The following is a 288,358-nucleotide window of genomic DNA, read 5'->3' on the forward strand; positions in this document are numbered from 1 at the left end:
CTATGCCCAGAAAACATCATCACATGCAATCCAATGTATTTCAGCACTACCTTTGAGCTCCAGTGGAAGACATGGTGGTTGCAACATCGTGACCTGGACATGCAACAGCTGACCCATGTTGACCCAATGTCAGGCCCATTGTGCTACAGGAGATGAATAGCTAGACCTTATCCTCTTGTTAATAATGTGGTAAAAAGTGTAGAGAGAATGCAGACACAATCATATGACAACTCCTCTCAAGAATAATTTTCCTCTTTTTCATGAGATGGGAAAATTCAAAATCCTTCTGATGGGAAGGGTAATTTTGGAAATGCTTCCTGGGGTAAAGGGCTGCCAATTCCTAAGCCACTGGTTCTCTTTCATTTCTTCAGACTTTTAACCAAAACAGTTTATATTAATCTGATGATGCTGCTTATGTGTGTAAGTAAACACAAAAAGTAGCATAACCATTTTTTTACACAATTTGTGCTAGTGAGTGTTTAGCATCATAATGTCCCAGATCTGCTGCCAACGAGCATTTCCTGGAGAGCTCTGTAGTGGTGTATGCATCAGAATATAGCTGCAAGAAATCCACAGTGATCAAGGGTGATATGTTTAACATTTGAAATTTAAGGAATGTTTGTTGCCATTAGATGACAGACCCTCACATCCATATTTCAATAGCAAGGTTTTGCTCAAGTGTGTATTTGATTTTTAGCTCTGAAAACTTTCTAAAAATACATGTGAATCAATTTTATTGTTTCTTTGATTGTATTAACTATGCCCCCTTGCCAGAAGCATTTAGGATTTAGTGATTGTGAGTTTCAAAAACAGTCTATGCTGATGAAAATTCCAGCATCCAAAACACAGAGGTGTGTTAGAAAACTCTTATCAGTGCACAGAGAGCTTGAGGCGGTTATGGAAAAGTGAGCATTTTTTCAATAAACCTTGATTTCCCTCTTGCTTTTAAGTGAATCAGGCTGTGAAAATACCTATTAGCATATTTTTCCTGGATCTGTGTTGTGTTGTGCATACCTACCTATGAGGCCCCACATCTTTCTTCTGTCTCTCCTAAGACTTCTTCCTGCTCTTTCCCCAATTGTTGAGCACTAAGAGAGATGGACAGATCAAGACAAGCGAATAGAGCTTGCAGAGAGCAAAAACAGATTTACTAACTTGGATGATGGTGTCCAGTGAGTTCTTACCATACACCTGGCTGGGCTGCCATAAAGCCAGCTGAGCTGATCGCCCTAAATAGGTTAAAAGATGACATGGAGAGATTTTAAGCAGGAATGATTTCATTTTTACTTCTCACCAGTTATACGGTTAGCTGGTTCATGCGCTGATTTGTTATACCACGTTGGGCTGACTCACAGCTCTTGCCAGCCTTCTGAATGCCTTGATGGCATTGGAAACTGTCTCCTGGGAATGTGTAAGAAAGGAGGTCTGAGCTCTTCTCCTTCAAGGACACTCTCTTCAATCCATTATCTCCTACGCATGTTCAATAGTCTAGTCTATCAAAATACAGTGATTGAATAAAACTTCTATTTCAGATAATGCATGCATTGATTTAATAAAGGATTTGTACTATATGGTATTATAGTTACCTAAATGAACACTGAAATACTAAAATGGGAAGACATATTATTGGCCCAAGTTAAATCATCTCCACTTCTTTTAAACTGCATACCCTAATAAGATACCAACCCATTTGATACTTAACACCAAAAAATTCTGTTATACAAGAACTTAATATCCTCCAGCTATTTTAAAGCCACCTGTTTTTCCTATTATAAGCACATCTGGTATCTAGCAAACAAATTATAGCCATGGCTATCTCACTAATTTATGATGTTTTTATATTTTCATATTTTTGGCAGACTAATCCAGGTAGATATATTAGCTAGCTTTCAGAGATGAATCTTGAAATCTTACACACTTGCAACCTTTTTATCTTTTTCTCTTCCAAACGCTAGAATATTTTTTGGCATTTCCTAAAGTTCAACTACAAAACAGAGAGAGAGGATTGAGCCCTTATGTGTTGTCTATCTAGTGCCCTTTCTAGAGCTGATGTACTAAAAAGAATTAGGAATCTGTTGTACTCAAAGTTGATTTTGAAAGATCCTTGTCCTTTTGAAAAATTATTGTTACTCTTCATTCCTTAAGCTCACTAGGTACTGTACTTGTGTTTGTATCCTATTTTGAGAACTGGCATTTTATACCAATGTAAGGGGACTTCGACAAGTTAAAACTAGGCAGGAGCAGAATCAGTTCCACCTTTGCAAAAAGAAATTTAAAGTTTTCAGCATAAATACTGGAACCAAGACCATCCCCTGTGGCAGTTCTGCTTTTACATCTTGAGGATGGGCAAGTCCATTCACCTTTTCAGAGAATTTTTTTTTGATCTGTCACCCAAAGGTAGGCCATCCCTTAGCTATTTATGGGGAATCCTAATGACTGGGTTAAATATGCCATATTCTTCCTTTATTTATTTATTTTTATTGATTATTTAAAACATTACATAGCTCATGATATATCATCTTTCATACATTTGACTCAAATTGGGTTTTGAACTCCCATTTTCACCCCAAATACAGATTGCAGAATCACATCGGTTACATATTCACATTTTTACATAATGGCATATTAGTGACTGTTGTATTCTGCTACCTTTCCTATCCCCTACTATCCCCCCTCCCCTCCCCTCCCCTCCCATCTTCCCTCTCTACCTCCTCTGCTGTTGTTCAATTCTCTCCCTTTTTTCCCTCCCCCTTGCCCCTCATAACCTCTTATAATTTTATGTATCATTGAAGGTCTCCTACCATTTCCATATGCTTTCCCTTCTCTCTCCCTTTCTCTCCCCCCATTCGTCTTTGTTTACTGTAGGCTTTTCCTCATGCTCTTCCTTCCTGTTCTGTTCTTAGTTGCTCTCTTTATATCAAAGCAGACATTTGGCATTTGTTTTTTAGGGCTTGGCTAGCTTCGCTTAGCATAATCTGCTCTAATGCCATCCATTTCCCTGCAAATTCTATGATTTTGTCATTTCTTAGTGCTGCATAATACTTCATTGTGTATAGATGCCACATTTTTTTTTATCCATTCATCTATTGAGGGGCATCTAGGTTGGTTCCACAGTCTAGCTATTGTGAATTGTGCCGCTATAATCATTGATGCAGCCGTATCCCTATAGTGCGCTCTTTTGAGGTCCTCAGGGAATAGTCCGAGAAGTGCGATAGCTGGGTCAAATGGTGGATCCATGCCCAGCTTTCCCAGGAATCTCCATACTGCTTTCCAAATTGGCCTCACCATTTTGCAGCCCCACCAGCAGTGTACAAGTGTACCCTTTTCCCCACATCCCCGCCAACACTTATTGTTGTTTGACTTCATAATGGCTGCCAATCTTACTGGAGTGAGATGGTATCTTAGGGTGGTTTTGATTTGCATTTCTCTGATTGCTAGAGATGGTGAGCATTTTTTCATGTACTTGTTGATTGATTGTATGTCCTCCTCTGAGAAGTGTCTGTTCAGGTCCTTGGCCCATTTGTTGATTGGGTTATTTGTTATCTTATTGTTTAATTTTTTGAGTTCTTTGTACATTCTGGATATTAGGGCTCTGTCTGAGGTGTGGGGGGTAAAAATTTGTTCCCAGGATGTAGGCTCTCTATTTACCTCTTTTATTGTTTCTCTTGCTGAGAAAAAACTTTTTAGTTTAAGTAAGTCCCATTTGTTGATTCTTGTTATTAACTCTTGGGCTATGGGTGTCCTATTAAGGAATTTGGAGCCCTACCCCACAATATGTAGATCGTAGCCAACTTTTTCTTCTATCAGACGCAGTGTCTCTGATTTGATATCTAGCTCCCTGATCCATTTTGAGTTAATTTTTGTGGATGGTGAGAGAAAGGGATTCAATTTCATTTTGTTGCATATGGATTTCCAATTTTCCCAGCACCATTTGTTGAAGATGCTATACTTCCTCCATTGCATGCTTTTAGCCCCTTTATCAAATATAAGATAGTTGTAAATTTGTGGATTGGTCTCTGTGTCCTCTATTCTGTACCATTGGTCCACCTGCCTGTTTTGGTACCAGTACCACGCTGTTTTTGTTACTATTGCTTTGTAGTACAGTTTGACCTCTGGTATCGCTTTACCTCCAGATTCACAATTCCTGCTTAGAATTGCTTTTGCTATTCTGGGTCTTTTGTTTTTCCATATGAATTTCATGATTGCTTTGTCTATTTCTACAAGAAATGCCGTTGGGATTTTGATTGGCATCGCATTAAACCTGTAGAGAACTTTGGGTAATATCACCATTTTGATGATGTTAGTTCTGCCTATCCATGAACAGGGTACATTTTTCCATCTTCTGAGATCTTCTTCTATCTCTCTCGTTAGGGTTCTATAGTTTTCATTGTATAAATCTTTCACCTCTTTTGTTAGGTTGATTCCCAAGTATCTTATTTTCTTTGAGGATATTGTGAATGGAGTGGTTTTCCTTATTTCCATTTCAGAGATTTTGTTGCTGATATACAGGAATGCCTTTGATTTATGCGTGTTGATTTTATAACCTGCCACTTTGCTGAATTCATTTATTAACTCTAGCAGCTTCTTTGTAGACCCTTTTGGGTCTGTTAGGTATATTATCATGTCATCCGCAAATAGCGATAATTTAATTTCTTCTTTTCCTATTTTTATGCCTTTAATTTCTTTTGTCTGTCTAATTGCTCTGGCTAGTACTTTGAGAACTAAGTTGAATAGAAGTGGTGATAGAGGGCATCCCTGTCTTGTTCCAGATTTTAGAGGGAATGCCTTCAGTTTTTCTCCGTTTAGGATGATGCTAGCCTGAGGTTTAGCATATATAGCTTTTACAATGTTGAGGTAAGTTCCTGTTATCCCTAGTTTTTCTAGTGTTTTGAACATAAAGGGATGTTGTACTTTGTCAAATGCTTTTTCTGCATCCATCGAGATGATCATATGGTTCTTGTCTTTAAGTCTATTGATGTGGTGAATAGCATTTATTGATTTCCGTATACTGAACCAGCCTTGCATCCCAGGAATGAATCCTACTTGATCATGGTGCACAAGTTTTCTGATATGTTTTTGTATTCGATTCGCCAGAATTTTATTGAGAATTTTTGCATCCAAGTTCATTAGAGATATTGGTCTGTAGTTTTCTTTCTTTGAAGTATCTTTGTCTGGTTTTGGGATCAAAGTGATGTTGGCCTCATAGAATGAATTTGGAAGAGCTCCTTCTTTTTCTATTTCTTAAAATAGCTTGAAAAGTATTGGTATTAATTCTTCTTTGAAGGTTTTGTAGAACTCCGCTGTATACCCATCCGGTCCAGGGCTTTTCTTGGTTGGTAGTCTTTTGATGGCTTCTTCTATTTCTTCCTTTGTTATTGGTCTGTTTAAATTGTGTGTGTCTTCCTGTCTCAATCTGGGCAAATCATATGCCTTAAGAAATTTATCGATATCTTCACTATCTTCTATTTTATTGGAATATAGGGTTTCAAAATACTTTCTAATTATCTTCTGTATTTCTGCAGTGTCTGTTGTGATATTGCCTTTTTCATCCCGTATGTTAGTAATTTGAGTTCTCTCTCTTCTTCTTTTCGTTAGCATGGCTAATGGCTTGTCTATCTTATTTATTTTTTCAAAGAACCAACTTTTAGTTTTATCAATTTTTTCAATGGTTTCTTTTGTTTCAATTTTGTTGATTTCTGCTCTAATTTTAATTATTTCTTGTCTTCTACTACATATGCTGTTGTTTTGCTCTTCCTTTTCTAGGTTTTTGAGGTGTTGTGTGAGTTCATTTATTTGTTGGTTTTTTCTTTTTTTGAGGTAAGAACTCCAAGAAATGAATTTCCCTCTTAAAACTGCTTTCATTGTGTCCCATAGATTCCGGTATGTTGTGTCTGTACTATCATTTGACTCTAAGAATTTTTTCATCTCCTCCTTTATGTCTTCTATAACCCATTGATCATTCAATAACACATTGTTCATTTTCCATGTGATGTAGGATTTTTCCTTCCTTCTTTTATCATTGATTTCCAATTTCATTCCATTATGATCAGATATGGTGCATGGTATTATCTCCACACCTTTATATTTACTAAGAGTTGCCTTATGACATAATATATGGTCTATCTTTGAGTAGGATCCATGTGCTGCTGAGAAGAACATGTATCCACTTGATGATGGTTGATATATTCTATATATGTCGGTTAAGTCTAGGTTATTGATTGTGTCATTGAGTTCTATAGTTTCTTTATTCAGCTTTTGTCTAGAGGATCTGTCTAATGGCGAGAGCGGTGTGTTGAAGTCACCCATAATTATTGTGTTGTGGTCTATTTGACTCTTGAACTTGAGGAGAGTTTGTTTTATGAACGTTGCAGCTCCATTGTTTGGTGCATACAAATTGATGATTGTTATGTCTTGTTGGTGGATGGTTCCTTTTAACAGTATATAGTGACCTTCTTTATCCTTCTTGATTAACTTAGGTTTGAAGTTGATTTTATTCGATATGAGTATGGCCACTCCTGCTTGCTTCCGAGGGCCATGTGAGTGGTATGATTTTTCCCAACCTTTTACCTTCAGCCTGTGTATGTCTTTTCCTATCATGAGTCTCCTGAAGGCAGCATATTGTTGGATTTGTTTTTTTTTTTTGATCCAGGTTACTAGCCTATGTCTCTTGATTGGTGAGTTTAGGCCATTAACATTTAAGGTTACAATTGAGATATGATTTGTACTTCCAGTCATGCTTTTTTATTTATTTATTTTAGTTTGGCTAGTTTTACTTTTTGGTTATTTTCCTCCCCCTTTACTGAGATACCTCCTGCTGTTAGTTTTGGGCACTATTTTTCAATTCCTCTTCTTGTAGTGTTTTGCTCAAAATGCTTTGCAGAGCTGGTTTTCTTGCTGCAAATTCTTTTAGCTTTTGTTTATCATGAAAGATTTTAATTTCATTGTCAAATCTGAAGCTCAATTTTGCTGGATACAGTATTCTTGGTTGGAATCCATTATTTTTCAGCGTTTGAAATACATTGTTCCAGGATCTTCTCGCTTTCAAAGTCTGTGATGAGAAATCGGTCGTTAACCTAATTGGTTTACCCCTGAATGTAATCTGCCTCTTTTCTCTCGTAGCTTTTAGTATTCTCTCCTTGTTCTGTACGTTGTCTATCTTCATAATTATATGTCTTGGAGTTGGTCTATTATGATTTTGAATGTTTGGGGTCCTGTAGGCTTCCAGGATTTGGCAATCCATTCCATCTTTCATCTCTGGGAAGTTTTCTAGAATTATTTCATTTAAAATGCTGTCCATTCCTTTGGTTTGAATCTCTGTGCCTTCTTCTATCCCTATGACTCTCAAATTTGGTTTTTTTATGACATCCCATATCTCTTGAATAGATTGCTCGTGGGATTTAAGCATCTTTTCTGTGTTGACTATATTCTTTTCAAGTTGATAAACCTTGTCTTCATTATCTGATGTTCTGACTTCTACTTGATCAAGTCTATTTGTAATATTCTCGTTTGAGTTTTTAATTTGGTTTATAGTTTCCTGCAATTCTGGGATTATTGTTTGATTTGTTTTTAAGATCTCTATCTCCTGGTAGAGCTCGTTCTTTGCCATTTGAATTTGTTTGTTTAATTCATTTTCAAAATATACTTTTATTTCTTGGACTTGCTGTCTCATGTCTTCTCTAATATTCCTTTCCATTCAAGTTAGGTATGCCTTGAGTTCTTTCCCTATCTCTGCTTCTGATGTTTCTATGTCCTCCTGTAGAACTGAGTTGTCTTGCATTGTTTGTAATCCTTTTTTCCCTTGTTTTCTCATGTTGTCCACGTTACTTTCCAGCTCTATTTGATTGTCGTGTTTCTGCTCTCTTCTATAGATTTGTTTTGTTTCTGTATTACTCTGATGTCTCTCCTTTGTGTTGTTAAACTATGCCTGCTAACGTGGATTCCGCTGGGAAGGAATTCCGACGCCCGAGCTCCAGTGACGACACTACTCTGCTATGACGGGCCCCAGTCTCCTTGCTGGGGTGTCCTAATGGGGGGTGTGACTGGACTGTCTCTGTTTGGTTTCAGCTCCCGGTCGCGGCAGGCGGGCGGTCTCCAGCCGCCCAGTATCACAGGCCACGGGCAGGTGATCAGTCGCCAGCGGGCGGGCGTTCTCCTACCGCCCAGTTACGCGGGCAGTGGGTGAACTGTCGCCGGCGGGCCTGCAGTTTACAGCCGCCCAGTCGCGAGGGCCTTGCCTCTAGTCTCCTGGTTTCTCCTGCTAGTCTTGGTTTCTCCTGCTAGACCAGATTTCCCCTGAGTGATGGTTCTCGGCAGTTCAAACTGTACTCTGGGCCTGCCGTTTGTTGGGTGTGGAGGGTGGCTATTGGGAATCCCGGCACTCTATTGTTTTGTTTCCCTTGTGGGGGATAGAACTGTACCGCTTCTTTCCCCGTCTGAAATCCCGTACTCAGCCCGGGGGTCAGTGCGGGCTTGGCTGGCGGGATTCCACCGTGTCGCAGCCACTTATCTCCCTGCTTGCTAGTTAATCCCTTCTCTGCGGCGCCACGCCTTCTGTAGCCGTGGGGCAGGCCACGCGAATCAGACAGCCTGGATCTCCGGGGTCACACAGTTGGCTTTTGGGATCCCCGGCACTCTATGGTTTTGATTTTTTCTGCTTGCCCCTCCCCCAGCGCTGGCTAGACAGGTTTTGTTTTGGCTGCTGGTGGGAGGGGGGGTTGAAGGTCAGGTGCCTCTAGTTTTCCCTTAGTCTTTATGCAGGCTCACTCTGATACTCCCTCCCCCGGAAAGCCTAGGAGAGATTTTATGCAAAATCCCCCGATGTATGGGGGCTGAGCTGAGTGACACACACCTGTTTTGTTGTTGCAATCTGTCGGAGAGTGGCAGTGGATACTTCAGCTCTCCAAGATGGTGGCCGCTGATTGCCTTAGTGGAGTGTCCCTTATGGGGGATGGGACTGTACCGCTTCCTTCCCCGTCTGAAATCCCGAACTCAGCCCGGGGGTCAGTGCAGGCTTGGCTGGCGGGATTCCACCATGTCACCATGTCGCAGCCACTTATCTCCCTGCTTGCTAGTTAATCCCTTCTCTGTGGCGCCACGCCTTCTGTTGCCGCGGGGCAGGCCGCGCGAATCAGACAGCCTCCATATTCTTCCTTTAAATATCCATCAAAGTCTTAGAGAAATGGATGTGTTTTTAATAAACCTAATATATAAATCATTCATCAGATATACTTCAAAACAGAGCAGCTATCAGAACACCCTGAAAGATTCATTAGAACATTTTTTTTTTCCAGTCATGTAACCAAGTTAAATAAATGTGTGTCAACTCAAAACTGAGATGAGAAATGGCAGAGTGCTTTATAGATTGAGAGTCAAGAAGATGGGAATTCTAGTCTTGTCTCTGCTGACTGGTTTAATGACTAGAGTGATGTTTATGACTTATTGCTAACTACTCTTTCCTTTGGCCAAAAACCAGAAAAATGTCCATAGAGGATGGTGAACATCTAAGAAAATGGCCCTAAGTAAATTCACTTGGCAATAGCAAAGGCTTGCATGTGTAAATAAGGAAGTAGCTTGCTGGATCCATGTTCCAACCCCTCCAGAGCTTGTTACTTAGCCCTGGGTTAATCCACCACTGAAGAACAAGCAGTAGCTGGTCCTTAGCTATCATACATAACACTGCAATGAACATCCTTTCACATATAGACATATTTGTGTACTTACATGACTACATTCATAGAATTTCTAAAAGTGAACTTCTTTGACCTAAGATTAAGTAAATTTTAAACATCCACATGTATTACTGAATAGCACTCCAAAAAAGATCATACCAAGTTTATATTTTCATGAACAGTGAGTAAAGGGTCCCATTTCTCAACAACTTGGTGTACACTGTTCACTGGTAATTGTAATCTTTTATCATTATTAGTGTCACAGGTAAAATATGGACTCTCAATTTTATTTTCATTATTACATCTTTAATTTTAAGTAAATATGGACATCTTTCCACATTATAGTAGCCATTCATTAACTTATGCATGTCCCATTCCTAATACCCTTTGAGATATTTGGGTGTTTTTTCCTGAATGGTTTATAAAACTTTTAATAGATTAAGATCTTTGTAAAAGCAAATTCTGAAAAGCAGTTATGATTAATTTCAGTTATAAGATTATTTATACACTTGAAAAAGATGGTAATTGGCACCACAGTCATTCCATTTATACATGGTTTAATTTTCTATGGTTTTAGTTACCCACAGTCAACCTCACTAAGAAACTATTAAATGGAAAATTCAAAAAATGTTAAAAAAGAAAAAAAGAAGCAATTCATAACTTTTAATTTGCTATTCTGAATAGCATATAAAATCTCATGCCTTCCTCTTCTGTCCCTCCCAGAATGTAAATCATTGCTTTGTCCAGTGTATCTACTCTGTATATAGTACCCACTCATTGGTAACTCAGTACCTATCTCAGTTACCAGGTCTACTCTGCAATATCACAGTACTTGTGTTCAAGAAACTCTTATTTTACTTAATAATGGTCCCAAAGTACAAAAGTAGTGATGTTAGAAGTTCAGTTATAACAAAGAGAAACTGTAAAGTGCTTTCTTTATATGAGAAAACAAAGATCCTCCTCAATATAATAAGGAAAGAAAAAATCCTGGATGAGTACAGTATAATAAATATTTTGAGAGAAAAAGAGACCATAAGACTATGTTCATATAACATTATAGTATATTATTATAATTATTCTATTTTATTATTGTTTAGTTATTGTTAATCTCATTCTGTCCCCAATTTACAAATAAAATTTTAACATAGGTCATTATATATAGGAAAACTATATACAGAGTTCTATACTTTCTGTGGTTTTAGACATCCACTGGGAGTCTTGGACCCTGTACCCCACAGATAAGAAAGATCAAAACCTCTTCAGTATGAAATTCCTAGCTATGTATTGCCTGAGTTATTATCATAATCATTATTGAAATAATAAAGATTATATGTGAAACAAAATGCACAGAAGTTCAAGATGTGATCTCTTCCTATTGAGGGTTCATATGAAAGGACATAAAACACACTGGCATGACCATGTTGAGCCAATCCAAGGAACCAGTCATGCAGACCATAAATGCTCTAGGAATTGAGGAAGGACAGCATATCTCCAGGTGGAGTGATTAAAGATTGTGGCTTAAAAGTGCCTCAGTCTGGCTGGGCACAGAATCACGAGCCACTCAAGCAGGAACAAAACTTTATTTTTTTTTTTTAATTTTAATATTTATTTTTTAGTTCTCGGCGGACACAACATCTTTGTTGGTATGTGGTGCTGAGGATCGAACCCGGGCCGCACACATGCCAGGCAAGCGTGCTACCGCTTGAGCCACATCCCCAGCCCACAAAACTTTATTTTTGAAAAAGCCGCCAATACTCCCTATGCGCTGGCAAGCCAAAAACCGGTCCACCCACGCGCGCGTCTACCGGAAGGGGGGGGGGCGGACCTCCCCCGGAATTCCCTCCTACTATCCTTCCCCAACCAATGGGAACTCTCCAGGAGTCCATAACATGAGTCCTGTAGCAGGCCAAGGTGAACAGCAGGAGTCCAATTTCCATATGAATGTAAATCTTAACATAATCATATCATCTCAATGGCTAGCTGGCGTCACCTTACAACCGAAAGTGCCATGCATCATATTATTTGCTTGTGGCTCCTAGCATAAAAGAAAACACATGTTTGAATAGACAGAGAGAAAGATTCAGAAGTACAAAGGTGTGAAGCAAGTGAGAGAGACAGTAAATAGACAAGATGAATGGATTTGAGGCTCATAAGAGAGAACAAGGGGAAAGCTCACACATGAAAAGGTAGGTTGGGGTCCAATTATTGAAGGCCCCAGCTATGTGATTTAGCTTGGATTTTACACTATAGGAGCAACTGAATGTTTTGAGAAGAGCATTGATAGAATAAAAATAAATTTATTTATGATAATTTTGATGTGTGAATAATAAAGGAATAAATATTGTGCTTGGAAAGGGAATAACCAACAATAATACTTTCTATAGGAGAGAACCAACTAGCTTAATGAAAAGTGGCTTATACTTTCTATACTAATATGAAAAGCTATCTGTTGCTTTTTTGGAAATAGAACTGATCCAAACCCACAGTTATGTGTACATCGAACACTCCAATTCAGTACCTTTTTCTAATGCTGTGTCAACTTTTATATCTCTGCACTCACTCATTCTAATGATGGTAAATCTTTCCTTGTTGGATCTGGAATTCATACTAGTTTCCTTGCAGACCTGGAAATTCCAAACATGCTTTTGTCATTACACCTCATCTGTCATCCTAGGAAATGGCTTTATTTACTCTTGTAATTTGGAGAAATGAGGTGATGGTAGAAAGAGCTCAGAATAATAGGAAGAAGGTGTTGGCTTCATAGAACTGGCAATTCCTTTCCTATTTCATTTCCTTAACATGCTGGTAAAGGTTATTTAATTGATCTGAGCCCCCTACACTGTAAGATAGAGTGTTCACATCAACAAGTATTTATTGAGCACATACAGTGTGTCAGGCACTGAGCCAAGCACTGGGAACAGTGTCTTAAAAGTAGAACCAGTCCTGGTTCTTATGAAGCTGACTGCCCAGTGGAGTATATATAAAGAAGTCTACACCCTATTGCTGCTCCTTATACCTGCCAAGGGGCTGGGCTCTTCCTTTGGACATTTCCTACATTCGGCCCCATCTCCAGTTTACTTCACATACTCCTCCGCTTATGCTTCTTTGTGTGCAGAGCTATATAGTTCATTTAGAAATGACATAAGAAGAGAGCAGCAATTCAAACAATAAATACTGGTAAATCTGCTGCAAATACTCATGTACACCTATAGCTACAGAAACACAGGGTAAGACATGGAGTCAGGCCATAGCATTAAAGAGATGTAGTAAATGCATTGGAAAAAGATTACTTTCTAAAGTGGATTAGTAAGTGCAAAATAGAAGGCACAGATGGTAGGTGCTATGGGGACTTAGAAAAGGCAGTATCACTTCAGTGAGGGGTGAGCCTTTCACTGTCCCTTGAAGGATGGTTGGACTTAGATAGGCAAAGGTGAGAGGTTGTGTCATGTGGAAGCCTGAGTTAGTGACAGCTTTTTAATTGCCAAATACAAACCGACTTATGTGGAAGGAATGACCCTGGGGCTTTTGTCATGGCTGGAGTTGTGGGGTCCTGCAATTTCAATTGGTTTCTTTCTCTATCACTTAGTTTCAGAATAACTAACACCACATCTCAGCCCCTGGGCAGCTCCAGACTTGAATCCCGTTCCCTCAACAAACAACACAAAAGACAAGTCTTTCCCAATAGTTCTAGAGAAACTGCTGTGATCTAGCCTGATTGGACCAACTTAGACCTTTTCCCATCCCTGAGTCAATGACTGTGGCTGGGAGGATATATTTCACTGACCAGCCAGGTCTGGGTTATGTGTCCAGAGGGGCGATGGGGTCAACCCCACCCAAGCCATATCAGAACAAGATCAGGCAAATGGAGACTTCCCAGAGAGGGAAATAAAAAGCCATAATGCAATTACCAGAGAAATAACAACAATCATCATCATTATAAACAATCCATAATAAAGAACTCACTTTGTGCCAGGAACTATTCTAAATAATTTTCATAGATTACTCATTTTCTCTTCCTAACATCCTATGAGATAGGTCATCTTATTACCTCCATTTTCAGATGGGAAAACTGAGGCATGGAGATGGGATTTACCACATAGCTCATAAATGACAGACCAGGGAGTGAAACCAGGCCATCAGACTGCCCAAGCCATGGTCTTCCCATTGCATTCTACAAAATCAACTTCTATTATTATGCAGAATCAGCTAGTGCTCATACCAGGAAGTAAGCAAAGTATATACTGGGAACACTGGAAAGATCAGCAATTCAGAAAGATGGCAATTTCCACCTATCTTTGCAGCCATGGAAACTGTATCCAGAAAGCTGGTAGACAGGTGTCTTTACTAGAGGTCAAGTTCTGACCAGTCCCATGCAACCCCTGGCTGAACTGCCAGGGAGAATGTCACCACACAAATGTGACTCATGCCCCAGAGGCCACCCCAGCTCAATTCTCTTGACAGCTTGAGGGCTGCACTTTCAAAATGCCTACCAAGGACTGATTTCTTATCTGTGTCTGATCCTCATTTTCTCTCTATCCTGTTTTGAAACATCATTCATGGAACATATATAGATCTTAGTTAAAACTAACAATGCATTTAAACACACACACACACACTCAGACGATTGCCAGTTTGGCGCTGAGAAGCAGCAGAGCCAGGCACGAGACTGTTTACTGTGCATTTCCTAATGCAAAGCTAAGCAAGTGCTGGAGAAAACACCACCTCGAATTATAGAGAGACAGTACGTGTGTTTCAGAAGAGAAATGGATACATTAGGAAAAGTTTTCTTCCATTTGATATAGACTATGCAATCTTTTTTCTGTATTAAAACGGGAGTTAACTTTAAATAAATAAAATTCAGCCTGTAGGCTTCAGAAAACTAATGTTGATTTTGACAGTGTCATTTCTCTGATCCCTGAAAGCATTATGGGAGTTAACTTGGGCCTTCATCATGATTTTCCTTCATGGTGTGAAGAGCACATTATTTTTTTCATCTCTGTTTTATTGATTTCCCCTCACCTCCTCCAACATCCTCCTTGTAGCTGTTATCTCTGCCCACCCTGCTCCTGCACACACTGTGAGGACAGAGCTTCTGGCTTGGGGGCTGCAGGACTGAGCACTGCTGTCTTCATGCTCCAGCCTCGTGAAAACCTCTTCCACCTGAGGTCTCTGGAAAGAAGATAAGTACAAGGCCCTGGAAAAGATCAGAAAGCACCTAGTGTTCCTACTCTGAGCCACGTGAAGAACGTGCATTTTGCATTACACAAATTAGCATATTTTTAACTGGACTTGGAGACAGGCTCCTACATGCAAGGCACTGAGTGTGTGAGCCTGCTGCATGGACAAATCTGTTTTGCTTTCTTTCATGGCTTTTACTTTCCCCCAAATACCTTGGATAGTGTAAAATCTGATCATTTGGGCCCCCTAGTATTTGATAAGAAAACAAACCTTTTATTTTGCCTTTAGGTAAAAGAATATGTAGAAATTTCAAATAAGGTGTGCTTTGCAACATGAAGGGAAAAAAATTGATAAGTGTTTTTACTCTTGCAGTTCTCCATTTTGCTCATCTTTAAGAGTTGTAGAAATTGCTTCTAAAACACTGTATTGAAACATATGAGGCTAAAATTAAAGAAATCTTTAATACAAAAAAAGTTGCTGTGATTAAAAAAGCTGTGTGTTATTGCTCAGGTTTGAAAATTTATAGCTTCTCGGGTTTAAGTTTTCAGAACAAGAGGTGTGTTTATGTGGGAAGTGGGAATTCATGAAATTGTGTGTAAGATTTTGTGTGCATATGCATATGTTTGTGTTCTGGAAAAAGTCTTGGGAGCTTGTTATTAATTCTCGAGACGACTCGTGGAGGCTGTTGCCTGTCTCAAGTTCTCCCTGAACAGACCCTCCCTTGCTTCTCTGAGGTCACCCAGTGTATGCTGTCTCTTACCAGCTTCCTACTTATCCCTTCCTGGGTGAACTGCTCTTTTTGTTCTCTGACCAAATTCAGGAGCTGATACCATAGTGGTGGTGGCAGGTAGAGGGTAAGACAGCTGGGATGGCTACAGTAAGTGGACTCTGGGTAACCTGTTAGAAAGATGGATGGTGCCCTTACTAACCCTAACCAGAATGAGTGGGCAGTCCAAAATGCCATCCTTGTAGTCAAACTTCTATTACATTCGGTTGAAAGAGGCAGTCAGCCAGGCACATTAGCACATGCCTGTGATTCCATTGGCTCAGGAGGCTGAGCCAGGAGGATTGAGAGCTCAAAGACAGCCTCACAAAAGCAAGGCGCTAAGCAACTCAGTGAGACCCTGTTTCTAAATAAAATACAAAACAGGGCTGGGTATATGGCTCAGTGGCTGAGCGCCCCTGAGTTCAATCTCTGGTACCAAGAAGAAAGAAAGAAAAGAAAAGAAAAGAAAAGAAAAGAAAAGAAAAGAAAAGAAAAGAAAAGAAAGGGAGGGAGGGAGGGAGGGAGGGAGGGAGGGAGGGAGGGAGGAAGGAAGGGAGGAAGGAAAGAAGGAAGGAAAGAAGGAAGGAAGGAAGGAAGGAAGGAAGGAAAGAGAGAAAGAAGAAATAAAGAGGCTGTCAAGGAAAAAAAGTTAAATCGAGTATAGCTTTCCTCTCTTATCTATTTGTCTTCTAGTCTTTTTTTTAATGTTTGGGGGAATTTTTTATTTTTGCCACTTTTCATAAGTTTCCATCTTCATTACAACACCCTAACACTCTAATTGGCTTTGTGTGGGACAAACAGGAGGTATTGCTTCTGGCAGGATAGGATTTTCTGTCCTGTTGATTGATGGATTAATTTTTATTGAGCACAGTATGCTTCCAGCAGAACCAAAAATCTAAGCTACAAAATTCCTCCTCTTGGAGTTTATGTTCTAATAAAAAATAAGACAAAATAGTCAAACCTCCCAATTTCTCTTTTTTTCTTCTTTCCACCAGCATTTCATTCCATTCTACCTCACTCCTTTAAGATGAGCATTCATAGCAAAAAGTAGATATTGAGACTACTGACAATCTAGGGACAGAGCATGCTATTAGAAGGTGAAGAGGAGGAGGAGGAGGAGGAGGAGGAGGAGGAGGAGGAGGAGGAGGAGGAGGAGAATGGACCAGGTAGCCTGGTGGCAATGGCATATGATCCATTTCAGTCAACATATTGACTGAGTAGATATGAAATTCTGAACTTTCAAAAGAGAGAAACATTTTTCCAGACTTTTTGGGTTCTATTCTTATGTGAAGTTAGATTAAACAAAGTCACATTCTAGGACTATGGAGTGGCTTAACTCCACACAAAACTCTCTCCACTGAAATACAGCTTGCTACTCTACAGCACTTTATGAAGGAATAATAATTTTAGTCATGTAAAGAATGTTTTATCATCCTTCTTGTCTGATGGAAAGATCCATAGTATCATTTTTTTCCATAAATGAGTGTCCCCAAAGAAAGGCCCTCTTTCCTAAATGTTCTCTTCTTTTCATTGAGCATCAAAAGCTCCGTAACCATACAACCCATTTTTTCTATCTGCTCAAAGAAAATTTTAGTGCTCAAAATCAAAAAATTGTTTAATCTCTGGATCAGTGACAATATTTCTGACCCACCATTTCTCATTTTTGTAGTGATGAGTATCGGAGATGATGATGTTTAAGATGCCTTTCAGTGCTGAACCAGCCCCGTCCCCACACACACATTCACACATGATATCCGATTTCATTTCAGCCTTGTTTGATTACAACAGAAGTTGCACAAGCTCAGGGTCCATCTGTCTCGCTCAGGTATACCCCTGGTTTCTAGCACACAAAAGGAGGACAGGTAATACATTTTGAATAAATAAATCACCCTCTTCCTAGATATGTGTGTTTTTTCCTGGATGATGCCTCAAATCCCTCTCAGAAGAAGCAGGATCCATATTATAAATTCTTACCTGTTTTTCATATAAATTCTTACATCATGTTTAACATCCTTGTGTTGACTCAGTATATATATATATATATATATATATATATATATATATACACACACACACACACACACACACACACATACATACATACAGGAGCTTGGGCTGTTCAGGGTGAAGTGGCTCCCACCGAGTGGTACTGGCCCAGAAGACCTCTGCTGCCACCAAACCTACCAGCTCACAGTCTATCTGCCAACACATGGAGAGAACAAAACTCCTTGCTCTCTAGGTTAAAAATGTTAACCTGTGCCCCCAAATAATGGGACTGAGCCTGAAAAACAAGGCAGAATGAACCAACCCTGCACCTTAGGCCACAAAGAGGCATTTGAGAGTAAACAACTAGGGGAAGGTCAAAATAACCTTCAAGGTTAAATGCACTGATGTAATTTTTTCTTAGAGAATTAAAGATTGCACTCTACAGATAAAACTTAGGTAAAAATTATATTCATAATTAGGTAGACAGAAGGGAGGTAAGGGGTAATCTACAGAGGAATAGGGAAGAAGCAGAAACCAGGATGGGAGACTCACCTGTAGGGTCGATTTCCCTTTCAATACCTCAGTCCAAAGCACCGGCCTTCCAGAACATTTGGTGGACAACACTGCCCTCTAGTGTTCAAAATGGATAAATACACTCTTCTCTTAAATCCTCTTAAAACTAAGGACCATTTCATTTCTTGTTTTGGATTTTGTATTCTGTTTTAAGATTACCTTCAATTAAGTGTCAAGATGAACAAAATAGATATTTTACCTAAATGCATAACTTCTTATAAAGAAATGCATGTAACTCCTTCTCCTCTTCCTTTCCTCACTTATGTTTTTAGTGATGGCTTCTCATGCTCATCATGCACACTCTTGTCCACCTTCCTTGTAAGCCACTTGACCAGTTCTTGGAGTGGCTCTGTGAAAACTGACACATGTTCATTTCAGGCATCAGCTGCTTGAGGAGCACTGGGAAAGGGGTAGTGTGGAAATTTGCTGTCACTCTTCCCTCCCATGGAAGGATCCTCCCTTAACTTCTGTTGTCTGGTTCTTTAGCCGGGATCAAAGGCCCCAGAACTAGAGCAGTCCCACTCCATTCCCAGCCTCCTCCCAGGGTATCAGTCTCCACAATATCATTCTACTGGATTCCTACAGTTCATCAACCTCCAAATAACCTTGTTTACTTGTATACTTATTTACTGTCTTTCCCCCATGTAGAATTAGCTTCCTAACAGCAAGGGTCTTATCAATCTTTTTCACTGGTGTGTCTCCAAACCAGATATGTTGCACATGCTTGGTGAACTCAAAATGAATAGTTTTGAATAAATGAATGATAGAGAATATTCAATCTTAAGCCTTTAATTCCAGTAGAAATGTTTGTCTGACATCTTATCATTTCCAATGAAAGAAAGTAGATCATGAAGATATGGGCAGAACTTTACTAGGGAACCATGTGGTATGAAAACTCTATCCACGCATCAGTAGAGACAGCAGACTAGAACTGTAAATTCCCAGTACTAGGTTTAATGTAAAGTCTGACTGTATATGTTTCTCCTTGTATACTCAGCAAAAAGTCCTATTATATACAGGTAGAAACTTCTAAAAGAATATAAATTCAAGAAAGGAAGATAGCAAAAAGAAAGATAATTTTAAAAATTTTTGCACACTTGTTAATAAACAAAAATCAACTGGTAATTTGACTAAATTGGTCTAACAAGAAATGTAAACTTATGTATACATTCTGCTAAAGCAGGAAAGTTTTCAAGAGTTCTGTACACTTTTTGTAAATACCAGTATCGTGTAATGTCATGATATTGTAGGATCACAGTATTTGTTGTCATTTCATGTACCTTTTGATTTAATGGCTGAACCATTTTAGATGAACTGTCTCGATAATTTTTTTTCTTTTTGCTTTCTTTTCTCTTCCTTTTTCCCCATGTAAAATACAATACAACACCTCATGCATAAATTGTTTTTAAATTGAGCTGTTCTGGTTAAAGCTGTATTAGGGAGCAAGAGTCCTGCCCATTGGGCATCCTCTACCATTCTGCTCTCCCCGCCTCTCATTGTGAAAGCCATGTATTCCTCCCAGGGGCTACAGGACTCCCCAAAACAAAAACCAATTGACCTACATTACACCCTTAGCAAACCTAATATTTCAAGTATTGTACTATCCTATAAATGTCCTAATAATTTAAATATTCTTCTACTATAACATTAATTCTGGCCAAAGAACTACATATGTCAGGTTCTACTGTGAACAAGACAGGGCCCCTCCCTTCAGAGATTAGTGCAAGTAGAGACTGGTAAATAAACAAGCAGCTATAGCACAAAGTACCAAATGTGATGGTAGGGTAAACACAGAAGGGTGTACAAGGAGAGTCCACCTAACAGGAGCTTGATGGGTTAAGGAAAGGCTTTTAGAGGTGTCATATATGTAGAGATGGGTAAAGAGCTTGGAGAGAAGTTTTCCAGCAAGTATACACAGGTCAGGGTGGAAGAGGTCATGGTTCATTTGAGGAACTGGAAAAAAGCTCTGTTTCAATGGAGCTTCAAGTGTATGGGAGAGAAAACAGGGAAGGCAAGGGGGATGAGGCTGAAGAGATGAGCAAAGTCCACATCATAGTTCTTACAAGACACTGCAAAGAATCTGAAGGCAATGTTAAAGCTGTTACAAGATTGTAATCATAGAGACAATATGATCAATTCAGCTATAGTGTGGAGAGTGGCAGCAAGACTGATCAATGTGATCGATGAGGAGAATGTTGCTGTCATCCAAATGGGAGATGATGGTGGTCTGAATCAAAAAATGCCCATTGGTGTAGAGAAAATGGTTGAATTCAAGAGACACTCAGGAGATAGAATCAACAAGATTTGCCTGATTAAACATGGGGAATGTGGTGAGGGGAAAGGAGAAATCTTGCCTAGATTTCTGCTTGAGCCACTGAGTTGACAGTGGTCCTACCAACAATACAGGGGCACTGATATGAGCATAAGGATAATGAGTTTTGTTTGGGATATATTGTGGGCGATATTGTGAAACACTGTAGTGGAAATAATTAGATGCACTTGCATATGTGTATTTGAAGCTCAGAGAAAAATGAAATAATCATAAAGTTTCAGGAATCATCAACATACTTGGTAGGTGATACTAGAATTCATGAAAATACATAAGATTTCCTGAAGATTTTGTAGATAAAGAGAGTATCTAGAACAGAATCTTACCAGCCAACAACACACATAAGGGGCAGGCAGAAAAGAATCCCCCCAAAAAACAAAGGAAGTCTTAGTTGACTCACTGCAGAAAAGGGGTATTCACAATATCTCTTTGGAGATAGTCCTCGATAAGTCTTTCACATTTCTGCATATTCTTAGACTTCCCTTTATTCCAGACTCTCTTCTAGAGAACATTATATAACAAATAGCCTTGGAATAAAGAAATAGTGTCTTTCTCTAGAGCAAAGGTCATGAATGCTTACTGCCTTTTATAAAAGACTCAAATCCTCTCAGCTTAGGGTTCTTCTATCACACAACCCACTGTGTGTGCTTGCCACATGCAGAGAATTTCAGGCCAAAGAAACTAGATAAATGTGCTGATGTTCACACTGCTGGCTGAGTCATGAGTAATAATGTCTTTTGCCTCTGACCCAGAAGTCTCTTGTTTGCTACCATCATTCAGAAGCTTGAAAATAGAGAAGAATCTCAGATCCTTCAGTTTTTGACATGTTATAGGATTGAAAGATTAAACAAATTTATTCATTTAAAATATTTGGCACAATTCTTGATACTTGGTAAGCATTAAGTAAATGCTCACTCTTGTTATAACCATGAAAATATGTGTATGCCCGTTGGGAGTATCACATAAATGAATGAAAGTATATATAGTTGAAATGAAATGTGTGTGTGTGTGTGTGTGTGTGTGTGTGTGTGTGTGTATTAGATATCCAGAAGCAAGAATTCAATCCTGGCTTCAATCCAGGCTTTATAGTTCCATTGTATACTTTGATATCCCAGGTAAAAGTACCCACAGAAATGTGACTTACATAAACATTCTTTGCTATTAACACCTCAGCATCTGTCAACATTCATTGATAATCAATATTCACTTCTCATTGCAGGGAAGGGGAAACCTTAGGAGGGATGCATCTTATGTGATTGGAAGAGAGATTTTGATATGAAGTGTTGTCCAGGTAAACAGACTTGAACAGGAGCCTAGGACCTCATCACAAGGATAACGTCTGTATCTGTCTTGCTTGTTACTTTATTCCTAACCTCTAGTATAGGGCCTGGCACATAATAAAAGATCAGAAAATATTTGTTAAATGAATGAATGAATGCTATTCCAGAGAGAAATTCAAGGGAAACTTGCTTTTTCTTGACCATTCAGATTTAGACATCTGAGTCACTGAAGTGTCTCTGCCTTCAAATTATCCCTACCAACCTTGACAACCACTCCACCTACCTCCATCGAAAGTCTAAGATAAAAAGAAATGATAAAATAACAAAACAAACTTTTGACCCACTTTGTTGTGCATTGAAAGGCACTTTTTGGCAGACAAAAAGGCTCAGTGCTATGTAATTGTCATCAGTGTTTCACTTAATATTTTAATGAGCTGAGCAACTGACATCTTGACTGAACACATGCCTTTGGTGGCTCTTGTTGCTAAGCAAAAAAGTGTATAAAAATCTTGTTGTCCTGTTTTAAAAAAATAATTCCTTAAACATAAATATATCCAACTGCCACTTGGATTTATACAGAGACAATTCCTGTCATCCTTCCCCCTTCCTTCACAAGCCAACTCATCTCATCATTTTCTTCTCCTCCCTCCCTCAGAGTTTCTGAGTTGGGTCCCACACTTCCTGTGCTGGTTCCTAGATTCAAAGCAAATCCCTCTGAGCCAGGACATGTCTGCTGGGACAGGCAGTGCCATTTTTAGCTATTTCTCTCTCTTTTCCCCAACCTTCACCAGAGCAGCATTTATATACTTCTTTTAATATTCCTCTTCTTTCTTTTAAACTAAGGTTTCTCTATATCACATGCTTTTCTCCACTTGTTCCCTTCTCTTTCTTCACCCCCTTTTGTTTTCCTCTCTCTGGGGAGGACTGGTTGTTTGGAAACCCCAGGATGATCAAAGGCAATTTGGGAGAAGGAGAAGACAGGAATGTTCTAAATTGGGTGGGAGCAGCAATCAACTGAATATTCTTTAGGCAATGTGATATTTATATTCCAGCCCTTGAAGAAGCACATCAGAATTATCTCCATCATACAGACAGGATAACTAAGGATTGAGAGGCTAAGAAGATATCCAAGATATAATAGAAGGTAAATGACAGCAACAAGACTGGGTTCAAGCAGAGTAGCTCCAAAACCTACTCTTACCACTATCTTCCCATTATTTCCCTGAGCTCAGATTTGATGGATGAATTACCTAAACAGATAGATAAAGGAGAAAGTAAGTTTGGAAAACCACAACGCCCACATGAAAGTAACCAAGAAACAAAAAAATCTAGCAAATTTAAGAGACCTATTTATGACAGTTCGAAAGTAGAAAAATATCTAAAGTTTAAGAAAGGGGTTAGAATAATAGCTCCTTTCCTTGTTAGTATATTATTTAACCTCTCTAAGCCTGTTTCTGCATCTCTCTAGACTGAGATAACACACATTTCAGTTTAATGGCAAGGATTTTTAAAAGACAACATATGAAAAAGCTTTGTAAACTGTGGAGTTCTAGGGAAATATCTTTCTTCCTCTTGATTTCTACATCTCTGTAAGAGAAAAACAGTTTCAGAATAGGGACTCAAGAAGGAAATGTAGAATAAAGTATTTCCGGGGCCTGGGGAAATTGTTGCAGGCAGACTTTAGTGTAAGACTTATTCTTTCCCAGCCTGAAGTCTGGAAGTTTTATGAGTCTTGTCCTAGCCAAGCAGCATAGAGAAAACAGTTTCACCAAAGTCATTTGCAAGCATTTTTCTACCAGACAAAAGTTGTACCTTTAACCTCCAACATTTTATGAATTTTATGAAATACAACAAGAATATAAATAACTAAAACCAAGGAATATTAGATTCTATCTTCAAAAAAACTTCATGAAAATACAGGAACAGTCTGGAATTTGTACAATGAGCTCTAATAAAATGAGGTAGTGTGAGATACAGGGTCAGCATGAGAAGACTGGGGTAAAGGCAGAGGCTGATTAGATGAGCAAGTAGCCTGTGACAGGAGAGGATCCCAAGCCCAACACACTACCACCTCCCCTAGTGCCACAGAGTTTTAATACAAGAAACACGTTAGAGAAATTTGCAAGTCAGGAAATATTAGCTGGCAGAAAAATCCATTCTGGCACTTTTTGAGAATCCCTCCTATCCCCAAGACTCTGTTGTAGGTACTAAACATGGAGCTACATCCAGGGTAGGCAAGATTGCTGCTCTCACAAAGCTCACATTCTAGGGCCCAACTGTGTCAGAGGCAGGAGTATAAATGACCTGGGTAATTTCAGATTGAGTGCTAAGGGACAGGTAGTTGGTGTGGAGTAGTTTTTATTAACTGGATGGATAGGTAAGTGAGCCTTCGGATTCTCCCAAAGATCACCTCTGTGCAGTGGGCAGTCAGGCCACCTGTGCTCATTGGCAATGCCATTTAGCACATCGTTCAGGGTCGGTCATTCAATCACCCACGAAACAATTCTTAGGTGTCTATTATATGCCAGGCACTACACGAGGCACTAGGGATATAAAGGTAAAACATCCCAAATGCCCAATAATCCTTTCATTGAAGAATCAGCTTCTGTGGACTCTATTTGTTCCATCTTCTACCAGTTTTGCTCACTTTCAGATTTACCATGAACGTATCTGCACCAGGATAGCCATAAAAGGCTCTGAGCCAAAAGGCTTGCAGAGGCTAGATGGCCCAGACTTCCAATCTAGGAGAGAGACATTTTTACAAGGCAGTTGGTTCTCTGCTGGAGTTTCCCCATTGCCCTTAGAATCTCATGCTAAACTGATAATGACAACAATATTTAATGAAAGGTAATCACCAGAGAGTGCAGTGAACAATTCTCTCCCAAATATGAACACACATGCTGTTTCATCTGTGACTGGGTGACCCAACCACAGAACATTCTAGAAGTCTGACTTCTGTAAAGAGGAAAGAAAAATAATCACAAAAAAAAGAGTCTACCGGCTGCTAAACTTGTAATTACAGGTGCCCTTACCTGGATCTTTCTGCATCCACAACCACACGCAGACACACACAAATCATTAACACAGCTTTGGCCATTTTATCATCCATATTGAAGATCTGTGAGAGAAACAAATTTAGCAAGTTCTGTAGTTTCTGAATTCCATGATTCCTCTGAGAAAATCCTGGTATTTCTTGCCACATTGTAGAACTCTCTTCCCCATGCCCATTAATTCTTCTCTTTTATTCTATTTTATTTTTCAGTGAAGAGAGCTTGTTGAGCTGACTTTTAAAATATTTGATCTGTAGTTTCAAAGAGTGACCAGAAAAGTTTGAATTTTTTACATGTTTAAAAGTTTGGGAAGAGGAAAATAGCCCAGATGAGAAGCTGGACAGGATGCAGGAGAAACACAGGGGATAAAAAGGGAAATAATGTCCCCCAGAGACTAAGTTGGGAGCAAACAGGGAAACGTAATAGAGAACAATAAACAGCACATTGGATCTAGCTGAAAATTGTTGTCAAGTGCTTCTCTCCAAAAAAGATGCATCAACTTGCAGGATAAATGCATGGGACAGGTGAGCTGGTTGTGACCCCTTGACTATTGTTGCACGCTTGACCACGTGACTCTCTCACTCTCTTTTTAGCTAGGTGACAATGTCAGGAAGAAGAGAGTTAAACCATGTTTAAATTTTCTCAGAAAAGTCTTCTGGAAGAAAGCAGATCCATAAATCTAAGATATAAATAAACAGGCCATCATCTTAGACAATTTTCTTGAGAAAATGACACAGCAAATCCGCTTTGAACTGATAGGATGAGGTTGGAAAAGCAGGCCTGGATTCTCTTTGGTTTGCTACAGGACTGTAACTGTTGTCCTCCCTAACCTCAGCCCTCCCCTCCCCAGAGATTAAAGTGATCCTTGTTGTAGGAGATTGAGATATCATCCTGGCCTCTCAGGCTCTGTGTTAACTGTGAAGCCTAAGAGTTACCAATGGAATTTTCTAGATATGCTTTGATTTGATTTCTTACTATTTCTCTGCCTTCGGTTGTAGAGACTTTTAGTTTACATATGTCATCCTGGACCACAGGTGAGAATAATAATGTGACTAATATAAATTACATACTCAATGTGATCATGAGTATGAACTTTGATAACTCTATGGGATGATATTTATTTTGCTTTCAGCACTTAAGCTTTTCTTCAAGATGAAAAAATGTTATAATGAACCCTCCATTTGGTACTCCAAGTAGGAACCTCAGCTCTATCCTGGATATTTGGTAAAGTGAAGTGTTTCTGGGTAGATGGGGCAGGGTTGCTGGGAAACGGAAAGCAATTCCTTCAGATCAGGCCTTAGGTGATAGAATCAACTCAGTTGTAAACAGCTAGCTCTGAAAAATGCAATTGAGGATTTTCCTAAAGAAAGGAGCCTAGGAAAGATAAAGTAGAACATGAGGGTGAGGACTACTTTATCTTCAGTGGTTAGCACCATGCCTGTCACGGAGAAAATGTTCTAGAAATGATATTTTCAATGAGAGGATGTGCCATTATCCTTCATTAGCATATTTGTCAAGCATCTTTTAAAAATCAAAAATTAAAATCAACACTTTAATCAAAGTTTTCAGCTTCCCATACTAATGATTATTTTTCCTTCGTTCCAAATGGATGGCAGAATGAATTGACTAGAATACTTCAACCTCTCTCTTAGCTTTAGAAGCTAAAGGATCCTTTCCCTGTAAGACTAGTCGTGGTCAAGAAGGACTGTCCTGTGCCGTCCTGACCTGGGATTGATCCTTTTTGGGTCGACAGCTTGTCATAACATCTTCATTTTTTTCGGAAGAGAAGTATTCATCCATTAAATCACAAAATGTCCAAGACAAAGTATGAGTCAAAGAGAAAGGGTGATTCTCTGTTTTCCCATCATAAATAATTCCATTCTGGCCATGTGTGGAATTAAATGTCTTTTAGAATAAGCAAAGCATGTACCCTTTTATTGGTTCTAGAAGAGAGAACATGCACATATAGCAGGGAACTTTGTGTGGTGTTTTACAAATAAAATCTTTGGAATAGGGCCTGTTGATCAGCAGGCATAAGGATGTACACTTGAGTCATTCTGGTAAGCGGCTATGTATCCACTTTGCAAATATCCCAGAGATAAGATTCTGTATTCCTCAACAGTCACTAATATGGCATTATGTAAAAATGTGAATATGTAACAGATGTGATTCTGCAATCTGTATTTGGGGTGAAAATGGGAGTTCAAAACACAATTTGAGTCAAATGTATGAAAGATGATATATCATGAGCTATGTAATGCTTTAAATAATCAATTAAAAAAAAGAAAAAAAAGATTCTGTATTCCTTCTGCAAACTCTGATAATGTTGAACAAAAATAGCTGCAAAAGTGTCAATTAGCAGGTCTGGAAAGAGGAGAAGCCATCAGTTCAGATTCCTTCCTGGCATTTTCCTTCTCTTCATTACCTTTTTCCTGAATTGATCTCAGTATTTCTATGCTTAGAAAAGGAGATGGAAAGCAGAGGGGGTTTGGGGTCAATCAGAGTCATTGTAAGATTTTAAGGAACAAAATCTACTCAAAGTAGTTTGGGTTCTCAAGTTTAACACAGAAGAATGATCTGGAGTACTCTGAAAGTATTCTGGTGATTTTCATTGTGTGGTCCAGGAGGGACTCATTGATCCATAGCATTAATGGTGCACACACACTTGTCCTTCTGTGACTTTCTGGTCTCTCCTTCTCTGGGTGCTTCTTTCCTAGGTAAGGAAACTGATCCTTTGCATACTGTTGCACCAAGGGGCCTTTGGCTTTGGTTCAATGGGGTACCAATTCTATCCCCATTGCAGAACATTTCAGAACTCTCTCTCTCAGTTTAAATTACACAAGAATATGCCTACTCACTGAACAGCAAATATATTGGTTCTTCTATCTTTGTTCAAATTGTGGCTTTGCCACTCTGGATAAAGAATTTGACCATGATTCTCAGAACTCTAGGTTCATCTGCAAAACAGATAAACAAATTAATCAGACTGTTGTGAACATTAAATGAAATTTGTGTATTACAATAATAGCAGTGCCTAGCACTTACCAAGTTAGGTCCACCAATCTTTCAACCCAGTGACAATGATGAACCCTATTGTGCTACTTCTCCCTTACACAGTCGCGAGTCACTTCACCTACAAAGAACCTTTCTTTGACGTCCACAGTGTGGTCAAATGAGACTTGTTGTTTCTTCCTTTCCTCATTTTTGCCAATAACCATTTTTATATGCATTAATTCAAATATAGGAAAGAAAGTTGCTGAAACTCAAAGTGATTTGGTTCCCTTTCTTAGACCCTGGTTGAAAAAACAATAAGACTAAAGACCAAAATGGAATTTTTGCTTTGGGTATCAGTAGGTTTAATTCATCTGTGCTATCTCTCCTATAGCCTTTGAACTTGCACTAAGTAGACACATGGTTAGCCACCTACTGACATGTTCTTATTAAAGTCTAGACTATGTTTTCACTGTTATTTGTTTTAAATTCTGTAAACCTTCTAGAAGTGGAAAAGATTAAAGGTAGTTAGTAGGTCTTCCATTGTTATCCCTTTTATTCCTCTCTGTCTACTGACATGTTTCCTGTTTCTGTGTTGGGCAGAAGTAGCATCTTCCCTTTCCTCTTGGTGGCTCCTTAAACCTCACTTCTAGGCAGCCTTGTTTTGAGTTCCTGTCCTGTCACTCTTGGCTTGTGGTCGGGGAGACTCAGCAGCTTGTCAGGACGTGCCTCTGCAGGACAGGAACTAGACAGACAATTCTGACACATTCAGTGTTTCATTTAATATGCTTTCTCATGTGAGGCCAAATCCTTCTTTTGCCTCAGGACAGGTGGTGGAGAAAGAAGGCTTTTAGATCTTGCTTTTTCTGGGAAACATTGCACATCTGGAGCAAAAACCTTCCTTTCTTATCTTTTGCCATGACGTTCAAAGCTTTTAAGAAAAACACAAAAGCAGCTCAGAGAAAAATTGGTTTTCATCCACAGATAGCTGCTTTTGGAAGCCCAAGACTGCAGAGAAATATTGAGGGGACAGGTGGGCACCTTCATTTGAGGTTGGACAGCTGACTTTTTATCATACTGACAATTTCTGGCTGGAAAGAACATCTGAAAACCATATTTCCAAACATAAAAGTTCATAGCAGCTCTTTACCCTACACCTTCCCTTCCTGTCTCTGTGAGAGCACCTCCAAATCCATCCCAAAGGACCATTCTCATCCTCCTCTCTCACAACCCCACTTCTGTGGGTATGTTGAACCTTACACTTTAGATATGAGGAAAAAAATCTAATGTCTCAGTGATGATATTCAAATAGTATTTTGGCCCCTATGGAATTTAATAACTTAACAGATCCATTTTGAAATTGGGAGCTGAACTAGACTTCACCCAGAACCCTCATGAGGTCCCAAGTGAAGCTTTAGGAAGACACTTTATGCAGACCAGTCATAGGCCTGCCCATGACCATGAAAGGATATGAGGTCCCAAGGTCCTGCTTTCCACTTGGCAGAAGGCCCAGAGATGAGGGCTCCCAGACGAAAGGAGACAGGATTTATGGAATTAATAATATTTAAATAATAATAATAGGGGCCATTTTATTCAACAATTATTCTGTACCAGGTACCATATTAAATGCCTTTATGTGCATTATCTCATTTAACTCTAGCACCCTTCCTGATTTTTCTTTTCCCTCCATGATGATGAGGAAACAAATAAATGCAATAAGCCAGAAGTATATACATTGTTCATAAAGAGGAAACAAGTTGACTGTCCATTAATACAGGAATAGTTAAAGTTCATTTTTTTACCAGAAAAATAAATTTATAACTTAATATTGATTTAAAAAAAAATTTAGCTAGAAAAGCAGGAGGGAAGGATCAATCAATATTTGGATAAAATTAAACATCTAGTAGGAACTGGGAAACCCACTGCCTCTCAAAGAAAACCCTTGCTCAACTTAGGTTTCTTGGTCATGAAGAAGTTTTATATGACTGTCCAGCACAGCACCATCTTGGGATGCTGATGGACTATTTAGTGAAAGGCGACAATCTAATTTACCATCCAAATCAGGACCCTGGTAAGAGTGAAAAGAGTTACAGGTGTTAATTGCCCTGGGCAGCAGGTCTACACCAGGTGTATCCTGAGCACACCAGGACACATGGTTACCTATTACAGGAGAGCAAGGCCCAGATAATCCCACTCACAGCTGTGATTCTGATCCAGGCTCTGACCTCCATTGGCTCCAAGGCTTCTTTCAGAGCTAATATCCGGTTACTTCATCTATGTCTTCAAATGTTGTGTCTTTTTCCTTCTCATCTCCTGGCTGACCTCAGGTACCTTTGCCCCAACAGACTCCCCGTAGTTAATAGCTTCCACTCATGTCTCCAAGGGAATGAGATCATCATCCGCCCAGGATAATAGAACACACTGACACTGTCTCACTCTCCTCCTCTACAAACCACTCACTACACACACACACACACACACACACACACACGATCACTGCCATCAGCCACAGACAAGCTGCAGCACAGAACAAAACAGATGCACAGCAACTCCAGGAGAAGAAAGAGCCTTGCTTACCACCTACTCAGGGTTGTTCAAGGAGCCCAGGCAGTCCAAAGCTCAAGGGACTGAGGCTGAGGCAATCCAGAAAGTAAGATGCCAAACCACATTCCACTCAACTCATCCCGATCATTTGTCAGGAAGAAAGTACAGAGAGACCTTAGCTCCAAATAAAGCCAATACTGATTTTGTTCTCTCCAAAATGAAATGGAATGCAGATGGGAGATTCATTCCTGCCTCTCCTTGCTCACCTACACCCACTCCATTTCACACTATTCACCAGAAGCTTTTTTTTTAATTAATTAATTATCATCAGAAGCTTTTTATGTCACATAAAATATAGCCTGAGAGAGTACAGGCTGTTTCAATTCATGAGCATATATTTGGATCCATTTTATGGGGTTCTAAGGAATCCTATTTTCAAGGAGTAGAAAATGTCATTTAAAAATGTTACAGAAACAACTCATTAAATTCACTTCCCTCACCTTTTCAACAGTTATTTCTTCTGCTTTGCTTGTGTCTGTTGAAACAGAAGTATTTAATCCCATGCAACAAGATATGGCAGAAGCTCTCTCTTAACTGGTTGATACCCAAGTCAATCATATGTTATATCACGTCCCACAAAAAAGAACAGCTTCCTACAGAATGTGTCCCACATGACAGCTCTGAATGGACATTGACCTGAAGATCCCATCCTGGTTAAGGAGTCAGGGGCGTCAGAAGGATCTATGGACTTGGCTTCTCCACCTAGAGTCCCTTGCCCTGTGCTTGTATCCTCGCTGCAAGGCTGAGAGTGGATGCATCTAAAGGGGCAAATTTGAGCAATGTCTTATCCACTTGCCCTCTGGTGGGTAGAGGGGATGGTTAAGTGGGTAGAGTGACCAGTGTTTCCTTCTCATGCACAGACCCTAGTACTTTATGAATAATCATTAACACCAAAAGCTGAACTGTTTTCTGTAGCTTTATCCATAACTGGGTACAGAAGAAGATTCACAAAGACATCTACAGGTTATAGTTGGAACTGGATTAATATTAAATTGGTATGCTTACTTAACATGTCAAGACTTAAATTCGGATTACCCCACCAAATGCTAAAGTCAATTTATTAGGGAATAATTTGTCACTTGTTTATCAGTGTACAAGTTATTCAGTATGGGAAGAAAATAGAATTGGTATTTGTTGAGGATTTACTGCTAGTGCTGTGACAAACCTTGCACAGGGGCTACACTGAGATGCCATTTAATTTCAGAATAGGCCCTGATGCACATTCAGATGGCCAGGACCTGGGGTGTTAGATAATTCACCCAAGATTCCACATGCAGGAAGCCTAGTGGAAGAGCCTACTCTAAACCTGGTTCTATAGGCAACTAGGGCCACACTCAGCTGACGTGTGATTTTTCTTCTTTTCCCTTTTTACCTCTCCCAGCCACATACACACACAGACAGACATCAGCCTCTGGCCTCAGCCTTAATACTCTCGGAATGGTGTGGTCCACTGCACCCATAAATGTCTTCAGCATGTCATAGGACCTGCCCTTAGGCTGCCCACCCGCACCCTCACCCCCAGCTTCAACCTGGAGATTCTTTTATGTTGGACAGATCTGGAATAGAGCATTGACTGTCCCTATCCTGTTTAAACTAGTAACTAGGGTTACCAGATGTCTAATTCCAAACAGTTAAATCTTTTTATGAAAAAATGAAAAGCTAGTAGATGTATTAATGTCCAAAATTATAAAGTATCTTTTTTCTGAAAATGTAATATTAATTTTTAAAAGTAACCAAATATTCCGAAATATTTCCAAACTTCTGCTTCTGCCCTCATTTTAGTACTCAAATAAAATGTCTCATGTTGTCATGGGAGGTCAGAAAGTTCCCCTGAGTCTCCCCAGGGGTTCCAGTTCCACTATCACCTCTCATTTGAAATGTCCATTTCCACTAAATTCTTGGTATTATTAGCTTACCACCTCATTGCTTGAAACCAGTGCCTATCTCCCCTGCACCTGGCCTGAGCAAAGTTGTGAAGGAGATGTTAGAGTGCTAAAGTTAGCCCATGTCTGGAGGAAGGAGGACCAAGGCAGAGGAGGCCGCAAGTGTAGGACCCCCAACAGGAGGCCAGCGTGGCTGTAGAGGGAACTAATAAGGAAAAAGCCAAGCTACATTGTACTCAAGGGGGTAATTGGTGAGGGGTATGTGGGAAGCAGATTGTACAGATCACTGGGCCAGTGTGACAACCCTAGCTTGTACTCAGAGTGAACTGGGAAGCCATTGCAGGCGCTGGATAGAGAGAACCATGATACAATCTAACTTGCCATTTGAAAGGATCAATTGGCTTCTCGGTTGTGAGGAGACTGGAAGAAGCAAAGGTAAAAACTGCAATATCATTTGGAATCTATTACGACAGCTGCGTTAGAGCTAGTGTCTGGAAGCAGTGTCCCAGCAATAGCGTCAGTGAGGAGCCTTTGGGTTATGCTGTGTATTGAAAGTCTGCCAACAAGATTTGCAGATGGATCAAATGCGGGTGTGAAAGAAGGAGAAAGGAAGAATAAAGCAGGTTTTTGACTTGCACAACCAGAGGGATGAGGTTGTCATTTACTGGGATGATGAAGGAAAGGAGTATTAAAAACATACATTAGGAAAGAATGTCAAGTTGAATGTCAGGCACAGCAATTTCTCCTGGGTTGTGTCCTAGCCTCCAGCCTGACTGCTGGACTCTCCTCTCTCCACATTCTTTTCTCTCTGCCACCTCTTCCTGCCTTCCCATCACCTTCCTTGAGCTGCTGGCCTAGAAAGTCCAAGATTCCTGTTATGTTTGATGTGTCCGTGAAACAACTTAAAAAAAAGCAAATCTTCAGACAAATTGAATAAGAAATGCCAGAGTCTCATTTCAAGCCTGTTGCAGGGTCGGAGAACCACAGTAAAACAAAGCAAAGAATTCACTCTTCAGAGAACCCTCTGTGGGGAAGAAGAAAAAGGAAAGCAAAAAGGAAGAAGAGAGTGTAAAGTAAGAAGGAAGAGGCTGGGCACAGTGGAGCATGCCTAAAATCCCAGCAGTTTGGGGGGCTGAGGCAGGAGGATCACAAGTTCAAAGCCAGCCTCAGCAACAGCCAGGTGCTAAGCAACTCAGCAAGACCCTGTCTCTAAATAAAATACAAAATAGGGCTGAGAATGTGGCTTCATGGTTGAGTGCCCCTGAATTCAATCCCCGGTACCCACCCAACCCCCCCCCCAAAAAAAAATGAAGAGATGTTGCTGGGGAAAAGACCAAAGGAAGACGAATAATTAAAGCTTGGGGGAAGCTTGTGACTCACCAACTTTCCAGAAGAACCCCACTCAGTAACACCTCCCGAGCCTTGACCAGCACTGCTAGTTACTCCCCAGAACAGAACAGCTCTGCTCTGTTCCCAGCCAGGCTTGGAACCATATTCTTTCTCCCTTGCATCCTCTTCTCTACCCACAACCAATGGAGCCCATCAAGTTTTTTTATTTCCAAAAGAAACATGAGTGTTATCTCTTCATACAGTGAACAAGAGTGAGAGCCATTCGTTCGTGACCAGCTGTGATTTCTTCCTTCCTTTATGCCATGCAACAAAGGAAATGTCTCTCTCACACGATGTGACAGTGTGGCCTCAGCACACGTGCTGGGATTGACTTACAGCCCTCTAACCTGCTCTTTTGGGGCCCAGAGCTCCTCTGGGCTTTAGAACGGGAGTTTGGCCAGGATAGCAAGGAAGGCACCAAGAGCTCCAAGAAACTATCTCCTTGACATTATTTCATTTAGGCTTTCTATTAAAAAAGAGTGTCTAATATATCATAAATAAGCAGACTCATATGAAGAACTCCCAAAAATGTATCACTCGGCTTCAACAATGACCAGCTTGACCTGATTGCACTTCATCTGTGTCCCTACTAACTCTTCTTCCTCTTGTATAGTTTGAAGTGAATCCCAGACATCATATCATTTCACCTGTAAACTTTTCACTGTATATTTCTAACCAGTAAGATTGATTCTTTTTAACATATCAACTTAATGCCATTATTACAATTTTAAAATAAGTAATAATTCATTAATATTACAAACCTAATGAGAGTTCAAATTTTCAACCATCTCATGGATGGTATAATTTTATTTTATAACTTGTTTGTTGTAATAGGGATTCAAATAAAGTCCCATGTTGTGATTTGCTGGGAGTCTCCAAAATATTTTTAATAGGTTTTCTCTCTCTCTCTCTCTCTCTCTCTCTCTCTCTCTCTCTCTCTTTGTAGTTTTTTTTGTTGTTGTTGTTGTTGTTGTTGTTGTTGTCGTCGTTGTTGTTATTGTTGAAGAAGAAGAAATTAGGATTAGGGTCTGTCTGTCAGGATATCCCAAAGTCTAGATACTCCTCACTACCCATTCATGCCCTAGTTCACTATGTCCTATTAACCAATAGACAGATCTAGATGCTTCTGGCTTATTTCAGAATCACATTTGCAGTCTGCTTTAATACTATTTCTTTTATGCAATTTACTCTCACAAGTGTTACATCTGTCTATCTTGTTTCTCAAATCTTGAAACATTCTTTTAAGTTAAGAAACATTTCATAGCTTTATTCTGAAGGAGCTAGCCATGTTAAATCCAAGAATAGGTTAAAAATTCTTATTTTAGAACAAAAAGAGTGGATAATAACTTCTTGTCATAAGTTATATTTGCATAGAGAACAAAAATTGTACTAAACCTGGTTTGGGGAAAGAACTTTTTATGTGATATAATTCACAACATCCTCTGGGAAGTCATTGGCATTGCTGCTAAAATGCTTGAACACTTTCCTGATAGACCTAAATGAGATGAAGGACTTCTGGGAGACCACGGTTACCCACCCAGCTGACTGGCTGGCCTGATCATCTTTAACCACACATGACTTTTTTTTCCTTGTATCCAGTTTAATAATGATTAACCATTCACTTCTCCTATGCAATCCCTAAAGGGAAACTTGAATTGGTACACTTAAAGGTCTCACTCTTCGCGGCCAGCTTGAAATAAGCATTTGATTCAGGCTTACAATTTACTTGTCTAACAAGTTGTTTTAAAACATTTAGGAAGAAATATACTGTAATTCTTTTTATTACTTTACACAGCTAAGAAATATCATTGAAAGGCATTAAATGTATGTGTATATGAGAGCCCTCAAATATATAGCAAATTAGTATCTTTGAAAACTGAGTACTATGATTTGACTACTGGAAATTTCTTCTTTGGATAATATAATTCAAACAAAGCTGCTATCAAGAGAGTAAAAGATCTTCTTCCAGATTATGAGTAAATAGTGCCTTGGATATATGGTCTGAATGCCTTGAGGGATCATCTCTATATCAATGGGAATGGTTTGACATCAGACCTTAATTGTATAAAATGCATTATGTATAGTGATAAGAAGGGAACTTCACTTTTGCCTTTTTAAAAATACAATGGACTATGTGGGGAAAAGGGTACACTTGTACATTGTTGGTGGGACTGCAAATTGGTGCAGCCAATTTGGAAAGCAGTATGGAGATTTCTTGGAAAGCTGGGAATGGAACCACCATTTGACCCAGCTATTCCCCTTCTCGGTCTATTCCCTAAAGACCTAATAAGAGCATGCTACAGGGACACTGCTACATCAATGTTCATAGCAGCACAATTCACAATAGCAAGACTGTGGAACCAACCTAGATGCCCTTCAATAGACGGATGGATTAAAAAAAATGTGGCATTTATACACAATGGAGTATTACTCTGCATTAAAAAATGACAAAATCATAGAATTTGGAGGGAAATGAATGGCATTAGAGCAGATTATGCTAAGTGAAGCTAGCCAATCCCTAAAAAACAAATGCCAAATGTCTTCTTGGATATAAGGAGAGTAACTAAGAACAGAGTAGGGACAAAGAGCATGAGAAGAAGATTAACATTAAACAGGGATGAGAGGTGGGAGGGAAAGGGAGAGAGAAGGGAAATTGCATGGAAATGGAAGGAGACCCTCATGGTTATACAAAATTACATACAAGAAGTGAGGGGAAAGGGAAAAATAATACAAGGGGGAGAAATGAATTACAGTAGAGGGGGTAGAGAGAGAAGAGGGGAGGGGAGGGGAGGGGAGGGGGGATAGTAGAGGATAGGAAAGGCAGCAGAATACAACAGACACGAGTATGGCAATATGTAAATCAATGGAAGTGTAACTGATGTGATTCTGCAATCTGTATACGGGGTAAAAATGGGAGTTCATAACCCACTTGAATCAAAGTGTGAAATATGATATATCAAGAACTATGCAATGTTTTGAACAACCAACAATAAAAAAAAATAAATTTAAAAAATAAATAAATAAAATACAATGGACTCAATGGGAAGTAAAATATAAATGTTTAGGGGAAGTATTTAAACTTGATCATAAAAAATGAAGGGGGGCTGGGGTTGTGGCTTGGTGGTAGAGTGCTTGCCAGGCCTGTGTGAGGCCCTGGGTTCAATTCTCAGCACCTCATATGAATAAATAAAATAAAGGTCCAATGACATACATACACACACACACATACACACATATACGTATATACATATATGTGTATGTATATATGTGTATATATATTTTTTAATGAAGGGGGATACAGTAGACAAATATGTGTTTTAGAAAATTATTTTTATCATGTCTGTACATAACTTTGTTGACATTATTTGGAAACTTTTTAGTTACCAAGGAAAAATACATGTGCTTTTCTTTTCTCTTTTTTCTTTTCTTTTCTTTTCTTTTCTTTTTTTTTTTTTTTTTTTTTTTTTTTTTTTTTTTTGTACTGGGAATTGAACTCAGGGGTATTTAACTACTGAGCCACATCCCCAACCTTTTTTATATTTTATTTAGAGACTCTCACTGAGTTGCAAGTTTTTAAATTGCTGAAGCTGGATTTGAACTCCCTATCCTCCTACCTCAGCCTCCCAAGTTGCTGGAATTAAAAGTATGGGCCACCACACGAGGCTCCAGATATTTTATTTAGAGACAGGTTCTCACTAAGTTGCTTAGGGCCTCGCTAAATTGCTAAGGCTAGATTTGAACTTGTGATCTTCCTGCCTCGGCCACCCAAGTCGTTGGGGTTACTGGGATTGCATGCCAGGCTCTTGTGCTTTTTATTGTATCTTTTATAATGGAGTTGAGCTCCTTGCTTCTGTGGTCTCTCAGGATGCTCCATTAAACTACATGGCTCTAAATAGCTCCAAACCAGACCCACAGACTTCAAAGTCTGAAAAAGGTTACCAAAAACATGTTCCATCTCTGAATAAATGAGTTTGAGTATCTCACTCTATCCGAAAGGGTCAGCCAACTAAAAATTCTCACACAAAATTTAAGTTGCTATTCAAAACAGCAAGATATGCAAACTTATACCAACTCACTCACTTTCATCAGCCAGCCCTAAGCCTACACCAAGAGAGGAGATAACTCTCAAATTAAGGAAATGGACTCCAAGAGCAAAGGAGAATAATGAGTTTTCAAAGAAGTTTTAGAAGAATTAAAAATGAAATATACATATGCATATGGTATAAATAAAGCATATATGGAGAGAATCAGGGAATGTTTAGAGGATTCACGAGATGTTTATTTATTATTTTAATATATCAGATTATGGTTAAATGTATTAAATTATTATTTAACATATTTAATAATTTATAATTTATTTGTGTCTCCTTAAGTCAAGAGATCAGGCTCAGGGGCAGAGGTTCTCAATGAAGAAAGCCTGAGATAAGCAAAATAATTATGTTCCAGCAATATTTCATATATAATTTTTAAAAGTTTTAACATGTATAATTGCATGTAAACCTCAGCTGACCCACAACCACCCAAAGTGCTCCATGGGACAGAAGTAGTGTCCCCAGTGTATGGACCCCTGGGGACCTGGTGAGGATGGATGGATGTTGCAGCCCCACTCTTAATGGAGATCTGAACTCTGTGAGTTCTCTCTCTCAGGTGTGTCATGCCACACAGTCAGGCCTTCCCTCACATCTCACAGGGTCACAAGATTCTAAGTAGGGTGACCAAGTGAGAGATTCCCAGGAGATGAGATTTCCAGTGCTAAAACCAGGGAATTTCCTAGGCAGACCAGGATGAAACAGTTGCTCTAATTATGAGAGAGAAACGCTAAACCCCAGAGACCAAAAATGCAAATAACATTAGCTTTTGAGCCATAGAAAACATACTGCTTAGCACAGTGCAGAACTCCAGTTTCATGGCCTGAGAGTCTAGCATGTGGCTCAGCAGGGCAGGCAGCCTTTGGAAGCTCTCAGACTATAAAGCATTTCTCACCATGGCCCCTAGCATGCACACACGGAGGTCAGTGTTGGTATTAATCTCCTTCCTGAGTTTAATCATGCTTCTCTGAGACTTTGCCAGTGTGTCCCAGCATGGAGTGGGTGACCGGCCAGCTCAGGTTTCCTCTGCAGAGCAGATGTCAATAGAAGCATCAGGCAGCCCTGCAACAGCTCTTTTAAAACAGCTGTGACAAGAAACTGTGTCACAATGTAGAGGAGAGGGTACCACCTCCAAGCCTCTCCTTGAGAAATTTTAAAATGTCATTTGATATAAGAATAAAGAACTTATGCATAAAAATTAGTGACATCCTTTGCTTTCAATGTATCCTCTATGAACCTGTATCTAGAGATTAGAGTACATACATTTCTTTACCCCTTCTGGAGCTGATATATATATATATATATATATATATATATATATATATATATATATATAGAGAGAGAGAGAGAGAGAGAGAGAGAGAGAGAGAGAAAGAGAGAGAGAGAGAGAGAAAGAGAGAGAGAGAGAGAGAGAGAGAGAGAGAGAGTTCTCTGAATTATCTCCAAACTAAATGCTGAAACACAAAGCTGCACAAGCTCAGAAGAAGCTACATCTGTGAATTTTTCCTGCCACTCAACTCAGCAACACCTCAGTTTCCCATCTGGAGTCTATTTCTCTGTCCCAAGATGCAAAGATCCTCTTTTCAATTTTTCCAAAAGGGGTGTTGGGAGTTGGGGGATGAGAAAGGATGGAGGTGTTCTTCTACAGCTTCCAATAACTAGTAGACAAGTCTGATAAAAGTTAATCTATAATGAAAGAGAGTGAAGGGGAGAAAGTTGGTTTGTGGTTTGATATCAGTTGCTGAAAGAAATACAACCAAATACAGCATCAAATAAAACTGAAGTTTTGTCATGAATGCAGCTACCATAGAAGCACTTTAGCAAGACCCAGAGGCTGGAGGCTAAGAGGCTTTGGGAAGAAAACTCCAAGCCAAAGATCCAAGAAGATTCTAAGGACGTGGATAATCTTCCACCTACCATATTATTTGACTGTTTATTTTTACTGTTTATTTATTTGTTTGTTGGCAGTACTGATGATTGAACCTAAAGCCAGGCACAAGCTAGGCAAGCATTCCATCACTGAGCTACAACTTTAGCCCTTATTTGACAATTTTAGAAAAATAATATCATGGGGGAAATGGCTGTACGAACTCCTAAGAGACTTTATTGACCTAGTCTATTCATTGCAGCAAAACCTTCCTATTATGTAAATTGACCTCAGTTGGTAAATTGAATGCAATTACCAGGTAAGTCAATCTTCAGTATCACCCTTCCAGATGCATTTTCCACCCTCTTCACCCTGCTCTGAGCCCTGGGAGGCTGGCCTCCCCTACCTGCATAATCCCAGCTCCCTTCTCCACTTTCTGGTTGATTCAGCCAGTGGGAGGCCTGTGCAAGAGATGGGGAGGAGACTTGAGGATGGGAGGAAGAGGCAGAGTGTGGTGAGAGGTTACACACCATGTGAATAAGGGTTGGCAGTGGCTCCTTTCCTTTGCAAAAGACCGCAGCCCTCTCCGTGTGCTGTTTCCAATGGCACAGCCATGTCAGGGTTCTGGTAGCCTTTTCCTCCATCTGATGCTTAAACCTGGAGTTGGTGAATACTCCCAGACATTGCTTGTTGTGGGGTATTTTATCATCCTTTGTCAGTTTCCTTAAACTTGCCTACATGTTCTTAAACTCTCTTGAAACATCCCACTTGGAGCATGCCTTTTCTTTCCTCTTAGTATTTTGCTGCCCTTTGGTGTTTGTTAAGGGTGATCCTTTTCTAAATAGAGCAAAGCAGCAAAGTACAATGAGCAGTGGTGGGTGAGCCAGAGACAACACAGAGGTAAGCCATGGCTGCTTTCTTCTCCTTCCCCTCTTGCATCTATCAGCCAAGGAATGTAAACATTTCAGGGAGAGTTTGGTAATAAATAAAGACTAACGAGAAGCCTTTTAAGATTTTATCCTGCATTCTCAAGTTCCTGGCCCTTTTGGCCTCTAGATGGAATGATGTAGAGGGGATTCTTCATGTATTTCAGTTAAAAGATTCTTAAATAAATCATCATTTAATTGATCCTGAAAAGGCTGATTCTCTTGTGAAGAAAACATTCTCTTGTTCCCATAGAGTATGTAGGTTTCTCTAGCTGTCTAACCAGAACTGAATGGCACAACCAGAAAAATTAAGAAAGCTAAAACCATCTAGGAAAAATTGAGCCTTTCAGAGTGTGATGACAGAGATCCACACAGAGACCATAGCCAAGAGTGGTTGACAAAAAGTGTCATTTAGGAAGGAGGCGGGAGCAGAAACAATACAATAACCAGTGGGAGAGAACAAAAAAGACACAATGCAAACTACTGAGGACAAAAGATCAGGAGTGTCTCCTAGCAAGAACAGAGGAGGCAGCTGGCAGGGATCTTACCTGGAGAAAGTGGGGAGTAGACACAGGGTTAGAGCAAAGAGGTCAGCATCGAATGTCAGTTTCCCCACAAAAAAAAAACCCTGTCCTTGGAAAATGAGAGAAAAAATGACTATAGCTCATTCTAGAAGAGCCAAGAAGACCAGTTAAGAGAGGGCACAAGGCTTCTTATCAACCCCCTGATTAGACCCTCATTCCCAAGCAAGGGAAGCCCACAAGTGGGGGTGAGCAGCCCAGCTTCCAGAAATGGAGGAATAGAAGGTAAGTAAACATTGCATATAAATTGACACGACACTGAAAAAGTGTTGGCATTGGCATCGAAAGGTTTTCTTCTAACCTACCTGGAAAAAAGTTCATGAGTATCACCCCCCAGAAAAAATTATTTAAGCAGAATCTTCACAAAAGGAAAGAGTATTGTCATTTTGCTTTCAGAATTTAAGTAAAACTACCTGAAGTCCAGCATTCTCCTAATATGACATACCAAAGAGCAAAGAAAATGAATGGATTTTGGAAATTAGATCAGATTAAAATTTTTAGAAATCAAGAGATGATAAATGTTTGGGGAGATAAATATGGTTAACCCAATTCAAACATTATACATTGTATACATATATTGAAATATCACATGGCACCCCATAATTTTATTCAATCGTTATTTTGTATATATTAATTAAAAATAAATTTAATTTTAAAAACTTTTAGAAATGAGGCCAAGTTAGAAGTTTTACCAGCTGCTTTCCATGTAGTTTAAATGTGAGAAAGCAAGATTCTGAGTATATATTCTCCCTTCTGTCAAATAGATTTTCCTTTGTCCCCCAAAACAGGCAATCAAATGTAGTTAGGATTGTGGTTGGAAAAGCTGAAATTGAAGCAACAAGCACATAAAGAAATACACATAAAACAGGAATACAACTGCCATGGGAATACAGCTGCTGTGTTTGGATAAGGGTCCCCCAGTGCCACACGTTCTGAAGGCTTGGTCCCCAGCCTGTGATGCTCTTGGGAAGTGCTGGAGCCGTTAGAGCTGAGGCCCAGTGGAAGGTCTTCCATAAGTGGAGGCATGCCCCTGAAGGAGCTGTTGAGATCCTGGACCCTCCTCTGCCTCTCTTTTTGCTTCCTGGCTGCCACAAGCTGACAACTTCCTCAGCCACTTGCTCCCACCATGGTGTACTGCCTTGCCAAGGACCCAAAAGCAAAGGCTCGACATGGACTGAAACTTCTGAAATTGTGAGTCAAAATAAACCTTTCCTCCTTTAAAGTTGATTGTGTCAAGTATTTGTCACAGGTATTTGATTGAAAGCTGATGAACACAAGAACACACACACTTAACAAGCCAGCTGTGTTTACTAATTAAAGTTAGAAGGATAAAAAAGAAGATAGTTTCCCAAATAAGGCATGGATTTTCATCATGTTGGAAAAGAAAAACAAGACAAGTGAGATAGCAACCTGAAGAATTACACTCCTCCAAATAAAGGAAGTGCTGAAATCTTGTCCTTCTTAGAAGTCTTACCTTGACCATCACAAACAGTCACATCATCATTAAGAGCTGGAAACAAGCTGGATGTGTGTACCCCTGTAATCCCAGGGCTCAGGAGGCTGAGGCTGTAGGATCACAAGTTCAAAGCCAGCCTCAGCAACTTAGTGAGGCCCTATGCAACTCAGCAAGACCCTGTCTCTGTCTCTAATAAAATATAAAAAGGACCGGGAATGTGGCTCAGTGGTTAAGCACTCCTGGGTTCAATCCCTAGTACAAAAAAAAAAAAAAAAAAGTTGGAAACAAATGCGGCAATAGTAATTAGCTTTGTATTAAAATGAATACAATGTTTCTATAAATCAAAAAGCAATTCATTTATTTTCCCTTATATAAAAGAGCCTGGTTTCCTGGAATTCTCAATTAAATATATCTCCATTTTATTCATTCACTCCTTCCTTGAAGAACAAATGGTTATCATGTTCAAAGCACTGTGTTTGATGGTGAGAAAGCAGAGACCAATGATTTCATCTCTATTTTCCAAACTCATAATTTAATGAGAGCTGCCAAATGATGAAATATATCAAACCACAAATGCAATTAATTCTATCAGAAAGCAAAATAATTTATAATTGGGGACCCAATAACTATATACCTGTAGTATGCATATATGTATATATACACTATATCTATGTAGTGCTCTCTGTATACATATGTACAAAGTTATTGAGACTCATAACATTATTCCATGTGGAATTTTTACATGTGTCACCATGGTTTCTCTCCAGCTTCTTAAGAAAGAAGCTGAGCAACATTTTCATTTGAACCACATGCCTAACAGTGCCTGGCAAATGGTGGTGTTTTAATGAGGATTAAATAGATACTATGAAAATTCTCTGAAAAATACAAAATGCAACATAAATGCAGTTAGCTAACATTGTATATTCAATGGAATTGAAAATGGAGAAATTCATGTTAAAATGATGCCATTAAAAAGGGCCAACACTAAATAATAATAATAATTATTATTATGGCATTGAGAAGAAGAAAGTATATTAACATGCCCAACACAATAAATCACCAAAGTTTACTCGAGATCTGATGGTGAGATTTGAAATGATCACTCTCTTGGAAACCAAATTCATTCCGAGGGAAATTTTGAATTGTTATTCTAATAATTGTGTTATGGTTTTTAAAATCTACAGAAACCACCACATTCCAACTTGCTTAATGTTTCCACAGTGGAAATAAATGAAAATACAGGTTTTACTGAGATTTTCCATTTGGAAGAATCGGCGGGCAAGGAGGCAGCTGCTGAGCTCTGTCAATGAGAAACCAATTTGGGTTAGACTGATATGAAAATTAAACTACTGTAGTGTATCAGAATACGGTAAAGTGCTTTTACATCTTAGCCTTGGTGATTTATTGGAAGGAAGGAAGTGACTTATTGGAAAGGAAGAAGTAAAGAAGAAGAGAGTAGCAGGGGAGTTAATGATGATGAAATGTGGGGGGACGAGATCCTTCAGCGTTTGCACCTGCATTTTATTACACTTAAAGGGAAAGCACAGAGGCTGGATTTCTTCCCCCCCAAATACCCCCTTTGGCATAGGGAAAATATTGAGGAATAAGAAAGAGTGATACGAAAATGAAAATGAGAAGGAAGAGATCTTATTTTAAAAAATAAAATAAGTAAAGAAGCGCTAAGGAAAGATAAAAACTCAAGGGCTAAATAAAAGAGGTAGAGAAGAAAATTGGACAGAAAGCAGACAGAATTGATCCCTTAGTGCAATTTTTATAAAACAAATATATCGGTAATGGTTTAATTATTTTTCTTTGACTACTTTTGGCTCGTACTCCTTCTTCTTGTTACAGAATGTTAAACATTAGCCACCTATCCTTCCTTCCTATGCTACTCTCCAGTATTTTAACAGTTTTTCTTTAGGCAAGAATTTTACAATTCATGCTTGAAGTTTGTAGCAACTGGGTTGGTATTAATTTATCCAGAACAATAACAACCAATTCTGTGTCATGAGATTGAGCATCAAGCATTGAGTATGGCCAGGTGTAGTGGCACACACCTGTAATCCCAGTGGCTCAGGAGGCTGGGGTAAGAGAATCGCTTCAAAGCTAGCCTCAGCAACTTGATGAAATCCTAAGCAACTTAGCAAGACCCTGTCTGTAAATAAAATATTTTTAAAAGGGCTGGAGATGTTGCTCACTGGTTAAACCATACTGGGTTCAATCCCTCCTACCAAACTAATAATAATAATAATAGAGTGTGGCCCAAATTGTTGGAGTTCAAGCCATCCTAAGCATTTATTTTTTTATTTTTTTTTTTCAGTTTTTCTTTTTCTTGTTTTGTTTTATGTCATTATGTTTATTTTAGGAAAGAATGCTGTGACAGAAACCTTTTTGTTTTTTTTATTTTTTATTTATTTTTTTATTATTATTTTTTATTGGTTGTTCACAACATTACAAAGCTCTTGACATCATATTTCATACATTAGATTGAAGTGGGTTATGAACTCCCGATTTTATCCCAAATGCAGATTGCAGAATCACGTCGGTTACATCCACAATTTTACATAATGCCCTATTAGTAATTGTTGTATTCTGCTACCTTTCCTATCCCCTACTATCCCCCCCTCCCTTCCCCTCCCCTCCCATCTTCTCTCTCTACCCCATCTACTGTAATTCATTTCTCTCCTTGTTTATTTTCCCATTCCCCTCACAACCTCTTATATGTAATTTTGTATAGCAATGAGGGTCTCCCTTCATTTCCATGCAATTTCCCTTTTCTCTCCCTTTCCCTCCCATCTCATGTCTCTGTTTAATGTTAATCTTTTCTTTCTGCTCTTCCTCCCTGCTCTGTTCATAGTTGCTCTCATTATATCAAAGAAGACATTTGGTATTTGTTTTTTAGGGATTGGCTAGCTTCACTAAGCATAATCTGCTCTAGTGCCATCCATTTCCCTGCAAATTCTATGATTTTGTCATTTTTTATTGCTGCATAGTACTCCATTGTGTATAGATGCCACATTTTTTTTTTATCCATTCATCTATTGAAGGGCATCTGGGTTGGTTCCACAGTCTAGCTATTGTGAATTGTGCTGCTATGAACATCGATGTGGCAGTATCCCTGTAGCATGCTCTTTTAAGGTCTTCAGGGAATAGTCCGAGAAGGGCAATAGCAGGGTCAAATGGTGGTTCCAATCCCAGCTTTCCCAGGAATCTCCAAACTGCTTTCCAAATTGGCTGCACCAATTTGCAGTCCCACCAGCAATGTACAAGAGTACCCTTTTCTCCACATCCTCGCCATACATCCTAAGCTTTTGGAAATGAGGAAGAGCCAGCTTGTAGTTCTTATGAGATAAGTAAATCTCCAGGCATAGGATAAGATGAAATGAGCTAATTTATATAAAGCACCAGATTGAGGCACAATGCATGAGCTCAAAGTTGGAAATTGAATGAAGATTCAGTTTACAATAAGAATTTGTGCTTGGATTATTTTAATGGCTGAAGCATCAAAAACTTAAACTTTTTTTTATTTGGGGAATATGCTTACTTGTAATACCTTTGTGTCTTTGTTTAATGCCTTTGAGGTATAAAATATACAAAATCAGTCCCTTTCCAATACAGATGCTCAAAAAAAGAATGACAAGAACATCCCCCCCTAATGAAAATCTAATACAGAAGTTTCTCCTTTTTCAAAGGAAAAACCTGTGCATTTGCTCAGTATCCAGCATCATGACCTTACAATCTTTCCTGTCAAGAAAAACATCTCCAACCTTACACTTTGTACAAATGACACAGAAGTGAGGGCATCTTCCGGCTTTCTTCATTGCTCAGCTTTTTCCATTTTCATAACATGGAGATGGAGAAGATAGAGTCTTGCACATCTAGCTGCCTTGCTTTTTATTTTATAAAAATAAATTCATGATGGCAATTTCCTTAAAGGAAAGGGTCAAAAATATACTCAGTAATTTAATTTTAAACATGATTTTAGGACAGGAAATCGGGGTCTGGTCTGTGGGTAACTTGGGGAAGGCTGAGGATTGTGTTGAAGGTGCAGATCTTATACCACTGTGCACTTAGTGGGGTCAACCCCTGCAAAGGAAAGCATGGCAGCCCTTGGTAGAGCAATATCTTACTTTCAGGCCTCCAACTGTCAGTCCTCCACTCTGGTTAATATCATCAAGGGAATCCTTGCCTGACAGAATGTAATTTAGTATCTATTAAATATGATTACTTGGCCTTGAAAATGATGGATATTGGACAGAATTATAGAATCACTTTACAAAAGAAAAGTCTCTTTTACATCCTTTCTTGTGGAGCCTAAAATGAAGCCTGTGGAAATCCCTCAGAGGAGTTGTGGCATTTATAGGTTAGGTTTATGAAAAAGGGAATTGATAGTCATATTAAAAACTGTAAAAATTGAGCAAGGTGAAGATAGTGAGCATGCAGACAGCTGTGACGTGTGTCTGAAAAGTGAGTGGCATGTTGCCAGGCTGATTTACTTGCTTTAATTATATTAGTAATGTGAAAGTCTACATGACTCGAAGCAAGCTCTCTGGGTTTTTCATTCAAATAGTAGCCCCTAGTGACCACTATTTATGGTCCTCCCAATTTCCAATTATTTAAGTGTTCATAGCTGAAATACTTCAGAGTTCATTGCTGGGTTTGCTGTCAAGGTGGCCAATGTTTGAGTCTTTATTTAATTACATTTTGTTCCTGATTATAAAAGTAAAATATGGTCATTTAAAAATTAGAAAACATAACAAGAAATGAAGAAAAAAGAAATTAAAATCACTACCACAGATTAAGAAGAAATTAAAATCTACTACCCAGAGATTGCCATTAACATTTTGCTATATACCTTTTAGGCTTTCAACACACACACACACACACACACACACACACACACACACACACAGTGTACACACACAAACATATACACATACCTGTGTGTTTTTATTTCTTAATTGACATATAAACTAACATCAATACAGTATGTATCTATCTATCTATCTATCTATATATATATATATATAGTTTTGTAAATTTTTAAAACAATACTATAGCATAATTTTACCCCTCTATTTTAAATCACTATTCTTTTCTTAGAAGAGACAGGTTCTCTTTGTGTTGTCCAGGCTGACCCCAAACTCCTGCACTCGAGATCCTTCTACCTCAGCTAAGACTAGAGGGGCATGCTACCCACATCCAGCTTAATTATTATTCTATAATGAGCTGTTTAGTAGTTATATACTATTTTCTATATGTATATACAACCAATTTTTGAACTGAATTGCAATTGGAAGGAATTTAGGAGGCCTACTTACATTTTTAAACCATTAACAGATAACACTTTGTACATATCCCCATTTACTTAGGATATATTTTTAGAATATCACAATGTCCAAAAGTTTGCAAATATTCAAGCTTTTTACATGTAGCAGAATTATAAATTTCCTTGTGCAAATTCTATATTATAGTATTTCTTTACTCTATCTTTTGTTTATCATTTCAGGACCAAAAACAATGCAGGTAGCAGAAGAAATTGAGATTACCATGATTACATTTCAGATTGGCTGTGAATTTTGTTAGGGAAAAGGTGAGAGTAGCCAGGCATGGTGGCTCATGCCTGTAATCCCAGCGGCTTGGGAGGCTGAGATAGGAGGTTTGTGAGTTCAAAGCCAGTCTCAGCAATTTAGTGAGGCCCTAAGCAACTCAGTGAGACCCTGTCTCTAAATAAAATAGTAAAAAAAGGGCTGGGGATGTGGTTCAGTGGTTAAGGGCCCCTGAGTTGAATCCCTAGTACCAAAAAGAAAAAAAAAAGGTGGGAGTAGCACTTGAATTCTCAATTACCCCCAAATTTAAGGAGTTTGGAAGGGTGGGTAATGGGAAATTACTGGTCAGTGGATCTAGAGTTTCAGTTTTGCAGGATGAAAAGAGTTCTGCAGATGGACAGTGGTGATAGTGGCACAACAATATAAATGGACTTAATACCATGAAATTGTACACTTAAAACAGTTGATAATAAATTTTATATTATGAATATTGTGCCACAATAAAAAAAATGGGAAGAGGAAAATGAGGAAGCAAATGGAAAAAGTCTTTGCAATTTGTCTTGCAGAGAAGCACATTTAGAAAAAAGAAATAGCCTCCTGATAGCCTATGACTTTTTTATGATGTTTTGGTATAACATGGTATATATCAAGCCATAATCATAGCCAACATTTATAGGGTACTTTATGGTTTACAAGCGCTTTTGTACACACAATTTCATCGGCATAAGAATCTGAGAAACAGTTGATTATCTTCATTTTTAAATGAGAACCATGAGTATAAGTTCAAATAACTTCCCAGGGTGATATAGCAGGCAAAGAGCAGAAGAGACACCTTATTTTAGGGACCAAAACCCCTGCCCAAACCATCCCAATGAAGCACTGTACCAGGTCAGCAGCAAGGTTCTCAAGGTGGCAAAACCAAGGGCTTCACTTAACAAGTCAAATGTTTCATTATGTAAACTCAGGGAAAAATATTTAAATTACATCTAAACAACATATGTATCAACATATGTATCTTAGAAAAACAAGTTCTTTCAGTACCAGTTTTAGATAGCTCAATAAATGCTAATCTTATTAATATTAATAACAAATAAGGCCCCACTGCATCCTTATTTTGTGTTTTTTAGACCTTCTTCTTTTTTAATATTTTTTAGTTGTTGATGGACCTCTATTTTATTTATTTGTATGTGGTGTCAAGAATCAAACCCAGTGCCTCACGCATGCTAGGCAAGCGCTCTGCCACTGAGCCACAACCCCAGCCCCTCTTCTTCTTTTGATAAAGGATCAGATCAAAGATTAAATAGTTGTTATTGGCTCTAATTTCTATTAAAAATCATCTTGTGTTTCAATAGATGCTTTCTTCAACTCTTCATGATCTCAGAATTTTGTCATTGGGTGACACTTATATAATTTGATCTGACAAACAGATGCTTTGGGTAAACAAATCTGGTGGTGAAATTTGTTTTGCCTGTTGGCCCATTGATCTTTGGAATTATAAGCACCTTGGACATGATGAGTATTTCTTATTTTCATATTGACTACCCACATGCATTCAGTATAAATTCATATGGACTGTTATGTGCACAGTATTCAAAAATAAATAAGACACACTGCCAACCAATTCCCATTATATTAATAAACTAACACATACACTCATTGTCAGAATGCAGTGGAGTTCATTTTACTTTTAATATTTTAAAAGTACATGCAGGCTTGAGGTTGTGGCTCAGTGGCATAGCACTTGCCTAGCACATGTGAGGTACTGGGTTCTATACTCAGCACCACATAAAAATAAATAAATAAAATTATTATGTCCATCTACAATCAAAACTATTAAGAATAAAAGTACGTACATATATCTGGGATCACAAAAGTATTATTTTTGCCTCTATGAGTAGGATAAAGCTTCACAGAGAAAGAATATCTGAGGTGGGATTAAAAGAAAAGATATGGAAAAGTTTATGCATATATAAAACTGTATATCCCTGGCTTTATTTTTTTTTAAGAGAGAGTGAGAGAGGAGAGAGAGAGAGAGATTTTTTAATATTTATTTTTTCTTTTTTTTTAGTTCTCGGCGGACACAACATCTTTGGTATGTGGTGCTGAGGATCGAACCCGGGTCTCACGCATGCCAGGTGAGCCCACTACCGCTTGAGCCACATCCCCAGCCCCTCCCTGGCTTTATAATAAAATTATTTTTCTTCAGTTAACAGCATGGAACCACACAATATCAGATGCTCTCAATGTAATATTAAAAACATCTTTAGATTCTATAATCAGTTCATCACCCTTCTGTAAAGTTTGTAGTCTTTTTAAATGGACAAAATTTTCCATCTTCTTCCACTGTGTCTTCTATTGAATATATTAATAACAGTTTGTTATTGATCAATAAGCATTAAGCTTAATTATTAAGCTCCTTGAGTAATTTACCACTACATTGGGTAGTACCAGGATGCCCATCTACTGGGACAGACACTACCATGGTTGAGAGGGGCAGTCTTCTGTCCATCTGCTTGATTAGAAGCATTACTTTCCAACTCTGTTGTGTACTGTAACCACTGTATTTTTCTTTTCAGTTGAACTACACCTTTAATATAATTTTAAGAAAAAAAAATACTACCTATTATCTATGCTGGCCACCTCCCCAGTTAACTTGGTTAAATGGAATTTATAGAATGGTAGTAATGACTTTCTAAGACACTGTATCATCATCCTGTCTTAATCTCTTATTGGTATTGATGTAGCATGGATCACTGAACAATGTAATCTCCATTTATAGTTGATAGTGACGGTTTCTAGTCAACTGATAGAGACCAGATTTATTCAGAAATCATACCAATTTAAGGTTCTCAAACAACTATGTGGTATATCCTTTGAACTGTTAATTGAATTTTGAAAAGGAATTTGCTAATTTTCTAACATCTACTATGATGGTCAATCAGATCTAAATTCCTGGGTGGTATCTACCTTACTTATTATTTGCTAGTAAATACTGAAGGATATTTTGAACTTTTTTTTTTTACATATTTCAATCAAATAAATCAGGTCATACTTTGTCAGCTTTTTTATATAGCCTTATTTATTTCCTTTTATAGAGTCTTATTCTGTATCTTCTTCATACAATTAGTTTCCTTTAACTTTCATGTGTCTGCTTTGCAACGGGCTTAAATAATGACATTTCCCCCACTTTAGACTTTTGTCCCACCAAAAGTTGTGGGCTTTTTCTCTCTAGGAAAAGGAAATAATATGAACTGAGAAGTTTAAACATTCAACACTCAGAAAAATGAGTTCTTCAGGACTTTGCAGGTCCTGAATTCTATTTGTAAAATGACAGGGTGAAAATAACAGACTGCAGTTGTATGAATTTCATCTGTATTATGTCAGAGAAAAAACACCAAATTCATTCTGAATCAGATCAAAGATAACAGTCCAAAATTTTTAATAGAGATGAGAAAGTCAATTGATTGAATTGGGAACTATAATTTAAGTGTTTGGACAATATATATTGAAATGAAAGTTTCTAAAAGATATTAATTTCCTTTCAAGGGCTTTGGCTTGATCCCAGAGGCACTCAAACACTGAACCGCACCCCCAGCCCTTTATATATATTTTTTAGTTGTTGATAGACCTTTATTTTATTTATTTAAATGTGGTGCTGAGAATCGAACCCAGTATCTCACACATGCCAGGTAAGTGCGCTACTGCTGAGCCACAGCCCCAGCCCCACCCCCAGCCCTTTTTATGTTGTTTTTGTTTTTGTGGTGCTGGGGATTGAACCCAGGGCATTGTACATGTGAGGCAAGCATGCTATCAACTGAGCTATTTCCCCAACCCCTTTATGTTTTATTTTGAGACAGGGTCTCACTAAGTTGGTTATGGCCTTGCTAAATTGCTGAGACTAACCTCGAACTTGTGATCCTCCAGCCTCAGCCTCCAACTCCCTGGGATAAAGGCATGTGCTACCATGCCCAGCTCTTCCAAGGATTTTTGGTATACGACATGGTTATTCTTTTGGGGGGAATTTTTGCCATGTAACACATCATCAGCTGGGACATCTGTGTAGAGTCACATAATCACACTGCTGGTGCAGGGTCCCTTACACAGTCTTCTGTCCCCTGCACAGGCAGGAGGTTATGACAACTATGGAACCTGTGATTCTGCCATGAGTACAAAGGAAACAGACTTTTCTGTCAATGAATCAGCCTCTTTTTCTAGGATTATTTCTCTGCATACTATTCAGGAACCAATTGAGCACATCATCAATACGAACCCAAATCTACCAGTGAATTATTTGAAATAAAGAGAATCAGTAAAGGAGTAACCACATTGCACCCTGTACCCTGCACCCTGTACCCTGAGCCCTGCACCCAGGAAATGCATCCATGTTCTTGTGATTATTATCCTGTTGAATAGAGTTACTTCTAACCTAATGCAACTACTAGGAAATTTTGTTTTCTTCCTAAGCAAACATATAACCAAAGATTGCTTTAATTGTCTTATAAACAACAAAAGTATTAATTTCTAAAAGAAAAGGTATTGATATTGAGTGATGATTGTCTTATAGCCATAGCTTCTTCCATGCCTCTCAGTAAATGCCAGATCCATCTCAAGAGCCTGTTGTTTTCAGATGTTTGGCTAATGTTCAACAGATTTCTACTAAATCCCTTACTAATAAAACCTAGTTCTTGTTGAGCAATTAATATGCATTATACCAAATTCATGTGTAAAATATCATTTAATCCTTGCTTCAACTCTGCAAGGTAGGTATTGTTAATAGTCCATCTTAAAGATAAGTTACAAAATGGCTAAGTGACAGCTTGAGGTTACACAATCAATAAATAGTAAAGAGTGTATTAAAAGCTAGATTTTCTGAGAGATGACTGCCATTCAACAAGGAAGAAAAAAACAGTCTTACAAAGAAAACAGGAAATGAAAGTGCTTCTTGTTTGCCATATAAAGACTATAAGGGAATTTTTTCTAAAAGATTATTTTAGAAAGCAAGGGATGCATCAGAAAATTATATATACTAAATTTGGGTCCCTCAGGCACTGACCTTTATTACTAAGATTTGATTTGGAAGCCAACTTTTATAGCTCGGTTAAAAACTGCTAAACCCAGACACTTATATAATAGAAATACTGACATGACCTTAATTCCAGAGGTGCAAAGGGTATAATTGAATTTAAGAACAATGTAGCTCATCCATTAAGTCATTAAGTAGATTGTAATAATCTGACACATTTGGTAAGCACTACATGAAAGTGGTTAACAATGCTATGCAAATAAAATGAGCTTACACTATTAGCTACTGTATTCTAAGTTGTGTTTGCCAAATACAACATTAAAATTACAATACAGTCATTTAGAAAATGTTATGGCAATATATTTTAAGTGTTCCTGAACATGATACCAACATAAAAAAGGGGGATGCTGGAATCTACAGGAATTGCCAAGTGCCCATACATAATTCAGATAGGTTTTTATTTACAGTTTTATAATTAAACCTAATCAAAAATATATTTTTTTGACCCAAACTTCTGGAATCGCCCAAATGATGTGGTGTATCTGATTTAAGAGCATATATAAAGATGCCAACTACAATCCAAAATTGAAACACTCTTCCACACAGATGCATAGTTGGCACTGATGAGGGGGGAAAAAAGCATCCAGATGTTTGCCATTATACAACCAAATGCCTAAATCCAAGCAAAATCATGACTTAAAGAGTTAGGAAATTTAATCAATGTAGTCATCATAGGCTCAGTCTTAGATCAAGCAAAATAAAACAAAGTCAAAACTCCTCTCTTCTTTTTCCAGGGCAGAACTGAAGACCTGGATTTTCTATTTGTATTGTCTCAATTCATTAGCTCTTACTGCTTATAGGATCAGTAATGAAGTATACTAATCATTTCAGTGCAAAAGAGAAACCAGTAGTGCAAAACACCTCAGCCCTCAAAATTCGAACAATTATTCTGTTCGGGTTTTTTGCTTGTTTTATTTCTTCATGCAAATGCTAATATAGCAAGTCAGAGTTAATAAATAAATAAGAATATATCTAATAGATTTTCCAGTTAAGTGTTGGTTATAATAATTGCAAATACATTCAAGTGTTTTAATTTAGGTTTATATAGAGACAGCAAGCCACACATATGAATATGTACATATATAAAAAGACATATAACACACTGACCTAAGAATCAAAAAGGTCAAAAATCTTTGCATAATGAAATAAATTGGGAAAGATCAAGAGTTTAAATGAATGGTTGGAATTCACTCCCCACACTCCCAAACACTGTGTCTATATATTTCCTCCAACCAAGATGTGAATCATGTTTCCTGTTGCTTGTGTTGGCTGCTGGAGTACAGTGGACATGATGGAACGTTGTTCTTAGCCGAGGCCTCAAGAGGTGTTCTGAGACAGGTGCTCCTTTGAGAACAGCTATGGGCCAGCAGCTAGAGAAGGAGAGATTATGTGAAAGAGAGCCAGTTGTCCCAGCTGGGGCAGTCCTAGACCAACCAGCTCCTAGCCAACCCACCAGCGGATGGCAGCAAGCTCAGCTCAGAACAGCTGAGAATGGCACAGACCAAAGAACTCACCTGGGTGACTTGTAGGCTTACAAGAAATGGTAGTTTTAAACAAGTGAGTTTGGGGGCAATTTCTTATGCAGCAATAGAATATTGATAAAAATTAGTGTCAGGCAATATTTTATAGTAAAATATCATAAACATCATGGCTACCTCTAAATATTAGAGATACTTGTTCTGAAAGTAAGACAGATATGATTAACCTTATTTTCAAGATGAGAAAATTAAAACACCAAAATATTTTAAAACACACATCTAGCTATTGGTAAGGATGTATTTAGAGTAGAATCCAGTTCTCATTACTCTAAATCCAAACCAATTTCCAATTATCTTCATGATTTTAACTGGTTTTACCATGAATTTGACTTAAAGAATTAAAAATATCAGCATCCTATGCCCAGTGAGAGAGCTGCAATCGCAAGTCCTACCCCACCATTAAGAAAACCAGGGCATCTCTGCCTCCAATAAATCCCCTAAAATAAAAAAGAGAAGATCCAAAAACACCTTACATAATTTAATATTAATTGTTGCTTTGTTGTTGCTGTGTTTGTTGTTGAATGTCTTGGGCTTCTACAGTATTTGCCTTCATTAAGGAAAGAGCAGAGAGAAACTTCTCTCTCACTTTGGTGTCAGACTTCTTTATAAACCAATTAAATTAAAGATTCAGAATGTACAAATCTTTACACTGAGATAACCACTAAACAATCAATGGTAATTTAAAAAATCAATTGTTCTTCTGTCGTAATTAAATTTGTCCACTTAGACATAATTGATATTGTTCACAACTAATTATCCAAGTAAGGGCTCTGAGGGACTTTTAGAGACTAAAGGAATTGAGCCAAAGATTCTTCCTAATTTGAAATTGGACTGAATGCCATGTTTTCTCAAAAACTGATTAAGTCCTCCCTAGAAACTCAGTATTGAACAAATTCAAATACAGTCAGGAAATCAGTATTTCATTAGGGACTGTTTAGCACAGTACCTAGTATTGTCTGTGTGACCATAAGTGAATCATTGAACTTCTATGTTCCAGTTCCCTCCTCCTAAAACAGAGACAATAGCTGTATCTACCTCACGGAGTTGTTATAAGCACTAAAATAATGTTACTAAAGCATTTAGAACATTGTCTAGTCCATAATACACCCTGTATTATTATTATTACTACTACTACTAGTATTACTATTATTGGTGGCTGTTGGTGTCACTTGGTACTATTTTCAGAAAGAATAAAATACTCACCAATCACAAGTTCCATTGATTTATTCTCAATTACATCTAATTCCTATCGGCACTATTATATTCAAAGGTTACCATGCCCTTTCTCACATTATAAGATTCTTTTGTTCTTCTGAGGGGGAAAAAAAGATGGCTAAAATAGGAAAATAGGAAGCTCATATTTGCTGTGTGGCTTATCTGGTCATAAGTGATTAAACCATAAGCAATTCATTTCTCAGCACCAAAGGGGAGGAATAATAATAAAATAAAACACAGGATCATCTTATCACTGATGCTTAGCTTTTGTATATTCACTTAAAAAGGTGGCAGAGCAATTTACAGCAGCCCTCAGGCAGCCTAAATGACATGTTAGGAAGTTATATGGATATGCTATTACCTATTTATTCTGATATTCAATGCAAAAATGTCAGAAGATCCCTATTTAAGTACACTAAATTACTGACTCCTGGGGCTGGAAAGTACACCGAGAAGCTATTAGCTATTGAACCCAGACCCCAGATAAGAATCTATGGCCCATATAGACACAAACCTTTCCAAATTCTGGAGAAAAGCTATTAAACCATCTTCTGCATTAAGCTCTTCACTCTTCCAAGAAATTCTTTCTAAGGTATTCTGGCTTCAGTGTAAGTACATATGCATTTTCTCTATCTTTTGATGAGATGAAAACAGTGGCTGAGACTTCTGACTCATGAGGCATTTCCTTGAATTCTCCCCTTCATCCCAGACCTATGTTTTCCAGTGCCAACAGGACATTTTTGTCTTAATATCATCCACTTATTCCATAACTGTCTCCCCTATAAGGTTAAAGGAATAATATCCTATTCTCTCTAATTCTAAAAAAACAAAAATCCTCACAAGAGTTGCAGTACAGATATGCTATCTCCAACCTTCTAAAATACCCAGTAGTCAAATAAGGATTAAGGAAAAGGAATAACCCAAAGGATAGACATGGTGAGTTAAGCCATCCAGCCAAGAATCAAAGTTGAGGTAGAAGATCACCCACAGTTCGTAACACTACAGCTCATGACATATTGTAGTACCTAAGTGTCCTGCAGGGATGCAGACCCAGGAAACAGATTCAGGGTCCTGGCAGGTAGAAGAAGATGTAAGATGCAGTTAGGATAGTAGACATGCTTTATTCAGTGGTGATAATGGCCTCCAGCTTCAGATTTAGCTCCCAGCCAGTTCCATTTCAGTCTCTTATTAGCCCGCTATTCCCTGAGTCTTTTCCATAGAACTTTTTTATATGCAGGCCAAGCAAAAAAGGCATACTGCCAATAGGTTACAAAAGGGGCTGCATGCTCACTAGTTAATGTTTATGATCTTGAATATATGCAATGAATCAGTGTTTCTGACCTTGACTACATAATGGAGTCCATTCCCAGCCCCTGGCTACACACTAAAAACAAAACATTGCCCGCTGGAAGCCTCAGTGAAGGAGCCTAACTATAGCCATTTGGGGCCTACCTCAACCCTAAATAAATGTGGAATTAAAAACAAGTAGATGATGAACTGGGGATTTAGCAGGTAGATGTATGAATGAGATAAACAACAAATTCTTGAGTTTCTAAACCTATATCTTAAGGGATTTGGGCATAAGACAATTAGAAACAACCTGATGTGTCATGCAAGAAGCTACATTTGGATTCCTGTTGGTATTAGGAATCTCAGACCGAGTGCAGTACTACCTTTATTTCTTCTGAATGTCACAAAAATTTGTATTTATTAATACACATTCTGCTAAAAAATGAAAAAGGAGCCAGTGTCAGACCAGAAAGTTGAAGGAAAAGGGTAAGACTCACGGAGAAGGCGCGGGTAGGTCAATAAAGGAGTGGTTAACAATTTTAATTAAAGGATGGGTTTTGCGGATGTTTGTCATTAATGTTTTTATAGTTGAATAACAACGATGATTTTTCACGTCATTAGTCATGGTTAAATTCCATGTAAAAATAATGACATACATTGTATGCTTATTAAGTATACTTTTTGTTTTAGGTTTTGTGGGGTTTTCCTCAAAGCCGTATCCTATTTATGGAGGGTTAAAATTGATTGTTACTGGGGGAATTGGGTGTGGGGTTGTACTATATTTTGGAGGGTCTTTTTTAGGTTTAATAGTATTTTTAATTAGGAGGTATATTAGTGGTGTTTGGTTATACTACAGTTATAGCAACGGAAGAATATCCTGAGGTGTGAGGATCAAATATAGTGATTTGAGGGGTTTTACTATTAGGATTTTTAACGGAGTTCTTAATTGTTATATTTATAGTTTTGTATGATGAGGTAGAGGTTGTAATCGAGTTTAAGGACTCAGAGCACTGAATGATGTTTGAAGGGGATGAATTAGGGTTAATTCATGAGGATTCAATGGGGTGGCAGCTATATTTAGTTATGGAAGTTGATTAATGGTTGTAGCTGGTTGATGGTTGTTTGTTAGTATTTTCATTGTGATTGAAATTACATGTGGAAATAGAGTACAGTTACGATCGCTAGAAGTGTTGAGGTTAGGAATGATAGAAAATATAGTTTGATGAGGCCTTTTTGGTTTGAGGTTTTAATAGAGTCTGTAGAATGGAGGTTAGCAGTAAGTTTGGGGATAGCTTTTTCTAATCAAACTAGGTCTAGTAGGGTTGATGAGAGTTTTTGACTTATGATGAGGTTGAGGTAGGGGTTTGAACGATGGATAACAGTAGGGAAATAACCTAGTAGGTTTGAAAATTTTGATGCGTTTGAGTACATTTTAGTTTTAAGGTAGAGAATTATTGAGTTTAGTTCTATGGCGATTATAAATCCTAAAATAGTTACTAATAGTGCTATAAATTTTAGATATATGGGTATGGTTAGTACTGGAACGTTTATAGGTGGGATGTTATATGAAAGAATGAATCCTGCAAAGATACTGCCGATTAGAAGGTGTTTAATTGAATTAAGTAGTTGAGGGTTGTTTTCATTGATGGAAGTTAATGTAGAAAATCGAGGCTATCCTATTAGAGCATAGAAGATAATTGGTGCGCTATAGACCGCAGTTAGGGAAGTGGCAAGAAGTGTGGGGGAATCTGTAGCCCAAATCACCATAAGGTAAGAAAAGTCCTTAACCAGGAATCCCTGGCAAAGGCCAAGTTTGGGCTACAAGATTGAACCATAAAATACTAGTCACAACTGTTAATTTTAAAACTTCGTTCTGAACAACAGGGCAGGTTGACCTTCCTTGTTCTCTTTCTCAATTTTTATGGAGAAAACAACATATAAAGCTACCATCTGTTTTTGTCTCAAAACACTAGCCCTTGAAGATAGATTTCTAATTTTCTTTTTTTTTTAATTATTTTTTAGTTATAGTTGGACACAATACCTTTATTTTATTTATTTTTATATGGTGGTGAGGATGGAACCCAGGGTCTCACACGTGCTAGGCGAGTGCTGTACCACTGAGCCACATCCCCAGCCCCAGATTTCTAATTTTCAAAAAGTAGAAAGTTAACTGTTACAGTTTGGGGGACAGAGGTATCCCCAAAAGCTCACATATGAGACAATGCAAAAAGGTTCAGAGGAGAAATGATTGGGTTGTGAGTGTCTTAACCCAATCAGTGATTTGATTCCCTGAAAGGGATTAACAGTGGTAACTGAAGTGGTGGGGTGTGGCTGGAGGAGGTGGGAATTAGGGGCATGAATTTGGTGTATATATTTGTATCTGGCAAGTGAAGGCCTCTCTCTCTCTCTCTCTCTCTCTCTGCTTTCTGATCTTATGTGAGCTGCTTCCCGTCGCCACACTCTTCGGCCATGGTGTTCTGCCTCACCTCAAGCCCTGAGGGATAGAGCCGGCCTCTGAAACCATAAGCCTCCAAATAAATTTTTTCTCCTCTACACTTGTTCTGGTCAGATCTTTAAGTCACAGCAACAAAAAAGCTGATATAAAACATTAGCTCAAGTAACAAAAAGTATTCTTTGAGATTCTAATTTGGTGGTGATATCACAAGCATACACATGGGATAAAATTTCGTGGAGCCAGGCACATACATATAGGTGTGTGCATATCTGGTGAGATCTGAATAAGCTCTAGGGATGGTACTGATGTCAGCTTCTTAATTTTGATACTGCACAATAATGTGTAAGGTGTCAACACTGGTGGAGTCTCAAAACAGGGTGCATTTCTTTGCTTCCTTCTGTGAATCTATAATGATCTTGAAATAAAACAAGAAAAAAATCTAATTATTATGATCAGAGAAAATCAACAGATCATGAAATCTGTTAAACGAGCAGGCTGCTATGGAAAAAGAGTAATTAGAGAACAATAGCATAGAGTGTCGGGAAATCAGAAATATCATTTTTGAAATTTAATAATTTAATGAGTAGTAAAAATAGCTAACACCCCAAATAAAAATGAACTAGAAAACCATGAAATGACAATTTGAATAATAAACTACACAATACGAAAGATTAAGTTGGTAATCAAGAACATAAATCCAAAAAATATTCTCAGTTACGTAAAGGAGAAAGCCCAAGAAATAAAAAATATGAGAAAAAATTGAAAGACAATCAAATTGGGGGAAGAATCTAGGAATTTCAACATCTTTCAGCCCGGAGACAATAGAGGGGAAATAGTAGAAGACAAAAGAAGAGGAGAGGAAGGAGAAGGGAAGGAGGGAAAAAAATATCTGAGGGGATTCTTTAGGATAAAAAGACCTACTGAAATAATTAGATGAACATAAGGAAAAAAGAAAATTGAATCCACTTCTCACACAGAGATAAGAATCCAAATTGATCAGAGATTAAATGTAAAAAATGAAACCATATAAGTCCTAGATCAGAGTATGGTTAAGTTCCTCTATAACCAAGGGAATAAGAAAAACAAATTCTTTAGTGTAATTCAAAATCCAAAAGCAAGGGGCTGGGATTATGGCTCAGTGGTAAAGTGCTCGCCTAGCATGCATGAGCCACTAGTTCAATCCTCAGCATCATAAAAATATAAAATAAAGATATTGTGTCCACCTAAAACTAAAAATAAATATTTAAAAAATCCAAAAGCAAGAAAAGATTGATGAACTGATTACATGCAAATTTAAGATAATGAGTTTATTTTTCTTGTTTTGCTTTTCAGTTTGGTCATGGAAAATAATCTGTCACTTATATCACAAAGGGTTAAATTTTACACATTATTTTTCTCAAGGTTACAATCCCTAATATATAAAGAACTTTTAAAAATATTCTTGACAAGATACAGATCAACTATTATGTTAAAAAAAAATAAAAAGGACTAGCAATGAGCAGACATTTTACAGGAAATAAAATGCAAACTGCTTTCAACCATTTACAGGATGTTCAGCTTCACTCACTATAAAACAAATGCCAATTAAAACCACAATGAAATACCATTTCTTACTTCAGCTTTTGGCAAAAATCCAAATGTTTGACATGTTTTTGAGTAATTCTGGAAAAACACATATATTGTTGATTGGAACACAAAATGGTACAGTCCCTATGGAAAGGAATTTGGCAATATCTAGCAAAAATACATATTCATTTATATTTTGACTGAGCAATATCATTTCTCTGAATCCAGCACAAATATACATTCTCAAAAATATTAAAAATCAAGTTATGTGGCTATTCATTACACCATTATTTGTAATAGCAAAGACTAGAAACAATCCCAAGGTCCACCAGTTGACTGATTAAGTAATGGAAATTTCCACACAATGGAGTACTATGCACCTAAAAAAGCAATGGGAACTTTCTCTATGCATTGTTATAGAAAGATCTCTAGGCTACAATATTAAATTTAAAAAAACCTAAAGTAAGTAAATATGCTTCTATTTATTAAAGAAGAAAGGAAAGTGCAGGTGGATATCTCTGTATTTGCTTAACTAAAAACAACAATAAAAAAATACAAGTATGAAACAAATAAATAAATGCTTATTTTTAGAGAAAAGGATAAACAAACTGGAACAGAAGCTAGATTTCTCTGTATATACCTTGTTTCATAGCTTTGTCTTTGGAACATGGAGACATTTTACTCAGTAATACAATACATTCATATCAAAAATGTAAAAGGAAAATTTGACACACAAAAACAGAAGGGGAGACATGATCTGATATATATCAAGCTGGTGGCCTAACCATACAGACAAAAAAAGTATTTCAAATGACTTTAAGACACCATAATTTCACTGTACATTACCAGGGAAATATGACCTATGATAGGAGCAAAATCCTGCCAAAGTTCTAAACCTTTCTCAGTGATCTTACTGTTAGTATTATTATTTAAGAACTATTCCACACAGAAAAGGACAAAGAGCAAGCAAGAAATCATACTACCCTCCAAAGAACCAAGACTTCCAGAGAATGATACTGACATAAAAACAAAGAAATTTAGTAAACGCTTGTAATCCTAAATTTGAGCTTTAAATTCCAGGGAAGAATTCATTATATATTGCCCTTTTTAGGAATGTATATATTTCCTAATTCTCTCCGCTGAAAAGGCTGAGTAGTAGCTAGCTACCCAATAGCAGCAAGCATCCCTCACAATCAGGTTTTGGCCTCTAAATGTAATTCCTCCCTTAATGGAGCCAGGATTCCTTGAAGAAATGGTGATTTATAGGTCTGAGACAAGAATTGTACTAGTTGTACTTGTACATTCTGCTATTAAGAAAATAAAGATATCAAAGACTACTGGGGTCATGTCAAAGGGTCAAGAGACAACTGAGGAGGTTTCGTTTAGCTAAAGAAGGAAATCAATAAGAATCTTGACTGCAATGGATTGCAAATACATCAAATGGGCTAAAACCTAAAAGTATTCAGTACTTAAAAAACAAATATCATTGGTATGGAGCATGCTAAGAAACCATGTTAAGCTGACAAAAGATAGATTAATAGCAGAAAGTCATATGGATTTTATTTGATATTAATGTTTTATTATTTAGGTATACACATTGGTCACATGCAAAAGAACATAAGATCCCAAAGAAACTGTTGGAACTGAATGCTTATATACCATATTAACAAAGTAGGGCAAATTTGGGGAGAAGAAACAAAACAAAGAGGAAAAGTTGGGTTTCCTAGGGGCAATAAATTGTGGGAAAGTAAATTTATGGGAAAATTAATGGAAGATAGGGTTATTTAAGTAAGATTTGTTCACGTAGGTTTAAGTTGGTGCTATCTCCAGTATCCTCTTTCTTTTTTTATTCTAATTTGTTATCTATGACAGCAGAAAACATTACAATTCATATTACACACATAGAGCACAATTTTTCATATCTCTGGCTGTATACAAAGTATATTCACACCATTCGTGTCTTTATACATGTACTTAGGGAAATGATGTCCATCTCATTCCACCATCTTTTCTGGTGTGAGGGAGGGGAGGGGACACCTTCACAAAGGAAAACATATCACCTGCTTTCAGACAGAAGGAGGGAAAGAAAGAAGATTTCCTTATGCCTACTGCTTCTCAATTGCCTTTAGCCCCAAATCACCCCATGCTAGTGTGGCATAGTTTTTTAATTTATTTTTTTTTCTAATTTGTTATACATGGCAGCAGAATGTATTTCAATCCATAGTACATATAGAGAGCACAGTTTTTTTATGTCTCTGGTTGTACACAAAGTAGAGTCACAGTGTTCGTGTCTTCATACATGTCCCTAGGGTAATGATGTCCATCTCATTCCACCATCTTTCCTAGCCCCATGCCCCCTCTCTTCTCCTTCCTCCCCTTTGCCCTATCTAAAGCTCATCCATTCCTCCCATGCTCCCCCCACCCCCACTATGGATCAGCATCCACATATCAGAGAAAACATTCGGCCTTTGGTTTTGGGGGATTGGCTTACTTCACTTAGCATAATATTCTCCAACTCCATTCATTTACCTGCAAATGCCACATTTTCTTTATCCATTCATCTATTGAGGGACACCTAGGTTGGTTCCATAGTCTAACCATTGTGAATTGAGCTGCTATAAACATTGATATGGCCGCGTCACTATAGTATGCTGGTTTTAAGTCCTTTGGGTACAAACTGAGGAATTGCATACCTGGGCCAAATGGTGGTTCCATTCCAAGTTTTCCAAGGAACCTTCATACTGCTTTCCATATTGGTTGTACCAATTTGCAGTCCCACCAGCAATGTACGAGCGTGCCTTTTTCCCCACATCCTCGCCAACACTTATTGTTGCTTGTGTTCTAAATAGCTGCCATTCTGACTGGAGTGATATAAAATGTTAGAGTAGTTTTGATTTGCATTTCTCTAATTGCTAGTGATGAACATTTTTTCATATATTTGTTAATTGATTGCATATCTTCTTCTGAGAAGAGCCTGTTCAATTCCTTAGTCCATTTATTGATTGGGTTATTTATCTTTTTGGTATTTATATTTTTTGAGTTCTTCATTTATCCTAGAGATTAGTGCTGTATCTCGAAAGTGCTCTTCCTTTTGCATCTATAGCAAGCAATCTCCATCTCATAGTCTATTCCTCAGGGAACTGACTTAAGATACTATGATACTCGTATGTAGTCAAGTAGTAGATGAGAAAAAGTTCTCTCAGGAATAGACAGAAAAAAAGGAGAACAAAATAAGAATAACATCATTTTCAAATTTCTAATTATATTTGGAATCTGTAGACAATGACCATCAATGTTTGCTAATATCACATGTGCATGTGGTAAAAATTTGCTCCCATTCTGTAGGCTCTCTCTTCACCTCACTGATTGTTTCTTTTATTAAGAAGCTTTTCAGTTTGCAGTGTGGCATATTTTGAAGTGGTGTATTAAGATTCCCTTCAGAATCAATTTAAGTTTCTTAACAAATATAAGAGAGAAAAAGAATGGAGCGTCTAATCTGCCCTTTTGTATTTGATACAGTGCACCACTCAGATCAATCCCCTCAGAACTGAGATGTTCATCCAGCCAATAGGGGTGTTCCCTACTAACCCTTCTCAACTAAGCACTCCACCCTACGAATGTCCCTGAGTGAAGGGAGCTGTCTGTATTTTATTTATTTATTTATTTATTTATTTATTTATTTATTTATTTATTTTTAGTGAGATACCGGAGAGTGAACTCAGGGGCACTCGACCACTGAGCCATATCCCTAGTTCTATTTTGTATTTTATTGGAGACAGGGTCTCACAGAGTTGCTTAGCGCCTCACTAAGTTGCTGAGCCTTGCTTTGAACTCACGATCCTCTTGCCTCCACCTCCTGGGCTGCTGGGAATACAGGTGTGCGCCACAGCACCCGGCCCCTTTTTTTTCCAGTTGTTGATGGACCTTTATTTTACTCATCTATTTATATGCAGTGCTAAGAATCAAACCCAGTGCCTCACATGTGCTAGGCAAGTGCTCTACAACTAAGACACAACCCCAACCCTAAGGGAGCTGTGTTAACACAAATTATATCCTCAGCCCAGGGCAGCCCACTATGGTTAGTCAGATTAGTCAGTGTACAAGGGGATAAGGGGATATACAGGTGGGGATACAAGGTCTGACCTCAACCTTGAAGGGCTATCCAAGCTTCAAAGCTCCCTACAGAATATGCTGAGTTCTCCTTTGCAATTCCATCACAGTTCAACTTCTCCCTCACCTTGTCCCTACCCTCTTCACTGTCTCGAAAGTGCTCTTCCTTTTGCATCTCTAGCAAGCAATCTCCATCTCATAGTCTATTCCTCAGGGAACTGACTTAAGATACTATGATACTCGTGTGTAGTCAAGTAGTAGATGAGAAAGAGTTCTCTCAGGAATACACAGAAAAAAAAGAACGAAATAAGAATAGCATCATTTTCAAATTTCTAATTATATTTGGAATCTGTAGACAATGACCATCAATGTTTGCTAATATCACAAAAAGAGAGACAACCGACTATTGTGGGCCTCCTGATGGATGCATATATCACTCACTACCTATGAGATATTCTTGCAAAACATTTTAATCTGGTTCAGAAAAAAAAATTACCTAATTCAACTAAGAAATACAAGAAATACAGACATGGAGATGACATAAGCAGAAAAATCCAGTATGTAGGAGACTTGACTGGACAACCAAATTTCTTTAACAAATATTTTGCAAGGAAATAGAGAAAGAGTGATCAGGGAGGGAAGAAGGGTGAGCGACAGAGAGACAAAGACCAAGCAACAAATTACAACAAAGGAATCTTATTTTGTTTTTGATTTTAAAAAGGCACTATGAAAAATTATGAAAGAGTCAAAGAATTTTCAACTCTCATTAGATATTTGATAATATTAAAGAAATGTCATTAATTTTATTAGTGTGATTATGGTATTGTGCATACTTTTTAAAGACCTTTAACTTTTTAGGAAAACATATGGAGATATTCACAAATAAAATGATTTCATGTCTGGGATTTGCTCTAAAATAATCAAGGTGGCAGTGAGAAAGAGGACTAAGTATAAGAAAGATAATCAAGTTGGCCCAGAGGCAATCAAAGTCTAAACTGGATGATAATACATGAAGTTTTGTGATAATATTCCTTCTACTGTTACATAACATTTGAAAATTTCAATAAAGAACAAAATAAAATACAAACCATTCTATTGAGAGCTGAGAAGAATGAACGAAATGCAATATTCAAGTTTTTCCACTGTGTAAAGTGATTTTTTTCTGTCTTCAAATAACACATGATATTGACTATAAAAAGACTATAGTGATAAAAGTCCTTAATGACTTAAGATTAAAGCACAGAAGATCCTAAAAAATGCACAAAATAATTGAAAGGTAAATGAAATTCTAATCTCCTTTTAGAATTTCTAATCTCCTGTTTCAAAGGGAAATAGAATTGTAAAGAAACTACACAAAAATATTCAATTCATTTAAGGAGTGGTACTATAAAATTAATTTTTCTAAAGAACATTTAATTTTTTCCCCTGTGAAATAATAAATAGAAGTTAGGGAAAAGGAGAGACCTTCAAAAATAAGGATTGCCAGATAAAATATAGGACATCTAGTTAAATTTGAATTTCAGATAAATGATGAATAATGTTTTGGTATATGTCCCAAATATTTTTATGTCAAATCTGGCAAATCTAGTTCTAAATCTTTAGCTTGTTTTTATAGTCGATCATTTCCTCTTTCTTATCGCCATTTGACTACTTGTCCTAAAATGTCATCCATGAGGTACTTCATTAAGGCACCTATTATTTAAAACCTCTCATGTTAAGAAGCTGAAGGCAATTTCTAGCACTGTCACCTTAGAGATGGCAGTTCTCGTACAGTTATTTAATTTTGAGATCTCAAAATGCCAGCAGAAAAATTATTCCCTAGAGAATAAGAATCTGGAAAGTGTTTTTGACAGATCTACCACATTCTTACACCAGCCAACACAGCCACTTTATTCTTTCTCCTCCTCCCCTTCCCTTTGCAATAACACACAAACTGTATTAATCAGCCAGATAATGGCAGTGGTGAGTGGGGGCTGATGAGGGGCTCCACTGTACTGACTATGCATGAGGTGGGAAAAATGAGAACCAGAATGAGGCCCTCCAGTCCCAGCCACAGCCCTTTAAGGATGACCACATCTCTTCTGTATTGCCACTAAAGTGGCTGTATATTTGTACTGTTTTTAAGTACTTTCTTACACTTTGCTACACAGAAAAAAAAAAAAATAAAGAGGTTGAAGAGGTTGAACAACTCATGAAAGTTCACACACTGGGTGGATCTTATGCTCCTGATTTTCATCCTGGTATTCTTGACACTGTCATTCAATGAGTTTGAACTTTGGTAAAGTAAAGGACTGTACACTGGAGTTCCTAAGAACTGATCACACTTCTAATCCCAGGTTTTGATTCTTCTAAGCCAAGGCTCACTAGGTACATAGCCTCAGACTCTCAGCTCATTCAATCCTTCAATGCATATTTAGTGAACATTGGACTAGCTATGAGGAAACGGTGATGGACAAGATAAAAAAGGTCTTGTCTTCAAAGACCTCAAAGTGTAAGCAGAAATGGGTGATAGATATGTAATAACAATGAAATGTAATGAGTGCTATGATAGACAGTTGTCAAAACATACACTAACAGTCTCTAACCTCTGAAGCCAAGAGCTGAAAAACTAACAAGGAAAGTGAAGAGAAAGAGTGAATAGAGAGCAGAAGAATGTTCTAGATAGTGGAAATAGATGTACAAAGACCCAAAAGAGAGGGGATGTGGGGGTGGTGTCAGAGACAGGGTAGGATCAAAACAGGGGGATAATTGAGATAGGTCAGTGATTTTACGACTCTTCAAAGAAATATATTCAGTACATGTGTTAAATATTTTTTAAGGGAGAAGTTGATTGAATCTGGTCATGGAGTACATTGTGTTCCTTCAATAATGAACAATTACTCCCAGCACTTCCATGTATTACTACCACAAAAAGCTGCCCATGAAAACATATAACAAATTTATCCTTTAACATAAGTACTTGGGATAGTTAGCATATGTTTGTCAGACTTGAGAATTTTTAAACATATATTATTTCCATTTCCCTCACAACATCCTTATAAATTGTGAGCATATTGTTTCTATTAAAAACATTGTCTCTGACAGTAAAATTAGTATATGAACATTAAACACAATTCAGAAAATACTGAAGATACTATACATAGAAAAAAAATTAAAACCATCTCCAATTACCATCTGGAGATAATAAAACTGGCTTTTTGATGTATTTCTTTCAAGTATTTTATATGCATGTAAAAATGTTTAATAAAATTGGTATAATTCAATCGCTATAGTTTACAAATCATGCCTTTTCACTTAATATGATATTGCTAACAATTTTCAAAAATCTAATTTTTTTTATACCAAGGATTAAACTCAGGGGCACTCGACCACTGAGCCACATCCCCAGCCCTATTTTATATTTTATTTAAAGACAGGGTCTCACTGAGTTGCTAAGCGCCTTGCCAAGTTGCTGAGGCTGGCTTTGAACTTGCAGTCCTCTAGCCTCAGACTCCCAAACTGCTGGGATTATAGGTGTGTGCCACCACGCCCAGTTCAAAACTATAATTTTTATTGTTGACAGTATTCTAGCACACAAATCATAAATATTCCATAATTTATTTTCTTGTTATTGGACTTGTAGGGTTTCTTCCTTTTTTTTTTTTCCATACATGTTAAGAACTAACTTTCTTATTTACACGTTACCTTTGAGAAACCTGACTTGGAGAGGTTAAATGGTTCACTGCAAGGCTGCAGCTAGGCTAAAAATTCCATACTCCAGTTTAATTCCCTTTTTCATATTAATTTGTTGTAACACCATCAATCAATGCTTAGAACTTATTTGTCACTTCAATACATTATTTCCTGGCTTTCATTAACCACAATATGAAAGGAGATGAGTGGGGCTGACATTTCATCCCCACGTGGGGGTAAATGGGAATAAGGGGGTGACTCAGAGTTAACTCCCATCTTCACTTTTCCCTCTTCTGATCACACCAGTTTCCCAACTGAAATACCTAATACTGATGACCTCACTTCCTGGTTTGATCCATAAAATGAAGCTTTGCCAATGCTCAGCATTCTGACCAGTACATTGTCCTCTGCCTTTCACACTTTAGTGCTTCCCCTCTTTCTTTCTTTCTTTCTTTTTTTTTGTTTTTGTTTTTTACCAAATTTCCCACTTCCTATCTTTCTTTGTCTCTGTTTCTGACACACACACACACACACACACACACACACACAAAAATTTACTGGCCTTGGATTTTTTTTTTTTTTTGCAGAAAATGTATTTGCAGTTCTGCCACATAGGCAAAAAGATAGAGTAAAAGAGATACCCTGTGGCCATCTTTCTTCCATGTTGCTTAATGTTAGTTTTAAAGGAATTCATCACTAGATTATGAAAAGAACCCAGGCTTGGGAACCCAAGTTCCAAGTCTGAGGCTGAGCTCTATTACTAACTTGCAGTCTGACCTTGGGCAAGTCATTTTGTCTCTGTATTAACATTCCATCTTTATTAGATGATCTTGAAGATTCTTTTTGGTCTGACATGACATACTTTTAAACAGGTTTGTTCTTTTATAGTCTATTTTAGAATATCTACCTCTGAACTTTTCCTTAAGAAAAAAAAAACTTGTATAAGCTGATTTGTTTCTAGGTGTCAAATATTTTTGCTTCCATTCCTTGAACAGATCTAACCCAAGAGATGATATCCACAGAAAGACCCCATTCCAGAATTTTCATTGTTGATCAGGTCAACCAGGATTCCTTCCTGGGTCCTATGTCGTGTAAGACCCGGCTCTGGGTCCTTTCTTGTCTTCCTCCTCCCTGCAGAGTAATGGTTCTGTGTGATGAAAGGGATTTACCCACTTGGAACCTCTTTCCCTAATCTAAACCAAACTTCTCTTCCCCAAAATCCCAAAATTCCTTTCCCTTGATGCCATAACCTGCTTCTAGGGTCTGGTTGAACTTCTGACCATTTCTATTATGATACTGCCCAAAGAATACTCAAGGAATAGCAGTTTTCAGAATAGGTATTGGAGTTGTGGAGCTTAGATATGTGGGGTAGTCTACACACTTCTACCCAAGTCTCTTTGAGGTAAGTATGGGTTTAAGTGTGGGTGGTCCATTGGAGGAAGGTAGGAGACACACATTTGCACATTTTTCTGAAGCTCACAAATATAGAAATGGGCTTTCTTGTGGGATAAACTATCTTGCAAAAAGAGACATAGAGCACTCAAGAAAAGTGCCCCTTCAGGTGTTATATGAGTTGCTTGTGGCCACACAGGAGGACTATCCGGAGCAATCAGATAATGGAAAGAAAATGGGAAACCCAGACTTTTCTTATTTGGGTCTGATTAGAATCAAGTTCTGAACACAAAATTAATTTATAAATTCTTCTCTAGACTTCATGCTGCCAAAGTAGAGTTTTGATCTTGTGGGCACTGAGTGTGATATTATATTAATAATAATAATAATGACAATAGATTATTCCACCTAACCTAATTCTCACATTATTTATCTCAGTTTCTATTGGTCCATTTTCCTTCAGCTCTCCCAGAAAAGGTCATTAGATAAAGCAAAGCAATCTCTTTAGAGTAATCCAACCAAACTTCAATTAACTGGTGTTGTAATAAATGATCTATTAAAAAGCTTGTAAGTCACAGACATCATTTTCAGGATTAGAAGTGGTGACTTTGTAAATTTAGTTCTGTAAAGTATATTATTATGATATTTCAAAAAGATCAAGTTGAAATAGTGTGTGTCCTTTAAAATCATATTAGTTGTAGATCTATCCAAGTCAAAAACTTAGCTTGGGAAAATTCTACCCAGTCTACAAATTAGCTGGATGACATTGAACCACTTATTTACCCTCTTGGGGACTTAGTTTCTTTAACTGTAAAATGAGGGGGGGGTGGATTAGATCTAAGCTTTTAAGATTGCCTATGATTTTATAAGCAGTTATGCCTACAGCTATTTAGCAGAGAAAATTGCAGAATGTGGAAAACCTTTAGGACTTAGCAAAGAAATGAAAAGGCCTTTCATCAGGAAATGGGGTCAAGTTAGAGAGCACAGAGTGTAGTTGCCTGAGCAACTCAAGTTTGAAAAGAAATTGTTAAACACAGGCCTTTGCAGCCAAGGAGAAAGAAAAGAAATAAGAGCTCAATATTTTCCTATTGTTGTTTTGGAAGAAGTATCCAAGGATAGTTTTGTTTAACTTTCTAGAATAAGGTGAGACGTAAAATAAACAAATACACATAAAACATGTATTTATTGGCTATAGTGGATATAGTGGTTGTCCTTAGTGCTCCCATGTTAAGTCTGAAAGTTTGGAAGTCAACTTTCCATTTGATACTTCAGTTGTGACACACTACATGCTAATTTTCTCTCCCTCTTTTAGCATCAGCAATCTCCATTACAGATCATTTAAACTGCTATAAGAAAATACCACAACTGGGTGGCTTATGGGAAGTAGACATTTATTTCTCACAGTTCTGGAGACTGAGAAGTCCAAAATCAAGGTGCCAACAGATTTGGTGTCTGGTGAAAGGGCACTGTCTTGTTCATAGAAGATGCCCTCTGAGCATGTCTTTACATGGTGGAAAGAATTCTCTCCTGGGTCTCCTGTACAAGAGCACCAATCCCATACATGCGGGCTCTGTTCTCACTGTTTAACTCCCTCCCCACCTCTTAACCATCAACATGGGGATTTGGATTTCAACATATAAAATTTGGGGAATGCAAACATTCAGGCAATAACATACCCCAAACTCCCTCAAGTATTATTATTTCATGCTGAAGCTGGGGTTGAAAGTTGTGTCAAGTTCCCAATCCTGTTAGTGATAAAATGAGCAATGATACATTCAACTTTGCTGTGAAACTAAATCATGATATAGCCAACCAAACTACTTGGTGAGAATACTCACCTCAAAGCTATAGTCAAACTACTTCAGAGTATGTGTATGCCCTAGAAGGAGTGGCTCTTTAGTTATTTATCCTTTTGCTAAAGAAAATGTCAGGAACTATATGGTTTGCTTCGAGTCCACATGCTTTGTAATTGATCAAAATGCAAGGAATTGCAGTGTTAGGGTAGGAAGAAAATAATAACTAAGTACTTGCAAAATATCAGATGTGGTTAATCAGATATTAAATAGATATAAGTGTGGCTATACTTCTAATAGTTCTAACATCAAAATTTGAAAATGAGATTCTAGAGTTTGAAACTGGAATGTTTACAAAGTCTCACATGTTGAAGCTTGGTGCCCAGCTGAAGGCACTGCTGGGAGGTGGCAGAAACATTAAAAGGTGGGGCCTAGTTGGACAAAGTAGGTCACAGGCAGGGCATGCCTTTGAAGGGTTTATTTGTCGGGCCCTTCTCTCTTTTCTCTTTACTTCCTGATCATCATAAGTTAAGCAACATTGCTCCACCCTACCTTCTCCACCATGCTATTCTGCATTACCACAGGCCCAGAAACAATGAAGCCAGATGACTGTAGACTGAAACCTCTGAAAGTATGAATCAAAATAAATCTTTCCTCCTTTAGGTTGTTTTTCTCAGGTATTTCATTACAGCAATGGAAAACTGACTAATACGCAGAATATAAATATATGTTGTCAACAAATTGTCATCTAGCAATTTTCATTATATTTGTACTTCCAAAATCTGACTCAATTTCTTTAATGGTATACTTTTGTAAATCCTCATGTTAGAATATTTCATTGAACACAAAAAATATTTTAATTTTTTATTTTTCATAACAAACTACAGAGTAGGTGATCTAATCATCATTATCACTTCTCCTGTTTTAGCAGGAAGCAACTGAGACACAATGAGGTTAAGGTATTTGCTCAAGGCCCACAGCTAATGAGCAACAGAATCCAGAGTGTCTGCTATGGAGTCTATACTCCTCTACTCCTCCAAAAGTAGGTCATTATTTAAGGAGCAGGTGGAGGTTAGAAAATGTCCTGGATACCAGGGCCTTTAGCATGTTGCTTGTCTACTGTGGAAATTACACTTTTAACTTTTGGCAATATCCACTTCTTTAATCCAGAGATTCTTTCTCAGATCTATGACTCTTGGATGTCCTTAGGATAAAGGATGTAATGAAATGAACACCAAAATATTTTAAGAGTAATCGCCAAAATAACCTTGCCTAAGAAGTTGCAATCAGTGAGCTAAAGGTAAAAATAAAAAGATATTAGAGATTCTGATTAAATCTGAACCCCTTTATCACTTTTATCATTTGCAGAAAAATCAAAATGGGGCTGGGTATGTGTCTCAAGTGGTAGCGCCCTCGCCTGGCATTTGTGCGGCCAGGATTGGATCCTCAGCACCACATACAAAGATGTTGTGTTCGCAGAAAACTAAAGAACAAATATTAAAATTCTCTCTCTCTCTCTCTCTCTTTTAAAAAAAAGAAAGAAAAATCAAAATAATTTTTGCCATCTTTTTATAATTAATATGAAGAACTTCTCTTTGGTTCAAAAGGAAAAAGGTATCGATTTTTAAAAATAAACATTTTGGTCAAGGATCTTAGAGAGTAAACTCCTTTAAGTACTTCAAAGAAGTAAATACAGAATGTTTATTTGAAGTATTGTTTGACATAACAAAAACTTAAAAAAAAAACTAGACAGAATGAATATAGATATAAATATATAGGAAGTCACCTCAGCACCACATACAAAGATGTTGTGTTCGCAGAAAACTAAAGAACAAATATTAAAATTCTCTCTCTCTCTCTCTCTCTCTCTCTCTTAAAAAAAAGAAAGAAAAATCAAAATAATTTTTGCCATCTTTTTATAATTAATATGAAGAACTTCTCTTTGGTTCAAAAGGAAAAAGGTATCGATTTTTAAAAATAAACATTTTGGTCAAGGATCTTAGAGAGTAAACTCCTTTAAGTACTTCAAAGAAGTAAATACAGAATGTTTATTTGAAGTATTGTTTGACATAACAAAAACTTAAAAAAAAACTAGACAGAATGAATATAGATATAAATATATAGGAAGTCACTGAATTTCCTCAAATCCAGCAATTTTTATTATATTTATACTTCTGAAATCTGACTCAACTTCTTCTATGGTATGCTATATAGAAATATAGATGTTCATTTTATGTATACATAAAAATGATAAATATATTTGTTTTATAAACAAAATACTTCCCTGGTATTATGTCATTTTTATGGGAAAATCATACAACAGCATGTATTCCTGTACCTCTAACATATATAGATATGTCGGACACAAATAGAAAAAGTTTAGAAAAATACATACAAACCTCTTAAGAGTCTAAAAGAATACAAACAAACCTCTTCAACACCTCTGGAGAATGTGCTGAAGGTGGGTGGAGGTGAAAAGAAAATAAATTTTTACTTTATAGACTCCTACTTGCTTGTGGTAGGTAAGATTCACCAAATGCACATGATTTAAAGCACAAGCAAGCATATGGAAACTATTAAACAATTGGAGAATGATTAAGAAACAATCAATTACAAAAAGACTGTATAAATTTGACAAAATGACTCATGAGATACATAATCACTTTAGGCACAAATTCACCCATAATTATGTATAAAATTTTGTGCTAGTTTTACCAAGCTTCTATTTTGCTAATGCCTGTGGACATGTAGATCTAGTTTCATAAAAACTTAGAGGGGAAAATATCTTTTCAAGACTGCTAAAGTCAATAGTTAGTAGACAGATCTTATTCTTTTATATTCGTTTTAGAAACCCATACACACATTTATGTGGCCCACACCATATTTTACAGTGTTAAAAATTTAAAATACATAAATTCAAAGAACAATTCAGAAATTGGGTGGCACTCAGAATCTGACATTCAGAGAGCTACACTGAGAAAGCCTAGTAGTATGAGCAATGAGCTTTTATAGGCCAAACATGGAATTAAAGCAGCATCACCTCATTGACTATATCTAGGTGGCTGCCTTATTTGGGCATGGTCTGATGGGTTGGCTGCTTGTGATTGGCTGTAGTTTAGCTGTTTATTACAACATGTACTTCCAAGTAAGTTTTGCCATTGGACTTTTTTTTTTTAACTAAGTGAGGGTGTGGTTTGTTACATAGAAACTCAGAGCATTGAGACAGCCTCTGGCCAATGGCCTCCTGCTTGTTTAATTTACAAACACTGATTAAATGGCAGTGTGGTATGACATAAACAACAGGCACAGAGTTAGAAGCCCAGTCAAGGTTCAATCACTGACTCACTATGTAACTGCTGCCAATTAACACCTATGTGTCCCTGTTTGATCCTTTTTTAAATGTATGACTCAAAAAAGAAGAGAATGGCATCTCTCTTTGTGGGCATGCATCACTGATGTTGGTAAAAGCCTCGTTAAGCAGCTTACTAAGCAGTGCTGAAGATGACAGCTATCAGTGTTCTCCCCTTCCCCCTAGTATGTGTTCGCCCTGCTTCTTCCATGTTCTATGCAAGTGTCACATGGTACAGTCATGGAAGACGGAAGGTCTAGTCTTATATACATCTGAGCCTCCCCTCCTATGCTCCTTCTCCATTCTAAGGTGTGAGAGAAACTCAGATTGTCAGGTATTCTGCTACCCAAGACAGTCCAACCCCACCTGTGCAATATAGCTAACATGATCTTCCTAAACAATATGCCTAACCATGTGACCCCAGTTTAAAATTCTTTATTTTTTAATTGGTTTTTATTAGTTATACATGACAGTATTTTGATGTAATTATTAAGCATGGAATATCTTATTTTAATTAGGACCTCATTCTGTGGATGCACATGATGGTGGGATTCACTGTGGTGTTTCCATATATGGACATATGAAAATTAGATCAGATTCATTCCACTTTCTTCTTTTCCTATTCCTCCTCTCTTCTCTTCATTTCCCTTTGTCTAATCTATTAAACTTCTATTCTCCCCACCCTACCCCCATTATGAATTAGTTTGTACACATCAGTGAAAACATTTGACTTTAGTTTTGGGGGGACTGACTTATTTCATTTAGCATTATAGTCTCCACATCCATTCATTTACTGGAAAATGTCATAAAATTATTCTTCTTAATAGATCAGTAATACTGCATTGTGTATATATACCACATTTTCTTTATTCATTCTTCTGTTGAAGGGCACCTAGTTTGTTTCTGTAGCTTAGCTATTGTGAATTGTGGTGCTATATTCATTGATATGGCTGGGTCACTCTAGTATGCAGATTTTAAATCCTTTGGATATATACTGAGTAGTGATACCTGAGTCAAATGGTGGTTCACTGTTACCCACCATTTATAATCAAATGTATCATCTTTATCTGGCATGAGAGCTTCCTCCTCCTCCTCCTCCTCCTCCTCTTCTTCTTCTTCTTCTTCTTTTCTGGTACTGGGGATTGAACTCAGGGGCACTCAACCACTAAACCACATCTCCAGTTTTATTTTGTATTTTATTTGTAGACAGTGTCTCACTGAGTTGCTTAGTGCCTTGCTTTTGCTGAGGCTAGCTTTGAATTCGCAGTCCTCCTGCTTCAGCCTCCTGCTTCAGCCTCCTGAGCAGCTGGGATTACAGGTGTGCTACGAGGACTTCTTTATGCAACAGCATTAGTTCACCTTTCTGACTTTTCTCTTGCCTTCCATATTTTTCTTCAGCCAACTCTTTCCCCCTTTCCCCCATACAAAACTTTCTACACAACTGGATGTCTCCAGTTTACAATATGCAGACCTGTACTCTCTTAGCAAAAACTCCCAGAGCCCAGAAGTGTTTCAGAATTCATAAGTTGTTTATGTTTTCTGCAAGTAACTCTGTGCTTACACTGTATATTATACAACCTTTAACAGGTTCTAATCATCAGTGTATCATCAAATGCATAAATATTTCTGCAAGAAATCTAGAATATTCACATTGGATCAGATAAGGTTGTAAATGGCTTCAGGTAAGTTCCAGTCAGTTTTCCACTGAGCCAGGTATCTTTTGTTGGCCTTTCTAGATTGTTCATGCACCCTTCTCCACCTGCTCTGTGCCCCAGAAAACTGACCTATCTGGGTTCCACATTCCATTGCTCCCAGGATTCTGCTGGTACAGCCAGTAGGGAGTCTAGTGAGCCCTCCAAGAAAGTTGGGTTACTTCCTTTGCCTGAAGGACTTTGACACTCACCATTGATCTTAGACACATTTCTACAACTTGTTCCTTCTGAGTTCCAAGAACCACTCCCTCTTCTGATCTTATAGGATTCAAAAGAGCTTTGTTGTTTATAGTGCCAGGGTACTGTCCCATAGTCACACTTCTATCCCTTGTGTCAGCACTAGCCCCTGTGGTATCTCTGTACCCCATCCATACCTTTGAAAATTGTGTCTTTATTAAATCGTCTTCAAGTGACCCCAATTGGAGAATGCTACCTGTTTCCTGATGAATTGCAGATAAATGCAGCACACCAATAACTTCAAACTCAGTTGGGTCTGGATTTTTTTCTAATAAGTTAAGAAAAGTTTGTTTTAGATGTTGGAAAGACACATAAGAGATTGAGAATTCATACATCATACTGTTTCTTTCTTCTGTTTAACATATGCTATTCTCTCTACCTGGACTATGCATCATTTTCTTGTTCACCTGGCTAACTTTGATTTTGACTCTACCCCTTATCTATCTCATGAACTTCATGGGTGAACTACCACTGACCAATCCCCTGTAGACAACCTACCACCCTACAGTCTTGAATATGTTAGGTCCACAGAACAGCCTTGAAAAAAACTTTTGGGAGAATGGAGTTTGAACTCCATCCACAGAAGTTATGGTCTCATAAGTCCTACTACTTTACATGTTAAATATATATTGAATGAAAGGTTTACAATGTCTTAATATGTCTACATGATCCAAGAATACAATGAGTCAGTGTACTCATAAATGACTAAAAATCCAGTGGGTTTTAAACTTCTTTTAATTACCCCTTCACACTGAAGACTCAAATAAACTACAAGCAAAAACTTTTGAAAAATATTCACCCTTATTATATGTAATGTTCTTAGCCATTTTGTAGGCTTTCCTAGTTATATCACTTTTTAAAAATATTAACCATGCCCTAAGAATGGATAAGCCAACTCTTTCTTCATTTCCCCTATTATATGCAGCGTTCATGCCATTCAATTCACAATGTGGAAGACACCAAACTAAACAATATTCACTGACAAATGCACCCAAACTTTGTCAAAGAACCAAATAATTAGCTAAAATTTCAAACATAGTTTAGTTACAGTTGTTTTGTGGATTTTTTTGTTGTTGTTCTTGTTTGTTTTTGTTTTATTTTGGTTTTGCCATGTATACTTTTTCTATTGTTTCTTCCCATTTCTGTGACTTGTGCTTCTGAGCAGAAGCAAAAATTTCCATCCTAAAGTTGGATGACATCTGGCTGGAACCATAGGACGTGTGTGGAGACAGAAACCAGAGCAACTGGCATTCTGGGAGCTGGGCCTGTCTTCACCAATTTTGGATATTTGGTCACCTTATCTGACATTAAACTCACATTTTTCAGTCTCTTAGAAGGCAGCTTTTATTATGTAACTTAAAAAGAATTTTTTATGTTGTTTAATGATCTGAATTAATTTTAAACAAGGATTTATGAAATGTGAGCTGCTGTCAGGAAAATGTGGATCAATTGCTGCTTCCCTAGAGAAATTAGTAATACTTTTAATATTAGATACCAGTAAAGACTCTATATTTCTTTCAGAATTTAGAGTAAATCAAAATATGGTCTTTTGGTATGTATGAAAACTAAATTGCACATGGCCTGAGTAATAAAAAAAAGTGTTCTAATTGGACCATTAGAACATTGCTTATAGAAAGCAGATATTCATTTTTGTGTCCTTAGGAAAAGGACACAAAATTAATTTTAGGATATCATATCACTTATGATTAACACTGACTGCATCTGATGATCACCCAAAATCGTGGTGGCTTAAACAAGATAGTACTTAATTCCCTTGTAAAATTCCAGATGTAGGCAATTCTAAACTGGCTAGCTCCATGATATCAAAGGATTAGGAACCTTTTCTGCTGCATACTACTGGGATTCCTGTTGTTAGGGTTAGAATCTAAGAATGACCCTTAAAAAGTACATGTTAAGCAATGCAAGAATGTTCAGAGGTAAAATGACTAGATTATAAGAGCTGTAACCTCACCAGTGGACTAATCCATTTGATGAATTAATAATTTGAAAGAATCCCTGGTGGTAACTGTGGCAGGTGAGGTATGCCTGGAGGAAGTAGATCACTGGAGGCATGGCCTTGGACTATATCTGTCCCTGGCCCCTTCCTTTCTCTCTCCCTTTATTTCCTTCCCAACTGCATAAGCTGAGAACTTTTCCCTTGCTACTCTCTTCTGCCATGATGTTTTAACTTACTTCAGGCCCAGAGCAATGAAGTTGGCCAACCATGGACTGAGACCTTCGAACCCCTAAGCCCAAAGTAAACTTTTTTCCTTTAAGTTGATTCCGTCAGGCATCTTGGCCACAGTAATGAAAAGCTGACTACCACACATATCAATTTATATACTATCTAGCCATCTGGAAGGAGAAAGTTAGGAGGAATTGTATTTCTCCTTACCTTAAGGATATATCCAGATTGCACATACCACTAGCCCTGATAGACCATTAAACAGAATATAATCACATGGTTGTGTTTACCTATATGAAAGGCTGGTCAATACAGTCTTTCTACCAGGAAACTATTTGTCCAGCTTAAAATTGGAAAGTCTTTATGTAGAAAGATGGCAAAAGCAGACATTTGGGGAAATGCATAGTTTCTCTCATCATAGATTTAAAGAATTATCAAGCCTGTTTGATAAACTGTTTGGGCTAAATCTCTGTAGCTTCTGCCCAATTTGTTAAGTGTTTAATATTTTTTTCCCCTTTAATTTGGAGTCAACAGGAATTTTAAAGATTACTTATCAGCCTGTCTACTTTACTATATTACCTTTCCCCTATAGAACAGGGCCTTCTATGCCAGGATAGTTTGTGTATAGCTGAAATTAGAACCAATCAAACTGGGCTGGGGATGTGGCTCAAGTGGTAGCGCGCTCGCCTGGCATGTGTGCGGCCCAGGTTCGATCCTCAGCACCACATACCAACAAAGATGTTGTGTCTGCCGAAAACTAAAAAATAAATATTAAAAAAATTATCTCTCTCTCTCTCATTCTCTCTAGGAAAAAAAAAAAGAACCAATCAAACTCTAAACATGAAGTTAGAAAACTGGGTGGGTTTAGTTAGAAAAAGGGAAATGAATCCTGAAGAGGCTATCAATAAATGTATTACCACAGTGTCTAAGAGGCAATTCTTCATTGACATATTAAAATCAGAATTCTTGACTTCTCCCCTGAGCTATACCTTCAAATGGAATACTATTCAGTCAGTTGTTTAAGCCAAAAACCTTGGTGTAATCTTTGAGATTTTTTTCCCTCAGTCCTCACATTCAGTGCAAGGAACTGCATGCAGAATTCACTTGTGTCTGAGGAAGAGGAAGGAAGCCAGTGGCTCAAGAATGGTGAGACAGGAAAAGGTGGTACCAAATGCAAGGAGCTCAGAGTGTGGCAGGGGTCAGATTTTGTGCAGTCTTGTAAACCAGTTACAAAATTGGTAGGGCTCAGTGAAAAATGAAAACTCAGGGCCTCTTGTTGAAAAACTATTAAGAATTTCAAGACTATAACAGAGCATTAAATCAACTTTGAGGTTCTTCTAAGTGTGAGGACTGGTACAACTGGAAGAAAGACAACCCTGCATCCAATATACATCTATACCTTTTTGTAAGTTCTGTCTCTATCATGGTTAATTTTGTGTGTTAACTTGACTGGGCCATGAGGTGCCCAGAAGTTTGGGTAAACATTATGTGGGATGTATCTGTGAGACTGTTTCTGAATGAAATTAACATCTTAACAGGTAGATAAACTGAGTAAAGCAGATTTCCCTTCCTAATGTAGGCAGGCCCTATCTAATCAGTTAATGGTCTGAATAGAACAAAAAGCCTGATCTTTTTGATAATAAGAGGAAACTCCTTCTGCCTGACTTTTTGAGTGTGGAAATTAGTCTTTTCTTATTATCACATTCAGACTGAAACAACAGCTCTTTTTGGGTATTGAACCTGTGACTTTCAGAATAAAATTTATGCCTTCAGTTCTGCTAGTTTGCAGGCCTTTAGACTCAGACTAGAATTATACAAGCAGCTTTCCTGGTTCTTTAGCTCACCAACAATAAATTTTGGAACTTCTCAGCCTCTATACTTGCATGAATCAATTCCTCATATAAATCTTTCTCCACCCCCCACATACACCACACACACACACACACACACACACACACACACACACACACACCCTCTTACCTTATTGGTTCTATTTCTATTTCTCAGAGCAACACTGATGAGTACAACCTCCAGAATATTTCTGAAATTGGTATGCTTCTCCCATCTCCATGACAACATCTCTGGATCTGTGGTTCGGAACTAAAGAGTAATGGCCTCTTATCAAGTATATCTGCTTTCACCTTTGTTTCTCTTTCAACAGCTTACAATCTGAGAAGCAGAACCACAAAGGATGAAGGTAGAAGATAGACACACACACATATATAAATATATGTATAACAAGTACATATAAATCACACATTTTATACACAAAAAAATTTAAGTCTACATCACATATTTCATATATAATATATTTAAATATATAAACATGTATATATTATATAAAATATATTTCATATTAAATGTTTATATAAATGTTTGAATATTTACATAACTATATAAATAATTATATAAATATATAAGTATACAAATTAACATCTATATGAATTTATTATAAGGGTTTGACCTTATACAACTTAGGAGCTGATTAACAGCACATGTCTGGAGTCAGAGCCTGGGGCTGGCACTTAGGAGAGATGATAGATGTTAAGAGAGAGATACAAGCACCAACTGAATCTGTAAGAATAAACCAGAATCTATGAGGATGGACTGAAAACTCAGCCAGTCTCACACTACCTGTAATCCTCCAACACTGTTGAGGGTATGTCCCACAGGATCAGTTGATGTCTTCGGCTAAGTCGATGCAATACAAATCCTCCATATCCCTTCAATTAACTCCAATATGGCAGCAGTAGAGTTCATTTAAAAATACAGATCAGATCATTTTTCCTTCCAAGCCTTCCAAGGGCTTCCCATTGCATCTCAAATAATTATTTACTGTGGTTTACAAGGCTGCACAAAATCTGACCTCTGTCATGCTCTGAGCTCCTTGCATTTAGTACCACTTTTTCCTGTCTCACCATTCTTGAGCCACTGGCCTCCTTTCTCTTCCTCAGACACAAGTGAATCCTACCTGCAGGTCCTTGCACTTGCTGTAACATCTGCATGCAACACTCTTCCCGCTGATTGATCTTCACATCACTGGCTCTTTCTCTGTATTCAAGTTTCAGCTCAAATGTTATCTCCTCAGTGACTTTCCTCCCTGACCACTTAATTTAAAGAAGTCCCTAAACACCCCAGTATTCTCTCAAATCACCATCTTCGTGGTCCCTATTACCATAAGAAATTATCTTGTTCAAGAGAGTGGAGGAATAGCTCAGAGATAGAGTACTTGCCTAGCATGAGCAAGGCCCTGGCTTCAATCCCCAGCACTGCTATAAAAACAGAAAAAGAAATTATCTTTTTATTTATTTTGCTTATTTTCTCTTTCCTATCTCCATCCCTATCAAATTACAGGATACATGAAAACAAGGACTTTCACTTTGTCTATCTTGTACATGATAAATGTTCCATAAATGTTTTTCAAGGTAATAAATAAGAATATTTGAATTTTCATTAGTGTTCTAGTGCTGCCATAACAAAGTACTACAAAATAGGTAGTTCAATATATTTTTTTTTAATGTTTTAGAGGCTAAAATTCCAAATGAGGTGGAGCAGGGCTGTGCTTCCTCTGAAGGTTCCAAGGAAGAGTCCTTCCTTGACTCTTTGGCTTCTGGTAGTCCAGGAATTCCTGGGCTTTCGATTGTATAACTCCAATCTCTGTCTCTGTCTTCATAATGCCTTCTCTGTACATTTCTGTGTGTCTATTCTTGTTCTTACGAGGATGTGTTTCATTGGATTTATTGTTCACTGTAAGCCCAAGATGATTTCATATTGAAATCCTTGTTACATATACAAAGATTCCCGAGGTTAGGACTTAAATGTATCTTTTTTTGGAGGGGTGGGGGCAGGCACAATTCAACTCTTTACTGGACTGATTAAAAGTTCCTAACGTGACAGCTGCTTTTACTGAGACAGGGTCCCTTACAGATTAGACTATGAATTTGAGATTGCCTACTATTACCCTTACTGAATACCACATTCCATAAGAAACCTACTGTGTACACATTTTTAGGTAACACAGAAAAAGGATTTTGTATCACCCTAAAATATTAGAGGTGTTGCAGTTGGGATGCAGAAAATAATTGTTTCTCTGATTCAGATCAGGAATTTTTTTGATCTTTAAGCTACCAATGCATCTCTTGGGGTACTGTGGGTAACTAAATGCCTAACTATTTGACAGTGTGGTAACACTGTCTGGATTTGTAAGTCAGGTTTTTGACAATGTTATAATTGGAAGGAGAAATGACCTTTGCATTTGTGTGAAATTTTAAGAGGCTTTAGCAACAAACCATTCCACATTGCTGTTGAGAAGCCACTTGAAAAAAATCATGCTTGTTGGATCAAGTTGGTATAGGAGAAACTTAAAGCAAGAGATTATAGAAGTTCATAACTTCCTATGAAAACCTGAGAAATTCTCTCCACTCCTTGTTCTTAAAAAAGTTATTCAAGGGGAGGAAAAACTTAGAGGACTATTTAGAGTTAGAGGTGAAGGAACCTCTAAGTGCAGAGTTGGCAGTGCAGGAGATAAAATTCAGCTACCTGGGGCTGGGGATATAGCTCAGTTGGTAGAGTGCTTGCCTCACATCACAAGGTCCTCAGTTCAATCCCCAGCACCACACACACACACACACACACACACACACACACACACACACAATCAGCTACCCAAGTTTAAATATCTACCTACCAAAACCCCTTGACCATGACTAAAAAAGCCCTGGGAACTTTAAGAAAAGCCATTACTTCTAAACTGTGACTACCTAATTAGGAAGCTAGGCCTTAAATAGGAAAACAGTAACATCTCACATAATTGCTCCTGGAATCTAGCGGACACTAGAAACATTTTGAAACTTTGGAATTTATATACACAACAAATTTGGTAACCTAGAAAAATAGACAAGTTCCTAGACATATATACCTTACCAAGATTGAATCATGAAGAAATAGAAATTATATATAGACACACATGAATATATACAAGAGTCCAAAATGATTCGACATATGCAAATCAATAAATGTGATACACCACATCAAAAGGACAAAAACCACATGATCGTCTAAATAGATGCAGAAAAGTATATGCTAAAATTTAACTTCCCTTTATGATAAAAATGCTGAACAAATTAGGTGTAGAAGAAACACCATAGTATAATTAAGGCTGTTACATAACAAGCCCACAGCCAACATCATACTGAGTGAGCAAAAGCTGAAATTTTTCCCTTTAAGTTCTGGAAAAAGACCCCCAAAAAGACCAAAAAAAAAAAAAAAAAGACAAGGATAACAACTTTCACTATTTTTTTCATTACTTTAATTCAGCATATTACTGGAAGTCTGAGCCAAAGCAATAGGCAAAAGAAATAAAGGATATTCAAATAGTTAAAGGAAGGCAGGAGTCAAATTGCCACTGTTTGCTGACGACAGGATACAAAAGACTCCACACATACATATACAAAAAAAACAAAAAAACAAATTAGAACTAGTAAACAAATTCGGTAAAGTTGCAATATATAAAATTAACATACAAATATCAGTAACAATTCTATATGCCAATAGTAAATTATCTGAAAAAGAAATCAAGGAAACAATCCCATTTTCAATAGCTAGAAAATAAACTGAAATAAATTTCCCAAAGATATGAAATAGTTCTACAATAAAAACTATAAATTAGGACTGGGGATATAGCTCAGTTGGTAGAGTGCTTCCCTTGAATGCACAAGGCTCTGGGTTCAATCCCCAGCACCACACACACACACACACACACAAAAAAAAAAAACCTATAAAATAAGCAGGGCGCAGTGGAGCATGCCTGTAATCCCAGCAGCTCTGGAGGCTGAGACAGGAAGATTGTGAGTTCAAAGCCAGCCTCAGCAAAAGTGAGGCACTAAGCAACTCAGTAAGACCCTGTCTTTAAATAAAATACAAAATAGGGCTGAGGCTGTGGCTCAGTGGTTGAGTGCCCCTGAGTTCAAGCCCTGGTACCCCCACACAAAAAAATTAAAATATATTAATACAAGAAATCAAAGGTGACATCAAAAAATGGAAAGGCATAATCATGAATTAGAAGAATCAATATTGTTAAAAGTGTTCATACCACCCAAAGAGATTAACAGATTTAATGTAATATTCATCAAAATATTTAAAACATTTTTCACAGAATTAAAAAAAATCCTAAAATTTCTATAGAACCCCCCAAAAGCAAATAGCCAAGGTTATCTGAAGCAAAAAGAACAAAGCAGCAGGTAGTATTTCAAAATATACTACAAAGCTGCCCTAATAAAAACTACATAATATTGACACAAGAGACATATAGATCAATGAGACAGATAGAATTTAGAAGTAAACTTAACCATCTACAAACAACTGATTAGCTGCATTAAGAACATGCATTGGGTAAAGGCCAGTCTCTTCACAAAGTGGTTCCAGGAAAATTAGAAATCCCACATAGCAGAATGGAACTAAATCATTCTCATCATATTAAAAAAAAGTCAATTCAAATGGATTAAAGACTTAAATATAAGACCTGAAAATATGAAACTACAAGAAGAAAATATAGGAAAACCATTTCAAAACATTGGAAGGAGAAGGATTTGGTGTGAGGGTGGGGGTATAAGATTTGAAAAACACAGAAAACAAAAACAAAGAGTAGACAAATAGGATTTCATCAAGCTAAAAAAACTTCTGCACAGAAAAGGAATAATCAACAGAATGAAAAGATAGTGTATATAATAAGAGAAATATTTGTTAAAAAAATTACTACTACTAATGTGCAAAAGATCTGAAGAAACATTTCTCAAAAGAAAATATACAAATGTCAGATATGTGGGAAAAAAATTGCCCAACATCATCAGGGAAATGCAAAGCAAAATCTCCTTACTTCAGTTAGAAAGTCAAAAGCTAAGTGCAGGCAAAGATGTGGGAAAAAGGATACATTTACACACTGTTCATGGGGATGCAAATTAGTATGTGGAAAGCAGTATATGGAAGTTCCTCCAAAAATAAAAAGTAGAGCTACCACAGGATCCAGTGATCCCAGTACTGTGTGTATATCCAAAGAAAATGAAATCCACATGTCAAAGAGAAATGTACTCCCTTGTGCACTGCAATACTATTCACAATAGCCAAGAGATGGAAACAACCTAATGTCCATCAACTGAGGATGGATAAAGAAAATCTGGCATAGGTGCACAAAGAAATTTTATTCAGCCATAAAAATAATGAAATGCTACCATTTACAACAACATGGATGGAACTAGAGGTTGTTCTTTTAAACCAAGTCAGATGCAGAAAGACAAGAACCATGTTATCTCACTCCTAGGTGGAATATAAAAAAAAAAATGACTTCATCAAAGCTGAGATTACAGTGGTACTAGAGGCTGCAGAAAGTAGGGGAAGGTGAAACTGGAGAAGGCTGATCAATGGGTGTTAAATAACAGCTAGGTAGTGTTAGGTAGGAGTTCAGGGTCACCAAGATGGCAGAGGCAGGGTATAAGAAGGATGCCCCTAGATAACAAGACAGAGAGTCTTGTCTACTTTTATAAGACCCATTACCATAACAATTTCCATCACTGAGGATTTATCACCGTGACAACTCCTGCCACAGGTTAGGTATTTTAAAATGACCAATAGGGGAAATTGGACATTATTCTAATCAGGTATCATAAGGTAAGCATTGGGGGCAAATGGAGTATGGTGTTCAATCAGGTCCATATAGGGAAGAGAAGACCTCACAGCTCAGCATATAAGAGTCAATAAATCACTGTCCTTTGCCTGCTAAATAGTGCACGTCTTGATCAATTCTTTGTTAGGAACACCAAGGACCTGGACCCCAACTAGACACCCTGATAATAACAGTAGGAGAAATAATTTCTGGTGCCACTGTACAGAAGGTTGACTATAGAAAATGATAATGGGTTGCATATTTCAAAACAATGAGAAGAATTTTGTATGTTTTCACTCCCAAGAAATGACTACTGCTTGAGAGGATAAATACACTTACTTTGATTTGAACATTATACAATACCCAAACATGGGAACATCACATGGTACCCCCAAATATGTACAATTTTAAGTGTCAACTAAATAATAAATAAGTAAAAATTAATAAAATAACCAAACCCACAGTCCTATTTGTGGGTGGCATCTGAGAAGGAAAATGACATGTTCTGGCTCTTGTGAAGACAGATGCTTTTTGATAGACTGTATCTATTACTGAAACCTTGGTTTTTGCCCTGATGCCAATTCATGCCAATGTAAAAATGAGGACACAGTTTTGAGAAAAAAGAAAAAGAAGTTTTATTGCTTTGCTAGCAAAGGAGAAACATAGGGGACTCTTGTCCCAGAGGCTGTGATTGTCCCCAGCAGGAAAAACAGATGGCTTTTAAAGAAGCTATTCAAAGGCTACATTCCAGGTATGCCCTGACCAGGGATCCCAGCTGGCCCTGCTAGTGTGTCAAAATGCACTTGTTAATTTGAGAGATAGTCACTTCCTAGATCTTTCCTTCCTGTGAAGGTAATCTTGTCCCCCCCCCCAGGTTAGGAAGGGGGAGAAGACGAAGAGGAAAAGGAAAGTATGTCCCTTTTAAAATAAGCAGCAAAGATTATATACACCCTGAATTTAAAGCAGTCAAAGGGCTATTTGATGAAAGGTCAAGAGGTTGGCTCTGATTCTAAGGGTAAAAAAAAGGGTCAAACCCCTATGTTGGGGATCCTGCCCTCTTTTTAGGAAACTTTGGAAACTGAGGGTTACGGAATTTGAACTAGGGACACTTGGGAAGTGGGATGGGGGATGGGTGGGACAATCCAAACACCTAACTAGACCCAGAAATTTAATTATCAGCAAAGGAGCTTTAGAAATTTCCAGGAAGTATTTAGGAAACTGGGACTAGCCTGTAAGTGGAGTTGGTCCAATTGGCCTAAATAAAATACAGCCAAACTGATCTTCATCTTTTGATCTCAATTAATTCTCTACTCACACCCCCCCACTTTTCTACCTCATCCCAATGCCATAAGACCCTCAGAAGTTGTAGCAAAATGTGCAAGAGGCTGCAAATATTTTTCTTGAGGAAGTATATATAAAAATCTTCTTATAAATGGAAAGCTCTCTTTGTTGGAAAAATTCTTTGACAATTGCTTGGGGGTAGAAGCTGACATTTGAGGGGTGCAGATTTGGGTAGATATCTGCAGGAAGCAAACAGATGATAGTATTGGTTGCTCCACAGAAGGATGAGGGAGAGAAAAAAGGAAAGATTAGAGAGATAGGATGGAACCTCCCTGCCAGGCCTGTTACTTGAGGGCAGAAGACAGCTTTCACAGCATGTAAACTCAATTTCAAAAATTCTGCCTTTATAGTATTAAAAATGCTATAAAAGATGCATTTATAGGTTGCTTTCAAGTACAATTATCTTTCATAACATATAGAAAAAGAAAATAGAAGAAAACCTTTGTATAGAAGGCCTCTTGTAGCTTCTTACACAAAGTCTGTTAAGTAGTATTTGTGTCAAATTGTTGGTTGAATGAATCTCTTCCTGCCATTTCCCTCTCCCCTGACCTGCATTTCATACTCCAGCAATTCCAAACTATTCATAATTTCCTATTTGTAGTGCTCTCTTTCACTGTCTTCTGTTTTTAGAATAGTCTCTTCCTTTCCCCAACTATCTCCCTAAAGCACACACTATTGTCTACTAAACAAGTTCCTACTCAGTGTAGTCCTACCTCCTACCATCTCTCATAGGTAGGGGAGGATCTCTCATTTCCAGCAGGTTTCAAATAAAAAAAATCACAGAACTTCTTAGTAAGGCCATTTCTGACCAAATTCTAAAATGCCAACAATCCATACTGCAAAATTTTTATAGCTCATTTCTGTACATTACTTTTTTTCTTCAATTCTTATCAATGTTAAACATATTATCTATTTCACTCATCTAATTTGTGCACTTCCTTAGTAGAATATAAGATCTACTAATACAGAGACTTTGGACTTTGTATTTTGTCTGTTACTCTATCCCTAGTGCTTAGAATAGAACTTGGAACACAGGACATGCTTAATAAAATATATTTAGGATGGATGGAAGGAAGGATGAATGAAGCCTAAGGTCAGGGGCCATCTTCACTATAAGCCCTCAGGAAGATTTAGATGGTATTTCACGCAAACCACTCTGTACATAAGATCTCTTGTACTTGTTTGTACACTGTTCTCTCCTATGAGCTGAACACCACTTTAAGGTCAAAAGCCTTATTGCCTCATCTTTATATACCTAGAAGTGAATCTTTCATGTTCAGTATATGTCACTGAAGAAGTGAATAAGTCTCTGTTTGACAGATGAGGAAACTGAGCCTCAGGAAGGTTAAATAACTTATAAGAACTGAACTAGTAAGTAACAGACATAAGTTACTAATCAAAACATCTGTCATGTCCTTTTATTTTTCCTTGTCACACTCCCTTGTTTTTCATCCTATTTCTCTGCCTCCCATGTTCAGTCCTGACCCCACATTTTCTATTTATCTGTATTTTATCCATCCCTAAGTGCAAATTCAAATATCACCTATTCAATAAAATCTTCCTTGATGTCTCTTATTTACATTAGTTCTTCCTTTTTTTAATAGGAGGCTTCCAAATTAGCTCTAAGAATAAATGGGAAAGGATATCATATGGGATATGTGGCCTTGGAGAATAACTTATCTAAGTTCTAACTGCTATCCACACTCTATTCTCAGGCTTTTGGTGCAAAGGCCTATTTGTTTGCAGGGAATGAGTAAAGAACTAATCCTACCCTCCTTTGGTCTACAATTTCAAGTAGCATTCTCTCAGGGCCTGGTTATCTCTCCTAAGGATTTATGTGGCTGGTGGAGTGTTCAATTGTTCATTTGCACGATTTGACTAAGCTGAGTTCTCCAGGAGAAAGTGCAGAATGGAGCAAGCCTCCAGGGGTTGTATGAACTAACAGCATCCCTACCCCAGGATTGGCATCTGGAAAACCTGAACAGTCCTTTCTTTTCCTTCTGCATACACGTTTTTGTTGGAGGAAGTGACTATTGGAAAAAGCAATTTCTGGGCTGGGGCTGTAGCTCAGTGGCAGAGTGCTTGCCTAGATTGCGCGAGGCACTTGGTTTGATCCTCAGCACCACATAAAAATAAACAAATAAAATAAAAGCATTCTTGTCCATTTACATATACAAAAAAATAAAATTAAAAGGGCTGGGGTTGTGGCTCAGTGGTAGAGTACTTGCCCAGCACATGTGAGGCACTGAGTTCGATTCTCAGCACCACATCTACGTAAATAAATAAAATAAAATAACGTCCCATCAACAAGTAAAAAAAAAATTAAAAAATTAAAAAAAAAAAGCAATTTCACAAATCTGATTCCTTCAAGGTTCTTATGTCAGAAGCAAAGGCTTATTTACTATTGGTCATTTTCTTATGTACTATATCCAAAGTACAGATTTGCTTTTCATTAGCTTAATTATCTCCCATCCCAAGAGGAAAGTATACTAACATTAGAAACTAACTTTGTTGTTGTTATCAATGGTTGTTGGAAAGTAATGCAAAAAGATGCGTCCAGCTGGAAAAGTCTGCTTGACATTTAATCTCACTTCCTTGTCTCAAGATGAGAGGATTATAGTCAGAACCTGTAAAAACTGACAATAAATTCTTCTGCAATGCCTTTGTACTCAAAATCTTTAGTCAACAGCTTAGCATCTTATTTAGCTATAATGTGCCACCTTGGTCTGTTAACTGTGCAACAATATTTGGCCCTTGTGTCCACATAAAAGGGATATTGTTGAAATATCTGTAATTTGGGAAACAGTAGTGAACTTCATAAAGTTGTTCTAATCAACATAAAAATTAATAAATAATAGTTCTTTGAGGACCTATTACACACCAGTAATTATCCTGAGCAGTTTACATGCATTTTATCTAATTATCGGGGCCTCTTAAGAGACTAGGGTTTTGTATATTACAGACGTCTAAAATATATCAAATGAATGAGGCACAGCGAGGCCAACAAGGTCCGCAGCTGGCAGGCCATTGGTAGAGCCCACAGTGAAGTTATGTCTGAGCACAATGCTCACATACGGAGAGCGCTGGGGACAGACCTGGCACACACACAAAAACCCTAATACACGGTTTGTTTATCAGTCCTCTGCATTTCAGAGGGCTAATCCAGGGAGCTGATGACTCTCGTTTCCAGGCCTTGAGCCTTCTAGCCTGATTACAGGGTTTCCCTCCCTAGTTGTGATTTCATAACAAGATGGAAAATGCACCCTCCCATTTGCAGGCGACAAACGCTGGGAATGGGAGCGCACTTCTGGAATCCGGGTTTCCAGAACCGGCGAGCGGCCCAGAGATAGGAGGAACCTGTTTCCAGCCGGACCGCATCTTGGGGCGCGCCTGCGTGCCGCGCCTGCGCGCTCAGTCAGACGCCGCGCAGACCCTGCGGACGTGCGCTTGCTGCCCTCACGCCTTGAGGTGCGCGGCTGCTGGGCCCTTGCCGGCTCCAGGTGCGTGAGGAGGACTTCAGGAACCCGGGTGTGAGGTGTAGTAAATCCCAGGGAGGGTCAGGCCCGCCTAAATGCCATCAAGGTGCCCGGGGACCCAGAGCAGGGTGCCACGACCACAGCACCCCTCAGCTTCATTTCCCACTTCCCTGCCTATTGAGTTTGTTTCACTGGGAGCGGGAATCTCTTAGGAGGAAGGTAAGGAGGGGAGGCTTCCCCCCAAACCCCCCTCTGTGGGTAGAGTCGCAGACGGTTTTATTTATTTATTTTCTTTTTCCTGACTACCCTCAGAGGAGTTTTCATGCTTGCCCTTCCTTTCCAGGTGTATAGTTTCTTGGCTCGAGTCACCCCTAGGTGCTCATTGGTTGTGGGCGTTTAGGCTGAGAACTAGTCGTCAGGGTTCTTTGTTTAGTGTAGTCCCACTGGGAGGGAAAGGTGAGGGTTCCAGGCCCAGAGAGTGGCGAGGGAGGGAGTAGTGGAGCGAAACTAGTGAGGAAGAAGCAAAGGCCACCAGAGATTATTCCCCTACTGAAAGTTGTCTGTGTTTCTCTTAAGTCTCTTTTCCCTTCGGTCGCTATGTTTCTCATTCATTTACTTTTGTGGTATCCTAAGGTCTTTTTAATGTGTTAATTCAGCCTGAAATCTTGAGGCAGCATTGGATTTTATTTATTTATTTATAATCATCCAACATGATATGTTTTGTTCTTGTCAGGGTAGTTTTTGGGTTAAACCATTCATCAGATTTACGGTTTAGTTTTGTTTTCCTTTAACATAAAAATTACAGTCCTAGCTTTTTTTTTTTTTTAATGTTATCGACCAAAAAAAAAAAAAAATTCAGCAGAGAGAACAGAAAATCAATAGAAATGGGATTTAGAACTCCATGGGCATCCTTGTATAAGTACATGGGGGATTGCATTTGGAGTGTGGAAATCCCTGACCTTTTACTTATAAATAGAGAATGAGATCACCACTTGTCACCAATGGCTCTAACAACATAGGGCTCCCAGTAAGTGCTTTCCCACATGATTGGGAGGCAAATGACAATAGTATCCAATCTTAGTGTTTAGTGCTAGTGATGGGTTATCTACCATAGACCCGTTTTGGCACAGGAGCTATAGGTAGTCAATCCCTGTTATAGTCAGAAATGTTTGTCTTCTAGTTTGGGTTTTGTCATTGTTATTTTTGAGTTTTTCTGTATGTTCCACAAAAAGTTATTAAATGGAAGGAGAAGCAGTCAAAGAGAATTTAGAAGCCCAGCTCCAGACCAAAATACTAAGGCCTAGCTGGGGATATAGCTCAGTTGGTAGAGTGTTTGCCTGCCATGCACAAGGCCCTAGGTTCAATCCCTGGCACCACCCACAAAAAAAAAAAAAAAAAAAAAAGAATCCTAAAAATTCTAATTGACCTTAGACAATTGTTAGGCTTTGCCTCATGGCTTCATGGGGTAAAACCGCCCTCCCATACCAGACTTATTGCCTGGACAGTGCAAAAGTTGCAGTTGCCTGGAAGAAGTTGCAGTCACAAACTTGCCTTTCCCCTCCTGTTAGCCGTGTTCTTACCATAACTTCTTTCCTGGTCCAGGTGCCTCCATTTGGAGGTCTTCCTGTTGACTGCTGTGGCCGAATCACTTTTGTCCATTTTTGCCTCCAGTCCTTTCACTCCTTTCTCCATGTTTGACTCCAGTCCTTTCACTCCTAACCCTCCAACCTCCTGGCCCACCAATCCATAAGAGGTAGGAGCCTTTTGTTAGGAGCTCCTCTGTGACAAGAATATTCCCCGCTATGCATTATATCCACTTAACCCTCACATAGTGTCCTTCTGTTTGAGGGACTACTGTAGAACTTGTGATTTGTTTTTACTATTGATGTGAGTAAAGGTTTGATTATTAATTTCATTTTGTGTCATTGTCCTGATGGACCATCTTAACGACTCAATACAAATTAAATTCACTGGATTTATGTCTTTTAATGCTTGAGACTCTTACTATCAGCATCTTGAAAGTTGTTCACCTGTAATTCTCTAGCTCAGTGTAGCGACAGTTTATACTCATAGCACCAACAACTGATTGTTGGGCTGTGTGGTATATTTTATAAATTAATATAGCAGCTTATGGTCAGGTGATTTTATTTTGCATATAATTGTGGGGCATTTTCCATTTGGTCTCTAATTGGATGATTTTTTTAAAGACAAATTTTTTTTATACTTTTAATTTTATTTATTTTTATGTGGTGCTAAAGATCAAACCCAGTGCCTCACAAATGTGAGGCAGGCACTTTTCCGCTGAGCCACAACCCCATCCCCAATTGCATGATTTTTTTTAATAAATATTTTGGGGTAATATGGGACAAGTGGAAAAAACTGGACACTGATGCTTTCCATAGTAATTTTATCTTATCCCATGGGCCCCTACCTTTATCATTCTAATAGATTATTTGGCCACTTTGAAGAAAGTGATTGATTTATTGGAGATTATTGGTGGTTTCTCTGTATAGTGTTGTGCAAAGAAGTATGTTAGAAAGGGCTTTCACAGACTTTTTTTTTTTTTTAAGAGAGAGAATTTCAATATTTATTTTTCAGTTTTCGGCGGACAGAACATCTTTGTATGTGGTGCTGAGGATCGAACCCGGGCCGCACGCATGCCAGGCGAGCGCACTACTGCTTGAGCCGCATCCCCAGCCCCTTTCACAGGCTTCTTCACCTTTTCCTGTAGATGTTTCACAAAGCAGTGTTTATCGTTGCTATATGATGTGTTCTGGTACTTTCTACTCTTAAACAAGTTGCTGATCATGATCTAATAAGTTGACTTAAGTCGAATAATGAGTAGTGACCTGCAGTTTGAAAAACACTGTGATAAAGCATCCAGTAGAAAGCATTTATTCTTATTTTATTTTCCCTATTTCTAAATTCACATGGCTAAAGAAAATAACCATGGGAATATTTGATTTTGTGTTTAAGGTATCTTCTAAGAGGAAACAGTAAATAGCATATATGTTTGCCATTTGCCAAATCAGTTGACAAAAGAACACTGAGTTTCTGGTAGAGCGATCAACTTTTTAGAGGATACATTAGACTAAGAGAGGTGGCATAGTTGTGTTCTTTTGTTGGTGTTGGTGATATTTTTGTTTGTTTGTTTCTTTTTGGTAAATCTCTGGCTTTTTTTGAACTGTGATTGAACCAGGGACACTTAACCACTGAGCCACAGCACAGCCCTTTTTTATATAGACACATGGTCTCACTGAATTGCTTAGTGCCTCACTGAGTTGCTGAGGCTGGTTTTGGACTCACTATCCTCCTGCCTCAGCCTCCAGAGCCACTGGGATTATAGGTGTGTGCCACTGTGCTTGGCACTGAGTCCCTATGACAGGGCAGTATTGTAGTAGTAGCAGTAGAAGAAAATTAGCTTCTTTTTTTTTTTTAATATTTACTTTTTAGTTGTAGTTGGACACAATACCTCTATTTTATTTATTTATTTTTTATGTGGTGCTAAGGATCGAACTCAGGGCCTTGCATGTGCTAGGCGAGCGCTCTACCGCTGAGCTGCAACCTCAGCCCCGAAAATTGGCTTTTCAAAAAGATAGTGTGTACAATGATTGTGCAAGTGCCTGTAAACTTTTATATGTCTTGTATGGAAGGAATTTTTTATGTTATAAGGTCAGAATAATCTTTTTATTATGTTGCCTGACGAGTGAACCATCTTCAACATTCAATTAATGACTTATTCATAAATATATATGAATGCAATTTGTTGGCGTCATTTTTCTCTACTTTTTTGGGGGGAAGTCCATAACAAACTGGAAAGGAGAAATAAAAAGAACTGTAAATCTCTTAGTTAGAAACCCTAAAATGTAATTAAAGAGATAAGAATAAAATTTTAAAATTTGATTAGCATTAAGATAAATAATACCTCATTTTATAAGGCATTATAAGGTAACTAATACCTTATAATATATTGCTTCAAGTTTTCCAACACATTCACATGCATTATCTCTGTTGATTTGCACAGTAACATAGTGTGATAGCCATTCTATGAGACATTTCCCTGTTTCACAGATAAGGAATCTTTACTTACTTCTCATCACCAAGATCATGTAGTAAAAAATTCAGGATTAGAACCCAGGTCTTCCAGAATTTTCTCCTAGTTGTCCATGTTGCCTTTGTTAATCTAAAGAAGTAATTAAAAATAGAGTTAGTGTGCCTAAGAAATGTAACTTTGATAAGTTACAGTCCATTTTTAGAGCATGTCTACAATATGTGCTCTAATTGAATGCAAATGCATCATATTCTAGTATTATGTTTTAATTTTCATACACTGCCTTTCTAGCCCATTTTTTGAAAAATGATAAAGCAATGAAATGTTGATTAAATCTACTTAATAATATAATTTAAATAAAAGTTATATGTGGTTAGATATTTCTTCTAATATGCAACATACCTTCATGTGTGAAAATACTATTAAGATTTTGAAGAATTTATCTAAAATGGTTAATTTACTTTTTAACACAAGAAGAATCCAAATTCTCCTTTACCTTTAATATCTACAGCCAAAGGAAACAACATAATTTATTTTCATATGAATATAAAGAATTTTATTTTAATACTTTTTTTTTTATTTTTAGACATTTGAAGTTTAAGAACACTATGGAGCTCATCAGAGTGTGTTACTGAAAAATATGATGGATGAAAACAATTTTGAAATGCTAAAGATTCAGGAGTGTGTAGAAGCCAACAAAGTGCCTAGAAACAGGCCATATATTTGCAATATTTGCTTCAAGCAGTTTGAAACACCATCAAAACTGGCTAGACATTATCTCATTCATACTGGTCAAAAACCATTTGAATGTGATGTTTGTCATAAAACATTTAGACAACTAGTTCATCTGGAGAGGCATCAGCTAACTCATAATCTGCCTTTTAAATGTAGTATTTGTCAACGCCACTTTAAAAATCTGAAGACGTTTGTGAAGCACCAGCAACTTCACAATGAAACCTATCAGAATGATGTTAAGCAGGTCAGAAGATTGCTGGAGGCCAAGCAAGAAAAGCCAGTATATGGAGTGTATAACACTTTTACCAGCGAGGAGAGATGGGCATTACACTCATGCACTAAGCCTGATCCTACGTACAGTACAACGAAGAGAAGAAAGAGTATTCATGCATGTACAATCTGTGGCAAGATGTTTCCGTCACAATCAAAACTTGATAGGCATGCACTTATTCATACTGGTCAGAAGCCTTTTAAATGTGTCCTGTGCAGTAAATCTTTCCGACAGTCAACTCATTTAAAAATCCACCAACTCACACATTCAGAAGAAAGACCTTTTCAATGTTGTTTTTGTCAAAAAGGATTTAAGATTCAAAGCAAACTTCTGAAGCATAAACAAATCCATACTAGGAATAAGACTTTTCAGACTCTTTCATTAAAGGTGAAGAGTCCAGAATCATGCCCCCTGCCTAATAAATTAAATACAAAGCAAGATGGTTTTGAAAATGGCGATATGGGTGAATCTGAGAATAATCCACTTGATGTCCACTCTATTTATATTGTCCCTTTTCAGTGTTCAGAGTGTGAAGAATGTTTTGAATCAGAGCAGATTCTCAATGGACACAAGTGTTTTCCTGCCAGAGGTGGCAAAATTCCAAGGAGGCTCAAAAGAAGCTACAACTATAAAACCATTGTTAAAAAAATCTTGGCCAAGCTTAGACGTGCTGGGGGTAAAAAATTAGATAACTTTCGAACCGAGAAAAAGGTATTTAAAAACAGTTTTTTGAAAAATAATGATCTAATTTCTGGTGAGCAGAACTCTGAACAAGCCCAGAGAACATTTGTGGGTTCTCTTGGCAAACATGGAACATTTAAAACAGTTGGTAATAAAAAGAAGAAAATATTGACTTTGCCATTTTCTTGGCAAAAGCAATTCCAGAGCCAAAATATGGGGAAAAATTTGAAAGATGTCCTTATGACAGAAAGCATATTAACTATGGATAGTTCAGTGAATAATAAAGACTTGTCCATCTATGGTTCATCAGGTGAGGAACTCTTTAATAACTGTGAAGTGCTTCAGTGTGGTTTTTCAGTTCCAAGTGAAAATATACATAATGGACATAAGATGTTTCCTTGTGATAAATGTGAGAAAGTTTTTCCTTCTGTATCCAAACTACAAAGACACTATTTAATTCATACTGGACAGAGGCCTTTTGCCTGTAGTGATTGTGGGAAATCTTTTAGACAGTCGGCTCACTTAAAAAGACATAAAGAAACACATATTGAAAAGGGTGCGTATAGTTCTCTTTACCAACTAGATTTTGAAAATATGAACAAATTTCTTAGTCAACAAGGTGATAATGTTAGCTGTAATGCTTCTGAACAATGTCAGTCTCTTGGCTTTCAAAAATATGAGGTTTCAGAGTCAGGTCAGATATCTGAAAAAGAAGGTAAGGGAGAATCAGAGGATTTCATTCTTGGTACCCATTGTAGGAACAGACAACCCTATCTCTCTAATGCACTTTTGGAATCAGAGCAAAGCCACCATTGTTATAGTTATTCAGGGCAGCCTGAGAGAAATGATGGCCTCCTTTATCCATGCAGTGTTTGTTGTAAAAGTTTCCGATCTCCATCTAAACTGGAAAGACATTATCTAATTCATGCAGGGCAGAAACCATTTGAATGCTCAGTTTGTGGCAAAACATTCAGACAGGCTCCTCACTGGAAGAGACATCAACTTACTCACTTTAAAGAACGACCACAAGAGAAAATAGCTGTCTTAGATTCAGTTATGTAACTGAAAATCATCAACATGCTTGTCTCTGGTGATCTTTTAAAACATTTTTATCTAAAGCCCTGCATATTGAATGATTGCATAGGCAGTTTCTTGTCCTATTTGGTAAGGAGACAAGATACATAGAACATTAATACAATGTTTTAGGAACAGCCAAATTAATTTTTAAAAGGAAGAACATGGTTTAATGTCATAAAATAAACATTTATTTTAATATTATAAGCATACTTATAATATTGGAAGTTATAAGTCCCTGTTACACAAGCAACCTTTTTTTCCCCCCTTTTGTTTGTGGTGCTGGGGATTGAACCCAGGGCCTTGTGCATGCAACACAAGCACTCTACCAGTGAGCTATATCCCCAGCCCCACAACCTTATTTTTGAAAGGAGTTATTCCTTGAGACATGCCGTCTCCTTTAATATATATATTTATATATTTATGTGTGTGTGTGTTTGTGTGCACACAAACACACACTCAAAAGACTGAAAGGCAAAAATGGCCTTTTATTTGGAGCAAATAGTGCCCCTGTATTTTATGTTACATGAAAGCAAAATTTTGTCCACCTGTAGCTCAAATTTCATTGGAAAACATTTTTTTTTTTCTTATAAGTTTTAAAAACATAGAGATAATATGAAAGTGGATGGGGAAATTTACAACATTATTTTCATAAGTCTTCAAAGTTAATAGATCTAGGATTGTGTGATTGTTTAATATCCTTTTCCTTAGGGATGAGGATTTGGTTTTTTTGTCCTGTTATTGTCTTTCCCCAAAAAACTTAAAAATATGAGAGGCTAGGCTATATCCACATTTATCATAATTCACCAGGAATATTTTCCAAGTGCCATATTTTTTTTAATATGTACACAGTTTTATCTTTTTAGAAGAATAATTGCATTTCATCTATTTGCTTGTTAATAGTTAACAGCAGTAATTCACAAAATTCTCATCTAGAAAAATGTATTTCAATAAGATTTTTACATTTATTTTAGCAAAACTTTTAATGCCTCTTTAATTGAGTGGCTCTGTGATTTAACTGAATCTGTTCTAGGTTTGATCAAATGGCATTGAATATATGTAGTTTTAGTTTTTATTCCTTTATAATTTTGCAAGAAATACTAAGGAATGTTACTTTGATCCTTATTAAGTTGTATTTTGATTAGTAAGGTAATCATTCCTGTATAGGAATAACATAGTTGGTTATACATTTTCTAAACAGAATTATGATTTGGGTAATATTTCATTTAGTCATAAACTATGAGAAAGTTTTAATCACAAATTGTCCTTCACATGTGCCATTGTTTATAAAAATCTTTAGGAATGACATTTTCTAGTAACAAAAGAAATGATTGTGTTTCTAAGGTGAAAGGAACAAGTGAGTATTTATCTTAGCATACAAATATAGTGAAAAACCCTCTTTGAAATGAACAGTTGTAAGTTTTGCATTATATTCTAAGAACTGTCTTGTGGTGGTGGGCGGGTGGGAAGGGGAAGGGGTTTGGTCTGCTTGCTTTTACCACAAGTGAATTTTAAGTAACTTGAGTTTAATTTACAGAGATGAAATAGGACAACATAATACCCAGTGATGTACAAATGTGCCTGTTTTTAAGGAGAGGCATTCTGCTAAAGCAAAGGAGAATCACAAGAATACTTTCTCATGTTTCCTTGAGAAATGTTTCTCCAGTGCAAGCAAGCTATGGTTTACAGAATTTGCTTTACACAAAACTCTTCAATAACATACCTATTACATAAAATCAAGGAATAATTAGTTTATAATTTCCAAGAATAAAAGTTCAAGAGTTATTTCCATAATATGTCTGAAATTATGGATTTTTGGCTTAGGCTATTTATATAATTTTATTTGATGGAGATGTCTTCTTTCCCAACCTAAATAGGGAGAGTTCTGAGTGTTGTGCTTGTATGACTGTATGAGACTTTATTTGCCTAAGTGATGCAACTATACTTTTTTTTTGACCCATGCCTTTTTAAGCTGTTTCATATTGAAAGTTGGAAAATTGTAAAAATTTTGTCAAAGATATACTGTAGTGCTATTTGAAGTACCTGTAACAAAATACTTATTTACCTTTATTATCAGTACAAGCTTATTATGGAAACTTTATAGGAATGAAAATAAAGTCATGTCTGTGTTAAGAAGACTAAACAGTTGTTAAATGATGGTTTGCTGCATGCTAGAACTATTAGTGTTGTTGAATCAATTACTTTGGTTTTCTGGGAGGGGGGAGGTGGCTATAAATATCTTCTAAAGAGAACTAGAATTTTAGTTTAGGTGATTCCAGGTTGTAGCATGTTTGTTTACTGGAGGAATTTGATTAGCTAGATTAGAATTATTGTTTCTTGTTTTGTACTGCAATAAGGTCTATAATTTTAAGATAAAAATGTATGTATTCATGGGAGGTAGATGGTGGTTAAAATCTTGAAAAACCTCAGAATATTTTAAAAATAAAGTTTCAAGTTACACAATTTGTACTTTTTTTTTTAACTCACGTTATAGAAACAAGGCACTCATTGTTAAAAATTATTGTGGACCCACTCAAATCTAACCTATTCTGAACTTATATGGAATTTTATCATATTAACACTATATTCCTTGGAGAGATCCTTATTACCTACAAAAGACTCAGTTAAATCCATTGCATGTCCTATGGTATTCTATCCATTTACCCATTCTTGTCTTTGGCCTTATCCCAGTTTGTACTAATGAAATAACAGAAATAGTTTCTCCCATGTTACGATGAAACTACTACTACTACTAGTAGTTGTTGTTATTGCCTCTGGTCTACCAAGTATTAATTTAGACAGAAACTTACACTCTGTTCAAAGAAGAAACTTAGGTTTTATTCTTTTTTTCTTTCATTCCACAAATATGGGAGAAAACAAGTGCTTAAAACTCACAGAAAACAAATTTCAACATACATGTTACATAAAACAACCAGTTAGAATTACAGATATTTATAGAAAGTAGCAATGGTCTTTGAAGTCTGAGTATTACAAAAATCCTTTGTTAGGAATAACATTTGCAGAGACTGTTTTGTGATGCAGAATGGTAGAATGGTATCTGCTTTTTAGAAACTTCAGAGAAGGAAAGAACAGTTAATCCCTATCTTGCCATTTCTCTTGCCAATTAAAAGAGTAGAATTTCAGGGGTAAATGCTAGAATTCTATTAGCACTAAGAAAAATGAGCACATAATGGTAAAGAAATGACAGTGGTATTAAGTGGAATATAAATATTTTGTATCTACATAGGCAGGTGTCTACTGATCCTTTGAAGTTTGAGTAAATACTACCTCTGGGAGCCTTTCTGATTTACCCAGGCACTCTATTCCTTGTGCTTCCACTACTATTTGTCATAATTCTTTTATTGGCTTTTCATTACTGTAACAAAATATGTGATATATTCGGCTTTAACAAAGGGAAATTTTATTTTGGCACAATTTCGAAGACAGTCCATGGTCAATTGCCAAATGTTGAGGCCTCTGGTGAAGCAGTACACATGGTGAAGCAAATTCACCCCAAGCTGACTTAGAAATGTAGAGTGAGAGCAAGAAACTCATGTCCCATAATCCCCTTAAAAGGGCACAACCCAATTACCTAAAACTTCCCATAGGCCCCATTTTTAAAGGTTTCCACTAGCTTCCAACAGCCCTAAGCTTAGGACCAAGCCTTTAACACATGGGCCTTTGGGAACATTCCACATCCAAACTAGCAACTCTGTTGTCAGTTGATCTCCCATTACACATTAGTTCTAAACTTCAGTGTGCATTGGCCTTATTAAAAGCACAGACTACTGGGCTATACTCTTGAGTTTTTGATTTAGTATTTGGGTTGGGGTCCAGGAGTTTGTTTTTACACAGGTTAGCTATTGCTGTCATGAAAGTACACATTGAGAACTACTGTGATGAATTACATGGTTCTGGAAAGCAATGAAATGCATTTTAAAAAATGTTTTAGAGGGCTTAATAAAGGGTTTGGCCAACAGTAGGCCCTCAGTTATATATTAAGTATACTAAAAGAAATAAGAGAATGAAACAATAATTACAAAACTTTTGCTTCTATTTATTTTTAATTTTCTCTTTTTGACAAAAAGTCAATACAGTACAAGCAGCACAGAGATCCCTGGAACAAGCCTAAAAATTGTTTCAAAAATAAAGATTAAGATGTCTTCACATATTATATTTATATATTTATACAATGGTATAAAATGACTGGGCATATGGGCATGAATGGGGGGGAAAAGGCTGGCCTATGGAGTTCACCTTGGGAATCTAGTGGCAGAAGTGGAAGAGGAGACCAGGAGGGCATTGGGCTCTTTGTGGTCTGTGTCTTGGAGCAGGAAACATTGTGGACACAGATGCCCAGCCATGACCTCTGGAAGGTGCTAGGTGAGTCAGGAGCATGAAGCCAGCTCTGAAGGAAGTGGTGTTTATGTGGCTGATGGACCAAGAGGCCTATCCTCTTAAAATCTGTGACTTAGATCTTTTATTCACTTTCAGAGGAGGAGTTTGCCTTCTGTTGTGCTGATATAAAAGCCAATCCAATATGTATTCTAAGTTCTCTCCTCTTCACTCACAGATCACTTTATTTTTACTCCTACAATCTTTCATGACATTTTTCTCAGAATAAATGTTCATCCATCTTTCTTCCTTGCCCCCTGTTAGGAACTTCATTAACAGGCCCTTCTTTTTTCCTGGTATCTAGTTTCCCCCTCTCCATTGGTTTCTTTCCCTCTACCTCAAACATTTCCCCTATTCAGTTATGTATTCCCTATTCAGTTATGATGCCTTTGGTTGCAAGTGACAAAACACCTGATACAAACTTCTTTAGTAGTAAGGACCTTTATTGGTTTACATGGCTTGAATTTCACAGATGAGGTTAGCCTTAGAGCTATTGAATGCATTGAATTGATTCTGCTTCCTTCTGTCTGCTCTTTCACAATGATAGGCTATTTTCCTTTATTATCCTAGTTTTAGGATGCTTTGTTTATAATGAGAGGTAGAGTGGGGTAGGAAGTGAGTAGACCTGGAAACAGCAAGAGCATGGAAAAATTTTCTCAGAAGCCTATAAAAACCTCACCTTTCATCTAACAGAATTGCTGCAGAAGCACATTTCTGAACCAACCACTGACAGGGAGGTAGGATTACTATTCACACAAATCACTAGAAAGCTACATATGATCCACGGTTCTTTCAACTGCTTGGACAAGGATCACTACTTCTTATTTTCCTAGTGTTTTCCACATTTATTTTTCCCTTTTCATTTTTATTGCCAGAACCAAATTTAGTCACTGTTCTTTAGCCTTAGATTTGCAATAGTTGCCCAGTTTGTATTCCTATCCCCTGGTGACCTACTCCAACCTACCTGATATACCACTGAAAATTCTCCCAAAAGTAATTTCCAATAAATGGTTTCTCATTGTGCTCAGCAATGAAGATAGTTTCCTTTCCCTAGATTTGAAAGCTTTTAACCCTCAAGCCTATTGCTCACTAACATACTTCCAGCAGGCTTAACTATATGCTGTAACTATAACACATTATATAAATACAATTCTTGCAGCTTCTGATTGTCAAAACATTATGTGTCAATATTCATCATTAAAGTGCTGAACGATTTTGTTTTACTGTGTCAGACACTACATTTGGAAACAAAATGTCAGTAATTATTCAAAATATTGTTGCTTTTAAAGTGTTATGCAAATTTTTATCTCTAGCTCTTTATACTAACAACTTACACAATAGAATGTAGAGGAAAAAAGGAATCTACATTATACATTTAGTTTAATCTTCAGACCAACTGATATTTTGTTTCTTCTTTCACACTGTTCACTTTTGAACAGGGTATGTATTACAAAATTCAAAAGTAACAAAAGAGTATAAAGTATAAAATTCGCCATCCCTACTCCTGTTTTCCCTTTCTCCCAGTTCTTCCTCCTTGTAGGCAATAGTGTTACCAGTTTCCAGCCTGTTATTTATCCAGGAGAGTTTACTAGAGATATATTTGTATGTAAATTTGTGAGTGATGGGAGTATACAAACTTAGGAATAAGAAAACAAGTAATCCAATTTAAAAACAAAAATCTGAACAGATGCTTTCCTAAAGAAGTTATATGAATGGTAAATAAGCACATGAAAACATGTTCATCAGTACTATTCATTAGGGAAATGCAAATTAAACCCATAATGAGATACATCACATACCTATTAAAATAGATAAAAATTTTAACGTTGGTGAGGATGAGAAGAAACTGAAATCTCACGTGCTCCTGGTATACAACTATTTAGAAAGCTGAAGAGTCTTAAAAAGTTAAACATACACCTATGATATCTTCTAACCATTTCACTCCTAGATACTTAAGAGGAAATACATGTCTCCATAAAAAAAAATTATACACAAGTACTCATAGAAGAATTAACAAATTAACCAACTGTAGTATGTCTGGAAAATGAAATATTTTTCAGTAATAAAAAAGAATTACATGCAACAACTGGATGAATTCAAAATCATTTTTTTGAGTGAAAGAAGGAAAAAAGGCACATACTGCAATATTTAATTTATTTAAAATTCTGCAAAAAGCAAATTAGTAATAGAGGATCAGTGGTTGCCTGAGATGGATGGTAGGTAGGAAACTTTAAGGGTGTTGTATTTGCAAACAGAAATCTGAACAGATGCTTTCCTAAAGAAGTTATATGATTCTAGTGATGGCTTCATGGATGTATAATTATGTCAAAATTTCACACTATAAGTGCAGTTTATTTTATGTCAACCCATAGCTACATAAAATAAGAAAGTTAAAGTCTTCGATTTCCAGTGTATTTTTTACATCACAGATTTCTTTAGGACTGAAAAAAAAATCCCGATTCCTCGACCCCTACCTCTCATTAACCTCAAAAGAACCCCCATCCAACACCATCAGCCAGCCTGGCCTCTCCCTGTGACCCCAATCCTGAGCGCTGGTGTTTTTTCTCCGCTGCCCATTGGGGGGCGTGTTCCGGGGAGGTTGAAGCCATTGGCTCTCTAGCTCAGACTTAACACTGGTATTGAAATCCCGCCCCATTTTGTTTCGCTTCCGGAGCGGCACGCACCGCTCTACGGGTTCCGTGTAGGACTGAGGGCTGAAGATTTCCGGATCAGCGGGTTCTTCATCGGGAAACTAGGTGCTGCAGCTTCTACGAGGTGCACTGGAGTCCCCTCCGGGCCCTTTGCTACCGGAGTGGAAGGAGAGTGTGGCCATGGCGGCCCCTGCACAGCCAAAGAAAATCGTAGCCCCTACGGTGTCCCAGATCAATGCGGAGTTCGTGACCCAGGTGAGCTCGGGCAAGTTTGGGGTTTGTGAGGGGATAAGGACGTGGGAGACCCCGAGACCTAGGGGTGGGATTTTCTTTTGGATTGGGAACACCTGAAGGCATTCATTGGTCAGTTCATTCATTCAAGTCATTCTACTTAGTCTTCTAGTTGTGAGGAATGCCTTGGTGAAAGAGGCCACCCTGCCTCGTGGAGTACACTGTCCAGGAAAGACAGAGACTAAGCTACTATGTGGATTTTGCTGGTTTGGGGGTTTATCACGGGAGCAGTAGATTCGGAGAAGGAACACTTCAGTCTGAAAATGTGAAGAAAACTTTATAGCATAGGACTGGACTGAGTTGGAGGCACAGGCTTTTTCTTGCTCCTGAGCAGAATGAAAATAATCTGATAAAACACTTGCTCCAAGTAGCTCCATCTATGAAGAGAGTAATCCAGTCGTTGGAATACATTCATTTAAAACCTACTTACTTCGTGCATTGTTAGCCCTAGTTGGCTTTGAAGAGGAAAACCCAACATTTCTAATCCTTATTAGTTACTTGGGAATTAGTTAAGAGTGTAAGTGGCTCAGTACAGAAGTTTTAAGCTCACCTGCTTCCTTCTCTGCTTCCTATCTCAGTAGATTTTTCCATAGCAGAAGCCTGAAATTCATTTGAGTTCTCACTTTCCCTTCATCTCCACATATCTAAATTCTAAATATCCTTTAAGTCTGTCTTTTCTACATCTCTGTCACCCTAAACCAGGCCACCATTTTTTTTTTTTTTTTGCCTGAATCAGGGCACCCTAATCTGTCACCTGGCCTTTCCTTTTTTTCCCCTCCAGCTGGTTCAGAGTGGTTTTTACACAGGTGCAAATATATCACTTACCTTCTTAAAATTCTTAAACTGTTCTACTTGCCTTTAGAATAATGACTAATCCTTCAAAGCATTGCATAATCTGAGTTGTGCTTATGTGTTCATTTTCCTCTTTGTGTCTTAGCCATATTGAACTGCAGTTATTTGAATGTGCCATGGTATCTTTCATTTCCTGGTATTTTGATATTGTTTTCTCTGGCTAAAATCCTTAGTTTATCCCATATTTCTTTATTTATTCTCAGCTTTCTACACTATTTTGGAGAGGCTTTTCCTGATGTCTTAAACTACATCAGAGCCCCCATTCCCCCATATACCTATATTCCCCCCATATACCTGTTTTTTGTTTTTTGTTTTTTTTTTTTTTTTGCAATGAATGTAATTTATTAGTTCCCTGCTCTCCTGGAACTCACATTATAGAGAATAATGCCAAATAATGAACAATGTAGTTTCAGACATTGATAAGGGCTCTGAAGAAAACTTGCTAGGGTGTTATGACAGTGACTGGTGTGGGATGTATAAAAGGCAGTCAGAAAAATCTTCTAAAGTAACACTTGAGTTAACATCTGACTGCAAAAGAAGGAGCCAGTTTTAGGAAGAGCAAGGAAACAGCCCAGGGAATAGCAAGTGCAAATACCTTAAGGTGTGATTGTGAAGGAGTTTAGGGTGGCTGGAACATAAGTTAGAGGAGAGTAGTACCAGAGAGAACAGAGTAATATGTGGAGACCAAATCATACCCCGTTTGGAGACTGAGTAAGAAGTTTGGATTTTATTCTAAATGTTGTAGTATTTTAATTGCAATCTGATAATAATGTTTTTGAAAAATCACCCTAAAGTGTGGAAATTGGGTGAGGATGAGGAAGCAAAATTAGTAAGAGGGATACCAATGAGTAGTCTAGATAAATGGAGTCCTTGCTAATTAAGATTGAAGTAGACTGGTTATATTCTGAAGCTAAAGATAGTAGGACTTAATAACAATTTTGTGGATCAGGGGAGAAAAATTAAGAAGAGTTTGAACAAGTGGGTGAATGGTTTGGACATTTGGGGGTACCTGGGAAAGGACGTGTAGTGAGGGAGTATCCTGAGTTCTTTTCTGGCCACATTAAGTGTGAGATGTCTGTTAGACATGTAGTTGAAAGTACTGGGGCTTAGGCTGTAGCTCAGTGGTAAAATGCTTGCCTCGCATGTGTGAGGTACTGGGTTCAATCTTCAGCACTACATAAAAATAAATAAAGATACTGTGTGTTCATATACAACTAAATAAATATTTTTAAAAAAAGAAAAAAGAAAGCACTGAGAAGGCAATTGTGCATGGGAGTCCAGAACATATTGGTAAGATAGGCTTCAATATAACTTCGGGAGTTATTGACCTAACATGATACTTAAAACTGTAGGACTGACTAGATGACATTGTTTATAAACATACAACCTTTATGGTATCCTACATTAGATTTCGAAGACTGAATCTAGGGACCAGGTCTGTTTTATTCCCTAGATACTCCCATTATCTTGTATTAACTAGGCACACATTGTGTGATGAGTATTTGTTGAATGAATGAGTGATTTAATGAACAAATATACTATGGCATTAAGATGTAGTGGAAGGAATGAAGATTCTTGGTAATTGTGGGCCATGATGGCAAAATTAATGCCTAATGTTTGTCAGATACTGTTTGGGTGCTTCTGGGCTTCAAAGAAAGGTGATCCTTGTCTTGAGGGAGTTCACAGTCTTCAGATGGAGACTTTAAGAAATTTAAAAGAACTTGTCCTAGTTTAATGTGAGAAATGCCAGAGATGTGAGGGAAGTGCCTTGAGAATAGAATTTAAAATAATTTCATTTGCCTAAGGAAAGAATTTCCAGAGAGATTCTTCTCATTGAGAAAGTGCCATTTGAGATGGACTTTGAAATACAGATAGGGAAGTAGACAAATTGGTTTTCAAGATAGGGAAGACATCTTGGGCCTCAATTACTTCTCCTCCTCCTGGTCCTCTTCTGCCTCTCCTTCTTCTTCCTCCTCCTGGTCCTCTTCTGCCTCTCCTTCTTCTTCCTCCTCCTCTTCCTCTTTTGTCTCCTCCTCCTCTTCCTCTTTTTAAAATTTTTTTTAGTTGTAGATGAACACAATACCTTTATTTTATTTATTTTTATGTGGTGCTGAGGATTGAACCCAGTGTCTCATACATGCTAGGCAAGCGCTCTACCATTGAGCCACAACTCCAGCCCCCCCCCCTCCTCTTCTTTCTCCTAATTTCTGAGCATCTAGCCAGAAAAGTTGTTTTTAATTATTTATTTAATAAATGATATTGAGAGGTTAAAATTTAATTCAAAGATCTGAATTTTGTTATACTACTGTATTTTTTCCTTTTTGACTTGCAATAAGGTTTATCTTGAACAATTTGTACTGTCATAGCTATATTAAGTTGATAATGGTAAGTTTTTCTCTTATGTGAGGCTAGAGAGTTTAGGGGTAGGCAGGATGTACATGAAAGTGGTGGTATCTGAGAGATCACAGATTAGACTCCAAGGAAGAGGAAAAATTCAGAGAAAGGAGACAGGGCAAATGTTTAATAAACGTTTGCTGGATTATTAATCAAATTCCTATGTTTTGGAGGCAGTTTCAGTCAGAAGATAGGATTTAAAACATTTGTAATTTCATGAATCCATTAAAACAAGTTAGACTGAGTTTTCTTAAGGATATGGTATAAGGAGAGGATGGTTGAGTTTGTATGATGCCCAGAAGGAGGAAATGAGGATATCACAGAAGTGTTAGGTTGGAGTATGTTTGATAACTTTGAGTAAGTGGCATTTAAGTGGGAAGTTGCAATCTTGTTTTTAGAGACTTTTCCTCAGAGTCTCAACTGTTTGTGAGGCTCTGTAAGTATGCTGGCCATTAGGTGCTAAAGTATAGAATTGAAGATGTAGGTTCCATTTGCTAAATGTTGAGGTTAAGTCTGGAAGAAAATCAAGCAGTCAAATGATCACAGTATGCAAAAATGAAACTGTAATGAAGTTATTTACAAAACAAAGAGAAGGAAGTTAGAGTTATCAGGTAGGATTGAGGAAAGCCTCAGAGAAGTAAGTGGTAACATGTAAGGTGTTACTTCTTATGTCCATCCATCCTTTCATCCAACATTTATCCATCAAACATTATTTGGATGCTTCCAGTGTGCCACACACTGTGCCAAGTCACGTTTTTATAAATATATTGAGTCTTCATGCTTGCCAAAGTTTTCTGTTTTTTTAAGAGATTGTAATTTAGTTTTTAAAAAAATAATAACATGTTGTTTCTTTGATGTTATATAATCCATCTAAGTATCTGAAGAGATTATTTATATTAATTTAAATTTCCAAGTGAAACTCACTGCTGAAATATAACATACCAACTCCTATATTCTCTGTAATAACTAGCTTATAAATTAAAGGGTTTTTTTTTTCTTTTAAGATTTTCTTTATGTCTGTCTGGGTGTTTAGTAATTATATAAAGCTATATTATTAAACTCTGGTTTTTGACCTAGTCATATAGTTTTCTTAGTTCTATTTGAAGGGAGGTATAGGTAGGTATGTTTTTATTATTATTTTTTTTAATCACAATGGTAAATTGCAGTACACAGCACTACTGGCATTTCATGGGTTATGGTAGAGGATGCTACTAGCCTGCATACCCAGGTATCTGTATTGTCCCTTTAGAGTTGTTCTGTCCCCTCAGTACTAATACTGCTTTAAGAAACAGCTTTTCCTTAAATGATTTTTGTCTTCTAGCTCAACAGTGATATGAATCTATAAACTTACTGTTTATAATGTTTACTTTTACAGTTAGCATGTAAATACTGGGCTCCTCACATCAAGAAAAAATCACCTTTTGACATAAAGGTAAGAATTTTTGGTTTGCAATACTTTTCTTATGAGTAGATATGCTTTTTGTTTCTCTTTTAAATGGTTAATTCAACAAAAGCTTTCTGTATTTTTTTAATATTTATTTTTAAATATTAAAATTTAATATCTTTATTTTACATTTATGTGGTGCTGAGGATCGAACCCAGTGCCTCGTGCGTGCTAGGCAAGCACTCTACCACTGAGCCACAGCTCCAGCCCTCCATAATTTTTTTAAAAGCTAAAAATATAGCTTTTGATTATCAAACTAATAATTACTTATGTTAGAAAATTTGGAAAATAAAAATGTTACATGGGGGTGACTAGGGAAGAGTAGAGATACTTTGTACTAGACAGAGAGGAGTGAGGGGAAGGGAGGGGATATGAGAGTAAGAATGATAGTAGAATGAATTGGACACTGTTACCTATGTGCATATATGATTACATGATCTGTGTAACTCTACATCATTTATAACCAGAAGAATGAGAAGTTATACTCCATTTATGTATGATGTGTCAAAATGCATTCTGCTATCACATATAACTAATTAGAACAAATAAAAAAATTAAAATGTTACACATAAGAAAATAAAAGTCAGTACCCAGAGATAGCCTTTGTTTTTTTTTTTTTTTTTTACTTTTAGCTTTTAAAAAAATTATTCATATGTTATTTGTTTAAGCATTTTCCTGTTTATAGATTCTTAGGCTATTTTAAATTGATTAAATGACCATGTAATGAATATTTTTGTAAATATACAGAAATTTTTGTATAAGTTTTTTGGTAATTCATTTAGGATACAGTCTGTTGTTTTCTCTTTTTATTGTTAGGTTGATAAACTGAGATAAAAGTCTGCAATAATGGAAGACGGAGTGGGAATTGTTTAGTGAGGTACATGACTAAGCTGGGGAGTGATATTGCTGTATTGCTAAATCATATTGTTATATTGTGTGCAGGTACAAATATGTAACAACAGATCCCATGATTATGTACAACTGTAAGGCACCAATAAAAAAATTTGGAAAAAATAAAAGATGACTAAGAACCCGTATTTAGTAAGGGATGGACTTAACAGTTTAAGCAATTTAGAATAAGTGAAAGGAAAACTTTTTAATTGTAGGGTTAATTCTTGTTAAAATAGATTATTTAAAAGAGATTTTTCTATAAAGTAAATGTTGTTGATATATTGCATATGATTAAACAAGTAATGAAGGCTGGGCATAGCCTAGCACATGGGTAATCCCAGCAGCTCAGGAGGCTGAGACAGAAGGATCACAAATTCAAAGCCTGCCTCAGCAATGGCGAGGTGCTAAGAAACTCATTGAGACCCTGTCCTTAATAAAATACAAAGTTGGGCTGGGGATGTGGCACAGTGGTTGAGTGCCCTTGAGTTAAATCCCTGGTACCAAAAAAAAAACAAAAACAAAAAACAAGTAATGAAGACTCAAACTTTTAAGTTCTACTGTTATAAAATTGAACTATGATGCTTTAGAAACTCTTTGTGATATGAACCTCTTAACTTAAAATGTATTTCATTATTTGAACTTAAATATTTAATTTATCAATGTATTTTTGTTGTTCTGGTAATCCTTTCATCAGTAGAATATCTATAAACATGGCATATGTTAATTACTATTTTGCAGGTTGAGGGGAGGGTACTGCGGATTGAGATTGGGCACTCAACCACTGAGCCACAGCCCTAGCCCTATTTTGTATTGTATTTAGAGCCCTAATTTGTATTTTATTTCACTGAGTTGCTTAGCACCTGCCCATTCCTGAGGCTAGCTTTGAATTCTCTATCCTCCTGCTTCAGTGTCTTGAACCACTGGGGATTACAGGTGTGCGCCACCATGCTCAGCTGTTAATTACTTTTGATTATCAGCAGGTTTACTATGTCTTCCTATAACTCATCTGTGTATTTTTACATTTGTATTTGTTGGGGCCGGGAGTCCTTGGAGTAATTTTGCATAAATAATGAAAATATCCTGATGGGACTACTAGATTGAGTTTAACTAATTAGATTAAGCTTTTTAGCAATTCAACTCATATCCAGATCATTTTAGTTCATACTAGATACTTCTAGATAAAGCCATGTATGCCTATTCAGAAGAACTTCATTACAAGTTGATACTTAAAGTGATTCATGCCCTTTGTTTTATTATTTAGTTTGAATGTTGATAAAAGAAAAACAATAACAGAGAATACTCTAGATTGAATAAGACTTGCTTGATCAGTAATCTCCATCTCTGTCACCTTCAAACATTTATTTGACAAATACATTCTGTACTGTTAAGATGTTGTAGTCTTTTACGGTAGAGATTGGGTGTATTTAATGTGTGTATTTAATTTTTTACTACTAGTACAACTATTACTTTTGCTCCTCCTGATAACATTTATTAAAAGTTCATCATGTGTCAGAATTTGTATTAATTATGTACATGTTCTGTGTTATTTACAGCAACACTGTGTGGTAGTTTGTAATTTTGTATCAATTTTATTTACAGCATCACTGTGTGGTTGAAAACTATCAGGGTCTAAAAAAGTTGTTTGAGATACTAATACATTTTTGTAATTTTGGTAACAGGTTATTGAAGAAATATATGAGAAGGAGATTGTCAAGTCAAGGTAGGAAGTAGTTTAATTTTTGTACATTGGGATTATGGCTGGACCAAATTGGAGCTTGTCTGAGCTTCTGTGATTGGAATTTTGAACTTTTTCCCTCCCTTCTCTGCATTGGTCATTGGGAGTTGGTGGCCAGAGAAACTGAAGGGAATGGAGTCATAAATTATTTCTTTGCCTTTTAATTTTTGGCTAACATTACATGGATTAAATCCCATAGTTTATTTGGTTTTTGAGGAAATGTGAAAGAGTAAACGCAGAGATTCTGGTTATTTCATTATGCTAATTTCATATCATGTCTGAAAAATATTCAAAAAATCATTCTTAAAGTTATAAAATTAAGGGCTGGGGTTGTGGCTCAGTGGAGGAGCACTTGCCTAGCACATCTGAGGCACTGGGTTTGATCCTCAGCACCATATAAAAGTAAATAAATAAAAGTATTGTGGCCATCTGCAACTAAAAAATATTTTTTTAAAATTATAAAATTAAAACACATTCAAAATAATAATATGTATATATAATGTATAAAAGTATAATTTTTAAAATTGAAGAATCACTTAAAATTATTTTGGAACAATATACAAAAGGACATAACTTTCAGTAAATATTCTTTCCTGTCCCTTAATCCCCAATTTATGTGTGTATATGTATATATATGTACGTATATAAAATCTGTGTATATATCTGTTTGGTTCCCTGCCCTACCCAACACAAAAGGGTTTATACATGCCATTCTTATGATTCATTTTTCTTTTAAATTTAACAATGTATCTTACCATATATTCATCTGTATGGATGTATGCCCAATATTTTAAAAGGATGATTGTCTAAATGTTTTAATATGAAACAGAAACATTAATGTTGTGATGCTACAGATTTTTTTTTTATGTGTTTGAGTCTTAAGAGGTAAATTTTGCTAAATATTTTGAAAACAAACTTAGGGCAATATCAAAATAGGAAGCTGGTTGTTTTGTTTTAATTGGTGATTTGTGAGCCTATAGAAGTAGGTGGGTTCAAAGGCTATATTAAAGTTTTTGTTTTTTATTTGAAAAGCAATAGGAAACCAGTGAAGAGCTGTAAATATAATGGTGATATTTGAAAAGGAGAATTTAGATTTGGAGGGAGCAACAGGCAGGAAATTACTTGATTATTATAGTAGTCATGTTCAAGATAATGATAGCTTGGACTTGCAAGGAAAGTTAGAAAGGTGAGAAGTCATCAATTTGAGAAAGATAGAAGTGAAGAGACTTGATAGTTAGATGCAGTGGGTGAAGAAAATGGAGAAATGACCCCTTAGTTTTTGTTTAAGTCACTGAGTGATTAGTGGTGCCATTGCTGACATGCCATTGTTGTTGAGGTTGGGACTGGGTGAAGATCATTAGTTCCATTTTGGTTATCTTGAATTCGATTTTCAAGCCATGCAGATGGAAATGTAGAATAAGTAGTTGGGTGTCTAGGCATAGAGCTCAGGAAAGACTGATTTGAGCTTACTTTGTATCAGCCATCATTACCATGCTGAAAGTACCACAGTGAACAGCATAGAGAATGTCCTCTCCTTGGAATTTACATTCTAGCAGATAAGGGAGGTAGGGTGTGGGGAGACAGAGAAGGAACACACAGATATAATGTAGGATATATTAAGTGCTATGAATTAAAGTGTAGATAGGGCATAGTGACACAGGCTTCTATTTTAGATAGAATGATCAGACAAATCCTCTTTAAAGATTTGGAATTTGAGCAGGTATATGACAGGACTTGATCTGAGGATGAGTGTGCATAAAATTGCCTGAGGAGATTTGAAGATGAGTAGGTAGATAAGTTCTAGGAGTGAGAGTTTGTATATATGTGTGTGTATCCTTTTTTCCCCTATAATAACACACCTTTCACTGCACTGCATAGTTTTTTTTTCCTCCCATTTAAGTTTTTTTTTAATATTTATTTTTTAGTTGTAATTGGACACAATACCTTTATTTCACTTATTTATTTTTATGTGGTGCTAAGGATTGAACCCAGGGTCTTGGATGTGCGAGGCGAGTACTCTACCGCTGAGCCACAACCCCAGCCCCCCCTCCCCAGCATTTAAATTCTTGCTATTAGTATTTTCTTCCTGAAAGACCTTTTGTAGTAAAATGACTAAAAGCTACCAGTGGGTTTTTTTTTTTAAGCCACAGTGGCTGCATTATTTTTAACTGTTACTGTTGGAACTTGACATAGATTTACAATGGCACTTTTGATAGCCATTTTCTCATCTTATATACATTTTTGAATATTAAGATCAACACATAAATCGGAGTATGTGTTTAAAATGTAAATGACCAGTGTTTTAGATTAGTGCCTGAGCAAATTGTTTTGCTGAGCTATGTGGCACCTTCCATATTGGGGAAATGGCTTGATGTATTTATTAACGTATTAGTAGGCTATAAAAGTAAGCTGTATATATCCACAAGGTTCTCTTGATATGATAATTAAACTTCTCATGATATATATTGTTTGCACTCAACCCCATTTTACCCAGAATGCATCTGGGAAATAACAATTAGTTCTTAATATTCTTATAATGTAAACAACAACAAAACACTTCTAGGTTTTCAAAATTAGATAATTCCTAAAAGACTTTTTTGCTCAGTCATGTAATTAATGTGTATATGTTACATAATTGACTAATTTTTGCTATTCTTGGCATTGTCAGATTTGGCAAACTTATGTATCCAAGTTTGTAAACTATTAAAAGTTATAATTGTTATGTGTTGGGTACCAACTTTGTGCCAGCTTATTTCTAAATACCTTGCATGTAGTAGCTTATTTATCCCCACAATAACCCTAAAACACTATTCTCATCCTTATGTTGGGGATGAGGAAATTAGTACAAGGAGTTTTAATAACTTGCCCAAGATGTTTCCCAGTAGTTGAAAGGACTGTACTAACTCCTGATTCTCTGGCTTTTGTGCAATACTGTGTTCTTAAGTAGGACAAGAGTCCATTTTTTTCTAGCAATCTCTTGCACACTTTGGTATGATTATTAATCCTACTGTGAATTTATTTAATTGCTTTTTATGCTTTAAAAAATTACCTGTAGAACAATTTGCTTTACCAGTGTTTATATTAATTTTTATCTGAAATGTATAAACCCTTTTGTTATAAAATTTAGCAACAGGAAAACAAAACAAAATAGAAGGTTGCCAATATTCCCGAAGCCCCTTGCTTGTTCCTCTGCCTATGAATACTATATGCCGCAGTCTGGCTGGGCACAAAATAACCGAGCTGCCACAAAGCCTTGTAGGTTCAAACAGCAACTCTTTTTTATTCCTGAACTCTCTCCGGCACTCTACACATACTTCCCGGGAACACCCTGCCTCCCCTGGGCTCAGCGCGCCAATTCTCTCAGAACCCGGGGAGAACTCAACGGGAACTCCAAAGTAGCGGGCACCCGAGGCAGCAGGATCCGTCCTAATCCCAGCAGGATCCGCCCTAATCCCCAGAGCCTCCCTAATCCCGTAGCAGGGTCACCTTTCAACCATTCCCTCTGGCAAAAATGCCAGGCGTCATTCTGACTAAACTGTGGCTCTCAACATCTCCCCCCTTCTGTTTAATTAAACAACAAGCATGTGGCTTAGGGACCTTGCCTGTCTTAGGTTGTCCAATACTACATATGGTCCTTACCCGTCATCGGATGAGCTGACCTCAAGGCGTCAGCCTCCTGTCTTAGGTTGGTACCATTGTAATTGGATCTTACCCGTCATTGGCTACTGGTCCAACATACAGCCATACTTGTGGATAGGCCTTTGCACCAGTGGGGGGGTGAGGTTCTTTGCCTCACCTCTGTTGGCCCCCAAATTTTAGACCATCACAAGCAGAAAGGGAGGAGGATGCAAAATGCCACGGCACCAAGCCAAATGATGGCTCTTTTTGGAAAAATTGTACCACCGATGACACCATCAGCAAAGACACCCCAGCACTACCACAATTCGCTGCACCAACAGATAGTTCACAGTGCATGCAAGTGATACATAGTCCAGACAAGTTCTGCAAGCAGTTCAAAGCAGAGGAATCCATCAATATGTCCATTTCCTCCCAAAGTAAATCGACTCCTTGATTGAGCATCATTTGTTGAGTTATTATTCATTGATGCATCAGTTTATACAGTTTACTGTGATAGCTATCGAAGAAGCTGTAGTTTAGTTTTATCTTTGTCTTCACTGGCACTGGGAGGAAGATAGGAATTCTGGCAATGATGGCTAAAAAAAAATTATGTAACATTCCAGCAGGCACTAAAAGAAAGCAATTTTCTAAACAATTTACATTATCCTGATCAGAATTATTAAATATAATGAAAAGGAAAGGTAAAAGTAAACAAACAGATCTGTTGACTTCCTTTTTTGTTCACATATTAAAACAATCCTCAACAGCTGTTTACCCAATTTAAATTAAACCTTTTAAATCACATGAATAAAAAAAAAATTCGGATCCATTTTTTCATGAGCGCTCCTCATACGCACATACAGACATACAACACAAAACACAAGTGTGCACACATAACATACAACACATAAGACAATAGTAAAGGCCTTGTAGTTTTTTACAGGTGAAATCTCCATTGCAATGTTTAAAAACTCCACAGTCAAAAACTAGAACTGATCAGCAAAACATTAACCTAGGTCTGTATGAGCTCAAAAAATAAAATAGAACTTCATGATGTGGGAAAAGGCAATAATAAAATAGATATTGAAAAAAAAGCATCCTGGTTACCACCTGGGTTTGACTCTTCTTATGATATCCCATCCTTCTTCCTGTAACTTGCATATGAGTCTGAAGGTATTCCCACAAGTAAGCCTCAAGGTTTCTTACATTTGAAATAGGCCTTAATGGTGTTCATTATTCATAAGCCTCCAGGTGTGGGAGAATCACTGTCGCAGATGTAAGAATAGCTAAACTGGAGTTCTGAATATCAGCTGTTATGGATTTGAGCCAAATCATCTTCTTTTTGGTCTGTAGAAATCGCTTTAGTTAATCTTTCTGGAATCCAAATCAGCTGCTGTTCTCCCTGTGGAAACACATAGACAGACACCTGACTCTAGACAATCACTGGGTCAGGACCTTTCCATTGTCCTGTTAGAATATAAGTACATTTTAATAGTTTGATGAGCTCTTTCAACTATGCCTTGTCCCTGTAGATTGTATGGGATTCCTGTTAAGTAAAACATTAACTGATTTTTCTTCAGGGATGATGTTCCAAAATATCCTATATGCATCCTTTGGAAATTTAAAGATCCTTTTAAATTCAAGTCTTCCAAAAGCATTTTGCCTTAGTTTTTAGAATTACTTTAGTCCTTTTAATTTTTTGATGTGGTTTTAAACCAATTTCCTTCTAGTTTAATGTTTTCTAAATTGGCTCTTGTCTATAAATTTTAACACCCTCATCTGAGACTTCTAATTTGATGGGCTTTTTGAAAAAAATTACTAATAATCTTTTTGTTCTTCTATTTTATCCAATATTTGACTTTAAACTTTTCTCTTTTACCTTTTTCTATCTTGAATGTCTGTATCTAATAGTTGTCTTAGCTTTTTGTATTTTTTATCTGAAATACCTTTATTTGACATTTTTAACCATTTTTTATCTTGTTTCTATCTTCTAGTTTTCTTCTAAGGTTTGTGCATTCACCCTTAGTTGCTTTTTTTCCTCCTAGTTTTTTTTTTTTTTTGCTTCCTATTTTGTGGGTTTAAAATTCTTGTCTTCCTACATCTTTTTTTTTTTTTTTTTTTTTTTTACCTTTCTGTACTTTTGTCTTTAAAGTTTTCCACTTAAATTTTTTTTTTTTTTAAAGAGAGAGAGAGAATTTTTTTTAATATTTATTTTTTAGTTTTCGGCAGACACAACATCTTTGTTTGTATGTGGTGTTGAGGATCGAACCCGGGCCGCACGCATGCCAGGCGAGCGGGCTACTGCTTGAGCCACATCCCCAGCCCCCACTTTAAATTTGTAATCTTCTTTATCCAAATTGCTTTTATCCTATTATCTTCCCATTTTCATGTTTTTTTTTTTTTTAAGTAATGCTTTTAAGATTAAATGAAGGCTTCGAATGAAGCCTTTCCTCTGCCATGAAGGCATCTTAACCACCTTCAATTTAACCTTTTAAAGCCTTTTTGCAACTTATTTAGACATTTTACAACTTTTTACTTTACCACACAAAGATTATCTCATCTAGAAACATTTTTTTCAACCTTTCATATTAAAATATATTTCCACATCTTGAATCTTTTTATATCTCTTTTCTAGCCGTTAACCCTTTTTATAAATTCACATTCTGAAACAACCCTTATAAAATTTCTGAATTTAGACAAATTACTCCACTTTAATAAGATGAAATACTTTCATGTTTTTTATGGTACTATAATACTATAATTGAAACCCAACTGAAACTTTTTATACTCTTTGTATATAAATTACACCTGATAGAATCTTAACTCTTAGTAACCTTGTTTCAGCAAAGACACAGACGCAAAGCAATATTAAACCTTTTTTTCATTTACCAATTTATGAAAACACACATAATGCTTAAATATATTACCTTATGGAACTTAATAAGTAAAGAGTACTTGATTTTATATTTAGTGGTTGATGTTTCAACACTTTAGCTTTGTAAATTAATCAGATGTCTGTAAAAACCAAGATCTTAGACAAGTGTAGTAAACAGAATTAGCCATCCCTTTCTTGTTGAAGAAAAATATTTTTACAGGATACCATGATGGTCCCATTGTGATATATTCAACAACTCCTCTTTAAAAAGCCATGGGCTACATTTTTGTATTGTATCAACATATGCCCTAACTGTTCTTGGTATTACTGGGGTGCCTCCTTCCTCTAACAATTTCTCTTCCTCTGGGGCGAACAACTTCAAACCTTGAGCCAAACATTTTCCCCACTTTGCCTAAGAAAGTTCTAGGGACAGGCAACTTGAAATAAAAACAAAATACATCAAAACAAGAATACATTGGTTTTTGAAATGGTCACCCATTCTTTCTCTCTCCTTCAGGGGCGAGCAATTTCACTTACCTACAAGCTTCAGGCGCTCCCCATACGGGCCACCAAATGCCGCAGTCTGGCTGGGCACAAAATAACCGAGCCGCCACAAAGCCTTGTAGGTTCAAACAGCAACTCTTTTTTATTCCCGAACTCTCTCCGGCACTCTACACACACTTCCCGGGAATACCCTGCCTCCACCGGGCTCCTCACGCCAATTCTCTCGGAACCTGCCAATTCTCTCGGAACCCGGCAAGAACTCAGGGAACTCCAAAGTAGCGGGTGCCCAAGGCAGCAGGATCCGCCCTAATCCCAGAGCCGCCCTAATACGGAGCAGGGTCACCTTTAACCATTCCCTCTGGCAAAAATGCCAGGCGTCATTCTGACTCAACTGTGGCTCTCAACAACTAAGTTTTGCCTGTTTTTGAACTATAAGTAGAATCATAGTATATATTCTTTTGTGACTGGCATCTTTTGTTCACAGTTATTTATTTTTTAATCATCTATATAATAAACTTAGAAGTAGATAGTTCAGAAGTTCATAATGTCAGTACCCTTGTCACTGTGTTCAAATAATTTTTTTGGCTTTCCCTGTGTGATTACCAGGAGGCTGTAGCCCTCCAGACCCCATGTTTGTTTGTTTGTTTTTATATAATTTTATTAGTTATAAATGGCCATAATACCTTTATTTTATTTGTTTATTTTTTATTTGGTGCTGAGAATTGAACCCAGTGCCTCATACATGCTAGGCAAGTTCTCTACCACTGAGCCACAATCCCAGCCCAGATCCCATATTTTACATGGCTATATCCCAAGAAAAGAAGCAGGAAAAATTATGGCAGCAAAGGAATTTCCCTTTGCATGTCCTCCCTTTTTTTCTCATATGATTCAGTTATTGATACAGTTAATGGACCTAACTTGTTGTATATAAATTGTCCAATTTTGGAAGAATTTAATGGAATGTATGTTAAGTTTGTGGCACAGTGTTGGGTACATTGTATGCTTGCTGTCTGTGAATATTGATAACTTACATAACTGGAACTTTTCATACTTACCTTTGAAGTTTTTCTGAAATGATTTCTAGTGCCTTTCTTGTACAGCTTTAGTTAGGCTGGAGATGTAGAGTGTGTCACTCAAGGTGTTCCATCCACTCTTCTGCCTAGCTGGCTCTAGAAGCCGCTAATACCTTGATAGTGTTCTATCTTTGTATTTTTGCCTATAGTAAAAATCTTCACTTCATTCTCAGCAAAGTTCTGTGACATTATTTGCTCAGTGAAACTATTTAAGAGCTCAGAAATCAGTGGAATACGATTTTGACAGGATAATGGTTTTCTGGAATACTAAATTTATAATTCATATACATTTAATTTTCAAGCTGGAAACTATTATCTAGTGGCAGTGTTCTGTTCTGGGTAGTTTATTTCCAATATTACAAGAGGATAAAACTAAATTAGTGGCATTTGAATTTGCCTTTGGAGAGATACCCCATGACTGTAGTATCAGCTATTCATATAAAACAAAAGTACTTGTGTTATAAAAAGGCAGTATAATGAAGAGAAAGATCTGGTAATCCCTACAAAGTATTTTCTAATATTTTAGGTTCACTGTCAAGACTAATGACTATTTGACTTCCAAATTTGCGACATAGATCGATATGCCCATGAAATAAAACCATGATGGTCGATGCTTAAGAAGTTGTTCAGACAGACCTGGGGGTATAGCTCAGTTATAGAGTACCTAATATGTGTGAGGCCCTTGTACAAGTTGTACAGGTTGGCCTTTGACAGTTGTGATCTGATATGACTTATCTTTAAAATAAAAGATTCCAAAATCTATTTGCATTAAGAACTCTGCAATATTTTGTTTTCTATTTAAACATTTTATTTACTTTAGTTTATTAAATAATAATAATTTTATATAATTATTTTTATTTTTATGTTTTTAGGTTTGCCATCCGAAAGATAATGCTATTGGAATTTAGGTGAGTTAAAAGGAAATTACTTTAGCTGGGTATGGTGGCACATGCTTGTATCCCAGCGGCCCAGGAGGCTGAGGCAGGAGGGTCAAGAGTTCAAAGCCAGCCTTAGCAACTTAGCAAGACCCTAAGTGACTCGGCAAGATCCTGAGTTGCTGGGAAATACAAAACAGGGTTGGGAATGTGGCTCAGTGGTCTGAGTGCCCCTGAGTTCAACCCCCCCTTCCCCCAAAAAAGAAATTACTTTGATGAAGTTAAAGATAATAATGTGATTTAAGTCTTAGCCACTTTTTAAATGTATCTCCATGAGCAGTTAAGAAAATAAGTCTATCCACTTACAATATAACTTATCTTGCACAAGGTAGAATACATACTTACCTTGCACAAGGACCTGGGTTCAGTCCCCACCACCAAAACAATAAACAAGAACAACAAAAAATAAAGAAAATAAATTTGTGGGGATTTATATTTTTGTGATTGGTTTATTTTGGTTATATATGTATCTTTTTTCCCAAAGATGCCCTGTTACCAGAAGAACTTGTATTTTGCGGTGTTTCACACTGCATAAGGTAGCATATGCTGAGCAGTTTCTGTCTTGCTTGGTTTGTAGTGATCATTTTGAATAAATTGGGGATATATTCTATAGCCATTTTTTTTGTCAACCTAATGTGTTGTTCCCAATGCATCATTATTCAACCTATCCACTGATAACATAAATATTTCAGATAAGAGAGAATGAACAACTTTAAATTGTGAAGTTAGATTAGATCATGTTATACACTAGGTTTGGCCAGTACACTGTAAATAACAGCCAGGATTGTTTTTGATAATAATATTTACCATTTATTGAACTATTGCCTTGTGCTAGGCATAGTGTTAAACATTTTTATTTATAGAGTACTCAGTAGCAGTCCTGCAAAGAAAGTATTATCCTTTCCATTTACCAGAAGAATCTGGGATCAGAGAGCTGAAGTAATTTATTCAAGATATTACAATGAAGTAATTGGGAGATCTGGTATGTCAATGTCTAATGCCAAAACTCATGGTTTTTCTACTTCTGTCTACCTGTTGAGATCTGGTTTCCATCAGAGGTCAGGGCTTCGGTATATATAATATTTATTCTCTATGTACAGTGATTTAATCCTTATAAAAATGGCATGAAGTAGGTGGTCTTATTCTTAAAGAAGGAAATTGAAGTTTATAGTTATTATTTAAAGTAAGTTGAGGTAGTTACATACTAAGAACTGTATTATAATATGATCTCATTAAATCTTCACAGTAACCCCATTTTGATCATAAAGGAGAACATTGTAGGCTAGAAATTAGACCCTACCTAGTCCTTAGATAAATATGCCCTTTCCATAGTGTCACATCACCTTTCAAAAGTTAGCCAGCTTTTTGTTGCTCTAACAAAATACCTGAGATAATCAAAAGGGTTTATTTCGATTCATGGTTTCAGACCATAATTGCTTGGCCCTGTTTCTTTAGACCTGTGGTGGCATAATAAATCATGGTAGGAACACATGATGGAACAGGTGTATTCACCTTATGGCAGCTGAGAAGCAAAGAGAGAGGAAGGCACTAGGGTCCAATATCTCTTTCAAGGGCATGCCTCCAGTGATCTAACTTCCTTCCCCTAAGCCTCACCTCCTAAAGGGTTAAGGATCTCCCCATAACACCACAGGCTGGATTCCAAGCCTATAAAACATGGTCTTTTGAAAGCTATGCAAGATCCAAACTATAGCAAATCAAAAGGATAATGTTATGCAATTAAGATTAAGCAGACATCTAGAGTAAAGACACCAGGAGGACATGAAGATTTTTTTTTAATTCTTTTTAGATATACATGACAATAGAGTGTAGTTTGACATATTATACATACATTTTGGAGTACAACTTATTCTAACTAGGATCCATTCTTGTGGTTGTACATGATGTAGAATTTCATTGGTGGTGAATTCATATATGAACATAGGAAAGTTAGGTCTGATTCATTCTACTGTTTTTCCTATTCCAGTCCTCCTTCCCTTCCCATTTTTCTCCTTTGTCTAAGCCACTGGCAGGATGTGTTTTGTATAACAAAACACACTGAAATTATCAATGACAGTTAAAGATTTTTAGTAACTGAAAAAGTGGGTTGTTGTCTTTAAGGAACTTTTGTGTATATCTTCAATGTAAGAATGTCAATTTCTCTGTACCAGTCTCCAGACATAACCATTCTAAAGTTTGTAATAAAGAGTAATTTAGGGTGTCTTGGTGGAGCAGAAAGTGAGATGGCATGAAGTTAGCTGAGTACTAGAAAGTGAATTGAGAAAGGAGGAAGTGAGTGTTCTGTCTAGAGTTCCAGTGAGATAAGAGTCTTGTAAAATGTAGCATCTTATTTGTTGTCATGGAAGCATTGCAATATCCTCTGAACAAAACCCTTCCCACAAAACAATGACTGGGGATGCAGAGGCAGCAAGTTCCTGTTACTCTGAGCTTCTCAGAGGAAACAATGGGTTTATGAAACAAAGGGTCACAAAGTTACTGTTTCCAGTTGACCTCTCACTTTTCTTAAAAGATGTTTCAATAAAAGCATCCTCTCCTTTTGTGAAGGCAAAAAATAATAATAATAATAAAATAAATAAAGTTTTCTGTTGATGAAATTCATAGGAAGGATGTACTATTATATATGATATCAATTGCATTTGGTGTAACTGCTAAAATACTATCCGTGAATAACTGAACAAATCTTTAAGTTTGGAGAAAGAGGTGTAGTTTGGAGTCAAGGCCATGTCTATTATATGAGGCCAGACATTGATTATTGCCTTTGTTTCTTTGTATGAAAAATGTAAAGAATAAGTTTTGAGTTTGTTCTGCTCAGAACAAGACATTACTATTAGAAATGATGGCAAGCTAATGAAATCCCTGGGGCATCTGGCAGAAATAAATATGAAGATACTTTGGAAGGATGGGTATTCCAACCATTTTGCAAAATACTTGTACAGATAAAAAAACCTGATAAAGGTGAGTTCGCAGTCCAAAATTACAAAGAAGATTAGGCCAAGCAAGAGTGAACAACAAAGAACAGACTGAAATCTTCCTTCTCCCAAATATCTTTGGATAATTAAATACTTGATACACGCTATAAAATCTTTTTTTGTTTGTTTTTTTGGGTACTGGGAATTGAACCCAGGGGCACTTTACCACCATAGAACTACATCCCCTGTCCTTTTTAAATTTTTGTGTTTAGTTGTAGATGGACACAGTACCTTTATTGATTTATTTATGTGGGTGCTGAAGATTGAACCCAGTGCCTCACATACGCTACGCGAGAGCTCTACCACTGAGCCACAACCCCAGCCCCTCCCTTGTCCTTTTATATATATATTTATTAGTAACAGGGTCTTACTAAGTTGTTTAGGGCCTCACTAAGTTGCTGAGGCTGGCTTTGAACTCAAAATTCTCCTGCCTCAGCCTCCCAAGCTTCTGGGAACACAGGCATGCATCACTATACCTGGACATACTGTCAATTTTTTTTGTTTAAAATTAGTGTGGGTATAAAAGGAGAAATAGAATATATGATCAAGAAATAAGACATTAAGAATGAGCAGACTTCAGGATAATGGAAATAAAAATCATTGAGACTCAAAAACTCAGTGGGAAAATTTAAATATCAAATTAGATATAGCTAAAAAGAAAATTAGTGAACTGCAAGAGAGATCTGAGGAAATTAACTAGAAAATAGCAAAGATTAAGAGTAACAGAGAAATAGAGGCTAGAATGAGGTCTAATAGGAGTTTCAGAAAGGATTCAGAGAGGTGAGAAAGTGGCAGTTTAGAAGAGATGAACATTAAGAAATTTTAGAAATTCTAGATTTGAATTTTAAATTTTAGAAATTTAGATTTGAAACACAAATCTTTTAAACTCCAGAAATATAGCAAATCATAAACAGAGCCACTGCAGAACAATAAAGATAGAATGAAGATCTTAAAATTTGCTGGAGGGAAAAGACATTAAAGAAGAACAAATACTTGATTATAGACTTCTCAATTGTAGTAATGAATATAATGGAATGAGACATTCCATTGTCCTGGGTAGTGGGGAAAATATCACCATGCACCTAGAATCCTGTGCCCAGCTTAATTGTTATGAAATTAATGTCAAACAAAGATAGGTTAATACACTATTGATGACAGACATTCTAAAGGATATAATTCAGGATAAAAAAATTTAAACTTGTAAGAAAGGAATGCATTGAAGATACACCTATTTATGATATAGCACTCAAGTCTCATATTCTTTTGACCATTATTTTACTAAAGTTGTTACAGATTAACCAAGAAGGATTGCTAAAGGTCCATGGAAATACTGATGTAGATAGACTTTTAAAAAAATTTAATTTAATTAGTTATACATGACAGTAGAAAGCATTTATGCACTTTGATACATATATGGGATACAAATTCATTTTTCTGAGTGTACATGTTGCAGAATCAAATTGGTTATGTAGTCACATATATACATAATGTCTGTTTCATTCTGTTATCTTTCCTATCCCCACATCCCCTCCCCTCCCATGACTTCCCTTTAGCTAATCTAAGGTAACTCCCTGGTGTCCCCTCCCCCCCCCAACTTACTGTGAAGTAGCATCCGCTTATTAGAGAAATTATTTGGCCTTTGGTTTTGTGGGATTGGCTTATTTTGCTTAGCATGATATTTTCCAACTCTAACCATTTACTGGAAAAATGCCATAATTTCACTCTTTAAAGCTGAGTAATGTTCCATTGAACATATATACTACATTTTTTTATCCATTCATCTATTGAGGGACACCTAGGTTGGTTCCATAGTCTAACTATTGTGAATTGAGCTGCTATAAACATTGACGTGGCTGTGTCATTATAGTATGCTGATTTTAAGTCCTTTGGGTATAAACCAAGGAGTGAGATAGCTGGGTCAAATGGGGTTTCATTCCCAGTTTTCTGAGGAATCTCCATACTGCTCTCCATAGTGGTTGCAACAATTTGCATTCCCACCAGCAATGTATGAGTGTACCTTTTTCACCACATCTTTGCCAATATTTATTCTTGCCTATATTCTTCATGATTGCTATTCTGACAGGAGTGAGGTGAAATCTTAGAGTAGTTTTGATTTCCATTTCTCTAATTGCTAGAGATGTTGAACACTTTTTCATATATTTGTTGATCAATTGTATTTCTTCTCAATTGTATTTCACTGAAGTGTCTGTTCAGTTCCTTAGCCAATTTTTGATTGGGTTTTGTGTGTGTGTGTGTGTGTGTGTGTTAAGTTTTTTTGAGTTCTTTATGTATCCTAGAGATTAATGCTTTATCGGAGGTGCGACATAAAAGGAAGTAGAAAAATTGTAGAATCTAAAATGATTATCTGTGTGTGCATATGTGTGCTTGAAACGTTATGCATATGTAATGATTGAAAGCAGGAGCCAAAGTCCTGCTTTTTGCCAGCTATGGTGGTACATGAGCATAATCACTCTATTTGGAAGGATGAGGAACACAAGTTTGAGGTACCTGGGCAACTTGGGAAGACCCTATGGCAGAGTTCAAAAAATAAATTAAAGGTCTGAGTAGGGGCCTGTCAACAGCAAGTGAGTCAAGTAATTGTGATATATATACCCAATAGAGTTTTGCTTAGCCATCAAGAAGAATGAAATTGTGACATTTGCCAATAAATGGATGGAACTAGAGACTATCATGCTGAGTAAAATAAGCTAAATCCAGAAAAGCAAAGATCGAATATTTTCTCTCATGTAGAAGCTAGTGCAAAATAAGGATAAAAAGTGGGGAGAAGATCCCATGAAAATGAAAGGGAGATCAGTGAAGTAAAAGAAGGGGATCAAGAGGAAGGGAGGAAGGACAGGAAAAGGGGGAACTCTGGAATGAAATTTACCAAATTATGCAATGTACATGAATATACCCCAGTGAATTCCACCTTTATGTATATCTATAAGGCACCAATTTAAAAAACAAACAAACAAACAAATAATAAATAGAAGGAAGACCAGTAATAGAGACAGGGGAGTGGGGAAGGGAGGAACGGAAATTGGAAGTATTCGGATTGACGTGGAACAAGGTATTTTCCACACATGTAGTAATATGTCAGAACGAACTACATTACATTAATATGTATACTTATAATGCAATAATAAAAACATTTTAACATAAAATAAAGAACTGGAATGTAACTCATTGGTAGAGTTCTTACCTAGCAGGCCTGAGGCCCTGGATTCTGTCCCCAGTACTACATACAACAAATACTGTCCTGCTTTTTTTGTTGTTGTTAGCACTTTACAGTATTTTACAGCCAGTAGAATAGTTGATATTAATAACTACCTTGAAAGGTAAGAAATGGCTTAATTGTGTTTTGGAAATCAGAAATACTTAAATTTGTTTAGGAATATTTACACAAGTCTTAAAAGAATTTTGGTATCTGGAGGGAGAAATGCTACATTTACATTGAAAACTGGCTGATGTGGAATACCTTGTAAATTAGAAATTACAAAGCCTCTTTTTGATTAAGTTTCTTTCTTAGTTTCTGGAAGTCATTTTTTCCTGATAGGAATTAGGCCAGATGTCTCAGATACATTTATTTGTAAAAGTGCCCTTAATATTATTTTGTTTTAGAGGTGATATTTATCTGACATTATTGTTTATCTTATAATAATTATGTATATTGATAACCTTTGATATCTTATTACTTGAAAGTGTAGGACTATGTAAATAGTTAGGATTTTCCAAGTGAGTGATATAGTACAGTGACTGGTGGTATTAATGAAATATTCATTGTATTTTTACAGCCAGTATCTTGAAAATTATCTCTGGATGAATTATTCTCCTGAGGTATCTAGCAAGGCCTATTTAATGTCCATCTGCTGTATGGTGAATGAGAAATTCAGAGAAAATGTTCCTGCATGGGAGGTAACATTTAAATTACTTCATGGCTTTTATACTTTGTCCACTTAAACTGTTAACAAAGTAGCAGAACTTTTTTTTTTTTTTTTTTTTTTTTTTTTTTTTTTAAGAGAGAGTGAGAGAGGAGAGAGAGAGAGAGAGAGAATTTTTAATATTTATTTTTTAGTTCTCGGCAGACACAACATCTTTGTTGGTATGTGGTGCTGAGGATCGAACCCGGGCCGCACGCATGCCAGGCGAGCACGCTACCGCTTGAGCCACATCCCCAGCCCCAGCAGAACTTTTTACAGACATTAAATGTGATTTTAGAGCAGAACTTTACCCAATAGTAAACTACTGTTAAGAAAAAGAGTAGACATGTGAAAGATAATATCAGGCTTTTTTTTTATTACAACACTTCTAATGTACTGTGAACACTACTAATTTATACTTAAAATTATAAATTAAAAGTTATTTATATTTGAAAAATATAAATTATAAATATGGAGTTATTTTTCTGCTTTGCTAGACCTGAAAAATAACATAAATTATAGAGACATCAGAAGCTTGGAAAAAAAGTTACATATTAATAAGTACAATTAGACAATGTTCAAAAGTCAAAACAGTTAGCTTTTTTTTTATTTTTGAGTTTCCTATTTAATATTTTCAAACTGCTATTAACCACAGGTAACTAGAACCTAGAAAATGAATTTGTGAATATCGGGAGGCCATGGTACAGATTCAGAGGATATAGAAGATTTAGAAAGTAGAATTGATCTGATTTGATAATTAGTTAAAGTAGCATTAGGAAAGGGGATTATTTTCAATAATTTGCCAAACTTGGGCAACTGAATATAATAGATGATGGTGTCATTCCCAAGATAGGAATAGAGTGTTGAGAAATACTTTGGAGGGTATAACACTGTGCAGTTGAGTTTAGGGCATTGAGTTTGAATTGCCTTTGTATTATCTAGATGAGTCTTGTAATAACTAGATGAAATTGCCTGGTAGAAAGAGGAATCTAAAGATGTAGCATTATGGAGAGAAATCTGTACTGAAGATGTATATTTACAATCATTAGTATATCATAAAGTAATGTGAGATGGGGACTAAGAATGGGAACATTGCTGTTTAAGTAACAAAGGAAGAGAAGCCTTCAGTACAGTGAAAAGGAATTGATGCTTGGGTTCAATGGACTTGGCAGTCATGATAGTGCCAAGGGAGTGGTATTTATTGATGGAAGTTTGGTTTAGAGAAGTTAATGGAAACTAGTGTTGGAGCACACATTTGGAGCACTTGCCTAATACAGTAAGTAGAAGGGGAAGTAGATCAAAGAGATTTGAATATATTTACATGTTAAGAAAGGAAAGCATATTATAAAGCAGGAGAAACTGTCCCTGAGATTAATTACAGTGTGAAAATTAATTTTTGCTAAAGGTGTAGTTTCCTTCGTTCAAATCAAAGGAATTAAAAATACTGCAGATTCTTAACTGATGTGACACAGCAATCTGTATACGGGGTAAAAATGGGAGTTCATAACCCACTTGAATCAATCTGTGAAAGATGGTATATTAAGAACTATGTAATGTTTTGAACAACCAACAATAAAATAATTTAAAAAAAAATACTACAGATTCTTAATAAGAAAACAAACTTAAGCTAAATACAAGCATAGTTTGCACAATGAAAACTAAAAGAATTAGGGCTGGGGATGTGGCTCAAGCGGTAGCGCGCTCGCCTGGCATGCGTGTGGCTTGGGTTCGATCCTCAGCACCACATACAAACAAAGATGTTGTGTCCGCCGAAAACTAAAAAATAAATATTAAAAAAAATTCTCTCTCTCTCTTTAAAAAAAAACCTAAAAGAATTAATGACATTATCTTACTAGCTAACAATTTCTGTAAGTTTCTCCTGTCAGAAACCTGTATTTGAATTGCTATCATTAATTATAAGTAAGCATGAAATGCCTCTTTACCCATATTTAAATAATCTTTTTTTTTTATTTTGTTAATAGATTCCTAAAAAACTACTGTGTTGCTTTAAGGAACAAAAATACATGAATAAGCCAGTTCAAAGTGTATTTATTCTTCTTATTTTTATTTTCAGACTTTTAAGAAGAAGCCAGACCACTTCCCATTCTTCTTTAAGTGCATCTTGAAAGCAGCATTAGCTGAAAATGATGGTGAATTTTCACTCCATGAACAGACAGTCCTATTGCTTTTTCTTGATCATTGCTTCAATAGTTTGGTAATTTTACTTAATGTTTTAGGGAAGCTTTCAAATTTTCTTGTTCTTCTAGATTGAGTTTAGATGTGATTATCTTTGTGGCCATCTTCACACAAAAATGTAGGGAATAAAAATAATGCTAAAAGCTTGATTTAAATCACATCAATAAAATAATTTTATAAATTTTGTTCACTTTTTAGTAGTTTATACTTAATCCTTTATTTTTTATTATTGTTCACATTTTTAGTAGTTTGTACTTGATCCTTTATTTATTATGTAGACTTTGAGAAAAATGATAATGAGAGCTGAAAATTCAAAGGGAGAATACAAAAATTAGTCTGACTAGTATGAACTTTTTTTTTGGTTTTGGTACCAGGGATTAAATTTAGGGGTACTCAACCACTGAGTCATATCCCCAGCCCTATTTTGTATTTTTATTTAGACAGGGTCTCACTGAGTTGCTTAACACCTCACTATTGCTGAGGCTGGCTTTGAACTCGCAAGTCTCCTGTCAGCCTCCTGAGTAAGCTGCTGGGATTACAGGCATACGCCACTACACCCAGCTGATCAGTATGAACTTTTGATGAAATCTGTGCCACAAACTGCATGCTAAGAAGTTTCAGTACTTTTTAGTCTTTATGCTCAGGCTGGCTCATCAGCAAGAGGGTTGTATTTTGAGTTGACTGTTGAAGGACAATAGTGGATGGTCTTTGGAAATGTGTGTGACAACTTTTCATCCTTTGCAAGATTATCTTCTAAAAAATGAAATATTTCATTTGATCTTCCCTTCTGTGGTTATCCAAAGGCATATCCATATTTAATTATTTATTTATTTTTAAAATTTATTCATTCTAATTAGGTATATATTACAGCAGAATGCATTTTTATTCATTGTACACAATTGCAGCACAAATTTTCATTTCTCTGGTTGTATACAATGTAACATTGTATCATATGTGCAGTCATATGTGTACCTAGAGTAATGATGTCCATCTCAATCCACCATGTTTCCTCCCCCTCCGCTCTCCTACTTCCCTTTTGTCCAATCACAGTTTCTCCATTTTCCTATCCCCCTGCCACCATTGTGAATCAGCATCCACTTATCAGAAAGAACATTTGGCCTTTGGATTTTGGGGATTGGCTTACTTCACTTAGCATGATAATATTCTCCAACTCTGTCCATTTACCTGCAAATGCCATAATTTTATTCTCTTTTATTGCTGAGTTATATTCCATTGTGTAGATATACATTTTATTTGTCCATTCATCTATTAAAGGGTATCTAGGTTGGTTCCACGGTTTGGCTATTGTGAATTGAGCAGCTATAAACATTGATGTGGCTATGTTACTATAGTATGCTGATTTTAAGTGCTTTAGGTATAGACCAAGGAGTGGGATAGCTGGATCAAATGGTGGTTCCATTCCAAGTTTTCTAAGGAATCTCCATACTGCTTTCCAGATAGGTTGCACCAATTTGCAGTCCCACCAGCAACATATGAGTGTGCCTTTTCTCCCACATCCTCACCAACACTTACTGTTTGTATTCTTGATAACTGCCATTCTGACTAGCATGAGATTAAATCTTAGAGTAGTTTTGATTTGCATTTCTCTAATTGCTAGAGATATTGAACATTTTTTCATATATTTGTTGATTGATTATATATCTTCTTATGAGAAGTGGTATATCCACTTCTCATAAGTTTAAATGTTTTTGTATTGGTAATGCACTTAGAGCCTTTCAGGAGAATGCATAGAATTCTTTCTTATCCAGAAGATTGGTTGATGGATGATTATTGCTTGTTTCTATGTATTGCTTCACTCTGATCTTGTAAAGGCATATAGAAAAGAATGATGGTACCCCCAATAGATACCGATTTTGCCTCTTTAATGTTAATTAAACAGAGCAAATAGAAATATAAGTAGACATAATTTTTTATGAGAAATTAAACAAGAACAGGTTTAGTTAGCAGTAGTTTGGTGCTGGTTTTAAGCCAATTTATAATGAAAATGTTTTTTCAGTATGCTGTGAACTTTCTTTATTTGAAGCAGTTACATTTGTTCTATAAAATAACTGAATCCTGAGTAAGCTAATAATGAACCCTGGCTCCTAGAGGAAAAGTAGGGTTAGGTTCCTGCAAGTCTCTGGTTGCAGCATTTTTTTTTCAAACTATCAGTGCATAACCTTATTTTATATGTGTGTGTCTATTAAAGACATCTTATTAATACATATTTTTGATTCAGTAACCTTATTCCTGAGTGAGCTATCCCTCAGGTTATTTCTCAAGGGGTTTATCTAGCAAACATGGAGAAAGTACAAAGAAAATGCCTTATTGAACATTAGAAGCACTTCAGTTTTGTTCTTGGAGATTCATTTTAAACACTGAAATCACCAATGAAAAGCCCAATAGCTTCCCAAAAGTAGCACTAAATAGATTGCGAAAAGGATACTTGTTTGTAGTATGAGAAGTGCAATTCAAATAGGGTCATCTCAGCCTTAGCTAGATATGTACATTATCAGGTAACTCAAAATTTTTGAGGCTCTGTGCTATTGATTTGGGATTTATAAATTTTTGTGAGTGGGTGAATTTGAAGATATGAAATCAGTTAATAATGAAAACTGTTGTTTAGAGTATTGAACTTTTTAAAATATTAAAATATCACTAATTTACAAGTATTGGTGCCATGTTTTCCCCTCAGGACTTAAAAAGCCATAATACTCCCTGTATAAAGATTCAGTTGAAAATGCTAGAATGCTTATAGACTTTTTGCTTCATACCTTTAATAGGAAGTAGACTTGATACGGAGTCAAGTACAGCAGCTTATCTCCCTCCCAATGTGGATGGGCTTACAGCCTGTAAGTATCTAATTTCAGAATATTATACATGTATATGTTGTAAGTGAAGATATGATAGATTGTATACCTTTAGTATGGATATAAAGGTGTTAGCTAAAAATCCCTTTTTCTGCTTAGAAGTTACCATGCATTAACTTATGATATATGTAGTTTTTATAATTTTAAAGTTTTAATGTGTGTCCTAATACATGTTTCACCTAATTTCAATATTGTAATATAAGTTTAGTATCAATAGAGCTTATAGAGAAAGAAATTATCCCTTTATCTATTGAGCTTATAGAAAAGGGGATAATTTTAGCAATATATGGTTTTTATCCTTATTATATTTCTTTGGCTAAAACTATATGCAAACTTGAATTTTTATTGTTTCCTTGATTAAAATGTACATATAGTTAAAGAAGAAGGTCTGGATCATGTGTAATAGTAATGACTTTCATTTTTTTTTTTTTTTTTACCAAATCTTTATTGTGTATATGTGCATGTATCAAATTTACATATTTTAGGGAGTAAAGTTTAAACTGAAATTTCAGTGTGACCCTTTATTCTTAATTGTATTTCCTACACATGATTATTTCTGTATAACCCACATGTGTGTACTCATTCACTATAGCAGTTAATGGAATAAAAATATAAGGCACATATGTCTAATTTAAGCTTATGTTAAAAAGTGGTGAATGCCATAATAGAAAATTTACCGATGGCATTTCTATTTTTACTTTTGGTAGTTGCTTTATGTTCGTTGTTTGAGACTCATATTTTTCAGTCATCTGTGATTATGCTCACAAGTGTTAATGTTGATATTTTTCAGACTGAATTGAGACAAAAAAGTTTATCATTGAGCTTAAAATCTTGACTAGAAAAGACAGTTTCTTTTTTATTAATAAGTATTAGAATTGAATTTTAGGAATTAAATATTCCTTAGTTTTCAAGGTTTATTTTGTTGCTTTTAGATTTTGTGATATTGCCCTCAGTCATGTACTAGAAAACTTGTTAATACTTAATCTTGTCTTTATCCTTTTAAATATTGAAGTTATCGATAACATGACAATATCTTTTTCAGGCACGATTGGAATTAGAATTAAAAAAAACACCTAAGCTAAGAAAATTCTGGAACTTGATTAAAAAGAATGATGAAAAGATGGATCCAGAAGCAAGAGAACAGTATGTTAACAAAGCTTCATTCCATATTAGCTTATTATGCTGGATTACAATTCTTAGTGTTATTTGTGGCTTCATTTGATATAGTGCTGTGTTCAAATAAGTTATTAATAAGTGCTTTTTCTTAGACTGTGTAGAAATATTTTTTACAAAAACCTTAAAAGGAAGCCACAACATCAGCAAAGGCTCAATTTACTTTTCTTCTTTTTCTTTTCTCTGAACCAATGTGCCACTTTTCTTCTCCATTCCTGTTGTCCCTGATCCGTCCCTCACGGATAGTTCTGTTTTCTCCACAGTTTTCAAGATGTCAACCAGTTCAACTTTTTCTTACTCCTTGACTTTTTTTTTAATTAATTGTTTTTATTTATACATGACAGCAGAATGCCTTACAATTCTTATTACACATATAGAGCACAATTTTTCATATCTCTGGTTGTATACAAAGTATATTCACACCAATTTGTATCTTCATACTTTGGATAATAATGTCTGTCACATTCCACTGTCATTTCTAACCCCATGCCCCCTCCCCTCCCTTCCCTCTGCCCTATCTAGAGTTTGTCTATTCCTCCCATGCTCCCCCTCCCTATCCCAGTATGAATCAGCCTCCTTATATCTGAGAAAACATTTGGCATCTGTTTTTTTGAGATTAACTAACCTCACTTAGCATTGTCTTCGATAACTCCATCCATTTGCCTGCAAATGCCATGATTTTATTCTCTTTTATTGCTGAGTAATATTCCATTGTGTATATATGCCACATTTTTTTAATCCATTCATCTATTGTAGGGCATCTAGGTTAGTTCCACAGATTAGCTATTGTGAATTGTGCTGCTATAAATATTGATGAGGCTGTGTCCTTGTAGTATGCTGTTTTTAAGTCCTTTGGGTATAGACCAAGGAGAGGGATAGCTGGGTCAAATAGTGATTCCATTCCCAATTTTCCAAGAAATCTCCATACTGCTTTCCATATTGGCTGCACCAATTTGCAGTCCTGCCAGCAGTGTGTGAGTGTACCTTTTCCCCCACATCCTCACCAACATTTATTGTTATTTGTCTTTATAATAGTTGCCATTCTCACTGGAGAGAGATGAAATCTTAGAGTAGTTTTAGCTTGCATTTCTCTAATTGCTAGCGATGGTGAACATTTTTCATATATTTGTTGATTAATTATATATCATCTTCTGAGAAGTGTTTGTTCAGGTCCTGGGCCTCTTTATTGCTTGGGTAATTTGTTTTTGTGGTGCTTAACTTTTTGAGTTCTTTATATACTCTGGAGATTAGTCCTCTATCTGATGTGTGAGGGGTAAAGATTTTGTTCCCAAGATATAGGCTCTCTATTCATCTCACTGATTGTTTCTTTTGCTGAGAAGAAACTTTTTAGTTTGAGACCATCCCATTTATTTGGTTCTTGATTTTAATTCTTGTGCCAAAGGAGTCTTATTAACAAAGTTGGGGCCTAATCCCACATGATGGAGATGAGGGCTTACTTTTTCTTCTATGAGATGCAGGGTCTCTGGTTTTATTCCTATGTCCTTGATCCATTTTGAGTTAAGTTTTGTGCATGGTGACAGATAGGGGTTTAGTTTCATTTTGTTACATATGTATTTCCAGGTTTCTCAGAACCATTTATTGAAGATGCTATCTTTTCTCCAATGCATGTTTTTGGCACCTTTGTCTAATATAAGATAATTGTAATTTTGTGGGTTAGTCTCTGTGTCCTCTATTCTGTACCATTGGTCTACCAGTCTGTTTTGGTGCTGTTTTTGTTACTATTGCTCTGTAGTATAGTTTATGGTCTGGTATAGTGATGCCACCTGCTTCACTCTTCCTGCTTTGGCTATTCTTGGTCTGTTATTTTTCCAGATGAATTTCATGATTGCTTTTTCTATTTCTATGAGGAATGTCATTGGGATTTTGATTGGAATTGCATTAAGTCCATATAGTGATTTTGGTAGTCTGGTCATTTTGATAATATTAATTCTGCCTATCCAAGAGCAAGTGGGTTAGGCTTAGGCTCCCAGGTATGGGAGGGCTGAACTTGGACCTACCCTGCACCTGCGTCCTGCACAAGTTGGTGTGTGTGGATCTGGGCCAGGTCTGGGCTCCCACGGTAGTCTGCTGGTCTGAAGAGGCGGTCCTGTACAAGAGGCTGGGCTCCAGCGAGTGTCTGCCCTGCAGGTAAAGGGGTGGACCCCTGCCTACTATGAGCCTAGTTCCCACAAAGGTTGGAGTGGGCAGATCTCACTCCTTGACTCTTAACAATGACTTTTCTATACCCCAACCATCATTCATTCAACAAATATTGAGTGTATTGTTTTGCCAGGTATTATATGTAGCACTGGAGATACAGCAGAGAACAAAGTAAAAAATAAGTCCTGTTTTTGTGGGGCTTATATTCTAGTTGAAAAAGACAGCAATGAACAGATAAATTATGCAGTATGTTTGGTGGTAATACATGCTAAGGAAAAAATAAACCAAGTATAGGGATTAAAAGAGTAATTGACAGTGACGCTTACAGCATTCAAATCCAAAATTTTCTGATCTATATTTTATAACAAATTAATTTTTTCCTTCATCTTTGATCAATGTATTTTTTATGTGCTATTTAGATGTTGACAACATATTTTTTTATGGTCAGTTATTTCTCCCAAGTTTCATGATTTTTATCAAATTTTACTGTGCACAGTTTCAGTCAAAATCTTTATGGTTGTTTCTAACAGTGATGTTTATTAGCAATTGGATAAAAGTTTGTGGTGACTTGTATTTAGTTCGTGGAATAAAAAGCTATGAAGACACAGGGAAGGACCTCTATGATCTCAGGTTTGTTTCTGTCTTTGAAACTACCTGGTCTCTATTCTTGCCTTACTTGCCTCAGAACTGTTCTAGCTGTAGTATTTTTTCTTTCTTCATCTTCATTCACTTTTCTACTGGCTTCTTTTTCGCTGCCTTTTATGCACATGTACACATATGTACATACATACACACGCTCAGGGTTTACGTCCCTTGGGCCTATGATAGCTTCTTTTACCTCTACCCTATTGTTTCTTCCACTTAGGATAGTGGCTTGTATTTGCCTTTTCTTTAAATCTTGTAACTCTGACTTGAATTTTGGTTCCTGTTTTTCACTACAACCTATATCTTTTTGTTTGTTTTGTAGTACTGGGAATTGAACACAGAGGCAGTAAACCACTGAGCCACATCCCCAGCCCTGTTTTATATTTATATTTTATTTAGAGACAGGGTTAACGATCCTCCTGCCTCAGCCTCCCAGGCTGCTGGGATTACAAGCATGCACCACTGTGCATAGCATAAAATCGTTCTTTTTGACCTTACCTCTATCATTTGGCATTTTGGGCAGTTTTTGTTTGTTTTGTTCTTCCCTTGATTCCTCTTTCTATTCTGTTGATAGTGATGCATTTCTTATATATCTCTCCTTCTTTAACTTCTGTAAGTTCTCTTTTTCTTCTTTGGATTTTTTTTTTCCCTGTCTTCTCTGGCTCTGTGAACAAGATATTGACACATCCCAAGGCTTTTCTTTTATTGTCTTTTAATTCAATGCTCCTAGGCCCCAGGGGTTTGTGAGAAAACTGAGGTTTGAGAAAAATAAATAACCTGCCCCTAAAGATACAAATTGATATATCTGCTAGAATTCTAATTGGACCTATTTCCTTATGTCTAGAAAATTTTTCCCTTTGACCACTTTATAAGTAAGGAATTATAATTTTGTGATAAAACTTTTACTCTTCCATCTCTATGTGATGGAGATTCCCCAAAGGGTTTTATTGATAGAGTGCTATAATTAAACTTGAATTCTGGAACATTCTCTCTGGAAGCAGTAGATTTTAGGTGAGCAAGATTTAACACAAAGATGGAAGGTACTTGTAATTATTGTGCAAGAGAGTCAGAAATTGGCTAATTGTGGAATTGGAGGCAAATGGAGGAAAGAAAGTTATTTAATGGGTGTTGGTAAGCTGTCAAGTGTGAAATTTTTTTTCTGTATGTATGTTTTTATTTCATTTTTTAAAAATTTTATTTGTTCTTTTTAGTTATACGTGACAGAATGTATTTGACATATTATATATACACGGAATATAACTTCCCATTTTTGAGGTTGTACATGATGTGGAGTTACACTAGTCATTTATTCATATATGAATATAGGAAAGTTATGTCCAATTCATTCTACTGTCTTTCTCAGTCCCCTGTCCTCCCTTCCGTTCTATCCAATCCTGTGTGCCTCCCCTTCTCCCTTCCCCTCCTGCTTATTGTGAGTTGAGTATGAAATTGACAGTAAATAAGTAGTCTTGTTAAATGACTGGGAGATTGTGAGATACTTGCCATGATGGGGAATGTGAAAGGAAGAGTAGTAGGACTGCTACTGGAGAAGATGGTTCCAGTTTTCCCTTTGCAAGTGGAGATTTCTAGCAGGAGATCATTGTTAGAAGAAATGTAATAAGTGCTACTTTTGTAGGTACATATGTAGATAGTTATTGAGGTCATGAGTATGAATTAGATTATTTAGTGAGGTGCATAAACCACGAGCAGAGGGTTGAAGATAAGAAAGTGCATCCTGGAGTCATGTTGGTGGTTACTGAAGAAACTGAAAAACTGCAAGTCAGAGATAAGTTTGGGAGTAAGGGAGTGAATATTACAGGAAAGGTTAGAGTACGAACATCCCTATTTTAATTTTTAGCTTCAATCTCATTTGTTTCACAATAGATTTTTAGCTAGCATTTTATCATCTTGGTTGTGTGAACAAGTGATTTTTTTTTTTTTTTGGCCAAATATGACTCTTTTTGTTTGTCTTGAAAAGCCCATTTTCCATTACCTTGATGTGATTTAATCTTAAATCTCTCTGGTCCTGATTTCTTTTCTGTCCTTTAACTATACTTCTTTCATTATACTTATAAACGGATGATTGTCATGAACTCAAATTTGGCTTACCTAACTAGGAGTACTCATTGTTTTTTCCTCTTGAACTCACCTTTCTGCTCAAAACCTCTTAATTATGCTAGTCAGTTGGGCTTGGAAAACTCCAGACATCTGAATGGCTCTTTATAACCAGTCAGGCAGTACTATTAGATCCCCGCTTTGTCTTTCCTTCCCCCCCCCCCTCTCTCTCTCTTTTTGTACCAGGGATTGAACTGAGTTGGCCACTGAGCCACATTCCTAGACCTCTTTTGCATTAATCTAGAGATAGTCTCTCACTGAGTTGCTTAGTACCTAGCCCTTGCTGAGGCTGGCTTTGAACTCAAGGATTCTTCTGTCTCAGACTCCCAAGCCACTGGGATTACAGGCATGCGCCACTGTGCCCAGCTCCTTTTCTTTCTTGTATTCACACTGCCATCATAATTCAGGCCCTTATAGCCTCTTTAATGAACCACTACAATAAACCCCTATTTGGTCTTTCTTCCAACTTTCCATTAACAGTATAGTTTAAGTATTCTTTTTCATAGAAAACTGTATTTATTTTGCCCTACTTCTATTCACAGTGTTCAGTGATTTTCTTGTTCCCATAGGATAAACATTAAACTCATTACAGTGGCTTTATAAAACCTCTTATATTTCCTGTGGACTGCCCTCCCCACCACCCCCATTAATGAACCGGTCTGACCAGTCTATAGTCATTGTTTCTTCAACATTCCTCCCCTGAGTCCCTTTCTCCTCTATCCACGTGATTGAATATTGGCCATCTAAACATTCTTCGCTACCACCTGCTTCACACTACATGCTTTCTTCTTCTGTACTCCTATAATACTAGCAGTATGTGTGATAATTGGAATATCTGTAGTTGAAAGTGTAGGTTCTAAAACCATATTTAAATAGATTCTGCACTCAGTTGTTATATGACTTTGGGCAAGTTCTTCCCATCTTTGAACTTCAGTGTGAAAGACTATTGTCATTATTAAATGAGCTTTCTTTTTATTATTATTAATTATTTTTTTGCATTACAATTCTTTTTTTAAAAACTTTTTTTTTTATTTTTTTGAAAGTAGTTGGAAACAATACCTTTATTTTTTTTAATTTATTCTTATGTGGTGCTGAGGATCAAACCCAGGGCCTTGCATGTGCTAGACGAGCGCTCTACCGCTGAGCCACAATCCCAGCCCCAACATTACAATTCTTAATACACCTTTATACCACAATTTATCATATCTCTGATTGTATATAAGGTATACTGACACCAAATTCACATCTTCATACGTGTATTTTGTATAATGATGAGGGTCTCCTTCCACCATCCATGCTATTCCCCTTCTCACTCCTTTTCCCTCCCATCCCTATTCCCTATCTAGAGGTTATCTTCCTCCCTTGCTCTCCTTCCTAACCCCATTAAATGAGCTTTCTTACGTGAATTATTTAACCCAGCCCAGATCTTGGCAGAGTAAGTTCTCAGTCAATGTCAGGCAGTTTTTTAATAATTGCATTCTGACTTATGTTAGTCATTATCTTTATATATGATTTATCACTTCAAGTAGAATTTAATCATTCCCCTCCTTTGTGTTTCTAGTAGGACTGGCATAATCATTTGTTGCTATCCAATATCTGATAAATGTTGAGTAATTAGTTAAATTAATAATGAATGGAAAGTATTTTTTATTGGTACATAATAATCATATACAATAGTGGGATGTGTTGTGATATATTTGTATATGCAAATGAAAGAATTTGGTCAAGAAAATTGTACTTTAAACAAACATTTAATCTTTAGCTATTGAAGTTCTCTTGTATTTAGTATTTTAAACATATTAAAGTATAAAATTGTTTACCTTGATTTAACTACATTAAACACTATTTTTTCCCTTTCTTTTTTTGGAACTGCAGATTAAACCCAGGGATACTTCATCACTGAGCTACATCCCCAGTCCTTTTTTTTTTTTTCTTTTGAGACACAGTCTTACTAAGTATTTGAGGTTCTCCTAAGCTGATGCTGGCCTCAAACTTGTGATCCTCCTGCTTCAGCTTCCCTAAGTTGTTGGAATTACAGGCATGTGCCACCATGCCCAGCTAAATGCTAGATTTTTAATTTTAATGGCAAAATACAAAGAAAAATTTGAAATCTCCTTTGCAGTCCTGATCCTTAAATTACAAGTAAAAACTTTGACTGTAAGAGGAGGTGTTTTCTTAGCTATTTTTTAGGCCAGGAATGAAGCTCTTCTTCTCTTCATGTAGCACTATATTTACAAAGATGACACTTTGTTCAAATTATGGTCCTAATGTCAGAGTGAAATGGAACATTTGAACAATATTTGAATATATTTATTCATCATTCAAAATTTACTTTGAAATAACTTTTTCAAAAATAATTTGGTCATGTTTGATTTTAGAGCCTATCAAGAAAGAAGATTTCTTTCACAACTCATCCAGAAGTTTATCTCTGTTCTGAAATCAGTCCCACTGTCTGGTAACTGGCTTTTTTCTATTCAGCTCATTTGTAAATTTATTCTATAGACTTTCCTATGGAATTTACCTGTCTGTAGTCTAAAAATTGCTCTTAGAATGATTTCAAATTGTAACAATAAAGTATATGTTCTTTCCTTTTCTAGTATATTGCAAATCGTAGCATTGACAGCCTTAAAGGTTATTTTAAAGGTACCAGCCTGGTTATTAAAATGTCATTTAGTTAGCAAACATTTTTATATTTGCTTACTAGGTTTATGTCCTGTCCTGTATAAGGTGCTGGAATACAATAGTGAACAAGAGAGAGACTTGTTCACTTGTTGTTCATAATGGGATATTGAATAATGTTTTTCAAGAGATATTAAATATTATTTAAAGGGAAAGAGAAGAATTACTTTTTAGATATAATCTACAAATGAAATGGGTCAAGACCATTATGACCTATTTATTGATGAGAGTAATAAAATTACTCACTATATAGATTATACTGTATTATCTATATGTATACTATGAGTATACTGTATATACATGAGTATACTATATACACGTGTGTGTGTGTGCATGTGTTTTTTTTGGGGGGGGGCGGTGTACTGGAGATTGAACTCAGGGGCACTTGACCATTGAGCCCCATCCCCAGCCCTATTTTGTATTTTGTTTAGAGACAGGGTCTCACTGAGTGGCTTAGTGCCTCACTGTTGCTGAGGCTGGCTTTGAACTTATGATCCTCCTGCCTCAGCCTCCTGAGCTGCTGGGATTACAGGCATGCCCACACTGTACCCCACTTACATATGTGTTTATATACCTGTATGCCAAGGGGAGTCAATTCAATATATGAGGTTGTTAAGATCTTGATAAGCATTTAATGAGTACAAATAGATTGTTACTTAATAAAGGTATATATGCTGTATAAGATGTCATCATTTAATATTTTATTTCTTAAGTGAAATATAATCTCTAAGAACAGCTTTATAGTTGTATCATGTTTATATTTTCATATAGCTTTGTTTAAAATGCAATAGAATTACTTATTTAATGCTGATTTTCCAGGTAATATTTAACAACTGAATATTTTAACTAAAATTCAGTCAGGATTAGATATCAATACTATAAATCACCTGTACCCCATTTGGAGCATAATACTGCTAACAAACAATATAAATTATCATATGCTTATAATCTAAGTTGTTTAATATTAGTATATTTAAATCTTTTTGTTAAGTGCCTTAAACCTCAAATGAAGGTGAAGATTGGAGTTTCTTGGCACAAACAGTAACAATATATGCTTTGAACTATTAATGTCTCCAATAATCAGGGTCATAAAATTTATTTCTCTAATTGTGGAATGTTAATACAGGGTCATCTAGGTTTAAAAATCAATTAACAAAATTTCTTAGGTGATTATTCTGTTTTTCTTTTTTTGGTACTGGGGTTTGAACCCAAAGTTGGTTTACCACTGAGCTATAGCCTCAGCTCTTTTTATTTTTTAGTTTGAGATAGGGTCTTACTGAGTTGCTAAGACTGGCCTCCAACTTGTGGTCCTCCCATCTCAGCTTCCCAAGTTGCTGGGATTATAGGCATGCACCACCACACCTAGCCTTCTTAGATTTATCTTAAAACTTTAATCAAAAATTGTTGCTGGGCGCAGTGGTGCATGCCTGTAATCCCAGTGATTTATCAGACTGAGGCAAGAGGATTGAGAGTTTGAACCCAGCTTCAGCAACTTAGTGTAGTTCTAAGCGACTCAGCAAGACCCTGTCTCTAATAAAATATAAAAAAGGGCTGAGGGTGTGGCTTGGTGGTTAAGCGTCCCTGGGCGCATGCAATATAAATAAATATATATATATAATTTTTTTTTTTTTTTGGCTGGCAAAGGAATCAATAAGATGGTGAAAATAATGTGCCAGTTCAAAGAGGCATGTATGAAGATGAATGGAAGAGTTAGGAAACAGAAAGCTTATTTTTAAAAGAATGAGAAGGATTGTTGTTTCATTTTATAGGTTCATTAAAAAAACACTCATATTAGTTGTAATAAGCAATCTGTGTAGGATTCTCTAACATGTCAAAACTGCTGTCAGAGGAAGGAAAAGAAAGATTGCAGTATACTTGACACAAATGATAAGAATGTGTTTGTCTCAAATTGGAACAACAAAGTTTTTACTCTGTGTTCCTCTGACCATCAGAGCATCGAACTTAATGACACCAAGCTTTGTTATCTAATATTAACCAGGCCATTGCCAGCCATTTTTCCAAAGGTTCAGAATGCAGAATTTGCTAACTTTTTAAGTTTTAGAAGAAACATTTTTCCTTTGACAATTATAAGAATGAAAGCAATGGAGGCCTAGTTTGAATGAATTTAATTTAAAAATTGCTCCTTTTGGGGGTGGTATTAGGGATTAAACCCAGGGACGCTTAACCTCTTGAGCCACATCCTCAGTCTTTTTAAATATTTTATTTAGAGACAGGGTCACGCTAAGTTGCTTAGGGTCTCACTAAATTGCTGAGTCTGCCCTTGAACTCAAAATTCTCCTGCCTCAGCCTTCTGAGCCTCTGGAATTATAGGTCTCTGCCACTAAGCTTGGCTCCTTTTAATTCTTTAAACAGCTGTATGACTTGCACTAAGTTCTGAAAACCTGGCTTCCAGTTCTGTATCTTCATCAAGTCATTTCTTTTGGGGTCCTCAATTTAACAATTAGAAAATGAATATCTAGAATAGATATTTTCTGCCCCACCCCCCCATTTTAAAAATTGGTACATTATAGTTGTACATAATTGAATAGATGTTTTTTAAGGTTTTTTCCAGCTATTGAATTTTATTTTTCTGTTACTGCAGGGTCTGGATTATGGGCATATTTTAACTGAAAATTTATAGGGAAAATTCCAGTTAACATTTCTGTGTATAAGTCACAAAAGTATTTACATTTCTTCACATAAAGCCTTCCATTTTCCATTCCACCAGAAGTAAATAAAATGAATGTATTTTTTGAAATGTTTATAGGATATCTTTTACAACTCTGCTACTTGAGTTGTCTCTGGACATCAGAGACCTGAAAGTTATCTGATTTCACAATGCAACCAACTTAACAGGATGGTTTTAGCTAATAAATGATAGATCATTTCCTAGAATTAATAAAAATCTTATGCTCTGAAAGTATTTTATATTTTGTGTCACAAAATATTTTAAATTACTTTAAAACAAAAACGAATGATTTTTTAATGGTGTATTATGTCATGAATAGCATAAAATAAAATTGTGATTTTAAAATATTTCATTGCTTTGTGTCATTGGTATTTTAACATCAAAAGTAATACGGTAGGAAAAGATAACATAAATTACTGTATACTGCTCATTTTCTATGTATTTTAAAGATGTGTACATATATACATGTGTACATACGTATTCTGTGTATATCTACATAAACATGTATTTGTATATATGAAAAGGAAAGTAGAGCAAATTCTGATATAAAACTACTTTTTGGTGTTTTTCAAAATCTAGTCACTAAGTATGGGTTTTAAAAGTTAGCACTTTAAAAAATATCTTTTTGCACATGTGACACAAGGTCATGTTCGTAGAGCAACATAGCAGCTAAATATCAGCCTGCCTTTTAAAAAATATACAGGATATTCTTACTCAAAATCATAGTTATTGTGAATAAGAGGTAAATGATTTTGCTTATATTATTAAATTTTAAGAAGTAGCACACAGATAGTCTAGTAAAATTCTAACATGTTTCTCTTATGTCTAGAACCTGTCACTATGGACAAAGTTCATTATTGTGAAAGATTTATTGAACTTGTGATAGATCTAGAGGTAAGAATTATAGAATGACTTGTTAGGTATTTATTAAGAGTCTAAGCTTAAGCATATGACTGCATGTGATATATTTCTTTATCACCTCTGACTGTCCTTATTTGAACCTTATGTCAAGGTGTCACATACTCACAAGTTGTTGTACTTTTAGGTTTTGAGATGACTGTCCCATTTGACATGGGCAACTATTTATTGTCAACTTTTTAAATAAAAATTTTTTAAAAAAATTTTTTAGACATTGATGGACTTTTATTTTATTCATATGTTTTCATGTGGTGCTGAGAATTGAACCCAGTGCCTCACACATGGTAGGCAAGTGCTCTACCACTGAGCCACAACCCTAGCCCCTAAATTAAAATTTTTAAAGGATAAGATTCCATAATACTATGTGCAGAATGTTGGTAGGAATTTCAGATAAAGATAAAAAGTGATATATTTCAAATTAAATCCATTTTCTTTCCCTTATAAAGTGGGAAGTTGAAAAAAGATCTTTTCGTGCCTTATTTTGAATGATTGTTAGAATATTGGACTAGCAGTCATTCTGTAAGTCTTCATTTATATTCTAGCTGTGTCAGTAACAAATTTATTTCCTTTTGGTATTTAGGAGCTCAACTTCATCTGTTAAATGTGTTATGATTAGATAATGGTTTTCAAACTGTCATGGTCCCATATTTCTCATCATCACCTTTCTGACTATCATGGGGGAATGTGGGGAGAGGAAAGGGAAACAGGGGTCTTCATTTAGGGAGACTTTTCCTTTGTCTTCAAAACAGCTCCATTTTTAAACATACACAATTTATACTGGGTTTTAAACTTACTTGCAAATTCACACTGAAATTGCATGTAGGATTTTGTTGGAAAACTATTTGTTGAGATGACTTGTGAAAATTCTTCCTGTGTTAGATATTATTTTTAATTTTCTCTTTAAAGTTCTGTTATCATCATTGTTATTAACTAAAAACACTGCCACTGAGTTTATTGACAGCATGATCCATGCCTCTTGCTATGTGCACAGTATGTCTTTGTGGAGGCTGGAGGGTACTTTGTGATGAGTACTTCTGAGTTAAATATAGTAGACTTTACCTTTATACTATCTGCAGAGAATACATGCAGAATTATTGCTGTGATGTTTATTTTTCCTAGGCCCTGCTCCCTACAAGGCGCTGGTTTAATACCATTTTAGATGACTCTCATCTTTTGGTTCACTGTTACCTTTCCAATCTTGTTCATAGGGAAGAGGATGGTCATCTTTTTTCTCAGGTGAGCACTGATATACCTAAACACACTTAACCATTTTAATTTCTAGGTTCATCTTTGCCAACTGGAAGTACGAGCATATGACAAAAAGTAAATTCTTGGAAGGATGATAAAATGAGATAGACATTATTGCCCTATATACATGTATGATTACACTACTGAAGGGACTGTACACCATGTTCAGCCAGAGGAATGAGAATTTGTGTGCCATTTGTGTATAATATGATAAAATGCATTCTGCTAGTATGTATAACTAATTAGAACAAATAAAAAAAGGTAAATTCTTCTAAATATTGAATGATGTAAAATTCTAAATAATCATTTTAAAGTCAGGTCTTAATATGTAAAATTAATGCACTCTTGCATAGGTGGCCTTTAATAAATATATATTCTAACTATGTTATTTATGTATGACTTTATTATTGGACTAAATTGTGATTTTGGTGATGTAGTTCCACATGTTCACATGTTTTGATTTTATGTGAATAACCACTGTGGAATATAGTCAGTGATGAGCGTGAGTTTCAAGTAAACTGTGCCCAATACCATGGCTCTGTCTTTCCACATGATGGTGGTGACAGGCAATTGATAGCATGGAGATTTATGTACACTTATCCTGCTACCTTGGGTTGGAAGGTAAATGCACTTTAAGGAAGGCAAAAATATTAATATTTCCTGTTTTTTTGTAGCATCATATAGAAGAAAACGTAACAAACTTGTAATTCTTTCTTTTCTTTTTTTTTAGTACTGGGAATTGATCTCAGAGGCACTTAACCACTGAGCCACATCCCCAGCCCTATTTTGTATTTTATTTAGAGACAGGGTCTCACTGAGTTTTTTAGTGCCTCACTGTTGCTGAGGCTGGCTTTGAACTTGTGATCCTCCTGCCTCAGCCTCCCAAGCTGCTACAATTACAGGCATGCACCACCATGCCTGGCAGTTATTATCTTTGAATGATATCATAATGGGAGATACAGTTTTTGTGTGCATTACATATTATTTTATCTCATGTCTATAAGCATTTCTTTTTCTTTTCTCTTTTATAAATTTTTGTCCAGTGAGTTGTGTGTGTCTTGAAATCTTAATATCTAATCTGCTGTGGATTTGAAGTAAAATAATTTGGGTTTGAGGTGAATATAATTAGTAAACTCTTTTGTTGCTGCTGCTACATGGGGAAAGCAGACTCTTTTTTTAAACACTATTTTTTTTTCTTTCTACTGGCTCTTTTTAGTTAAACATAATATTAGGATTCATTTTGACAAAATTATTAAAATATAGAATATAATTTGTTCTAATTCAGTCCCTAGTGTATACTCCCTTTCTCTTCCCTCTCCTTCTTCCCTTCCCTCTACTGATCTTTCTGCTATCTATCTATCGATATATATATTTTAAATTTATGTCTTATAAATATACATGATGGTGAGATTCACTGTGGTATATTCATATATACACATAGGAATATTAGGTCCGATTTATTCTACTGTTCTTTCCTTATCCCATCCCACTTCCCTTCCCTCCAATTCTCTTTGTCTACTCCACTGATATTTTTTCTATTTTTTTGAACCCCTCCCCCACTTTATTTCGGATCAGCTTCTGCACATCAGGGAAACATTCAACCTTTGACATTTTGGGACTGGCTTATTTTACTTAGCATGATAGTCTGCAGATCCATCCATTTACCAGAAAATGCTATAATGTCATTTCTATTTATTATTGAGTAATACTTCATTGTGAATATATACCACTTTTTCTTTATCCATTTATTTGTTGAAAGGCACTTGGGTTGGTTCCATAACTTAGCTATTGTTAATTGTGCTACTATAAACATTGTGGCTGCATCAATGTAGTATGCTGATTTTAGATCTTTTGGATATATAACAAGGAGTGGATTACATGGGTTATATGGTGGTTCTATTTCTAGTTTTTTTGCGGAATCTCCATACAAAAGCAGGGACTCTTTAGCAGCCGGCACCAAGCTAAAGGCTTAATGGCTGTGAAGACTTATAAGAGGAATGTACAACTTAACTTTCCCACCTTACAGTTTTTCCCTAACAGAAGCAGCACAAAGAAGAATATCTCTACTTACAAATCCAAAACCCTCATTCACAAAAGTTTGGGGATTACAGTTTAAATTCTCTGTAGAAGTAGACCATGTATAAGTAATAGACTTAGCAATTTATTCATAAGACATATTTTGTTTTCATGTAAACTAAATGTGTTTGGGTACGTTCTGAAATATTTGTTATGATCTTTACATTCCAAAAATTTTCAGCAGCTCTGAGAAAATGCATTATTGACTTGTTTATTTTATTAAATAGTGCTATATTTTTTTGGTCTTATTTCCATAGTTAATTAATTTAAATCTATCCTTTCAGCTTTTGGACATGCTTAAGTTCTATACTGGTTTTGAAATTAATGACCAGACTGGAAATGCTCTGACAGAGAATGAGATGACCACAATTCATTATGATAGAATTACTTCTCTACAGGTAATTGAAATGGACTATAGCCTTTTCTTTAATCTAATTTTTGTATAGATGCAAATAGAAAAAAAGTACTAATATAATAGTGTTTTATCGTCAACTTTTAAAGCTTTCTAATTCTGATGAATTAATGAAAAAAAATGACTTTCATAGTGCATCTGAGTCCTATGAGTCAATATGATGTTATTCTACTTTACTAGGCCAGTTTGGTACAAATATTGGTCTTGCTGACACTTTTATTTCATGAACAAGTGCTGTATCATATGGTAAAGTGTATGAAAGCATTCTACAGATTTTTAAGATCAACACATGTAATAGGACTGAAATTTACCAATGTAGTTCATATATGCCAAAAGAAGTACTTTTGTTTTCTGTTACTGACCTCACTTTGCTATTGAGCTCCTTTTTTTTTTTTTTTTTTGATGACAGAAGGTTGCTTTTGTCAGTTTAAGTTTTTTGGAGGGTAAAGTCTTAAACAGAAGTTTAAACTCTTTTTGATAATCAATTCTACTCTCTGCTTGATTTTCTGATCTCCCTCCTCTTTTCACAAGTGACATCAGGGTGTACATGGAGGCTCTAAAGTTCATTGTTTTGGAAGAGGAATGAACTCAGATGTCTTTTCCTTCTTTTCTTAGAACATTAGTGTTTTTGTTCTTTTGCCCTTCAAGTAACCACAGTTGGTGTGGATGTGGTTTTATCCTGTTGTACAGGCAAGGCGTGATGACTGGTCTCAAGGAACTCCATACTGCTTTTGGAGTCTCCTGTTTTGTTCTTTATGTTGTTAGTGTTCTTCTGAGAACTGATTCTCACTCATTTCCTGGTTTAGGCCACCCATTCTCAACTTAGTTACAGTCATTTTGTAGTTGTCTTCAATAATCCCATGCAAACTCACTCATAACATTGGTGACCTGTGTGTGTCATCCACCATGGAGCACATAAAAACTTCTGAGTCTCTTCTGTAACACAGGGGCATCAAGGAAGACTAAGAATGTTGTCTTAGATACTTACCATCTGAGTGCTGCTATTTCTATTTTCTTATAGTTTATTCCATATTGGTTGGGAACGTTAGCCTACAGGTCTTTTCTTCTTCGAGTTCCAAACAAAAACAGGGTGTAAGCATATTGTGTTTTGCCTCTCTCCTCAGGTTATTTTTTCAATGGGAACTTTCCCTTGGGATTTTATTTTAGTCTTGTAAGGTCAGTTCTTGATAATAAAAAAATGTTTTTTTTTTAATCCCCTTCTGTTAATAGCCCTCATGGCTATTTTTATATAGTCAAAATCAATTTTAGAAATAAAAATTTGAACACTGGCTCTTCATTTTTGCTTTCCTGCTTGAATAATTCTTGGTGGTTGTTTTGCTTTTATTTCTTTTCTGTTGCATTACATATTTCTGGATGAATAAGGTGCAGGTCACATCCTAGATGCCTATAAGAAAGGGTAGTACATTATACTTTTAGAAAACATTTCTGCCATAAAGTCTGTAAATTTTAGACGGAGATGTAGATATTAATTATTTATATTTTTTGTCACTCTGTTTCAGAGAGCTGCTTTTGCACATTTCCCTGAACTCTATGATTTTGCCCTCTCCAATGTGGCAGAAGTAGATACTCGAGAATCCTTGGTCAAGTTTTTTGGACCTCTTAGGTAAGGCAACACAAAAGAAAAACTGTTTATAAACTCTCTTAGTTTCATGCTCCTTGAATTTTATTTTGTTGCTTTTATTAATTTTTTTCATTATTTTAGATAATGCTGCTTATTCCTTCACTCTTTATTGACGTCTAAGCTTATGTTATTCTCTAACAGTTTGATATCTTTGAGTCACTTAAAAGCAGTTATCCATTCCCCCCCCCCTCCTCCTCCTCCTCCTCCTCCTTCTTCTTCTCTCTCTCTCTCTCTCTCTCTCTTGCCTTTTTTGGGGTAAAAGATATTTTTCGTAACTTGTCATTTTATAGATCTTAAATTTTTCCTATAGTAGGACATTAAATTGGTCAATCCCATTAGTCATGTAAGAGACATCCATGATGGTTCATCATTTGTGATATTAGTTCTATGACTTAGGAACATTTTTGCATGGTTAAAATTTATAAAATTAGTAATATTGTCTGGCATTTAGTTATCTGCTAATATAGGTTTTTGAAAATAGCGATAGTGATCACATGTTTATTTAGTATTAAGTGGTACTATGCTAAGTGTGTAAATAATCCTCAAAACTTCATATTAGTAATAAATACCATTTTTTTAAAAAAGTAACTAAGGCATAGAATAAGTAATTTGCTTGGTTACACAGCAAATAAGTGACAGAGATAAGATTTGAACCAGTTTAATTCCTGAACCCTAAGTTTTAACACTGTTCATTATTTCCCTTTTGTTCTTAACTCTTGGGAGAAATTATGTAGTTATTTTGTATTTGAAATGAAACAAACTAAGGTTGATTTGTTTATTCATTTTCAAGTGAGGATCTGATTATAATTCTTATAATAGGTCTATTTTATTCTTTGAAGTAATTGCATTGAGTTCCATTAAATGGTATTATCACACTGTTTTTTAATTACTCTCTTATTGATGGATCTTTAACTTTAAAATTTTGGGCTATTACCAACAATTCTGTATGAGCATCTGTGTTAGTCAGATTTCCATTGCTGTAATAAATATGTGAGTTAAATGAATTTTAAAAAAAGAAAGGTTTATTTTGATTTACAGTTTAGAGGTGCCAATCCATGGTCAGTTGGCCCTAGAGTAGGAATGCATGGCAGAAGCAGATCACTCATAGCAGGTGAGCAAAGAAGGAGAGGGAGGAAGGACCAGGGTCCCAAAATCTTCTTCAAGAATATGCTCCCAATGACCTAACTTCCTTCCAGTAGTCCTCCCAGTAACGCCACAGGCTGGAGACTAATCCTTCAACACATGGGCTTGAGAGAGATTCAGTATTTAGACTAGCAGCATTCCTTGTTCCTTCTATGTAAAGAAAAAAATTTAGTGCTGATTCCTAGAAGCGAATGGCTGACTCAAAGGTTATATGTTTAAAATTTGTTCCTTCAGAAAAGACTAACAATTTACACTTACACCAACAGTGCATGAGGCTTTCTTTCTCTCCCTACCAACACTAAGTAAATGAGTCCTTACTTTTTCCCCATCCAAGAGCAGAAAAATCCTTATTGTTTTACTTTGCATTTTTTTCATTATATTGGGAAAATTGAGTATCTTTAATTTTGTTAGCCATTTGCATTTCTTCTGTAACTTTCCTGTTATTCTTTACTATTTTTTATTTGATTGCTTATTTTCTTATTCATTTTATTTTTGAGAAACCTTTATATAGTCTAGATATTAATCCATTATCTAGTTTGTATTACATGATTATTTTTCTCAGTTTAACTTTGTAATTTCTTGTATTATTACAGGTATTTTAATTTTTTTTTTTTTTTTTTAGTTTCTGAACTTTATTAGTTCTACCTCATGCTAAAATTCCTGCAGAGTTGTGATTTAATACAATGATCTCAAATGAAAGTGGCATTTTAAAATAAATTAAAATGCAAGCATATCTGTATCAATCTATTTTTAAATGTGTCATTAAATTGGTTTAAAAGTCCAGTGTCAATTATATATCTGTGTTTAAATAATTTCATAATTTTTAAAATTTTTGCACCCACTCTGTTTTTTTTGTTTGTTTTGCAGATGTTTTAATTTTTTAGTTAATCACATCTGTCAATCTTCTTTTTAGTGATTATACTTTATGTAGAAGACCTTCTGGGCCCTAAAGTTACAAAATATTGTCTTATGTTTTTAGACCGTTTTTACATATTACATTTATTTTATCTGCATAATACATTTGAGGAAAAATTTTTTCCAATAGCTCATTAAAAATATGAAATATAATCCATTATATGTTAACATGTTTATTATTAATGAAAAATGTATACTCTAAATGAAAAAAACACAATGGGAAGAGTGCCGTTGATTTACATGTTTGTGAATCTTTTTAATGTGTGGTTTATTGAATCTAATTGGGTTTGTACATGAGCTTTAATGTCTTACTCATAAAGACTCAGATTAGGTGTAAATCCTTCCCAAATTTATCTATAGATATAATTTAATTTCAGACAAAATTCTAGCATAGTATTTTGAAAAAATTGACAAAACTTATACTAAAAGTAGTATGGAAAGGCAAGGGAACTAGAAGAGACACAATCATTTTGAAAATGAACAGTGTTGGATGAATTCTACTAGCTACTTCTACTATTTAGTATAAAGCTACAGTAAAGAAGATATTATAGTATCAAAAAGGGTTGATTTATGGATCAGTAGAGTAGAATAGAAAGAGAATTCAGAAATAAGACACACTCTCTCTCTCTCTCTCTCTCTCTCTCTCTATATATATATATATATATATATATATAGTTGATTTTTATAATGTACTTAATTAGAATTAAATTAATTTACTAATATGAAGAAAGGATAATTTTTCAACAGTGATGCTAGAACAGTTAGACATCTTTATGCAAACTATGAATGAACCTTGAACCATAACTTTGCATCATATACACAAAAAACTCAAATTGAATTACAGACTTAGATATCAAAAATAAAACAGAAAAAAAAAAAAACTTTGTCATTATGGTTTGTGCCAAGATTTCTACAGACACCAAAGCACAATGGAAAAATTAAGAATTGGCCTTTATTGATATTTAGAAAAAGTCAGCTCTTTGAAAGACATTGTTTTCAAAGAGAATCAAAAGGCAAGCCACATACTAGCAGAAAATATTGACTAAAAAACACATACGTGATGAAGGATTGGTATTCAAAAGTCTTAGAATTCCATAAGAAGAAAATAACTAATTAAATGGTAAGAGATTTAAATAGATAAAGTATCAAAGCAGATAGATGTTAGTGCATGAAAAGATGCTAGGGAAATGCAAATTTGAATCATAATATACTTACTACATATGTATTAGAATTATTTAAAAGAAAAAAAAAACAATGGACAATTTGCTAATGATGTGGAGCAACTGAACTTTTCAGACATTGCTGGTGGGAACTAAAAATGAGAGCCACTTTGGAAAAAGTTAACACTTTCTTTTAAAGTTAAACATGTGTTTACTATATGATCCAGCAATCCTTGCTTAAAGATATACTCAGGAAAAGTTAAAATTTTATCTTTATGCAAAAATGTATATAGTAGCTTTATTTGTAATTGTCAAAAACTAGAATACATATATATCCTTCAAGTGGTAAATGAATAAACACACCGTGGTACATCATGTAATATAGAACAGTACTGAGCAATATGAAGCAATGGACTACAAATACACACCACATTGTAGGTGAATTTCATCCACCAGTATCAGAAGATATCCAGTGTCCAAGGCTACCAAATGTGTGGTTTGACCTTCTGAAAAGGCAAAAATCATAGAGATTGAAAATACTTTAGAAATTTCTAGAGAGTGTAGTGAAGGTTTGATACAAAGTAGCATGAGAGAAATTTGGGGGTTGATGAAACTTTTTAAGTAGTGGAAAGCTGTTAAGTTCACAGAAAAATTTGGAATGGGTATTCAAGAATCCAAATTTAATAACAGTTTTAATTTTTCACTGTTGCATCAGGGACATTCTTCAATAAAACTGACTTTGTAAAGAAATACTTTGTGCAATTGAGGAATTCTGTGAATACTTTTAGCACAGATTGGTGCCACTGACTGAATCTTTGCCAGCAATTTTACCGTCAATGCCTTTTTTTGGGGGTGGGGCGGGGGGTGCTGGGGATTGAACCCAGGGCCTTGTGGATGTGAGGCAAACACTCTATCAACTATATACTATATCCCCAGCTAATCTGTATCTATCTACTCTATAGTCCCAGCTACCCACTAATGCCTTTGTACTGTTGGTGTATATATAAATATAGTGGGGGAGGAATGTCTTGGTATTAAAAACATGCTGTCCTTGCAGTTCCCTTGAAAGGATTTTAGGTACCATGAGGTTTGTAGAAAATACTTTAAAAAACACTGAATTATAAGTTTAATTTTCATTACTGTCTTTTGATATTGGCTGCCCATATCATAGGACTATATTTATTTTTTCAACTGTCTGTGAAAATGCATGTTTCAAAAGCAAATTGAATTGTTATGAATAAAATGTTCTTCATTCTGCAGTTCAAACACACTCCACCAGGTGGCATCATACCTCTGCCTGTTGCCAACCCTTCCTAAAAATGAAGACACAACTTTTGATAAAGAATTTCTTCTAGAATTGCTGGTAAATATTAATATTCTCTGAATTTTTCATGTAGTTTTCTCTGCCTTTTTGAATATTCAAAAAGATGTTGGTATACATTTCTACTGTACTAAAAGATTGTACTAAAAGATTATACATAAATCATACATACAAATGAACTCAAAATGAATCACAGATTTAAATTTCAAAACTAAAACAGAAAAAAATTCTTTTTTTCTTGTGGTTCAGGCCAATATTTCTACAGACACCAAAGCATAGTGAAAAAATTTATGAATTGGCCTTTATCAAAATTTGAAAAAAAAGTCTGCTCTTTGAAAGACATTGTTAAGAGAATGAAAAGGTAGGCCACATACTGGGGGAAAATATTGGAATACGGACTGGTATCCAGAAGTCTCAGAATTGTATAATAAGAAAATAACTAAATAAATGGCAAGAGATTTAAATAGACACAGTATCAAAGCAGATAGTATTAGTAAGTCCATGGACAGATGCTTAGTATATTGTCATTAGGGAAATGCAAATTTGAATCATAACAACACACAGCATAACGACTGTTTTGGAATTATCACTTGCTTTTTGTCAGATTTGATTTTTCATTTCTTGGATTTCTTCTCTCAGGTCTTTCATCTCTTGAAGCTGCTTTTTGACAAGAACTCATTACATCAGCAAGCATTTATGAGCAGCTTCTTTGTCAGGCACTGAATTTACACATTGGAGATACATAATTGAAACCATTCCTTTCTTTAAGGAGGTCACAATTAAACATACACAATACATGTATATGAATAAGCATTCATATGTTTATTTTTTATTTTTTTTTTAAAGAGAGAGTGAGGAGAGAGAGAATTTTTTTTTTTTAATATTTATTTTTTAGTTCTTGGCGGACACAACATCTTTATTGGTATGTGGTGCTGAGGATCGAACCGGGGCCGCACACATGCCAGGCGAGCGCGCTACCGCTTGAGCCACATCCCCAGCCCCTCATATGTTTATTTTAAGTGATCATTTAAATATAGTTACTTGAATATTTGGTTTTACCATTATCTTTAGGAAATCTTGGGAATGTTAGAAATAGAAGAACTTATCACTAAGTAATTGAAGAATTCTTAGGGATTTCTCATTCATTTTTGGAAATGAGAAGCTTTAAGTTTCAAACTATTTTTGTGTGTGTATGTGTCTGTGAAGATTTTTGTTTTGTAGAAATCATAGTTTTCTGTTATATAACTCATGGAGTACATTCTCTGATAAGATAGAATTATTATAAATTGAATAGCTTTTTGTGTATTTTAGACATTTTTGTGCCGAAGCTAACATACTGTGTTGATGTGCGTATACTTTTCTTACACATATGGAATCATATTAAGCATACTGTTTTATGATTTATTTTCTCAGCTAATATTTTTACTACAAAATGTAAAACACAATCCCTCACTGTAGGAAACAAGATGATGTTCTAGTTTCACAGCGACCACAAACTCTTTGTAGCAGGTGTTTAAAGCCCTAGTGACAGGTGTTTTAAGTGCTGACTGGGGAGAAGTCTTTGGGAAGTATTTTAAATTAATTTAAGTATAGAAAAACACTTTCTTACTGATAGGTTTACTTGCATGAAGAATATGACTTAGGCCACTATCTTTGTCTTTCTTCCTTCAAGATCACTTTTCATTGCCTTTGACCACATATGTGCTTTCTGAAAATTCTTCATGCTATTTTCTGACAATATAAAATCTCTCATGAGTCAGGTTTTGGTATTAATAATAATAATAAAAATGTGGATTTTCTACTAGAAATCTTTCTAATAGTATGTTTGAGTATAGAGTTGACTCTATGCTTTTTTGGGTCTTGTAACTAAAATCTTACCCTTAACATTTAAATAGGTATTCCAAAAGAAAATAATTTTTAAATTTATAGTGATACAACATAGCTTTTGTTTCCTCCCTTTCCTAAAGGAGGTCTTCAAGCTTTGGTTTCTTTAATATCCAAATAACCATTGAAAATTTAAAATATACATATTGCTTAGCTATCATAATATCTTTTTTCCTAAAATAATTTTACCTTGTACTAAAGAGAATATGACATTTTCAGATGTTATTATATTAGCAGTGTTGATTGGGTAACAAATTTATGTTTGTATGTGAGATGGATTGTTTTAATATTGCTCTAATAATAAGGGTACCTCATGGTCATCATTGAAGGGGAAATAGAGATAGTCCATTTCTCTTTTTACAAGGGAGAAGACAAAACAGATCGTATTGTTAATATAAGAATGACAAATAGAACTTAGGGCTTCTATTTTTCTCTTAATGATAAATATTCAAGTGTTTAAACTCTGGGTGTGTGCCAAGGACTTCCACTATTTTACAATATTCTATCTGTACATGAGAAATCAGAGAGATAAGTAGCACTTTTTCTGTTTTACTAAAAAGTAAACTAAGTTCAGGAAGGTAACTTGCCCATTTTTTCCTTGTTCATACATAGAGAAGCTGGGACTTGAACTCCAGTCCATCTGATTCCAAAGCCCATTACTATTGTTCCTCTTTCATCTTTGTTTTAATGGAGAAAATGGAGGAAAGACAAAACATCTTGTTAAAGTGCTTCAGTAACCTAAAAGGCATAAAATTTCTCATTTCACACTTTATAGTGAATTTGGTCATAAATTATTTTGAGTGAACAAAGATGATTCTCACTTTCTGCATGAACTGTTTCCTTTCTCTTAGGTATCTCGACATGAACGTCGGATTTCTCAGATTCAGCAGTTGAATCAGATGCCTTTGTATCCAACTGAAAAAATTATATGGGATGAAAATATTGTCCCAACTGAGTACTATTCTGGGGAAGGTATGGTAAAGAGATATAGGATTCAGGTGTAACCTGAAACTTAATTCAGAATTCATCGTATATAAAAAAAAATGTATTCCAGTTTATCTCATAAATTAGGATAATTTTCTGGTACCTGAAGCTCAACTTAAAAAAATATTTAATATTTCGAATGCTTAGTACTAGTATTTTTATTAAATTTAACCATACCTTATTGTATATATAACACTATATATAAAGTATGGCCGTAAAACTGTAAGACATAATGCTGAAAATATGACTTTCTATCAGTAGTTGATAATAAACCCTGAATTTTGATCCAAATTACCTAGTTTATTCACCTACCTTTCACTCATTTGGTTCTGTGGGCCTTTTGCTCTTCCCCTAAGAATGAGACTTTGCCACAACTGAGAATATACAGAAGTATCTTCTGTCATATTTTGAAGACAGATTTCAAAGGAAATTTCAGGAAGTCTTGAACAATGGCATTGTTAGAAAAATTGTGACTTTTAGAAAATCACAGATGGTTTTTTTTTTAATACTTTTTAGTTGTAGATGGCACAATACCTTTGTTTTATTTATTATATTTATGTGGTGCTTAGAATTGAACCCAGTGCTTCACACATGCTAGGCAAGTACTCTACCACTGAGCTACAACCCCAGCCCCTCACAGATATTTTCTTTTGGTATATTTATTTAAAAGACAAATTACTTCCCAGTTGTATTCTAAATGCATAATTGCAGCAAAACCAGTGTACTAAAATTGTGCTAGAGTTCAGAATAGTCAGTCTTCCTATCTTTTTATAGCTAGGAAGGTTGATATGTTGTTTTCTTATGTCTAAGGATGCATTCTTGGGTGATAAAACTACAGAAATTCAAGCAAGTGATGGTTATAGAAGTTGGGAAATGGTTCCTTTCAAGTGAAAGGAAGAAAATGTAAGGTATATGAGAGAGTCCTGGATAGCTAACAAGGTGTTTCCAAAGCTTCATTTTTAAAATGTCCTTTACTTTTTGGCATATCTCCCTATATCTATTTTTTCCCCCCTTTCTGTTGAAGAATCTGGATTGTTTGATCTGCAGTTCCCCATAGCCCAGACTTTTCAAAAGAATACCATTTTTTGTTTTTTGTTTTTAAATAAAATGTGCTATGAAAAGAGATGGTTTCCCTCATCTTCTGGCCTGAAATAAATTGAATTCAATTGCTAGTCAAAGTTAACTAATATAAATGACGTGAAAATTTTTATGCAGCATTGTTTCTTGTCTTTAAGTTCTTTTGTTATATCTTTGATATTCTGCATGACAATCATAAAACTGATTTGCTAATAAAATGTGCTTTGGATTCTTTTTTTTTTTTTAACCTTTTTGATAATGTCTGAAGTGCTTGGTTACTTATTATCCAAGAGAAATAGTGTTAAGTGAGAATAATGGAAAGAATATTTATCATTAACATAGAGAAGAGCAAGTCTGGAATAACAAGGCAAATTTAGAGCATAATAGTGATCTTTAGAGACCTATTTATGCAATGAAATGTATTAATCCAGTTTTCATGGTAAATTTTGTCATGTGCTAAGGTCATACTCACTTCAAGATTTGGCAAATGTGAATTAGATGATAAAATAAGTCTTTAATAAAGTATTTGAGACTACTAGTGTTAAGTATCTTTAAATATTTTTTAAGCATTGTCTGATATTTAGATTAATGTATTATATGTACTAACAAAATTCATCCTTCATTCCTAGGTTGGTTTGTTGGTTGGTTAGTTTTTGTTGTTCTTGTTGTTGTTATTGTTTTGGTACCAGGGATTGAACCTGGGGGCACTTAATCACTGGGCCACATCCCCAGCGCTCACCCCCAGTTCCTAATTGTCAGCTTTTATTACCCTGGTTTCAATTTCTTTCTTTTTTTTTTTTAATATTTATTTTTTAGTTTATTTTACATTTATGTGGTGCTGAGGATCGAACCCAGTGCCTTTAGTGTGCTAGGCGAGCACCCTACCACTGAGCCACAACCCCAGCCCCCTGGTTTCAATTTCTATGTGAAAATAAAGATAAGATGTTATCAATTAAACAGCATTTCAGTTATCATTAGATTCTTATCAAATTTATGGTATTTTTTTAATACATAGAGTAGATGACTGATTAAAAGAATTATTCAGATATGGATATTCCTTTTCAGGTTGTCTTGCTCTTCCCAAGTTGAATTTACAGTTTTTGACTCTTCATGACTATCTCCTAAGGAATTTTAATCTGTTCCGCTTAGAATCAACGTATGAAATTAGACAGGACATTGAGGACAGTGTCAGCAGAATGAAGCCATGGTGAGTAAATTGGTTCTACATAATAATAACAAGATGCATACAGTGACTGATAGTTCTGTCAGAAACTTCATAAATGTGTTTAAAAAATAGTTATATGACATGAAGCCTTCCAAAATATAAGATGTTTACTCTTTAAGAAATTCTATGTGAGTTAAAATCTATCAGAAGTGCTAATATATGAAATAGGTATTTAAGTACTTGGAGGCAGAACTGGGAGACTGGAGATAAAGTAGGAGAAATTGTCTTATTTTGAGAAAAAAGGGAAAGATGTAGAGGAGAGTAGGTTAGATCTTGGTAAAGGGGTAAAGAGATGGGTATGAATTGTCTGGCAGTCCTATACCAGGGAAGTTTAACTTAAACCGATGGTTTAAGTCCTGGATGAAACTTATGATAAAGGGTTACTCCTCTACCTCAGTTGCTCCTATGAATGTTGTTAGTACCATCATCTCTATGGGAACTGGCCAGGGACAGGGGATGTTGCTGAATGTTACACGGAGTGGTACACTGGTAAGTCTTCTCTGGCTCTTTATCCGTAGATGGACTTGAAGGGGCTAAATCATCAGGATTTACTTCTAGAACAAGTTGAGTAGGTCTAGTTATTTGAGGAACTCTTCTGTTTAAACTTGGCTCTCCACCTGCTGGCTTATGTCTGGAATTCTTTTACTAAAGTCCTTCACTGTAGTTATGCAGAAAGCTTTGCATTATGAGATTTGTGAAGGTTCATTTTGGTTTCTTAGACGTTGATTGACTTGGTATAAAAGCTCTCCATTGACTATGGCATTCTAAGTATGGAATAGATGTGACATAAGCTATGTGACAAAAGCATTTTCAAATTAGTAAATTTCTATGAAATGAATTTTCATTACCTTATGGTCATACTCCATACATACACATAATCGTTCTGCATTTTATATAAAAAGCTTAACATTTCTTGAAAGTGAACTAATTCAGGTATCTTCCAAGCTTCTCTCTTTACTAATTGCAGAGAACTACCATGGGCACTGTGATTATGATCTATTTTTTTCACTTCCATATTTTATTTTATACACAGTTCTATTTTTTAATTAATTATTATGTGAAAAGTTATTCTGGGTGAGACTGTAAAACACAAGACAGAGTATTTTTGACTTAATAATTAGTTGAGTCAGTAAGCAGGCTAGTACTCTGAAATTTGTATACCCACTGGCTGATCATCCCTGCCCACAGCTTAGCTGAAATTTTTGCCCATTGTTCAGACCCTGCGGGAGTACTTGATCAGAAAACTTACTTACAATTTATCATTACCTTGAGTTTATATGTTTAGATTCAGGCCCTAGTTTTGGCCAAATAGGGACTTATTAACTAGCAGTTCAATAAATAGAATTCACTTATATTTTATTTAAATGCCAAATACAACAAAAATAATACTTATGGCCTATTAATAGAGGAAATTTTTTAAAGTTATATCATTTTAAGATTTGAGGGGGGGTCACTTCTGGAGTTAATTCATTCATACTTATACTATTACATTTTTCAAAATTTGCAATCTTAATTCCCATTTCTGAAAATAGTTGTTTCTATATAGCATGTATCTTGAAGATGAAAAAGTAGCACAGGCATTTTCACTTATTACATGATGATCATATTTTCAGGCTGCTAAAATCACTGGGCAGTGATAAGAGGAGGGAGCAGAAATTTGTACTTTTTAATGCTTTGTGTTTCAAATCTTTTGTAAGAAAAAGGAATAAAGGGAGCAGATTAGTGGTTCCCTGGGGTGGGAACAGGGATTGGTTGCAGTTGGACAAGAGGGACCTTTTTTAAGGATGATAGAAATGTTCTAAGATTGTGTTGATAGATATACATCTCTATTTACTAAAAATCCTTGAATTGTACATTTACAGTGAATGGATTCTATAATATGTAAACTATACTGAAATAAAACTAGCAGGAAGTGATAGATAGAACACTGCTTTACAAGGGATTGTTCTATTGCTAACCAAGTCATTGGATTGCAGATCCTTTGTTATTAGTTTCTCTTTTTGATGTAATGAAGTTCTGTAATTTGTTGCTATGACACAAAGCCTTTACATTATATGTATTTTATTTTCATTAGCTTTTAATGTTTGGCAATACTTTCTAGTTTGGGAGTGCTAGAGTTCTTGTGTCACAGATTTCCCCAATACACTATTCAATGTAAAAACAAAAGTGCAGATTAGACTAACATAAGAAAGAATGGGTATTTGGATGTTAATTGTTCTAATTATTGTAGTTAGCTTATTTTTTCCTCCAATCCATGACATCATCTTTTATTTAAATGTTATTCCCAGAGAAGATGTTTGCCTATATATATTTGTGTGTGTGTGTGTATAACCATTTGTTTGCATGTTTAAAATTATGACTGTGTATTTGAAGTAGCATATAGAAATGTTTGAAGTATAGAAAATAGAAATATTAGCAATTGAGGCTATTTGATGAAGAAGGCAAAAGAATAAGAGTATAAAGTCAAACTAAGTAAAGCTTCCCTTCAGAAATGAAGGAGAGATACTGAGGGTGTGCATCACCTGCCTTATGAGAAATGTTAAGGGGAATTCTTCAAGCTAAAAACAAAAGGATGCAAATTAGTAACATGAAAAGATCCTTATAACTAAAGTGATTTTAATCAAGGAAAATACTTCTTAATTTCAAATTATATTACAAAACTGCTGTAATAAGAACAGTATGGTACATGCATAAAGAGAAAGACCAATAGACAATTAGAAAGCCCAGGAATAAATCCATACATATACAATTAATCTTTCACACATGTGTCAAAATATACAACAAGAAAGGATAGTCTTTTCATAAATGGTATTTGAAAAACTAGATATTCATGTGCCAAAAACAAAACAAAAAGGAAATTGAATCCCTGTCTTCTACCATACTCAAAAGTGAACTCAAAGTAGATTAAAGATTTAAACATGGGGCTGGGGATGTGGCTCAAGTGGTAATGCGCTCCCCTGGCATGCGCAGGGTGCTGGTTCGATTCTCAGCACCACATAAAAAAACAAAATAAAGATGTTGTGTCCACTGGAAAACTAAAAATAAATAAATAAATATTAAAAAAATTGTCTCTCTCTCTTTCTCTCTTTAAAAAAAAAAAAAGATTTAAACATAAGACCTGAATTTATAGAACTCCTAGAAGAAAACATAGAGGAAAAGTTCCATGACATTGGTCTTAGCAGTGATTTTGTTTTTTTGGGGTTTTTTTTGGGTTTGTTTTTTTGGAACAGGGAAAGAGATACAGCAGCAAAAGTGCAGGCAACAAAAGCAAAAATAAAAATAGTGAGATTACACTAAGCTAACAAGTTTCTGTCCAAAAAAGGAAACAAGAATATAAAAAGATAGCACCTCTAGAATGGGAGAAAATATTTGTAAACCATAAATTATAATGATGGATTAATATTCAAAATATATAAGGGACTCCCATATAGCTCAGTACAAAACAAAACAATAATACCCAAACAATTGAAAAAAAGGCAAAGCATCTGAATAGACATTTTTTCCAAGAAAGGTATGCAGATGACAGATGACCAAAAGGTATACGAAAATGTATTCAGCATTATTAATTGCTAGGGGAATGCAAATCAAAACCACAATGAGATTTTCACCTCATAGCTGTTATGATGACTGTTATCAAAAAGTCAAAACATAAGAGTTGGTGAAGATGTGGAAAAAAGGGAAACCCTATATACTATTGGTGGCAATGTCAATTAGTGTAGCCATTATGGGAAGCAGTATGGAAATTCCTCAAAAATTAAAAGTAGAACTATTGGTCCAGCAATCCCACTCTGTTTATATAGTCAAGGAAATATAATCACTGTACAAAGAAATACCTGCACTTCCATGTTCATTGCCGAATTGTACACAATAGCCAAGATATGGAAACAAACCGTGTGCATCAATGGATGAATAAAAAAAAAAATGTGAATATATGGCATATATGCATGTATACATGGTAGAATATTACTCAGCTTTAAAAAGGAAGAAAATCCTACCATTTTTTTATAATATGGATGAACTTGGAATACATTATACTATTCAGAAAGGCAAATACGGATGATTTTACTTACATGTGAAATCTGAAAAAGTAGAACTCAGAAATGGAGTAAAAGTTGACTGTTGGGGATTGAGGTGAGTGAAATGTGAAAATGGTAGTCAAGGGGTACAAACTTTTAGTTATAAGATCTGGAAATTCTAGCCAGACATGGTAGCACATGCCTATAAATCCCAGTGGCTCAGGAGGCTGAGGCAGGAGGATCATAGGTTCAAAGCCAGCCTCAGCATCTTAGTGAGGCCCTAAACAACTCAGCAAGATCCTGTCTCAAAATAAAAAATAAAAATGGTTTGGGATGAGGTTCAGTGGTTAAGTGCCCTGGGTTCAGTCCCTATTACAAAAAAAAAAACAAAACTAGATTTGTAAGTTCTAGAGATTCAATATACAGCATAGCAACTATAGTTAATAATAATGTATTATATATTTGATTTGCTAGACAAATAGAGTGTAAGTATTCTCATAATACAAAAAAAAGGTAACTGTGGTGATAGATATGTTAATTTAGCTTGACTTCAGTTGAGATTTTACGTGTGTATACAAACATTCCTTAATATACATTTTACTGTCAATTACACCTTAACAAAGTAGAGATTAAATTGTGTTGAAGTATTTTATTTTTCTTTTTTAATAAAATGACTACACTCCAGAATGCTTTAGTATGTATAATGTTTTTATTTTTTTTCAGAGGCGAGGGAATATTCCTCTACTTTCCTTTCTTTCCTAGGCCATATTTGCCTGTTTTATACTATCATATATACTTTCTGTATATTGGGACTTTTTTGCATAAGTTTAAAAATAAGGATTGCTAATGTTAATACCTAAATACTAGTAAAACATGTATTCTTAATAGTTTTACTTGTCTGAAAGTTTGGGAGACTTTATTTTTGTTTGATTAATCATCTATTTCTTTGATTTTCAGGCAATCTGAGTATGGTGGTGTAGTGTTTGGTGGTTGGGCACGAATGGCCCAGCCCATTGTGGCTTTCACTGTAGTTGAGGTTGCCAAACCCAACATAGGTGAAAACTGGCCAACCCGAGTTCGTGCAGATGTTACCATCAATTTGAATGTCAGAGATCACATCAAAGACGAATGGGAAGGTAATTTTATATTTGAAATGCTGAAGTTGCCTTTGGCTTTTTTAGTTTATAGATTTTTCACTTAGAGTATTAGCGAAGTACTTTACTAAATGTTACCCTTTTTTCTTTTTTTTGAATATTTTTTAGTTGTAGTTGAACACAATACCTTTATTTTATTTATTTATTTTTATGTGATGCTGAGGATCGAACCCAATGCCTCACACATGCTAGGCAAGCGCTCTACCACTGAGCCATAATCTCAGCCACTGTATTCTTTTTTAAATAAAGATTTTTCTGGGCTGGAGCTGTAGCTCAGTGGTAGAGCACCCACCTCGCACGTGTGAAGTACTGGATTCGATCCTCAGAACCACATAAAAATAAACAAAGATATTGTGTTCAGCTACAACTTAAAAAAAAAAAATCCATGATTTAAAAAAATAATAATAAAGATTTTTCTTAAACTTTTATTAAATCTTATCCTTGAAATTTGATTTAAAGGAAGGCAGTTGTTCTTCTAATTATTAGTAGTAAAAATACCAAGGATCATTCAAGAATATTGAAGTATCCCAAATATTTTAATAAAAAGAATAAGATCATATATGTATCCCAATGTTTTGGAAATTGCAGTTTGCAGAGCTGAGAGGAGAACATTTTAAGTCATAAGTTACGATAATATGAATTGATAGGGACAATTCAAAAAGAATAAATACAATAGTGTTCATTTTAGAAATGGAGAATACCCACATATTATTAGCACACATGTTCAGTATAAGAAAGGAAAATTGGTATTTTTCAGGAGATAAAAGCAGCCAAAGTGAAAAGTATAGGGATGTGTATACTTTGTGAAGAATAAAGATTAAGAAAGGAGTTTGGGGAAAGGAAATACAGTGAAATAACTCAAAAAGAAATAATAGTTTATTTTCACCAAAGTGAGGAAGGCAGATTTTCAAAAAAAATCAGTGAAATCAAATTTATTCAAAGGTACAAACATAACATTTATAGAGAAATGAAACCAGTGATTTTTCCCTGTTTTTTACTAGGCAAGATTTTAGGGATCAGAGTTCTATGTCACAATTCTTTCCAGAGGCAGACATGTACAAAGTTAGCAAGTCAGAATTAAAACATCACTAACACCTGTGCCAGAAGTGGCTCATGAGCTGATTTTTAATTGGCACTTTTATATTTTCCCCCCAGCTGTCTGTGAGCCTCTTACTTGCTGCCCTGTTGTGAGAAATAGTAGCCAGTAGGTTTAATCTCCTGCTACCTTCTTTGCATGCCAGAAAGAAAAGGATACTCCCTTAATGGATCAGTTTTCAGAAATTATTGCTCCCTACATAGCTGTCAACATATGGAACATATGATATATTTATCAAGGAATTCAGCAATGAAGCTGGCCAAATGTTTAACAAATGGCTAATCTAGTGAGTATAGTTTGTGACAGATTGTTTTTTTGACTCCTGTATCCTTTAAAAGAGTTCCAGTCTGTTGTAATACACATCTAGAATGACTTGCACCTTAATTATTGCTGAACCTTGAGAAAGACATTAAGTTGGTGGAGAAACTTAAGGAGATATAAACACTTCTTCTACACAGAGTGTATCCCTGTGAATAGTAATGTTTGGGATTCCCCCACCCCCCACCACCAGGAATTGAATTCAGGGACACTCGACTGCTGAGCCACATCCCAGCTTTATTTTGTATTTTATTTAGAAACAGGGTCTCACTGAGTTGCTTAGCCCCTCACCATTGCTGAGGCTGTCTTTGAACTCATGATCTTCCTGCCTCAGCCTCCTGAGCTGCTGGAATTACAGATGTGCACCACCGTACCTGGCCAATGGTTGGGAATTTTAAGTTTTTTTCATAGGCATTTATAAATGACAGGTGACCCATATGCATTACAATGTTAAGGGGGAGGAAAGGGTGTTTTACTCAGAAACTCCTATTTCCCCCTTGGCAGTTGCTATCAGAAACCTGAAATAGATTTTTCTTTTTTATTTCCTCCTCCCCTCCCTCCCTTCTTTCCATCCTTGCTGTCTTTGTATTTCAATCAGTCTTTCTGTTTTTCTTTTTAAAATAGGCCTTTGGTAGAATGATAAATAGTGGGTATATGTTGATGAGTAAGCAATAGAGTATTTAGGGATTAGTGATTCATATTATGGAATATTGTGGTAAGAAAATGCATTTTTTTTATAGACCAGGGTTCAGACTTAGCTCCTATATTGATCACATAAGGGATAACCAGGTAGGAAATTGTAGCAAAAAATGAGAGAGAGGCCCTGCAAATATTAATGAATGTTGTCTTATACAAATAGAGAATAGTTTGAAGTTTTCAAAATAGAAATCATGAAACATTCATCTTGTCCCTTCAAGAAAATTTGAAACTCAGGTCCTTATCATTTTTATTACCTACATTTAAAATTAAGAAGGCAGAATTAATGAAACTGAAGGCTGGGTTTGCTCTAGAAAGCACAGCCAGGAGAGGGTGGATACAAATGATTAAAAAGAGACAGGTAGTTGAGCTCATTATAATGTAGGTTTTAAGAAAGGTACATCTACTATTTATCTTAGATCACAGGGGAATAATCTGCTCTTGAAAGGAACAGATAGTCATACCTTAGTAATGCTAAAAATTGACCTCTACATTAGGAGAGACTTGTCAAAGCCTCTTCTTTGTCTCTTAGACTTGTAAGTTTTGATGGGTTGTGCAGATTAGAAGTCATGGCAGTACTATAACACAGATAGTAGAATGGTTTGCTTTGTTCTCATTGCATATCCTGCTTCTTTGCATAGAATGTCAGAATTTTCTAAGTGTTTCTAGCTTTATCCACACTTGCACATGCTACAAAGGAAAATTAGTTCCAATACTATTAGCCACACATCATATTGGTGATTTAATTTAGTTGTATATCTTCTTACCAATGTTTTGAGCAAGCAAACTATTTAAATTTACAGTTATGTATATAGTGGCTAACAAAAATGGATCAGGGGACTGGGGTTGTGGCTCAGTAGTAAAATGCTTGCCTAGCATGTGTGAGGCACTGGGTTCGATTCTCAGCACCATATATAAATGAATAAATAAAATAACGGTCCATTGACAACTAAAAAAATATTTTTAAAAAATGGATCAGAAAAGCAATGACAATTAAATCGCTTAACATTACACGTTATGTGGTATAGTCCCTGTCATGTAGTATCTGTGTTTTTTAAAAAATTTTGTGTATGTATGTGTGTGTGTGTGTGTGTGTATAGATAGATAGATCGATAGATAGCCTTTATTTTTATGTGATGCTGAGGATCAAACCCAGTGCCTCACATGTGCAAGGCAAGCACTCTTACCACCAAGCTACAACCCTAGGCAATAGAGCTAGGAAGTCTTTTTTCTTTTCTTTCTTTCTTTTTTTTTTTTTTTTTTTTGTATTGGGAATTGAACCCAGAAACACTTTACCACCACAGAGCTATATCCCCCACCCGAGTCTTTCTTTAGAAACAGGGTCTCATTAAGTTGCTTAGGTCCTTGCTGAGTTGCTGAAACTGGCTTCAAACTTTAGATATTTCTGCCTTGGCCTCCTGAGTCACTGGGATTATGGGCATGCACCACCATGCCTGGCTGGAAAGTCATTTGAGTCTATTATTTGATCTGATGGCTGAGAAACTTTGAACTTTGACACAAATCTCTTTTTTTTTGTTTGTTTGGTGCGCACGCGCGCGTGCATGCGTGCGTGTGTGTGTGTGTGTGTGTGTGTGTGTGTGTGTGTTACCAGATATTAATCTCAGGGGCATTCTATCACTGAGCCACATCCCTAGCCCTACTTTTGTATTTTATTTAGAGACAGGGTCTCACTGCGTACTTAGCACCTCACTTTTTGCTGAGGCTGGCATTGAACTCGAGATTCTCCTACCTGAGCCACTGGGATTACCATGCCTGGCTCAAATCTTCTAGTTTTTGACATTCACTTACAAAAGTGTTCACTATTTGCATCTAAATCTATATATATTTAACCATATTTCTCATGGTATTATCTGTAAACAATCTTTTTGTGCCTTGATGAATTATTCTTGATTGACCTGTTTTAATGCAATACAGTTAGGCTGTATTTGGAATGACACTGATAGGTGGCTTAAATTGATGTTAGAAACCTACTTTAAAAAAAAGAAACCTGCTAAATATGATGCATATGAGTTATATGGCAACCACATTTTTGGTTATTTACTAAGAATGTTAAAAATAAGAATGATGATGAGCATCCAATTTTGGAGTATGACTTAAAAGGCTTATTCAGTAATGAATTCATGATATAAAAGTTTCTAATTTAATATAAAAGAAGTTTCAATATAATTATTGCTGTGAGATATTAAGTATTAAAAATTATAGGAAAACTCATAATTGTATACAATGCAAATATGATCATTGGTCACCCTTAATATTTAAATTGTTTTTTAATATCTGTTCCTTATAAAAGGTTGAGAATTTGCCAACAAAAGACTAAAACAATGAAGTTCTAAAAAATAAAAATGTCTTTTTATGTTTTACTAGGTCTTCGTAAACATGATGTATGTTTTCTAATTACTGTGCGTCCCACAAAACCTTATGGCACAAAGTTTGACCGGAGAAGACCATTCATCGAGCAGGTTGGCCTGGTTTATGTCAGAGGCTGTGAAATCCAGGGCATGCTGGATGATAAAGGGCGTGTCATTGAGGATGGTACGGTGGTCTGTCTCTTTGAAATTGTGTGTACAGAATAAGTTTCTTTGCCTTTTTTCTTTTTGCTTCTTAAGTAAAATTCTTAGTTGTGTACATACTAATTCAACTTAAAGAGTATATAAAGGATATGTAAGGTACCTACTTCAAAGTTTTAGAAATAAGTACTATGGTTCAAATCTTCTGTGTTAGATGTAAAATATTACCCCATAAATATGCACAATTATGTGTCAAGTATTTTTGTAAAAGTTTCTGTGTTAGATACTGGAAAGGATAGGATCTTTTTGAAATCACATTTATTCAAAACTATCATTTTATAATATTTTACACTATTGCTTTGAAAAATTCCTAAACAATTCTTGTAATTGTTAAAGCTTTTTTTATATTCAGTGATATATTTATCTAATTGTTTTCTTAAGTTTTACTGTGTTGATGCATTACAGTAATGGTTCTCAACTGGAAACAATACTGCTCGGCAGTTGGAAATATGTAGTGATACAAAAATTGTCAAATGACTAGGGTAAGGGTGGTTAATGACAGGCTGTTGGCATTTTGTGGGTGAGGTCTAGGGATGTTAAACAGAATTATTGTATAAACAGAATGACCCTGCCTGAGATGACAGCATATTATCACTTAAAAACTGCTTTACAGGGTTAGTCACCTCTTATATGCTTATCACTAATTGTTCCTTTGAATTCTTTCTTCTGTTGTCCTAACTTCCTTTATAAAAAATACCTCTTAAATTATGAGTACTCCTGAGACTAATGTTTATTTTACAACTTGGTTGATAAAGTTCCCTTAAAACTTAAATCAGCTTCTATCATCTGTGATTTTGAGATCACATCACTGCTAAACTGCTGCTGTCTGGGCTATTCATCTCTAGAATAGAAGGAAATGGAGACTGGGTAGAATAAACATAAGGCTACATAATGGAACTACAATTTGAGGTCTAAGACCCCAAAAGAGGAGAGAAGGCAAAGGGACAAAAAGAAGCATTTGGGCTTTCAGCCATTAATACCCCATTTTTCTGTATATATAAAATTTTCTTTTATTCTGGTAATAGTAGACAGAATGTAGAAGATTGAGGAGAGTGATCAGCCTCTGTCAAATTAGGAATAGAGAAATTATCCCTTAAATCTCTTAAGTATGAAATTTAATTACTCTGAAAATATTTATGAGTACTTACTGTATGTAAAGCCCTAGTAGGAGCTCTGAGTGACTGACAAGATAAGTTCTTTGATTTCTAAGAGCTCCAATATTAGTTGGGGATATATACAAATAGTTGCAGTTCACAGCATTGCATCGTAAATATTATGTGACTTGAAAGGAATCATAAGAATCTATAGAGAAAGGAGAAAATGCTTTCAGCTTCTTGGAATATGAAGTGGATAAGTAGAGGGCATTTCAGTGAGAAGAATGGTTAGAGTTAAGTCTGGATGGTTTATCCAATTTTTTTTTTCCTAGAAAAGAAATACTGTTAACTTACTTCAGTATTTGAAAAGTATTTAACAAACTTTTAAAAATGTTTAGGACCTGAACCCAGACCCAATCTTAGAGGAGAATCAAGAACATTTAGAGTATTTTTGGATCCAAACCAGTATCAACAGGATATGACCAATACTATACAAAATGGAGCAGAAGATGTATATGAAACTTTCAATATAATAATGAGGAGAAAACCAAAGGAAAATAACTTTAAGGTATTGTTTTGGCTATATAACTAAAAGTACTTATGTCACAATTTAAATAATCTTAAGACAAAATGCATTAATGTTGGGTATAAAAGATTTAAGCAAATAATGATCACTTTAATTTTATTCTAAATAATATTCTTAAATTCTTAACATTGATTAAATATAATAATTTAAGGAAATTAATTTGTTAAATCTGTTTTGTTTTTTGAGAAATAAAAAACTTAAAATATGAATGGAGGTTTTTTTCAAAAGGTCACCCTGTTGTCTATCTTTTTTTAATATTAGGTACTCAGTTTATATCCCAGGATGAAGTGAAGAAAACTGTTTACTTATTTACTAGAATTTCTCTTTTAAATCAAAAGTAGATGTACATCCAAATGTGGAACTCCAAGGCTCTGAATTACTCTGATATATAATATATCTGTACTTTATTCATTAGGGGCAAGGAGAGATTTAGGGACTTATGATTTTACTTTTATAATTTTGTGGGGAGAAGAGTTTAAGGAAGATTTTTTTAATTATTATTTGAAACTATATTATAAACCTTAAACATTGAGCATGTCTAGCATTTGATAACATCTAGATTTTGTGGAAAGTGCTCTTCTTTCCTCTGTACCCCAAAAATGCAGAGTTTCTTGTACATTCCTATTACTTTATTACCTCTTCTTACCCATTGTTATGAAAACAAACCAGAAACCTGTCAAATAAAGAAACTTTCTCACTATAAAAATAAAAGAACCATCTCTCCCTATTGTTGAAGACAAGAACAGTGGAGATATTCTTGATTTCTTTTTGTTTAAACTACACATGCAATCCATCAATAATTTGATTAGCTTACTACCTCCACTGATGCCATGTCTAAACACCTTCAATTCTCCCATCCCTGTACCATTCTTTTTTTTTTATTATTGGTTATTCACATTACAAAGCTCTTGACATATCATATTTCATACATTAGATTGAAGTGGGTTATGAACCCCCAATTTTACCCCAAATGCAGATTGCAGAATCACATCGGTTACACATCCACAATTTTACATAATGCCCTATTAGTAATTGTTGTATTCTGCTACCTTTCCTATCCCCTACTATCCCCCCTCCCCTCCCCTCCCATCTTCTCTCTCTACCTCATCTACTGTAATTCATTTCTCTCCTTGTTTATTTTCCCATTCCCCTCACAACCTCTTATATGTAATTTTGTATAGCAATGAGGGTCTCCCTGTACCATTCTTGTGAGATACTTCCATTCCACTATTCCACTATTCTCCACCTAGTAGCTGAATAAGCTGAATAATCCTTTTAAAATGTAAATTATACTTTGGTTCCCCTTTTCAACATTCTTTAATGTTTCCTGTCATTTAGGAAATTCTTACCATAATTCAGAAGGCCTTGCCATATATGTCCTCTGGCTTCCTCTCTTATTTTCTTTTATCTCTTATTCACTAAATAAAAGCCACACCATTTTTTCCTTTCTTTTTTTTTTTTCTTTTTTTTTTTTTTTGGCTGTTCCTTAATAATCCAAGATTGCACATAGTGTTCCCTCTCCATAGACGGTCTTTCTTGGTATTTGCATGTTTTTTTCCTTAATTGCACATGAACAACTGAGGTTAAATGCCAACTGGTAAGAGAAGCCTTCATGGCAACCTTACTTGAAGTAGGTAAGATTACCTACTTATCCCTTCTCAGTATTCTCTATCCTATTAGCTCTATTTTTTTTTCAAACTCCTTGACATACCTGATAATTATATATTTACTAATCTGACTTCACTGTTAGATGGCAAGATTATGAGGGCAAGATCTTTGTCTTTCAACATAATCTTAACACCTAGAGCTATGCCTGGTATATAGTATGTGCTTAACAAATATTTTTTGAGTGAATGAAGGGCAGTCTCACATTTAGTCAGTTTTCAGTAAATGAATCTCAATCACTTTACTTTAAACAAAAAATCCTTTCCTATATGTATTTATTTAATGCTTATAAAGATGAATAAAACACAACTTATACCTTTAGAGAGCTTAACTACTAACAAGGGAAATTAGAAATATAAACAAATAACTACCGTGAAAGATTAGAAGGTGCCAAAAGCCATAAGAAGGGTACACATGAAGGTATCAGGGAGTTTAGAAGAGACATCGAGCTTCTGATCAAAAAAGGGGGAACTTTCCCAAAGCTTGCCTGTTTGGGGAAAGAAAGAATACTTTTTTGTATCTTGGGTGTTTTCTTGTTTACCTGAGCAGCATCCCACATTTCCTTCTTTCTTTTCCAGTTCCTACAGCCTATTCTGATCTGGATATTTCACTTCTTCCTAGACAGTTGTATGTGTCTCTTCCCTAGTTTCCTCATAATTACCTGTATTTCATACCTTTCCTCCTATTCTTAACTCTGATCATTTTAGTCTTGCTTCTCAGAACATTTCTGTGACTTTCTATTAATGATGACATAAATCAGAGTGCTTCAGAAATTCTTTACTTGAGCTAAATTAAAGTGCCACTGTCCTTCATGAAACCTTTTCTAATGTTAAAAGTCTCCCCTGCATCCATATCTCTCATCCACTATGAACTATATTCTTCTTGTATTTTGTAATATTCTTTACTGTTGGCCACATCCTGCTGCTTTGTTCTTGCCAAGTTTGGTCTTTTGTTTAAATCAGGGTATATGTATAGTGAAGGACATATTTTATCTCCCTGCTAGAATTACAATTTCCTTACAGGGCAGAGCTTTCATCTTATTCATCAGTGTTATATGAACATACTCATTAATCTGTCTGTATATCCATGCATGTATCCCATATTCAAACTGTTCTAGGTCCCTCCTACTCTGAAAATTATATTTTAGTTGGGAGTTAAACAAATGACAAACAAGTAATGAAGTATATGAACCAAGAGAATTTCAGATAGTGAAAAAGGCAAGTATATAAAACCAGGCACTAAGATTAACATAGTCTATCCTGTGATTTTTTAAATTGGGTTTTGTAGCAATTACCATTTAAAACAACATTGATTTGGTTATTTTATTCTTTGAAATTAATAGCCTCATCTCCTAATTTCTATATGTAGGATAGATTACTTTGTTGAGGTGATTTTTATAAGAATCTGCCTTGGCTTTTGGTAATTCCTTTTGACAGTATATATGTATTAGCTACTATAATAACTTTTTGTTGTAGTTCTGATTCTTTATTCTGTAATTTTACTTGACATTTTCTTAATTTTTATAATTTTGCTTACTTTATTGTTATTTCTCGCCATGCTAATTTTAGTATTTCTGAGTTGTGATGTGTTTCATGATTTAGGCATACACTAATGTGCTCTAGTTTTATGTGACTTTAACATAAGAACTCTGGATTATAAGAGAAGAAGACTGCAGGAGTTTCTAAGGAAGCATTTTCTTTGGTTCTGTAATGTTTTCATGCTATTGGGTTGACATGAGTCTGATTTTTATCCTACTCAATAGGAGTTAAGTGGTAAATTCATTTATGTCATTCTAAGTGAACTCAATGGATAAACTGTTCTAAGTTTGGTCTTTTGTTTAAATCAGGGTATGGTATCAGCTGAAAATATAGCTGTTGATTCAGTCTAGCCAAGCACCTGTCAGCAGAAAATAGCTTCTTGCCCTGAAACACTTGGGAATTCTGGATTAGTGCAGCCAGCTCTGCATTCCAGTGAAGTGCAAATGTTTGAGATGTCTTATTGACACAATCCTTTTCTGTCCTTTTACTGACAGGCTGTGCTGGAGACTATTCGAAACCTGATGAATACTGATTGTGTGGTACCTGACTGGCTGCATGATATCATTTTAGGTTATGGGGACCCAAGTAGTGCCCATTATTCAAAAATGCCCAATCAGATTGCTACCCTTGATTTCAATGATACATTTCTCTCCATTGAACATTTAAAAGCCAGCTTTCCTGGTCATAATGTTAAAGTAACTGTGGATGACCCAGCTCTACAGATACCCCCTTTCAGGTAAAGTCAGACCTAGATGTACTCCTTTCAAGCCTTCTGTAGTCTGTCTGTGATGGGCCATCAGCACCAATGGCTAAAGTGAATTTTAAGTTATTTTATCAGGTTTTTGTTTTGACAGCCCCTACATATAATCACTGAAATAAGTTATTATATTTTACTCTTAGGGCAGAAGCTATTTTAAAACCACAATTAAAGTAGCTTCATGTCTTATTAAAAAAAAAAAATCAGTAAAAGGACTAGAGATATAGCTCAGTTTGTATAGTGCTTGCTTCACATGCACAAGGCCCTGCATTTGGTCCCCAGCACCACAAAACAAAAGCAAAAACAAAAATCAGTAAATGTGTGTTGTCTGGAGAAAATGAAATATAGTGTCTGATGAAATATTTCTTTGCATTTTACATATAATCTGATATATTTTCTTCTTTTGGGGGGGGGGGCAGTGGTGGGGATTGAACTCAGGGCCTCACATATGCTAAGCAAGCACTTCACTACTGAGCCATAGCCCTAGTCCCCTTAATCTGATATATTTTCTAATTAATACACATAGCCATCTGATGTTGAACTTTATTTTGACTTTAGGAAATTCTTTTTTTCTTTTACCCTTGCTTGCTTTCACAGATTTTAAATACAGGTTGAGTATCATTTATTTAAATGCTTGGAACCAGAATTATTTTAGATTTCAGAGTTTTTCAGACTTAGGGATATTTTCATAGATTTACTGGTTGAGTATTCTTAATCTGAAAATCTAAAATGTCAAATGTTTCAAAATCCAGAACATTTTTTCTATATGTTTTATTGGTGTATTATAGTTGTAGATAATGGAGGGGTTTTATGCATTCATATGTGCACACAGTATAACAATAGAATTTGGCTAGTATCATTCTCCACGATTTTTCCTTTTCCTCCTCTTTTCTCTCTTCCTGATCTCTTTCCTCTACTCTATTGTTCCTCCCTTCGGTTTTCATGAGACCCTTGCCCCTAATTTTCTTTTTTTTTTCTTCTCTAGCTTTCACATATGAGGAAAAAAAAAATATGACCCTTGATCTCTGAGTTTGGCTTATTTCACTTAACCTAATGATCTCAAGTTCCGTCCATTTTTCTGCAAATTACATAATTTCGTTTTTCTTTATGACAATAAAACTCCATTGTGCATATATACTACATTTTCGTTATTCATCTATTGACAGACCTAGGCGGTTTCATAGTTTGATTATTGTGAACTGTTCTGCATGGGTATATATTATCACTACAGTATGATGACTTTGATTCTTTAGGATAAATACCAAGGAGTGACATAGTTGGTCATATGGTAGTTCCATTTCTAGTCTTTTGAGGAACCTTCATACTGATTTCCATAGTGATTGTACTTACTTACACTCCAACCAACTGTATAAAAGTGTTTCTTTTTCTCCACATCCTATTGAGCATATATTATTGTTTGTATTCTTGATGACTGTCATTCTAATCGGAGTGAGATAAAATCTTAATGTATTTTTTATTTGCTTTTCCCAGTTGCTAAAGATGTTGATTTTTTCATGTATTTGTGGCCATTTGAATTTTTTTTTGATCAGTGTCTGTTTAATTTGTTTGCCCATTTATTAATTAGATAATTTGTGTTTTTGATGTTGGGTTCTTCTGAGTTCTTCATCTATTTTGAATATCAGTCCTCAATCAGAAGAGTAGCTAGCAAAGACGAAATTTGAAACTTTTTTGAGTGTCATCTCAGTGCTTAAAAAATTTCATATTTGGGAGCATTTCAGATTTTGCATAATATTAGAGATACTCAACCTGTATTCAAAATATAGTTGTATTAAATGTTAAAGTTTGAGTAGAAAAATAGAATGAAGTACCTACAGCACTTGGTTGCTGATCCCTGAATTCTTCATATGGATTAGAGGCAAAGGACTCAGATAGTATGGGTGGTATTCCTGGGTTTGCTTACTTTCTTGTTTGTTTGGGTTTTTTTTTAATAATTTTTTTTAGTTGTTGATAGACCTTTATTTTATTTATTTTTTTATGTGGTGCTGAGTTTCGAACCCAGTGCCTCACACATGATAGACAAGCGCTCTACCACTGAGCCACAACCCCAGCCCTGGGCTTACTTTCTTAGTTGGACATTATAATGCACAGCTTTCAGTTGAATGTTAAATTAAATATAATAATTAAACATTTAAAAATATATCCTTTGTAACACCCAAACCTTGTCTATCGCCATACTTCCTAATTCTGTTAATGACAAAAGTTATTGTTCCAGTCACCATCTTAAAATCTCAGCATTATTTTTTTAAATGTTTACTTTAATAATTCCTGACCCATAGAGTAGCTTCTGCTATAGAGATAGTTTTTTCAAATGTCATTCCTTACTACTACATCTCTAGGCCCTCGGTCCTTGTGGTGGTGGTGGTGTCTTTCCTACCTCTCTCTCTCCACTTAAACTATTAAATGCCTCACTACTAGAGCTACTCACTCCCTAACTAAGAAAAATGATTGCTCTTTTTGCTTAACAAATAAGGCTGACCCCCTTAGCTTCCTACTAATTCTTAGCAGTTTCTGGTACTGTCTATTTTTTAAGGTTTTGAAGAAAGATTGAAAAAACTGCATGTAGATAATTCACTTTTTAGTTTAATTTTTGAAAGTTCATTGGACTTTCCTCCCTATGGAGAGTCACCTTCACCCCCAGGCTAAGAACCTCTGCCTAAAAAGCTAGATGTTCTAGAAGGGTCATAACTAAGCTAAAGATGCACATCTGTCCTTTACTTTTCTCTGTTTCACCCCACATTCCAGCAAAATTAGGCTGCTTGTACTTGACCTCTGCTGTTACTTCTTTCTTCCAGTAGTATCTTCCCTTTCCATTTTCAGATATCTAAATTCTTTGAGACTCAACTGCTTCCTGTCCCTTATAGTGCATATGGCGTAAATATGGCGTAAATAATTTTCTGTTTCTTTGATCTCTCAAAATTGGATGACTTTTTCCTAATCTGAAGACTTATTTTTTAACATCGCATTTTAATGCTTATGAATTTACTTTTGTTCAGCTTATACAAATAATAAGCTCCCTTAAGCCAAAAATGTTTTTTACTCATCTGATTATTCTCCATATAAGTCATGCACAAGATAGGTACTTAATAAATCCTTTTTAATTATAAATCGAACAAAGGTTTTGGTCTTGTAGGATAACTTTTCCAGTAAGAAGTGGAAAGGGGAAGAAAAGGAAAGATGCAGATGAAGATGAAGACACTGAAGAGGCAAAAACCTTAATTGTTGAACCTCATGTTATTCCTAATAGGGGACCTTATCCTTATAACCAACCCAAACGGTAATTTTACTACTTATTCTAAGTATTGTAAATTCGCTGTTTCAGTTGGGTTACTGTTTTTATTTTAACTTAATTCATTCAATCGTTCATTCATTCAGTTTTCGGATTACTGGGGATTAAGGCCAAAGATGTTCTACCACTGCTCTAACTTCCAAGCCCTTTTTATTTTTTTTACTTTGAGACAGGATCTCACTAAATTGCCAACGTTGGCCCCAAACTTTCAATCCTCCTGCCTTAGCCTCCTGAGTTGCTGGGCTCACAGGCAGGCAACACTAGACTTGGCTTTCTTATACTTTTAAAACCTTAAGATACTTTAGTTTCTGGACCCTCTTTCCTTTTATTTTGGTAACCAACTGAATAGCTCAGACATTTTAGGCTACTCTATAATAATATTTCAGAAAGGAACATGTTCAGGTACTCTGAGAATGAAATGCTACTACACAGGGTTACCTTAATTTGAGTAGAGTTCTTATTTCATGACCCTGTGTTACTTAGAGCAGTAGCCCTAGTGCAAGTGTCCCGTAACTAAAAAAGTGGCATAATATTAGGGAACAGCAACTTTTGCAGGACAAAACAGGTCTGAAATGGACTAAATGTATCAAAAAGTAATTGCACGCCTGTAATCCCTACAGAGAGGGAGGCTGAGACAGGAGGATCAAGAGTTCAAAGCCAACCTCAGCAATGGCGAGGCGCTAAGCAACTCAGTGAGACCCTGACTCTAAATAAAATACAAAATAGAGCTGGGGATATGGCTTAGTGGTCAAGTGAGTGCCCCCGAGTTCAATCCTAGGTACCACCTCAAAAAATTTTATTCTTTTACTTGGAGGTGGACTATGAAAATGTAAAGAGATTGACAGAACAAAGGCAAATACAGAATAGACTTTTGGTCCTTGTTTTTCCAAATGTATACTAAATATCATCTATTTCTAACCAACTTTTTATTGACCCTTTTATTTACAGTAATACTATTCAGTTCACTCATACACAGATAGAGGCTATCCGTGCTGGAATGCAGCCTGGGCTCACTATGGTAAGAGAATTACTATTACATATGTTGTTATCTGAATTTAGACCAGGTTTTTTTAGTGAGCACAAATTTTTAATGTATTCTTCGTGTGGTTTCAAGGTTTTTTGGTTTTTTTTGTAAATGGATACAACACCTTTATTTCACTTATTTTTGTATGTGGTGCTGAGGATGGAACCCAGGGCCTCGAATGTAGGAGGCGAGCACTCTACCTCTGAGCCCCAACCCCTGCCCCAGCCCCAGGTGTTTTGTTTTTACTTTTTTAATTTACTAAGATTCGTCTCTGGTCTAGGATATGATCTGTCTTGGTGACTATTCCTATGTACTTGAAATGAATGTATATTAAGTTCTTTTCTATCCTTATTGATTTTTTGTCTATTGAAACAGTAATTTCTGTTGATTACTGGGAGAAGAATATTGACATCTTCAACTATAATTGTGAATCTGTTTCTCCTTTCATTTCTGTTAATTTTTGCCTAATGTATTTTGAAGCTTTGTAGATGGGAACATACCTCAAGGCTGTTATGTCATCTTGGTGAATTGACCCTTGTATTATTATGTAATGTCTCTATCACTGGCAATTATCTTTGCTCTAAAGTCCACTTTGTCTGGTGATAATATGATCATGCATCTTTCTTTTGATTAGTGTTCATGTGATATTTCTTTTTCATCACTTATAAACCGCCTATTTTTTGTTCTCAGGTTTATTGACTCTTCAACTCTGCCCTATTATGATATTGAATCCATCCAATGAATTTTTAATTTGTTATTTAATCATTCAGTTCTAGTGTATGGTAATGTGATAATTTAGTATTTGATTTATATTATGTATTCATCTTCTTCCCTTCTCCAAGGTTGTGGGCCCACCTGGTACAGGAAAAACAGATGTGGCAGTACAGATCATATCCAACATCTACCACAATTTCCCAGAGCAGAGAACTCTAATTGTTACTCATTCCAATCAGGTAAGTGTGTGCAAGTGTATATGTGTGCGCATTTGTATGTATGCATGTGCACACTACTGCTTTTACTTCTTTGATTGAATTTATTTATCTCTTCAGTTTCTAACCCTTACCAGTAGCATTTTTCTTCATTTAGAAGAATGAGTATTTCTAAAAGATTAAGATCTACAATATATTTTTTTCTTAATTTTTTTTAATTGTAGATGAACACAATACCTTTATTTTATTTATTTATTTTTATGTGGTGCTAAGGATCAAACCCAGTGACTCACACATGCCAGACAAGCACTCTACCCCTGAGCCACAATCCCAGCCCAAGGCCTACAATATATTAATGCTAAATTGAATTTAAAATCTTTGTGAAGTGTACATGTTAATATCCTTATTACATTGAAGCCGTGTGTGCGCTCCTGGTCCTTCTGAAGCAGTCAGAAATGAGTAAGAACAAATTATACTTATTAACTCTGGAGCAAAATATAGATAGGCAATTCTGAGAATATTCTAAAATATACTGATTTTACATGGTCCTCTAATCCTTCAAAAATACTTAGTGGTGACTTCATTTGGCCCATCTTCAGAAGATTTGATCTACAAAGAAGTTCAGAGTTTGGGGAATGTCAATCTTTTCATTTAATCTACAATTTTATTTATTTATTTTTAGCAATGCTCTCCAGTTCATTCACCCATGTTTTTATGTGTAGTGTTTTCAAAGTCTATGAGTACTGTTGGCTTGTTGTACAATATGGTGAATTTATACAGGGGAGTTGTCTTGGGGAATTGATTTGGACTACATCTTGATAAAGGAAACAGAAAAAATTATGGAAAGTAATTTCTTCCACTTAATAAAATATAGTCTGTAATAATTATACTTATCTGAATTCTTAGAATGAACAAATAATAAGTCATAAGTTTTTAGCATAGTATTTTTTACTATTTTGCCCTACTTTGATATGACTTTCTACAATGTTCTTTTTTTTTTTTTTTTTTTTTTTTAAAGAGAGAGAGGAGAGAGAGAGAGAGAGAGAGAGAATTTTTTTTTTAATATTTATTTTTTAGTTCTCGGCGGACACAACATCTTTGTTGGTATGTGGTGCTGAGGATCGAACCCGGGCCGCACGCATGCCAGGCGAGCGCGCTACCGCTTGAGCCACATCCCCAGCCCTCTACAATGTTCTTTATTTATGATTGACATATAGCACAATCATAGAGAAGGTTAATTTGCAAAAATACCCAAAGAATTCATTGTTTTCTAAGGGCCTCTATTGATTATTTTTCCTTGAATTAACTTTTTTTTTTTTTTTGGTTAAGTCTTCATTTGCATGTGTATTTCAAGTAGTTTCTTCAATATCCTTCTGATTCACAATGGAATAGTTTTTCTGAGATCATAATTTTTTTCTTTTTTTCTTTTTTTTTTTTTTTTTTTGCACTCTAAATCTATGTGATTCCTGACTAAGGGAAGCAAGTAATGCCCATCTATTCTGATGTTTTCTGTGGTCCTCAGTTTTGAATAGTTGAGTATCAAAAGTTAGGGTAGTGGGAAATTTTTCTGAAAATTTGCTTTATCTCTTCAGTTTCTGAACTCACTGGAATATTGATAGTAAAGGATATCTGTATTTAAATTATGGAACTTGGATGTTTACGAGATTAGATGTTGACTTGATGGGGTAGGGTTGGAGTTGGATTTGTGATAAAGGAGAGATGTTCGAATGGGGCCAATTTTTAAATGATGTCTTTATTAGTGTATTTTTCCAGTCTGTGAAACTTTTGCCTTTCTGCAAAACTTTATAACTACAGAGGTTTAGATAATGAATATTAGGATTTGAAGAACTTCTAAATATGAATATTTCACAGGTAGAAAGAAGTGACTTCCAAATGGCTTTCATCAGAATAGTTTATGATAAATGAGCACTCTGCTTATTGTAAAGAGAAATTAAGACTTTCAGCTTAAGATTTGAATGATACATTTTACATTTCTCTATTGTAGTCTACCTATACACACTGCCTTCTCACTGTCCTTTTCTGGCTGTGAAAACTTTTTTGGTTCTCTGCAGCCTTGTAAATGCTGTGAGTGAAATGAAACTCAGTATGGTGAATTATTTTAGGACTTATTACAACTTGGAGGAAATAGCACTACTGAACCAATCCTTTCTCTTTTCAGAAATTAGAAGCTCAGTTTTCATGGGTGGATGGTTTTTATTGTTTCCAGTTATTCATTTGGCTAAGTGTACATATATGGCAATATCAGAAATCAATAAAAGTATTATTTTGTTTTAATTATAAATGGCTTAGTATAAGACCTTTTTCCTTCTGTTTAGATTGTGATCCTTATAATACTCTGTCATTCTAAATGTTAGTTTCTGTTATTTTTAAAGATATCTACTGAGTCTTTGAAACTGACATCATCGTTTTTGCTTTATTCTCTAGGCCCTGAACCAGTTGTTTGAGAAAATCATGGCGTTAGACATTGATGAGCGCCACCTGCTACGTCTTGGTCATGGAGAAGAAGAGCTGGAGACAGAGAAAGATTTCAGCAGGTAAGCAAAAGGTGGTGAATTTTGAAACACTGTACCAAAGAATATTTATCTTTTTCTCCTCCTTTATTAAAGACACACCAAGAGCAAAGAGCCACGAATGATCAAATGTAATTTTGAAATTTTTAGTATAACCCACTTAGACTATATATTGTTTATGCCATGTTTTCAGGTATACAGTGATTTCTGTGAAGAGGATTATCGTGTTTATCTTTATAAAATTGTGAATTGCCATTTGTTTTCTATTTAGTGAAGTAATTTTTAATGTTGCCAGTTTAAAACTGTTCAACTCTAGATGATTCTTTTTTCATATTTCATCTTGACATTTAATTTACATTTTTTTAGGTACCAATTAAGAGGTTGATTTTTTTAGAGAAGTGTAAATTAATAGTTTAGTGATAGTGTAAGTTTGGGGGCTTATTGCCAGTTTAGTTGTACTTTATGATTAATATTATATACTATAAGTTGACTAAAATTTTTCAGATTAAATTTCTACATGTTTTTCTTCATTTTCATTTTTTTCTTCAAAGTTGTAACTCATTCATATGTTATTTATGACTCATACTTAAATTTATGTTTAAAGCACAATTTCAGATAATAATAGCTGAACATATTTAATATGTTGGCTATTGATCATACACATTAAAAGAGTACTATATTAATGCTTCATGTCTATTCTGAGTTCTTAATATTACAGAGATCACCAAATATTTAGCTCATAAAAAGTCAGTGTGTTACACAGTACAATATGCCATAAATCATCAGCTCTATTGCTGATATTTCCTGAAGTTTTCCATAGTATTTTCTCATGTTAAAGCTAACTTGAGAAAATGATTAGACTTTAAGATCTAATAATTGAGTTCAGTGAACATGAAGAAGCACAAGTTAAGCTCTGTGTCTTATTAGCATGTGTGTGCTTATACATTTGAGCATATATTCTCTTTGTCATAATTAAAAAGAAAAATGATCGTTCTACAAAAAAAAAGTAATATCACTTTTTCTAAAGAAAAAATATTTAAAACCTGGTAATGTAGTATAGGGGCGGTTACCTTTCATAATTATATTCTCTCAAAATAACTTTCTGTTAATCTTTTCTTAATAATCAGGCTATTTGAAATTTTTTATTTTTCTTTTTTAAAAAACAATTTGTAGTCTCTTTTTTAAGTATACTTATAGAATAATTGTGCAGATAGTACAGAGTTTCACTGTATATTGGTTTTTTTTTTTTTTTTTTTTTTTTGGCACTGGTGATTAAACCCAGGGGCACTCAACTACTAAGCCACATCCCCATCCCTATTTTGTATTTTATTTAGAGAGAGGGTCTCACTGAGTTGCTTATTGCCCTGCTTTTGCTGGGCTGGCTTTGAACTCTGATCCTCCTGTCTCAGCCCCCCGAGCAGCTGGGATTACAGGCATGTGCCACCTCGCCCGGCTGTGTTTTGCTTTTTTAAGTTTAATGTTATGTCACAAGAATTAGGATTTTATTATTAGGTCTAAATACTCCTAATTTTTTTCTCATTACCAAAGTGTTTATTTTAGAAAAAAATTTAAACTATAGACAAGCAAACAGAAAAAGTTGCCTCTCATGATGTTTCTATCCTTCTAAGTGGAAAAATTCTTCAAATCATAGACCGTGTCTTATATCTCTTTTCTACTCTTCATCATTCCTGGCTGCCTCAAAGATGAATTTCTGGATTATGGAGCATCTAGGAATATGACTTCTTCCTTTGCCTGTTCTTTAAATATGTGAATAACAATGATTAGACTGTTTCAGTCTTGTTTTAAGCATTGAAGAGTTAACGGGAGATACTTTGTCATTATGGAAAGAGTATATATCAACTTTGAGGTCTAATTTTGGTTCCACTACTTTGTTTCTTAACTCTCTTTGGACAGAATACTCCCCAAACATCTATATTCTTATTAATTCAGCAAATATTTAGGAAGCTGATAGGTTTGGGTGCCAAGCTATATGTTAGGATATGTAGATGATCAAATATATTTTCTAATTACTTCTTAAAGCTTTTGAAAGTAATCTAATCTCCCAACATGATAATGCAAAACAGTGCCATTCAAAGCTATTTATCTGTAAACTGTTAGTGGTCTAGCACCAGAATGCTCTGTACTCCCTTCCTTGTTGAAATTTTATTTGGGGCAGGGGAGAGATAGCTGAACTAATTGATTTACCCTCCACACAAACCCAAATCACACTGGACCTAGGTATACTTTACTTGGTATGAGGTAATCTACCACCTAAATAACTACCACCTAAATACAAATTGTTTTCTACTGTTTTTTCTCTTTGTCTGTTTATAGTTCTATTATTATTTTCTTTAATTTCTTGGACAGTTTCCTTCCAAGTCTCTTCATTATAGAGTTTTGTCTTTTTACCTAATTGAAATGTTTAGGTATGGAAGAGTTAATTATGTCTTGGCTCGAAGAATAGAACTTTTAGAAGAAGTCAAACGGCTACAGAAGAGTCTGGGCGTTCCAGGAGATGCCTCATATACTTGTGAAACCGCAGGTTATTTCTTCTTATATCAGGTAATATGTTAAAGGGTTTTAAATTATAATTAATTATAATATGGTCCCCAGTTGAAAATTGGAATGGATCCCTAATATTCTTCTTGAACGCTTATTTTGTTTTTCTTGAGTAGATTAAAATATGTGGTACTGCCAGAGCTATATTTATAAATGTTAAGTATTTGTATTTTTTATTATTTTCAGTTTTTCTTTGCTAAATAACTTTGGTTGATGACTCATTCAGTGGAAGGCCAGTGTTGGCAAGCTTTAAATTTTTTCTTTCTTGCCTTTACAAAGTTTCACGCCTCTCTCTCTCCTCCCTCCCTTTCCCCCCCTCTTATTACTATAGAAATCTAACTACATTTTCTAGCCTCCCAGTGGTAACAAAGTACAGTTCTATAATTTTATTATCTCATTAATCAACTAATGAAGGAAAACATATTTTTCTTTCAGATCTCCCAAAATAAATTATGTCTTAGAACTAATTACACAATGGGACTGTAAATTAAAATTTCTGTTGACTTCAGTTTAATGGCATGCTATTACTTTTATCAAGGTTAATATTTTTTGAGTATAAAAACCAGTGAGAAATAGTCAAATAAGATAAATAAAAATAAACTTTATTAATTGGGTTGCTAATAATTCTAAATGTATTGACAATCTAATAATGAATATTTTATATGTAATTTATTTATTCTCTTTATACTAATACATTTTAGATACAAATCATAACATTGAAATATGAAAGAATGGGCTCATGCTCATTCTGAGGAGATGGACAAGCCAGTTGATGCATTCAAAATGAGCAGATTTCATGGTTTCTTGAAAAGCAAGGAAAACATGCACTGTCTTGCAAAGAGGTTTACACTAGACTTAGACTGTTTAGAATTTTGAAGAATGGAAAAAAGATCATGCTTAAATGCCTATTTGACAGGAAAAAAATCACTTGTCTCTCAGTAAAAACTACTTTTAAAAATAGAAATAATGGGGGCTGGGATTGTGGCTCAGTGATAGAGCGCTCGCCTAGCATGCATGAGGCACTAGGTTTGATCCTCAGTACCACATAAAAATAAAAAATAAAGATATTGTGTCCACCTAAAACTAAAAAATAAATATTTTTTTTAAAAAATAGAAATAATGTATAAATTTTGAAAAGGTGAACTTGAAGTTTCACAGTGTAGATCAACAGTTTGCAGCATAAAAGAATTATATCAGGAAAGCTTTTCACAGGGTCAGTTTCTAAGCCCTGTCCTAAAAGCATTCAATAGGGGTGGGAATTGTGTTTTTTGGTTTTTTTTTGTTTTTTTTTTTTTAGCTCCTCAGATATTCTGCATAAGGACTACACTTTGAGAAACACTAAAATTATAACAGAAAAAGACCTGGGAGAATTATAAAAATTGAAGTTAAGTAGAAACTGGCTGGTAGGTGCGTAGCTGACAGTATACAAGGATGTAATTGAACTGTATCACATAAGTCATAAAGTGTGCTTTCAAATATATACTCAATCAGAAGTTCTTTATAAATGTTCTAAAGAGATTTGGGGAAAAAATATAAAGGTTTAAGAGAGAGTATACCTGCCCTCCATTCTTTTCCTGTCCTCAAGGCCTGAAATGACTTTGAGTTTCTTTCCAGTTTCTACATTTTTTATTAAAGATCCTTTTTATCTCCTCAAATTCTAAGGTTACTTTTTTTGAAAGAAGAGTAATCTATCAGTGACTTGGAGGAAAAATAGTTATATTGGGCCAAAGACTGCATTTATTCCCTTTATCCTAGCAGATCTTATTTTTACTAGATTTATTTTTAGTTTTATCATTTAAAACATATTCCTTGCAAAATAAATCTCAAGTCCTTTTTCCTACAGGTAATGTCTCGTTGGGAAGAATATATCAGTAAAGTGAAAAATAAAGGTAGTACATTACCAGATGTTATGGAAATCTCCACTTTCTTCCCTTTCCATGAATATTTTGCAAATGCTCCTCAACCCATTTTTAAAGGCAGATCTTATGAAGAAGATATGGAAATTGCTGAAGGATGTTTCAGACATATTAAGAAAATCTTTACTCAGCTTGAGGTAAAGATTTTAATTTTCCTTTAAAGATTCTTAATTTTGTTAGTGTTTTGTTTAATGAAGTAAATGTGGAATATTCAGATGTTACAAGTCAGATTGTTACTTTTAAGTAAAATTATTAAAAACACATTTATAATTTTGTTCAATAAATAAGCAAAAATTAAGATGAATCATATCCTCATTCTGTTTTTTTTTTTGGTATAAAGATATTAGTTCTTAAGAAAGAAATGCTTTCACCAATATCCCCACATCCCTCCACACCCCCACACCCCACCTCACCCCACCCCCATTTTGGTGTTGGAGATTTAACCCAGGGCCTCAACACGTTCAAGGCAAGCAGTTGAGCTACACCCCCAGCCCCAACAATAGTTCTTTGAGAATTTGAGACTACCACATGGCCATTCTTAGTTTCTCAAACCTCTTGATCAATAGGCAAAAAGTGAGATTTCAGTGTTAGCTGGGACAATTGATCATGGTATTAAAATGAAATAAGAATCATCAGTACACAGAAGAAACAGAGAAGAGTACATCTAGAACCCAGGGTCCCCTGGAATGTCTTTCTATAGCAACATCATTGGAAAAAGACAGCAATTATATAAAATATGTTGGGCTGGGGATGTGGCTCAAGCGGTAGCGTGTTCGCCTGGCATGCGCGGGGCGCTGGGTTCGATCCTCAGCACCACATAAAAATAAAATAAAGATGCTGTGTCCACTGAAAACTAAAAAATAGATATTAAAAAAAATTCTCTCTCTCTCTCTTTAAAAAATATGTTAATAATTAAAATTTTAAACCTGCAAAGTGGTGTTTTATTTTATTTATGATTCAGTAAACACAAAGTCAAAGTGAAGAACATACTCAATTCATAACAGTAGCTGCCTTAAGAAGGAGTGGGAAGACTGGTACCTTACCTGTATCAGTAATGTTTAAATTATTAAAGAAATAAGGTAAAAATATTAAAACAGTTTGATAAAGTATGGGTAACTTGATATTGGGTACTCTGCCTGGGCCTGTTTGCTCCTCGCACCCTCTATTGTCTGTCTTCAACCTCTACCATGGTTGAGGGTCAGGCTGATCTTTGTAGGTTTCATGTCCCAGCTGCCTATGTCAACTGACTTAAGACTGTTTAGCCACATCCTGAGAGATGGGGCAGGAGTTTAGAAAAGGGAGAAGCCAAGGTATTTTTTTCTTCAGTTACCTCTGCCTAGTGTTTCATCTCCTCCATGACTGCTGGATTGGCCCATTGTGGTTCCCACTTATTTTGTGACCCTAGTCGCTGAGCTCTGCTCTCACCACTTTTTTACCTTTTATCCTCCCTAGGCTAGAAGAGGCAGGGACTTCTTGCTCTTCTCAGTCTCTGGGTTATTGTATTCCCTTGATGGGTTTTCAGCTCATTTGTCATCTGTATAATGAGTTTATTGCTTCAGTTCCTTTCATTGTAAATACTTGAAGTAGTTTATTTGTAAGAGGAACCTTGAATAATGCAGGTACAATGATAATTGTTATTTTATTCAGTTTTCTTGTTTATATTGTAAATATTTTACTTTATGCATACACACACATAAATCAGTCCAGTTGTAGCTTGATTGTCAGCTATTATTTGAACTCAATTGGTACATAAATAATAAGAAACAGAATTATGATTCATTAGTCTTAGTTTATGAGATATTCATATTAATTTCTCAAGAATCAACTGATTGGATTCTTTAGTTTTATGCATAGCCTGTTTGTTACCCTAAAGTAATCTTTCACTCATCCCCTCTCTTGTAGGAATTCAGAGCCTCTGAACTGCTCCGCAGTGGACTGGACAGATCTAAATACCTGTTAGTAAAGGAAGCCAAAATCATTGCCATGACCTGTACTCATGCTGCCTTAAAACGACATGACTTGGTAAAGTTAGGTTTCAAGGTAAAGATTTACATTTAGTTCCTTACTTCATCATCTACTCAATTGTTAGTTTTTTGGTTTTTTTTCCCTTGGATATTGGCTCATTTCTATGAAAGTTCTCATTTATAGTTTCTTTAAAATGTCTCTTTTAATGTGAATGATAATATCCCATGTTTATATGATTAGTGAACTTAAATCTAATTTTTCTAAGTCTGGTTATTAGTATTTTGTCTACTAATTAGCGTAATCATGTGGTTGCTTAACCAGATTCTCATACTTATTAAAAGTTTTATTTATTTATTTTGTACTGGGGATTGAACACCCAGGGGCACTTAACCACTGGCGTATCCTCAGCCCTTTTTATGTTTTATTTAGAGCTAGGGCCTCACTAAGTTGTTTAGACTGGCTTTGAAATTGTGATCTTCCTAACTCAGTCTTCTAAGCTGCTGGGTTTACAGGCCTGCGCCACATTGCCTGGCAAGATTTTTTTATTTTTTATTTTTTTGAAATATTTATGTTTTATTATATTTATGTTTTTATTATTATTATATCCCATCTGATTCAAATGTATGATATGTCAAGGTCATTGTACTGTCATGTGTAACTAATAAATAAAAAAAAAGAAAGAAAGAAATGTTTGTTTTAGTTGTAGATGGACACAATACCTTTATTTTATTTATTTTTATGTGGTACTGAGGATTGAACTCAGGGCCTCACACTTGCTAGGCAAGTGCTCTACTGTTGAGCCACAACCCCAACCCCAAGACCTTATTTTTGAAAAATCTCCAAACAGAACTAAAAGCTCTAAGTAACATGTTATAGTGTTTGTTAGTTGCAACACATTTATATACTTACATTATTCAAATACTGAATATATATCTAATACAGTTATTTGTTGATTCCATAAATAAAAAGCTTTCCATATGAGGATAGGGAATACTCTTATAATAGACTGTAAAATAAAATGTTAAAAATTATTATGTGACAAAGACAAAAGGACAGCATGATAGCTTGTTAACCTGTGACTGAATTGAAGTACAGTGTAATGATGGAGCCAAAAATTTGAATTTGCAGACTCTTTATGACTTTGATAGTGATATTTACCTAAACTCCAATTTAATACAAATCATTTAACTTTCCTGCAATTTGTTTGTCTGTTGAAAATAGGTTTGTGTACTGGTTTGAACCAAAGTTAGTCGTTCATTTGTTTATGAAAGGGACGATTTTAAGATATATGATCTCATTGAAAGATAGTGCTAAATAAATTCAAGGTGATAGAATTGTTGTTATCTGGAGGAGAGGTTCTTCAGTGCAAGGTAGGACAAATATGACAATTTATTAAAAAGTAGTGTGAACTTACCCCAGGGGTGTGAAGTTACCCTTTTGCAAGTTATTAGTGAGAAGTTTTCACCTGAATATTTTGTTCTTGAGACTGACATATAAAATGTAATTTGAATTTGACATTAAATTATATTAGTTAAATAACAAGGGAAAATTATGCAACCATAACTAGCATTTGATTCTTTGATGCAGTTTTTCACAAATTTCCAAATTTTATACATCTAAAAATGTTTAGCATGAGTGATGATAGATTTTTAAAAATATTTTTAATACTGGATATATTTTTTCAAACTTCAGAGTTTAAAAACCTTTGTAGATCTGTTTAATATAAAACAGGCAGCCCTCTACTCCCTTGCATTGGCCATAAGGCTTTTTTTTCCCCCCTGATAGAATGTGAAAGATTTGAAACCAGAAGGGGATATGATCCTGTGACTGTTTGTTAGTGGCTTAAGGGAAGCAAGACAAGAAGGGAAAGGACAAATGTGTTGGCCTGGACTATAGTGGTAGTTTTGGTAGAAATAGAGGAAAGTAAAATAGATTTTAGAGGCAGTTTTGAAGGTAAAATTGACACACTTTGGTGGTGGATGGAATGCCTAGGTTTGAAACAGAAATGGATTGTTATGATCAGTGTAGGATTCATAAGGGGGAAAAAAATTACCCCCAAATACTATCTAGGGTAAGAATACCAATAGGAATGACATCATATATACTATAAATCAATTCTTGATTATGTAGAATGTGAAGAACTAAACTGAACTAAATAGATACTGCAATCCAGGAAGTGATGTGCAAGATCTCCTCAATGTAAATATATTTGGGAGGAGGGGGTCTTTCCTGAGGTTAGAGATGTGATCTGAAATTCTTATGTTTTTGGTGATTGCTGTGGTTATGGTGGTAGTTGTTTGGCTTTTGAGCTATTTTTTCAACAAATTTTTCTTTTCCTTTTTTAGTATGACAACATTTTAATGGAAGAGGCTGCTCAAATTCTGGAGATAGAAACTTTTATACCTCTTCTCCTACAGGTAAGAAATTAAGAATTCTTGGGGACAACATCTAAAAGCTGTATAGTTTACTCGTTTTCACAATTTTCTATTCTCTTTAACTTCATTTTGTTTGCCATTCTATTTTAAGTTTGCAAGTTTCCTTTAATCTATTTATAGGCCATGTAGTAATTTGTTTTGCTTTTGGGAATACTATTCTAAAAATTCATGGTTTATATCTACATAGTAGCTTTGAAAAGACAGTAATTTTAATTAAGGAATTGTTGTTATGCATTTTGAGGGGAAGATGAGTTATATTTTTCATATCTTTTGTTGGAGTTGTTCTGTCTGGAATTGTTTCTGATGTTTACTGAGTACATTGGTTTATTATATGGCTGTGTTTTTGAGGTAAATGGTGGTATATCAAGAATTTTCTTACTGTACAATATTATTTACTATTGAAGCATTAAAAACAATGTGGAATTCTCTGGGTAGTTTAGAGTAGTTATATTTTTAATTGAGTTACAAAAACTTTTATAAGCCAAGCTATCTGGAGCTTGGAATGTGTTTTATTCAACAGTGTATGTTTCAAGGAATAAGGAGGCATGTAAGGTAGGAAATTATAGTAGTAGTGGAAGAAATTAGACAAGGTACAGTTTTTATCATGTTAAGTTCAAAGCAGGTCCTTTGCACAATTGTAAAACAAGGTGTTTACTTTGACATTTATCCATTTCTCCTCGGGGCTTCTCTTTTTTTTCTGTAACTCTTCCAAAAGTTGACCTAAGCCTTGAAGACTTTTTTAGATTACCATAACTGTTAAGGTAGGGTAATTCCATTGCTTCCTCAATTCTTCCACCTCCCTTTGCCCAAGAGCAATGGCACCCATACCTGATTCGTATGTTATTCTACAAATTTGCCAGACTCTTCTCTGTGTGGATCTATCTAGTACAGGTCAATAATTTAAGTTAATAATGCCATTTGATGAAGAAAAGTCTTTTGCACGATAATTTAGAGACTAGCTAATGCACTAGAGTGTAGTATTTTACTATTTTTCTACCTTTAATTTCTAGAATCCTCAGGATGGGTTTAGCCGACTGAAACGATGGATCATGATTGGTGATCATCACCAGTTACCTCCAGTAATTAAGAACATGGCCTTTCAGAAGTATTCAAACATGGAGCAGTCTCTGTTTACTCGCTTTGTTCGTGTTGGTGTTCCTACTGTGGACCTCGATGCTCAAGGGAGAGCCAGAGCAAGGTAAAGGTGACAGAGAGAAAAAACATTTCTCTGCAAGACATCAGCTCCATTATCCAAGTATTTGTAAACATCTCTTATAAAAGATTTTAGCTTTCCTATTATCCAGGAACTTGCCAATTGCAAATGTGAAAGCGCCTTTGTTGCCTTTTGCACAAAAGATGTGAATTGACCAAATAAGTTACTGTCTTCATTATATTGAGATTAACTTAAGTGTCTTATAATCTAAAGACTTCACTTGTTCCTTTTCCCTTCTTCATGTCCCCCAGAGATAGAGTTAATATAATTTTGAAACCTAAAGCAAAAGTATACAAGAGTAGAATACAATTCTCACTTCGTAGAGTACCAGCCCCATCTTATAGTTATTTACTTCCAATGTACTCAGTTTACAGGTTCTTCCCTGATTTTTTAATTGATGGCATAACGATAGCAGTTACCTCAGAGAGTGCAATAGAGCTACCATTTTTGTAATGTTTTCAGTCTCTTGACTGTTAGTTACTTGAAGAGACTAAGGATGAAAAGCAATTATTGCTAAAAAGATGAGAAAAAATGGGTAACATGAAAATTAAAGCACAGCTCCTTATAAACCTCCTATGTGTATTAGAAGGGATTTCATGTTGCTAATCTTTCTTGTTTGGGGTGGGGGGATTTCTCTTTGAAAAGCTTGTGCAACCTCTACAACTGGCGATACAAGAATCTAGGAAACTTACCCCATGTGCAGCTCTTGCCAGAGTTCAGCACAGCAAATGCTGGCTTACTGTATGACTTCCAGCTCATTAATGTTGAAGATTTTCAGGGAGTAGGAGAATCAGAACCTAATCCTTACTTTTATCAGGTAAGAAAAGATGTGACACTTTTAAAAAAAAATATATATATATATATATATATATTATTTATTAGTTGTAGTTGGACACAATACCTCTATTTTATTTACTTATATTTATGTGGTGCTAAGTATCAAACCCAGGGCCTTGGGCATGCTAGGCGAGCGCTCTACCACTGAGCCACAACCCCAGCCCAAGATGTGACACTTTTAAGTTCATTTTGCATTTGCCTGGTTGAAATACTACCTAATTGAGTGATGCTGAACCATTTGGCTAGCCACTGAAAAAAGGAAAGTTTAGAGCCCCACCTTATAACACAAAAGCCATTCATTTTCAGATGAATTAAAGGTACATCCAACATACTAAAAACTACTAAAAGTTAATATATAATGTAAGAAAGAGCTTTCTAAGCTTCTTAACCAAAGCAAAAATTACAAAAGAAAAATATTGATTGATTTAAGAGAAAATTTAACATTTGCAAATAATAGGTTGAATTCTGCATATGTATAACTTGGTCAATTTTTAAAAATTAATCCCCTAACAGAAAAATACAATAATAAGAATATTCATATCACAAAAAGTTAATAGGTTTATAACAATTATCATTCACTGGATCAGGCAATATTCAGTGTTGCGAAGTTGTTTTGGGGGAATTCTCAAACAGTGCTAGTAGGAAAACAATTTGTAAACAGATGTTAGATTCTCACTTATAGAAATTTATCCTAAGCAAATATTTGAACAGCTTTGCAAAGATTTACATACTAAAATATTCATCACTGCTTAAGTATTTTGGAAGTGAGAAACAGTTCAAATATCTACTAATACAGATTAAATTATTACATATCCATTAGAAATACTGAATAGCCACTAAAATAATAACATTATAAATTTGTTTATTGACAGGAAAAATATTTATGCTGTATCAAATTAAAAATGTAAGTTGCTAAGCATATCTGTAGAGTCTCGCTTGATTTATAAAATGAAACAGCAAAATATATATAGAAATATGTACAGATAACCTATACAAAAAAGATTTGATGGCATATGCACCAAAAAATAACAATCCCTGAGGGGTTATTTTAAATTTTTCTTTTTGCTTTTTCCTAACAGCAATATATTCATTATGTATTACTATATAAATTAGATACCTTGAGTTATATATGAAAAAGCATCATGTATTATTGACTTAAATGTGTATATATCTGTATATATACATATATAGATAGATAGATACATACATACATAAAAAATATGGATGTAAATTCTTTTATCCCACCAAATATTTGCTTGTATTAAATTAGGTTACTATATGTGTATATTTATAGCCTGGGAACACATGTGACCTTTAAGTGATAACTTTTAAAAATATTAGAACCTAAGTAAAATTGGTAATATGTTTCATAATTAGCCACCTTTGGGGATGATTAAGGATTCTGTCAGTATTCTAATTGATGTTTTTATTATGTAATGGTTTGGGGAATTTTCCATTGAGTCAGTTTTGTTACCTAAGCTACACTTGTAGTATTGACTTGGAACATTATCATCCTGTTTGGTTCTCTGTTTGGTTCTCTTATTGATTAGTTCTAATTCTGGATGAGTTTTCAGTATTTCAAGAAATAAATGTATTTTAAAATGATGATTTATATTTTACTTTTAAATATATTTCTGAACAGTTGAAAACATTATCCCCCCAAATAAGAACACTTTGCATTTAAGCAATATATTTGAAATAGTTGTATCTAAAAGGGAAAGGATGGACAAATGAATAAAAGTTGCTAATTTGAAGGGGTCTTAATTTATTTTGCCCAAGTCCTAAAGTGTTTGTTAAAATATAATTCAAATTGTTTTATTGCTAATACTTTATGTCTGATCTTTGGGCAGGGTACCAAGTTGAGCAGTGCTTATTTTTTGCATGAATAAAGAAATGGACTCTTTTTATTGAGAACTCTCCACATGTATCTTGCCAAAGATACTCAAATCCTGTAGACTGAATTTTAGCCCAAACTTTTACTATGGTCATTTCCACGATTACCAATTTGTTCCTGTGTCTATATTAGAACCCATACTTAGATAAATGTATTTTGCTACCAGTATGGAAAATGGAAAGATTTTATACTGTCATGCGGCTGCTTTTCTCTCCCATCTACCAAAAGACTAGAAAAATTTAAATGAAAGAGATAACTCAGGCTGTGTGTCACCAAGAACCAGAATATAAATGATATTCTGAAGGTCTTCCAGTAATTTTCCCATTGCCTTTGCCTAAAATCCATCTTCTTTGTTTCTTAATGTTCATGTTGTGTTCTCATTTTGCTTTCTTCTTTCTTCTAGTACTTTGAATTTAGTAAACTGGACTAAATAGCTTTGTGTATGATTCTTCACCTTGAAGTTAGACTGGATTTGTACTAGATTCCTGGATAAGTTACTTTGTTCCTTTATATTAAAATTTCTTTTTATAGCTACAATTTCAGTATATTGTATAACAGTGTGATTGTTGTGGTCCCAAGAATATCAGGCCTTCAAGTTGGTGACTTTTGTATTATGACTATGCCATGTATTATACATATGTTCCAAATATCAAAATTTTTATCAGTATTAACCTAGAATAAAATTATCCCTCAATTTTACCAAAGTGTTCACTTGTCTAGGTTATTTGCTTCACTTTTCTTGAGGCTACTAGATAAGCCATTTTCTCTATAAAATCGAAACAAAAAGAAATAAATGGACAATCTGATTATGTTTGCATTACAGAATCTTGGAGAGGCAGAATATGTAGTAGCACTTTTTATGTATATGTGCTTACTTGGTTATCCTGCGGACAGGATCAGTATTCTAACAACTTATAATGGCCAAAAGCATCTAATTCGTGACATCATCAATAGACGATGTGGGAATAATCCATTGATTGGAAGGCCAAATAAGGTAATTTTATGACTATAGTATGTTCTGTTATTCATCATTTTGGCAAGATGGAGTGGCTTATATTTATTATGAGTTACTTATACTGCTCCACCTTGCCTCTTAGCTGTCTTCTATTAAGATATGTGAGAAAATGAAATAATAGGAATTATAAATAATTCTGTGGCAATTCTGACAGTTTTACTGCTTTGCTGTGAACTTATATCTCAACTACTAGATTGAGATTTTTGTTGATATTAATCAGAGATGTTTCTAAAACATTTAATTGGTAAAATGGTAGATAACAAAATTTCATTGTAATTTAGGTACTATTACAGAAATATGAACTGGAGCATTTTTTTTCTCTTGCAATGAGATAATTTGAGCAGCTTTTTAGTGTGTACATAGGGGGCTAAGGGTTGTCTTGGAGGATAAAGGAAGTTTGTAAAGTACATTCAAACCTAAGGATTTTTTACAAATTTTTAATGTAATGAAAAATGATAAACAATATCAAAAGTAAATATGATTGATTTTATTAATGAAGGGTTGAATAAATTAGAATAATAAAATATAAATGTAACATTACTGATTATTGTGACTGTGGTAAGAAACATGGCTATGTAAAAGCTATTTAACCTTTTCTTGGAAATCACCCAAAATAACAGGAAAATGGGAGGAAGAGGGGACAAATTTCATTTTTAGTGAGATTACACAGATCAGGTGGCTTGACTAAGATCAGGAAGAAAATATAGGAGGAAAAGAATTCTGTGGACTATTATTCAAGTGCCAGCAAAAACACATTCTGAAGATGAGAAGCATACTTTGAAGGATTAAGTCACATTCTTGCTTTTCAAATGCAGATGTGGGATTGGTTCAAAGAAACCTGCAGGTGAGCTATATTTACAGGATGTAGACTCTGCTGTAGCCAGGAAAAGAAGGCCTTTTTTTGTGAAAATTATCCATCCTTTAGAAAACAGCCCCTTGCTCACCCTTAGCTAATTTAAGAAACCCACTTATTCAGTGATGAATTGTGAGAGGAAGTAGCACAAGCTCAATTTATATAGGGAAAAAAAATGAGTAAAGGAATATTAAAACCTAGACAAGATAGGCTGGGAGCAGTAGTGCACACCTGTATCCCAGCTACTTGGGAGGCTGAGCCAGTAGGCTCACTTGAGGCCAGGCATTTGAGGCCAGCCTGGGTAACAGTGAGACCCTATCTGGAAAAAAAGGCATGAATTTTAAAGTACTTATTAAAGTAACCATCCCATAAAGAAAGGCTACAAAATAAAGAAATCCAATAATTCAGGAAGAAATTAAATGTAAGGTATAAGAAAATAAAACCAGAGGAATTAAAAACAAAATTAATAGCAATACAAAAGAATATACTACAGGGTACTGTAAAAGGAATATAGAGAGTGAAAAAGAAAAATTGATAACTTTGAAATATAGAGAGTTTAGAAATACAAAGACCTGAGAAGATGGAAAGATCTCCCATGTTCTTGGATAGACAGAATTAATATTGTCAAAATTGTCAGAATGGCCTTACTACCAAAAGTGTTAACAGATTTAATGCAATTCCTATCAAAATCCCAATGACATTCTTCAGACAACTAGAAAAAGCAATTGTGAAGTTCATTTGGAAAAATAAGAGACCCAGAATAACCAAAACAATCCTTAGCAAGAAGAGTGAAGCGGGAGGCATCACAATATCAGATCTTGAACTACTACAGAGCTATAGTAACAAAAATGGCATGGTATTGGCACCAAAATAAGCATGTAGACCAATGGTACAGAATAGAGGACACAGAAACAAACCCACATAAATACAGTTATGTCATACTAGACAAGGGTACAAAAAACAAACGTTGGAGAAAAGATAGGCTATTCAACAAAAGATGCTGGGAAAACTGGAGATCCATATGTAGCAAAATGAAATTAAACCCATTTCATCCTGCACAAAACTCAAAGTGAATCAAAGACTTAGGCACTAGAACAGAGACCCTGTGCCTAGTAGATGATAAAGTAGGCCCAAATCTTTATCATGTTGGCCTAGGATCTGACTTCCTTAACAAGACGCCTAAAGTGCAGAAGCAAAATCAATAATCAATAAATGGAATGGATTGAAACTGAAGAGCTTCTTCTCAGCAAAGAAAATAATCAACAACGTGAAGAGAGAGCCTATAGAATGGGAGAAAATCCTTACCACATACACCTCAGATACAGCATTGATCTCCAGGATATATAAAGAACTCAAAAAACTTACCGCCAAAAAACCAGATAATCCAATCAATAAATGGCTAAGGAACTGAACACACACTTCACAGAAGAAGCAATATAACCAATCAACAAATATATGAAAAAAATGTTCAGTATCTCTAGCAATTAGAGAAATGCAAATCAAAACTACTCTAAGATTTCATCTCACTCCAGTCAGAATGACAATCATCAAGAATATAGGCAACAATAAGTGTTGGTGATGATATAGGGAAAAAGGAACACTCGTACATTGCTGGTGGGACTGCAAATTGGTACAGCCACCCTGGAAAACAGTATGAAGGTTCCTCAGAAAACTTAGAGAGGAACCACCATTTTTGATCCAGTTATTACCACTCCTTGCCATAATACCCAAAGGACTTAAAATTAGCATATTAAAGTAACACAAGCCCATCAATGTCTATAGCAGCTCAGTTCACATTAGCTAAACTGTGGGACCAACTTAGATGCCCTTCAACAGATCAATAGATAAAGAAAATGTGGTATATATATACACAGTGGAATACTAAGCCTTAAAAAAGAATGAAATTATGTCATTTGCTGGTAAATTGATGGAGCTGGAGAATATTGTGCTAAGCAAAATAAGAATCAAGAAGATGGAAATAGGGTGGTTCTGGGGTTGGGCTGCAGGGTGGGTTCAGTGATATTAATAAGGACCAAGGTTCATTTCATCCTTTTGCCCAAACCAGTCTTAGTGTGTGAACCTAGCTCAGACAAGCTATCCACCTGGTCAGGAAAGCAACAGAATTTCCAAGTGTAAAACCACACATTATAACAGAGAACTTGTATCTAGACTATATATAAACTTCTATAAAAATCCTTAGATAACATAATACAAAAATGGGAAAATTATTTGAACAGATACTAGAAGACCTACAAGTAGCCAGTGAGACCCCCAAAATTCTTTACCATCATTAATTGTCAGAAATGTAAGTTAAAACACAATAATATACTACTACACATCCAATAGAGTAGGTAAAATTAAAAAGAATGACAGTATAATAAGTGTTGACAAGGATGTGGAAAAATCTGGAACTCATGAACTGGAACATTGCTGTGAATATATATGTACAGTGGTGGTATAGCAATTTTGAAAAACAGTTTGACAGTTTCTTGTCAAGCTTAAGTATATACTTAACCATATTGCCCAGCAAGTTCACTCTTAGGTATTTATCCAAGAACAAGGAAACTATATGTCTACAAAAATATTTGCACTTGAATATTCAATGCAGCTCTGTTCAAAGTAGCATCAAAATTAATCAAATTATATACTTAAAATGAGCACATTTTCTTATATATAAGCTGTGAAGTTAAATTAAAAAGAAGTATTTCAGTAATTTCCTAAATGTAGAGGGATTATAAATTACAGTTTGTTAGAGGGTAAACAGAACATTTTTTTTTTAAATTGGGTAAAAAAGGACTAAGGGCCTAAATGTTAAACCTTTCCGAATTTCCCTATTTGTAGGTGTATTCTCAAACTGAACAGAAAGTATGATGAAGATTATTTGTTATTGTTATTCTTGTTTTCTTTCATGGAGGAATGCTGTAGACAAATACTAGGAATATATAGATTAATAAATAAGCATACTGTTACATTTCTGAGCATTAAACTTGACACTACCAGTTAATAAGGCAAACATAGTGCCTGCTTTCATGAAGCTTGGCAGTCTAATAGGAGGAGACTCTTGAATTCTAAAAATAATTACTAGCAAAGATAAAGACAGGTGTCTTAAGTGTGAATAACTTAAGGATATAGGGTATTGGGGTTTCTGCAATCTGTTTAACAGTATTCATTAACTTGCTTTTACAATTCCAATCATGACTGTGTTTCTTTGGGGATTGATTAAGAGTAACGTGATTGTTTCTAGCACATTATTTAAATAATGTCTAGAGCCTTTTTATTGTGGTTTTGAAAATATACCATGTTTCTCATTATGTCTTCCTAGGTGACAACTGTTGATAGATTTCAAGGTCAACAGAATGATTACATTCTTCTTTCTCTTGTACGAACCAGGGCAGTGGGTCATCTGAGGTACGTAGGAAAAATTTTTAACGGCTTATTTAACTTTACTATTTCAATTTTGAATCTCAGTGGCAAAGTAGTTTCTAATTTTTACGTTTAAATATATATAGTTATAATTAATCATTATAGCGACTTCTGGTGCTTTTTGTTGGAATGTAACATTATCAAATTCCTTGTGTAGTTCACTATTGTTTTTTTTGCTTACTGCATTTTTTCCTCTTAAATGTTTTAGTATTTTAGCTTTTTTATTCTTTAATTACTTTCAAAAATAGAAATTTTATCAAAAAATCTTAATCTATGTCTGATAGAAATAGTATCAGAAATTATATCAGGTAAAGTCTCCTCAGAGGAAATTTTTCATCGTGTAGGATTCTGATTTTCCTCCCCATATGTACTCTTTCAGCTTCAGTGTTAAGGGATAGAAGAGCCACTTGTTCTCCTAGGATTGAGAATTGTCAAAACAAACAATAATCTATTTTTATCATTATTTGTGGCATATTTATGTGTTAGAGATTTATGGGAATAATATCTTTTTATTACAAAGCAGTCTTTTAGTTTTATATAAACCTTCATCTTATGTGACTTTATATAGCAAAATTATATGGAGAGTTTGTTATTTTATTTGGTAGATATAAAAACAAGTGCCCCCCCCCCCCAACTCTTGTATGTTGTCATTAAATCAAGATCTATTTGGAGCTTAACCTAGTTATGAAATTCCATTAGCCCAATAACTTTTATGTAAGAGTAAGCAAAAAATATAACATTTTAAGAAATTGCTTGGAGATAACATTTTTAAATAGTTTATTTTTGCTTATTTATTGAAGTTTCAAGCATGTATTTAAAGTCTTTGCTTTTCCAAAAGCCATTCCTTTCCTCACTGACTTTTATAATTAATTAGCCATCATTATGGTTTACATAATTAAGATCTCTCAAAACTTTATGGTATGAATTTATGAATGCTGCTTCCTCTTCTCCCTCCTTACACTGTAGTACCATGCCTCTTTCAGATTCCAATAACTTTAGTTCTCTGCTGTTCTTTGTTTTATTTTTCTGAAAACTTTTTAAAAGGGTTTTTTTTTTTTTTTTTGATGATGAAACTTTTATTGTGCAAGTCAGCTTTCTATCATTGTGACAGAATACCTGAGAAAAACAACTTAAGGGAAGAAAGATTTTGGCTCACAGTTTCACAAGTTTTAGTCTATAGTCACTTAGTTCTCTTGTCTGTGGGCCTGTGGTGAGACAGAGCTTTATGGGTAGAAAGGGCATGACAGAACAAAGCTGTTTAACTTTATGTGGCCAAGAAGCAGGGAGTGAAAGAGAAAGGGGCTGGTATCTCAGTATACCCTTCTTCTAAAGTTTTCATCACCTCCCAGTGGTAAGTACCAAGCCTTCAACACAGCTTTTATATGGACATTCCAGATCTAAATTATAACATGATGAAATGAAGAGTTAAAACAGAACCTGATTTCAGTATTTTCTTGCATATCAATTTTCTAAGTAAAAATACCTTTATCCAAATAAATTAGTCTTTGTATTTGCCAAACTTATCTTTTGAAAATCCAACTTCTTCGTCAGGGTATCATTACGGTGATGGTGGTGTTAGAATATAGATGTATCAACTATTTATGATTCCCATTACCCAGGTACCTTAGTCTAAATATCTTAACTAGACTTATCAAAACTCTATGTAGAACTTTTTGGTTTCTAGGGCTGATCCTTCATATCCTTTCTTTTATAAGTAGGAAAATATGTTTCAGGAGACTAAGGAAACCTACTTACTCTTTGGTGTATTTTATCTTTTAATAATAGCTTCATTGAGATAGAATTCATGTACCATAAAGTTCACCTATTTTATTTTAGTTCTTTTCATTTTTTGAGACAGGGTCTTACTAAGTCACTGAGAGTTTCAGTAAGTTGCCCATGTGGCCTCTAATGAGTGATCTTCATGTCTCAGGCTCCTGAGTCACTGGGATTATAGTGAAGCACCATGCCCAACCAGTTCACCTAGTTTAAGTGTATAATTTAATGGGTTTTTAGCTGCAGAATTATACAGCTATCTCCACAATCAATTTTAGAACATTCTCATTGCCTAATCAAGAAGCCCTATAATTACTAGCATTCGCTCCCCTTGTGTTCCCTCAAAACCCTTGATAACCACTATTCCACATTCTGTGGATTTGTCTGTTCTGAGTACTTAATACAAATGAAATCATACAATATGTGTTGTTGTTGTTTTTGTGTGTGTGTGTGACTGGCTTCTTTCACTTAACATAATGTATTCAAGGTTTATTGATGTTGTAGGTTGTATCAGTACTTCATTTCTTTTTATTGACCCATTCATCAGTTGATAGATATTGGGTTGTGTCCACTTAGTGACTATTATCAATAATGCTGCTATGAACATCCTTATACAAGTTTTTATGTAAGATTTGTTTTCTCTTGGGTGTAAACATAGGAGTGGAATTATTGGGCCATTTGTAATCTCTATAACCTTCTAGGTAACTGGCCATTTCTAAAGCCAGATTTGGACTTTTATCTTTGCCAGAGTATCCATTTTCAAACTTGTTTTGAACTAAAGTACTGCCATATTCTTTTATCCACACCTTTTTTCATCAGCATAGACTAATTGTGTGAGTAGGAACCAGATTGTTAGCTTCAGTTCCAGAGTCCTTTTTGAGGACATTGTGGAACTATTTAGAAGCCAGAATCATGAAACACTTCTGGTCCCTTTTCCATCATTCATTGTCCTCTTGCCCAGCTGATTTGTACAGTTTAGGTACCAGTGGACATGCTTGTGACCTGTTAGGAACAAAATAGTAATGCTAGAACTTTCTGTTATTTCTTGGAAGGGGTTCTTACAGAGTGCTGACTTTGTTGCTGAACAGTGTTCTTTTGCAGCCCTCTTCTGGGGACCAAGAAAGAAGGTGGTAATCCCCATTGCCCTGCTTTCAAGACAGAGCTCCAAGGAACCCTGCCCACTCATGCTTTTTGTCTTTGTTTTTTTGCCTGGTAATTTGTTATGTTCATAGTGTTTGATCATTCATTTATCAATTACTTTCAGAACCACCCATTTTTTGCCAGTGTGCTAGCTTCTCAAAATATAATAATATAGCATTCATGATCTCTGCCCTTATGGAGTTTAGAATCCATTAAAAAATATCATGGGAAGATCCTACCCTTGAATCTGCAGATTTCAGTTCACCTGTTCATATATACAACAGACATGACACAAAAACCTCTTCACTGGAATACGACACCGAGGATTGGAGGGAAGAGTTCTCTCAGAGCAACTGGTGCAGTGGCCACTGTAATTGCACTGGTTCTTTGTTTGTGTTTACAGATAAAGCTTTCTGGATGTGAAGGGGAGAACTGAATATAATATAGTGATTGCCTTGGAAACAACAGTTTAAGTCACCTGCTTCCACCACTACTCCTTTTTTCCTATGACAATGATGTTGAAACCATAATTTCCTTTATAATATTTTTGTGAGAGCTCATGCTAAATAGTTCTAGTGTTATATATCCAGTTAGTGATGTGGAAGTACCCACCTATAGCTTGATTCCTTGGGGCTCTCAGAAAATATGGAGAAAATAAATTTTTTTTTTATTTTTAATATAATAAATTATTATTATAAAACATTGTGGGAAGAGTTACTGAGGAAGTAAAATCTGACTTTGATGGAGCCTAAGAATGTGGTAGGCAAAAGAAGTAGAAGGAGAGCTGGTTCAGATTGACTTAACAGCAATAATACAGTAAATTGGTCACTGATAACTGAACTAGGTCATAATATTAATAGAGTTACTTGGAGCTTCTAAGTCAATACATTGGATTTTTTTTTTTTTTTTTTTTTTTTGGTGTGCGTGTGTGTGTGTGATCTTCTTCCCTTTCCCTAAAAAAGCCAACAAGAGATTAATAATAAAGCAGTAACTTTTTACTTGGTCTACTGGTCATATAACATTGATTGCCTGTATGAGTTACCTAATGTATTAAGTTTTAAGAAGCTTTATGTTTTTGATTGCCATAGCTTAATAGAACTATTTAGTGGAGTCTGTGGGGGAAAAAAAAGAAAAAATAAGCTGCATAAACATGTTATTAATCTTGAAGTGTGTCAATTATTTTGTTTGTTTCACAAGGGATGTCCGTCGCTTAGTAGTGGCCATGTCGAGAGCCAGACTTGGACTTTATATCTTCGCCAGAGTGTCTCTCTTCCAAAACTGTTTTGAACTAACTCCAGCTTTCAGCCAACTCACAGCCAGACCACTTCATCTGCATATAATTCCAACAGAACCTTTCCCAACCACTAGAAAGGTAGGACTTCTCTTTGTTGAATAGAGAAACATTTTTCATAATGGGAAACTGGGATCGTCTTACATATAACTACATTAGCCAGGAACATACAGTCACTGATTTAAAATACTCCTTATACCAAGGGACTCAATTAGATTTTCTACATAAAAATAATATCAGCTAACATTCATTGATTTTTACCATGTGTCTGGCCATTTGCTGTTAAGTAAGAGAAGTTAAGTAGTTGTAGCCATGTATCTAGTAGATGCAAGATACAAGATTTGAAACCCCAGGCAGTCTGATTCCAGAGTCCATATGAGTAATCATTTTACTATGTATCCTCTCTTCTGTTTTGTGAGGAGAACTAAGCTATATACTCGATAACAGAATAATGAGTAGTTTAGTTCTTAAGAGCTTATGTTCAAAAGAAATGGGGTCAGGAGAGCACATACTTTTAACAAAAAGATAAACTCAGAAATGCCACTCCCTTTTCCTACCAGCCTCCCTCTGTAGATAAGCAGTCTTTTTAGATCATATTTTATTCTCTTTGCATAAAGGAGCAGATACTTGTTTATTTTCTTATGTCATTTTCTTTCTTTCTTTTTTTAGTTTTAGGTTGACACAGTATCTTTATTTTTGTACATTTATGTGGTGCTGAGGATCAAATCCAGTGCCTCATGCATATTAGGTGAGAACTCTACCACTGAGCCACAACCCCAGCCCCTCATTTTCTTTCTTATGTGGAGGTTAGTTAGCATACTACAGACTTTGAGGTTTTGCTTTTTTCATTTCATTTCATTAGCATTTTTGGCGGTGGAGGGGGTTCTGGAGATTGAACCCAGGACCTTGTGCCTGCAAGGCAAGCACTCTGCCAACTCAGCTATATCCCCAGCCCATTAGATTTTAAGTAAAATTATTTTAAATGTTCATGGTATACTTCTTACCCCCTTCTCTCTTCAAAAAAAAAAAAAAAAAAAGAGGAAGGAGAAAAATAAATTGTGTATTTTTATAATAATATCAAGTATTTTTCTTTAACTACATTTTTATTTTTTTAATTTTTTTTAAGAAATGCTCCTATGGATATATAGGAAGAAAGAGTAGTGGAGAGGTTTGATGGGGTGGTATCACATAAAACCCTAAGTGCTAGCCTTTGTGTTGTGGACACAATCCCTTATCTCTGTTCTTCTCGGTTGTTTATAAACCAATTATTAGACAATTGTTCATTTTAAGATAGAATCCTTTTTCTTTATTAATTTTTTAAATTTGAATTTGTTATATATGACAGAATGAATTACAATTCATCTTATACATATAGAGCACAATTTTTCATATCTCTGGTTGTACACGAAGTAGAATCAGACCTCCTTTTTTCTTCATATATATTTTTTACCTTTATTATTTTCTGAATTGGTCCCTATCACAAGAAAGGGTAAAACTTTATAAGCATTTTATTAATAGGAAAGTTTTTAATCTTTATTCTAGGGCCATTTAGAAAGAAATATAAATTTTGTATTCATTTGCTTTACTGTTTTACACTGCTACAGTAATATTTCTCAGATTGTTATGAGACACTACTCTATAAGAATCACCTAATTCTAACCCAGATCTATTGAATCTAAATCCCAGGGAGCTTGAGCCCAGACATCTGCAATTTAACAGACTCCCTAAGGAGGACTCTGATAGACGTTACAAAGTGTGCAAAAGTGGGGCTCGGGTGTGGCTCAGTGGTGGAGTGCTCGCCTAGCATGCACGAGGCACTGGGTTCAATCCTCACCACCACATAAATGTAAAATATTGTGTTCACCTAAAACTTGAGAATAAATATACTTTAAAAAAAAAAGTGTGCAAAAGTATATTTGAATATTTACCACCATGACTAATAATAATGTGTTAACTTCTTCTATTTTAGAAAAACATAAATAGGAAGAATAATTTTAATATTTTCTTAATTATTTTATGAACACCTTTGGAGCATACACACCACTAAGAAGTGCTACTTTAGGGACTGGGGTTTTGGCTCAGCAGTAGAGCGCTTGGCTAGCACGTGTGAGACCCTGGGTTTGATCCTCAGCACCACAAAAATAAATAAATAAATAAAATAAAGGCATTGTTTCCAACTACAACTAAAAAATAAAATATGAAAAAAATAAGTGCTACTTTAGACCAAGTTGATTTATTTCCCTATTCAAACTATTTTCTCTTGTTAATTCTTCTAAAACCCATATTACATTTACCAGCTCAAAATTGTATTTAAAAACTAGTGACTCTTAACTTTCCTAGTGTGTAGCTTTTTTAGATTTAAATGGAATCATTACTTATTGGACTCTACACTTGTATTTTACTTATTTATTTTTTTTAAACTATGCTTAAATCCTCCAAACCCAACGTTGCTTACTAATAAGATACAGAAACAGCCTTCTATTGATATGTTAGTCTCTAGGGTTTTTCACTAGAAACTTAACTTTCTTTTTGCCTTCTTCTAGAACGGAGAAAGACCATCTCATGAAGTACAGATAATAAAAAATATGCCCCAGATGGCAAACTTTGTTTACAATATGTATATGCATTTGATACAAACCACACATCATTATCATCAGGTGAGTTCTCTTAAAATTGATTCTTATTTTCCTTGTTATAGAAAGAATTCTTCTCTTTTGTTAAATGAATCTTTAAATTCCTTGTGAGGAACCAACTAAAGTAGATTGTTGTTATTCATGTAGTATTCATGTTTTTAAAACATGTTTAAGTACATAACATTTGGCATACAGTAAGGTACATGTGTTTAAAATGGACAATTCTAAATATTGTGACACACACACACACACACACACATACCTGTCAAGCCATCATCACAGTCAAGATAATGAATATCCATTATCCTCCCAAAGTCTTCTTGTGCCACTTTAATCCCTCCTTGTTATCCTTCATCAGTGCCCTTTACACCTTCTGTAGGCCACCAAGGATCTGCTTTCTGCCATTAGTCTCCATTTTCAGGCATTTATATAAATGCAATCATACAGTATATATTTTTCTTTGTTTTTTTAACTACTTGTTACTCAGCATAATTGTTTTGTATTTCATTTGCATTCATGTTATATATATCAATAGTCCATTCCATTGTGTGGGTTTAGTGCAGTTTGCCCATGCACTTATTATAGGCATTTGGGTGGTTTAGTTTGGACTTTCACAAATGAAGCTGCTATAAACATTCTTGTACAAGTCCTTGCACTTTGTCTTGGTAAATATCTAGAAGTGGAGTTGCTGGATAATATGTTAAATATGTCTAACTTTCTCAGAAACCACAGCTCTGTTTTTCAGAATGAAAAACAGTACCACTTTATACTCTCTCCAGCTTTATGAGAGTCTAGGAATTCAACATATTCACCTATACTTGATGGAGTAGGTCTTTTTTTATTTTAGCAATTCTGATGTGTAGGTATGTAGTGATTTCAGTGTATTTTTAAATTTTTATTATCCTAATTTGAATGTCTTTTTATGTAGTGATTTGCCATCTGTATGTCTTTAGGGATATGTCTGTTCAGGTCTCTGGCTCATTTTTTTAGTAGGTTGTATGTTTTAGTGTGTTTATTGGACAGGTGTTTATGTATTTGGTGGCAAGTCCTTTATTAGATATGTGTTTTACAAATATTTTTCTCCTAGCCAGCTGTTGTGGCATATGCCTCTAATATCAGACTCAGGAAGCTGAGGCAGGAGGATGGCAAGGTAGAGGCCACACTAGGCAACTTAGTGAGATCTTATCTCAAAATAAAATAGGAAAAGGGCTGGGAATGTACAGCGATCCCACTCCTTGGTCTGTACCCAAAGGGCTTAAAAATAGCATAATACAGGGATACAGACACATCAATGTTTATAGCAGCATAATTCACAATAGCTAAACTGTGGAACCAACCTAGATGCCCTTCAGTTTATGAATAGATAAAGAAAATGTGGTGTGTGTGTGTATGTGTGTGTGTGTTCACACACACACATACACACACACACACATATAATGGAATACTATTCAGCATTAAAAGAGAATAAAATTATGGCATTTGTAGGTAAATGGATGGAGTTGGAGAATATAATGCTAAGTGAAGTTAGCCAACCCCAAAAAACCCAAATGGCAAATGTTTTTTTCTGATATAAGGAGGCTGATTCATAATGGGGTTGGGGTGGAGAGCATGGAAGAATTAGACAAACTCTAGATAGAGTAAAGGGGAGGGAGGAGCATGGGAGTGGGAAAGATGGTGAAATGAGTTGGATATTATTACCCTAAGTACATGTATGAAGACACGAATGGCATGAATATACTTGTGTACAACCAGAGATATGAAAAATTGTGATCTATATGTAAAATATGAATTGTAATTCATTCTGCTGTCATATATAACAAATTAGAAAAAAATAAATTTTAAAAGGGGGGAGGCTGGGAATGTAGCTTACTGGTAGAGTGTCTCTGGGTTCAATCCCCAGAACTACACACACACACACACACACAAATTTCCTCTTACTCTGTAATTTGTTCTTTCTTTTTTTAAGTAAAAACTCACCTCTAAATTTTGATGTTCAATATATAGAATTATTCTCCTATAATTCATGCATGTCCTAAAAATTTTGTAACCAAAGTTACAAAGATTTTCTTCTAGCAGTTGTATAGTTTTAGGTTTGACACTTACAAGTATGATATATTTTGAGACTCTTTTTTGTTATGATTCCAGGTAATGATGAATGTTATTCATTTGCATGATGTTTCAGCATCATTTCCTAAATAGACTATTTTTTTCCTCTGTTGAATTGCATATCAGATTAGTAGTCAAAAAAAGCAGTTGACCGTATTGTGACTCTTATTTCTGGACTCTCCGTTCTACTGTATTGTTACGTATGTCTGTCCTCTTGGGCATTATATTACCTTTATTATGGTAACTTTATAGTAAATCTTGAAATTGATCAACATGAATACTTTAGTTTTGTTCTTTTTCAAAACTATTTTAAATATTCTAGCTTCTTTGCTTTTCAAATTTAAAGTCATCTGGTTGATTTTGCCAAAAAAGCAGGTTGCAATATTTTTTATTTATTTTTTTATTAAATCCAGGGCATTTAACCACTGAGCCACATCCCCAGCTTTTATCATTTTTTAATTTTGAGATAGGGTTTCGCTAAGTTACTTAGGGCCTTGCTAAGTTGCTGAGGCTGACCTTGAACTTGTGATCCTCCTGCCTCAGCTTCCAGAGTCCCTGGAATTACAGGCATGCATTGTCACACCCGCATGCTGCAATTTTTAAATAGTATGTTTTGAAGAGTAAAATTGTTTAGGATCAATGTGGGGAGATTAACATCTTAAAATATTAGTCTTCCTTTCCATAATATGATGTATATCTCTCCATTTACTTAAATCTTCTTTGGATGCTCTCATAGTGTTTATAGTTTTCAGCATATAAACCTTACAGTTATTTTTTTAGCTTTTTTGATATTTCATAATTTCCAGCAAGGTAAACAGAGGAAGAGAGGCTATGTTTTAGCTACAGACTGCTGTGATGTGCAGAAGGCTGAGCATTTATAGCTGCTCCAGTTTTCTAGTTGAATGAGACCAACGTCTTGTGCCCTCCATGCTCCTCCCCCATCCCCCTGCCCTTTTTTCTTGGCTAGGATCCTCTCTACCTCTCTCAAGAGTTCTTCACTGAAGTTGGTTCTTTCTTGAGTTGGTGTGGCAGTCAGTCCTAATCAGCTATTTTTCTAAGCTTTACAGCATATTTCTTTGCTTAAAAATCAAATAGCTGTTCATGTTGTTTTCCTCTCTTGAGAATTTAGTATATACTTTGATCCTTAGTGTATGACATCATATGCCTTTATTAGCAGACCTCAGGCATTGTTATCACAGGAGTTACATTCATAATATAAAGTGGCCAGCAGTATTTTGGAGAATTCTAGCATAAACAGTATCTACTGGGAAAATGATATTAATATGAGAACTTGGCTTTGTACCACAGTGAGGTTTTGTTGTTGTTTTGTTTTTTCCTTTCAACTCATTGGGGTTGTCTTTTTTTTTTTTTTTTTTTTTTTTTTTAAGACTTTCTTACAGCTACCACCTGCGATGGTGGAAGAAGGCGAAGAAGGTCAAAGTCAAGAAACAGAATTGGAAGCAGAAGAAGAGGCCATGCTCATTCAAGCTGATGACATACCAAGTCCACCTGATGTCAGCTGTAGTCAAGAGACCCTGGCCTCTCAGCCTGATTCCACCCCCAATCAGACTGAGACCACTGCCAGTCAGACAGGAGCCAATTCCAGGCCAGAAACAATTACTGCTTCTGTGCCAGGAGCTGTAACTACACCAGTAAAGGCAACCACCCCTCAGGATGCCACATCTGCCCCAACAAAGACCAACTAGCCAAATTGTAGCCCTTTTTAGGGAGGACATTCAGTCATAAAGTCTAAGTAAAGTTACTTTTGGTATTTTACATTTGCTTCTGCTATTTCAATGGCACTAACTAATGTGCAGTCCTTATTTTTGTTAACTGGTTGTCCTGTATGTATTTTTAAATTATATGTATATAAACAGTTCAGTTTAATTTACTTAAACAGAAAGGCAAATAACTATTCCTTTGATATTTGATCACTGAGTGTATCTATCCTAATATGATTTCCTCTAGAATACATAAGACATACTTCACATTTTTAACAAACTCTAGACAAAAGGACAAAATACACTGGAATTAACTATAAGTGCTCTTGAGCAAATGTTCCAATTAGAGAGGAAATGGTTTCTTCTGTCATGCATACTGTGGGATATTTAAGTTCCATCATCTTTGATTTACCTTTTGTTTTTTTCTGTAAAGACATTCCACTAAGAGCCATAGGAAAAAGATTTCTGTAGTTTATCAAAGAGGTTTCCTTCCCAAGAATCTCAGAATGTATCAGAATCACCTAGGTTTGTTGTTTATTCTTAGAGTCCACCTCAGATTTGGTGAATCAGAAACTCAAAGGTTACAACAGGTCCTGCAGTCTGGTAGTGTTTGGGTTACTGGCAGAGTAGCATCAGGTAAGGCTGGTAAGGTTAAAGCAGGATTTGTCACTCAGCTAAATAGGAACACTCTGGGCAGAAAGCAGGACCCAGACTCTGGGCAACAATTCAGCTGACTTCATTCTTTGTGCAGGGTAGAAGACTCCCAGTGTGGAGTTCTGTTTTGTGTCATTTAGTTTTCTTTGTGGATAACAATCCACAAGGAGACCTTCAGGTGTGAAGTGTATCATATTTGGGAGGGTAGAGATATTAGGACCTTCCTATTCTAGTGTGATTAGCAAACCACTAGCCTTGGTTATCTTGGAAGTTTATTAGAAATGTAGAGATATGACCTCTGCTCCAGACCCATTAAATCTAAACCAGTATTTCAACAAAGTTCTCAGCTGATTTATTTGCATTTTCTGGTTTGAGAAGCACTATACTGAGATTATTGTGTTTTCTGACTACTGACCTCTGCCTATAAGGACTGTAAATGGGGTGGCCAGAGCACAAGAGATGGATATATCTAGGGGAAATTGCACTTATTCTCTTTACCCCATTTTGATCGTCTGCTAGGCTGGCTGAAGGAGCATTTCCCCAAAGCATATCTACTTAGAGAATTTGAGGAAAGAGTAAGAATTGTACCTCTCATCCTGGCAGTTTAAAGGGATGGTTAATTCATAAAGAAATTAAACCCAGAAAATTCTATCAGTTGTTGTTGTTGGGTTTTTTTTGTTGTTGTTGTTTGTTTGGTTTTTTTTTTTTTTTTTTTTTTTTTTGAGTGACCAGTGTTTGCTCAATTCTACCAGGCCGTTAGACACACCTAACACATCTAACTTCATTAGAACACTGTATAAATGTTAGGAGAGGAGGGGGAAGTGAAGGGAAATGAAAAGGAGTGAAATGTGAAGGAAACTGTACTAGGAATCCCTGGTCTATTTGTTATCAGAGTAAGGATCAAGCCAGTCTGTTACATAATTTCTCTGATATAAGAATTTGAAAGCAGGTGTTGTGGGCATCTGTATGAGGAATAGCACTCACAGAATTATTTTCATTTGTGAATATATGGTATCAGGCTAAGCAAGACAGAAAGAAGCTTTACTGTATTACAGTCTTTCCTGGAAAAGATTGATTTTTTTCTCTCTACCCTTTAGAGGATATGAATTATGATACCTGCAACCAAAATAAACAAACTGCTAGGCAGCTTTCTCAAACTGTTTTCCAAGTGTCACTTAGAAACTATCTCTCTGTCTAACTGGATGACCATACTTTTTTCTTTGCTGCTTGATTTTTCTACCACACTTTAAAAAACAAATGCAGGCGGAAGATGGGTAAGACTTTTGTCAAAGGAATTAAAAACTGGATGAGGATAGGGGGATTAAATTGTTCACTCACTGGGAAGGCCAGAGAGTTACAGAAAATCATGGAACTTTTAAAGGAATTTAAGAGATTCTTTTTTAAAACAATGAGGAAACAGAATGGAGAGGCTTAACATGGCTGGCAAATGGGACTGAGGGCAAAGTTAAGTCCATACTCCTAAGGCAGTGTTTTATTTATATTTCAAATCTATAAGAGTGATGGCTTTTACCAATTCAAGAGTTTTCTATATAACATGGGATTCTACAGACAGGTACTAGAGTCATTGACTATTGCAGATTAGTGTTCCCATTGCTCTCCATCCTGTTTTTCATATTTGAATATGTCATGATTTGGAATTCTATTTTTAAAAGGAGACCAAAAAGATGCATGCTAAGAGATTGAGCATGAAATGAAGCAATTCAAGTACTGAGACTTTTTTTCCCCCACAAAATGCTGAGTTAAGAAAGTTCATTACCAGCAGCTGAGAAATAATAACTCCATTGATTTGGGCAAATGAATGAGTAGATCTAAATAAACATTATCAGGACTCTTGAAGTTGGTGTGATGGTAAAAGTTGAGATGTTTTGCTAAATACTAAAAGAAAACTGCATAAGTGGATCATTTGTGTTTCTATTAAAATGAAATTTTTATGATCAAGAAATAGCATGATATTATAAAGCAAACTTTGCACTCACCCTGACCTTGCTTAAATTTCACCTAATTTGCTTATCAGCCTTTGATTTAAACTTAGGCAGGATTTACAACTTTATAACCTCTGTAAGCCCCAGTTTTCTTCATAAAAACAGGGAAGAAATCTGCTTGGGGTTGTTAGTTTGTTTTATAGAATAATGTTTATGAAAAGATCCAGCTCCTAGGCACTCAGCAAATATGTCTCTCTCCTCATTTTTCTCCAAAACTTTGTGACAATATAGTTAGTAAGTTGTCAACTAATCCTTTAACTTGACCACCTACCTATGTCCTTATCCAGAGAGCACAGAGGATGATGAAGGGGACATGTGATGCAATTGACATTTGAGGATGTATCAAAGATCAGGTCTTCTGGTTAGAAACTTCTCAGTCAGTCCATTAGAGCATTGAGGTTAGTCTCTGCTGAAACTAACATTCTCACAGAACAGTGTCACCAGAAGGATAGTCACTAGGTTCCATCATGCTTCTGATACGTGGAACTAATCAGGTCTAACAGTTGTGAATCCTGTACTGCCCCATCCTTAAATCATTTGTTATTGGATTTTCTTGGTTTTGTGCCTTGAGTGTGCTATTTTCTTATTTTTCAGTCATTCAAATGGTGTTTTCAGAGCTGTTTCTTCAATTAAATCAAGATACAAAAGATTTTTTAAAAATTCTTTTGTAGGAGCCAGAAGAGCTGTAAAAGATAAGCAGTGCTTTCTGTAGAAAACTCTTGGCCATTAGCTTTTATAATTATTAGGCAATCATTGATGTTAATAGATATTTAAGAATGGTGGAACTGGAACTGTACTTAAAGCCAGGCTTGTACGTGAAGATATGGGAGGCTATATTTCCTTTAGCCACTGGTACTCTTTAGTGCCCAAAAAAAGCTTTAATTAAATGGGATCTAGAAGCTTTTGATGCTCTGGTTTTTCTTCCTAGGAACAAACCCTAGCCCAGTCCCCTGGAGCAAGGCTCAGAATACAGTCTGGTTACCGCTGACAGTGTGCCAACTTTATTCTCTTAGCCCTCTCCCTTTGGCTTACACAAATTGCTGTGGTTGGTTAAGCTCTCTCACTTACATACAAAGTTTCTGGTCCTATTACTGTCCAGCGTATTTCAGAAAATACTATTGAAAAATACTCTGAAAAACCAATTTCCTTGGTCAAGTATGTTTGGGAAACAAAATGAGTTATTATTCCCCATTTGCAAAATCTCACTTGGCCAAATAAAGGTTCAAGAAGTTCTGCTGGAAAGACTCATGTTTATAATGTACCATTTCTCAAACTTTAGACCATAAAACATTTTTTTTTCTTTTTTGGTACTAGGAATTGAATTCAGGGGCACTCTATCACTGAGCCACATCCCCAGCCCTATTTTGCATTTTATTTAGAGGCAGGGTCTCACTGAGTTGCTTAGTACCTGGCCATTGCTGAGGCTGACTAGCCTCAGCAATCCTCCTGCTTCAGCTTCCTGATCCACTGGGATTACAAGCATGCACCACTGCGCTAGGCTATTTTTTTTTTTTTAATTAAAACAACTAATGTAACCATTTCCTCAGAACACAGCTTAGTAACCAATATCTTTACATCAGTGAAAACTTGGACTCATCCTTAAAAAATAAAGCCCAAATATTTTTTTCTCTTTTTTTTTTAGAGTGAGAGAGAGAATTTTTTTTTTAATATTTATTTTTTTTTTAGTTCTCGGTGGACACAACATCTTTTGTTGGTATGTGGTGCTGAGGATCGAACCCGGGCCGCACGCATGCCAGGCGAGCGCGCTACCGCTTGAGCCATATCCCCAGCCCCTATTTTTTTTTCTCTTAAGTAACCAGAGGCTGAAGTGACATCTGAAGAAAAAACTAGAGGTGAGTGATTTGTATAAAATGTCATATTATAGTGTAATTTGTTTAGTGTCATGTGGCATTAATACCAACATCCTGAAATGGCAATTTAATAAGTTTGATCAATGAAATATGACATTCCTTCATGTGAGCCTCCTAAGAAAAGGTCACTGAGCTTTCTCTGTTTATGTTTTAATTTGAGACTCCAGAATTTCACACCAAGCTTTTCTTCTTTTTCCTATCATACAGTGAGAGTTCATATTTCCAATGTGTCTTGTGTTCTCCATTATTTGGTTTTTTAAAGTTTAAATTTTTTTAAAAAATATTTTATTCATTTTAGTTATTGATGGACCTTTATTTATTTTTTTATTTATATGTGGTGCTAAGAATCGAACCCAGTGCCTCACACATTCCAGGCAAGCACTCTACCCCTGAGCCACAACCCAGCCCCTTAAGAGTTTGTTTATTTATTTATTTATTTATTGTACCAGGGATTGAACTCAGGGGCATTCAACCACTGAGCCACATCCCCAGCCCTATTTTTGTATTTTATTTAGAGACAGTATCTCACTGAGTTGCTTAGCACCTCGCCCATTGCTGAGGCTGGCTTTGAACTTTTGATCCTCCTGTCTCAGCCTCCTAAGCTGCTGGGATCACAAGTATGCACCACCATGCCTGGCTAAAAGTTTAAATTTCTGAAAAGAAATTATTTACTTGACATAGCCAGTAGACGTGAGCCAGAAATAATGGAAGAAAATTAAGACAAATACAAAAATGAATACAATTTCATTACATTAGATTGAAATACAATTTCAAATACATTTGAATGTTAAACACTGAGGATCCACAGATTTACCTTGCATCAGACAAGTTGAATTCTCTCTTGCTTGATCTCCAGAAATGACTGTCCCCACAATCTCCTTCCCCTCCATCTATGACTTCACATTGCACATTCATTTCATTCTTGTGTTGCAATTTAAGTTGAAGACCTTGAAAATAACTCTTTGAGAGATGCCTGATTTAATATAAAAAGATCTTTTGAGAAGCTGAGGTAACTTTTTTCAAAAAAGTTCATAGTTCTGAATGGGAAGTTGTGAGTAAAAAACAGTATCTGCTTTAGTTCATTAGTTCACTTTGGCCATGTTTATTTGGATGGCTTTTTCTTCTGGTTTCACAAACTGGACTAAAAGTGCTCTGTTACTGTATTCTCATTACCCTTGGCTTTGAGTAGCACCTTCCAGTATGCTAGTTTCTTTTAATCTCGACTGCCACAAGAATAGCAGTGGAAGAGGAGTAGACTTATTTAGTTTACATTTCATTTTGCTTTTGGACAACACTTCACTGTAGTGTTTTGAATTCAGTATAACAAAATGTTGCAAGGTGTCTTCGCAACTCTTAATTCTTGTGTGTTTGCAGACTATTGAGTACCTTCTGTGTGCCAGGTAACTAGGCTAGAAGCAACCTATTGGTTTATAGATAACACTAAGTGAATTGTCTAGGCCACCACAGTTGATTGAACTGGGACTAGAACCAGGCAAATTTCATACCATGCTGTTCTTTAAACTTCCTTGAGACACACTGAAATAGAAGCAGCAACACTTAGGTTTTCTACATAAGTAAAATGAGCCTACTAAGAATTCCTGTGAGACTTAGCATACCAGAGAAGAGGCTAGTTTGCCAAAATAAGGATGGGAAATAAGAGGTCTGTAGAAAGAATGCTCCAGTGTTTGCAATGTTTGTACTTTTAGGAGAAAGCCAAATTAATATTTGTTTTAGTTTGAAAAAATGTATGATAACTCAATGGGAAAGAACTCTAGTGTGGTACTCTGTTCCTCCAAAACACTAATTATCCTAAAGCCTTTTGTATTTTAAACAATGGAAGAACAGGTTAAATAGCAATACTCTTAAAAAGAGTGTGGTGTCTAGTAAAGGGACAGATAGGTTTGACTAAAATCAGCACTTCAAATTACCATTAATACACCGACTGGTTTGGCTTTCCAATTAACTCCTCCTATCACAAATCTAAGCACTTGTGCATTTGACAGTTGAAAAGAATATCCATGTGAGTTAAAGTTCCCAAGGGTATAAGTTTATTTGTAAAACAGTTTGAAGTAATATGCTCTTAGAGAATTACATAAGGTTTTAAAGGCTGCCATTGCACATCTTGATCTAGTTGAACTCATTAAAAGAATAGGCTCGTGGGCTAGCAGAGAATATGTCCTCTACTGAAACACAACCCTATCTTAGGGGAAAAGTCATGAATGTCAATTGTCATTGACACTTCAATAATTTAATTGTTCTTAACTTGCCATACTACTATTAATAGTAGTATACTCACGACTACTGTTAATAATAGTCGTGGGTAGCTGGATGCAGTGGCACATGCCTGTAATCCCAGCAGCCTGGGAGGCTGAGAGGGGAGAACCAGCCTCACCAAAAACTAGGCACTAAGCAACTCAGTGAGACCCTGTCTCTAAATAAAATACAAAATAGGGCTGGGGATGTGGCCCAGTGGTAGAGTGCCCCTGAGTTTAATTTCTTGCCAAAAGAAAGCATTTATTTTGTCTGTGTCAGTATTGGTTTTGACTATTTTTTTTTAATCTATATAAGTGGAATCATACAGAAAGTGCTTTTCATGATTCCCTTTTCAGATACACTGATCTTTTCAACATCAAGTAGGAAGGAAGGAGTCAGTAAGTTAATTAAGCACATTTTCTCAAAAGGCCTTCCTCTCTCTCATTGTACCAGAGTGTCATCTTTGTCACAAATATGTCCATTAGCTATATTCTTCAAGATTATTGGATTTGTTAGTCCTGTGGACTCTTAGGAGCATCTTGTCAATTACTCATCCTGCTGGGATATTTATTGGACTACACTGAATCTATAGTAATTGGCGTCTTTACTATTTAGGAATAAGGTGCCTCTTTCTATTAGGCCTCCTTTAATTTTTGACTATCATTTGTTAAATTTATTCCTAAATGGTTAATTTTTTTGCTATTATAAATTATTCATTTTATTACATTTGTAATTGGTTGTTAATCAGCATATAGAAATATGACATTTTTGTATGTTTAGTTGGTATACTTTGTTGAATTTATTATTTCATATAGTTTGTAAATTAATTACTATTATAAAAGTTTTATTATCCTCTTTGATCTTTATGCTTTTTCTGTCTGTATGCCTTTCATTTACTTTTTCTACCTTATTGATCTGTTGAAGACTCTCTAGTGTTGAATGGAGGTGATCAGAATAAGTACATTTGTTTCTTCCCAGTCTTGGAGGCAAAGATTTCAATGTTTTATCATTAAGTGCAGCATTTGTTATAGGTTTTTGTTGAATATTTTTAGGCCTATTTTTATTAATTTCTATAAAAATAATATATTTTATCAGATTTTAAGTTTCTATATCTAGTTTACTGTTTTTAAGTCAGTACCCATCATAATCTAATGCTTTTCTCTTTTGCTGTTAGTAATGACTTACATTAATTCATTTTTCTATTAATTTTTTTTTCTTTTATTTAAAGCCATAAATTGCCATTCTTCCCATGTCTAGTAATTTTTATTGGAATACTGGACACTACAAATGCTGTGTTGTTGAATGTTTGGATTTTGTTTTCTTCCTTTAAAGAATGTTGAAGTTTGTTTGGGCAGGTCGTTACTTATGGATCAGATCTGTGGGTTTTATTAAGCTTTTTATGCTTAAGTTGTGACCCATCTGTGATCCCTATTGGATGCCCCAGGTTTTCAATGAAGTGTCTCTAGTAGGGGTGGTTTACATGTAAATATTTCCTCATCTTGTGTGAGCTCTGAGAATTGTATAGCTTATCACTGGCATTCCTTGCTTGACTTCTGGAGTTTTATCCCATGCACTAACCAAGATTTGAGAGCATGCCTCTTCAGATTTCCAGAGCTCTTTTTGTGTAAAATACTCCTTTTTCAGTTAACTCTGCCTCGTAAATTCTAGCCAGTTCAGCCTCTCAACCTTCTAATCCCTCAGATTTGGTGAAACAGCTAGCCTTCTACTTGAGTTCTCCTTTACTATGCTGCTGACTGGAAATCGCATCCAAGCAAAAAGCCAGGACAGTTACAGGACTCACCTTGCTTATTCCTTTTTGTTCAGTGATGAGACCTGTTTTCCTGTGGTTCTGTGTCTGAAAATAGTTGATTCACATATTTTGTGTAGTTTTTCTAGTTGATTATAGTGGGATGATAGATTACTACTTTATGAGCAGCATTAGTTTTTCATATATTAAAGCAAGTTTATATTTCTAATCTTCTAAAAATAATTTCTATATTTTTGATAATATTTTGTTTAGGATTCTTGCATTTATGTCTTGAGATTGGTCTATAACAATAATTACATTTGAGTAATTTATAATTATAATGATTAATACATAATATACTATATTATATTAATAATACTAAAGTATTGATTATTAAATAATTGTTACTACTAAGTAATAATTACTACTTATTGTCAGGTTATCAAGATTATACTGACCTCAAATTAAGATGTATTCTCTTTTCTTTTCACTGGAAAAAAGCATATGTAAATTTGGTATTATTTTATTTTTAAGTGCTTATCAAATCATATGAGAGAAGATTGTAGGAAGATTTGAACTATATTCAATTTACATAATAGTTTAAAATTATTCTGTTTCTTGTGTTGGTTTTAGTCAACTACATTTTTCTAAGAATTTGTCCATTTCACCTGAAATTTTCAAATTTTATATTTCAAATATTTATATTTTCAAATTTGTATTTGAAAATAACATAGATTATAGCATAACTTTAGCTATTATTTACACATTCTATATCACATCTTCATCAGCATTCAGTTCAAAATATTTCCTAATTTCCATTGTGGTTTCATTTTAGCCCACATTTTCTCATTTTCATTGAAAATCTTTTGGAACTTTATAAAGGTAGTGGTTATACAATATTGAAAATGCAGTAAAGCCACTGAATTATTCACTGCAAAGTGGTTGCATTTATGTTATTGCTTACTCTTAAGTGGTTTACTATGTGTTACATGAATTTATTTCAAACACCACCTTTTAAAAAGTGCATTACTCAATTTCTAAGCATTTAGAGATTTTGTTATTCTAGCTTCATTCCACTAAGGTTAAAGAGCATATTCTATCTGATGCTAATCCCTTGAAATTTACCACAACTTTTAGGGTTTGTTTTTCTAAGTAAATGTGAAAAGATTGTTTATTTTGTGGTATTTTGATGTGTTTTTGTATTAATCCATTTTGTTTAAATCCCTTATATCATTTTCTTTATTTTTTAAATCTGCTTGTTCTGTCAGTTACTGATAAGATTAGTTTTTTTTAAATCCCACTATGATTGTAGGTTTATTCTTTTAATTCTATCAAATTTTGTTCTGTATATTTTGAGTCTTTATTAAAAGCATAGAAAAACAGAATCATTCTACCTTCCTAGTGGATTAACTTTAATATTTTCCCTCTTTTTTACTTGAGGTTTGCTTCTTGCTATAAAGTCTACGTTGTCTTATATCAATATAGTACAGCAGTTTTCTTTTCCTTTTTTTCAACTCTCAATCTTCCATATTCTTGTATTTAGGAATTTTCTATTATAAGCTACATATTATTGGGCTTGGCATTTGGTTCTACCCTACTTATGCTAATAAGTTGTGCATTTCTGGCAGAAAGCATAAGACTCGTGGGTGATAAGCAAAGCACAGTTAGCAGCATGAGCATCGGTATGTTTGTTTGCGTCACATCCTCTTGCTCCCCAAGTCCCACAGAGGTAATGTGAAGGGTCCAGATGGAAGCCTTTGCGCCCAGTGGATTGTGAGAAACATTTGGGAATCCCCCACTTTCATAGCAAGCAACAAACAAGCCTGCTCTTTATCCCCAAGGGAGATATTACCTCATCCTCAAGGTATTTTGCTGCAAACTCAACCCTCTAGAGAAAAGGCCTGAGTGAAAAGTAGCCATGTGTCCTTGGCACACCCCACAGAGCCTGGAGGGGTACTCTGTGGTTGTGAGCTCAACATGTCTCTTTGTAATTGTGTCAGGGATTTTTGCTTATTTTATTTTAAACTATGTAACTACATATGCGCACATTCAGAATTATGATAACTTACTGGTAGATGGACTTTTTATCTTTAGGAAACATCCATTCTTAACTCTAGCAACACTTCTTGCCTCAAAGTCTGCCTTCTTGTGTATTAATATAACTACCCCAGTTTTCTTTGATTAGATTTTTCATGGCATAGCTTTTCTCATCTTTCTGCTCAGCATTCTGTATCCATATACTAAAGGTTTTTCTTTTGTAAGCAAGGCATTGTAATTAGACCAGCAATGCTTTTTCATTAGAGTAGATCACTTTCATTGTATATAATTGCTGATTATCTGGCTGGTATTTTTTTTAAAGCGAGAGAGAAGAGAGAATTTTTTTAATATTTATTTTTCAGTTTTTTATTTGTATGTGGTGCTGAGGATCGAACCCAGCGCCCCGCGCATGCCAGGTGAGCGTGGTATTGAGCCACATCCCCACCCCTCTGGCTGGTATATTTTAACCATTTTGTCACTCTGTCTTATGTTCTCTTTTCTCAATTTTTATGCCTTACTTTGGAGGTATAAAGTATTTTTTTATTATTCCACTTTCCCTACTATATTATTTCATCAGTAATATATTCTTTTTCCAGTCATCCTGAAGATTGCTACAGGCATTCTTACTGCAGTCTATAAAAACTAAAACCTCATCTGCTTCCCAGATGATGCCAGGGCCTTATAAAAATGACTAAATACTAAATATCGCCTTGTTGTTTTTATACATCTTACTTCTATGTAAATTTTTGAAGAAATTTTTCTACTAATTAAAACATTGCTATTATTATTGTTTGTAGCTTAATGATCATTTAGATTTACCCATTTATTTACCTCTTCTGTTGCTCTTGACTCCTTACATTTTTTGTACTTCTCCCTGGTGTATTTTATTTCTTTATGACTCCTTTAACTATTTCCTTTAGTGCAAGTGTACTGCTGACAAATTCTGTTTCTATTTGTCTGGAGATGTCTTTCTTTCACCTTTGATTCACTGTGTGTAGCATCCTAGATTGTCAATTTCTTTAAACACTTTTTTAAAAATAGTATTTTATTGTCTTATACCTGTGTCTCTCTTTGGGAAAGTTGGCTATCAGTCTTTTGGTTTTCCTTTGAAGATAGTATTTCTTTTCTTTGGCTACTTTTCAAAACTTTTATCTCTGCCTTTGATTTTTATCAGTTTGCCTCAGCTGTGCCTTGGTACAGTCTGGATATTTTCTATTCACCTAACTTTCAGCACAATTATACTCCCTCAGTTCTGCCTTATTTGCTGTTAAATCCACCTATCAAGTTCTAATTCTGATTATAATACTATTCATCTCCATAATTTTTAATTCTGTTCTTTTTTAGCAAATCCCAACTCTTTGGTGAAACTTACTATCTTCTCGTCTATTTCCTTGACCCTATTAATCAAGTATTTTCATGTGTCTAATGCTGGATCAGTGTTTCTGTTTTCTGGTTTTTACATTTCTGATTCTTGATATGGCTGGTGCTTCTTTAACGAATGCCTGACATTGTACTTGAAACATTGCACAGGTTCTGGATGATGTTTTCTCCTTCTGGAGAGGATCAGCTTTCTCCTCTAGCAAGCAGCCAAAGGCAGGCTGTCTCATTCCAACTAGGCCCATACTACCCCCAACATGCCCCTAGGCTGCTTTGCTGTCTTAGAGAGGGTCCCTCTAACTCTGGCCCCTCATTCCTAAAATGTAGTCTTATAGAGGTTCCAGTGTAAGGCCTGGAATATTTTTTTGGAACTGTCCTCCTTGGCAAGTACTGAACTCAGTTGTCTCCATAATATTAAGAAACTGCCCAAAATTCAGTATACTTTTTTGACTCTGTTTTGTAAGCCTCTTCTTCTCTTATACAACTTAAATAGTAAATAATGGAGAAACTATTGCTGGTGTTGGACTCATAGCTTTGCATTCTTTTTCTCTCAAGACTTAATTGCCTTGGCAGCTTCAAACTTCAAATTTTCCAAGCCCTGTCAAATTACCAAATTTTTCATTTCTTGGGTGTTTTTCCTACACCAACTCTTTCCAGTAGCCCTTTCAGGTGAAGTATTGGGCAAAATGTGGAGTTCCTGACTAATCACCCCAAGAAGCTTCCCTTCTCTCAAGTTTCAACTATCTTGGCATCTTTCTGGTGATTTCCAGAAGATTTTTTTCTTTAGTTATATTCTGTATGTTTGAATTCATCTTGGTGAGCACGTGGGTCAGGCAATTCCATCTGGCTAAGCTGAACCACATGGAGAAACAGTGGCTTGATGCTTGATTGTGCCTCCTTTTATAATGTCTCATTTCTATTAGGGACCCATAAGTCTCTGCAGAATTGCCCTTAAGGATCAGCGTGATCAAGCCCTACCTTTTTTGGGTAACTCTTGGTTCTTCTTTTCACTCAGGAAGCTCTAGACTGTACCTGCAGAGACTGTTTCTCTGATCTACAACCAGTCTTGAAAATAAGACCCTCAGGGTTAGCCCTTGGTCTGCAACTTCAGGTTACCCTTCTGCTGGTAGGGCTCAGAGTACTCAGAGCACTTGCACTGACAAAGCACAGTCCCAGGTTTTGATGAAGCAGGGAGCCAGAGCAGCAGGCTCAGAGGTCAGTACGGCACCGAAGACAAGACTTCCAGATAAATATGAAGTATATCTCCCACTCATTTGGTATTGACCATATGTGAAATGCTGTGTTTTTTCACATGCTTTATCTTCATTTGCTCTTTTCAGTTATTCCAAGATGTGGGTTTTACTTCAAAATCTCCCTTATTTGTCTAAAGTCACCATCAATAAATGAAATAACTGTGATTTGAACTTTAACACAAAACTCTATCTTTTCTAAACTGCTTGTTATATTTATAAAACCTGGCCTGAGGCCTGACTCAAGAGTTGGATTCCGTGTTATCTGTCATGATATTAGCAGAGTTGCTTTATACATTGAGCATACCATAGGATCCTAATCCTCTCTAATCCTGACCCTACTCCTCGCCACTGGATGGAGGTGACAAATACTGGTCAGTGTTTCACTCATCACACCTATGAGTTCTACTTCAGGCATTTCCTCTTTGGTTCAGTCACCATGCTTATTAATTTATTTACATCATTCTTATGTAAATTTTTAAAATTTACTTATGAATACAGGATCAGATAATTCTCCATTGGCACTCATTCCTAATTTGTACTGTAGCAGGGTTTAGGATAGAGCTATGTGCTCATGATCATTTTATTGTTCATTACAAGAAGATTCAGTAATCTTCTAGCACCAGAAGAAAAACCAAACAAATGCTATGTCATCTAGCAGGATGTAGAGTTATACTGCTTCCTCTTGTCAGCTCTGCTTATATAATTCAGAAGAAGAGCACTCACCACTGTTTAACAGCCTCCACAGAGCGGGCCTGAATGTGCAGCGCCCTGCCAAGTTTCTCATTAGTTATGGAGAAAAGCCATTTGTATTCTGAAATTGCATATCAGCCAGGCAATCACCACACAGAAATAGCCCCCATGAAAAGAAAGCAGTGCTATATTTGAAGCCTTAATCATGTGTATTTATAGACCTGAGTTTAGTTCTATTTGGAAATTTTCACATTATACAGTAACATTGTGATTACCAAGATCCTCAGAGGGTGAGGGAATAAGACGTCTGATCTACTTAAATTTTCAGAGTAATGGAAAGTTAGTTACAACAATTGCTTTAGATCATAACTTCATAAGATTAGACAGCCACCTATGAGGAACAGGGGATGGAAGAGTAGGGAAGTGTTTTCTCAACTGATGTGTCATTGGTACATAAAGATCTATCATTAAGATTCAGTGTGATGGCATGGGACCCTTTCTCACATTAAAATGAAAATCACTTGGGCTGGTTAGCATGTTATACGTACTGGTATCTTAGGACTTGGTGCTCATAAGTTCATCAGGACATTTCCCAGAAAAGATAGAGGGTAACTGGGTTGACAGAGCAGTTTAGCTAGGCCCAATGGCAGACGGTTTGCCCTTCTTTGATGCCACACATTCCTGCTCTTCCATGACTCGTCCCCTTGTAAACTCAGCACTTGCAGAATGGCACATTGTTGTCTCTATAGCTCCTGCTTTTACAATGTTCACTGCCCCCCTCTCCCATTCACCTGAGCTGCTGAGGGAAGGCCCTAGCAAACATGCACTTGGAGGAAGGGAAAGTGAGAAATTTGGATAACTAGAGAAGAGTGTTCCAGGCAGAGCCAGCAGCTGTGAAGGGCCCCTGACCAGAACTGGCCTAGGGTGTTGGGGGGGGGGGGGGCAGTAGAAGGAGAAGAGGGAGACAGGAACTGGTTTTGACATTTTCTTTTTTTTTTTTTTTTAATATTTTTTAGTTGTAAATGGATCTTTTATTTTATTTATTTACATGCTGTGCTGAGAATCAAACCCAGGGCCTCACACATGCCAGACAAGTGCTCTACCACTGAGCCACAACTCCAGCCCCTGGTTTTGACATTTTCTACTGTTCAAATGTGAGCTGTTCAGATTGCTTTTGACTTCTTTTTCTGCCGCTCTGCCCTGGTCCGCTGAGTGCTCTGAAACTCAGAGCATTTCCTCTATGTGACTTCCTCTCCATTCCATCAATAACTGCACAGATCAACTCCTCCCAGCTGGTCTGCCTGCCTCAAGGCATTTCCTTCCCAAAATCTGTTCTCCACTTTGCAACTAGAATTAGCCTTCATGTCCCATATCTGGCCATGTCATTCCCCACTTGCACATGCTCAGTGGCTCCCCATTACACATGCCAGTACTGGTATCCACGAGAGATTTCTGCAAAGATGGACACGTTCTGCAATCTGTGCCACCCAGAGTCCACACACACAATTTAAATGTGGCTAGTGGGACTGAGAGACTGAATTTTAAATTGTGTTTAATTTTAGATGATTTAAATCACTACATGTAGCTAGTGACTATATATAATAGTATACAGCATAGCATTTCTGTAATTTTTGATGTTTTAGGAAAGCCATATTTCCCTGTGAGTGTCTAATGAAGGCTTCATTTTCCTTTAAAAATCCAGTAATGTGCTTAGTGGTAGAGAGCTTGACTAGCATTTACAAGGCTCTGGGTTCAATCCCTAGCTCTGAAAACAGTTTAATCACAATATTTTGCCTAGAATTCTAATGGTTTATGATTCCATGGAGCCCATCCAACCATGTGTTCCTACTTAAAAACTCCTAGTTAGAAAGTAAAGCTCATGCCCATTTCTAGGACTGCAAAATTTAGCACATCAAGAATGACCTTGGTCTTGAGCAAGTTTGGACAGGTGATTGTTTTGAGCTACAGGAAGCTGACGAGTTCGAGAAATCAGTGATGATCAAGGAAGGAGGCCAGGGCTGTATCATAGCAGGTCTGTATTAAATATCAGGTGGCAGAGCATCAAGCATTGAAGAGAGCGAGAACAGATTGGAAACGTGATGCCAAGTGGGGCAAGTCAGCATCCTACACACTGGAGCCTGTGAATGAAGTATGGTTGTACTAGTGCTGGGACACATGAATCAACTTATAGGGATGGAGCCAGATGAGAGTAGCCACATCTCATGTGCTTTGTACTGATATCACATGGGGGCAGCATGCCAGTTCACCTGTTTCCCAAATACAGCATGTTTCCATATGGTTATTCATATGGCTTCTTTTGCTGAAAGAGCTTTCTGACTGACCCATCAAAATTCTGATTCTTCAAGGCCTACCTCTTATCCTCTAGGATAATTCCTTCACTTCCTTTCCTTATGAAATCACTCACTTTTCAGCTGTGCTGTCCACTGACACCTCTCCTAGGCTCCATGTGGGTTTCTGGTTCTAGCGTCAGACAGGCCTAAATGACAAGATGCTAAAGTAGCTCTCCCACTAGCTACCTGACTGAAATTTAACCATCTTGCTTTAGTTTCCTCTACCTGACTGAAATTTAACCATCTTGCTTTAGTTTCCTCCTCTGTATAATCAGGATAGTGGTACTGTATTAGTTAGCTTTCCATCACTGGGGCAAAATAGCCAACTTAAAAGAAGGAAAGGTGTATCTTGGTTTTTTGAACTCATGTTGGCACAGTACATCATGGAAGGGATTGTATGGCAGAGAACACCTGCTTACCTCAAGAGGGAAACAGGAACTGGTTTTGGCATTATCTTTTCTTTCTTCTTTTGATGGCTAAGAAGTAAAGAGAGGAAGGAGGTTCCAATATTCCTTTCAAGGACACAACCCCAATGACCTAGACCTTACATCCTAAAGGTTTTACCACCTCCCAGTAGTGGTACAGACTGACAACTAAGGTTTTAATACATGAGCCCTTGGGGGACACTTCAGATCCAAACTATAACATAGACCTTCTTTGAAGGGCTGCTATAATGTTCAAATATGTTGAGATACGGGAATTGACTAGTGTGCTGCCAGACTCATAATGGAATACTGTGATCATCATCCATCATCTGAATGGCATCACTATCCTATAATTAGTTGCTTATGGATGCTCCTGTATCCACATTAGGTTGGATTCCAGAGCAGCTTTCCTGTTTCAAGCAGGCTAGAAACCACCTTATAAGGAAGAAGCATATGGCTTAGTTTGCTAATCAGAAAAGTTCCAGGAATCACTTATTTAGCCAAAAATGTTTAGGTAGCCCTGCTGTGTATCACATCCTTTCATCAAATAGAACAATAGAATAATAAAAAGGTAATATCTTTGACCTGTTTTCTGTGGTTTGAAATGTGCTAAAAGATCTGACCAGAATGTTACTTCTCAGTCCTGACATTATCCAAATCCTCTGTTTTTATTTATTTATTTTTTATTTTTTGAGAGAATTTTTTAATATTTATTTTTTAGTTTTCTGCGGACACAACATCTTTGTTTGTATGTGGTGCTGAGGATCGAACCCAGGCCGCTCGCATGCCAGGCAAGCGCGCAAGGGGGCTACCGCTTGAGCCACATCCCCAGCCCCCCAAATCCTCTGTTTTGACACACATTGGTTTAGCTGACCAGTGCTAGGAAACAGTACCTTGAGAAAGGAAGACACAGAGCAGGTACAGTCTGAGGGCCCAAAGACTTAAGATGCTGTTGTTGCTGCTGCTGCTTCTGCTGGCAATGGTGATGGTGGTGAAGAAGCTGGTAATGATGATGATGTTTATCAATATTTTATTATGTACCATCTGTATATGTGTTTTACAGATGACTAGATTTGTTACTCATAAGGACCCCATGGTACTAGACATTTCCTATTATGTAAATAATGAAACTGAAGTTTAAAGAAATTAAGAAACACAACCAAGGTTTACACTTACAACCAGTAAGAGTGGGAGTCAGGATTTGAACCAGGATCTTTGAGCATAGGGCCTGCACTGACACATGGAAATACTCCCCAGAAATATGGATCCTGGGCCTAGGGACAGGAGAGGGTGATGACTGGTATGTGCAGTTCTTTGCTACCAGGAAACAAGACAGCAGGTGGGAGAGAGGCCTTCTGAGACAAAAGGTGACACAGCATCCATGTTTGTCTATTACTGAGGTACATGTGGAGGGTGAGCTGGCCCACTCTGGCCTCTGAGGTGAGTGAAAGCCTTCACTTGGTTTCTGGAAATGTATTTTTAGTGGGTGGTGGTGCCTTGACAGATCATCACATGTCACTGCTGGACAATACATCTGTCCTTTGGCACCACTGGCAGCAGCACTGAGTGACAAAATTTATTATAGTAGCATTCACTCCCTAAACCTAAGGTGTGGTTAAAACATTGCTGTTTTTATTAGTAAAACACATAATGGGTTCACTCACATGAGTTCTGAAGAAAGAAATCCAGTTCCTCCATGATCTTTTTGCATTTTTATTTTTATTTTTATTTTTTTTAGAAATGACTAGAGACTTGGCTTCCAAAAAGGATGAATGACTGCCTGCTGCTGACTCACTGCTCAGCTGTGACTGCCTCTGGCCAAGAGGGAGGCTCAAAGAGCATCCGCAGAGGAGCCGCCTCCGAGTCCTTTTTGCTTCACATCAACATTCACTACAACCTCCCAGGGTCCTGGATTTTAAGCTTCTCACTGCCCTCCCCAGATCAGTCCCACTCCCCTTGACCCCACTGACCTGTTTTCTCTTCCCAAACCTAGACTCTTCAATCCTCAATGGGACATGCTGCATTTCTCCCCTCTCTTCCCCTTCCCATTCCAACTCAGCACAAAAGAAATGTTTTCATCCTCTTTGTCTGATATTATAGAGAAGGTACCTAATGGCATTTTAGACTGAGAAATCCTAAAGCACAAAGTCTAAATTCTAGCAACCTTGACTTAACCAGACCTTTCTGGGCCATTCCAGTCCTAAGCTGCTGGTTAAATCCTTCCTGAAGCTTTGGATGAAAAACTTTGTCACTGAAACAACTGAAATTTGATTTTGGAGATATTGATAGAAACCTTCACATGTGAGAGAGCTGTTAGAAAGCTCCTGAGCTGTGGTTATCTGCTTGGTGTAGTGACCCAAGTATCCTAGGATGTTTTTATCTATATTTTTCCCCTCAGGTCTGGGAAGCTAGCGTGGCCCTACTTAACTCAGCAGAGGCAGTTTACCAATCACATGCCCACTTACTCAGAGCATCTGAGGATACTAGCTGTCCTGCAGCTTTATACCTTGCCTAGGGTCAGCATCAATCATTACCTAGCATCTTAGTTCATTTTCCAAGATGGGTAATCTCTAATAAAAACAAATTTATGTCCAAGGCTAAAGGGCTGCATCTGGTAAAAGCCTGCATGCTGGTGAGAATTTCAGAGTGTACACAGCACAGGGCATTACATGATGGGGAGGCTCATACAAGAGACAGCTGCAAGTTAGCTTTTATAGTAGACCCACTCACAGTGGAGATAAACACATTAATTCATGACGGTTAGTCCATTAACCCATCAACCCATGATTGGATTAACCCATTCATGAGGACAGAACCCTTGTAACCTGATCACCTTTTAAAGGTCCCACTTGATTCTACCTCTTACTACCTCACAATGGAGATTCAATTTTAATATGAGTTTTGGAAGGGACATTCAAACCATAAAGTTTAGTGAGCCCCAAACTCTCACTCTAAATGCAGTGATGGGCATTGTAAAATCTTAAAGATGAGGAATTTTTGCTTGGGTGTCTTAGCTTCCCCCAAGCATTTAATCTTTTTAAAATTCATTCATTCATTTCCATATCTAGAGAGTCAAATTATGCCATTTGTAGACTACTATTATAGACTTCTATAATTACCATCTTTTAAAGAAGGAAAAGAGAGAACAAGCTGGTCCCTCTCATAGCTCCTCATCACTTCATACTGCTTACAGAGTAATTCATACAGTTTTGAAAGTAAATTAATTAAGTAGAAGTTTTGTGTTATTGTTGACTGGAAGAAAGGGCAAGGTGTTATACAAAAGCATCTTCAGACACAGCAAGACTTTTATAAGAAAAACGGATAGTCAACCCTTTCCATATATTTTCCCAGGAAAACTGAATGAAGGCTATCTTCCCCAGCTACAAAACAAAACAAGAGCCAGCACCTCTGTTAGAGACTGGAGAAGTGTTCAGATGAATAAGTAAAACTCAGGGCTTGAAGGTAGTCTAAGTAAATGCCTTCTGGGAAGATAAAATCTTGAAACTATGAAAAGGCCACAGTGGTGAGAGAAGAAATGACAGTGACACTTTGCACCTTGAAGGTGAGACCAGTTCTATTCCTTGTCCACACTGATGAAGGATGACCAATAGCCTCTTAACGAGCAGAACATGAAACTGATGCCAGAATCTTCTCTATTCCCTTTAAGTATGGTAGAATGTGGGTTGCCATTCTCAGAGAATCTCTTGCCATTATCATCAAGTTTTGTTTCTAACAACCCTTTAAAGCATAATTCTATGTGAATATCTGGATAGTTCCTCCCTGCTATAAATGTTGGTGTGCTCCCAATATTCACATGTTGAAACTTAATCCCCAAAGAAATAGTATTAAGAGGTGGGGCCTAAAGCAAATGACTAGGTCATGAGGACTGCGCTCTCATAAATGTGATTAATGGCCTTTTAGAAGAGGTTGAAATGCATGCCCTAGCTCCTTTGTCTCCTTCTGCCATGTGAGGGTATAGCAAGAGATACCATCTATAAAGCAGAGGGTACATCCTTACCAGACACTAAATCCACTGGCACCTTGATTGGGAACTTCCCAGCCTCCAAAGCAGTGAGAAGTAAATTTCTATTATTTATAAATTACCCAGTTTAAGGCATTTTGTTATAACAGCCTGAATGAACTGAGACATACCCCGTTGTTGATTCTGATACCCAGAGCATCCTAAGCACAGGAAATAGCCATCTCCTGCTCCTTTATCCCCTAGGAACTCTGTCTGAACAAGGCCTGTTTCCATCTGGACATATTGTTCCCATGTAATCCCTCTGCATAGCAATGTTCTCCAATCTGTCATATGTAGGCCATTTCAAAAAGACACAGAAGTTCATATGACTCTTGTGGTAGAGTGATTCCATAAGTGGCCTACATTTTCTGTGCTCATCAGTAGTGTTTCCCATACTGAAACTCTGGGATAGGTCATTACTAAGTAGTTTAAATTAAAAATGTGATATTGACTTAACATTAAACAACATTATTATCAGTTCCCCACATGAAAGGGAAAAAAAAGAAAAGAAAAATATGCTCGTCTTAATAGATAAAGAAAGATATTTAATGATTTTAATACCCTTTCATGGTAAAACTCTCAGAAAACAAGGTAATATTGTGGGTTGACCAGAACTCTCGTACTTTGCTTATGAGATTGTAGGTTACTTCAATAACTTTGGGAAACATTTTGGAAGTTTCTTAAGTTAGACACATACCTACTTTATTATCCAGTAAGTCTATGTTTAGGTAATTAACCAAGAGAAATGAAAACAAAATGCAGAATGACTTGTGTAAGAATGTGTATAACACTTTCATTCAAATATCCAAAATAGAAACAACCATTAGACAAACATTCCATTTATACAATGGAATATTACACAGTAATAAATAGGAATGAATTATTGAAACATACAATATCATGTTTGAATTTCTTAGAATATTATGTTAGAAATACCTCAGGCCCATAAACTGTAAAACTTCCCACTCATTCCCCTTAAATAAGACATCACGATGGATTAGTTTCATTTTAACCTGTGACACAACATAACTGCACTGTCATGTGTTTAGTGGTTTTATTTTGGGGGGTATGCTTCCACTCACCATTGGCCTTCAGAGGCCCGGACACAGTCTATTCAATTGTAGCTAGCTCAGGTGCCAAATAAAAGTGAAAGTGACACGATGTCTTTGTGGTTAGTTGAGAACAATCAACTGTTGATGAAATGGTAAAATGGCTGAGCAAGTATTAGACTGTAATCTAAAGACAGAGGTCCAATCCTCTTTTCACCAAGTCCTGAGGTGAATAATCATATTGAATTGCAAATTCAAAGGAGCAACTTCAACTTTGCTGGGGCTTCTCCCGCCTTTTTTTCTTATGGTAAGACATAGTACGTTATATGTTAATCAACATTAATGCTCAACCCCATGCATAAAGCATGTACAATCAACACTCACATGCCACATAAAACATTACATTCTTACTTCCAATAAACTCACACCCTAGAGTAGTGTAACTATAGTAATAACTGTAATAACTAATATAGGGTGAAAGAAGCTATACACAAAAGAATAACTGAATACATATAAAATTCTGGAGGATGATTTTAGGTATGGGAACAATAATTGCCTGTGGATGTAGAGACTGACTAGAAGAGGGATTGAGGAAACTTTCCCAGGCACTAAAGATGCCCTATGTCTTGACCAGGGGTATTGATTTCAGGGATATATACGTTTTTCAAAATTCATCAAGTCATGTACTTAAAATCTGTACATATCAGATTTATAATTTTAAAAGTTTACAGAATTTTAAGTTGGCATAAAAGAGGTCACCACTATGGATATCTGATTTCTAGAATAAAATCATCAGAAACACATTCTTCTCAGGATTCTCAAACTTTCCTTTGTTTCTAGCATCTGTGGATTACTTCATTGGACAGAGACTTGCAGGGGGAAAAAAGTGCACACAGCTTTATTTGATTTGGCATTTCTAGTTGTTTGCCATGGGATAGTTTAAAATAATCCTATTATTTTGTGCTGGAACCAGAAGTCTTTACCTTCTCTAGAGATTTTGTCTAGGGTACATAGTTAAGTATTATCAGTTGCCTCTCTCTCAGTCCCATACCTGAATATTGTTAGCTGAGCCACATGCTTCCCTATAAAGCATTGAAAAAGAAAGCAGAAAATGTGGACACGGAAACCAACATCTCCTTTGGGATGCCGACAGATGGCTATGTCATCTTCTATTCTTGTTTATCTTTTATCTTCTGTCTTGTATTTTTCACCCATGTTTAAGAGCCATGTTGAATTTCCCTCAAAATGTTACATCTAACCTGTTTATTGAGTTTTAGTGCTTGGTCCTAAATAATTAAAATTAAATAAGTCAACACAAAGGATCCAAGTTTTATTTGTGGTTAATTTAAATGCTTCTAAACACAATGAAAACCAAATTTAGGATCACTCACTGCAGCTATTTACACTGAACAATCGTGTGTACACGCAATGTTTAGAAGCTCTTCATCTACATGGGGAATTTCCTGGCTCCTGTGATTTTAAACTTCCCACGATATCATTGCACTAAAACTCTCATTTGTGCTAAAATATTTAAAACAGGGAAAAATGGCACCAGTGAGAGGAGTACCATATACCACATATGTGAGAAGGGTGCTTCTACTGGTAGGCATGTTAATCGGGATGTGAATCTGCAGTCTTTATTGTGATAGATCCACAGATGATGGAGGGAAATACATTGAAATTTTATAGAATGACTTCTATAAACATCTATTTCCCCAAACATCTATTATGGAATCAGTAGTGTAATTTTGTGTAATTGATAACCTCCTAATTACAGAAGTGCTTCATTCACATGCAGAGAGTTGGAACTTCAGCAGGGAAGAGTGACATCCCGGTATGCATTTTCTCAGGTACCCAGATGTTCAGACCTCCAAAATGAGAATCTTTCACAAAATCAATATTTTCTGTTTGTCAAGTAATTTTCTGGGAACTACTTCAAATATGCTTTCCAAATAACACAAACTTCTAATAAAGTTGAGAAATATTTATTTTAATTAAAAAATACACCTTAAACACAGTTGAATTGTTTTGGTCAAAGTGTCAAAGAAGTGCTAACTGAATAAAAATGGAACCATTTTTATAATATTCTAAGATTCATCAATTGAATGCCTCTACTGAAGGGTAGAAATGAGGAAATGCATTTTAAAACTTGGGGAAACTTGGTAAATCTTCCATCTTTTGTTCAGTCTGTTTTATAGTAGAAAACAGTGTCTTGCACACAGTTGATATCCAAGTATATATTTAATGATTGCAAGTTTTTAGTAAACTGTATTTATCTGTCAAGAAACAGAGAATAATTTCAATCTTTACATAAAAAAGTCTATGATGTTAATAATTTGCCTAGTACAGATATGATCTTAGAGTCACTTTGTAAAATTTCTTTGTACTATTAACTATTACATTAAAGTGCAGACACAGCTTAAAATTCTTGAATGAGGGCTGGGGATGTGGCTCAAGCGGTGGTGCGCTGGCCTGGCATGCGTGCGGCCTGGGTTCAATCCTCAACACCACATACAAAGACGTGTGTCCACCGATGATAACTAAAAAAATAAATATTAAAATTCTCTCTCTCTCTCTCTCTCTCTCTCTCTCTCTAAAAAAAAAAAAAAAAATTCTTGAATGAATGCATGCTGAGAGATGCACTTGGAAGACCTAAGCACTTGGCTCCTTATCTCAAGGTTCATTTCTTCCCATACCATTAGAAAGAGCTAATTACTTAGCTGTTGAAATCATAAGCCACACATTGATTTTTTTTTTTTTAATTTTGGGACAGGGTCTCACTAAGCTGCTTCTGGCCTCACTCAATTGCTGAGGCTGGCCTCAGACTTGTGATCCTCCTGCCTCAGTCTCCCAAGTTGCTGGGATTACAGGCATGCACCACCATGCCTGGCCCACACATTGATTTTTTAACTTTATAAGCTGATTCAGCAAATTAACAATAGCAAATAAATGTTTATTTAAATGATATGAAGTAAATTTGAAAACACTAAGTCAAAAATATAACTGTAGTAGAATGTAGGTGGTGGCTTTTTCTTATTTTATTGTTAGCACTAACTGCCCCAAATGCGTACCAAAATTAGCATAGCAGAAATAAGACCGTATGCTAAAATGATTTAACTTCAGACCTCATTGTTTTAGACATAAATGTGGGAGATTTTTACCATATTACAAATAGAAGAAAAAATGTGATGTCAGACTTTCAACAATGAGCCGACTGAGTGTTACAAGGTTGCAGAGAAAGTTTACCTGGATTCAAACATCCCTCTTCATCTATATCTTGCAAAGATGTGCATTCTCCAGTTCAACTCAGTCCATTCAGTTCCTCCCATATTTTCAAATTTTTCCAATAAGGAGGTAACTATTAACTTTTATTCCTCCCCAACTTCCACATGATCTTTTGGTTTCATGGTTTTGTTACATTCCTGAAATATTAATGAAGCAACTCAGAAATGCTTCTGATTCTCTATGTTGGGAAGCAGTAGATTCTAGTAGATAGTCCATAATCACAGTCACAATTTTTACTAGAATTCATTTTGTTCAAGTTTTGTAGTCTATATTATGAGAACATTACCCTTTAACCAGGCTTGATAGGCAGAAGCATATTCTGCAGAAATAGCATGTCTCTCTTTTCTTTTATCCTAGACAAATGTTCTCCATTGTATAATTATCCACCTAACCATGGGTTTCCATATGTCTTAAATGCCTTTGTGAAAATATAGCTCTAATTCTCTCAGACTTTTTTTTAGTTGTAGTTAGACACAATACACTTATTTTATTTATTTATTTTTTTATGTGGTGCTGAGGATCAAAACCAGTGCCTCGCACATGTGAGGCGAGTGCTCTACCACTGAGCCATAACCCCATCCCCTCTCTCAGACTTTCAACATGTCTTCATTATGAATTTTGTTCCACCAAGTCTACGATAGCTAAGAGATCATTTTGAATTCATTTGAATTTATTGTCCGCTAGTATAGGGAAAGACCACCCCAATGAGAAAAAACAGGCTGCAGCAAAAGGGTCATCCACCATCACTAGCATTTGGTGGAGACTCAAAGGCAGAGAGTAGGAAAGCTTTGCAGTGAAAAAAAAAAAAGAGAAAGCTTCAGGTATGCCTGATTGGAGGTTCTTGGCATGAGAAAGCTGAAGTTAGGCTAACCAGAAGTGGGATTTTGTGTGTGTGCATGTGTGTGGTACTAGGGATTGAATTCAGGGGTGCCCTATCATGAAGTTACATTCCTAGTCCTTTTTTATTTTTTATCTTGAGGCAGTATCTTGTTAAGTTGCCTAGGCTTGTGATCCTCCTGCCTCAGCCTCCCATGATTACATGGGATAGTGCATGATTACAGACATGCATCATCATGTCTGGCTGAGAAACAGGCACTTTATCTGACTGGTTTGAGAAGCATATATATATATATTTGTGTGTGTGTGTGTGTCTGTGTGGTGCTAGGGATTGAACCCAGGGCCTTGTGCATGAAGGCAAGCACTATACCAACTGAGCTATATCCTCAGCCCCAGAAGCTCCATGTCTTCTTTATGTGAGTATTGTTCCATCCAGTGCCTGTGAGTGATTCTTAAAAATAGACACACTTGTAATCCCAGCTACTAGGGAGCCTGGGGCAGGAGGATTGTAAGTTTGAGGCCAGCCTCAGCAATTTAGCAAGGCCCACAGCAAATAAGCAAGACCCTGTCTCAAAACAAAAAATAAAAAGGAAAGAGGATATAGTTTAGTTGTAAAGTGCCCCTCACTTCAATCCCCAGTAGCAAAGAAAATATATAGTAATAATAATAATAATAATAATAATAATAATAATAATAACAATAATAATAATAAATCTGACAGTTATTGACTAATTCCTGACCATTCTAGGCTGGATTACTAGAAGTCAAAGTTTTACTTCCTGAATTGGTAACTAAAGTTTGTGGGTCAGAGTTCTATTGTCATGTATGCTGTGACCACTATCTCTTTGTACATTCAGTCTCCTAAATGTCAAAATTTTCTTTTAGGGCTGGGGATGTAGCTCAGTTGGTAGAGTGCTTGCCTTGCATGTACAAGGCCCTGGGGTTCAAAACTCAGCAACACACACACACACACACACACACACACACACACACACAGAGTTTATGTAGCTACTTGGACTAGATCCAGGGATGACTGTAACTTGATGGACTCCCTAGGACCTGGCATAAGAGTTGGGGCAGCTAATGGAACATCCTGATATCTGCAGCCATATACAGGGGAGACAGTGGACTCAGTGACATGCATAAGGAAACAGATGTGATGATCCAGACTTCCTTCAACTACCTTCTCAAGATTCAGTGAGATCATTATTGGGAAAGGTGAGCACATGTATGCAGTCTTATGATCCCTGCGTGGCCCCATAAGAATGAGCCTTGGACCCAGAGCACTTCCTTACCACAGATAGTAGCATTCACAGCCTGTGTGAAGAATGCCTTTCCCTGTTTCTGACTCAGTAAGTAGTTCTGTGTTCTCTTAAGCCTGTGCATCTCTTGGTATCTGGCTAACCCCACTATACTATATCTGTTTCTGGTAGGGAGAGAACTGGGTCTTGGGTTTGCAGCATGAAAAAAAGCACACGCAGGTCATCATTCTGTGTCAGCTGACGACCATGGGTACCTGATACACACTGTTGATCATACTCCATGTCTTCTTTATGTGAGAATTGTTCCATCCAGTGCCTGTGAGTCTTGTTTTTATAGTGACGTTGAATCAGAGAGTGAGTTGACATCCCATGATTGCTGTTCCTGTGAAGTAACACTTCTCCTTTGGAGGTGATAACAGGTGTCCCTTGCTCAACATCTGTCATCAAGGAAATCTGTATAGAAAGAGGGGACCCAGGAATGAGAAAAAGGTCCAAGATAAGGGTTAGACCCCAATTTCTGGAATACTACCAGACACAGAATAGATAAACGAGTGAACAGAAAGACTGAGAAAAAAATGCAGAATGCACATCCTTATCCTGCAACCTATGGAAGATAAGAACTAGCACTGGGTCTGGGGTATAAGTTTCCAAGGATCAAGGCCAGAATTCAGGAACCATTAATAGAACAAGGGTCTAAGATTTTACTTGTCCCTGATCTACTCTAAACACTTTATGATTAGAAATTAAATGGTCCCCATGATTAGAAATTAAAGAAATTGTGACTGCCTAGGAGACAATGTCACAAGCCATGGCCTCTGCCATCAGGCCTAGTGTCCACCTCCCTGCAGGAGACTCTTGGGATTAAATTGCTTGGGTTATTCTTCCTCTCAGAGCTCCTCCTTCTCTGCCTAAATACACATCCTTGATGTCTTTCCAGCATTTTTCTGTGCCTGCAGGGGCATTCTCAGGGCCTCAGTTCCCTGACACCTCTTCTTCAGTGTTCCCTCTCCCACCTTCCCTTGGCCTTAGCTCAACCTGATCTACCCACCCACCTCCAGGTCTTCTCCATGGGCCCTTCTGAGTAATACATGCTCCTTCTCTCACACTTCCCCAGAATCTTCTTTTTATGCTTGTTATCATTGCTACTCCTTCATCTTGTAACAAGTTTCCTGCTTTAAGCTGATTCCTTTTTATCTATAGCACCCTCTACACTTCCTCTAAAGCCATCATGTCACAGTTGATATTCTTTCATATCTTCCAATTTCTCTTAAGATAAAGACCAACATCTCTCACAAGGCCCTGTAAGGCTGTAAGTGAACTGGACCTTGCCACCAGCACCCATGGAGAATAAATAAATCCCCATTATGCCTCTGGCTTGATGTCACAGTTAGTTTATCTTTAATCTAAGTGAACATGCTCTCTACCTCCAGGTCTAGAGGCTCCACCTCAGAGACTTGAGCCATTCCATCATTCATCCAACAAGTATTCATCAAGAGTGTACTCATGGGATTTTAAGGTAGATACTGAGGATGTGGCAATAAAACAGCAGATGTGGTTCTTGCTCCTCAAGGAAGTAAGATCCCATCCCAGTGTTGCTCAAATCACCCTGAGGTCCACTTAAAGCCCAAATGCTGGGCCCTACCCTCAAAGTCTCTTGTCCAATACATCTAAAGAATCTGTATTCCTAACAAGGTCCCAGGTCATGTTGATGCTGTTGGTCCAGGGACCACCCTTTAAGAACTCTTGCTCTTGGCAGAGCACACAGGTAAAATACAATTAATTAAACATTATTATAGAAAAAATTATATTGTTGACTTAGATGCTGAGGACAAGCACAGGATAATAGAGTCTACATTAGCAAAAGTTTCCCTTGAACTTTCATGGAGCTGAACCTTGGGAATGAGCTAGAATTGGGTATACAAAAAAAGACGGAGGAGATTCTAGGCAAGTAGCCTTTGTGAAGGCTCTAGGGAGAGTTAGATTCATTTAGGGAATTAAAAGAAGGCCCTGGCCAGAGGACAGAAAAAGAATGAGAACATGAGCTCAGGTAGTTAGTTGGACCAGGTGGTGTTTGCTGCTATCCCTAAGATAGTGCTTTGGCATTCAGGGTGCATGTGAGACTACCTCCTAGGAAGATTATTTTAAAAATTAATGCCCAGAAACTTGGATTTAATTGATCTAAGGTGGGGGCTGGGTTTTGGTAAGTTAAAAAAGAAAATCTTCCCAGATAATTATACTTAGTAATCCAGGGTTGAAACTCTAGAGAGATATGCAAACTTATCTTTTGCACCCCTTCTTCAAAAAAGACTTTTTTCTTTCCCACATAGTTGGATATGCTCTTCTGTTTGTGGCTGAATTTTCACTATGTCATCTTACTTAAAGTGTTTTGTTGTGTTTGTTTGTTTGTTGGGAGTGTAAGCATTAGAGAGAAGTACTATGTCTCATGTAATTGACTATTTCCCATACAGCTTAGTTTTCATGATTGAATAAAGAGCTAATATAGAGTGTTCATTATTTTGTATGTTTACCAATAAGTTTCTGGTCTTCTCCCATCTCACTGCTTTAACAGAGACCAATGATCTTCCATTCTCTGCTCACATTGTCACTTGAGTCAATGCATACCTATTTATAAGACAAGGGAAGGGGAGACGGGAGCAGTGGACTGTGGAGCAGAGGACAGCATCCTGAGCAAGGAATTTTCCCATGGCCTCAAGAGTCTGTCCACATGGGAGGAAGAGAAAACCAAGGAGAGACACCTGTGGGTTGAGTGTTTCCACACTCCACACCTGCTGCTTTATTTTGTGTTCACAAGTGACAGGTATAATTGGTACCATCACTCCATTTTTTCCCACGAGAAAACCAAGAGTAAAAAGAGTTTATATTACTTTCTTAAATTTATGTCACATTTTTACTCCGTGTTAGACACAGTATTAAATGTTTTCTTTTCTTTTTTTTAAATTTTTTGTTGCAAGGATTGAACCCAAGAGCACTTAACAACTGAGCCACATCCTCATTCCTTTTAAATATTTTATTTAGAGACAGAGTCTTGCTGAGTTGCTGAGGGCCTTGTTGAGTTGCTGAAGCTGGCTTGGAATTTGTGATCCTCCTTCCTCAGCCACCTAAGCCGCTGGGATTATAGGCATGTGCCTATAAGTTTGATAAAATAATTTCTATGAATTATTTTATCAAACCCTTAGAACTGCATCAGTTACCAAGAAACAGTTTTCAAGAGACAAAATAACCCCTCTGAACACACTAAGAGGTAAGTGAATTGGAAATCAGGCAGGACCTTTGAAAAGGACCCAAATTCTGGGCTTTTAGTATTAAGTAACAGACATACATGAGAAATGGGAACATGAAGTTAAGGAGAAAATTCTGTAAACTGACCCCTACATGCTTTATTTTTAAAAATCAATGTACTTGCATCCAGCCTAGATTAAGTCAATAGGATATGTTATATTCCTCAGCAAACAACCTTTTATCTGTAGGAGAAATGTAGGCCTGAAATGCCAATAAGAACACAAGTTACCCTGAAGTGGGGGCCTTTTGTGACCTTACACAGACCAGGTTCCAGAACTGGGGGAGATACGGATAATTCCCCTAACCATAAAATCTAAAGGCCACCCCCCGCATTAGAACTGCTCAGAATGGGCGTAAATGACCTGGGGTTGCCCTGAACCTTCACCATGCCCAGTGGGGACTTGGAAGTTTGGTTCAATCCTTCTGTCAGTCAAAAGTCTAGGGGTAGACCTGGGCAGGACTCTCTGGAAACCTCCCTGGGACTCCCAATAAAATTGGAAGGCAAGAGGGACATACCATCCTCTTCTCTTGGAGGACCCACTCTCTCACTTAAAAATGTTTCCTCTATCCCTTTTAATAAACTTTTAGTGCCTGCTACTCTCGATGGCATGTCTGAAATCTTTCTGGCATGATTGCAAGAATGGGTGAGAAAGGACCATCATGGCTGCCTCAGCTCCTTGAAAGGCCCTGGCCCTGTTACATTAGTACTATGCTGCCTCACTTGCCAAAGGGGTTGGACTTGGGTCTATTGAACCCCAATCCACTGGCTTTTCTAATGATACACTGAAGATGAAAAGGGAGAAGTTTCTGGCATAGAGAATGGAGGGTCAGTCAGGAAGGCCTTAGAAAAGAAAAAGGTGAGACACCAGAGGCCATTGGTTGAGATTTAGAGATATTGTCTTCCTGAGATGATCTGTGTAGAGCTCCATTCCTGCAGCAGAGGGCAACAGGGACAAAAGTGGAACCTGGAAGTTCTTGAAGATTCAAGAGGGGATGTAAATTGCTATTATGTGCATGAGAACACAAACGAAAAAGTGACACTATATAAATAGACCCAATTAAAAATGCACATGTGTTAAGGGCACTGCTAAAACTGGATTGAGGACCTGGAGCCAGTGGGTGTTAGCCTGGGAAGTGAGTGTGAGCTGGGAGTGGAGAGTGGGAAAGAAGGCGCAGGCAGGACAGATGTTTTGACAACACGGTGTGAGCATCAGGAGATGCTGGTTGACATTGCCAGGATGAGATGCAGGTGAGGATCTTAGCCAAGATGAGGCAAAAGATGAGGGCAGTGGAATTAGAGGTGAAAGGCGGGCAGGCCTCACTAGAGTTTTCAGAACCATAGAGTGTGGATGAAAATCTCTACACAATACAGAGCTGAATGGAGAGTTGCACTGTAATCCCAGTGACTCAGAAGGATCCCAGGTTCAGTGCCAGCTTCAGCAACTTAGTAAGACTCTGTCTCAAAAAGTAAAAAAAAAAAAAAAAAAAAAAGATGGGGTGGGAGGTTGGGGATGTTGGTCAGTGGTAGCGTATGCTTGGGTTTTTATCCCTAGTACCTCTTAAAAAACAGACAGATATAGAGGCTTGTACTGGCCAGATAAACATAATGTCTGAGAGCATTCCAGTATAGGAACTGTTTTATTTTACTCCTTTAAGAAGTCAGTAAACAAAACTACAACTTCACCCATTTCCTTACCCTGACCTTCAAATTCCTATACAACAGCCAGAGGACCAAGGATCTGCCCTGGGTGATCAACCACATTCTCCATTCAGCATCTAGTACAACGCTACTCAAAGCGTAGTTCTTAGATCAGCAGCATACACACCATCTCAGAGCATGTTCAAAATGCAAACTTAGCATCCTTTTCCTCATCCATCTCCTTAATTAAGATCTGGACTTTAACAAGATCCCTGCATAGCTGTATACACACTGAAGTGTGTCAAGCACTGATGGACAGTGCACAAGAGACAAGGGATTTTGCCTCTTATCCAGAGGTCAAGAACATTGCCCAGAATGCTAAGGAACCAGGGGGAATTTGTGAAGGAGGGAAGAAGCTCCTTAATGCTTCTTGTTGTGCTTATCTAACATTATCTGGTTCTGCTAGAATACTGAACCAGTGATGGAGGGTGAGCCATAACACGTGGTAAAACATGCAGTTCAACACCTTATTCTAACCTGAGTGATGTAAAAGGACTTCAGACAACTAATCCTGGTTGTTGTAACTCTATTAGGAAGCACAGAATCTCTAAAAAGTCCAGAAAATAGAGGCCCAGAGGAAGTTTCCTGAGCAATGAAGGAGCACAGTATATGTAGCACAGGGGACCAGTGAGTAGGTCAAGCCTCCAGGCTTGGTTGCTCCATATAACTTGAAATCATCCATGGTGGCGGTATGTATACCACAGAGATTAGCAAATACTACTATCATGGATTTACTTTTTCAGAGAGCCAGTTTACCACCATATAACTGTGGGAGAGTAGATAGGTCATAGCAAAGAGAAGGACCTTAATTCGTGTGCATAAAATGTGGGAGAAACTGGAAAGCAAGGAATAAGGGAAGGCCTAAGAAGGGTACTAGAGAGCCTTCATTCTAAACTCCTGGTATGACTGAGACTCTTCCACTAGCCTCATTTCTGTGTGTATGTGTGTGTGTGTGTATGTGTGTGTGTGTTGGAGTTGTGGGGGTACTGAGAAGTGAACCCAGGGGTTTTCTACTTCTGAGCTGCATCCCCAATCCTTTTTACTTTTTCTTTTGAGACGGGATCTCACTAAGTTGCTGAGGCTGGCCTGGAACTTGGAATCCTCCTGCCTCGGCCTCCTGAGTGGCTGGGGACAGGCTTTTGACACTGCACCCAGCAGTGTCAAATGAAGCCAGTAGCTTCATTTCTAAAACCACTTTTCACAGGCCTAAGTAGTGAAGTTTATCAAAGGTTCAAAGAGAATAAAAAATGTGCAAAATAATGTGCAGATTATAATCACAAGTTGACTAAAAAGACATAAAGATAACGAGGCAGCTATGATTTCAAGTAGTAAAATGTTCCCTTCAGTCCTTAGCTGCTGAGAAATAAGCCTGAAGAAGGTGGCCGGTGGGTTCATCTAGGGTTGGGCCTTTTTGTCAGTCACATGGATATTGTGTTTACTATAATTATTATCATGTTAGTACCCAAATCAACCTTTTCTGGTGTCTTAAATTTACCTGTGGGCTTCTGAAATTATTGCTACTTCTGGTTAAAAAAATTTTTAAAATATGTCATTGGAAAGTTTCTCTCCCTCTCCCTCTCTCTTTCAAGTTTAACTAACTTTTAAATGCATTTAATAAGCTATATGTCTGAAGTTCTCTGCTTCAGCCAAGCGACTTTCCTTAGTTTCCATTGAAAGCATCTTACACTTCCTCATCTCTATGGCTTTGCTTTTCCCATGCCTCTCATTTGGAATGCCATTCCTTTTCCTTCCCACCCTGACTTCAAGGCCAGACACCACTTCCTCCAGCAAGCTCTCCCTGATCACTGCTGCTGGCCATAACCTTCTTTTCTACTCTTTACCTATCAGTGTCTGGGCAAACCTCTGGGGGTAGGGTGGGGGATTGTGTCTGGTACTTTTTCAAGTGGATATTAAGGAGTGTGGCTTATCCATTGTAGATGCGGAATATGGAGACCTGACAGTCAACAGTTCCCTGCAGAAGGGCCCTTGATAAAAATAGCACACAGCTTCCCCATCACAAATCTCTCCACTGTCAAGTTCCCCAGTAGTCTTCTACTCCTCAGTGCCAGTAGCATTCTGTCCTCTTTGTTGTTCTAAAACTAGAAGTTGTCACGAGGGCAGTGGTGCCTGCCAGCCAGCTCAAGTGAGCAAAAAGACTTTGGTTTTACTCAAAATCTTTGGTTTTAGCAAAGTGCATAAAACCTAATTAAAACAACCAAGGATAAGGTGTATTTACGATATAATAGGCTTACCCTTGCTAGGATAAGGGAAAAGGTATGTTTCTTGACTATTTAAAATGAGTCTTTAATTAGTGAAGAGAAAAGCATAAAGTTTTGAGAACTGGGAGAAGGGAGGAGAGTGAATATTGCCAGAGACCCCTCTGGCCCCTCCTGACGGGAGCAGCACAGCTGGTAGGAGGGTGGCTGGGTCACAGGGGCTTTTTCTCTGCAGGGAGGACTTTTCCTCCAGGTACCTTTGCAAGGTTCAGTTTGTGTGGCATCACACGTGGACACAACCAGATCTGCAGAAGAGCTTCTAATTATAAACATGGTGTTTGTTCTCCTGGCATCTGATTTTCTTTTATTTACATGAAATTAGAGACATCAGCTTTGAATACTTGCTGACAATTTAATAAAAAAGAATTTTGGTTGTGAGTTGGTTGCTTTTTATTTGTTTCCTTGTATTTCTTAAATCAAGCATCTCAAATTCACATTGGAGGTGAGATTCACATCCTACTTTCTACTAGAGAAAATCCATAAATTAATGCAAGATAGGCATTTGGCCCTGACCAGGAAGGCAGGGCAGTGGTGAGCTTAGATAAGTCTTCACCCTCTCATGATTTTTCCTTGCTTTCTTTGGCCAAAATTAAGTTGTTTTCCATTGTATTGGCACAAGGTTATGGAAGTCACCTAGGGCTCACAGTAGAAGCCTTGTATCCTCCCCACCCCCACCTCTGCCAACACCCCCACTTCCCCTGCTTATGCTCATACCTAAATTTTTTTTTTCTAACTCAACAGAACCTGGAAATGTTTTGTTACAGGATAAAAATTCTTTCTCAATTCATCTCTCATACTTATGGTTCTTTGGTTGTTTTTCAAGTCTATCAAAGTAGAGATTTTAAAATAAGCAATAACAAAGATAACCAAACTCTGAATATTTTTTCTCATTCAAATAGTTGGTTGTGGGGCTGGGGATGTGGCTCAAGTGGTATCATGCTCGCCTAGCATGCGTGAGGCACTGGGTTCGATTCTCAGCACCACATAAAAATAAAATATATTGTGTCCACCTAAAACTAAAAGATAAATTAAAAAAAAATACTCAGTGTGCGTGTGCATGATATATTGGGGATGGACCCCAAGGGCACTTTGCCACTGAGTTACACCCTCTGCCCCCTTTTAAGTTTTATTTTGAGACAGGGCCTGGCTAAATCGCTCAGGCTAGCCTTGAACTTGGGATTCTCCTGCCCACCTCCCAAGTTACTAGGATTACAGGCGTGCTTCATGGCATCTAGCTCAGATGCTTTCATTAATCAAATTATCCTCCTTAAAGCTTGCTTTTTAAAAACATAAAAATAAATTTCTTTGAAACTATCTCCTTTTTCTTAGCCTCAAACAATTAAAATTATAATCTATTCATAGGTTCTGAGGGAGCTGTACATGATGGTTCCTTTGGGAGCCTAAATTTCAAAAGAATAAAAAGGATAAGCACAAAGAAGTTATTTAAAACAACTGACTGAAGCTCGTGTGGTTATGAACTCCAGTGTACATAGAAAAGTTGAGCTACATATGCTTAGGAGATGGGATCAGGGGATGGCAGAGACTGACCAGGGTGCTGATCCAGAAAGTTTACTATGTGTTGGGAATCAGGTTGGTTGTGCTGGAGAGATGTTTTGAAAGGGAATATTACAGAGATTAGAAGAAAAAGGAAAACGTGACTTGGCAGGAAAGATAATACATGATATTCTAGGCAGAGGTCTAACTGTATGCCTGGGAAAGGAGACAGGGACAGACACACAGAGAAAAAAAAAACCTACAAAATTTTTAGCTATCCTGATGGGTCTGAAATGACAACTCATTGTGATTTTAATTTGTGTTCCCTTTACTATTGAGATTGTGTGGCTTTTCGTGTATTTTTTTTTTTTTTTTTTGGCTGTGTTAAAGTCAAACAAAAATAAGGAGACAAATCTCCAATAGAGAACCTTTTATTTGGGAATAAACAAAGAATAGGATTGCAATCCAGAACACACACGGAACAGGCTGGGGTGGCCTCTGGTATGTCCGGAGAACAAAGGAAAGCTTGGGGGATTTTATTAGGATAGAGGAATCTATGCAAGTTGCTTTAAAAGAAAGTTCATTGGCACTTTGGATGTTAGTGGGAGTTGGCAAGATGTGACTGACAGGCGGTGGCAATGACTACGTGAAGTTAATCTTAAGGTTATAGTTGGCAGTTCCATCATCATTTGTGAAGCAAAAATAGTTGTCCCTCTACCCCAGTGGTACTAGGGATCAAATCCAGGGCCATGCTGAGCGGCTGCTTTACCACTGAGCCCATCGCTGGCTAAAATAGTATTAAAGACAGGAGGACAGTCTCCCTTTCTTTCCTTTAGTCCTTCTACTCCATTTGAGTGGGATGTGACAGTAATGACTCCAATTTGTACGGCTTTTCACAGTTGCATGGATATCTTTTGTGTAGTGTCTCTTCAAGCCTTTTGCCTATTTTTATTGGCTTGTCTGTTTTTTCTCATTGATTTATAAGAATTCCCTAAACAACCTGGATCTAAGTCCTTTTATACATGTATTGTATTTATACTTTTATACAATGTCACTCACCTTCTCAGTCTCTCATTAGTCCTTTTTGAAGCAAAGTTGTTGTTCAGTTTATTATTGTTTTTCTTTGTGGGTTAGAGTGTTTTCTGTTTAACAAATATTTGGGGCTGGGACATAGCTCAGTGGTAGAGCACTTGCAGCCCTGTGTTCAACCCCCAACACTTAAAAGAGGAAAAAAAATAAGTCTTTGCCTATTCTAAAGTAAGCAATATATTGTTCATGCTTTATTCTAGACTGGCTCTTTTTGATCTGTAATTCTGAGACTTAATTTTTGTAGATGGTATGAGATACAGTCGATATTTTTTTTTTATACTTACTCACTTGACTCAGCACCATTTATTAAAAAGGCTACCATTTCCTCACTGTTGTTTGGGGTGACATTCATCCAGATCAAGTATACCTATGTATGTGGGTCACTTTCTAGATTCTGTTTGTTAAAATTGTATCCCTGGGAGCTGGGGATATAGCTCAGTTGGTAGAGTGTTTGCCTTGCATGCACAAGGCCCTGGGTTCGATCCCAGCACCACACACACACACACACGCACACACACACACATTGCATCAATGCAACACTCTCTTAAGTTATTATAACTTCATAATAAATCTTGATAACTTGTCAGTCATTTAGCTTTCTTGCTCTTTAATGTTACCTGAGTTATTCTTAGCCCTTTGGGTTTCTATACAATTTTAGAATCAACATTCCCCTCCCCACTCCCCGCTCCCCACACTGCGGTAATTTTAATGGTATTGCATTGAATCTAAAAATTAATTTGTGTTGCATTGACATCTTTATAATTTAAATCTTCTGACCCATAAATAAGACATATCTCTCCACTGGTTTCACTCTTCTTTAATTTGTTACACTAATGTTCTGAAGTCTAAGTGATGAGTTCTTACACATCTTTTAATTGGATTTGATCCTAGTTACTGATCCTTTGTGATGATATTTAAAATGTAATTTTTCCACTTCATTGCTAGCATGTAGAGATGGAGTTGACTCTCTGACCTTATTATATTCACTTGTTAAATAATTGGAATGTAAAGTCTTTTATATTTTATATTCTCACTATAAACATAACTTTACTTCTTCCTTTCCAATTCATATACCTTTCTTCTTATTTCTTGCCTTATAGCACTGCTTGGGACCATTAATATGATATGGAATAGAAGCAAGATAACAGACATTTTTGTCTTAGTCACAATCTTTGGAACAAGTGATGAAATATGATGTTTGTTTTAGGTGTATCAAAGATACTCTTCATTACATTAATGCATGTGTTGAAGTGCTTGCCTAACTTCTATTTCAAGTTTGCTAAGAGTTTTTTTCCCTCAAATGTGTCTTGTGCATATATTGAAAGCATTGTGTGATTATTCTGTTTATTCTGTTAGTGTACTGAATTATGTGAACTGATTTTTAAATATTAAACCAATCTTGCATTCCTGAAATGAACTCAGCTTTTGTTATGTTATCATCTTTATTTTGCTATATTAAGGTGGCTAATATTTTGTTCAGGATTATTGCATCTATGTCCAAGAGAGAGACGAGTTTATATTTTCCTGTCTTTTCATATTCTTGTTAGGTTTGGGTGTAAGTTTTATGCTGTCTTCATGAAGAGTTGTAGAGTTTCCCCTTCTATCTATTTTCCAGAAGAGATTGTGGGAGGTTGGTATTTATTTAGATTTATGTTTAGTTAGATTTATTAGTGAAGCCAATAAGACCTCAAAGGATTTTTGGGGGATGGGGTGGGGTGGGAAATACATATATATATATATATATATATATATATATATATATATATATATTCAGTTTATTCAACAGATATAGAATTATTCTGTTTTCAAGGACTAAGGGGTGTAGCTCAGTGGTGAAGTGCTTGCCTAGCATATGCAAGACCCTGGGCTCCATCCTCAGCAATACAAACACACACACACACAAAGACACTGAAGAATTATTATTTCCATTTCTTGTGTTGGCTTTGATAAGTTCTATTCATACATAATTTTTCCATTTCATCTACATTTTTATTCACATAAATTTTATTATAATATCTTATTTGTTAAATATCTGTAGGAAATGATGCCCCCTCCCCCCTTTTTTTACTGGATATGAGCAATTTATGGTTTCTTTTTCTTGATTAGCATACCTATGAGCTTATCAATTTTATTAGCTTTTGAAAGAACAATTTTTGACTGTGTTGCTTGTATTTATTATTCTATTTTAATTTCTGCCCTTGTCTTTCTTTCCTTTGAATTTCTTTGTCCTGAGTTTGTTTTCTTTTCTGAACTTACTTAGAAGGGTACTTAGATTATTGGTTTGTATCCTTTATTTTTCTCCCATATATGTGTTTAAAGCTTTAGCTGTATCCCTTAAGTTTTGACATATCATATTTTTATTGTGCTCAGTTTGAAATACTTTCTTATTTCCACTGTAATTTTTTCATGGGTCATGGATTACACCCCAAACATCTGGTGTGTGTTTTTTGTTGTTGTTATTATTGTTAGAAAAACATAAAAATTCAATCATTTGCAATTGATTGATACTTGCACTGTAACCCACTATATAGTTGTGTTCTGGTAATATTCTATGGATATTTGAAATGTGCAAATATTTTGTTAGATACAATATTTTGTATATCTTGTGGGTCAAATCTTATGAATATTAGACCCTCTAATGTGATTCAAATCTGTATTCTCACCATTTTATTTTATCTGCTTTTTCTGTATATAAATTTGTAGATTTTTTCTTTGATTTCTGTTGAATATCCTGCACATTTTTTAAGGCATTTTGTTAGATGAATGCAAATTTACTTTTCTATCTTCTGGTTAGACGGGCACTTTTGTCATTACAAAATGCTCCTCTTAATTTCTGGTAATACTTCTTGTCTTGAAGTTATACTTAAATATTTTTAAAATAATCCCAGCTTTCTATGAATTACATTTGTATAATTGCAATGTGTCCCTCAAGTTCCACCTGTTGAAGGCTTGGTCCTCAGGGTGGTGCTACTGGGAGGCAATGGAACCTTCAGGAGGTGACTTAGGTCATTGGGAGCATTGCTTGAATGGGCTTTGGGGACTCCTGACCCTACCTTCTCGCTCTTTGATTCCTGGAAGCCCTGAGGTGAACAGATTTCCTTTACCATGTACTTCTATCATGCTGTACTGCCTTGCTAAAGGCCCAAAAGCAATAGTATCAAGTGACCAAGGACTAAAACCTCTAAAACTGTAAGACAAACCTTTCCTCCTTTCAAGTTTTTTTTATTTCAGGTATTTTGTCCCAGTGATAAAAAATTAACACAATAATATTCTTTTTCTTTAATTTTTTTGGTATTGGGAATACTTTACTACTGAGCTACTAGGGAGTCCTTTTTTCTTTTTATTAAAAGTCTCACTAAATTGTCAAGGGTTTCACTAAATTGCTGAGGCTGACCTTGAACTTGTGATCCTCCTATCTCAGCTTCATGAGTCATTGTGATTACAGACATGCACCACCATGCCCAGCTGAGCAATACACCTGTTCTATTCCTCATTCTTTCAACATTTTAGGTATGACTCTAATAAACACTATGTAATTGAGTTCTTAAAATCCAGTTTGACAATCTTTCTCTTTTAATTGGAATATTAGTCTATTTATAATAATGTAGTTATTGTTATACAAGTTAAATATCCCTAATCCAAAAGCCCCAAACTGAGAATGCTTTAAAATACAAAGCATTTTGAACACTGATGCTCAACTGGGAGTCATATATTTTACCTTACTAATCTTTTAATAGTTATCCTGTATGTGTTAGACAAGTTTTCATTGCTGTGACTAAAATTCCTGGTGAGAACAATTTAGAGGAGGAAGTTTATTTTGGCTCACTGTTTCAGTCCATTGTTGGCTAATTCCATTGCTTTGGGTTCAAGCTGAGGCAAAATCTCATGGCAAAGGGCATGGCAGAGGAAAGTTGCTCCTCTCATGGCAGCCAGGAAACAGAGAGTGAGGAAGGATCCAGGGGCACAAGATATAATTCCCAAGAGCATGTTCCCAGTGATCTACTTCGAGTTACTCCCTTCCTGCCTACAGTTACTACCAGTAACCCATTCAAATTACTAATTCATCAAAAAGATTAATCTAACAATTAGGTTACAGCTCTCATGATCTAATAATTTCACCTCTAGCATTAAACATGGGAGCTTTTTTGGGACACCTAATATCCAAACCTTAACACTATATAAGACAATTTTTAGTTATTAATTTATTTATGGTACTGGAAATTGAACCAATGATACTTTAACACTAAGCTAAATACCCAGGCCTTTTATTTTTCATTTTGAGACAGGGTCTCACTATGTTGCTGAAGGTCTCACTAAGTTGCTGGAGTTGGCCTTGAACTTCCCATCCTCTTGCCTCAGTGTCCCAAATTGCTGGGGTTACAGGTGTGCACTGCTGCACCCATCTATAATTTTTATTTCTGACATATTTTAGACTAATATTAGTTTTTTATCTCATACTTCCAGGCTGTACAAGCATACACACTTTAATTGCTTTATGACTCTGCCAAACCTTTGTGGTGGAAGATGGTGTTATATTATCTTTGGCTTCTACTTTTTTTCCTGAGAAGTCAGCTTTCATTCTGGGAATAAAAATGTTTAGATTTTAAGTTAAATATCCAAGAAATTATTTTATTTGCATATTTGTAATAGCTTAAGTGGTAGATTTTATTTTCTTAATCTGTGGACTATTCTACTTGGTCTACTCAAAACAATGTAGTGCAAATTTGTATACAATAACATTGAGAAGAACACTAGATCAGCCTAAGAAATAGAAGAATAACTACAAAATACCTTCAATATATAAACTGTGACTCAGACCACAGCTCAGATTCTGGAGCCCAGCTCCCCAGAAGATTGTGACTCTACAGGTTGATTGTGATTCTACAGATTGGAGATGGGAGGTTACAGATGATCCCACTTCAGGTGACCCACAGCACATTTTGAGAGTTGAGATTAGATTTAATCCTAGCAACTCCTAGTATATACTGGGTTCTATTTATATTTCATGAAAACAAGAAACTTGTCTGAGATTTTTGGAATTCCATGTACATGTCATTCCTAATACAATTACAATATTGTACAATATTGAGTACAGCTATTTAAATTTTATAAACTATGGTCACCTAAACATTGGAAGCAATTCTACCCCAAATAGATAGTATTTATTGGAATAGGACAGCAAAATAGTTATGTGTATATGGGTATTGAAATCAGATGGACTGAATTCTGATTCTAAGCATGTCCTAAACAGTTGTATACCTTTGGGCAAGTAACTTCCCTAAACTCAACTTCCTCATCTTTAAAACAGAAAAAATAATACTTCACAAGATTACATGAGGGTTAAATTGCCATAATGTATGTAATGTGTTCACCATGATAAAAGCACTTTTAAAATACCAATATTGCAACAACTGCTGAATATAGTTATTCTTGCTTCATGAAGATCTGAAGATCTTTCAGTTTAGCAAGTTGGAGTAAATTAGTCAAGATCATTGGGTTGGTATGTGGCAGAGGCCACAGTGAGGTTCAGGCCCTTGTGAACCTGTTCAGACTGATTCTATCCTGACTCTATGTAGTCTCCCCCTGTGCAGCCCTGCCCAGCAGCCACACCACCTGGAGGATACAAATGCTGTCTCAGTAAACATTTACCCTAGGTCTGCAACACTAAGCATGTGTTCTGCCACCTTCAGCATCAACATTGTCTGGAAACTTTTCAGAAATGCAGATTTCATGCTTCACTCCAGACCTGCTGGATCAGAAACTCCATGGGTGGAGCTCATCGACCTGCTGTTTGCCAAGCCCTTCAGGTGTGTGTGTGTGTGTGTGTGTGTGTGTGTGTGTGTGTGTGTGTGTTAGTTACTAGGTATTGAATCCAAAGGTGTTTACTACTGTACCACTGAGCTAAATCCCAGGACTTTTTTTGAGATAGGATTTCACCAGGTGATTCTGACCTTTAAGTTAAAAAATCACAAGCTTCTATTTAAGGACGGTTCTTGACTCTGGCTAAACATGAGAATTACCCAGGAACTTTGAAAAATTCCCAAATGCCCAGGTACTCCCAGACCAATTAAATTAGATTTCATGGAAGCAACACCCAAGAATCAGCTCCATAAGGTGGCTTAAATGCGCGCAAGATTCAAAACAATTGGCCTGATTTTGCCTGATCATTTCACTTAGACTGAACAGCACTGGTCCCTTCCCCACCTCTCACACACTGCTGCCTCTAGGTTTCCACCTCTTACCCATCTCCAGGAGCCCCTAAGGGAGCATCTCACAGATGCTCAAGGTCGAGGGTGGACAGCTACACTGGCCCTCATAGACAGTCTTTGCTTCTTACTCCTGGCTGCTAACATCTGGACCTTGTGGATGCCTTCTGGTGCTGAATCTCAGGCTGATTATCTCTTACTGCTTAGCTGAACCTGGACCAGAACAGGAAACTAATTCCCCATCCCCTATGCTTGCTCTTTTGCTGAGTGTTCCCAGCAGAGGCCCTCAGGCCCTCAGAGTTTATTCTGACAGCTCGCACCACTTACACAACAGGTTTTCCATGTTAAGGTGTTCACCTGCTCCTGGAGCAGTTCAATCAGGATGCTTTAAATAGCTTCCATGCTACTAATCAGAAATATCACTCTCCTCTGATCTTCAGGTTCTGTTGCTGAGTCTGTTTGTTGTGCCAGATTCCACCTGGAGTAGGTATAAATTCTCGTCCTGGGCTCTTCCATCGCCCTGAAATTTGTCTCCCATCATTGGTACCTGATTCATCAGACAGGCTATGTACCTCCTCAGCCTCTCTGGAACCTGACCCTACATGCCAGTATATTCCTGGGCCAGCCCACAGGACTCTTGCTATAAATATAGGGAATTATATATATACATATTATATATATACATATATATATATATATGTACAGCTATTTAAATTTTATAAACTATGGTCACCTAAACATTGGAAGCAATTCATTCAGAATCAAATTGATTGTAAGACTGAAATAATTGGGATTTTTTAAATGTACACTTGATTTTACTTGATTTTCAAAACTTTAAGTTTTGAGCTTCGCATACAATTGTAAAAAGTAATCCAGAGATCCTATATGCCATTCACCTGGTTTTTCTCAATGGCAATATCTGATTACCACTGAGAAACACTACTATATCACAACTAGGAAATTGACATTGATATAATTCATCAACTGTATTCAGCTCCCGTTCAGATCCTTTACCTTCTCTTTTTCTTGAGTGTGATTATCTCAGATTATTTCCTCCATCAAGATTAAGACTGCAGTAGGTTGTTAGAATTTTACTTCAACCATCAAAGGTGATTTACTTTGACTGGCAAATAAGAGTTAAGAGACTCATGAGGAAGTTCATTATATTCATCTCTATTGTTGCCAATTCCAAGGTTCTTTCCTTTTTGAAGTACCAACTCTTCCACTATCCCTCCCTTTGTTTGGTGAATTTCCTTTAGTCAATCTTTTACTAATGGCTAACATCAACATTGTTACTTTTTCTTAGATAAGTTTATTCCTACCTTATTCTTGAAGAATATTTTTTTCAGATATAGAATCTGAGATTAAGGGTTTTATTTTTTTTTTCAGTACTTGTAAGTTGCTGTATCACTTCTTTTTGGCCTACATGATTTCAGGTGAGAAATTTTTTCTCATTTCCATTGGTGGTGTTTTATAAGTAATATGTCATTTCTCTCTGGCTGCCTTCAAGATTTTCCCTTCTTTGATTTTCAGAACTTTACAGATGAGGTCCCTGAGTGGGAATGTCTTTGGATTTATCTTATTTGGGGTTCTCTAAGCTTTTTAAATCTGTACCTTTATGTGTTTTGATAAATGTGGGAAATTTTCAGGCATGATTTCTTTGAATACTTTTTAACTCCATTCTTTTTTCCTCTAAAACTTCAATGATACATATGTATCTCCAGATCCCTGAGACTCTTTATTTCCCACTATTTTTCTATTCAGCTTGATAAATTCTATTGATTTTTCTTCAAGTTCATCAATCCTACTCTGTCATTCCCCTTCTACTATTAAGCCTATCTAGTAAGTTTTTTATTTAACTTATTTTATTTTTACTTCTATTATTTCCATTTAGTTTTTAGGAACTTCTATTTCTTTGCTGAGATTTTCTATTTTTTATTTTCTTTGAGAGAATTTGTAATTGCTTGCTGAAGTATTTTTAAAATGGTTGCTTTAAGAATCTTGTCAAATGATTCCATCATCAGATTCATCTTGATGTTGGTATCTGTTGTCGTTTCTAATTCATGTTAAGGTTTTTAATTGTATACTGACAGCTTTGATAATACATTATGACATTCTGGATCTATTTAATCCTTTATTAGCAGTCGATTCCCTGGTTGATATTGAGAGCTAAGTGGGTGCCTATGTTTAGCTTCCCTGGCAAAAGTGGAGCCCTGTGTCACATTGCTTCATTGCAGTGGGATGTGTGGAAGCAGCTCAGCTCCCCCTTGGCCCCACTGAAACTTTCTTAGTCAAAGCAAAGCACAGAGTCCGACCACCTCATTGCCTTCATGAGGGCTGACTCACAGGGATTCGTTGTTTCAGGGTGAGGGCAGAGGGTCAGTTCTCAAATGGGGTCTGCTGAAACCAGAGGAGGAGATAGAGGAAAACAGGGGAACAGCTACAATCTGCATCTAGCCCTATTTTCTTGGCCGATGCTAGTTGGTGGTGGGAAGGGAGTGAGAGCTCTGATTAGCCCTCTTTTGCACATCCTTGTTCGATCTCATTGCTGCTGGGTGGGTACGCAGGTTCAGCTCCACACTGGACTCCAGAGGTGGAGTGCTGACCAGCCCTCAACTATAGCCTTTCGAGTCTTGAGGATACCAGGGAAGGGCAGAGGCTCAGTTTGCTGCTGGATCCTGCACCCACCATGCCCTGATTGGAGAAGAGGAGCATTGTCTCCTTTCCCTGGGCAGGAATGAAGATCAGCATTCGATTAGTGCCACCATCACCACTGGGCAGGGAAGTAAGACCACCATCACCTGATGCCACAGGACAGTGGGTGGGAGGAGGATTAGCTCCCTGTCCTGCCCCATGTAAACTATGGGGAGGGATACAATTTTCCCTTTGCTGTTTGTCAAAAGAAGGGCGAGCAGTACCAAAAGGCTTTCCATCAGGAGGCCACCCTTTTTCTTGGTACTTCTCGTAAAATGAACAGACTTTTCTTAGAGCTTATTTTGTCTGTGCTTGTTGGCAGTCCCAGCTTGTTGGAGGCTGCTGTAGCGCACTGTCCTCAATATCTAAGAGGCAGCAAGGAAAACCACAGAAGTCACTGCCATACTGTTTCCCAAGCCCCAAAGTCTCCACACTGTCCCCCTCTTCTCTCCTCCCTGAATCTGTGTTTGTTTGTTGTGTCCACTCTCATAAGAGGAGAGCCTTGGAGGAACAGGCTGCTCTGAGATGGCCAGAACATAAAAGAAACTTTTCAGGATGTTGTCATTTTAGTGTAGCCTGATCTTCTACATCTGTCACATGTACTATGTCATGCCACGTGACAAGAATAACTTTTAAAAACGAGATTATTCTGAAGATAAGTTGAAATATAAACACAACTTGAAGGATCTTTACTGGGCCTAGTGGTGCATATCTATAATCCCAGCTACTTGAGAGGCTGAGGCAGGAGGGTTTCAAGTCTGGGGCCAACTTAGGCAACTTAGTGAGACTGTCTCAAAATAAAAAATGAAAAGGGCTGAGGATGTAGCTCAGTGTTAGAGCACCCCTGGGTTCAATTCCTAGTATCAAATCAATCAATCAATCAATTAATAAGTAAATAAATCAAGTAATTCAATCATCTTCTCTGCAGTTTGTGTGGGAGCATCTAGATAAGCTCGATTCTCCAAATGTTGGCAGTTTTCAATTAACCAGAAACCTAATCCCCAACCAATTTGGCTAAAAGAGATTTTACTGCACACCAAAAACTTGGAAGAAGAGTTAGATAATAGGCCAAATATGAAAGCAGTTTTAAAAACAGCAGTGAAAAAGATCTAAACAATACTTGGAGATGCTCCATCTTTTTTTGAGTGATGACATGGAGGTTATTATGTAGAAATCTCCACTTGTTAAACAAGACAAAAATATGCTTGACTTTTAGCAAGAGGATAGTCAGATGGTTTTGCTCTCTTCTTAATTCATAAAATGAATACCTGCTTCTGGAAATATATTCAAATAATATGTCAGCATTATATGGAAATGTAATAATTCCCTCCTCCCTTGCTCTTTAGTATTCTCTCCACTGTTAACAATTTTAGTGTGTTTGCTTGGATTTTAGAAATAACCATCAGCAGTCCAAGGTTTCTATGTACAGGTGAATTTGAAATAGCTCATTCTCTGGAGGTTTTCAGAATCAGTCATGGCAGATGACGCATGGCAGTGGGGAAAACACACACACACACACACACACACACATACATACACACACACATACACACACACATACATACACACACACACATACACACACACATACATACACACACACACACACACATACACACACATGCACATTCTCTCTCTCTCTCTCTCATTATTTGAATATATTTCCAGAAGCAGGTATTCATTTTATGAATTAAGAAGAGAGCAAAACCATCTGACTATCCTCTTGCTAAAAGTCAAGCATATTTTTGTCTTGTTTAACAAGTGGAGATTTCTACATAATAACCTCCATGTCATCACTCAAAAAAAGATGGAGCATCTCCAAGTATTGTTTAGATCTTTTTCACTGCTGTTTTTAAAACTGCTTTCATATTTGGCCTATTATCTAACTCTTCTTCCAAGTTTTTGGTGTGCAGTAAAATGTGGACATGCATGTTTCATGTCATTTGGGACTTGACACAGAGCCTTGATGCACTTCTCAGGAGTGCAGCACATGGTACGTAGTGGGTATTCAGTGAGTTTCTGTTCAGCAAACTATTCTAGGGGAGAGCAACATACCTGTCTTTGTTTTCCTCATAAAAACACAATTAGGATAGAAAATTATTTCATAAATACAGAAAAACATGCTGAAGCTTACTAAATCTTTCTCCCACTATTTCCTTACCTTGGAAATCTCTGGTCTTCAGCAATCCTTTCCTCTTCCCTAATTAATTTGCAGAATTATAGTAAATTGGTGTGGGTCTGAATGGAAAGGAACCTGTTACTCAGCCTTCATAGGCTCAGCTCAACTTCTGTAGTCTACCAAGCTTTGCTGGTAAGCTCTATGCAAAAGATTCCCTCTTCTCCAACCCCTTGGCTTCATTTAATACCACTGGGAGGCCAGGATCTTTCTGGTGGAGAGTTGTGCATGAGAGCCACCTACTATAGTGAAATCCGTAGTGGTGTACATGCACTGTCTCATTCAATCTAATATTCTCCACTGTACCTGGTACAACACCTTGCCTAGAGAAGGTTTTCAGTAAGTACCCGTCAAATGAAGAGGACTGAATAAACCACATCTCAATTTCAAAGGAGCATCATTTAGCATCCAAATTAGATTTTTCTTTTTGTCTGTATTTATATTTGCATGATAAGCATCACTATTTTAATTCCTCTTAGAGGCAATTTTTTTCCAAATCAAAGAGTTTATTCATCTGAAATATTTTGGTAAGTTATTTACAAAATGAGAGTCTCAACAGGCTTGCATTTCTGTAAATGTTAAAGCAATCCTCACACCTCCTAGAGAACTGATTTGAAGATCTTTGTTAAAATCAGCTACTGAGAACTGGATGTCTTCTTAGTTGCTGCTGAGAATTTAGATAATATTCAGAGAGATCAGGAAGGTAAAGGATACTTTATTGGATATGGAACATGTTCTTAGCATGACACACTTTTTTTTGTAAAAGGTATATTCCTTTCACAGTCACAGAGTGGTGATTATAAAATATTATCTGGACCTTCTACATCCACAAATATCTGAGAAAACAAAGAACATCTGTTCATTCTTAGCCACTGCCCAATCAGCCTTAACGTTTTTCAAACCTCTTCTACATATTCTGACTAATCAGATGTTTTGGAAAGATGCACTTGATCTTTTCTTGTGACATCACAATGGAACACAGGAAATAGAAGTGGTAAACCTGTCACTCACAAATTATTCTCACAGACTCAACATGAATATTTTCCAGGTCAGAAAGTAGGCAAATTTAACGTTTAACTTTTCACATTTAGTCAGAATTAGGTTGAGTTCCCAGATAGATTGAAGAAAAATCTGGCTGCATAAAGATATAAATTATGGAAAGACATTTTAGGGTTTGATGTTTAGGCCTGAGGCATGGAAACTTCCAGAAGGAACCAGAACATTGAAACTGTTCTAATGCAGTTCTAATGTTCTAATGTTTTCTGCCTCATGGGATCAGTTTTGCTTTTTCTATTCCCATTTCAGGGGTTTGTTATCAGTGTGTTGGACAATGTGTTAGCATAATTTATCTAAGGGTTTCCATTGCCAGATGTGAAAATAAAGCCTAGTCCTTTGTGCCAGTATTCATCTATACTTTGGATATAGATGTTCAGTTTTCTATTCAAGAAGAAATGGATGGGAAGGGTCGAGGGTATCATAAGTCACTCCCCCATCAGCATCTCTCTACCTCTATCCTCTTTCTACTCATCTCTACCCACCACCTTGCATCAGCAGCTTCAGGATGAGATCCTTGGGTAGACACCAGAAATGCCCATTTGTGCCAGTTTGAGATTGGTTTAAGGTTTCAGAGCTCATCTTCTGTATCCTCAGGAGCAGGGCTCTGGACTCTTCTGTCATTGGACAGAGAGTACAAGAAGAAGATGACTATAACCACTGGTGGAGAGATGAGCCCTACGTGAATCTTTTGTGGCATCGATAGATAATGTGCTATAATATTAGGCAGTAAATAGACTCTTTCCCTGGAAGACTGCATAATTATAGAGCTTGCGAAAGGGTTAGGTGAACAGAGAGTACTTTTCCTGTTTATCCACAAAGAATGTTCTCACCTTTGAGCTTTCAGTCACTGCAGAATCTATATAAAGATGTAGTATCTTAGGGGCTGGGGATGTGGCTCAAGCGGTAGCATGCTCGCCTGGCATGCGTGCGGCCAGGGTTCAATCCTCAGCACCACATACAAACAAAGATGTTGTGTCCACTGAAAACTAAAAAAAAAAATAAACATTAAAAAAAAATTTTAAATTAAAAAAAAAAGATGTAGTATCTTATTCTATTACATCCTTCAGGTCATGTTCAAGGTTGCTCTGATCATTTTTCAATGGCACATCATGATTTAACTGCTGATTTTCCCCCCTCAATCCTTGAAGGCTGGCTCTTCGCACCCAAATACTGAAAGCCCCAGGCCTACTTATTTGTGAGTGACGGCATTCACAAGCAAGAAATGGGTGGAGAAAGCTTTCCAGTTATTTGTGTTGTGGAGGAACCGTCTGTTTCTTTCCCTTGGTTAGGTATGAACACTGGCTTTAGACGAAACCATTATTATCTTTATTATTATTATTTCTGAAATTAAAGTAGAGGCTGTGAGGGTAAGATGAATTAGTTATTTGTGCCCCAACCAAGAGGAGTTTAGAGATGCTGATCATAAAACAGTTGTAAAGATTTTTCCTAAAGCTACTGCTTTCGGACTCCCCACAGAAAAACAAAGCCTTTAGTAAATGCATTTGTAGAGTTTAATTTTGTGTTTGTAACAGGTCACTGTTTTTAGACTGCAATTTTGAAACAGATCAACAGCTGAGTTGGAAATGAGAGCCCATCCTCTAAAATACATAAGTGAGATATGGATGATATAATCCCCAGGGCAGAGCCTGCTTACAGTTGGGCATTCTTTGGTTCCAGCTGTTGACTAGAAATAATTTAGTTTATAATAGTAGGACTAAGAAATGCTTTTAATGCAAATTCCTTGCATTGCTTGTCTCTCTTTGAAGAACAAGTGTACATTCTTGCAAACCACCAGAATAGGAGACTATTTGTTCTTTGTCAGACCAGTGGCTATAAGCAGATATGAAAGGAAGGCCTTACAAATTTCATGTCGCATTTAGTTTTATTATAGGGAAGTTATACAACAGAGCTTTAGAAATCTCCAGATATGTCATTTTCTTTGTATTTTTAAAAATGCTTCTTCGTTTACCACAATAAGGCCATATTTGTTTTGTACTGAGGGGAATGTTATTTTAGATTGTCAATTTTACTTGCCATGCTAAAAGGAAAATCAAAATGATATTATACTTTATAAGCAATGTGCTTTATTCATTAAGCAATTTGTGCTTTATTTGGGGTGGAAGAAACCTACAGACATATTCAAGTCATTGTGGGCTCTTGGCTACTTACAAAGTGACACCCAAATTCCAATTCAAATATTCTCTGTTGTTTCTATAAGTTCACTCTTATCTATCTTATTCATCCACCCTTTGTTTTGTCCCACAAAAGATTTATGGCAGTTTATAAGGATAGATGGAAAAATGGAAGTTAAAAGTGTAAGTAGAAAAATGAAAAATAGAGATGGGTATATAAAATAAATCACAATGATCTGTAATTATGTTAACAATTGGGCCATATATTTTTTCAAGATTTTTCTTAGCCACAACCAAAAGAGCATCCTAGTTGGTCACTAGATTCAGGGACCACAGAATCAAACTAGTTGGTTGGTAGAAGTAATACTATTCTTGGTACTGAGTCAGGAAATTTTCCCAAGATGTTCATAGAGAAGATCTGTCCTATGATGAACATCTAGGACAATGCCCTTGCTACGGAATCGGTGATCTATTTCTTACACATCCTCCTAATATAAGCTAGTGACATCATATCAAAAGGCAAGTCAGTAACATGGATTCTGTAGTTGGCAGTCTGTTTGGCTTCATTGAGAAATTAACCCCGGGTGACTATATGCACATAAAAATTCTCAGGATGATTCCAGCCTCTAGGAATTGTTCAATAAATTTCTAATTACAGGTACTATTACTGTGTGTCAAATGTGTGATCTTTGATAGGAAAGAGAAGGTCTTCACATTTATTCAGGTGAGTGAAAATGCCTTCTGGGAGTTTTTGAGCTCACAACTCTCACCTACTATGCCCTCTAGAGCTTCTGCTAGCAGGAAATTCAAGCTTAGGTTGGACATTGCCATGTTTGGGCTTTCCAGACAAAGCGGGTCTTGCTCCAGGTAACACTTGAAAAACTGAACCTCCATAAATAGAGTTACTGTCATTGTGGGGAGCAAGCCAAATCTGAGCTAAGAGGAATACCTTCCAAGCAGAATCCTACATGGGTTAGCATTTCATTCTTGAAGGACAAACTCCTTTTAAGGAATTTAAAGGCTATCTAGAAATTCTTCCTGATTTTCCTGCCTTACACCAGGATGGAGGACAGTGAAAATGCAGGCTTTAGATAATTAAGTCCATGTGACTCCAGGATCCAGAAGCATCTCCCTTCTGCAATCCCTTCCCCCAACCCCTTCCTCCAGGCCTTGTCCTCCTTCTCTGAACCTTTTTAAAGGGTTCCATTGCAGTTGGTCTTATCATGTCAGAAGGCTGTGACTGCTGGAATCTGCCAAGAACAGAATCCATTTGGGGTTGAAACACCCTCCTCCTGGGTTAATCTCTTCGGTGGTTGCCTGTAAAACATGGGGCCGCTGGTGGTAACCTTAGCCATGCCTCGGTATTGGATTCTGAGCACCCCGGGATGTGTGGGGGCCCGCATCCCTCACAGTCACGTCACTTTCTTCTTTTAATGAAAACTGAAACCCGGCTCCAGCCCGAGGGCAGTGGGGGTTGAACAAATGTGTTAGGAGACAAAACAGAAATGTTTTAGGAAGGCTGGCTCCCCCGGCCCCCCAACTCCTGCTCTGATCCAGAAAGAACCTCTCCCGGCTCCTGGCACACGGAATGCAGGAGGGGCAGGGCGTGGGGCCGGAGAGGAATTAAGTGTGGCCTGGTCTGTTTCTGGCTTCTCTGTGAATACTGCGACACCTCCGAATGGAGGAACAGCTGAGATAAGTGACTGCTAATCCCTCAGTGCCGGGGAGGAGGCTGGGCCGTCCCTCGGCATCTCAGCAGATGGTGGATGAAACAGGCTTCCCCCGAGGCAAGGGCAGCGGAACGGTCCCACCTTCTGTTCCTTCAGCTCGCCCTGCACGTCTCCCTCACGGCCTGCGCCGCGGTGAAGGGCCTCGCAGGCCCTCTACCGCCCCGGGGACCGCCGGGCTTTGCCGTCCCACTGAGATGGCCAAGGTCAGCCAAACTGGACTCGGCCCAGCCCTGGCAGCTTGGGCGGCGTCCAGCACGGCTCGGTGGGCTGGGGAGGAGGAGCCACGCGGAGCTGCCGCGTTCCCCGGTGGAGACCGCAGAAGCTTACCTGGGGAGGAGGAGCGAGGGTTCATTTAAAATGCAGATTCAGTCCTCCAGGGTGGGACCCGGGACTCTGAATTTCTGTTAGGCAGCTGAGACTGCAGGTACTTGGGCATACTCTTCTGAGTAAAAGCAGTTCAAGGCAGAAAGGAAGGCATTTGAGGTGGTGGTTAGGAACAAGCCAAGCCCAGGTACCTGAGTTCCAATCTCAGCTACCACGAGCTCATTGGCATGACCTCAGGCAAGACAGTCTCAGTGGTTCCAAACTCCTAGGATATGATCCAACCTCTCTCAAACTGTGGGACACAGCCATTCCCAGGTTTGGTAATCAATCTAGTTATCCCTGGCATAAAAATAAAATTTGAGCCAGGCGTGGTGGCCAAGGCTGAGGCAGGAAGATTACAGGTTCCAGGCCAGCCTCACCATTTTGGAGAGTCTCCATCTCAAAATAAAAATAAAAACAGGCTAGGGGAATAACTCAAAAGTAGAGCGCCCCTGGATTCCATCTGAAAACTAATAATATACTGAAAAATAATAAAAAATAAAAATAAAGCTGGGAGGCTGCATGATTTGATTGTACTTAACACTCTTGAACTGCATGCTTTAGTTGAGATAGTAAATTTGATATTATGTATGTTTTACCACAATTTAAAAAAAAAGAATATCTAGAAATCTTGAATGCACCAGCAGAGTGAAGAAGTTATCTTTATACACTTAAGTAGTTAAGACAGTAAATCTCAATTTTCAAATTAAATGGATCCCTGAAAACTAGTGTTAAATGAAAATCAGCCATGGAATCTTAATTTCCCATTGATTTATATTTTAACATATACAAAATAGGGTTATCTTTAAGGACAAAAGCACAGGAAATTAAAGCAAAAAATAGACAAATGGGATTACATTTGATGTATCAAATTCAAAAGCTTCTGCATAGCAAAAGAAGCAACAGGATCGGAGAAAATATTTGTAAACCATACATCTGGCAGGGGATTAATGTACAAATATACAGGGAATTCAAAGAACTCAACAGAAAAGCAAAAATAAACTACCACCACAAAAAATAACCCAATTTTAAAAAGTAGACAATAGCCATTTCTCAAAAGAAGACATAGAAATAGTCAATAGGCACATGACAAAAATGCTCAACATCACTGATTAGAAAAAGGTAAATCAAAACCATAGTGAGATATCACCTCACCATAATAAGAATGGCTATTATCAAAAATACAAATGTAAGGAGAGAGGCACTCCCCCACGCCCGCAAGGAGATTCACCCTGCACTGGGGTTCCTTATTCAACAAAGCATGGCTCCACAGCCCACCATCAGGATACATATAGGCTTGAGGCTGCTGCTGCCACGAAAATGGGATATCACCACTTCTATCAAGGGACAACAATAAGGATCTGGTCACCAAAGTCCCTGTGGGCCTGGCTATACCAGAGGTGTCTCTACTAGGGGTGCTAACAGTTATCCCGTTGCTGAGGTAACAAGGAGTCTTGCATGGGGTTGACTCTCTCTTGTTTCTCCTGCTAAAAGCCAACTTCTTATGATTACCCTTTCACTAGTCATATAATCTAATACCTCTGTATTCTCACATCCTACCTCATAAACATCTCAGCCAACCCCCCATACCCCTTCTACCATTAGAAACTGTAAATCATTATGCAAACCTGTTGACTATACGGTAGAGGATATTTGAACTCATCATTTCTGATTATAGCGACAAAACTGTAAATGTAAACATAGAAGCTAAATGATCTATGGCTGCACATTGGTACATTGAGTGCTATAATATTGATCTCCCCCTTAAAGTTGAGGTATTGGTAACCTGCAGGGATACCATAATAGGGCAGAAGCTACCTTGGATCTACACTGCAAGAGAGGAAGACATACAGACATCATGAAAAAACCAGGGAGGAAAGTGCCCCAAACAAATCAAGATTCTACAACAATAGAATCCATAGATAGTGAAGTAGATGAAATATCAGAGAAGGAGTTCAGAATATACATAACTAAAATGATCAGGGAATTAAAGAATGACCTAAATGAATAGATACAGGCAAAAATCGGTCACTCCAACAAAGAGATAAGAGAGCAAATAAGGTATCAAGAGATTATTTCAAGAAAGAGATAGAGATTATGAAAAAAAAACAGAAATCCTTGAAATTAAAGAAACAATAAGCTAAATTAAAAACTCAATAGAAAGCATCACCAAAAGACTAGATCACTTGGAAGACAAGACCTCAGACAATGAAGACAAAATATACAATCTTGAAAATAAAGTTGACCTCACAGTGAAGATGGTAAGAAACCATGAACAGAATATACAAGAATTATGGAATACTATCAAAAGACCAAATTTGAGATTTATTGGGATAGAGGAAGGTTTAGCGATTCAAACCTAGGAATGCACAATCTCTTCAATAAAATAATATTAGAAAATTTCCTAAGCATGAAGAAAGAATTGGAAAATCAAATAGAAGAGGCTTATAGGACACTAATTGTATAAAATTATAACAAATCTATACCAAGACACATTATAATGAAAATGCCTAGCATACAGAATAAAAATAGAATTTTAAAGGCTGCAAGAGAGAAAACTCAGATTACATATAAGGGAAGACCAATTCGAATCTAAGAAGAGTTTTCAACCCAGACCCTTAAAGCCAGGAGATCCTGGAACAACATATAGCAAGCTCTAAAAGATAATGGATGCCAACCAAGAATCTTATATCCAGCAAAATTAAGCTTCAGATTTGATGATGAAATAAAAACCTTCTCTAAAATAGACCTTCCATGATAAACAAAAGCTAAAAGAATTTACAGCAAGAAAGCTGCACTAGAGAATATTCTTGGCAAAATATTCCATGAGGAGGAAATGAAAAACAACAATGAAAATCTACAAAGAGAAGAAGTATAAAAAAGGAAAAGCCAACCAAAGGAGAAACTAGGTCAAGCTAAATACCAAAAATAAGCAAAAATAACCAGAAATACAAGTCATGTCAATAATAACCCTAAATGTTAATGGCCTATACTCACCAATCAAGAAACATAGACTGATAGATTGGATTAAAAAACAGGCCCAACAATATGCTGCCTTCAAGAGACTATCTTATAGGAAAAGACATCCACAAACTGAAGGTAAAAGGTTGGGATAAAATATACTACTCACACGGTCTGTGTAAACAAGCTGGAGTTTTCATCCTCATATCAAATAGAGTTTAAGCCAAAGTTAATCAAAATGAATAAAGATGGACATTTCATACTTCTTAAGGGAACCACATATCAACAAGACATAACAGTTATAAGTATGTATGCCCCAAACATTGGAGCATCTACATTCATCGATCAAACTCTTCTCAAGTTCAAGAGTCAAATAGACCAGAACACAATAATTCTGGGTGAATTTAACACACCTCTTTCACCACTGGATAGATCTTTCAAACAAAATCTAAACAAAGAAACTTTAGAAGTCAATAATACAATCAATAACTTAGACTTAACTGACATGTGTAGAATATATTATCCATCGATGGGCGAATACACTTTCTTCTCAGCAGCACATGGATCCTTCTCTAAAATAGACCATATATTATGCCACAAACTCTTAGTAAATACAAAAAAGTAGAGACACTACCCTGCATTCTATCAGACCACAATGAAATAAAATTAGAAATCAATGATAAAATAAAAAATAAAAGCTACTACAACACCTTGAGACTAAATAATATGCTACTGAATAAACAATGGGCTGCAAAAAATATCAAGGAGGAGATTAAAAAATTCTTAGAGGTAAATGAGAACACTGATACAACATATTGAAATCTCTGGGACACTATGAAGGCAGTTCTAAGATGAAAGATCATTGTATGGAGTTCATTCCTTCAAAGAAGAAAAAGTCAACAAACCAATGACTTAACATTACATCTCAAAGCCCTAGAAAAAGAAGAACAAATCAATCCCAAAGTAGTAGAAGACAGGAAATAGTTAAAATCAGAGCTGATATCAATGAAATTGAAATAAGAGAAACAATTGAAAAAATTGACAAAACAAAAAGTTGGCTCTTTGAAAAAAAATAAAATTGATAAACCATTAGCTGTGCTAATGAAGAGAAGGAGAGAGAAAACTCAAATTACTAACATCAATGATGCAAAAGAAAATATCACGACAGACACTACAGAAATACACAATTAGAAATTATTTTGAAAATTTGTACTCCAATAAAATAAAAAATATCGAAGGCATCAGCAAATATCTAGAGGCATATGATATGCCTAAACTAAATCAAGATGATATATACAATTTAAACAAATCAATTTCAAAGAAGGAAATAGAGGACGCCATCAGAAGCCTACCAACCAAGAAAAGCCCAGAACCGAATGGATACACAGCTGAGTTCTACAAGACCTTTAAAGAAGAACTAACACCAATATTCCTCAAACTATTTCATGAAATAAAAAAAGAGGGAACACTTCCAAACACATTCTATGAGGCCAATATCACCCTGATTCCAAAACCAGACAAAGACACATCAAAGAAAGAAAACTTCAGAAGAATATCTCTAATGAATATAAATGCAAAAATTTTCAATAAAATTCTGGCAAATCAAATACAAAAACATATCAAAAAGATAGTGCACCATGATCAAGTGGGGTTCATCCCAGGGATGCAAGTTTGGTTCAACATACAGAAATCAATAAATGTAATTCATCACATCAGTAGATTCAAAGATAAAAATCATGTGATCATCACAATAGATGCAGAGAAAGCACTCGACAAATACAGCACCGCTTCATGTTCAAAACACTAGAAAAACTAGGGATAACAGGAACATATCTCAACATTGTAAAAGCTATCTATGCTAAGCCCCAGGCCAACATCATTGTAAATGGAGGAAAAATTGAAATAATTCCCTCTAAAAACTGTAACAAGACAGGGATGCCCTCTTTCACCACCTCTATTAACATAGTCCTTGAAACTCTAGCTGAGAAATTTCTTTAAAAAATTAGAAAGACAAAAGAGATTAAAGGGATGCAAATAGGAAAAGAAGAACTCAAATTATCACTATTTGTGGATGATATGATCCTACACCTAGAAGATACAAAAAATTCCACCAGAAACCTTTTAGAACTAATAAATGAATTCAGGCAAGTATCAGGATATAAAATAACACCCATAAATCAAAGGCATTTCTGTACATCAGTGACAAATCCTCAGAAATAGAAACTAGGAAAACCACCCCATTTACAATAGCCTCAAAAAAAAAAAAAAAAAAGACTTGGGAATCAACTTAACAAAAGAGGTGAAAGACCTCTACAATGAAAACTACAGAATGCTAAAGAAAGAAATTAAAGAAGACCTTAGAAGATGGAAAGATCTCTTTTATTCTTGGATAGGCAGAATTAATATTGTCAAAATGATCATACTATCAAAAGCACTATACAGATTCAGTGCAATCCCAATCAAAATTCCAATGGCATTCCTCATAGAAATAGAAAAAGCAATCATGAAATTCATCTGGAAAAATAAGGACCCAGAATAGCCAAAGCAATCCTTAGCAAGAAGAGTAAAGCTGGTAGCATTACTATTCCAGACCTTATACTATACTACAGAGCAATAGTAACAAAAACAGCATGGTGTTGGTACCAAAATGGACCTGTAGACCAATGGTACAGAATAAGGACACAGAGACAAACCCACATTATTACAGTTATCTTATATTAGGCAAAGGCACCAAAAACATATATTGAAGAAAAGATAGCCTCTTCAACAAATGGTGCTGGAAAAACTGAAAATCCACATGTAACAAAATGAAATTAAGCCTCTATTTCTCACCAAGCACAAAACTCAACTCAATGTGAATCAAAGATCTAGGAATTAAACCAGAGATATTGCACCTAATAGAAGAAAAAGAAGCCCAAATCTCCATCATGTTGGATTAGGCCCCAACTCTTTTAATAAGACTCCTATAGCACAAAAATTAAAACCAAGAATCAATAAATGGGATGGATTCAAATTAAAAAACTTATTCTCAGTAAAATAAACAATCATTGAGGTGAATAGAGAATGGGAGCAAATCTTTACCACAAACTCATCAGATATAGCACTAATTTCTAGGATATATAAAGCATTCAAAAACCTTAACACAAACAAACAAACAAATAACCCAATCAATAAATGGGCCAAGGAACTGAACTGACACTTCTCAGAAGATGATATACAATCAACCAACAAATATATGAAAAAATGTTCAACATCTCTAGCAATTAGAGAAATGCAAATCAAAACCACTTTAATATTTCATCTAATTCCAGTCAGAATGGCAGATATTATGAAGACAAACAACAATGAGTGTTGACAAGGATGTGAGGGAAAAGGCACACTTATACATTGCTGGTGGGACTGCAAATTGGTGCAGCCAATCTGGAAAACAGTATGGAGAATCCTTGGAAAACTTGGAATGGAACTACCATTTAACCCAGCTGTCCTTCTTCTCGGTCTATACCCAAACGACTTAAAAACAGCATACTACAGGGACATAGTTACATCAATGTTTATAGCAGCACAATTCACAATAGCTAAACTGTGGAGCCAACCCAGATGCCCTTCAACAGATGAATGGATAGGGAAACTTTGGCAAATATATACAATGGAATATTACTCAGCATTAAAGAGAATAAAATTATGGCATTTGCAGGTAAATGGATTAAGTTTGAGAATATAATGTTAAGTGAAGTTAGCCAACCCCCAAAAAACAAATGCTGAATGTTTTCTTTGATATGAGGATGCTGACTCATAATGGCAATAGGGGAAATGGGAGGAATGGAGGAACTTCAGAGACAAAGGGGAGGAAGGGGAAGGGAGGGCCTGTGGGGGTAGGAAAGACGATGAAATAAGTTAGACAGTATTACCCCAAGTACACGTGTGAAGATATGAATGGTGTGAAAATACTTTGTGTACTGCCAGTGAATTGAAAAATTGTGCTCTAAATGTGTAATATGAAATGAATTGCATTCTGCTATCATTTATAGCAAAATAGAATAAATAAATAATTTAATAAAAAGACACAAATGTAACTGTTGGTAAAGATGTGAAAGAAAAGAAAACCCTGCAAACTGTTGGGAACGTAAATTAGGACAGCCATTAAGGAAAACAGTATAGTGGTTCCTCAAAAAATTAAAATAAAACTACCACATTATCCAGCAATCCTACTTGTGTATATATATCTAAAGGAAATGAAATCAGTACGTCAAAGGCACACCTGCAAATCAAAATTTTCCAAAGCACTAGTCACAATAGCCAAAAAACAAAATGGAATAACCAAACAGACAAATAGATGAAGAAAATTTAGTATGTATACACAATGGAATATGACTCAGCCATAAAAAGAATAAAACCCTGTCATTTGTGACAACATAGATTTAACTGAAGATCATTATGTAAAATGAAGCAGCCAGACACAGAAAGACAGGCACTGCATGATCTCACTCCTATGTGGAATCTAAATACATTGATTTCATTGAAGTTAAGAGTAGAATGGTGGCTACCAGAGGCAGAGAGAGTAGGCTGGGGAGAGAATGAAGGAGCAAATAGTTCTGCTTTGCCATTACACTTCAGGTGACTAGAGATAGCGATAATAAAGTGCATATGTCAAAATGCTAAAAGACAGGATTTTGAATGTTTTCCCCATAAATCTTTAAGAAAAAAAAAGTTCTTTCTTACTGTAAATATAACACATATGATAATACACTTTGAGTATTACAAAATGAATAGGAGTGATAGTACAAGCCTGTAATCTCAACAGCTCTGGAGGTTGCGGCAGGAGAATCACAAATTTGAGGCCAGCCTCAGCAAATTAGGGAGACCTTAAGCAACTTAGTGAGACCATGACTCAAAAAATAACAAGTAAAAAGGACTGGTGATGTAGCTCAGTGGTAAAGTACCTCTGGGTTCAATCCTCACTGCCAAAAAAAAAAAAAAAAAGTCAAATGAAATGAAAAAAATTTTTTTAAATGTTTTAAGGGTGGGGCTTGGGATATAGTTCAGTTGGTAGAGTGCTTGCCTTGCATGCATAAAGCCATGGGTTCAATCCCCAGCACCAAAAAAAAAAAAAAAAAAAAAAAAAAAAAAAAAAGAAAAGAAAAAGAAAAAATGTGTTTTTTTTTTTAAATAGTTTTAAAGAGAGAGAGAGAATTTTTAATATTTATTTTTTAGTTTTCGGTGGACACAACATCTTTATTTTATTTTTATGTGGTGCTGAGGATTGAACCCAGCGCCCCGCACATGCCAGGCAAGCGTGCTACCGCTTGAGCCACATCCCCAGCCCCAAGAAAAAATGTTTTAAGGGTGAATATTGTTTCACACAACTGGTCTCCACTGATCTACTACCCATCCCTCACTAGAACCCACGATCCTGGAACAGGTGAGTTAAAATTGGCCTCCTGAGCCCAAAAGTATTACTAAGGATTCTGGGTATATATTATGGAGTTAGTTCCAGGGAGCCTTTACACATAAGGGCAGTGTACATGCGAAGCTGCCTTTGGCCACCCTCTCTCACACAAATGTTCACGAACTCCAGTTCTACTCCATTTTAAAAAGCAATTAAATGATACTACTTCTGGAAGGCTTTCCCAGAACCACCTTTTAGATCTCCTTTTCTGATGATCCCAGTGACACCCCCTTTTCCTTCCTGGCATGTACCTTGTCTCTGACTTTTCTGTAATGGCCACGGAAGATGAGTCCTGCTCTGTGTTATTTATCACTTCGATCCCGTGACTAGCACAGTTCCCGTTCCACAAATCAATAGGACATTGTTGAATCCATGAATGAATAAAATCGACCCAATTCTTTAAAAGCAAGAGCCACTGCTGGCTCCAGAAGTATCTTTATTATTGAATTATAGTAAATGCACTTGTATTTTCTATAATGGCATGCCATTTATCTTTTAGTATTACAATACTCAGTAACCCCCTAGAAGAAAAGTTATTGTGTCCCTTTCTGGAGGCTCAGGAGAGTTCACAAATTTGCCCAAGACCAAACACACAGCAAGTAGTAACTGATAGAGGCAGAATTTGAAGCCTGGGCTGTCTGGCTCCACAGCCAGTTCCACTTATCCTTTTCCTTGCTTCTTCAGCATCTGCCTAACGCAAGGCAGTTCTGCTCTTCGCATCCTGCCAACAGTGCATTTTCCCTGTGAAATGCCTGCTGTATGGCAGGGGGCGATGCCAGCCAGGCCTCTCACCTGGCTCCATCACCTAGCTACCCCTGTAGTTTCTTCTCCAGACCAACCCAAACATGGTTGGGGAGCTTAGAGGGGAGTGCCTAACATTCCCCAGTCCGGACAAGTATCTAATCAGCAGGCCTCCTTAGCATATCAATCCAAGACCACTCTAGAGAGGGATGCCTGTGCCCAGTTTTCTATTTTTAACTGGTGTGAACTGGAGGAAAAGCACAAGCATTAAAACATCCAAGCGCTAGTTAAGAACTGAGAATACAGGGCACCCCAGGGCAAACCAATGACCCTTGTCCTTCTTGTGTCTCCTTGGTCCCTCTGCCTCTCTTCACTTTATGCCATCTTTCTTCTTCCTTCTCAAAAATCCCTAGATCCTTCAAAACCCGTTTTCCATGAAGGAGCTGATAATGGTGATTTCCAACAGTGCTTCTCACACTTAAGATACACACCAGTCAAATTGGAAACTTGCTGAAAAGGAGATTCTGATACAGTTGTCTGGGTTGAGGACTCTGCATTTCTAACTTATCCCCAGGTTGAGGACACTCTTGCCCACAGACTGAACTTTGAATAGGGAGAGTCGATATGTTCTTATGGTTTACAGTTTAAGTTGCTGTTTGTTATCTTTTTCAACAAGAGTATTTGCTTTTTCAGTCTTGTCTCCATCTGGAATGAAGACCTTTGTCTCCAGTTTAAAGATGTTCATCTACCCACTGGCAAGTGGCCAAGCTACTTTTGGCATTTGTGCCTTCATTCAGGTTATCTTCCATCTTCAGACCCTTTTCTGGCTTGAAGATGAGAGTCTTTGAGTTGGAGCAAAACCCCTGCAGCCTGGATGAGGGATACCTGACTTCTAGGGTGGTCCCTTCGCCAGCAAGACTTGGCTGGACTCTCAACATAACCCTTCTCAGCCTCTTCCATGCCAGCCCCTGATCCCTGTGTGGATTGGGACCAAGATTGATAAATCTCAGCTTTCCCACCTAGATGAGCAAGCCCCATTTCAGGATGGTGGGGGCTTGACCAGAAGGGTGCCCCTTTTCAGGCACTTGAACGTCTGGCTGTGGTGCCCTCTGTGCCCAAGAGAACTGCCAGGGATATGTTTCTCCAACTCCCAGTCCTGGAAGATGAGAAGCTGTTGTCACTCCCCTGCTGCCCCGGCCCAGCTGTCAGGACCCCTTAGCAGAGGGCAGGGCGCCAAGCCTTCCCTCTTGCATGTGGCTTATTGTCTCTTAGGTCGGCAGGAGGAACAATCCCACAGCCCATCCAGGGAGCTCCCCCACCTCAGGAAGGGGGAGAGGGGGGTTGGCGTCACTTAGTCTTCCCCTGCCCCCTACCCTCCAGCGTCTGCCCCTCCCTAGCTCCCTATTTGGCCATTCTTCTGGCTGCCCCCTCCCCTTCCTTACATGGTCTGGGAACCCCCTGGCTGATCCTCTCCCCTGCCCTTGCCTCCATGAATGGCCTCGGCGGTCCTGGATGGTGCTAAGGCGACCAAATAAGGCAAGGTGGCAGACCGGGCCCCCCACCCCTGCCCCCGGTGGCTCCAACTGACCCCGTCCATCAGCGCGCTATAAAGCTGCGCTCCTGGCGCCTGCACCCAGAGCCTGCCGCCGCCTGAGCCGAGCCCAGCCGAGCCCAGCCGAGCCGCGGACGGTGAGTCAGCGACACCCTGCGCCCTCGCTCCCCGCCCGGCCCCTTGGCGGCACCGGACACCAGCCGCGCCCCCGGCTTCAGCCAGCGCCGGCCCTCAGCTACTCCTCCGTGTCGTTTTGTTTTTTTTTTCTCCCCAAACTTTTTGATGAGGTTCTAACTTGTTTTGTGCTAAGTTTTGGATCTCTACGGAGAGGGGCGCGCGGAAAGGGAGTCCCGCGTTCCCAACCCTCCGCAAGGGCGTGTGCTCTTCTCTCCACTGGGGCAAGGCGTCGGGTGTGGATAGGGCGGGAGACTGGGGTTCCAATTTGTGAACGGTGAAAAGGGCCTAGGAGGACTGGTAAGGAATTGGGTCTCCAGAGTAGTTAGGATGGTCCTTCCTTATGCCTGGGACAGAGGGTGGCACTCCTGGCCAGGGAGCCTGGGTGGGTTTCTCTTTCTTCACTATACAACCAATCTCCTCTGTGGCTCCTTCTCGCCCTTCTTTTTCTCTTAAAGGGTGCAGAAGGCAGCTCTTTCTCCACCCGCCCCCATCCCCTAGAATCCACATTTGTTCTATCCCCTTCTCCTGGTAAGGACAGAGCCAGTTCCCAGACACTGAGCGTGGCCCACCTTCCCTTCTTCAACCTACAGACCCCGCTGAAGCTGTGCCAAGATGTGCGACGACGAGGAGACCACTGCTTTGGTGTGCGACAATGGCTCAGGGCTGGTGAAGGCCGGCTTCGCCGGCGATGATGCGCCCCGCGCTGTCTTCCCATCAATTGTGGGCCGCCCACGCCACCAGGTACATTTCCCGCCCTTCCTGCCTTCTCCCAGATGGGGCACTCCCCAGGCCCACTCTGCACCCCTGCCTGCCACCTCCTTAGTCAGTCCAGCAATTAGGGAAATGTCTCTCCTGACCCAACTTTTTCCTGAACAGCTTGATTTAAATGAGGAAAATTTGGGTTAGTTTCAGATCCAAGCCAAGATGAGCAATACCCTTACCAAGTCCCTAACTACCAAGAAATGTACACTTTCCCCCAATCTACTTCAATGGCACACCTGTCAATGGTCCAGATGCCTCCTGTGAAAAGCCATTGGCTCTCTCCACTCTTGACCTTCTGGATTTTTAGTCCTCAGTGTCTTCTGTACCTCTTTTACCATATGGTTTTCTTTTTTTCTCCTCCTTTTCAGCCCTGTTCAAAGTTTGAAATAACTCCCCTTCACCAACCTGGACACAACCCACATTCCTCTCTCTTGTTCACAGTCAGTTCACAGGGCTCTCAAAACATGTAATCTCTCTCCTTCCTGGCTGTTGCAATTTTGGAAGTCAGACGTGACAAGGAGAGTGAGTGCCATGGTGATAGTGACATACCACCTGTTTATTAAAAGCAATGCCATGCTCTCTGGGTTTGTCACATGCCGGGCCAGACAGGCTGCCAGGGAGTAGAGCTCTTAGTCCTTGCGTTGGGGAATGACCAGTATCCAGGATGTTCTGGACGGGCCGCATCAGAATGGCAGTGGCAAATCAGCCCATCTTTTTAGGTTCACTTGATGAATGTCAAAATCTTTTCTTAGGAGAAATACAATGTGTCACTAATTTGGTCATTCCTGAATGTAGCCATCTACTTTGTATTTGACTCAGGTGATAAGCTTAATAATGAAGGCATTTTAAAATTAAGGTGAGGCCCTGCTTCTTCAGTGGAATAGCTTTATTCCCCCTCCTCAATTATATTCTAAACAATAGGATTATACATCTTTGTGATAAGGTACAAGACTGACTTTAAATGATTCTTCTAAATTTAAGGTGAAATCCTGTTTTTACTATTTCTGGTGTTTTGAAGATGTACCTTGACTTGGGCAGTTAGATATAAATTGATAAAGTGCTGAATATATTCCTGACACAGTGGAAGCATGATTTCCCTATCTTTTTCTTCTTACAGGGAGTCATGGTGGGTATGGGGCAGAAGGATTCCTATGTAGGCGATGAAGCCCAGAGCAAGCGAGGTATCCTGACTCTGAAGTACCCCATTGAGCATGGCATCATCACCAACTGGGATGACATGGAGAAGATCTGGCACCACACCTTCTACAATGAGCTCCGCGTGGCTCCTGAGGAGCACCCCACCCTGCTCACTGAGGCCCCACTCAACCCCAAGGCCAACCGTGAGAAGATGACCCAGATCATGTTTGAGACCTTCAATGTCCCTGCCATGTACGTGGCCATCCAAGCGGTGCTGTCCCTGTATGCTTCTGGCCGAACCACAGGTACGCTTGGGCTGTGGGGTTGGTCACTGATTTTCATCACATTCCCAAGCCACTGATCTTGCTGTGAATGTGATTCCTCAATTAAAAAAAAAAAAATAGTGATCCCTTCCCTCACTCTCTCCAGGGAGGTGTCCAAGCTAAGAGAGAAAGATAACTAACAATAGTTCCCTGAGGTTAATTTCAGAGCACACTTGTTGTAAGAGCTGACAGCTTGAGGAATTAGATCCTTCCCTTATTTTGAGGATCGAAGTGCAGCACAGTATAGCAGCTGGGAATGCAGCAGTCATGGTGTGTGTGTGTGTGTGTATACCATCACAGCCCCGGGCAACATCTTCAAGGAGAACACACATTTTTTTCCAACAGGTCTGAATCAATAAAGAGAGAAACATGTGCAAGAGAGATAAGAACAAAGAAAAATAGTCTGGGCATTTATATCATGTGCTGGTTGGCAAGAGGGATGATCATTTTAAAGTATTTTCAGGAAAATTTTCTACTCCAATACTTAAAAGGATGGGCTTCTGTTAGCTTCAGATTTAGTATCTATCCATTATGTTCATTTTTATTCTTTGTCTGTTAAGGATCTGATTTTATCTGGATCAGTGCCCAGTCTTGTATCTCTCAGCTAAGACTGGAAGTAGGTTTTACCGTGAATAAAGTGGCGGTCCACAGAGATTTATCTTGTTCTTATCTATTTCCTCTCACAGGCATTGTTCTGGACTCTGGGGATGGTGTAACCCACAATGTCCCCATCTATGAGGGCTATGCTTTGCCCCATGCCATCATGCGTCTGGACCTGGCTGGTCGGGATCTCACTGACTACCTCATGAAGATCCTCACTGAGCGTGGTTACTCCTTTGTCACCACTGGTGAGTATATGTGTCTTATCTGCCACAGCACGTGTCTGCTTTTTTTCCTCCCTTGAAGGATCCACCTACCTCCCCACGACTAACTTCTTTCTTCAGAGATTGACTGTGATGATTTATTTCTGCAGCTGAACGTGAAATTGTCCGTGACATCAAAGAAAAACTGTGTTATGTCGCCCTGGACTTTGAGAATGAGATGGCCACGGCTGCCTCTTCTTCCTCCCTGGAGAAGAGCTATGAACTACCTGACGGCCAAGTCATCACTATTGGCAACGAGCGTTTCCGCTGCCCTGAGACGCTCTTCCAGCCCTCTTTCATTGGTGAGTTGTGGGGTCAGATCCCAAGGCACAGCTTTTTCCTGGGAGTCTTGGGGTCTCCCAGAGTAAAATCCAATATAATCAGAAGGATTAAGAGACTGTTGAGTGAAATTGTAGGCTTGCAGTCCCACACAGCTCAGCCTCAAGTCCTTATGGCTCATTAGTGATGCTGTAGTGACCTGATCAAGGAAGACATATGGGTTCATCTCCAAGAATGAGACCCAGCAGTAACTGAATATCACATATCTGCAGGGAAGGGGAGCTTCAAGAGAGCTGAGTTAGTCTAATAAGTTCCATTACCAACTAGTTGGACTTTGCTTTAAGTAACTCATGCAACCACACTCTTACACATAGTGTTAATGGGAGACTTGTATGTCACCGAATCTCTTTCCTAAGCAGTGATTTCCTGGAAAAAGCTTGGACTGATTTAAGTTCATAAATAAAAAAGTATGTTAATTTTAACTTAAATGTTTGTCTTAGCCTTTTGAAGTACATCTGCATACATCTGATGTATACAGAAGGTATTCACTCCAAATAGATGCTCAACACAGTTGTTTGTTTCCTGGCCATCTATGATGGATTATCTGTTATTTCTTTTAAGAGACACCTGTTCCACATATTCCTTGAAGTGTATCTTATAGGGCAACATGTGTTTCAGAGGCAAGTGGTGGCAGCTCACCAACACAGAGGAGTCCTGTTCTCTCGGCCCAGCAGAATGTTCCCTCCACATTGAATTACAGCTTGAATGTGCTATGTTTTTTTTTTTTTAATTTGTATCCAGGCATGGAATCTGCTGGCATCCATGAAACTACTTACAATAGTATCATGAAGTGTGACATTGATATCCGTAAAGACCTGTATGCCAACAACGTCTTATCTGGAGGCACCACCATGTACCCTGGTATTGCAGATCGTATGCAAAAGGAAATCACTGCTCTGGCTCCTAGCACCATGAAAATCAAGGTAAAGAGCTTTCATGGGTGGGAGGACTAGCACAGATCTTGGTATTCTGAGTACAGTTTCATTCATAACTCCTTTCCCCTCACACTTAGCTTCCTGATTCCTATAAGCTTTACCTTTTAGCTTTTCTAGAACTTTTCTTGATTTTTTTTTAAATAGTACTTTCCCCAAGACAGAAAACTTTAAAGATGTTTTCAAGCAGTGAATAAAAAATAAATTATTGGGAAAAAATACAGCTAACTCTTTGAACATATTTAAACCCCCCAACTTTTGGGCTAACCTTCAACCATGCATTTAGCTTGTTGCCACATTATACTCTATTTCAGAGAAGTGGAGAAATTCTATTTTGAAGAGTCTTTAATAATAGAAATGATGAAACAGAGGAAAGTTCAAAAAATTGTGATTGTTGTAATATTTGGTGATATAAAATTTCCTTTGAATTATGAATTATTTAATGAATTATTATCTAATTTCTTTTTGTGAATATTTCCAACATGTTGCTTGTTGTTCCATTGCTTGGAACTTCAGAGTTCACTGGAAGCTTTTGTTTTCTTTCTGCAGATTATTGCTCCCCCTGAACGTAAATACTCTGTCTGGATCGGGGGCTCCATCCTGGCCTCTCTGTCCACCTTCCAACAGATGTGGATTAGCAAGCAAGAGTATGATGAGGCAGGCCCATCCATTGTCCATCGCAAATGCTTCTAAGGTGCCTTCTCTCTTAGTCTCTCTTACATTCAGGATGACAGTATTATGCTTCTTGGAATCTTCCAAACCACCCTTCCTCATCTCTCATCAATCATTGTACAGTTTGTTTACACACGTGCAGTTTGTTTGTGCTTCTAATATTTATTGCTTTATAAATAAAACAGACCAGGACTTGCAACCTACAAAAGCGTCTCTCATTTCTTTCTGGGGTAGGCTTGGGTGGGGCAAGCACATTTGCTCTGATACTTTGAGCATTGTAATAGTACAGTAGCATAAAGTTCATCAGAAAAGTTAGTGTCACACTGAGCTGGAAATTATGCACTGAATTTTGATTTTATATTTTGGGCCAGAATCATGAATTATTTCATAACTTATAAATAAGCTCCATTAGGTTTAGCCCCATGTAAGCAAGAAATGGAACCCTATAAGACAATGTTTTAAGATTAGTTGCTATGGATGACACTGAACATTGATTATTTTTAGCATACATTCTGGTTGTTTTTATAACTTTGCAGAACTCAAATACATAGCGGTAATGAGATAAAAGATTATCTTAAATTCACTTATCTTCTCATTTCTTTGGATTCTGCAGTTACATTTTTGAGGGTTAGACATGAAATGCAAATCCAGCTGACAGGCTTAGCCATGTCTCATTGCAAATATACTCTAAACAACTGAAGATCACTAAGCATGTTCAAAGTAAGTGTGAGGAAGCAGGATCCAGAAACAATTTCTTAGTAACTGTGTGATAGAGATCTTCAACATTTTTAATCTTGGGATCTTGGATTGAGTGGAGTGAAGACTGATGTTCTAAGGGAACAGGGTTGAGGGAGCCATAGAATTTGCCTTATTTCATGCTGGACTCTGTAGAGCATTCCAGGAGGAATGCACCCAAAAGGATCAGAGTGCTCTGTCCTTAGGGGACTCACATACACTGCAGGCGTATGTGGTCTGGGAGGCTTTAAGGAGATGGACATGGGCCAGGCTCTTGAAGAATAGTTAAGTTTAGAGAGGTAAGAAGAACAGGACGGAAATCTCAGCTGGAGGAAATGGGGCAGAAGCCAGAATACCAGGCCTGGGGTAGTCTGACCGGAGCTGGTGAATTTTAGGAAATCTATTGGGAAAGGTAGACTTCAATCTGATTGCAAAAGCTTTTAAGATTTTTTCATTTTCAAATTAATTGTTCACTGTGAGAGCTCACAGTGGTGTTTGACTGGTTTAATTAAACTTTATTGAGAGAACTGAGATGGATTGAGCAATTGGTGCAATGCTGTATGGTTTGTTTGTAAAGTACACAAGACAGGAGCCCAGATTTTTTTGACATTTTGTGTGATGATGCTTTTAAAAGCATCTTTTCTAACTTTAGCCATAGTTTATCAAGGGTAACCCCATTCTATCAATGTTGGAAGCCTGGGTTCAAAATTTGGAGTACTTTGGGTTCAACATCTTTAATAAATTGTCACTGTCATTATCATTCAAGGTCATATGCATGTCTTTATGTCCTTTAATTCGGAATGTATCTCTAGTTCTCTGACTCTGGGCCAGGTTCAATAGTAGGAGAGGGGGACCCAAAGATGGGTCAGAGCACATTTTCAGTATTTAAGGAACCCAGAGTTTAGAGTTCTATGTTTAGCATAAGCAAATGGAAGTTCTTTTTTAAAAAGTCTAAACAGAAAATCAATTTGGTGGGATTTTCTTTAGATACGGTATTAATGCTATTGTAGATATTCTCCCCTCTGTGTCTTGTAGCACAGAGATACTGGTTTCAAAGCTATGTATCAGCTGAGGAGACTGATTTGGGGCAGAAATGGGGAGGAATAATTCACAGTCTCTGTCTCTTTTTCTCTTGTCTCTCAGAGCACATAAACATTACAAATTTTATCCTCTGAAAACAATACTAATGATTTAAGTGTAGACAACAGACTGGAATATCACCTATGTTTTTTTCCATTTATGAATGAAAATGGAATAGATACTTTTGTTTCTACTTCAAAGTAGACACATGTGTTAGTCAATTTTTCGTTGCTGTGACCAAAATACCTGAGAAGAACAACTTAGAAGAGGAAATATTATTTTGGCTCATGGTTTAAGAGGTCTCAGACCATGGTCAGCTGACTCCATTGCTCTGGGTCTGAGATGAGGCAGAACATAATGGTGGAAGGGTATGGTGGAAGAAAACTGCTCTGCTCATAGCAGCCAGGAAGGACAGAGAGAGGGAGAGGGAGGGGGAGGGGGAGGGGAGGGGGAGGGGGAGGGGAGGGGGAGGGGGAGGGGGAGGGAGAAAGGGCCACTGGGAAGAGGAACCCATCTAGGACGTGCCCCAGTGACTCATCTCTTCCAGCCACACCCTACCTGCCTACTGTTACCACATAGTTAATCCATTCAAATTAGGATGGGCTGATTAGTTTACAGCTCTCATAATCTAATCATTTGGCCTCTGAATAAGCCTGTATTAACACAGGTGCTTCTGAGGGATACCACATATCGAAACCATAACAAAGCTTTAAGAATCACCTCCCAATATTTGTATCAGAAGTGGTAAGCACACAGATTCTTATTGAATTTTGAGTTTTTTCATCTCTGCTTCATGTTAGTTTATAAGGTATTAGAATGGCTGAGTCTTCTAGAAATTGTGCTTAAGGAAGTTACAAAGGCAATTGTGTTTAAGGCACAATGTATAAAATAATTGAGATTATCTACAGTGAATATGTCTTTGGTTAAAATTCCATGTATAAAAACATTTCATTTATTATATTCTTCTCAATTTATGTTGAAAAGAGTATTGTTAATAGCTTCAAGTACCCCCAAACAGTATTTTTGTCATTTTTAACTGATCAATAGGCATTATATAGTTGTATTTAAACATTCAAGAGAATAGAGGAAAAAGGAAAATTACTGGAGAAAATAGAATATTTAGAGGAGTAATGTAGATTTGCTATATCCAGGGCCTAAACCAATGTTACTAGAACTCTACCATTCTCTTCATTTTTATTGGATCTATTATGGTATGAATTGTGCTGCCCCACTCCATTCATATGTTGAATCCCTGAGCACCAATGAGACTGTATTTGGAGATAGGGGCTTTGAGGAGATAATGAGGGTTAAATGAGATAACAAGGGTATGGTCCTAATCCATAGGACTGGTGAGACACTGGAGTAAGAACATGAAGGAAAGACAAAGTATATATACACACATTATATATTTCATATTTTCTTTATCCATTCATTCATCAATGGACATCTAGATTAATTCCATATCTTTGCTATTGTGAATAGTGCCAAAATAAACATGAATGTGCAATGGTAGGTTGATTTAATTTCTTTTGGATATATATCCAGATGTGGAATTGGCATATCTATTTTATTTATTTAATACATTTCTTTTAAAATTTTTTTAAAATTTATTTTTATGTGATGCTGAGGATCGAACCCAGGGCCTCAAACATGCAAGGTGAGCACTTTACCACTGAGCTACAACCTCAGCCCTCTATTTTATTTATTTATTTAATTTATATATGACAGCAGAATACATTGCAATTCATATTACACAATTGTTCATATCTCTGGTTGCATACAAGGTATATTCATATCAATTGGTGTCTTTATATATGTACTTTGGATAATGATGTCCATCTCATTCCACCATCATTTCTAACCCCATGCCCCCATCCCTTCCTCTCCCACCCCTCTGCCCTATCTAGAGTTGGTCTATTCCTCCCTTGTTCCCCCTTCCTACCCCACTATGAATCAGCATTTTTATATCAGAGAGAATACTTGGCATTTTTTGGGAGGGGGGATTGGCTAACTTCACTTATCATTATCTTCTCCAACTCCATCTATTTAGGTATATCTATTTTTTTTAAATTTTAGTTGTAGATGGACACAATATCTTTATTTTATTTATTTATTTTTATGTGGTGCTGAGGATGGAACCTAGTGCCTCATGCATGCAAGGCAAGTGCTCTACCACTTGCCTGCAACCCCAGCCCAGTATATCTATTTTTATTTTTTCAAGGAACTTCCTTACTGTTTTCCATAATGGCTATAGTAATTTTCATTTCCACCTATAGTGTTCTTTTCCTCCACATCTTTGGCAGCACTTGTTGTAGTTATTATAATCATTTCATAATAGCCATTCTAATAGGAGTGAGATGTTATCTCATTGTGGTTTGATATGCATTTCCCTCATGGCTAATGATATTGAGAGCATTTAAAATATTTTATTAGAGCATTATAGTTAAACATAGTAGTTGAGCTCATTTTGACAAAATCATACATGCGTGAAATTTGATTTACTCTGAGAATATTTGTTCATATATTCGTTGGCCATTGGTATTTCAGATAATTTGTCCACTTTAAAATTGGATTATTTGCATTCTGTTGTTATTAAAATAAATCATAATTGTTAAGATAAATCATTAATTTAATTTACTTGTTTTTGATAGGGGCACTCTACCACTGATCTACATCCCCAGACTTTTTTTTTTTTTTTTTTTTTGAGACAGAGTGTCACTAAGTTTCTGAAGCTAGCCTGGAGCTTGTTATCCTTTTGCCTCGGCCTCCTGAACCTCTGGAATTATAGGCATGTGCTACTGTACCCAGCTAACTCATGTTTTAAAGGCTCATTCTAGGTGTCATATAGAGATTATGAAGGCAAGTAAATCACTGGGGCCTCTTTGATGCAAAGTAAGATGCTTTGGCTTGAAGCTAAGGACACTGTGACGATACAGAGAATTGTACAGAGATGTGTGGGCAGAGTTTAGATGGGTTTCACAAGCAACAATGACAGGATGTGCCAGATGGTTTGATAGGGGAAGGGAAGAAAACTGGTTTTCGAAGAAACTCAAATTTCTAGGTAGTCAAATACAGCTCTAGTCTTATATAA

General features: G+C 36.5%; 3 protein-coding genes and 1 long non-coding RNA gene across 14 annotated transcripts; 3 read left to right on the forward strand and 1 right to left on the reverse strand.

Moving 5' to 3' along the window:
• The first annotated feature begins 92,108 nt into the window (after window positions 1-92,108).
• Window positions 92,109-101,510, forward strand: ZNF770 (zinc finger protein 770). 4 transcript variants are annotated; one of them, XM_081291041.1, is made up of 3 exons: window positions 92,109-92,259; window positions 94,834-94,899; window positions 96,873-101,510. In XM_081291041.1, exon 3 carries the CDS (start codon window positions 96,927-96,929, stop codon window positions 99,033-99,035), a length of 2,109 nt encoding a protein of 702 aa, XP_081147167.1. In that variant the 5' UTR covers window positions 92,109-92,259; window positions 94,834-94,899; window positions 96,873-96,926; the 3' UTR covers window positions 99,036-101,510. The 4 variants fall into 4 exon arrangements, with proteins under 4 accessions (XP_081147167.1, XP_081147168.1, XP_081147166.1 ...); XM_081291042.1 differs by lacking the exon at window positions 94,834-94,899 and having other exon boundaries at window positions 92,109-92,294; XM_081291040.1 differs by lacking the exon at window positions 94,834-94,899.
• Window positions 101,511-106,136: 4,626 nt separating this feature from the next.
• On the forward strand, window positions 106,137-215,859 carry AQR (aquarius intron-binding spliceosomal factor). Of its 4 annotated transcripts, none has more exons than XM_081288689.1 (35): window positions 106,137-106,348; window positions 111,006-111,062; window positions 113,645-113,685; window positions 122,643-122,678; window positions 129,487-129,607; window positions 131,687-131,827; window positions 134,592-134,660; window positions 135,721-135,821; window positions 143,150-143,226; window positions 146,969-147,033; window positions 148,177-148,293; window positions 150,666-150,779; window positions 152,314-152,417; window positions 156,914-157,016; window positions 159,710-159,830; window positions 161,985-162,126; window positions 167,118-167,296; window positions 171,810-171,977; window positions 173,505-173,674; window positions 177,390-177,631; window positions 180,804-180,947; window positions 181,908-181,977; window positions 182,826-182,936; window positions 185,358-185,467; window positions 187,870-188,005; window positions 189,846-190,055; window positions 191,821-191,958; window positions 194,229-194,300; window positions 195,329-195,516; window positions 196,177-196,348; window positions 199,086-199,256; window positions 203,453-203,538; window positions 207,664-207,838; window positions 210,301-210,414; window positions 213,885-215,859. In XM_081288689.1, the coding sequence occupies exons 1-35, from the start codon at window positions 106,274-106,276 to the stop codon at window positions 214,200-214,202; spliced, it is 4,458 nt and encodes a 1,485-aa protein (XP_081144815.1). In that variant the 5' UTR covers window positions 106,137-106,273; the 3' UTR covers window positions 214,203-215,859. The 4 variants fall into 4 exon arrangements, with proteins under 4 accessions (XP_081144815.1, XP_081144817.1, XP_081144816.1 ...); XM_081288690.1 differs by having other exon boundaries at window positions 106,208-106,362; window positions 111,010-111,062; XM_081288691.1 differs by lacking the exons at window positions 177,390-177,631; window positions 180,804-180,947; window positions 181,908-181,977.
• Window positions 215,860-238,011: 22,152 nt separating this feature from the next.
• Window positions 238,012-280,287, reverse strand: LOC308646773. Of its 4 annotated transcripts, none has more exons than XR_014021486.1 (5): window positions 279,423-280,287; window positions 264,153-264,308; window positions 241,598-241,785; window positions 239,195-239,370; window positions 238,012-238,224 (listed from the first exon to the last, which is right to left on the reverse strand). It is a non-coding gene; the product is annotated as an uncharacterized lncRNA (long non-coding RNA). The 4 variants fall into 4 exon arrangements; XR_014021487.1 differs by having other exon boundaries at window positions 238,012-238,488; XR_014021488.1 differs by having other exon boundaries at window positions 241,587-241,785.
• Window positions 278,220-283,660, forward strand: ACTC1 (actin alpha cardiac muscle 1). 2 transcript variants are annotated; one of them, XM_081290165.1, is made up of 7 exons: window positions 278,220-278,384; window positions 279,015-279,165; window positions 280,304-280,628; window positions 281,333-281,494; window positions 281,620-281,811; window positions 282,590-282,771; window positions 283,330-283,660. In XM_081290165.1, exons 2-7 carry the CDS (start codon window positions 279,037-279,039, stop codon window positions 283,471-283,473), a joined length of 1,134 nt encoding a protein of 377 aa, XP_081146291.1. In that variant the 5' UTR covers window positions 278,220-278,384; window positions 279,015-279,036; the 3' UTR covers window positions 283,474-283,660. The 2 variants fall into 2 exon arrangements, with proteins under 2 accessions (XP_081146291.1, XP_081146292.1); XM_081290166.1 differs by lacking the exon at window positions 278,220-278,384 and adding an exon at window positions 278,565-278,721.
• The last annotated feature ends 4,698 nt before the right edge of the window (window positions 283,661-288,358 follow it).

This window comes from Spermophilus citellus (assembly GCF_964194105.1).
Source record: "Spermophilus citellus genome assembly, chromosome: 4".
Taxonomy (NCBI): Eukaryota; Metazoa; Chordata; class Mammalia; order Rodentia; family Sciuridae; genus Spermophilus; species Spermophilus citellus.

What these genes read in the sequence shown, in the direction of transcription:
- ZNF770 (XM_081291042.1), top strand. Translation starts at nt 96,927, where the DNA reads ATGATGGATGAAAACAATTTTGAAATGCTAAAGATTCAGGAGTGTGTA.
- AQR (XM_081288689.1), top strand. Translation starts at nt 106,274, where the DNA reads ATGGCGGCCCCTGCACAGCCAAAGAAAATCGTAGCCCCTACGGTGTCC. An exon ending in AATTTCTTCTAGAATTGCTG is followed by an intron (nt 157,017 to 159,709) that starts GTAAATATTAAT and finishes CCTTTCTCTTAG; the next exon opens with GTATCTCGACATGAACGTCG. An exon ending in TGGTAAAGTTAGGTTTCAAG is followed by an intron (nt 191,959 to 194,228) that starts GTAAAGATTTAC and finishes TTCCTTTTTTAG; the next exon opens with TATGACAACATTTTAATGGA.
- ACTC1 (XM_081290165.1), top strand. Translation starts at nt 279,037, where the DNA reads ATGTGCGACGACGAGGAGACCACTGCTTTGGTGTGCGACAATGGCTCA. An exon ending in TGCTTCTGGCCGAACCACAG is followed by an intron (nt 280,629 to 281,332) that starts GTACGCTTGGGC and finishes TTCCTCTCACAG; the next exon opens with GCATTGTTCTGGACTCTGGG. An exon ending in CTAGCACCATGAAAATCAAG is followed by an intron (nt 282,772 to 283,329) that starts GTAAAGAGCTTT and finishes TTCTTTCTGCAG; the next exon opens with ATTATTGCTCCCCCTGAACG.